The 288,358-nt window shown below is 38.3% G+C and overlaps 2 protein-coding genes and 1 long non-coding RNA gene across 29 annotated transcripts; 1 reads left to right on the forward strand and 2 right to left on the reverse strand.

The window, feature by feature from the left end:
- Window positions 1-2,984: 2,984 nt before the first annotated feature.
- Window positions 2,985-222,174, forward strand: NEB (nebulin). 19 transcript variants are annotated; one of them, XM_024980659.2, is made up of 173 exons: window positions 2,985-3,062; window positions 3,674-3,758; window positions 4,305-4,369; window positions 7,617-7,658; window positions 9,278-9,478; window positions 11,353-11,460; window positions 12,022-12,126; window positions 12,805-12,909; window positions 13,811-13,915; window positions 19,400-19,504; window positions 22,743-22,847; window positions 23,493-23,600; window positions 26,409-26,525; window positions 28,202-28,306; window positions 28,394-28,501; window positions 28,599-28,703; window positions 29,121-29,219; window positions 30,540-30,644; window positions 31,612-31,719; window positions 31,805-31,918; window positions 33,101-33,202; window positions 33,302-33,409; window positions 33,499-33,603; window positions 34,662-34,760; window positions 37,322-37,426; window positions 38,001-38,108; window positions 38,193-38,306; window positions 42,717-42,914; window positions 44,912-45,019; window positions 47,061-47,159; window positions 47,944-48,048; window positions 48,136-48,243; window positions 50,013-50,324; window positions 50,429-50,635; window positions 52,683-52,787; window positions 53,733-53,840; window positions 55,757-56,068; window positions 57,039-57,245; window positions 59,058-59,162; window positions 60,623-60,730; window positions 62,075-62,386; window positions 62,909-63,115; window positions 63,584-63,688; window positions 63,850-63,957; window positions 65,099-65,410; window positions 66,547-66,753; window positions 69,792-69,896; window positions 70,723-70,830; window positions 72,337-72,648; window positions 72,769-72,975; window positions 73,371-73,475; window positions 74,465-74,572; window positions 77,425-77,736; window positions 77,943-78,146; window positions 81,751-81,855; window positions 83,005-83,112; window positions 83,472-83,783; window positions 84,245-84,448; window positions 84,947-85,051; window positions 85,141-85,248; window positions 86,822-87,133; window positions 87,419-87,622; window positions 88,083-88,187; window positions 91,294-91,401; window positions 93,011-93,322; window positions 95,633-95,836; window positions 96,168-96,272; window positions 97,655-97,762; window positions 99,378-99,689; window positions 100,013-100,216; window positions 100,915-101,019; window positions 104,193-104,300; window positions 105,401-105,712; window positions 106,745-106,948; window positions 107,402-107,506; window positions 108,468-108,575; window positions 110,425-110,736; window positions 112,216-112,419; window positions 113,794-113,898; window positions 114,045-114,152; window positions 114,514-114,825; window positions 115,656-115,859; window positions 116,672-116,776; window positions 117,643-117,750; window positions 119,362-119,673; window positions 120,761-120,964; window positions 122,574-122,678; window positions 123,303-123,410; window positions 124,262-124,573; window positions 126,692-126,895; window positions 127,244-127,348; window positions 129,591-129,698; window positions 131,310-131,621; window positions 132,632-132,835; window positions 134,434-134,538; window positions 135,164-135,271; window positions 136,125-136,436; window positions 138,571-138,774; window positions 139,123-139,227; window positions 143,739-143,843; window positions 143,944-144,255; window positions 145,210-145,314; window positions 145,844-145,942; window positions 146,203-146,304; window positions 146,430-146,537; window positions 147,015-147,326; window positions 148,667-148,771; window positions 148,881-148,985; window positions 149,347-149,454; window positions 150,663-150,770; window positions 150,872-150,985; window positions 151,428-151,625; window positions 152,184-152,288; window positions 152,980-153,084; window positions 153,181-153,285; window positions 156,939-157,046; window positions 159,148-159,261; window positions 159,574-159,771; window positions 160,095-160,199; window positions 160,825-160,929; window positions 161,860-161,967; window positions 163,539-163,646; window positions 164,967-165,074; window positions 165,623-165,727; window positions 165,829-165,933; window positions 166,566-166,664; window positions 166,991-167,101; window positions 170,553-170,657; window positions 171,326-171,430; window positions 171,687-171,791; window positions 173,905-174,009; window positions 174,162-174,266; window positions 174,892-174,996; window positions 175,973-176,077; window positions 177,314-177,418; window positions 178,042-178,146; window positions 179,530-179,634; window positions 180,012-180,119; window positions 182,758-182,862; window positions 184,382-184,486; window positions 184,911-185,015; window positions 185,649-185,753; window positions 185,842-185,952; window positions 186,829-186,939; window positions 187,156-187,257; window positions 187,369-187,473; window positions 192,176-192,286; window positions 192,854-192,958; window positions 193,480-193,584; window positions 195,090-195,194; window positions 196,614-196,724; window positions 197,133-197,243; window positions 197,793-197,906; window positions 198,458-198,562; window positions 201,860-201,964; window positions 202,479-202,583; window positions 203,186-203,278; window positions 204,229-204,321; window positions 206,160-206,252; window positions 206,728-206,820; window positions 207,869-207,961; window positions 209,574-209,666; window positions 210,589-210,681; window positions 211,199-211,291; window positions 212,845-212,937; window positions 213,232-213,324; window positions 213,644-213,736; window positions 214,584-214,691; window positions 214,797-214,980; window positions 215,125-215,217; window positions 216,148-216,294; window positions 216,581-216,687; window positions 221,413-222,174. In XM_024980659.2, exons 3-173 carry the CDS (start codon window positions 4,334-4,336, stop codon window positions 221,584-221,586), a joined length of 24,030 nt encoding a protein of 8,009 aa, XP_024836427.1. In that variant the 5' UTR covers window positions 2,985-3,062; window positions 3,674-3,758; window positions 4,305-4,333; the 3' UTR covers window positions 221,587-222,174. The 19 variants fall into 19 exon arrangements, with proteins under 19 accessions (XP_024836427.1, XP_024836328.1, XP_024836330.1 ...); XM_024980560.2 differs by lacking the exon at window positions 178,042-178,146; XM_024980562.2 differs by lacking the exon at window positions 177,314-177,418.
- Window positions 192,682-211,243, reverse strand: LOC112442618 (uncharacterized). Of its 3 annotated transcripts, none has more exons than XR_009491625.1 (4): window positions 211,166-211,243; window positions 205,204-208,478; window positions 202,129-202,235; window positions 192,682-194,920 (listed from the first exon to the last, which is right to left on the reverse strand). It is a non-coding gene; the product is annotated as an uncharacterized lncRNA (long non-coding RNA). The 3 variants fall into 3 exon arrangements; XR_009491623.1 differs by lacking the exon at window positions 211,166-211,243 and having other exon boundaries at window positions 205,204-205,345; window positions 208,373-209,578; XR_003030813.2 differs by lacking the exon at window positions 211,166-211,243 and having other exon boundaries at window positions 208,373-209,578.
- Window positions 222,175-225,858: 3,684 nt separating the features above from the next.
- Window positions 225,859-286,184, reverse strand: RIF1 (replication timing regulatory factor 1). Of its 7 annotated transcripts, none has more exons than XM_010802073.4 (36): window positions 286,053-286,184; window positions 285,556-285,669; window positions 284,520-284,598; window positions 280,645-280,741; window positions 279,047-279,174; window positions 278,865-278,959; window positions 277,654-277,843; window positions 275,817-275,909; window positions 273,563-273,701; window positions 271,455-271,606; window positions 267,021-267,138; window positions 266,106-266,276; window positions 265,817-265,927; window positions 265,097-265,159; window positions 264,749-264,849; window positions 263,268-263,330; window positions 261,482-261,555; window positions 261,111-261,291; window positions 259,422-259,529; window positions 258,932-259,081; window positions 249,914-250,013; window positions 247,675-247,939; window positions 246,453-246,495; window positions 245,362-245,564; window positions 244,723-244,822; window positions 243,500-243,619; window positions 242,350-242,501; window positions 241,367-241,447; window positions 241,231-241,285; window positions 237,647-240,865; window positions 235,598-235,744; window positions 235,222-235,299; window positions 235,017-235,132; window positions 234,477-234,630; window positions 230,834-230,942; window positions 225,859-230,370 (listed from the first exon to the last, which is right to left on the reverse strand). In XM_010802073.4, the coding sequence occupies exons 2-36, from the start codon at window positions 285,657-285,659 to the stop codon at window positions 230,156-230,158; spliced, it is 7,374 nt and encodes a 2,457-aa protein (XP_010800375.1). In that variant the 5' UTR covers window positions 285,660-285,669; window positions 286,053-286,184; the 3' UTR covers window positions 225,859-230,155. The 7 variants fall into 7 exon arrangements, with proteins under 7 accessions (XP_010800375.1, XP_002685405.1, XP_024836463.1 ...); XM_002685359.7 differs by having other exon boundaries at window positions 263,244-263,330; XM_024980695.2 differs by lacking the exon at window positions 286,053-286,184 and adding an exon at window positions 285,856-285,920 and having other exon boundaries at window positions 263,244-263,330.
- Window positions 286,185-288,358: the final 2,174 nt, after the last annotated feature.

Below are 288,358 nucleotides of genomic sequence, written 5' to 3' on the forward strand. Positions count from 1 at the left end.
TCCTGAAAGATGATGCTGTGAAAGTACTGCCCTCAATATGCCAGCAAATTTGGAAAACTCAGCAGTGGCCACAGGACTGGAAAAGGTCAGTTTTCATTCCAATCCCAAAGAAAGGCAATGCCAAAGAATGCTCAAACTGCTGCACAATTGCACTCATATCACACGCTAGTAAAGTAATGCTCAAAATTCTCCAAGCCAGGCTTCAGCCATACGTGAACCGTGAACTTCCAGATGTTCAAGCTTGTTTTAGAAAAGGCAGAGGAACCAGAGATCAAATTGCCAACATCTGCTGGATCATCGAAAAAGCAAGAGGGTTCCAGAAAAACATCTATTTCTGCTTTATTGACTATGCCAAAACCTTTGACTGTGTGGATCACAATAAACTGGAAAATTCTGAAAGAGATGGGAATACCAGACCACCTGACCTGCCTCTTGAGAAATTTGTATGCATGTCAGGAAGCAACAGTGAGAACTGGACATAGAACAACAGACTGGTTCCAAATAGGAAAAGGAGTACGTCAAGGCGGTATATTGTCACCCTGCTTATTTAACTTATATGCAGAATACATCATGAGAAATGCTGGACTGGAAGAAGCACAAGCTGGAATCAAGATTGCCGGGAGAAATATCGATAACCTCAGATATGCAGATGACACCACCCTTATGGCAGAAAATGAAAAGGAACTAAAAAGCCTCTTGATGAAGGTAAAAAAGGAGAATGAAAAAGTTTGCTTAAAACTCAGCATTCAGAAAATGAAGATCATGGCATCTGGTCCCATCACTTCATGGGAAATAGATGGGGAAACAGTGGAAACAGTGTCAGACTTTACTTTTTTGGGCTCCAAAATCACTACAAATGGTGACTGCAGCCATGAAATTAAAAGACGCTTACTCCTTGGAAGGAAAGTTATGACCAACCTAGATAGCATATTTTTTTTATCTTTTATTTTTTTAAATTTTATTGTATTTAACTTTACAATATTATATTGGTTTTGCCATATATCAAAATGAATCTGCCACTGGTATACATGTGTTCCCCATCCTGAACCCTCCTCCCTCTTCCCTCCCCATACCATCCCTCTGGGTCGTCCCAGAGGGATGACCAGCCCCAAGCATCCAGTATCGTGCATTGAACCAGTATACTAACGCATATATATGGAATTTAGAAAGATGGTAACAATAACCCTGTATACAAAACAGCAAAAGAGACACTGATGTATAGAACAGTCTTTTGGCATTGAAATATGTATAATATCATATATGAAATGAGTCGCCAGTCTAGATAGCATATTGAAAAGCAGAGACATTACTTTGCCAACAGAGGTCTGTCTAGTCAAGGCTATGGTTTTTCCAGTGGTTACATATGGATGTGAGAGTTGGACTGTGAAGAAAGCTGAGTGCCGAAGAATTGTTGCTTTTGAACTGTGGTGTTGGAGAAGACTCTTGAAAGTCCCTTGGACTGCAAGGATATCCAACCAGTCCATTCTGAAGGAGATCAGCCCTGGGATTTCTTTGGAAGGAATGATGCTAAAGCTGAAACTCCAGTACTTTGGCCACCTCATGCGAAGAGTTGACTCATTGGAAAAGACTCTGATGCTGGGAGGGATTGGGGGCAGGAGGAGAAGGGGACGACAGAGGATGAGATGGCTGGATGGCATCACTGACTCGATGAACATGAGTCTGAGTGAACTCTGGGAGTTGGTGATGGACAGGGAGGCCTGGTGTGCTGTGATTCATGGGGTTGCAAAGAGTTGGACACGACTGAGCGACTGAACTGAACTGCACTGAGGGAGTGAAAAGACATTAGTCAGTGAGAATCACATGCAGGTAGAAAATTGTTGGATAGTTTTTATACAGTGTCTTACACTCTGACTTGCAAATAGAGCATTATTTTCTAATAATATACTGATTTCCATTTTATTTGCTCTTGCTCTTCAGAAATTGAGCCCTTTTGTACCTGCATTCATATTTTGCCTCTCAGAGTCTTCTGAAATAAAAAAGAAATCAATAACCCAATTAGTTACATCTGAGGGAGGCTCTGTCTTCCTAGCAGCTAGGCCTGCTTATGGAGAAGGCAATGGCAACCCACTCTAGTACTCTTGCCTGGAAAATCCCATGGATGGAGGAGCCTGGTAGGCTGCAGTCCATCGGGTCACTAGGAGTCAGAGACGACTGAGAGACTTCACTTTCGCTTTTCACTTTCATGCATTGGAGGAGGAAATGGCAACCCACTCCAGTGTTCTTGCCTGGAGAATTCCAGGGACAGGGGAGCCTGGTGGGCTGCCATCTCTGGGGTCGCACAACGTCGGACACGACTGAAGCGACTTAGCAGCAGCAGCAGCAGGCTTTCTTACAAAAGGAGAAGGTAATGAGTATGATCTTGGCATTCCCCTCACTGGTTTAGTAATAGAAAAATGATGGGGCTAATCTCTCTAATTATGCCCTGTGGGTACCTTAGCTAGCATCACCACAAAGTATTTTCACCTATCACATCATTTTATCACATTTTTAAAAATTGGTTTTACCAACTTGATGTTTTCTGGATCTTATCCCTCTATTTCTTTCATATCAACACCTGTAACTTACCAGGCTCACCAGGTGAGCTGAATAAGAGCGAGTTCATTTATCTCCATGAAGATGGAAAAACTGGTGAGAAGAAAGCAGTTTATAGGAGGGTTAAAGCCCTCAAAGTCATGCTGATTTTCTTCTAAGTTCTTTTGCATGAATATGATATTAAACACAGAGCAGTAGGAAATGAGAGATTAAATCTCAATTTGAACCCCATATGCTGGAAGTTAGGTAAAATTCCATTACATTTGAATACTTCTATGCAAGCAATTTGTTACCCTTTATCCTTTAGTGGAATTGATGAACAGGTGGTTTTCAGAAGATCACTTAGTATATTTAGCTTCTGAAATTTGAGCGACTTGGGATCTGATTGGCTGCTCCAGCCACATGATAATTCGGAGCCCATGTTCCACACCAGCTCTTGTCTGGGGTTGTCAGGAGGGGAGAGTTGGGAGAGGCTTTGCTGCTGAGGAAATTTATTTGGTAGATTGAAGGTAAGGCCAATTTATGGTTTTTTTTCTGTAATATTCTTTTAGGAGAAGTTTTACAACTTCCCTTGAGGTATTTTCCAAACTCTGGGTCTTAACTGGGGAAATGAGTGATGCGAACCTGACTAGGAAAGTCTATAACCCTGTGACCCAGCTCAGGTCTTGCTTATACCTGACATGTAGTGTGTGATTAAATCCTATACTAACCAACTTCCTGCTTGACCCAGTTGGCTATCTTGTCTAATGAATTTTTTTTTATGTTTTTGCCTTTGTTTTTCCTTTTTTCTAAATATATTAGTATGAAAAAAGATCTATGTCCTTCGTTCCTATATTTATCTGGTTCTACCGGACTTCATTTGACTCAGAAGGAGCGGCAGTTTTGCTAGCTTAACAAAACCAGCCACAGCTGGGGTATTGGTTTACAAGCAAATATCTTTGGGCGAAGGGACAGCTGCTTCAAAACATCATCTACTTTTACCCAGAGAGAGAGAGTCCTCTCTGGCGTCAAAGAAGGCCTTGGGAGATCCCTTTGCTGGTTCCTGAATTAGCAACTTGGGCCCAAGACCCACATCTCGAATGAACTTCAGTCAATGCTTTAACCATTTGCTGTTTTTCAGGTTTGATCAGAGCTACAGAAACGAAAGAGGAAAAATCCGTACAAGCCAATGGTGTTTGAGAAGAAAATAACCCCGTTGCCTTGAGGTTTCTATTTTTTCTTTTCAAGTCCGTTGACAGATTTATTTTTATGTGTTCTAATTTGAAGCATAGGCTCTATTGCATACAATGTCGTGTAACAGGATGGAGACCAAAGGCAGCCCTCTTAGAATTTTGGCGCTACCAGGAAGAACTCCAGCTTTTTTCTGAAAGCCAAGTTGAACTTTCCCTAAAATTTTTCCCTGAAATTTTGCTTGAAATTTTTTTTTTTTTCCTCCAAGTATTTGGAAACGTAAATACTCTGTTCCTTTGACTCCAAACCCTCTCATTCTGTCACCTCAGCTTCATTTTACAACTTGAACTAGACGGATCATATAGCTAGAAGTAGCAATACGAAACACATTCCAGAGGGAATTGAGAAATTGGAAGCCTGTTTTTTTAGACCAGAATTTACATATCTCCTCTCACTTAGCCTGCAAAAATACATGAGTATATAGAACAGATTAGCCTCTAATTCTGTTTTTATAATATTATAACGTGATTTCAGACCTGGGGGTAGATTCTAATGGATTTTCGTTTGTCTGGAATATGAAGTTTGTAGGTGCCACTACTACTCTGGGAAAATGGCAGATGACGAAGAATATGAGGAGGTGGTGGAGGTAAGATTTTTAAAACTTCTGAGTCTGACAAGTGTATTTATGTGGCGATAGTCAAAGCCGTGTGGGTGAATTAATTGTTTGAAAACTACATTGTCTATTATAACTTCACAAAGAGTCATCGTTAAAGCATAAGAAAAGGAGTATTTTTACGTTCCGTTTCACTATAATTATGTGGGATTAGAACTGAAAAGAAGTATCACTGTTACCCATCTTTGCTTTTCTTTAAATTCACCAAAAAAAAAAAAGTATGGGGTAAAGTATGGATTTTCAACTGTCTGCTGAAACTACCTTCTTCCCCACTTCCCAGCCCCTGTAGCCAAAGGAACAGAGGAAACGAAGAGAAAGTTCTGAGAACTGAATCCTATTTCTTAATGTTTGCACAGCCACAGAGGGAAAAAGAGCTACTTACTCCTTGTTTCAGCAAGCTAATTATCTGTTTAGGGTGAAATGGATTAAGCGTTCAGAGAAATATATATATGTGAGATATATGTATATGTAAGAGTTTATACATGTGTATATGTGCACACACACAAACAGGTAGAAATCATGGGGCTCACAAGTGACAGTTGGAGCCATACTTCCCCACAAACTCCATCCTATTTACCCAAGGGAACAAGACTAGCTTTTGCATTTGAATTTTGAAAAAGAACAAAAGACCATAGTGGGCATCTTGAAAAATTCCTTCAAGGTTATTGAGATATCTGACATGATTTATAAAGTTGTTGCTTTATATTTATTTTATTTTAGTTTTTATTATATTGTGGTTTTTCTTTACCACTTCTTGCCTTTACCATCCATGTAAATATATTGCCAATGAAATCTGTAAGTCCTTAACAATTACCAATTAACAATGATGATTTAAACATGTGAAAATATCTCTTAAGTGCTCGAGATACATAGAAGCAGTTTTGAAATCTGTGCTTTTTAGTAAGAGTGAAATTTAAGTTACCCAGAATCAAATTCCAAATGAACATGCCAAAATCTATCTTTAGAATATTATTTTATTTGACAGTTTATACTTAGATCAAGAAAATTGCTTTTATTATTGAAGGATATGAAGGGAAAAACAGACTGACCTTCATTCAATGTAACATTCAACCTCTCTGGTTCAAATGCCAAAAGCCAGATTCTTCAGTGTGCAATATTTTCACTTGGGCACATTTTACATACATCCCTGCTGGTCAGAATAATCATTGTCAAGCACTTACACAATTATAAATTGCCTTCTGTATGATGGTAATACCAGGAATACCTTTTAGCCTCCATCTTAAATATGCCTTGTCTTCCTTAAAATAATGGTGTTAACTGATCATTGGAAATTGCCCTTAGAACTAGATTTGAAGGATTTAACCAGATGTCATAAAAATGGAGGAGGCTATTTTTAGGCATCTTTTCCTTGCCATATTGTTCCCTGTTTCTGGGACCAGCAGGTGATAAACTAATAGACTTTCTGCCAGAGAGAATTGAACCAAGGTCTCTCTGACCTCAAAAGATGCCATGAGAATGGATTGGTGGCAGATTTAAGGCAATAGGTAGGGAGGAATTCACAAAACTAGAACTAGCTATAAAGATATTTCTCCTGGGGTTCTTGGACAACTGAATAAAGTTGTACTGTCATTCTCTAGTCAAATTTAAACTTAGTACATCTTTGCCTTTTCCTTTCTTTCATCATACTATCTATTTAGTGGCACACATCTAAAAAAAAAAAGTGAGATTTGGCTTACAAGTTAATGCCAACCATTTGGATAATGTTGCCTTTTTTTGTAAGCTTTTTTCTGACATATTTACTAATGATGAGAGCTTAGCAAAGGTAAAATTGGAAGGCTACCAAAGAGCTGCTTTTACTTGGATGCTAAGAAAATCCAAAATAGTTGTAAATCATTCACTTTAGTTGAAAACTTTTCAAGTCACTGCTGTTTTGTGTGGCCAGAAAAAAATGGTTCCATGTAGATCAGCATCAAATAGCATTCCCTAAAGTGTCCAAATGGTATTTCCCATGTGATGAAGACATAGCACATAAAAGAGATTCTCTGTCCTGTAAGAGCTCGTGATTTCTGTTGCTATGTGTAAGGACACAGAGACAAAATTGGATTTCAAAAAAAAAAAAAAATAGTACAGGAGCAGAGGAAGCATAAGAGTGGGAGACATTAAGCAACTTTTATGCTAATTTTATTGCAAGTGAAACAGAGCATGTGGCCTATGGACCATAATTCAGTAATCTGATGAGAGATCATTTAACCAAGGGCAAAAGAAAGGAGGCCCCTGAGGGAAATTTTGCCTTCAATGTTTTTTTTTTCCCTCCATCCCAAGTATATGTTTTGGTGGTCAAGAAAAAATGAAGCATAAAATGTTACTCGTTTTGTTAACTGAGAAAATGAGCCAAGTGGTTTCATTTTATCCCTTTTCTGTATGCCTTGGCCTAAACCATTCTTTCCTTCTGTTCATCCAGCAAAGCTGGGTGATGCTAAGGGCAGGATTCCACTCTCCTTACGCATCTGAAACAAAATGTCAGCCAGTTCTTATCCACATCTATTTATTGCTAGTGATGTCAGAAGTAGTACAAAAGTAGATTTGATTTCAGATCCAGCCTGCAGGCACCTCAGAACTATCAGTGGCAAACTGCTGCCTAACTTCCCCACATTTTGTGATGAGGAATCTCATTGTAGCACCCCTTTCAGGACCTTCATGTTACCAGAAGGGACCTATTCGTAACTCCAGAAGAAACTCTTACTACTTAGTCATCAGGTGATATAGGGATAATTAAGATGTGTATATGCTTTCAGATCTATCATTTTCATGAGAATGATATTTTAAAATTTTATTTACACTGAGGTTTCTGAGGTTTTTTTTTGTCAGCAAACAGTGAGTTTTTTTTATCACAGTTCCTCTCTGCCCAGTGCACACACTCAAGATATTGTTATTATATTCTCAGCAAACTCTGAGAGTACCATAAGAAAACATTTTATTTCTCAAGCAAAATAGCTTCACCAGATAAATAGCCATCCTCAGATACCTTTCTCATCACCCTGCATCTCCTTGTCCAATCTGATGGCTTTCACTGTGGCTACTCTGATGTTTCACATAGTTGAAATGGGTCCCAAAATATGAACAGCCCCCGCCATCTACTTCCTTCCCACCAATGTTGAAAACCAACTGGACTAATGAAATAAACTAAGTGGTTTAACTGAGGCAAAGCAGAGGTGATTCCTGCTTTGGTTCTAATGATACCTTTGTTCTCTATTTCTAGTATTACACAGAGGAGACAGTCTATGAAGAGGTGCCAGGGGAGGTAAGATCCAGCCCACATCTGAACAGGCTGCATGCTCAATAAAGCAGAAGGTTTTCTCCTTTCTCAGACTCCCAGGGCCACCAAGCTGGCAAAAGGGAGAATCTGGAGGTCACTCACCTATGTGCCCAGCAGCCAGCAGTATACATGTGAATGTTACGTGTTTTTACTATTCAATATATCCAAAATGGCTAGGGATGGTTCCATTACTTGGGTGATATTTTTTGGTGTAGGTGATGTTTATTAGAATAATGCGATTGGCTATCACCACTCTCTGCAACAAAGGTGGGGCCTTGGACTTGAGATTTGCGTGGGGACCAGCAGTTTCACTGTGTAGAGTCATAACTTCTTGGGCACCAACTCTGCTCAAAAGAAATGAAGCCTCCAAGCCTTTTTCCTTGATGATAACGATAAAATGCTACTTAGAGTTTGGCACATTAGGAATTCTGAGAAAGTCATTTCCATAAATATTCTAAACTGGGACTTTTTCTTTTTTCAAGCTGAAATGTCTCTCATGCTTAATTTTCTGCATGGAGCTGCTGCTTTTAAGCATGACACATGGTGATATGGATGCCTAACCCTGAAACCTGCATAAAAACTAACAACTGTAGATTTTGTAAACTGGTTAGTTTCTCACCATCAACCATACATCAGTAGTAAGGGGCGGAGAGCAATCTATTAGCAATGATCTGACACAAATCAGGTTGTGTGTCATAGATGTACAATTTCCTTATTATTTAGGTTTCTCTTTTTCCTAATTGATGCTGGAACTCTTCCTTTAGTACAGATGATATAAGCTGGGAAGGAAATTTTACTCTGAGATGCATTGAAAATTTAACTGCTTATCTACTTTTCTTACACATTTTTTAACTTTGGATTAGACCCAAACTTTGGACCTTGGTTTCTTCCACTATAAAGTCTATTGTAATAAGCAGCAGTTTCCCACCTACCACATACTGTTGTGAAGCTAACTACCCCATTATGTTGTCATCATCATTCATGTTCACGTAGGCATTTATTAGTGTAAATGGCACTCTAGTTCACTTTAATTAACTAAGCCAAGAGAATGGTAATCACTTGTATTATTGATGTGATTCATTTTTTCAAATTCATCATTCTTTGTCTCATGTAACGGAATAAACACCTGAAGAACAAGCAACTTTTTCTTAGAATCATTTAAAAGTTAATATTAAAATAAAGATTCGAGCTTTGTTTGCCTTCATTTATTTTGTTCCCTGATCCCGGTTTGCTTTCACTTTACCATGCAGTTTAAGAAGATTTTTAAATGATTGAGAATATTTTTGTTTTATTTTTATCCTATCTTCAAGTGTTCCTTTAGGCAAATGGAGTTTTAAGGCAATGTTGCAAGTAGGTAAGAAGTAACTTTTTTGTTCCAGGCAATCTGACACAGTCAGCATTCAGACTTATGTAACATAATGTGCCTTCATGTGGATATGGCATGTGATTTCCTGCTTTGGCCTGTTTTAGATGTGAAGTATTAATAACACCAGGAATATCGATCTGACTTGAAGTTAGAATAACGTATATCAAGATCATAGTATTACAGTTTTTACTTTCATAACATTGTCAAATTTTGATACAACTTCATGCCAAATTTTCAGACAAGAACAAGATTCTATGAAACTACGACAACAAGGACATCTGACTATGAGCAATCAGAAACCTCCAGACCGGCCCTGGCACAGCCAGTACCTGAAAAGCCGGTGGAGAGGAAGAGGGTTATTCGAAAGAAGGTGGACCCTTCAAAGTTCATGACCCCCTACATTGCACACAGTCAGAAAATGCAGAATCTCTTTAGCACAGTAAGTTTCAAAAAACTTCTACTTATGTGGTTTTACTGCTGAGAAATTACTGGTCTCAACCAACTGTGTTTTGGATGCTGGCTGGACTTTGTTTCTCAACATTGTATGAGACAAAACTTATTTTACAGAAATATAATGTCTCAAAACTCTTGAATTCTGCTTTCACGTAATTTACTTGCACCATTGCAGCCAGCTTCAGGGAAAGCATCCTTATTGAAATTATCCTCGCAAAGTAAGCGTAAGGCCAATTGTAAAGAATTTATTGGTGTTTAATCACGATTTGTTTGCCCGTCTAGAACAATGAAATCAGAGTTACAGATTTATAGAGTTAGATATAGATTTAGTTGAAATCAGTTCACATAAACTAAATAGCATTTATTTATGCTATGTCTGAGCATGATGCCTCTCTAATAGACTAGCTAACAGTGTCTCTAGGAGGTATAGAGGGAAAAAGAATGTGATCTTTTAAAAAGATCTTAAAATGTGATCTTTCTAAAAGATATTAAAAAACCAAGATCAGGCTAAGAAAACTTACCTGAAATTGAGGATCAGAGTGTTCTGTAACCTGAAACAGAAGTATTTTAACTGGCTGCACATCGAATTTCCCTAAGATTCTATGAGCTCTAAGACTACTGATGCCCAGGTTGTGCTAGTTTATTTGTCCAGGCAGCCTTGGGACCTGTAGAGGATTTTGAAAACTTCCCAGGTTCTAATGGGCAGCCCACACTGAGAATCACTGCTCTTGAAGATGCCTGTCTTTAAATTTCCATGTCCAATTCTATAAGTTACACTGACTGGCAGCAGGTTTAAACCCTTTAAATGGAGCTAACTTGTTGATTGTCCAGGGTAGACTGAGGTCTCAGTAAGTGGCCTGATTGCACATCTTCTGGAGGCTTAAAAAAAGATGAAAAGTACTTGGGGAGCATCAGGTTATATAGGATTAATGCTTATGTCAAAAGCATCATGTTGCGGTTGGCCAATAAGTATTCATTTCTGGTCGAGTGTTAACTACTAGGGACTGTTTGGTAAATTTCTACTTCAGAGTCTTGAATCATTCAAAATTTAGGTTTTCTAAGACCAAGATTTTTAAAAACAAAATTATCTTACCTCTTTTATCACTGCAGTATTCATCAAAGATAGAAAAATTTATTGTCAATTTATTGCCATAAACACCTCATTAATTCAAACAGTAATATCCTAGAATTTCTGATAGTCTGAACAAAATGTTGGCAAAGGTTTGTAATATTTTTAAAGTGGTTAGAAATGAAGTCAGTAGTATAATTTAGATTGTTGACTATTCCACTCAAGAGTCTTTTTGAAGTATTAATAATGATAAATTATGCATATTACTGTTAAAGCAAGAACTCATATATTTAGCAGAAATAATAAAATTTCATTCCTTCTCAAAATTCTTCATAATTTATACTTCCCATTAATTCAGATGGTGTCTCAGTTATCCAAATCACTGAGATTTAGCTGCAACTTCTGAACTGAATGTTTTTTCATTGTATTAGCAATCAAATCTTTTTAGACTTGTCTAAATTTCTATATTTCCTAAAATTATTGAGGTTCCAGCTTTTCATGTGTGAATTCAGACAATAAAAATATTGAAAGAACCATTTGAGGGCATTTCCAAGACAATAGTTTATAGTAAAATTTCTACTCTCAGTATTCAGCCATGCTTGGGAAGAGCAATTAATATATCTATTTTAGTTTCTGTTGAGAATCAGAGTAGGGGACAAAAACAAAGCTGTTATAACTGATAATTGTTATAACTTGAAGGATTAAAAAAATAAGACAGGATGTATGTATTGTCTGTAATTTCTGCTGCTGTGTTGTCATGCTTTAGGCTAATAATCTGATGTCTTTTTTAGAATAAATACAAGGAGAACTATGAGAAAGCAAAAGGGAAGCCATACGCCATCACAACCGATACCCCAGAACTTCGCAGAATCAAGAAAGTTCAAGATCAACTCAGTGAGGTGGGCCGCATTGCTAAAATAGAGGAGAGAGTCATTTCAGAAATGTCCCTACCACTGGGAATCAGTTCAGTTCAGTTCAGTCGCTCAGTCGTGTCCGACTCTTTGCGACCCCATGAATCGCAGCACGCCAGGCCTCCCTGTCCATCACCAACTCCCGGAGGGCTTTAAATAGGTGTAGAGAGAATAAGGGGTCAAATGACTGTGAGCCAGTCTAAAAATATACAAGAAGCATTGGACATAGATTATGTTGCTCTAAATGTGAACCTAAAGAGACTTCTAAAAGCTTGGCTTAAAGGTAGTATGAGATGGGAATTCAAACTCACTGAGACTATCCATTCTGGTGCACAGGGAGGCTGAAATTTGGGTGGGAAAACAGACAATCAGTGAATACAGGTGCTCTATGGATAGTTGGAGTTCACAGCCTTCTACCTAAAAGGCAGAAACTTGACTTTGGATGCAGACGTAGAGTGATTGGGTCAATGTTCTTTATTATAAGATATTTTAAAATATATTCATATATTCATGCCTGTCATGGGTTCTAATTGTGCATTATTTTGGCAGGTTAAGTATCGAGTGGATGGCGATGTTGCTAAAACTATTTGTCACGTCGACGAAAAAGCAAAGGACATTGAACATGCAAAGAAAGTGTCGCAGCAAGTCAGTAAGGTAACAAGGTTGTGGTATGGATGGCTGGAATCCCAGGTAGCATGTGCATTATAACTGCCTGGCCTTGGAGGAGAAAACTGAACAGGCCAGATCCTGCTCATCAGTTCCAACGCGAGCCCACAGGCATGGTGGGGTCTAACAGCCACACATGTCAGGCAGTCTGTACCAGTGACTGAAGTGGACCATCAAAGCTATGGGGGTTGAAAAGCCCAGGACCTCAGCTCCAGCTACAGAATTCAGTTCCAGTGTCTCCAGAGTCTTTTTTTTTTCTTTTTAAGAAGTTGGGAGGTGAATTTTTAATGAGAAATCTCCAAACTTCAAATGTAAGCAATTAATTAAAAATATTTTAAAAATACCATCTAAGTCAAACACATCTACCATCCAAGTTCAGCCAATGACTGACAGGTTTCAACCTTTGAAAAGAATCTGTAGAGAATCAGAATCATGATTCAATTGACCAAATTAGACTTTTCAAGTGAAAGCTTACTAATGCAGGGAAAGTATCATGGGATGTCGACCTGGTCAACATTTCCATAATTGATGCTGGTGTCACTTCAGCACACTTCAGCCTTCACGTGAGGACAACCTGAGTGTGGGTGACTCTTCTCCTTTGTGCCCTAAACCCTCATGCCTTTGGGGGAGACATCAAGCCACAGGTTCTGTGCTCTTTCTGTGCAGGTTTTATACAAGCAGAACTGGGAAGACACCAAGGATAAGTACCTGCTTCCTCCTGATGCCCCTGAACTTGTCCAGGCCATCAAGAACACAGCTATGTTCAGTAAGGTAGGGGCCTCTGCTCAGTTGCTACTTGTCTTCTTGTGTTCTCCCACTGCATCACACAGAGGGGTACCTGCAAACTCTGCCTAATCTAAAATATGGTCCCCCAGCCATTTTGTGAGTAGCCTTGAGGCATGTGGGGCTGCAGGGATCAGGCTGGCTAAGAGGAACTGAGAGAAATGTTCCTGGGCCTAATGGAGGAGAGGGTCTGAACAACTGGGGAAGAGTGCATGGGGAAAACAAAGATGTGCCTGAGGGGAGAGGGGGCTTCCCTGGCAGTCCTGTGGTTAAGACTTCGCCTTCCAATGCAGCAGGTGAGGGTTCGATCCCTGATTGGGGAGTTAAGATCCCATGTGTCTCATGGCCAAAAAACCAAAAACATAAAATAGAAGCAATATTGTAACAAATTCAATAGAGACTTAAAAAAAATTGTCCACATTCAAAAAAAAAAAAAAAAAAGATGCACCTGAAAACCAGTTCTGAGACCCACAAAGACCCACAAAGTATACAGCCCACACTATACGTTGGACATGCCTGGCTGTCACTCTTATTAAAGGTTTAATTTTCTCACTTGTATTAAAGGTTTATTAAAGGTTTAAACACAAAAATTATGCTAAGTGCTTCCTGGCTCCTTACACTTTCCTTAGTACTAGTTGCAGAAGGCAGGTAAAGTCAAAGATGAAACACAATGAGACACATCTGCTCTGCAGTAAATAAGATGCGTCAGAACAAGCCAGGTAAGCTATTGATAAACATGACTTAGATGGAATGGGATCTGTGGATTCCACTTACCTTTGCTCTCCCTTTGCCCCGGGTTCTATATGCCACTGATGGATGAATTCAGAAGTATATATGTCAAGTCAGTGTGTTCTCACATTCTCGTAACTTTCACTCTTCTCTGATTTAGAAACTATACACTGAAGACTGGGAAGCTGACAAAACTATGTTTTATCCGTATAATGATAGCCCGGAGCTGAGGAGGGTCGCGCAAGCCCAGAAAGCTCTCAGTGACGTAAGTGCAGTGCAGTGCTCACATTTGAGAGTGTGCAATCAGGACACCTTGAATTAGGACACACTTCTTCTAGCCCAAAGTTCATTGCAACTCTTCGTTTAAAAAGACTAAATGCTATTGGAACTTCCTTGGCAGTCCAGTGGTTAAGACTTTGTCTTCCAATGCAAGGGGTACAGGTTCAGTCTCTGGTCAGGGAGCTAAGATCCTGCATGCCTCATGGCCAACAAAAAAAAAAACCCCAAAACATAAAACAGAATCAATATTGTAATGAATTCCAAAAAGACTTTTAAAAAATAGTCCACATCAAAAAAAATCTTTAAAAGAAAGGATTAAATGCTACTATTGCAGAGGAATATATTTCAAATTATAATTCATGAAGCCTAATTTAAACTAGATTTTATAATTTATATTAGATATTATTTAGTCTCATGCTCTCCTCTTACTGGTGAGGAAGCTGAGTCTAAGGTCACATTAGTAGTCTGTGGCAGAGCTCAGATCAAAAGCCTTGTCTTGTGATCCCAAGACCAAAGTTCTTTCCACTAGAACATGTGTCCTTCCATCACCTTGGCTGGAGTTAAGTTTCTCTGTGACAATAGAGTGGCATTTAAAAAAAACTTTTGGGGATTATAGCCACTTCGGAAAGTATTGAGTGAACAATGTTATGAAGGATTTTGATTTGCTGTCTTAAGTGTAAGTCTGAACTGTGGTAGTCCCCTTCTTCTGCAGGGGGATCTGACTACATACTTGTCCAAACATCTTAGTGTGGTTATTTCACAAACAGCGCCTCCCATAGAGCATATGTAGGGGATATTTTAGAGTTAGTTTAAAAAAAAAAATCAGCAGCACTACTGGCCAGAATTTTAGTATCCTAGACCTTGAAAACTTTATCAGAGGAACTTAAAAAGGAGTAATAGAATCCTTAGTGTTGAAAGCAGCAGCAGAGACCCCAACCTCAGCCTTGTTTTGGCTAGCCCTTGTTTTGAGGTACTTTATTTCTTGATCCCTTGATCTGCTAGAGGCCATATTGAAAATAAGACTGCTCTAGTCTTCAGGGAAACTGTATTATAGAATGAGACTTTTATTCTCTTATATTCAATAGACCCTGAAGCTCTTACATTCAATATGGACTTAAGTCACTTGGCATTTTGAGACTCATCAGGATTTACTTCCAGTGCATCTTAGGATCCCATCTTGTCCTGATTATACCCATCTTGTCCAGTTACACATATGAATATGAGTTATACATACTCATTTGAAGGTATCTCCAACTTTTGAGGTCTATTTTTTTAGTTCCTATCACTTGATATCAACTAAGTTTAATAGGCATATTTCTATCCTAGTTTTCATATAACTGATGGAAATATAACAGATATAATCCTATCCTTCTATAGGGTAAGCTAGAAAATAAGCATAACAAAATTTTAAAGCCATTAGTAAAAATCAGTTTTAATGTGTGGGGACCTTCTGCTTCTCTTAAGATGAGCTTTTTGGCTTTGTATCTCATGAATAAACAGTGTTGTTGTGTGGCCTTTATCAAATGATCAATAATTTTTTAATTAGAAGACCATTATGCATGCATACCTGCCAGGATGAAAAAGTACCACAAGAAATTTTCATCCTTTCTCCTGAGAATTTAAAATCAGGCTGGTAAGATGAAAGTGATATATACTAACAACAAGAGAAAAGTTTTTAAAAAACCCACAAGCTCTACAGTGTGGTATTTGCTAAGACAGGAATATGTGACTAATGAGAGAAAGCTGTGTGGAAGTGGAGATCCAGAGGGAATAAGTAGTGATGAACATTAAAGGCATTTTGTGGAGAGAGAGTGCTGGACAAAGGGACATACATGATGTGAGTCTGGAGTTTTAGGGGACAAAGAGATTGAATGCTTCTTGTGATAAACCATAATGGAAAAGAATGTATATATGTGCATAACTGGGTAACTTTGCTATACAGCAGAATTTGGCACAACATTGTAAATCAACTATACTTTGATTAAAATAATTTAAAAAAAGAAAAATGAATGCTCTGGGTGCTGAGTTAGGCAGGCACTTGTAAGAAACAGGTAGCAGGACCTTGAAAATCAGACAAAATAACTTTGATATGATGTCTCTCATTGCCTACCATATCATAAGATTTTGGTGAGAAAAATAACATGATAAAAGTAGAATCTGAAGAAATTTTGATGGACCATATGGTAGATTGAGACTAGAAAACATCATGATTTATAGAATACTATTTTAGTAATATAGACAAATCGGGATGATGGAGACAAAGGAGAGGAAGAAAGGAATCTGATGTTAATAAATGTTTTAAAGTGTTAATGACATTTAGATATTGGAGACAAAGGTGAGAAAGGAAATATCCATGAGTTTGTGACAAAGTCCTGGTAGTCTAGGCGAACAGGGGTACAGGTGATAACAATACTTTAGTGAAAAAAGAAAGAGTCGATATAATGGAAGAAACATTCAGGTCAAGGCATTTGCACAGGTGTGAGATCAGTACAAGAGATTAATATTTGAGAGTCAAATAATTTTTAAAATGTGACAACTTCAGACATGAGAATATATGAAGGAGGCAAACGGCGGATGGCCAAGGGCAGAGTTCTGGAGGATACCTACTCTTAGGACACCTGGGTAGGGGCCAGGAGAAGACAGAACCAATGACCAGAGAAGTTGAAGGGGAACCTGGAAATACTATGTCATGTAAACCTAGGGAGAGGTTTCCAAGAAGGCATTTAATCACCAGATGTCTCCTCTTACCCATAAAAAGGAGAGATGAAGGGTCACCTCCATGCCACCCTAGTGCTATGGCCTTTGAACAATCAGAGTTGACTGCATTTTTTTTAATATACCTCAATAGAGGACATAATAAAGAGGGACATATAATAATGAAGTAGAGTCTTCTTTTTCTTGCCTCAGAAAGACTTGGCAGTTGACTTATGGCTTTTATTTTTGTGCTAGACCAAGTATTAGGTTACCAGCATGCCTATTAATACTGCTGTCAGCACCACGGACATCTACAATTATTAGGCACAGAGCCCCAAGCAAGCTGTTGTCCACCGAACATGCCACTGGCTAAGCTTGTGGATTTTGAGCTAAGGGTTTGGTTTCAGAGATTCCCTCTCCTTTTGTCCCTCCTAACCCAACTAAGTAGCGACAAAATACTTTGCAAAAACCAAGAGTCTTTAAGTTGATCCAGAGTACTGAATTCTAACTAGACAGAATTCTGAGCAAAGGTTCTTGAGAAACTAGGACTTCTAGATCTGAATTCTCAGAAAACTCTTGACAGGCTGTCATACTTAATAAGCATTCCTCCTAGTAGAATGTTGCTTCCTCCTTAAGGGCTTAGCCAGTCACAGAAAATACAGGTTGCCCTATGCCTAAAGTAAGTCTTCCCTTATTTAAAAGAAAGTAAGCCATGGAATTATTAATAATACAAAAATACTTTAAAATCTGTCTTTTGTGCCCCAATTGATTTAATTTGTGAAAGCATTTCTAATAGGCATTAAGTAGATATTATTAGAATAAGATATAGTTAGATTATGGCTCAATGGGTAAATAATTCACCTGCTATGCAGGAGACACGGGTTTCATCCCTGGGCCATGAAGGACCCCTGGAGAAGGAAAGGGCAACCCACTCCAGTATTCTTGCCTAAAAAAATCCCATGGACAGAGGAACCTGGCAGGCTACAGCCCATGGGGTCTCAAAGAGTTGGACACAACTTAGTGACTAAGCACACACAGACTTGGTTAAAGTATGAAGATGATTGTGACTTTGGAAATAAACGACCTCTTTATAAAAAAAAGATACAGCCACATGGAAGGAGAAATCACTTATAGAAGTCTCACGGCTGAGTAGTAGAAGAATTGGGAGGAAAATTCTCCTTTTCCAACCTCCCCCGATGGCCTCAGTGTGTCAATTCTGACACACTCAGAAGTCAATTATTGAACCCTTGCTCCAGTCAGGTACTCGGCAGGGAAGAGGGTTCCCAAATGAGAGGGGTGTTTTCTGCCATGCCAGACTTCACTGGCATGAGCTCACAGACATGTAAACCAGGTACAGTGTCATCTGATTTGTCATCTGATTTTTTTTTTTTTTTTAAAGGAGGTAAGGGTAGTGGAGTGAGATTCCAGGAGAAGGTCATCAAGACAAAGACTCAAGAGGGGAAATTGTACCTGTCTTGGGATGTGGAGAATGAGTAGCAGTTGGCAGGCAGATGGGGAGAGGGTGGAGTTGGGGCTTCCAGGGAAAGGGAACAGCATGTCTGAGGTTCAGTGAAAGGACTTCATGTGTCTGGGGATCAGTGAATAGTTCTTATTGTTGGAAGTAGGGGTCAAGACTGGTGGAAGAAAAAGAGGAGTCAGTAGTGAAGGGAGAAAAAAAAAAGAGCAGGAGCCAAAGGGATGCATAATGAATAGACGTGGTAAGAGAGCTGTTGAAGCTGTAACCAAAAAAAGGGTAACTGAGAGAGGGAAAATTCAGGGCTATCAAAGGGAGCAGCACCCTGAGTGCAGGACTTGAGCTCTGCCAGGGGTGTTCCCTCCAAACCATGCAGCCGATGAAGGAAGCAGGGATAGGAAAGACAGAAGTGTACAGCCTGTCTTTATGAAACAGGAAGCTGAGAGGAGTATGGAGTTGGTTGGAAGCTGTTGGGGTTTTAGATGAGCCACTGGGAGCAGCGACTGACCAGAGGCACAAAATGGGATGTTCAAGCTTCAGTAAAGGCAAAGTGGCAATTGGGTGCCGTAAACGTACAGTACTCGGCACGGAGCGCCAAGCAAGTTGCTGTTCACAGGACGCACCATGGAGCAGACACAGAAGTTTCAAGCTAATGGTTTGGGTTCAAGAGGCTGTTTCTCCCACCTCTGCACCTTCTTCGGGTGTCCTTTTTAACCCTGCTTATCTGATGGATGGCATGGCAACCCACTCTAGTATTCTTGCCTGGAGAATCCCCATGGACAGAGGAGCCTGGCAGGCTGTGGTCCATGGGGTCGCAAAGAGTCGGACATGATTGAGCAACTAAGCAGCAGCCGCATGGTGCTATCCTGACGGAATCCATAGAGTTGTGTGATTTTCCTCAGCAGCACTCAGTATCCTGGATATTAAGGACAGCCGGGGTGTGTGGTTGACTTGATCCAGAGCGTGGAGAGTTTGTGAGCAGGTGTGATGTAAAGACAAGAGAATGCTGTTGTCAACAAGGAGTTGAGGATGCTGGTTAAGAGAATATTAGTTGTAAATCATGGTGTGGAAACGAATGGAAGGGGATGGAACTAAGGCCAATAGTATTAGAGAAGGAAGATGCAAAGAAATTGAAATCACCAGTAAAGCTGAGAGTAAGGGCCTCTAACATCCAAAAGGATAAATTATGGTGCACTCAAATGTAAGACTTCAAATAAAGGGGAAAACAGTATTTTTTTTTAATGCCAGTAAATGGAATGTGGGAAATAGATTCATGAGCATTCCTGTCTTTTATTTTGTCAGATTGCCTACAAAAAAGGTCTTGCTGAACAGCAAACTCAATTCACATCTCTGCCAGATCCTCCAGATATAGAATTTGCCAAGAAAGTAACCAATCAAGTGAGCAAGGTAAGTAAATAAGGCTGAGACACTGTCTCCCTTGAAAACTGCTACTGAATAATCCAACCATCAGAGAAAGTAATTAAGATAAACCTAAAAACGCAACACAAACACTAGGAGTATTTTGCCTATGTCCCTGAAAACTCTACAACACATCCATTAACACCATGGAACCATGTTAATAAATGCTTGGTCAGCTGGATGACTCAGTGATTGATAAATGGGAAAGTGTGTTTTGAGAACAGAATCCACATCCTGATGTCCTTTGACATTCTGACTTATGAGAAGAATACTAACAGTAACCAAGTAACCGCAGATTTCCACAAAGACTCTGATTGTTTTAATTCAGCGCAGACCCTGTAGAGTATTATGCTCAGAATCAGACTTGGAGAAAATAACAATGTACAAGTGGTCTCTCATAGGCAGCTTGGTTAGACAGCCCTGAGCAGTGCACCTCATAATTTCCTAGGCCTGGCAGACAGCTTAGTCTGTCTATATTTAGTCTGGTAAACTAGCTCTGAGGAATGCAGCCCTGACAGGGAATGCAGAGAGACAGATGTTCAACTGATGAATAGATCCATGCTAAATTCCTATTTTAATTTGGACCAAATCAGGCCACTTTCTCTTGGGATACTACTGCTTTTAAATACTTTCCTTTGCCCTTTGTGGAGTTGACTGTTAGTTTGTTCTGCTTGAGTTTTGGTTGGACCTCAAGATTTCTGTCTTGTTTAAGTATTTTGGGGGAAGGTACGTCTTTAGTAAAGGAGAAGGAAGAAAACTATGGATGATGAAGTCTATTCAGCAATATTTTTTAGTGTCTGATATTGTAGATTACCTACTGGTGTGAACAAGGACTATTTGGGATAAAAGATCTAGTAAGTACAGTAAATTTTCACTGATAGGAATACCATGAGCCTGAAATTTTGCCCAGGCAGGGCTAAGCAGAAATTAACTTTAGAGCGAACTATTGACAAAGAGTTGGCCTCTTGAAAGTGTTGATATTGTAAATGAGATTGGAGAGAAGGACAACTTAATTCTTTTTTGGAAGAAAAATAAAAAATTGCTTTAAAGTATTCATTTAGAAAGAAAAATCTATTTTACATTTTTATTAAAGGCATATTTTAAAAGAAATCTTACTAATGCAGGATTCTTCTACCTCATTTGAGTATACAGAGTGAGTACTTAAAAATTATTTTTAAAAATCTATTTTGGACTCCTCTATAACCAATCTCTCTGCTAATGTAGGCTTGCCGCTTAGTCTAGACTGCACTCTTAGCAGCTACCAGTCACATGTGCCTATTGAGGAAATGTGACAAAAGGAATGTAAAATAGTTCACTAATTATTTTATATTGATTATTGTGAACTGATACTATTGGGCATCTATTGTATAAAGTAAAATAACATATTTTTATTAAACTTTTTATTTTGTATTGGAGTATGGCCAATTAACAATGTTATGACAATTTCAGGTGGACAGCAAAGGGACTCAACCATACATATACATGTTTCCATTCTTCCCCAAACTTTCCTCCCTTCAGGCTGCCACATAACATTAAGCAGAGTTCCATGTGCTATAAAGTAGATCCTTGCTGGTCATTAAAATTAATTTCCAACCTGTTCCTTTTTTATACTTTAAAGTATGGCTACTAGAAAATTTACCATGATGGCTTGCAATATATGCCTATTGGATTGCAACATTCGATTGGATGCAGAGACATTATTGAGTACTTTGAAAGCATTGCTAGGGCTGGGTTGCTTTGTGGAATAATAGTATTAGCCAAGGGAAGGAGGGCTATGGATGAAGGTCATCAGATTATCCACCATGGTGATAATTATTCACCCCAGTCTTACCAGGTCTTATAGCCTCCAGTTCATATGTTAACATAATGAACACATATCTGGAATTGTTATATTGCTGTTCCATTCTGTTTACCAGCCTTCTGTATCATAACTTTCAGAATCCATTCTCTCACCTATGTCTTTGCCCAGAGTCATCAAGTCATGCCAGCACCTCCTCCTGGCTCAGTGCCTTCTGTAGAGATGTGTAGGCAGGCAGGGCTGTTTGTGTCCACCATGCACACTACGACTCCTGCAGGTGGAGTTCTGTGAGCAACACTGAGCTTCTTGAAGTCCTTGAGCTTCTCTGCTTCCTTCTAGACTCACAATAAGAAAGATACAAGATTTCAGGTTGGAATTTCCAGCTGATGCTAGGTCTGCAACTGAAAGGAGAAACTAGGATCTAGAAAGTTAACCTTTGAGAAGAAAGGATATAGGGCATTAGAGAGAGGGCTAGATTTCCTTAAACTTAAATTCACTGGCTCTGCATCTTTCTCACCCTTGGTACTTGTTCTTTAAAGGCATACCAGAAAACCACTTTCTTCTTTTTTTTTTTTTGAAGAGTATGGCGGGGGTATGCAAACACCTGAGACCCACTGGTTATGTCTGTTGACACATTCTATCAGCCAAGGTGGGGAAATTGCTCTAACCCATCTCTGACTCATGTCCCAAACTTGGGGTTGGCTGGATTAATTCCATTTCAAGAACATTCAAGCCAAAGTAGTCAAAAAATCATGGACTAGGTTCAATTTAGTGTAGTCAAACAAACATTTGTGAGGTAACTTCTGCATGCTGCATTTTGTGTTAGATTTTGAGGATACAAAAATGAAGAACATATAATTCCTCTCACCAAGGAGCCTCACAGTATAGGATTCAGGTAGTGTGGTGTTTGGGAGTTAATATGGGATAGCAGTTTAATTTTTTTATTGCTTGCCAGTTCTCATTAAAATTTCGTTAAGTCTTATTCATTGGCCTACAAGCCAAATTTTGTTGTAGTGTTGCTGTCTGGATAACTAGGAGTTTCAGTAAAGCTCAGAAATTAATGGCTAAGTTCATCGGGCATGAAAATCTGGGGTTGAGTGATTTTATTATATCAATAATCATGAATTACAGAAGGAAGATGTTTCTGACTCTCTCTTCCCTCAAACACCAGGGACCATCTGTGAGTTCTCTGTGAACTAAGTCCTTAAACTCAGCAAAGGGGAGACTGATACCTCTATCCCCTGCATCCAACTTTTTTTGTGGGATAAGTAACACTATACCAGAAGATTTGAAGACATCTATTAAGTACCCAGGAAGGGCCTGGTCAAGATATTTTTTAAAGCTGACCACTACCACCTAATTGGCTGCCTTATTTGTCAATTTCCAGATTTTGCTTGTCTTATTTTCTTTATTTTTTTTCCATCCTAGCAAAAATACAAGGAAGACTATGAAAATAAAGTCAAAGGCAAATGGAGTGAGACACCTTGCTTTGAAATTGCAACTGCCAGAATGAACTCTAATAACATCAGCACAGTAAGTAGGAAGGGATGTCCATCCAAGCTGGATGTCCTTGGGTTGAGAGGTTGATTCTTTCCTGTATGACGTCTAGCCATTTGCTGCTCCTGAAATGGTACCAGAACGTTTCAATCCAGACAACTCTTTCTGGGGGCAAGACCTGTGTAGGGTCCCTATTTAGAAAGAAATTCCACCATCTTTCCTTCCTTTTGCAAAGCATTGTTTTGATTGGATTCCATTACTCTTGCCTCATTTTTCATTGGAACAATATGGTTTCATGGTGAGTACAGATGAAAGAGGCCCTTTTTGTTCTGTGTCTGGGCACTCGAGCGGTACATTTATGAAACTGATTAATCTCTTCCCAGATCCCCTCCCTGGAAAACATAAAAAACCTCTTTTTCTTTTTTCTTAAGTTCTCTGCCTCTGGCCTTTGAGAGCTCCTTCTTTGAGGTTGTCTTCCAACCTATTATAACTGCTCCAAGTTTCTGTTAAGCTGCTAATGGCTTTTGTGATAGCACCATATTCTATAACTGTAATCTGACCCACAGAAGCTAAGAGGAGCATGGCTTTGGGTGATGTCTCCAAGTGGCCTCTGTCCTCCCATATAAGACTTTTGCCTAATTGTTCCCACAGCAGTTCTCCAGCATATTTCATGTCTTACAGAAAAAATACCAGGAAGACTTTGAGCATATGAAAGACCAGATCTACTTCATGCAGACCGAAACCCCAGAGTACAAAGTGAATAAACAAGCTGGGGTGGCAGCTAGCAAGGTATGGGGACATTTTCTCATTGATCTTGATATAGTCTCAGTGTGGGGGAATTTCTTACAACTCTTGCTTTTGTACATAATGGGGGGAAAAGTTTCTTACGGGAACAGTAAGAAAATATTTGGGGATTACAATAGGGCTACCAATTTTTTTAAAAAAAATTGCCGTGTAGGAGAATTCACAATACTAAGCTACCATCTTCAGCATTTCATAGACTAAAGGACCTTTTGATACCCAGAAGTAGAAAGGACAAAAGAACTTCTCAAGAAAAGGTAACTGGCAGCGTTCTTTGAATACAGACACTCACTCTCACACTTGCAACTACCATTGTTTTTCTATTTTCTTATTAACTAGTGAAAATCTGGTCACAGACAAGATGCATGAATCCATGGATTTGCTCATATAGTCTATAGAGTGACTCTGGTAACTAGTCTACTCCTAGGCATTCTAAAGGGGGCTTCCCTGGTGGCTCACAGGTAAAGAATCTGCCTGCAATGAAGGAGATACGGGTTTGATCCCTGGGTTGAGAAGAGCCCCTGGGTTGGGAATATCCCCTGGAGGAGGAAATGGCAACCCACTCCAGTATTCTTTCCTGGGAAATCCATGGACAGAGGAGGCTGGTGGGCTACAAGGGGCCCCATAGGGTTGCAAAGTGTCGGACACAACTTAGCAACCAAACTGTAACAGGTGTTCTAAAGCACTAGAAAGAGCAATAACTTCAAAGCCAATCAGATTTGCAGCCTGGCTCTGCAGGAGGAGTGAAAGTAGGAAGATCATGTCACTTAGGAGACTATTTCAGGATCCGGGTGCAAGACAGTGATGTTTTGGACCAGGAGAGTAGCCTGGAAAGTGATGAGAAGTATTTCAAAATTAGAGCTGACCTGATTTGCTGAGGAGTTGAATATGGGATATGAGAAAAGTTTTGGTCTAAGCAACTAGATGGATAGGGTTTCCCTTTGTCAAGATAGGAAAGATGGTGGAAGGATAGGTAATTTCTTATTGGAGGGGAAACATGAGCTCAACTTCAGACATGTAAATTTTGAGATGCCTTTAAGAAATGTAAATGTCAAGTAGGCAGTTTATTATATGAGTATGCCATTTCAGGGGAGATATCTGGAAAGTTTGTATAAATTTGGGCATCAGTAGCATATGAATCATATTTAATGTCATAAGACTGGAGGCCATCAAGGGAGCAAGTGTAGAGAGAAAACTCTAAGGATTGGATTCTGGAGTGCTTCCTTGTGAAGACATCAGTAAGATGGGGTAGAAGCAGAGTTAGGTAAGAGTGATTGATGTTTTGGGAAGCTGGTGAAAGGGGAAGGGAGGGAGTAATTGTGTCAAATGTTTCTGAAGTGGGTTTATCAATGAATGGTGTCTGGTGAACTTAATAAGAGCACTTTGGTTGAGTGTTTAGAAAGGGTTTGTGAGTGAATGAGAAGAGAGAAATAGAATAATATGAGTGTACTTGACTCCTGAGAAAAAAGAAGAGAAAGGGGTAGTAGCTAATGGATAAGTAGGTGAAGAGGGAATTTTTTTAGGTAAGAGGCAAAAATGCCATGTTTCTAGGCTGATAGAAGAAAAATCAAGTGTAGAGGGAAAATGAGATCATGTTGAGGAGGGGAGGGAGAGTGGCTGGAGCATTGTCCTAGAGTAGGAGAAAGGGGCAGGGACCCGGTGCTTAGGAGCAAGGGATGACTTTCCCTGAAATAAGAGAGGAAGCTGTGAATCCCAGATGCAGGTAGAGGGATAATAGGTCTGTGGAATTTCCTTTCTAGTTGTTTCCATTGGTCATGGAAATAGATAATTCTATAAGAGGTTGTCTACATCCTCCACTTCTGAAGAACATCCTCTGTGAGTCCCCAGCGTGGGCTGTAGGGGTGGTACATCTGTGTTTCAGTTGTGTATCTCCCACCTTTGAAGACTGAGCCAATTGTTTTCTGAGGTTCTTAAATATTGGCAGATTATCTAGGATTTCCAGAACATGTCTATATTCTAAAATTATTTTGCTTGAAGAAATAAATGGCACTGGTGCTCATGGTCAAGGTTAGGATCTGTTTCTTTTTTTCTTCTTCCCTTTGGATATGCTCCTGAGGGGGGCTTTTGTGCCCTTACTTAAAGCTTCTGTTGGAGCTGGAATTAAAGGTGAAAAGTAGGGAGGGCAGAAGAAAAGATGAGGCTGTCACCATATATCTAGCCCCTACCCCTTCCTCCTCCTCCCATGCCTACATTAAGTATACATGTGCTCACACACATAGTCACAGATGAGGCATAGAAGGCTAGATTGATGATGCTTCTAGCTTTTTCTTTAAACATGTGTTGGCAGATAGGCAGCTGGAGGATAAGAGCTGAATGAGGGTTCTGGAGCAGCAGGTATCCAGGACATGATGCACTGTCATTATTATGATGTATATCTTTCTTCTATTATTTCTCCCTCCCTCCCTCTCTCTCTCCCCCCTCTCTCCCTCCCCCACCTCCCCTCACCCTCCTCCCCTCCTCCCTTCCTCCCTCCCTCTCTGAGGGTAGGGAACATGTGTTACTGTTTCTTGAATCTGTCCCGGGACCAGGTGCATAATCAATGCCCTATGGATACTTTTGAATGAATAAATGATGGAAGAAAAGATATCCTGAAAATGTATGCAGTTTCTCCACTGCTGTTATGAGTTACTATGAATATTTTGTTTACAAAATGTCAAGCTGCCAGTTTTCTGAAGAGAAAATTGATTCCTGGAGCGATGTCATAATACGTGTAAAAGAGAAGGAGAACAAAAGTAACATAGAGCGTTACTTTATCACTTTATTTCACTCCCACAGGTAAAATACAAACAAGACTATGAAAAGAATAAAGGAAAAGCAGATTATAATGTACTTCCTGCTTCAGAAAACCCACTGCTCAGGCAGCTGAAGGCGGCAGGAGATGCCCTGAGTGATGTAAGTATATTCTTGTCAAAAGTGGGTTTTTTTAACCTGAGCTGCAAGAGGGATGAAATTTTTCTCCTTCTACAATGACTAAATGCAAATAGAACTTTGCAAATACTTGAAGGTTATGGGGTAGCAGTTTCCCTGGAGCTGTCTAACAGGAAGGCATTAGTGTCTCTGAGTATGATATGTGTCAATTTGGGGAGCCTGTGGACTAGTTCAGTGGGCAGGGAAATCCTCATTTCCTTGAAACTCCAGGAGCCTGTGCCTTTGTGTGGGCAAAAAGTACATTGTAGACGTTTTGTTGTGATTCTGGTGGCGGCAGAAGGAGACTGAAAGGGGAAGACTAGGAGCTGGAGCCGCTTGGTGCCCTACCCTTATGCTCTTCAAGCCTGCTGCTGGACAGAAGGGAAATGTCCTGAATTTCACAACTTCTCTCCCTAACCTCCACCACTTTTTACTCAGGTTTTGACTCCAGAAACCATCATTTGCAGACAGCAAAACTGAAAAGATGGCTCCCTAAGTCTTCACAGGAATTTCTAATAGTGGAATATTAAGAGCTTGTCTAATCCACTGTTTTTCAAATACACTAGATAAGTGAAAACTGGCCTGGCATTAGAAGACACACAGCTCAAGGCCGCTTTGATTATGTATATAAAGAGACTGAACATACTGTCAGTTGAGTTTTTCCCTTTTAATTAGGTAAAGTTTCCCAGCATTTGAGATTATGTGTGGGTTAGTTATCTTTGTCCCTTGAGTTAAATCAGCACCATAGATATGTGTACATGTGACTGACGAGGTGGGGTGAGTGATGTGGCAGGTGAGAGGACAGAAATGAATCTGTTCAAATAGCTCTACTGGGAAATCAGTGCAAAGCACTGTTTCCTGAATGAAGGTCATCTTTATTGAACATAAAAACCCAAGTTCAAATCCATTTTGTTGAAAAAGACAACAATATAAAAATATTAAAAATGAACAGCCCCAGTATGTGTATGTATGACTGATTCCCTTTACTGTCCACCTGAAATTATCACAACATTGTTAATTGGCTATAGTCCAAGATAAAATAAAAAGTTAAAATGACAATGATCTGCTTTATCAGTTGGGCACTGTAAAATCCAGTAATGGTTAGAGCTGAAGATAAGTCTAGAAGAGGAGAAGGGTTGGTAGACTGTTTGTATATACCTTATTTTTAAGATACACAGTCTGTTCATATAATAAGGAACTTTTCCTTGGTAGAAGGAGGAAGAGTGTATACTTCCCTGTGTGCAAGCTTTTTCCATGAAGGGTTTGTTTTTTAAAAAATGAAAAATTTACTGTCACTCAGAATGTTCCTGTTTCTCAGGGCATCATTAGTGAAGAAAGAGTATGTCAGTTGACAGGTAGAAAAGGCAGTAAGTCAGAAATACTCAAGCACCTCTGCAACTAAGGGTTTGGTCTGAGGCAATATATTGGTTTCTTAATTTTTTGGAGAATATTAAACATTTAGGCTTTATAATAATTGCTAATAGAAAAGGTTTAAATCATTCACGACACCCCAAGGTGTGATTGTTAGTTTTAAGACAGTTGACAGGTAAAATCTTTTTTTCTTCTTCCTTTGTTTAGTGTTGGAAAATACAAGTGCAATAATCATCAGCATGGGGGTGATAGGAACCTACTTTAATTGATTTTTTTCTTTCCTTTAACAGAAACTATACAAGGAAAACTATGAAAAGACGAAGGCAAAGAGCATAAATTACTGCGAGACACCCAAATTTAAGCTTGATACAGTTCTGCACAACTTCAGTAGTGATGTAAGACCCCCCACCAGTCATTCCGTCTGTGAAAGCGAAGACCCATCATTTTGCCAATAAACAAATGATATATGTTTTGTCTTTCAGACTAAATATAAAGATTCCTACTTAAAGGATATTTTGGGACATTATGTAGGCAGCTACGAGGATCCGTATCATACACACTGCATGAGAGTCTCAGCTCAGAACAGTGATGTACGTTCTAAGGCAGTTATTTGCCTTTCCAAATAGCACATTTTCAGGGCATGAGTAGAGTGGTTGCATCCTTATGTCCGATTTCTTTTTCTTGTAGAAAAACTACAAGGCAGAATATGAAGAGGACAGAGGCAAAGGCTTCTTCCCCCAGACTATAACTCAAGAATATGAAGCGATCAAAAAACTAGATCAATGTAAAGATGTAAGTCTGTGGTATATACTATGAGCATTACCAACCTCCACAGTATCTAGTGGTCAAGATATTTTTACAAATTTGACACTTCTGCAAACAAATGTTAGCAGGAGACTGTAAGAAACACAATTTATTTTTTAATAGATACACTATTTTCCCTGTGGTCACCCATACGACTCAAGTGTTAAATCTAGCTCATTTTCCCAAAGAAAAGTAATCAGGAATCTGAAGACATGGGACAGTTTCCTATATATATGTAAGAGCATCCCTCAAAAAAAGAACTACAGTCTAACTAGAAAAAAATGTGTTTTATTTCCTACAAGTTTCTTTTCTTTCGGGGGATGGGGATATGCCAGCTTAGCCTATAGGCCAGCTCAGATTTTGACAAGTGATACTACACTAAACCTGATTTCTTTTCTCCCACAGCACACCTACAAAGTCCATCCAGATAAGACAAAATTCACTCAAGTTACTGACTCTCCTGTTCTGATGCAAGCCCAAGTCAATTCTAAGCAGCTGAGTGATGTAAGTTCTCTTAAATATCCAAGAAATCCAGTTTTGAGGGATGATATATCATAGCTCTGTACTTAAAATCCATTTATAAAGAAGGGTTTTTATCCTTGTCATGTTTATTTTAAAAAGACTATGTAAGTTTTAACGAGTTTAACTGGTATACATTTGTAATCACCTAAAATGATCTGATCTGATCTGATCTGAAAAGACTTAGTTACCTTGCATCTTCTTGGGTGGATAACAATTATAATAAGAGTTGTAGAAGAGAAACTAAATGTAGCTTAACACACTGGAGAGCACTTGAATTTGGGGGTCAGACACCAGTGAAAGTGAAAGCGTTAGTCCGTTAGTTGTGTCCTACTCTTTGCAACTACATGGACTGTAGCCTGCCAGGCTCCCCTGTCCATGGAATTCTCCAGGCAAGAATACTGGAGTGGGTTGCCATTCTCTTCTCCAGGGCATCTTCCCAACCCAAGGATTGAACCCAGGTCTCCTGCATTGCAGGCAGATTCTTTACTGTCTGAGCCACCAGGGAAAACTGGATTCAGATTTTAGCACTGTCTTTTATGATCTGGGGGCCTAGGCAAGCTGTTGAACCTCTCCATCCCTCACAGTTTCCTTTGATAATATATGCTTGTTTTGAAGATGAAATGAAAAGAAATATGTGCATGGTATGCATCCTGGCCCAGAGCAGGTATTCAGTACATGGGATTTCTCTCGTGCAAGTTTATTTTTGGGAAATGGAGTCTTTGAGATATGTTTTATCATATGAATTTTAAGTGTGAATTTTCAAATTTATGTTGAACTAAAAAAAAATATGAAAATAAAAATAACTTGAGTAGATTTATGGCCAGAAATGGAAGCTTCAGTTAGAGTATCCACAAACCATCATGCATGTGAGGGGACATAATCAGACTTGTTAGAAAATATTCTCCAGTGCGTAAGCAATGACAGCTGAGAAGGAAAGGCTGATACTCTCAGAATCTACAGGACCAACTGTGATATTTAAGGAGGGAAGCTTGTGTCTATGAAAAGTGGCCACCTCCTTCCGTTAGGGTCCTGCCATGGTGCCAGATGTGATACGCGCATCAGCGATCCTCCACACAGGTGCTGATAAGAAAGGCGGCCTGCCCTCACTCTGGATTTCTCTCTTGATCATGACAGCTCTGTCAGTTCTTATTTAACAAAATGTATTTTACATTTATGAGTACATTTCATAAAATGTACATACATTTTATGAAATGTACTCCACATGATTTTTTCTTTTGTATTTTGTAACAATTCTTCTGAGTAGAGAACTAATTTGCTCATTCTTTCCCTCCCCCTCCTCAGCTAAATTACAAAGCAAAACATGAAAACGAAAAGTTCAAGTGTCATATACCTCCAGATACGCCTGCCTTTATCCAGCACAAACTCAACGCCTATAACCTGAGTGATGTGAGTTTCTCATGCACTATGCCTTCTGTTTGACAACTATGCTTTTACTTTTGAGCTGCCTCATTGAATAAACATTTCAGTAATAAAGATGGGAATAAGGGTTAACATTTATATTGTGTTCCCTCTGTGAGGGTAACTCTGAATTCCCCTTTACAAAATGTGTGTAGCAGTCTTGTAAGTAGCTTCACACAATGAGACAGTCTTAATATATTTTAGGCAACCCTCAAAATGTCACTGTTCATGTATGTTTAATCTCAAATCTTAATGTTAGTTCTTTTAGCCATGTATTCTTTTATATTATACTATAATTTTCTTTCAGGACCTGATTATTTAAGATATAGTTTGATTTCGTTTATTTCTCAAGCCTATAATTTCCCTTATATCTCACAAAAAATACTTATTTCTACATGTAAGAGAACTTGCACTGACAAAGATATAGGGTATTCAGAAGTCATAAGGGCAGGTATCCATTGCTATTTTTCATTTCCAAACTTAATTTTATAGAAAAGTCAAGTTACCCATGAGGATTTCAATTTTTTCAACAATTCTATAAATAAGTACTAAAATTATCTAGCATCAGTGAATATTATAATGATCTGTAAAATAACCTTTTCAGAGAACTTTGAGAGCAAATGAAAATGGTGCCTTTATATAATACTAAGTAAGTTAACTGTAGATTATTTGTGCTACTCTGTAAAATATTCGGTGTTAGGAATCAAATATTAGTATGATAACTAGAATGAAGTTAATATATTCTCATGGTGAGTAGAGAAGCTTAATCTTGGAAAATAGGAAGATTCATCTTAAGAATTATCTAAAATAAATTATCTAAAATTTCTTAAACAATGAAAATGGCCTATTTTATATTGAGACAAACTATTGGGTATTGGGTTACCCTTTAGTCTATGAAGTATGATAACATGCATATCACTTTTGCCTATTCCTGTGCTGAAATTTTTCTATCCAGAATATTTATAAACATGACTGGGAGAAGACCAAAGCTAAGAAGTTTGACATTAAGGTGGATGCCATTCCCCTGCTGGCAGCCAAAGCCAACACCAAGATTGCTAGTGATGTGAGTATGGCCTGGGCACCTGGGCGGGGAGGCCTCAGCGATGCTTCCTGATGAGTGGGATCTGACTCATATGATGTCCTTGTAGGTGATGTACAAGAAAGACTATGAGAAAAGCAAAGGGAAGATGATTGGAGCTCTCAGTATTAATGATGACCCCAAGATGCTGCACTCTTTGAAGACGGCCAAAAACCAGAGTGATGTGAGTGCTTTTGTGAACCTGTCTTTAGATGTGGCTGTACTTACTGTTTAATGTAAGCTTGGATGAGACATTAGCCTAAATGAAATCTCAGATTCAGGATGACAAAACATTAAAACCCAGTGGTAAAGAATGATTAACTTCCTCATTCTTATGATGTCTCTGTACTTTGAGACACCAGAGAGTATTGTAAAGCTTCCTTTAATCCCTTAATGCCTTCAGTTTTATTAGGAGGTAAATTACACTAACAATACCATTTTCCTTATTGTTTTTTCTGGAAATAAGCTCAGTATCTCAGTATATCTAAACACCTATTCATTCCATGCCATGACCAAACTCTTGGTACTTAACAAAAATATATACAGAAAAATAAAAGGCAAGAACTGAGAAAACCAGGCTACAGACAAAGTAGGGAAAACTCAGTGAAGCTTAAGTATTTTAGTTTAAGAATTTTATAAAATACTGATCTCATATTAAAGACTTAAAATATTTTATTAAAAATAAAATTTTTTTATAAAAATTGCTTTTCTAATTCATAGCAAAGAAGAAATATTACCTATTCTGTATCGCTTATAAATATTACTGTCTTTATTGAGGATATTTTTTGGACTTATTTATGGAAGAATTAAAAGAGAATGCAAAGAACTACATGATGCACTCAATAACACAGAAAAGTCATATTTCATATATCACTGTTATAAAGTAAAATTTAGGTCTTAATGATAAAAGCCAGCTTCCAGAGGTATTGTAAGATGTGTTTTAGTCAAGTACTGAATGGAATACTTTTCTACAACTGTGCCTAAGTATACAAACTCCACTTTATACCTTTTATAATATTTCATACCAACGCTTAAAAAAATCATTTTCCTTCAAACACATTCAAGTGGTAAAAAATATTTTGAGATAAAAAGTTGTTCAGACAGCAGCATTGGTGAGCTGTGATTTATTCTGGCTGAGAAATATTAGGATAAGTACTGTGTACATATTTATGGTTACTGTAGACTAGATCATATAAGACAAGAGCCCCTACCATATTCATTCTGCTTTTCTGCTTTGTAGAAAATAAATGCTGAAGAAATATAAAAATTTCCATTCCAGTAAAGTTTAGCAGTGACATGAATAGCTTCTATTTCATGAGATATATTCTTTTATTTTCTTTGTTTAATTTTCTTTTTCCTTTGACAGAGATTATACAAGGAAAACTATGAGAAGACAAAGGCAAAGAGCATGAATTACTGTGAGACTCCTAAATATCAACTTGATACCCTGCTGAAGAACTTCAGTGAGGTTCGAAAGGCCACGGTTACCTCTTGGGTTTGAGGGCTCTCCTCCTGTCTGATAAATAACTGTCTATTTGAGTTTGAAAACATATGTTTTCTTTTTCAGGCTAAATATAAAGATTCATATGTACAGAATGTTTTGGGACATTATATAGGCAGTTTTGAGGACCCATATCAAGTACACTGCTTGAAAATTTCAGCTCAAAACAGTGACGTAAGTTTGAAGACAATTGTTCATGCTTCTCAGTAACATTGTTGGGGACAATAGAAATCATGATCTATTTTTGTTCTTTCTCATTACAGAAAAATTACAAAGCAGAATATGAAGAAGATAAAGGGAAATGCTATTTCCCTCAGACAATAACACAAGAATACGAAGCAATCAAGAAGCTAGACCAGTGTAAAGATGTAAGTCAGCTGCCCTGAAGTTTTGAGATTGTGTTTGGCATTCTTGTGCCATCTAGTGGTCAATTCAGCAGTTTAAATGCTAGCATCTAATGGTTCGCAGATGTTAAATTTTATGTTTTGGATAGAATTGGGGAATATAAAAATTACTATGAAGAAAATTAGTTGTTACAAAATGATTTCAGGTTTTATGAACCTTTATTTCCACTAGTCTGTATATACATATATCTACACAAATACATACACACACACATACACACACACACACATGACTTTTGGGGAAAGAGTGAATATGGTGATTTGTAAGAGATAGGTGTATATTTTACGTGATGGGCTGGCATGTGCCAGACACTGTCCTTGGTGCTGAGAAAGAATAGTGGACAAGTAGGGCTGCTGCTTGTTCCGTGTGCATCTGAGAAGGAGAGACGGACGATAAACAAAGAACATAGAAACTAGAAAGATAGATCAGAAAACTAAAGTGATGCTATAGGGTTAAAATAGAATGATGTGGGTGATGGGGACTGGATGGATACCATAGGTTGGGTGGTCAAGTAATGTCTAAGGCAAAGACTATAGCCGTGCCAAGATCCAGGGAAGAGCAGTGGGAAGAACAGCCTGAGAAGAAACACACTCAGCATGTAAGGACTTGAAAGCATGATGTAACTGACATATACCAGGGAAGGGACAGCAGTAAGAGGTAAAATGGTAGGAGATGAAGGAGGGAGGTGGATTTTGTAGGGGAGGGCTGGTAGGCCAATGTACATTTTACATTGAACCCGAGTCCAGTGGCGAGCCATTGTAAGGCTTCGTCAGGGGGAGGCTAATCTGGTTGCTGAATTGTGGCAGGGAAACCAGTTTGGAGGCAACTTCAGGAGAGAGGGAGATAGAGAAGGAGAGAGGGAGATAGAGAAAGAGAGAGGAAGTGAGAGCGCATCAACCAAGTTTTCAAGAACAAAATGCACTCTATTTTTGGCTGGAAACTTTGTACATGTTATTGTGTATATGAACAAGAATCTAAAGAAACATTATGAAATTTCATTAACAGACCTCTTCTTTTGTAGCATACCTACAAAGTTCATCCAGATAAGACCAAATTCACAGCTGTCACCGATACTCCTGTACTGTTGCAAGCCCAGCTCAACACCAAGCAGCTTAGTGATGTAAGTGGCCTGATTAATGCAAGCATGGGTGACCCAGGATGCTTTGCTTATTGGACGTCAGCATCTACATATTTCACCTTCATGGGCTCATCTGTTATTCCAATAATGTCACTTTTTTCAAGATATAGTCAATAAAATGCAAATGAAGCTGCTAGACTGAATTGTAGCCTCAGGAAGAATGGTGTCAGACAATAGTAAGAATGACTAATAATTCTGCAATAACTCCTCGATTTTTAGTGGGAATTTGCTCATTAGGATCTCTCACATTCCAAAAATAATGCATACTAAAATTTCAAGGCAACTTAAATGACAATAAAAACAGCTACTTGAGTAGGTAACAAGGCAAATTTTCCCCATTCCTAAGTTTGCCAACAAAGGCTTTACAGAAAGAAAAAGAGCACAGAAACAAGGAAGATGCCAGACAATAATACAAAAACTAATATAGGATGTTGATAATATAGAGTTCAAATCAGATGATGTGTGAGAAAGTAATGGGGGTACACTTTGGATTAGGAAGTCAAGGGAGGTCTAAAGTAGAATGATCCAGCCATGCAGCAGTGCTTCTCAAATATTGACGTGTATGTGGGTGATAAATGGAGATTCTGGTTTGGTAGGCCTGGAGGGACTTATATAAACTCCCTAGTCCCCACTTTGAGTAGCTAGGTATGTGTTCATTGCTCAGTCATGTCCAACTCTTTGGCAACCCCATGGACTGTAGCCCACCAGCCTCCTCTGTCCATGGAATTCTCCAGGCAGGAATACTAGAATGGGTAGTCATTCCCTTCTCCAGGGGATCTTCCCAACCCAGGGATCAAACCCAGATCTCATGCATTGCAGGCAAATTCTTTACCAACTGAGCCACCAGGGAAGCCCTGAGTAGCCAGCTAAATCCTGAGGAGTAACATGTGTTCCTCAAGACAGGAAGATGTAATATTCCATTTGCCCTACTTAAACATGGTTTTTAGTAACATGAATTATCTCATGTGCAGTTGGTAAAGGAATATCTACCATTTTTCTACATTCTACATACATGCATTAATATATGATTAATATATACAAATCATATCAATATATGATTTATATATAACAAATCATATTAATATATATCAATATACTATTAATATGCTTAATTATATTAGTAATATATTGATATTATTAATAAAATATATTAATATATTAGTTAATCATACTAATAAATGATCAATTTGTTTTTCTGACTTGCTTTACTCTGTATGACAATCTCTAGGTCCTACCATGTCTCTGAAAATGGCATGAGTTTGTTCCTTTTTATGGCTGAGTAATAGTCCAGTGTGTGTGTGTGTGTGTGTGTGTATGTGCCACATCTTCTTTATCCATTCCTCTGTTGATGGACCTTTAGGTTGCTTCCATGTCCTGGCTGTTGTAAATAGTACTTCCATGAACTTTGGGATGCATATATCTTTTGGAATTATGGTTTTCTCCATAACACTGTAATGCAATTATACACCAACAAAATTTAAAAAAGAAAGTAATGGTGTCAATGTAATCCAAAAGACATATTGGTTCATGTGCAACTTTTCCCAGCATATTAATATTTTGTGTTCCAATGAAGGACAACTAGCTAACATCGGGCTTCCCTGGTAGCTCAGCTGGTAAAGAATCTGCCTACAGTGCCGGAGACCCCAGTTCCATTCCTGGGCTGGGAAGATCCCCTGGAGAAGGGATAGGCTACCCACACCAGTATTCTTGGGCTTCCCTGGTGGCTCAATTGGTAAAGAATCTGCCTGCAATGCAGGAGACCTGGGTTCAGTCTCTGGGTTGGGAAGATCCCCTGGAGAAAGGAATGGCTACCCACTCCAGTATTATGGCCAGGAGAATTCCATAAACTGTATAATAGTTTATGGGGTCGCAAAGAGTCAGACACAACTGAGCAACTTTCACTACTTTCAAATACTAATAACATCAGTGCTGCAACTGAGCTTGGCAAGCGGCAGAGGAATGTAATCTTGTGCATGGTGCCCAGGAACCACCTTCTCTTCTCATTGTCCTGGTAAGGTCAGGGGTTCTGTCTTGAAGAATCTGAAATGCATGGTTCTTCTCAGTGCATTTGCCTTTAACTCCAAAATTCAACAGCCTCATTCCTTCTTTATACTCTTTTCCTTCCACCTAATGTCACCTTTTAAAAATTTCAAATAAAATCCCATATCTTGTACTTTTGATAAGAATTTATGTATCTTTTTTAAGCTGTTCTAGCATTCTATTTAGAGTTATTATTTTTGTCAGTGCTCCGATTACATAGATTTTGAATGTTCGTGTTCTCAAAGCACACCCCAGAGGACAATGAGATTCCCATATATACATTGTGGTGGCATTTACAAAATGATAACCCAGAGTTGTTTTATACCAGCGTTCATGAAAGAGGAAGTGAGTCTGGATCCTATGCTGAATTTTTACTGGATAGACTATTTCTTTGAGTCATTTTTCTAAAAAGGATAGTAATGACTTAGCTATATACATTCTCCTTTATAAACTCAAGGAAGTTCCTACCCTGACCTGTTTGGCTACTCTCTATTGCTTTTTAGCTGAATTACAAGGCAAAGCATGAAGGTGAGAAGTTCAAGTGCCACATACCAGCAGATGCTCCACAGTTTATACAACATAGAGTCAACGCCTATAACCTGAGTGATGTGAGTACCGTATATGTTGGTGTATGGAATAAGAGGAAATATTATGAATGCTTAAAAGGACCAGATTAAGAGTTATGCAAATAAACAACTGTTGAGATGCTTGCCAGAGTGCCAAATGGAGCTTTTGAACTCAAATGCTCTTAAGACTTTCTGGTAGCCATTTGATGTCATTTTCCATAGTCTCTGTTACTATCAGAAACATTCTTTCAATCACCCTGCCCCCTTCCTCCCCACCAATCCATAGAGTTTCACAAGATCTCTCATATTCTTATAAGGAAATGTCACATTTCCCCTTCTCCAGTTGGTTGTCAGGTTATATTATCCTTTATGTATCAAGATAGCAGAGTCTTTAGAAAGTTTACAGAACCCTGGAAAGAATATATTATACTTATTTTGTGGTGGAGGAAAGAAGCTAGAGGATAGATAATAAGCTATATTATCATTTGGTAAATATAGTATTAAGTAGGTAAAGTAAGTCTCTATACAAAGTTTCAATCTGTTTTTAAATTTTTACTGAGTTAATCTGTATTAGATATTGTTCTTAAAATTCCTGTGCTGAAATTTTTCTGTCCAGAATATTTATAAACATGACTGGGAGAAGACCAAAGCTAAGAAGTTTGACATTAAGGTGGATGCCATTCCCCTGCTGGCAGCCAAAGCCAACACCAAGATCGCTAGTGATGTGAGTATGGCCTGGGCACCTGGGTACGGGGCCTCAGCGATGCTTCCTGATGAGTGGGATCTCACTCGTGTGATGTCCTTGCAGGTGATGTACAAGAAAGACTATGAGAAAAGCAAAGGGAAGATGATTGGAGCTCTCAGTATTAATGATGACCCCAAGATGCTGCACTCATTGAAGACAGCCAAAAACCAGAGTGATGTGAGTGCTTTTCTCAATCTGTCTTATTTTTAGTATTGTGTCCCAGGTAATATGGCCAAGGATAGAGATGTAAAAGGATTGCATCAGGTTCATAACAACAAACTGCTGAGCAGAACTTTAAAAGTAGAATGATTCCCCAAGTTTTTGTGCCTCTCATGTTTCAGGAGAGAAATTATTTGTACTTGATTACCATTTCACTTTGAAAGACTTATGTGCTCATATTTAGTAGAATATTGAGTATAATTTTTAGCATCATTTGGAAAACATTAAGATATTTTCATATTTTCTAATGGAAGAGTAACTTCTAAAATTAAGTTTCAAAAAGTGGCCTAATTTTGAAAGAAAAATCATGAGTCAGAGATAAAAATCTTAGTATAGTGAACCTTGCTCTTTATTGACTTTAGTAATTAGTATTGACCTAGATCTAAGGAAAAATATACCATTAATTATAGTTACATTTGAGAATCTGATAAAATATTTGGATTATCTCTTCAGAAAAATGGAGGTTTTTCACACCTTTACCTTTCAGAGAATTCATGGATTCCCTAAATATTGCCTTTAGGCCATCTATCATCTTCCAGTTAAAATTCTTAGCATAGAGAGGTAAACATACACTATCACAAATTATATATACACTATATTTTAAAATGCTTAATGAATTCCTTGAGAGTGGTAAGAATGTTCAACATAGCTTGAAATATTAGTTTTTCATGATGAAAGAGAAAGGTGTTTATATCTTTTGCTTTCATTTTAACCATGTGAAAGGATGAGATTTAGAGCATTCCCTCCATATACAAAAATAAACTCAAAATGCATTAAAGACCTGAAATCATGAAACTCCTAGAAGAGAACCTAGGTAGGACACTCTTTGACATAAATTGTAGTAATATTTTTTGGAATCTGTCTCATAAGGCAAAAGAAATAAAAACAAATGGGACATAATTAAAAGCTTTTGCATAGCAAAATGAAGAGACAATCTATGAAATAGAAAATATTTGCAAATGATATAACACACAAGGGGTTAACATCCAAAATAAACAAACAGCTCGTACAGCTCAGTACCAAGGAAACAATAAAAAAAAAAAATGGGCAGAAAATTTGAATAGACGTTTTTCCAAAGAAGACATATAGATGGCTAACAGGCACGTGAAAAGATGTTCAACATGCTTGATTTTTGGCAGAAAGCATCACAATTCTGTAAAGCAATTATCCTTCAATTAAAAAATAAATTTAAAATTTTAAGTGTTCAACATAGCTAATTATTAGAGAAATACAAATCAAAACAACAATGAGATATCACCTTACACCTATTAGAATCAGATCAGATCAGATCAGTCACGTCCGACTCTTTGCGACCCCATGAATTGCAGCACGCCAGGCCTCCCTGTCCATCACCAACTCCTGGAATTCACTCAGACTCATGTCCATTGAGTCAGTGATGCCATCCAGCCATCTCATCCTCTGTCGTCCCCTTCTCCTCTTGCCTCCAATCCCTCCCAGCATCAGAGTCTTTTCCAATGAGTCAACTCTTCGCATGAGGTGGCCAAAGTACTGGAGTTTCAGCTTTAGCATCATTCCCTCCAAAGAAATCCCAGGGCTGATCTCCTTCAGAATGGACTGGTTGGATCTCCTCGCAGTCCAAGGGACTCTCAAGAGTCTTCTCCACCACCACAGTTCAAAAGCATCAGTTCTTCGGTGCTCAGCCTTCTTCACAGTCCAACTCTCATATCCATACATGACCACAGGAAAAACCATAGCCTTGACTAGACAGACCTTTGTTGGCAAAGTAATGTCTCTGCTTTTGAATGTGCTATCTAGGTTGGTCATAACTTTCCTTCCAAGGAGTAAGCGTCTTTTAATTTCATGGCTGCAGTCACCATCTGCAGTGATTTTGGAGCCCAGAAAAATAAAGTCTGCCACTGTTTCCACTGTTTCCCCATCTATTTCCTATTAAGTGATCGGACCGGATGCCATGATCTTCGTTTTCTGAATGTTGAGCTTTAAGCCAACTTTTTCACTCTCCACTTTCACTTTCATCAAAAGGCTTTTGGGTTCCTCTTCACTTTCTGCCATAAGGGTGGTGTCATCTGCATATCTGAGGTTATTGATATTTCTCTGGGCAATCTTGATTCCAGCTTGTGTTTCTTCCAGTCCAGCATTTCTCATGATGTACTCTGCATATAAGTTAAATAAGCAGGGTGACAATATACAGCCTTGATGTACTCCTTTTCCTATTTGGAACCAGTTTGTTGTCCCTATTAGAATGCCTATCATCAAAAAGTCTAAAAATAACAAATATTGGCAAGGATATAGAGAAAAGAGAACTCTCCTACACTGTTGGTGGGAATGTAAGTTGGTGCAGCCATTACGGAAAACAGTATGGAGTTTCCTTAAAAAACTAAAAGTGGAGCTACCACATGATCCAGCAGTCCCACTCCTGGGCTTATACCTAGAAAAGAGAAAGACTCTAGTTCAAAAAGATACATTCAGACCAATATTCGCAGCAGCCTTATTTACAATAGCTAAATATGGAAGCAACCTAAGTGTCCAACAAATGAATGGATAAACAAGATGTGGTATATGTATACTATTGAGTATCGCTCAGCCATAAATAAGAAGGAAATTCTGCCGTTTGCAGCAGTGTGGTTGTACCTAGAGGATATTATGCTTGTAAAATAAGTCAGAGAAAGACAAATATTGTATGATATCACTTGAGTGTGGAATCTAGAAAATAAAATGAATGTACATAACAAAACAGAGATAGATATAGAAAACAAACTTGTAGTTACCCGTGGGAAGAGGGAGAGAGGGGCAAGATAGGGGTAGAGGATTAAGAGATACAAACTGCTTATGTATAAAATAGATACACAATTAGGATATATTTTAGAGCACAGAATTATCACAGTTATAGCCATTATCTTGTAACTTTTCACAGAGTGTAATCTAAAACTACTGACTTACTCTGCTGTCCACCTGAAGCTAATATTGTAAATCAACTGTACTTCAATTTACAAATACAGCCATTTGGATCTTTGACAGCCTTTTATATGTACTGACAGGTGTGAGCTGGTTTGAATTTGAACGAGAGTTAGAGCAACATAGTTGAGGGAATTCCCTGGTGATCTAGCAGTTAGGACTCTGCTTTCCCTGCCGGGGCATGACTTTAATCCCTGGTCAGGGATCTAAGATCATATAAGCTGCGTGACCAAAACAGTTTAGTCAAAAGCACTTCCACACACCAACTGCTATTACAACATTGCTTTATCTGTTTATTTCTAATAAAGACAAACTATCTTTTTCGGTGTTCTTGCATGCCATCAGAAAGTGGCCATATTTTATCATCATAAACCAGGGCCTAGATTTTACAATTAAGAGATATATTTATTCTATGAAACTGACTACCCATGAAAGATTAAAAGGAAGATTACATTCCCTAGTAAAGCTAAAAGATCAGATTATTTGCAGAAGGAATTCCTATAGGAACTTTATAATGCACATCCATACTTGCTACCTTGGATCACTGTCTTAGTGCTTATGTGATTACAGGGAAATATAATGGGTTTAGAATTTTCCTAAGGGTACTGGGCCAGAATTTTTCTGTTAAGGTAATTGGTGAGCAAACATGATGAAGCTGGGCTTTGACCTAATTAGCATCCTCTCCAACCATTCCAGAAAACCAGCCAATGAAAGTTCCTTCTGAGGCCCAGTCAGGACATCTGGTTTATGAGAACACTGTACATAAAGACCAAGGTTACTTTCATGGCTCAGTTTCATAAATTTTTCTCCTTTGAGGTCTTGTAGCTGCTGAAATCTGAAGCTTCTTTTAAATTGTAACCAAAATTAAACTTAGTATGAACAAAAACCTTTGGGGTTCTCAGTGGAGCTTATTTATTGTCCAAACTAGAATAGTCAGGTTGAAAAATCAGTAACTATTCATTTAAAGATGACTTTAGAAAAGTCAAGTGTACAGCCCTATTTACGAAGTAGTCATTTTATATAATCAGAAGTATGAAGGGCTTGTCATATAATTTTTGATAATTTAAAAAATACTTCTTTAGTGGAAAACTCTTCAACGGTTATTACCTTGATAGAAATAATGCTTATTAGTGGTCCTTGAAAAACCCTATTTTAAAATAAAATAATAGCTGCCTGAAGCAGAAACTGTGGCCCATTCATAATGTCTGACAGTTCCTCTTTAACCTAAAAAAAGAGATTTGAGAAAATCTGACCATGTATGATTTGAGGGGGGAGGTGTTCAATAAGTGAAACATATCAAATTTTAAGAAAAAATCACTAACTAGATGTCTGGGTCTATATCTCTAACTTGTATTTATTGCTTAATAGAGATCTCTGCTTTTCTGCAAATCCATTGAAGGTTTGTATTAATAATTGGTAATTTCTTGTTCACAGCATGAATATCGTAAAGACTATGAAAAGTCAAAAACTATCTACACAGCACCTCTCGACATGCTCCCACTCACTCATGCTAAGAAATCTCAGGCAATTGCCAGCGATGTGGACTATAAGCACCTCTTACACAATTATAGCTACCCGCCCGACAGCGTTAATGTGGACCTTGCCAAGAAGGCTTATGCACTGCAGAGCGATGTGAGTAACCAGATTTTCTCTATTCCTGCTATTTAAGGTAGAAACTGAGAAGGGTTTCTAAGCTTAGTGATGTTTTTGGCAATTCTCATAAGTGTCTGCACTGTCTTCTGTATGTAGCCAATATGTGATGAGAAAATGATCCTGGGGATTCTATGAGAGCACACTCTTCAGGGTTAGAAAGGCCTGGGGCTGGCAGGCACCCCATCACATTGCTTTTGGGAAACTGATCAAATTTGCTGAGTTTAGAGTCCTCCTCATAAAATTGGAATAATATAAAAGAATTGTTGTGATTATTTAAATGCATTCAAAATACTCTTAGCATGGTGCCAGGCCCTGGTGAATTCTCAATAAACATTTGCTAGTTTTATCATCACCATTAGCATAATTATCACATTCATCAGTCAGTAAATTTTGTATAGGTTGCTATCTTGTCTGAAAATAAAATGTATGATTTATCATATTACTTTTTATGATAGCTGGGTTTTTTCCTGCAGATCAAAACATCTTTAGGCAAATCGATTTGTCTGAGCTAAACAACTGAACACCTTGTCCTAACAATTCAATTTTTTTTAGTGGTAAAATATGCATAACATAATGTTGGCCATATTTACCATTTTTAAGTGTACAGTTCAGCAGCAGTTAATTACACTGTTGTAAAATCACCCTCAGAACTTTTTCGTCTTACAAGAATTAAATCTTATGTGCCTTAAATAATTCCCATTTCCTCTTCTCCTCAGCCCCTGTCAACCACCCTTCTACTTTCTTTGATCTCACATTAATGGAATTATGTAGTGCTTGCCTTTTTCTGATTGGCTTATATCATTTAGCATGATGTCCTCAAGGTTCATTCATAGTGTGCGTGTCACAATTTCCTTCCTTTTTGAGGCTGAATAATGTTCCATTTTGCATGTATATATGGTATTTGATTTATCCATTCGTCCGTCAGTGAACATTTGGGTAGTTTCCCCCTCTAGGCTATTGAGAATAATGCTACAGTGAACATGGGTGCATGAATATCTTTAAGACCCGCTTTCCATCCTTTTGAGTGTATACGCAGAAGTAGAATTTCTGGATGATAAAATAGTTATATTTTTAACTTTTTGAGAAACTGCTATACTGTTTTCTATATCAGCTGAACAATTTTACATTCTCATGACTAAAAATTCCACTTTATGAATTATTATCCTTTTGTTTGTTTCATTTTTTTATGTTTCGTCCTCCCAAATAGATCAGTTTTCTCAAAGGCAGGAACCAGTGGTTTCTTGATTTTTCATTCCATTTAAAAGGCCCCCACTGATCTAAATTTTGTATCTAGAGCATATGTTTTAGGTATCATCTATAGCCAGACAACAAGAGTTGGTTAAGAGTAGGTTATTATTTTAATAGCATCAAGTAACTGTCCCCCAGATAGGTTCAATTCCAAATGATAACCGCTCTCCATAAGCAAATTATTGAATACAACTATTTTAAAATGCATTGTTAGCTAATGGAGAAACACTTTTAAGCTGACCATTACACATGAAGGCAATGTGTGTAAACACTTAATACAAATAATTACTATCAAGTCTTATCAGCAAATAAGCAAAATTATCCATCTTCAGTATGGCCTTTAGTGACATAGAAACACAATACTAGTGTTCTAGAGAGCAAACAGATCTGATGATCAAAATATAGCAATTTTATTTGTTCTTTGAAATATAGTTTTGAATTTAGCATTTTCCGGATTGGAATTATAATTCCACATACTGGGAAATAAGAATGAAGGAGAATATATGCCAACTAGAAAGAAGGAGACTATATGCCAACTAGAAAGAACAGTGAAAACCTAAGGACTGTTAAAATTCTCTCCCCAAGGAAATGTTTAAAATAACTTCAACGCATGGAGTAAGGAATCTGGTCAGAAATCTTACAAGCATTTTGGGGGGGAAAATGTTAATGATTTTACAAATAAGGATGGCTCTGAATAAAGAAGTGTAACCTTTTTCTCGGTGTTCTAGGTCGAATACAAAGCTGACTACAACAGCTGGATGAAGGGTTGTGGCTGGATGCCTTTTGGGTCCTTAGAAATGGAAAAGGCAAAGCGAGCATCAGACATTCTGAATGAGGTACAGCCGTCACCTCTCTGTGTGTCACAGAGACAGAGTTGCAAATGTGTCGTGTTAAAACCCCCAAACCATGGGAAGGGCCTCCTTTACCACTTCATTTTCTGGTATTATTGCTACAGGAAGAAACCAAATTATCACGTGTATTCATTATCTCAGTAGATAATTGTACCCCTTCACATCACCAAAGTCATTTATGTTAACCATTTATGGCAGAAATATCTTCAACAACTTTATTGAGGTATAGTTTGCATACCACAGAATTTACATATTTTAAGTATACGCTTTGACAAGTTTTATTAAATCCATACAGTTTATAGCCATCCCCACAACCGAATTTTTTTTTTGAATGGTAAACACATCTTTATTTTTCAGAAGCAAGCTAGTAAATGAGTAATATACTTTGAAATACATAAAGCAGGAGTGAAATCATCATGGTCAAGGGAGGCTGGACTGGAAGTTTGGTTAGGTCACTGGATGTATCAAGAGATCAGTTCAAGGCTGCTTCAATTTTGGCCTTGGGTTTCATGAGATTCCCCCTACTAGTTAGGAATTGTTTTAGCAGCAGGAAAAAGAATATTTGAAATTATGGAGGCTACTCACATACTTTGCCTTCAAAATAGCTAGGAGGGAGTTGGCTGCTGGCATATATTCAGTGATGTCAGACCCACAATTGAATTTTAAGATGCTAAAATTTTTCCCCCAAAATTCCCACACCCATTTTCAACCCCAGACAATTACAGATCTTCTTTCCATCTCTATAATTTTCTTTTCCAGAAATATCTTTTGAATCAGGATTCTTTCACTTAGCGTAATGTTTTTGAGGTTCATCCATATTTCTACATGTGTCCAAAATATGTTTCTTTTTATTAGTAGTATTCCTTTGTATGGCTATATCACATTTTGGTTGTCCAACTGGGCATACACATATTTTTCCCCCAAAATATGGTGATTGTAAATTGTGCATATAATGACAATTATAGAGACACTTTTCTTTGAAGTATTATTGTTCCCTGTGCTATATTCCTGATGGCTTTGAAGTAGTGTATATATTGTTATTCAGTCTAAAAAGAAACAGTGGTGATCCTGGGGTTCTTAAAGCAGTCGCTTCTTTGACAACAGCTGAACACTGCCACTGCTGTAAGGTTTATCTGTCATCCAGGAAATTAGACCACACGGAGCAGGATCAGAGGTGCTAAGTGAGGGTTGTCTTCCACACCCAGGTTTTTGTTCTTGTTGTTTTGTACTGCTGTTTGTTTATTTTGGGTAGAAACTCCTTTATCTACTCAAGAGAGATCATTCAGAAGGAGCTCTTCTGGGTTGGTGGTTTTCAGAAATTTGAAGTGGAAAGAGGGGATGCTTCTATATACACAGAGAGGGATTATAATATGCATGAAGGAAGAGAACTAGGAAAAGAATATAGGAATGAGGGTGGCTGATGTTGATAGCTCCCAATTGAGACACCTTCCCACTGTCCCCTCTCCTGTGTCTCTTTAGCACTTTGGTGATAATTTATGTATTAACCACATTAAGGCTTGCAAAGTGAAAGTCCTCCCTTCTTTGTTCATAAACCAGAGCTGTTGCCCTAGTTCCTCAACTGGAAAACTTTAGTTGCTGATGGAGTGACAGGGATAATGGCACCCCTGAGAGCTTCTAAGTGTCATGCAAAACTACTCCACTTGTCCTTGCCTCTTTTCTGTTAATCCTTTAGAAAGCTCTGTGAGGTTTCAGGATTCTACTGAGCTGACAGTGCCTTCTTTCGTATCATAAACAGGAAATTAAGAGAGTGAAGTCGGTTCCTGAAAGTTGTATTGGTCTGTACTCTCCCCAAACAATTGAAAATTAAAACGATCTCTTTAAATGCTGGCTTTTGTACTGTATTCATTCCCCCTGCACCCACCCAAGCCAACAAAAAATCTAGTATTTTTACATTTTAAAAATCAGGAAAAATTCTTGTCCCTACAAAATGAATTTGTAAGATTTTGATACATATTAGCCTTTGGTGAAAGTAATATTCTTTTTCTCTTTTTAATTCATCAAACAGAAAAAATATCGCCAACATCCAGATACTCTGAAGTTTACTTCAATTGAAGATGCTCCAATTATAGTACAATCTAAGATTAACCAAGCCCAGAGGAGTGATGTAAGTGCTAATTCTCTCTGTATTTAAATGTTAACTAATACAAATATATGTGTATTCCAAATGTAATGATCACTGTACTTACCACACAATCTAAAGAGACTCGAGTATGTGAGCAACAGTATAATTCCTCAGCTCTTCATTAATAAAATCACACCCTATTTATATCTTTAGAAGATTATGTATTTTGTGCTGACAATTTTTTTTAGCACAATTATACGGTGCTTTACAAGGACAAGGTAAGAGGGACTTCTTTGATAACCAGAAACACAAACTTATATCTAGGAAAGATTAGGAAAGCGAATGTAGATATTACATCATATGAAGGAGTTACTATTTTAAGTCAGAGTTAACACAAAAATCATGCTTAGTAAAAACTATCCCTAAGTTCCGTTAGTCACTCACTGCTCACAAAGTATAATATAGGGAGTTTGTGAATCCTACCCTATTATCTTTTTCTATGCTCAAAAAAGTGTCTGGAGGTTAACTTTGTCATTGGGTCACCTCCCTGGGCTCCTAGGTAGGTGCCCCACCTCAATCTGGAGTTTCTTAGCTCATACCAAGGGACTTTTGCCAAGGCTAAACTGGCACTAAGATCAGACCCTGTGCAATGGCATAGGAGACCTTAAATGCCTACAGATATTTTCAAGTGGATATGGAGATGGCTCTGAGTGTGTGTTTCATAAAAAACTCCTCTATGCAGTGTGATCTGCTCAGAAATTTTCCTGCGCCATTAAACACTTTCCTGTACTTTATTCATTTGTTTATGCTTTTTATTCCCTTTCAGGTTGCCTACAAAGCCAAAGGAGAGGAAGTTATTCACAAGTACAGTCTGCCAGCGGACCTGCCCCAGTTCATTCAGGCTAAAGTCAATGCCTACAATATCAGCGAGGTGTGCACGAGGGTTCAGTTGCTCACGGAGGGTTAAGCCTTTTCTGCATGTGGTCTGAGTTATCTTCAAATGACATTTTTCTTGCAGAATTTGTACAAAGCAGACTTGAAAGATTTGAGCAAGAAGGGATACGACCTGAGAATTGATGCGATTCCCATCAAAGCTGCCAAAGCAGCCAGGCAGGCAGCAAGTGATGTAAGTCCAGCTGGTGGTCTCCTGTGTGTAACCAGAAAATGTGGGCTGGTGGGCTTGTTACCCAAGTCACCACGTCTGGTGTCCCTGACTTGGAGCAAGCCAGGCTGAAACAATTCAGGAAGGAAAATTCTCTAAACAGATCTGAATTTTCTTGGGGGTAAGGATTTGTATAACCTTGAGTGATCTGTTCTAATCAAGCCCCCTAATTTTAAATTCTCTTCTATAATTCTGCACAAATTCATGTCATTCTTCTGATAGATATAAAGAAGTTACTTGCTATTTACATCATCATAACCTCCTGATGGTAAACTTTTATCTCAAAACTTGCTTAATTTCTATGAATTCTCTCTTTCCCATACCTCTTTTTACTTCTTTGCTTCTACAGATTGATGAATGGACTTCCAGTGCCAGAGCCCCTAATAGTCAGTCATTAGGTTTCATTAAAGTTAAGACTTGTTTTTCTTTTCTTATCTTACTTCAATCCAGATGGGAATTGAAGACACTTCCTCTTTGAGATGTAAATAAAATGGCCTCAAGGCCTTTCCTGCTGCCCTGCCGGAAGTGGGATGCCCTCCCCACCATTGCTGCTTTGCCTGAGGCTTTACCTTTTCTGACCACCTCAGGCTCCTGATTTGCACAGGATGGTTTTGCTCTGGCTCAGCTGGGCTCTCCTTCCTTGGACTTATTCTTTCTCCTCTGCATGATCCAGAGATGGAACACAGCTGCTGCTGCTTAGTATCCTTCCAAATCCCAAGTACAACTTGACTGACTGACTGATGTGAAGTTAACACTGCCCCAATGTAAATACACTAAGATTGAATGATGGAAGTCCATGTCCTAAAAGCCCTGCTCCAGGATGTCTCACTGATCTCCTTTCTCTGTGGTGTTCCCTTCCAGGCACCCCATCCCAACATTCACACAAACTTTCCTTCATGTCTCTGCTTCTCAGCTTCCTGGGCTTCTTCCCAGGTCTCCTTAAGGAAGCTCAGTTCTCTCCACTTTATTATTCAGAGCCAATTAGTGTTGCACACTACTTGTTCTGGGTCTTCTTTTGAATATCCAAAGACTCATTAAAATTGTACTCAGATCAGATCAGATCAGTCGCTCAGTCGTGTCCGACTCTTTGCAACCCCATGAATTGCAGCACGCCAGGCCTCCCTGTCCATCACCAACTCCTGGAGTTCACTCAGACTCACGTCCATTGAGTCAGTGATGCCATCCAGCCATCTCATCCTCTGTCGTCCTCTTCTCCTCTTGCCCCCAATCCCTCCCAGCATCAGAGTCTTTTCCAATGAGTCAACTCTTCGCATGAGGTGGCCTATTACTAGTAAAATTCTTCTACTACTGCTCCTAAAATAGCCAGGTATTTGGTTTTAGAAGCATAGTATAATTGGTGGAAATTGTGAAATATTTGGGCTTCCCTGGTGGTTCAGACAGTATAAGCCACCAGAGGAGTCCAAATATTTAAATTTTCACTTGTCTCTGTCACTGTTGAAGTAGAAAAGAATTTGTTTTACTTTGTCACTGATGTGGATTATAGTAACACCCCCACCCCAACCTCTCTTGAGTGGCAGAAGCAACTATAGGCAACCAAATGGACTCTAACATTTTAATTTTACCAGGCTACATTGCAAATATATACAGGCCAATATCAAATTGTTTAGTTATGAAAATAATTTCTGGGGAGCTCAGTTGCTTCAAATCACGGTCTCAATTGTTCAGTAAAATCTTCCTAACTTAAAAAATATACCCACCTTTTTTTCCAATAGGTCCAATACAAAAAAGATTATGAAAAAGCCAAAGGGAAAATGGTTGGCTTCCAAAGTCTCCAAGATGATCCTAAACTGGTTCATTATATGAACGTGGCCAAAATACAGTCAGATCGGGAGTATAAAAAAGCCTATGAGAAGACAAAGACCAGACACAACACGCCCCATGATATGGTCAACATTGTGGCAGCTAAGAAAGCTCAAGATGTTGCCAGCAATGTCAACTATAAGCATTCACTCCATCACTACACCTACCTGCCTGATGCCATGGACCTGGAGTTGTCTAAAAACATGATGCACATACAGAGTGATGTAAGTGATGTTTATTCCATGAGACAGTCTCCCTCTAAGGTGGCAGCCTTGTGAGAGAACCCACTGCCTGGGGCACTCACTCCTCTCTTCCCCTTTTGCTGTAGAATGTCTATAAGGAAGACTACAACAACTGGATGAAAGGCATAGGCTGGATACCCATTGGCAGTCTGGAGGTAGAAAAAGTTAAAAAAGCAGGTGATGCCCTGAATGAAAAGAAGTACAGGCAACATCCAGATACCCTCAAATTTACCAGCATCGTGGACTCCCCAGTTATGGTCCAGGCAAAACAGAACACACAGCAAGTCAGTGATGTGAGTACAACAAAACCGAGCATGCAAGAGGATGGAGGGGCTTTAAAAAATCAGCTGGCCATTTTTATTCCCTGGACAAATTTGAAAATTTTATTCTGTTCCTTTTAGAATTATTATTTTATTTAAAAATAATAATTATAATTATTTTTACTTTGGATACTAACATTTTCTATTTTGCTTTTTTCCTTTTTTTTTTTTAAAAAACATCTTCCATTTTTAACTGCCTTGAAATTCTGTGTTATTGAATAAATTTGACATAGTACAAAACATTCTATTCTTAAATACCCACATCTTATTGTGGCAAATTCATCATAGTCCATTCTATATAAAGATTTCTATATTTGCTTTTCCTATGTAAAATATTAATACAGTGAAATAATACACGAGTAGTTGATTTTGCACCTCAGAAATCATCATACACAATTATTAGACTTTACTTATGTCTTGGCGGAGATTAGTAAATTGTTTGCCTGCCTGTCCATGAACAATGTATATGCTCTGGCTAAAGATAGATCTAAAGGAAATTTTGGTGTATGGAAGAATAATAAAGGGACATCAAAAGCACTCACTCAGTAATTCAATGAATGAATGTTTTTGAATACTTTGCACTGTATTATGTGCTGATGATACAAAGATGGATGAGAATGAGTAGGATGTAGGATAAAACAAATACAGGACAAGAGTATAAGACAGAAGCATGGATAGAAACAGCATCACCATATAGACATGTTATAGGAGAGGCAGTGCTAAGTAGGTACAAGGGGAGAGAGCAACTCCTTGCCAGAGCCTCTCTGGCAAATAAGAAATGCCACTTTCCTGACAAAATGAAAAACATGACTGTCAAGAACTAGTGAATGGAAGGACAGTGAAGGATGAAGAATCCAGGATTACAACCAATTATTGAAGGTCTTGCATGCTAATTTATAGTCTGGACTTCAGTGGGTAGGTAACAAGAAGTTCTGAAGATGTTTAATCCATGGAGTTCTATAATGAGATCTGTGTTTTAAAAGTAATTGGCAAAAATTGCCGAGGTTATATTGGAGAAGGGAAGGATTGGAGGCAAGGAGATGAATTAGAAAGCTGCTACAGAAATTCAACAGAAGCCTTATTTGGGCTTAACTCAGGCAATAGCTATGGGAAAGGAAATGTTTAGAGGGTGAAATTAATGGGATTCTCAGAATGAGTAGAGATGGTTTCTGAAGGCAGTGAGGAAGAAGTGAAGATAGCTCTTAGATTCCTGCAAGGAATTATTTTGTATTTGGGTGAGGATTCATTTAGATATTAGTCATTTCAGATTTTACTTCTGATACATGTACACCGGTTTCCATATGGTATTCCACGCTAAAGAAGTGGAGGTATATACAATAAATGATAATCAAGAGATGAAAAATCTTCTTGAGATTCTGATTCTGTTTTAGTTTTAGAAATTAAGCAATTTTTTTTAATTATCAAGAGGAGGACACAGTACGATTCCTACGCCACACATTTTGATGTCTTTCAGACATCTTTAAAATGACAAAATAGGGCAAATTTGAAGTGGTAAATTTTTGCATATGCTAGATTTATATGTAAGTACCTTTACATTATGAGAAAATTATTATGTGCCTTACTGGTATGATTTATAATAGAAAGTTTTTTAGCAATATTGACTCATTCTAGCTTTTTCTAAGAATAAAAAAGAAACGAACAAAACACAAGACTGTAAGAACTACTAACTCTACTAACAAAAAAATGACTTTTTTCTGGCTTTAGTGAATTGTTTTATCCATGTTATGATTTCACATTTGAACTCATTTTTTATTCATTTCTGTCAAGCAAAGATTTCAATTTTCTTGGGATTTTTTTCTCTCCAATACAGAGGCTGTTGTGTTTTCCTTAAGATATCAAGATCTTGAGTTTCTTAAAATAGGAAGATGCCTTTGATCATTTTAAACAATAGAAATAGTGGGAGATTATGCCAAGAAAAACTCCTTTAAGCATGTGATTAATATATTTTCTTTTTTGTACCATCCATAATGCATTTTATTTTTGTGACTATGTGTTGCAGATCTTATACAAAGCTAAAGGAGAAGATGTGAAACATAAATATACGATGAGTCCTGATCTTCCTCAATTTCTTCAGGCCAAGTGCAATGCTTACAATTTAAGTGACGTAAGTATGGTTTGTGATGGGGTGTGAAATCCAGACCTGATAATAAAATAACAGAGTTTTAGAGTATGACAAGGCCTTGACAATTTAGGCCAATTTTCTCTATAACCCTGTTAGATCATACCTCATAATGATTGTTCTGAACTTCCTGAGTCGGCCTTTTCAAGTGTGGTAGTGGTGGTGGTTTAGTCGCTAAGTAGTGTCCAACTCTTGCGACCCCATGGACTATAGCCCACCAGGCTCCTCTGTCCATGGGATTTTCCAGGCCAGAATACTGGAGTGGGTTGCCATTTCTTTCTCCAGGGAATCTTCCCCACTCAGGGATTGAACCCGTGTCTCCTGAATTGTGGGCAGATTCTTTACTCCTGAGCCAGTGTGTACTAGGACAACTCTTAGGGGATACCCTTTTTCTTTGTTTAGACCTCAACCCCTATTCCTCTCATTTTCCTAGTTTTGCACATGGAGGAATTTTTTAATCCTCCAGAAAAATAAGGATAAATGATTTTTTTTTTTTAACCAATAACCCTAAAATTTTTCAAGCTAACTACAGGTCTTCCTAGGATCTTTCTTTCATAAGATGGAACAATTTCATTTTCTCCAGTTGGTCCTTACATACTGTGGTTTCTAGAACCTTGATTACTCTCCTCTGGATCCATTCCAGTTTCTCAGTATCCCTCTTCAATATGTGCCTAAACCAGATTTGGGTGAATAATTAGTATGGAGTCTAATAATTTTATACTGTATAAAGTAGGACATTTTGCTAAAGTGACTTTTTTTTAATTGAAATATAGTTGATTTACCATTAGTGTGACTTCTCAAAACAGTGTGTGCTATAGGAGATTCTTCTAGCTTCTCTCTGGGAAAGAACAAAACAATCCCAGCTGTTGAGGAATCACTGTGGCTAATTACTCCACAGCATGCTGACATCTTGCTCCTTTTCCATCCCAGGTGTGTTATAAACGGGACTGGCATGATTTAATAGCCAAGGGCACCAATGTGCTGGGTGATGCTATCCCCATCACTGCAGCCAAGGCATCGAGAAACATTGCCAGTGACGTGAGTAAAAACTCTGGGTGAAATCTTGGTGGATTGCATTTTTTAAAGATAATTAAATGGGTGCTTGTTAAAGTGATACCACATTGAAAACAATATGTTGAATTAATGACATTGAAATTCTCCACAAATACTGCTTTGAAAACCTGTAACTTTTTCAATAATTTGTGATTCTTTTCAGTTGACCCCACTTGGTACAGCTGTCATAAATCTGAAAGCAGCTTTCTCCTCTGATTCATAGCCCAAATTACTTTCCCTGACACATTTCCCTCACAGCTCTCATTTGTTTTCAAGGAGAACACCCTGACAAGACACCAACATATTAAATTCAGATGACTGTCTGCATTATAATTATATTAAGAAGGTTGAGAAGATGTTAGATAAAATGGATAGATTTTATAAACCAAATGTAAAAAGCCCACTTTTCTAGAATATAATTTTGATTTATTTTATCTATAGTAGAATTGATATCCATTTCATCTGTAGTAGAAAAAAAATATACACTTGACTTCTTCCCATCATTGAAAAACAAAATTTTCCAAAAGCATGCACACCCATAGATTTCACTGTCATGCCGTATTCCAGTGGCTACAGTTTCTTTTTTAACTTTTTATTTTGTATTGTGGTATAGCTGATTAACAGACAATGTTGTGATAGTTTCAGGTCAACAGTAAAGGGACTCAGCCATACATATACATGTATCTATTCTCCCCCAAACTTCAAAGAGGCTACAATTTTGGTTTGAGACAAGAAAAGAAAGGAGTCACATATACAGAATATGTAGAATATAGGGTATAAGAATTCTCCAGCCTTCCATGTAGGGCTGGTACTGAAAATGTGTTCCTCAAAGGTTTGCCCATCACTATGAAATCTAGTTTAAGGAGAAGTGAAAGTCTAAAATATGACATTATCATTTCTCTTTTTAGCCCTTACATAGAACTTTTTCTAATATGTCTAGAAATCACTGGATAATCCTTTTGCCTACTAAACTGTTGTTTATAAATCAGTGCTTAAATGGCAGGAGCAGAGCATCTTCAGAGTTTGGGTAGATTTGAATTCTCATACATAAAAATTGAGGGTTTGATCTATTACCTGGAGTATAACTTAATCTATACCCCATTGCCAACTTTAGCTGTGAGAGACCTCGGACAGCAGAGCTTTTGCAGTTAGGTTTTTGCTGACGGGGAAGGGCTCAGTGGTTTCTCCCGTATTCTTCAGTTCCTCAATTCATCTGCAGTGCTTCAGCAGTGAGCTTGGAGAGTAGCTGCTGAGAAGTGGGGTTGGCTGAAAGCCCAGCTACTTACCTGCCTATGCAGCACCCAAATTGATGGCCACTTAAAAGAAGAGGGTTTTTTTTAAAACCATATGAAGTTAACCTGAGACAACATAGTAATATTTTCTCCACTCCAAAGAGACATGAGTATAACCATCTTTCATGTAGAGTTCTTTAGAGTTTCTTCTGCACCTGTTGTATACATATCACTGGGCCAATCAGAATAGAAAACAAAAGTATTTCTAGTATTCTGTGATGTGAACTAACATGTTGGATTAGGAAAATTCACATCCTTGGAAAACCAGGAGAGATTGGTCTTATATTTTGGAATGTATCATGTTTATATTAAGTATGAAAACTCAGTGGGCTTTATATAAAGTTTAACATGCAAATCATCTATAGAATTCGTAACAAAGAAAAACTAGTCCTGAATTTATCATGACACTCATTTATAACCTAGCACTGCTGGAAATAAATGCTTTCACTCTAAACTTTCTCAGGTTGGAGGGTGTTGGGTGGAGGTTGTTAGAATGCATTTCTTGTATAGTCTTTCAGAAAGTGATAATATTCTTTGTGTGTGAATATACTTGCTGCACCCAATGTTCCCAGTGCTTAGGACTCTGCTAACCAAATTCTTCCTCTGCAGTATAAATACAAGGAAGCTTACGAGAAGGCAAAGGGAAAGCAAGTAGGTTTTAGAAGCCTCCAGGATGATCCCAAGCTGGTTCACTATATGAATGTGGCAAAGTTACAGTCTGATCGTGAATACAAGAAGAACTATGAAAACACCAAGACCAGCTACCATACCCCTGGGGACATGGTTAGCATCACTGCTGCAAAGATGGCCCAGGATGTTGCCACCAACGTCAACTACAAGCAGCCAATACATCATTACACATACCTACCTGATGCTCTGAGTCTTGAGCATATCAGGAATGTGAATCAAATTCAGAGTGATGTGAGTATGTATAATATAGCAGACCTAGAGATGTTCGTAATAAATGGGCGATCATTTCTTCCTATTTTAGTTAGACTTTGCAATACAATAAGATATTTGAAAAACGCACTTTAAAATACACAATCATTGAAACAGTAAGAAAGGCGTGATAGGCAAGCTGTGTTTTACTAGCTTTCTGTGTTCTCATCACAATCATTGATATCTTTATTAACTTATGGATCAAATATAGCACCATATTCTAATAAGTGTGGAGGCCACCTTGGTTCTCAACAAGAGGGAATGGTTGCTCCTGGTGGGCCTGCTTCAATGGTGATATGTACAATGCAAAATATGAGCATTCTCTATTCTTTCTGAATTCAAGAAAGTTTTTTTGTTTGTTTTAACTCAAAGTCACACTCTCATATATGTGTCTCTATATAGCGAGTCATCTATAGTGAACCAGGCTTCTGGTTTTGTGATTGCAGCATGACTCATGGAGAGCTATATAAGGAAGGTGTTTAATATTCAGGGCATTTACTGCTGCAGGAGCCAGGTTTTTGTGAAAATTGTCCTTGGTAAAAGGAAGAAATGGTGTTCATTTATTGTTGCTCAATGAGAATGTCTCTCACACTGAGATAGAGGGGCCTAGGTGAACAGTGTGGGTGAAATGCAAAAGTTGTGGAGTTTTCAGTGAAATCAAAGGGAAAGCCCAATTTATGGTGAGAAGAGACACATTTTTTAAGCAGTACCTATGGAAATATGTGTCCTGGATTCCCTCTTGGAATGTATAATGCACTCTAATGACAGAGCTGCTTTTTCTTATGATCAAATTCTGAGTAAGAAGCTCTGGGGCAGACAGCCAAGAGAGCCACTGTAGAAACAAGCATGCTGACAGGCATGCTTCCTTCCCCCTGGATAGAATTGCAGATTTCCGGAACGTCCCTTGAGCATGCTCTAGGATATCTTCTCATCTGAGATTACTCTCTTACAGAATGTATATAAAGATGAGTACAACCACTTCTTCAAGGGCATGGGATGGATACCAATTGGTTCTCTGGAGGTTGAGAAGGTCAAAAAAGCAGGCGATGCATTAAATGAGAAAAAGTACAGACAGCACCCAGATACCATCAAGTTCACAAGTGTGCCTGATTCCATGGGCATGGTTTTGGCTCAGCACAACACAAAGCAGCTGAGTGATGTAAGTGGTTTCCCCTCAAATGGTTTTGTCTGTGAATAACCCCATGACCAGCTACTCCACCATCCTTCTTAACTCAGTCCGTGAGCATGCATCTGTGTTAGTAAATCAGCTGCTTTTCAGAGCTATATTCAAAGGGTTTTACCTTTGTAGCAACTTGGGACTTCAAGAAGAACAGGGAGGAGAGAAGGAAGATGTTCCAAGTTTGCTTTATTTTCCAAATGTGGAGAGTCTGTGTTGTTCATAAGCAGAGCCCTACATTATCGATGTGAAAAGAAATTATCACTATTATCATCTGTGACCTTGTCTGAATTGCAAACCCAAGATATTTATTGCTCTGAGTTGCAAGAGTTCTACCTAGGTAAATGAGAAGAAGGCTAATTAATATCCTAATCTTTTTGCCAAAAAGAAAGAAAGCCATAGCCGGATATTCTGAGAGGCCTTAGGGAGGGCTGAAGTAGTTTACTTTCAGAGCCATCTGGAGTCTCCTTTCTAAGCTCAGGTCTATCTGGACCCTTTTTCTTAGTCAGAGGCTAATAACAATGCTGTGTTTCACCTCATTTGATAAGTTCAGAGTCATGTTATGATACCTCCACCAGAAAGACAGTGGTAAGTAGAAAACAAAGGAGGGAAGAAATTATGTGTGTTTGGTCCCAGATATTTGAAGATGGGAAATACATTCTTTGGCTCGGATTTGAGGGTTAACTGTGGATTTTATTTCTCAGACCAGTTCCACATTACCACAGATATTTCAAGATTAATTCAATTTTAGTGGCACTAAAGGGTGTAGATTCTTGCAACTTCTCTTGTACTGACAAAGTGTCATTTTTCCCTGTGTTTTTCCTGTTAGCTAGGAAAACCCTACACTCAGTTTATGAACTCCCTGTCCCAATAAATGCCATCAAATCTCCTTAGTTACTCAAGCTTGAAACCTGGCAGTCACCGCTGACGCCTCGCTGTGTGAACCACGCGTCCAGTGCATCTGCTGGGTTCCCGCCCCACTCTCTCAGCCATCCTGTCGCAGCACTTCCGTCTTTCAGCTGCCACCAACCCTAGTTCTGGTCCCCATCTGTCTCATATGGACAACTACAGTAATCCATTATCTCGACTCCCTGCCTGAGGTCCCATGTGACAACCAAAAAGACTATCTTAAAATGTGAATCATGTCCTTCTCATACTTACAGCCTGTTAGTAACTTCTCCTCGAACTCAAAATCTAAACTTGTTAACTTGGTTGAAATGAAAAGGCCCTCAGCTCTGTGGCCCTGCCCTCCTCCTGTCTAATCCTTCTGGGACCCCCTCAGAGCCCTCTGTGACCTTCAGTCCCTCAAGCTGGCTGTGCCTTTCCAGACCCCGGACTCTGAATGCTCCTCTTCTGCCCAGACCCTTCCCCTTTCTTCATGTTTGAGTATCAGTGGTACCTTTCTAGAGAGCCTTTGATGTCCCCTTTTGTTTCTTTCCTGAAGTTATTTTATTTACACCACAAATTCTAGCTCCATCTTGCAGTTTGTTTTTTCTGTTTCCTCTCCAGGACTATAAACTCCAAGGTCAGCTTTTATTTATTTATTAAATAAACTTGAACACTTTAAACCAGGACCTACCACACTGCCAATTGCCCCACACCATTGTGCAATAAATATTGGTGGAATGAGTGAATGGATATGTCTGTCAACACTCTCTCTGCATGCTAGAGTAGCTAACTGCCTTGTAAATGGAAAAACACAAATGATAGTCTTCCTTTTTAAAAGAACATGTCCTAGATGAAACTTACATTATGTTAGCTAATACAGTTTGCATGCTGCCTCCTTGTTTTTAGTTGAACTACAAGGTGGAGGGAGAGAAAGTGAAGCACAAGTACACTATGGACCCCGATGTGCCCCAGTTTATTCAAGCCAAGGTCAATGCCTACAACATGAGTGATGTGAGTATTTGGCTGGGTGCCTGTCTTAGTATTGCATCAGGGGCCTCCCCTTTCCAGCTCTGTGTAATTCCAGCACTGAGAATTTTAGAGGAAGCCAACTGAGTGTGGGCCCTTGAGTCTGTTGGAGAAGATCATTGACAGGACAAGACTATCGGGTGTTCCTGGAGCTGGACCTGGGCAATTGGAGGCTCCTTATCCCACTCCTATCCCACAGTGGGAGCCATTTTCAAGGACGCGGCCTTGAGAGACCAATGTGTGGTTGAGACCACTCGGGACTGAATCTAGTTGAGGCCTAAATAAACTAGTATGGCTCTGGTGGGCAGTTGCAAAGATTTGTCTGTCTTGTGACTGCCCAAAAACACTCACTAAGTTCCCTTGTTTATTAAACCTGTCACCTACCAAGCTGGAGAGTTTAGCCTGTTTCTTAAGTTTCTCCTTGCCCTCCCTGTATGGGGACACATTTGCAAATCAATGGACTACAGATTGGATTCTTATCATAGAATATGAGGCTAGAGGTAGCATTCATTTCACTTAACGCAGACTTTTCCCAACTGTGGGCCATGATTCATTAGCTGTTAAATCAATCTAGTAGTCTGTGTTCCATTTTTTAAAAAGTGAAAGAAATTGGGACATTCAGATTGGAAAATCAGGAGTGCACAACCTGTAGTAATTGTAAGTATTGCTATCTCTGACTTTTGGCTATTTGTTAAACTTCTAAAAATGCTCACCACAATTTTCTTTAGAAAGTCTTTTTTTGTATGTGACTAGCATCTCTCTTGGATACTTAATTAGTGGTGATGTTTAAATGTACTATTATGAATTATTTCATTTTGCTTTTAAATCAAATTGGTAAATTCTAATTTAAAGACATAATCAAACCTGGATAAAACCTGTTCATTTCTTAAAAGATGACTTAGTCATTCTTCCTAACATTTTAGACTCTATTTTATTGCCAAATAAACAATCTTTAAGTACTCATTTTTATGCTTTTGGTTTATTTAAAACTTTTTCCCTAGTTTTATAAGTAATATTTAAACATTAAGGTTAATTAAAGCAGGGTAATACTATGTCTGAATTTGTTATTTTACTATCCACATCTTTGTGTAAGTTTAAAATGCTTCATACAAAAATTACAAGAAAATAAAAGCATTACATGCTTATTATAGAAAAATTGAAAAGTATAGAAAATTATGGAAAAATTTGTATTGTTATCCCACATTCAAAGCATTACCTTTCCACTGATTTTTTATACAAACATATACATTTTTTTACAGCAGTTGAGATCATACTGTGTATATAGTTTACTGATATATTTTTTAAAAAGAATCTAATAGATCGTGAAAAGATGAACAAAGAGCCCTAACTCTGAATTTTTTAATAGTAAGGGATATATTATGACGATTTTGGCATCCTGTTTTTAATTACATCAAATATTAAAATAATCTTTCCTTTTTTCCAAGTCTCATTATAAAGCAGATTGGAAGAAAACCCTTGCTAAGGGCTATGATTTGAGACCAGATGCCATTCCCATTGTTGCTGCAAAAAGTTCAAGGAATATTGCTAGCGATGTAAGTCTAATTTGAAAGTAGCAAGCTTTTTTTGTATTTTACAAATCTTTACATGGTGTATGAGGTTATATGAGCTATATTAGAAAGCAAATAAAGGTTGTAATATAAAAATATTTCCTAATATCTTATGTACCAGTTTTTTTATCTTGCTTCACTTAAAAATATTTAAAAGCTCATTCAGTTACCAAGGATAGGACTTTTTTAAACTCTGAAATACTTGAAATTCTCATTATTATTATTATTATGAATGTGAAAACCACTTTTTATTTGGATTTTGTTAAGAAAAAAAACCTTGGTATACTGAAATATCACTAAATCAAAAAAGTCTCCCATTATTTTAAAAGAATACAATATTTTATAATTTCCATAAAGAAAAAAATCTGGTGACTTATGGAAAACCAGGAAGAATTATAGATTAAATGACAGTATTTTAGTTTTCTGTCATGAGTTTTATGCTTATTTACTTAATTTACTTTTTACAAATTAAGTTTTATTTTCTATATAAATTGATTTAATGCCTTGATATAGTCGAAACATATTCATTTGGAGTCTAGTATGCTGACTCAATGGACTTGAGTTTGAGTGAACTCCAGGAGTTGGTGATGAACGGAGGCCTGGCATGCTGCAATTCATGGGGTTGCAAAGAATCGGACATGATTGAGTGACTGAACTGAACTGATGCTAGTTTTTATAATGTCTTTGCTGAAATTTACTCAGGATCATACAAATATGTGCTCAGTTGCTAAATTGTGTCCAACTCTTAGCAACCCCATGGACTGTAGCCCACCAGGTTCCTCTGTCCATGGGATTTCCCAGGCAAGAATACTGGAGTGGGTTGCTATTTCCTTCTTCAGAAGATCTTCCCAATCCAGGGATTGAACCCAGGTCTTCTGCATTGGGAGGCAGATTCTTTACCACTGAGCTACCTAGGAAACTTATTCACTGGAGTCTAGTATGCTAATTTTTATAATGTCTTTGCTGAAATTTACTCAGGATTATACAAATACTTACTTAGGTAATACAAATTAATCAAAGAAACATAGTAAAAACTATGTACACCAAATCCTTAATAAACTTTTTAGGAACCTTTGAGCATATTCAGAGAACCTACTTATGTCTAATCTAGATATAAGCTGTAATTTATTCCATTTTTAATTATCCCCAGAGCATATCCCAAGACCGTCCATTGGAAATATTTTGGTAGTTGTTTATTTAAAAATACTAAAAACTTAGATGTTACGTAGATTCAGTTTGTCTATTGCTTAATCTGTGATATAAATTCAACTGAACACTTTCCTACAGTCGACCCTATCAAACTTCCATCTGCCCTTCTTTTTCATATAGTTCAAATATAAGGAGGCCTACGAGAAAACCAAAGGCAAACAAATTGGATTTCGCAGTCTTCAGGATGATCCTAAACTGGTTCACTTCATGAATGTAGCCAAAATGCAGTCAGATCGTGAGTACAAAAAGGGCTATGAAGCCAGCAAGACCAAGTATCACACACCTTTGGATATGCTCAGCGTGACAGCAGCCAAGAAATCTCAGGAGGTCGCCACCAACACCAATTATAAACAACCCTTCCACCACTACACCCTGCTGCCCGATGCCTTGAATGTGGAGCACTCCAGGAATGCGATGCAGATTCAGAGTGATGTACGTAGCATTCATCAAATTGTCAGCATAGAATGAGTTGGCCATGTCTACTGGTGGCTCACTCCATCCTAAACCTGGCTGGACTCACTGTAATTAGGGATCCTCTCCAGAATTGGGGATTTTAGGATTTTACTAACTTGAACTGTACATATGTAGTTTTATTTGGTTATTATATACATATTTTTAAACTTTGGATGTCAGACCCCAGTATATGATGTATTCTGTGAAAGACTAAGAGGTGCAAATGGATGCTATATAATAATCCTTCCAATGTAAAATTTTGTTAACTTTCCTGCAAGAAATTTAAATTTTTAAAGGGATTGGGTCAGGATTGTCTGTTCAAAACCACCATGAATACATTCACTTTTATAATTTCTTTTTCTGAAGAATGGTAGGGAATAAAATATGGGTTATTCTCCCCATCCCCCTATCCTTTTTTTTTTTTTAATGGGCAAATAATATGTCTAAAGAAACCCAAGCCTTGACTCTTTCTGCAATGAAATTTCCTTTTTCCTTGTAAAGAACCTGTACAAATCTGACTTCACCAACTGGATGAAAGGGATTGGCTGGTTGCCATTAGAGTCACTGGAGGTAGAGAAGGCAAAGAAAGCAGGAGAGATTCTCAGTGAAAAGAAGTACCGCCAGCACCCTGAGAAGCTGAAGTTCACATACGCCATGGACACAATGGAGCAAGCGCTAAACAAAAGTAACAAACTGATCATGGACAAGGTAAGAACTTACCTGCTGGTCTCAGCCTCAGAACTCCCGCAGTGCTCAAGCCATTGAACCAGCATCACCACTTTGACCTTCATCAGAGTTTTCATCTTTCTGATGATCATGGCCATGGTGGTGGGAGGGGGTAGTCTATAACCTCTCTTGTATCTAGAGAGCTCCAACTTATACTGACCCCAGGCTGACTGTCAACACCATGCTGAATGTGTGATGGAACCACAAAACTCCATGTAGTGTGTGATTGGGGCAGGAAGACATTTGTTTCAGTAGAAAGAGGGCTCCCATGTTTGATGGTTTTTTAAACTCATGTGCTCAGTTTCATCAGCCCTTCTTGATGTTTGCTTCATTTTGCAATGTCAAATTGACCCTCTTCTGCCCTGGAACTGTGGGTCTCTCCCTCACATTGTGATAGCATGTTGCAGATTAGTCCTGCTGTATAGTCATATGTGGCCTTTCTTGTTGCAGAGGCTCTACACTGAGAAATGGAACAAAGACAAGACCACTATTCATGTCATGCCTGATACTCCAGACATTTTACTCTCCAGAGTAAACCAGATCACCATGAGTGATGTAAGTAGGTGAACACCAGAAACAAAAATGAGGGGCGGGGAGGCTGAAGGAAGCCAGTATTTGTGGAATATCTGTCTCCCACATGCCAACCACTTTAAAATCAGGATCCCCGTTCTAACCTGACTAACAAGATGCTGGCATTTTTCTACCTCATCACTTAGAAACTGTACAAAGCTGGCTGGGAAGAAGAAAAGAAGAAAGGATATGATCTGAGGCCTGATGCCATCTCAATAAAGGCTGCAAGAGCCTCCAGAGACATTGCCAGTGATGTAAGTGATTCCTCTGGGCTTTATTTAGTATAAAGGAAAAAAGCAAATGAGCCAAGCTTGTGTGTATGCAGGAGCTGCAGTCAGCTCTGTTCAGTGTTGGTGGGACCCCCATCCTTTGTAACACACAAGACACATCCCTTCACCCAGCCCTGCTGCTGCTGCGGCTAAGTCGCTTCAGTCGTGTCCGACTCTGTGCGACCCCATAGACAGCAGCCCACCAGGCTCCCCCATGCCTGGGATTCTCCAGGCAAGAACACTGGAGTGGGTTGCCATTTCCTTCTCCAATGCATGAAAGTTAAAAGTGCAACTGAAGTCACTCAGTTATGTCCGATTCTTGGCAACCCCATGGACTGCAGCGCACCAGGCTCCTCCATCCATGGGATTTTCCAGACAAGAGTACTGGAGTGGGGTGCCATTGCCTTCTCCGTCACCCAGCCCAAGGACCCTCTAATCATGTGTTCATTATTTAATGTAAAAGGTAACAGGGTCTTGTTAAAATAATTAAATTGTGCTATGTGCTGTTGCTTCAGTTGTGTCCAACTCTTTGAGACCCCATGGACTATGGCCCTTCAGGCTCCCCTGTTCATGGGATTCTCCAGGCAAGAATACTGGAGTGGGTTGCCATGCCCTCCTCCAGGGGATCTTCCTGACCCAGGGATCGAACCTGCATCTCTTTTATCTGCTGCATTGGCAAGCAGGTTCTTTACCCCTAGTGCCACTTGGGAAGCCCCAAAATAATTCAACTGTTAGTGGGCAATTCTAAGCAAACACTGGGATACGAGCTATACATTTTGCCCAGAAGATTCATTACCAGGCTCTTTCCTGATTGTAGAGAAATGGTGCCTGCAGCCTTTTCCATTGGTTACACAGCTGAGTGGGGAAAGCCTCTTTCAAAGTCTCCCTAAAGCAACTTATTTACACCTCTCTTTGATTAACTCTGAGATGATTCTTTCTCTCATGGACTCAATTCTGGCAAGAAATTTGAAGTAAAGTAGTTTGCTCCCTGGCCCATCCCAGCAAATCTTCCTTTTCTAAGTTTAGAGTAGCCCTAAACCCATGACTAAGCTAATGGCATCTAGTGAACTATATTTTGTTCTGTTTCCTTCACTATCTCACGTCCATGTTCCTTTTCCATCCACAGTACAAGTACAAGCAAGCCTATGAACAAGCCAAAGGGAAACAAATTGGCTTCCGGAGCCTCGAGGACGACCCCAAGTTGGTGCACTTCATGCAGGTGGCCAAGATGCAGTCAGACCGGGAGTACAAGAAGGCTTATGAGAAATCCAAGACATCCTTCCAAACCCCAGTGGACATGCTCAGTGTGGTGGCTGCCAAGAAGTCTCAGGAGGTGGCCACCAATGCCAACTACAGGAACGTGATCCATACCTACAACATGCTTCCTGATGCCATGAGCTTGGAATTGGCCAAAAACATGATGCAGATTCAAAGTGATGTATGTGACAGCCACGTTTGCAGAGCACTTACTTTGAGATAATAGGCAAATCATGAAAGACTCTAAGTAACGACATTTTGAAAATCCAAAAAGAAATTCATATGTAATTTCCCAATAAGATGTTTCATGTTTTACCTTAGACTGAATTTTTTTAAACACAAAGGAATGAATCTGATCTATTATTGTTGTAAGCATTGCTGGATGTTAGATTCAGGAATAGCAAATGAAATTTGGTTTCAGAAAGGATTTGTTGAAGGAAATACATCTAGCTGAGAAAGTTGGCAGTTTTTGTGGCTTCCATACTTTTTATGGTTCCTGATTAAGGAAGAAGTGAAGCAAAAAGTCAGATAACTTGAGAGCTACTGCCCCTCATTCCCAAACAGCTTTCATTTCTGACTTTGTAATTGCCTATCTTACTTACTGATGAAATAGGAGATGATGGCTGAAACAGCTATTAGGATAAATGCGAGGAAGGTACAAAGGGTGGAAAACCAAGAATTCAGCTACAGAGGCCCTTGGGTGGCTGGGAGAAATTAAATTATGAACCAAAGGCAGGCCACACCAAGCCCATATTTCTCTAGAAATGTAGAAGCTGAGCTATAGTTGGAGGGGTACATAAATATCCGAGTGAAAGCAACCATGGTACAGTTATAGAGGGAAATGTCAAAACAGAGGAGGGAAGCAATGAAATTTGCACAAAGTACTGGTGAGGTTTTCTGGCATACCTGAAGCAGTTTAACTGTGGTGGCTGCTCAAAGGCTTATAGCTAAAGATAGGAATGGGGTCCCCTGAGTCATCTATTAGCCAAGGGGACTTGGAGGTTTTTGTACGAGAATTAGTCCAGCATGGTCACCTTTCTTGAGATAGTAGTCACATGGTAGAGTGATCTATTTGGTATTTCTTAGCATTTTTTTCTTTATGAAGGTATTGAGAGAAACAAATCACAAAGATACTACTGCTTGTTTTAAATTTCTCATGCAAAGAAATGTGAAAAAGAAATTTAGGGATATAAGTAGTTGAAGTTGAATAAACTATTGGTTGAAAACTGAAGGGGAACTTACGGAATATTAAATACCTGCTCATGATTCTAGGAAGCTGTGATTTCTTCTCATCCTCAAACTTTTCCTCTTTTGTAGAATCAGTACAAAGCTGACTATGCTGATTTCATGAAAGGCATTGGATGGCTCCCTCTGGGCTCCCTGGAGGCTGAGAAAAACAAGAAAGCCATGGAAATTATCAGTGAAAAGAAGTATCGCCAGCATCCAGACACTTTGAAGTATTCCACCTTGATGGACTCGATGAACATGGTTTTGGCCAAGAATAATGCAAAAATTATGAATGAAGTAAGTCTTTCAATAATGTAGTGTTTGACAGGAATCAGAAATAAGCCAGGAATATCTTACATTTAACCTACAGGTTTTGATAATAGTTTTATAGCATCATAGTTAATGTTTCCTCTAAAAAAGGGTCTTATAGTTAAAGAAAAAGATACAAATTAGTCCTAATAAAGTGCCCTCTTCAAATGTTTAATGAACCACCCTACCCAGTAGACGTAAGTATAGACTTTTTCCATGCATATCTTGAGAATGAGTCCCACTTGTTTAAGGTGAAGTTGAGTAGAAGTTCATGATGCTGACTCAGTAGATTGCGGGGCTGTGTGTCGCAGCCCACCCCTCTTCCTTGCTCTTTGCTGGAATAAAGGAAAACTCCTAGATTACATGGCTGTAGCAGCATTTCTGAGCTAGAAACTTCTCTAGCCAATCCTAAGAGCAATTGCTTTGCACCACTAGTTCCTTGGATCAGTAATGATTCCAGTCTTTAGAAAAGTCTCACTGTAGTTTGACATTATTAGCGATTGGTTGATTTCATGACCAACAATCAAACAAGCACATCACCCTGTTTTGTTTTTACCCTCTTTCCTTGAACACCTGTTTTCAAGTTGCAGATAACAGAATAATTACAGCAGCATTGGTTATATTGTGCAGATCACAACTAGAAATGCCACTGAGTAACCAAAAAGGGGAAAAATAATTTGGACCTAACATGATACAGTTGCAGAAAGTGATGTAGAAAGAGCTGTATTATGCTAAGTCTCCGAGTAAATCCTCTGGAATCTTCTGAGAGAGAAATTTATCAAGAAGATCAGCCTCTTTGAAAGGGACTTGTCAGCACAAGGCACAAATCTCAGTGTCCCTTTTAAGATATAGAATTTAAACTATCACAAACATACATTTATTTTTTAAACACTTTTTCATTTTTCCAATGTTAATGATTATCATTTTAGACTACTGATGCCAAGATGAGAATCATAGAAATAGCAAATGCGCTATAGCACTAAGAAGTATCTTGGTGATCATCAGGTCGAATCCCTTTGTTGCAGGGTTGAGGAAAGTGTGGCCCAGAGAGGCAAGGCACCTCCTTTAGAGACACAGAGCAGGTGAATCACCTGGTCTAGACTAGAGCCAGGACTCTGAGGAATAAGTATTGCTCTTTCCACTAGAATTGCACTGTCTAATACTATAGTCACTAGCCACATGTGATGACAAATCTAAGTCAATTAAATAATAATGATTCAGTTCTACATTTACATTAGTTACATTTCAAGTGATTGATAGCCCTGTGTGGCTAGGAGCTGTCGTGTTGGTTGACACAGACATTTTCATCACTGCATAGTTCTGATTGGTTCTGCTGGTCTTGAACAGAGATCAGAAAATTACTGCTTTCTTAACTAAAGTTTCATTGTAACACAGCCACAGCTCTTCATTTGCATATTGTCTGTGGCCACTTTTGCACTGCAATAGCAGAACTGAGTATTATATAGCAGAGATTCTGTGACTCGCAAAACCTAACATTATTTACTATTTGACTCTTGACATTTATCAACCCCTGATCTAGGAGAAAACTCTAGAAGATTTGTTTTTATTTTTTAAGTCAAACCTGGCTAAAACAAAGAGCAAGCATTTTTCACCTACAAGATTTCCAAAAATTAAAAACTTGTGTGATATACAGTATTGGAAAGAAAGTTAATGTAAACTAGTTTTGCGAGTGTTAATTAAAATTAAAATTCATCCACCCAATACCCTTCAGAAGGCCTCATGTAAGTGCAAAGATATACATATATACATATATCTGTTAGTATTTTTTGCAGGTTAGGGTCTCCAAAAGGAGATGCTGAGATGGAATTTGGAGTACAGGGCATTTTTGGGGGATCAGTACCCGTGGGAGGCAGACATGGCAAGAGGAGTCCAACTGGGATGCTGGCCTTACAAAGCCTAGGTCAGTGCCACAGAGGACTCTTGAGTGGATACAGCCTGTCAGGAGTGTCCTTCGCTGGGTAAAATGGCCAGGACTTTGTACCTGGACTCTGAAGATCCCTGAATGTGGCCACCAGGGAGATGTGCTCTTGAGTGAGGCAGCAAAACCCTGAAGCAGGTGACAATTTGGAGGCTGTCTGCAAACAGTTGGGGCACCAAGTCCTTCTTTGAATGGGTATCTGGGTGGTACATCTCCAGATCACTGCAAAGATTATGGCATCATTGCTTACTATAGAAGGAAATGAAAACAACAAATTAAATGTCTATCAATGGAGAACTGGTTAAATCAATTAGGTGATACCTCTTCATGGAATACCATGCAGCTCTTTAAATGAATGAAGTTAATTATTTTGAGACAGCTAAAAGATGTCTATCATATAATATTAAGTAAAAAAGCAAGATGTAGAATAATGTATATGACTTCATTTATATTTCAAAAGGACTTTATGTGGACTTTAATATGCCTAGAAAATTCTAAGATGGAAATGCTATATCCAGGCTGTAAAATAGGAAGATGGGACATTTTACTTTCCATTTTACATCCTCTCTACTATCTTGTTTGAGCACATTTTTCTTTTAAAATTTTAAAAAATAAGAGTGAGCTAACAAAAATATATAAAATATTGATATTTGTGTAAAATAATATGTATGTATGGGGCTTCCCTGATAGCTCAGTTGGTAAAGAATCTGCCTGCTGTGCAGGAGACCCTGGTTTGATTCCTGGGTCAGGAAGATCCTCTGGAGAAGGGATAGGCTACCCACTCCAGTATTCTTGGGCTTCCCTTGTCACTCAGATGGTAAAGAATCCACATGCTTTGTGGGTCCCTTGGTTGATTTGGTCCCTGGGTTGGGACGATCCCCTGGAGAAGGGAAAGGCTACCTAACTCCAGTATTCTGGCCTAGAGAATTCCATGGACCATATGGTCTATGGGGTCACAGAGAGTCGGACATAACTGAGTGACTGTCACTTTCAATGTGTATGTACTAAATTATTTAAAAAATTTTAAATATTAACTTCCATTGATTTCTTTTTCTTTCTTTTTTTTTTTTTTTTTTTAACTTTCCAGCACCTCTACAAACAAGCATGGGAGGCTGACAAGACCAAAGTCCATATTATGCCTGATATCCCCCAGATTATTCTGGCAAAGGCAAATGCAATTAATATCAGTGATGTAAGTAAGATTCTCCCCTGTTGTCATCTTTCTTTCTTACCCATTTGAACTAGTAAAAACAAAGTAACAGATTAATGTTTTAATTTTGAGAGTGAATGTTTTGAAAATGAGTGGGAATCCACAAATGAGCATCTTTCTCTTTCTCATCTTGCTTTGATAAGAATAGGAATAGGCCTATTGATGGGCCTTGGGTCCAGCAGTTAGGAATTTGAAGGGAGTTGGATTTTGTTCTAGGGGTAGTTACTTTTTATCAAACTAGGAGAATTAAAGAGAATGGCTTTAGAGCCCAGGATAAGAGATAAAGAGTGAATCCCAGGACTTTCTTAGAGAGTCCTTCTACCAAGCTTTTGGAATGTTTCTAAAGAGGGAGTATTGGGAAAAGTTAAATGGAGAGGGAAGAACATTTTGAAGAATTTAGGTCAAGCCCCATAAGGAATGTGCAACACGTACTGTTGCACATTCTGCATAGGGGTTTTATTTCACCTCCTTTCTCATCCTAACCAGTTGCTAGGAAACCCTCAAATCCTACCAGGTGTTTTTTCTTTTGTTTGTTTGAATTACATAGGGATTTGGGATAGTTGACTTCTTTTTGGATTGTAGAATCCATACAATTATATACATTAAAATGTCCATTGCAAAACAGTGAACGTATTTTGATGTAAGAGCACGGCTTATTTGTTTTCTTCTCTTGACTCTTATTTGACAAAATGCATCAATAAATATAGTGGACTTTCACATTTCTAACTTCAGTGCCAGTTTAGTCTTTGAAAATAAATTAAGATTTTCCTATTTAGAAGAAAACTGTTTCCTTTGCTTCTCTTTCCAGAAACTCTACAAACTTTCTTTGGAAGAGGCTAAAAAGAAAGGCTATGATCTCAGAACTGATGCAATTCCTATCAAAGCTGCCAAGGCCTCAAGAGATATTGCAAGTGATGTACGTCTAAGGAAAGCAGTCACCTGACTGGGGGTTTCTTTTCTACCAAAATAATAAGGGCTGAGTTCTAAAAACACTGAATGAGTAAAACATGAGGAAAAAAAAAAAAAGCATGCCTGCTAACAGTAGCCCCATTATGTTCTATGAACATGTCTTAACCTTGCTCTCGTGTTTTTTTGGATATTTCAAAAAAATAGAATGCCAGTCACATTATGACCACCTAGATGTCAGCTCCCTGACTCATGAGATCTGGGTGAATTTACTTTGGTCTCCCTCACCGAGACCGTGGCCTGTAGAAATCCAAAGCCATTCACTAAGTCTTTAATGAAGACTCGAGTTATCCTTGCCTACTGCCTCTTAGACTGTCTTCCTAACAGGATGTCTCAGAAAGGGCTGTGCTGGGGGTGCTGATCTTTTGTTCTCATGATAGCTGATTATCAAATAATTAGGAATTTTGCAAGCCCATTGTTAAACTATTGACCGCTTGATAACAGCTGTGATGGGAGTGTTTACACCAGAGAAATTGGCAAACATTATAAATTGGGGCTTTCCCCCCAACCCCAGAGAGCTGGTGTGCTTATCTACCATTGCCATAACACGTCATCTCAATGAGACTCACTTCTTTCATTTGTTTGTTTCAATAAGAAATCCACTCACAGTGAACATTAATGATTTGGGGGAAGTGGGAGGAGTGCATTCAGAGCACTCTTTCCTTAGCCATCCCCCAGGCATACTTTCTCTTTGCTCCACCTTCTCTGCTCTTCATCTTTTCTTCCTCTCCATCCCTACCCTACTCCTTCGTTGTCCCAAGAACTCCATATTCTTCTCCCTCTATTGTGCTGGAGTCATTTGGCTCTCCCAAATTGTAACCCCTAAGTTGCACACCTGAACCCACAAGAGATGGGCTGAATATGAAGCTTTCCATGTGTCAGGATCTCCCCACTATAGAGGGAAGGTGGTGATAAATAGCAAAATTTCTTCCCCATTACACCAGTATGGAGAATCTGGAAAAGAACTCCACAAATATAAAGCTACCCTGAAAGTATACTGTGTGTCTCATAACTAAGCCTATTATCAGTGTAAGACTGGCTGGATGATTTCTTGGGGCAACATTAAACTGCTTGGAGCAATCTGCTTTTTTTCTTTTATTGTTTGCTGTACTCTTATTACCTACTACAGGTCCCTTTTAACAACAGCATAAAAGCAGAAATCAGTGTGGTGTATCATCAAAAGATCAAGGTTCTAATCCTTAGGGACCTTAGCAAGTCATTCATCCCTCTGGGTCTCAGTTTACTCATCTATAAAATGGGGGCAGTAAGAATAACTTGCCGTCTACCTCACAATATATAGTTGTATCAGGTTACATAAATAAATGTGAAAAACGTATTCTCTGAACTACAGAATTCTATACAAGTATCATTTTTTATGAAATAGCAGAACATTGACACTAGAATGATATCTGGTCAAGGGAATTGCTCTGAATAAATATTAACATTTTCTTCACAGTATAAATACAAACACAGTTATGAAAAGGAGAGGGGGAAGATGGTTGGTTTCCGCAGTCTTGAGGATGATCCCAAATTAGTTCATTCCATGCAAGTGGCCAAAATGCAATCTGACCGGGAGTACAAGAAAAACTATGAGAAGACCAAGACCAGCTACCACACCCCTGCCGACATGCTCAGTGTCACGGCCGCCAAGGATGCCCAAGCCAATATCACCAATACCAACTACAAGCACCTGATTCACAAGTATATTCTCCTCCCCGATGCCATGAACATCCAGCTGTCCAAGAATATGAATCGCATACAGAGTGATGTAAGTGATCTTCTTTCTGGGTGATGATTGTGTTCCTAGCATGAGAAGGGAGATTACAGGCTCCTATGCCACATTGTTGTGTCTGAATTGATAAAGTAAATGTGCTTCCTCTGTTTATAGAATGAATATAAGCAGGACTACAATGAATGGTACAAAGGGCTTGGCTGGAGTCCAGCTGGTTCCCTAGAAGTGGAAAAGGCCAAGAAAGCAACTGAATATGCCAGTGACCAGAAATACCGCCAGCATCCTAGCAACTTCCAGTTTACAAAGCTGAATGACTCCATGGACATGGTGCTTGCTAAGCAGAATGCCCATACCATGAACAAGGTAAACTGAACAGCCAAGCTTCCCTGCAGCTCCCAGCCAGGCGGGGCTAACAGCCCCTGGTTCTTGTTTGGGAAATTTTAATTTGGACTCATCACTTCTATGCAGTGGCAAACAGTACCAGCACACTCCCCTACACCATTTTTTTTTGCTCCTTACCTCTTATTTTTATTTCCCTTGCCCTTCTAATTGAGTTAGAAATAATTCTTTCTTTTAAATTATTTTTTAAGTCTGATTTTATTTTTGGTGTCTTTCCTGAATTATATATTACTTTAGTTACTACATTAATTTGACCTAATTCAAATTGAGTGCATTCAAATGTCTTGTTATTTTTTTAAATTTCTTGTTTGACCTAAAAAGTTATTCCAATTTTAAATGTATTTTTTTTAACTTTCTAGTATTTATACACCGTTGATTGGAACAAAGATAAAACGAAGATTCACGTGATGCCAGATACGCCAGATATTTTACAAGCCAAACAAAATCAAACCATGTACAGTCAGGTAAAATATGTAATTAAACATATTAAATGATGTCATGGTATATAATTGATGTAAATTCTGAAGCTATGGAAATGAATGCGTCAAAGTGGTTAATAGAGGGATGTTGCAGTTCATGGTGGTTAGAAGCAAGTGAACGGCTGTGATTATATATTCATTCCATGGAGGTAGCTACTGTGCCTCTTTTGTTTATCTCAGTACTAATTGTGTTTGGCACAGTGTAGAAAATCAATAAATCTCAAGTTATTGAAAGAAAAATGCACCAAATAGACCTGGTATGAGCTTTGACTTTCCCATTTATGAGTTGTGTAATACTGGGTTTAAGCCTTAGTTTGTTCATTCCCAAAACTGGTACCTTTAAAGTGCCTATGACATTGAATTGCTATGAGCACCAAATGGGGAATTCCATGCACAGCTCTCATCACAGCTCCTGGCACACAGTAAGCACTGGATGGCCTTCAGTTGTGTTTATTACTGTCCAGTTTAAACATACGTGCATCAATTCAATGAATTTGAGTCAAAAAGATGAACTTATTCTTTGCACCTTACAAAAGGCATTTTGTTTTCTATTACTTTTATCATTTAGATAATTAAAATTTTGTTACCTGACCTTTTTAAAATCAATTACTTTAATACCTATATTCAAATTAGTAGGCCTAGACTGTACTTAATGGTAGAGGAAATCTACCTAACATACCTGATATGAACACATTGTGTCTGAATGAAAAAAGCCGTACTCAACTATACTATTAATGCCAAGGTAGTGGGGAGCGAGTCTCAGAGGCAAAAAAAAAAAAAAAGTCGAAGCCAGATCACTTGATGCTAAGTCATTGCTCTGTTAAACAGCTTATATTCTTTTTTATCCATATCTTTAGAGATAAGATAGATGATGTTAGAATCTGATGTCCACTCTTTAGGTAAACTTCTGTTCAATAATCCTTTGTGGTTTTAATATACACTGAATAATGGTAAATATTTTCTTTAATTTTCAGAAACTCTATAAACTTGGATGGGAAGAAGCTTTGAAAAAAGGCTATGATCTCCCAGTTGATGCAATTTCTGTGCAGGCAGCCAAAGCTTCCAGAGACATCGTTAGTGATGTAAGTATTTTTTGACTTATGTGAGGATATATTGATGTCTGAATCTAGTACTTTAATGAGCTGGTAATGATTTTTACAGATAGTCCTCACCTTTCAAAATGTAATGCAATCTCCTTCATCTTCTCCTACCCTCTTCACTTATCCCAATCCACTCTTCTTTCTCACTGATTGAATATCAAAAAAGGGGCTTCCTGAGTAGAGACTGAGCCAGAGAACCTATAAGACACATTACACTAAGTCGTGATGCTTCTACACATTACAAAAGAACCAAAAACTTTGTTTTCCCGCTTGCCTGCAAATAATTTTCCTATTTGTCTATTTTAGACAAACTCAAAGTGCCAGACAATACGTAACCTCAACAACCTGATGATTTTTCTTTGCACATATTTAAAACTCACTGTCAGTTCTTTTTATTTAGGCCATCCTTGCTTTTACATAATTCTAATAAATTGGCTCAGGGTGTAGAAAATACAGGAAGTGGCAGGAATTTAGATATAAGATACAGAGGACTTAACTTTCCCCTGAATATCTGGTTGAAAGATCATAAAACAAAGACATTTGCTCTTCAAGGCAACTTTTTTTTTTTTCTGACTGCATGCAGCTTGTGGACTCTTAGTTCTCCCACCAGGGATTGAGCCCCGGCCATGGCAATGATAGCTCCAGGTCCTAACCACTGGCCTGCCAGGGAACCGCCAAGGCAACTTCTAATTATGATTGGAAAGGGTAGTAAATTTGGTGAAAAACTGGATACAGTTCCTATTGGTCAATTAAATTTTTATAAATATTCAATTTAGAGATTCTGCAAACTCAAACATATCACTTTGTTAACCCCAAAAATTAAACACCAAAAATTTGAAGAATTTCAGCTATAGAGAATAAATTACCAGAATTTTGTCCCAGCGTCTTAATCAAAATCTTTAAATCAAAGCAAAACAAGGATTTGATTTGGAGAGAAAGCATGTCTAAAAACAATCTGACAATAAATTCTAAGAATATAAGGGAAATTTCTCTCTAACTCAGTTAATCTGTGGCACTCCAGAAGTGTTGGGAAATTAATTAGATGATGTGTTATTACCCACTCTCTGCCTTGCAGGTCAATGTCTCATTAAAATGAATCGATGTGATGGTGAACCTAAAGCAGTAGTAATGTCTTAATGGTCCTCAGAAAGTAAACTCATTTTCATTTAATGTTAGGATTCCCTATGAGGTAAAAATAGTTTAGCAAATTAAGACATTGCATCAATACTTTCCTAAGAAACAACATTTATTTTCATGTAAGTCTGTTAGGATTTTTTAAAATCTTACCCTAAAATTGAATTACCTTTAAATGAATTTCCCACCATTGTAGAGATTATTATCTCCTCTCAGTTTCAAATGATTCTTGTATTTATGCCACCTAAAGAAATTAGAGCTATTTTTATCAATACTAAATAAGTTAGAATCACAGAATTTACAGTTAGAAGATAATGATGTTTATTTAATCTCCCACTCAACATCATTCTCTCCTTTCTAATAGGTCTTCTCTCTATTCCAATAGGTCTCTGGATATTTACAAATATAAGAATTTTTGTGTCTTTCAGGGCAGTTTGTTTCTTTGCTGGATCATTTCTAATTGCCATTACGTATTTCCTTATTTCAAACTTAAACATGTTACTGGTCAGTCTTAGATGTGTGTTCTAGAACTCCATAGAGTAGCATATTTCCCTTTTCACCTGATATCCCTTCAAACATTTCAAATTTGTTATTTATTCTCCTTTGGTTTTAGCTTTGTACATCCTTAAATCATTCTACTTGTGATGTGTTCTGTATTTTCAAAACCCCTTTCAAAATAGAGTACCTTAAAACTTGGTGTTGTGTTCCTGTTTCAGGTTAGGCCAAGCAAATGAACTTCTGATTTGCCTTTATTTGTACTCCTACAGAATCTCTTACAGAAATCTACTTTTTAAAAAGCAATTTTGTCATATTGCACAAATTGAACTGATGGTCCACATAAATTCCTGAGCATTTTTAATTAAGACATAACCACAAAGCTGGGTATCAAGAGAGAGTAGAACCTACTTTTGTAAAGTATAATGTGTGTTCAGCATCTGGCATCAAGTAAATGCTATTATCCAATTATTATTATTACTCTTGTCATTGTCACCAACAATAATGCAGTTTTTCCCAATTGAATCTAAATATTGGGTTTCACTATTTCTTACATTTATGCACTGCATTTTGACCTGTCTTGGCAGTATGTTGAGATCTTGTGGAATTTTGTTCTATTCTAACATTTTGGCAGTTTTTATGAGCACAGACGAATGAATCTGAACAAGACAAGTTTATATGACACAATTATATGGTGAACCACTAAAAAACCCTGCAGTTTAATAAATTAATCTACACTATTAGGCCTGCTCATCAAGTCCTGAATCTTCCCAATTATTTTTTGCAACTTAGCCATACTTTTCCCATTATTCCTATAAGCATTATCAAATGCTACCCTAGAGTCAGCATACATAATGTCCAGCACATTCCAACATATATTTCTGCCTCTAGTTGAATTTAATTTTTCATCATAACCTGTCCTGATACTCAGCTACATTATGTCTTTTTAGAAGCCTCTACTTAAGCTTTCACATTTCTTTTTTTTTCCTTGTTTTTAAATTTAAATTTGTTTATTTTTAATTGGAGGATAATTGCTTTACAATATTGTATTGGTTTCTGCCATATATGAGCATGAATCAACCCATTTTCACATTTCTTACTAAGTTAAATGAAATTCTCGTTTCAGTTTTGGAAACATGCAAACAAAGAAAACAGAGTTTAACTTGTGTTTATGTTAATAAGAGAACTGTTTCCCCTGATTTCAGTTTAAATACAAACAAGGCTACCGCAAGCAAATTGGCCACCATATTGGATTCCGGAGTCTGCAAGATGATCCAAAGCTTGTGTTGTCCATGAATGTAGCCAAAATGCAGAGTGAAAGAGAATACAAGAAGGACTTTGAGAAGTGGAAAACAAAGTTCAGCAGCCCCGTGGACATGTTGGGAGTGGTACTGGCCAAAAAATGTCAGGCCTTGGTCAGTGATGTGGACTACAAAAACTACCTGCATGGGTGGACATGTCTGCCTGATCAGAATGATGTGATCCATGCTAAAAAAGCTTATGACCTACAAAGTGAGGTCAGTTTCTACTAAATCTCATAGTATATGTGTATAGTACTTCATATCTCATATGAGTGATCATTTAATCATTAAAAGACAGAAACTACATAGACAAATTATTATTGAATGTCTAAAACATACCTTTTTTTGTAATGCATATAATTGTTTGAGTCAAGGGTCTGGATGAGGATGGAATTTTGATGGCATGCTTTGTATTTTCACAGAATTTGTATAAGTCTGACCTTGAGTGGCTGAAAGGCATAGGATGGAGTCCCTTGGGTTCTTTGGAGGCAGAAAAGAACAAACGGGCTTCAGAAATCATCAGTGAGAAGAAATATCGCCAGCCTCCAGATAGAAACAAGTTCACCAGCATTCCTGACGCCATGGACATAGTTCTGGCAAAGACAAATGCCAAAAATAGGAGTGATGTGAGTACCTCTTCGGAGATAAAAGAAACTATACTGCCTGATACCCAGTAGGTGCTCAACAGTATTTGCTAAATAAATTAGTAGGATAACACAGCATAGCATGACACAGCATCATTTTTTTATTTGGTTATTTCATTTGAATTATCAGTTACCCTATAGTGGATCTTGTAAAAATGACTTAGTATCGATTTTTGTCACCCAGAGCTTGCTTGCTTATTTATCCAAAGCATAACAAGAACATATTTCTTTATTTGAAATGTGTGCATTGAAGACCCAGATGTGTGCATTAAAGACTCAGATGTACAGTGTATTAGAGGGAGATATTCTGAGTACCTTACACAGGCACAGGGGAAATGTCATAAAGGATGTATTTTCTTTCAGGTGATTATAATACACTTCACTTAGCTGAAGTGTATTATAATATATATATTATATATATATAATAATAATATATATATTATATATATATAATCACAATAGATTATATATATTTATTTATATTTGTATTTATGTATATTCCATTTCCTTCTTATTTCCTTCTCCAGCACTGATTCTAGTGTCTGGCATAATAATAGGTGCTCAGTAAGTATTTATTGAATAAAATAAATGAAAGATGTGTAGATTAATTCTATGCAAAGAAGGGAAAGATTACTCTACCTTCCTCAGTTAGAAGCATAACCCTGAAAATTACAGAGCATTGAATTATGTGCACTAAGATTTTGGAGCTAAGAACATTTAAATAGATTTATAGTAATAACTCTTTGGGCCTTAGAAAGATCTAAATATATATAACATTTTATATATTTTACATATATGTTTTTATAGAATATATGTAAGCCCTTAATTAGCATATGGTAAGCATTTTGATAGTTTCCCAGGATGGCTCAGTGATAAAGAATTGTCTGCCAGTGCGGGAGACGCAGGTTCCATCTCTGTGTTGGAAAGATACCCTGGAGATGGAAATGGCAACCCACTCCAGTATTCTTGCCCAGAGAATTCATGGACAGAGGAGCCTAGCGGGCTACAGTCCATGGGGTCACAAAAGAGTTGGATACAACTTAGCAACTAAACAACAACAACAACACAACAAAAGCAGTTTATAAACTGTGGCTCCTCTCTGCCTAATCACCCCCTCACAGACGTCTTGCAGTTTTGATATCCAGAATTTATAGTAACTGCTGACCTGTCAGTTTTATTAGGAATGTTCATGTTCCCATTTTTTTTTTTTCGTTTCTTACATGATATTTTATATGTTTCAATGTCATTTTTATGGTAGCAATTTGAATCCATCAGGTGACTAATAAAGCAACAAATTTCTACAAATTATTTCCCCCTTTAGAAAAGCTTCTTGTTTCTCCATGAAACAGGGCTGTGTATAAAGTTCTGAACTAATATGGTGGCCTAGGAAGAGCCTGCATCATGAAACCTATCAACGCAAAGTCTCAGGATAGACCTCCTGTGCAGTGTGCCTCTGTTACAGGATACTGATCTTTAGGCCTCAGGAAAGGGCCACTGGGGTCCTGGAGCCTGCTGTCTCTCCTTTTGAATAGGCCAGTTCATCTATCTCAGTGTAAACAAACATTCTTAGCATTTTCTGTTTTCCGTGAGGTGAAAGTGACACATGGCATTGAAGTGGTCCAACTCAGTGGTTCTCAACCAGGGACAGTTTCGACCCACAGCGGGCATTTGGCAACACCCGTAACTTGTCATAACTTGAGGGAGGCATGCTACTGGAATCTAGTGGATGGAAGTCAGGACAGCTCCCCCACAACAACAACTCCGGTAAACACCAATAGTTCTGAGGCTGAGAAATTCTGATCTTTCTCAATCATAAAGGTTAGTCCAGGATAAAGGTATAAGGAAATTCAGAAGCCTTGCTTTGTTGTAGTCCTGAAGGTCTTTGGGTTACAAGGACCATAGTAAGCATGTCAGGAAGGAGAAGGGGGCCAGCCCCTCACACCCCATACTGCACACCTCAAAGGGAAATTGACAAGTCCAAGGAACCAATGAGACTTTATAAAGTTTTTTATATTGAAATAATTTGAGCATGCAGAAAAGTTGAACTTAGTACACATAATTTATATGTGCATGTATATACATATATATATGTATATCTTCACCCATATTCACCAATTAGCATTTTGTCACATTTGCCTTTTTTCTCTTTCCCCCTGCCCCATCTCTTTCTTTCCTACATGTGTATGTTTTGTGTGTGTGTGTGTGTGTGTGTTGTTTCCTGATACTGCTCTACCCCTAAATACTCCAGTGCATTTCCTGAAAATAAGAACATTCTCTTACATAACCACAGTGCAATGATCAAAATCAGAAAAGTAGTGTTAAAATAACACTAGTGTACAGAATTTACTCAATTTTACCACAAGCATCCTTTATAGAAAGAGAAAAAAATTTTTTGATCCAGGATCCAACCCAAGACCACACATTGAATTTATTTGTCATGTCTTTAGTCTATTTTAATCTGAACTAATTCCTCACTTCTTTGCCTTAAGAGTCCTTGATATTCATGAAGCGCGCAGGCCAGTTGTTGTACAGAACCTCTGTAAATTTGGGTTTATGTACTGTTTCCTCATGATTAGACTCAGGTTCTGTAGTTTTGGCAGGATAGCATATGTTGCATCCTCCTCTACACAGCATGGCAGGAGGCACATGATATCAATCTATCCTATTACTGATCATTTTAGCTTTGATTGCTTGGGTGAAATGGTGTCCTGAGGTTTCTCCACTGTCTAGTTACTATTTTAACCTTTGTAATTGATAAGTAACTTGTGGGAAGACTCTCTGACAATGTAAGCACACTATTTTTCATCAGACTTTTACCCTGTAGTTTTAATAAACCAATGAGATTTTTGTTTGGGTCTCTTTGTTTTCTGTTGAAGAAAGAGAATGACCCTGGGACATACAAGAGACTTTGATGAATCTCATACAAAATCATTTGGGGGAATCCTAATCCCCTCAAATAATTATGAGGTATAACTGTATGATAAACCACATAGGAAATGAGACTCCCTAATATCTAGACATACCCCGAATATGTCATTTTTCCAGAAGATAAGATGTGTGCATGCTCAACTGTGTCTGACTCCTTTGCAACCCCATAAACTGTAGTCCACCAGGCTCCCTTGTCCTTGGGATTCTCCAGGCAAGAATACTGGAGCGGGTTGCCATTTCCTCCTCCAAAGGATCTTCCCAACTCAGGGATTGAACCTGCATCTCCTGCATTGGCAGGTGGATTCTTTACCACTGAGCCCCTGGGAAACCAGAAGATAAAGGCTGTCTCCTAATTAAATCCTGGGGGAGATTGTTTTAATCCCAAAAGGTGGAGAACTGCTGCTCTGTTTGATGATGCTGGTAAAGGTTTTAACTACTTGGGCTGATTTCTTACAGGCAGGGTTAGTTGCAACTTTGAAAAGGCAATCCATAATTATATTTTGAAAGGCAACTGTGTCTCATAAGTCATGAAATGCTATACCTATTTTCTGCTTATGCTACTATAATGCTTAATTTAGATGAATTAGTAACACTATTTGAAATTAACTATGTCACTAATCTAAGAGCACCACTGAAAAACCCTTTTATCTCATTTTAGATACTTTACAGAGAAGCTTGGGATAAGGACAAGACTCAAATTCACATCATGCCAGATACACCTGACATTATTCTGGCTAAAGCAAACTTAATCAACACAAGTGACGTAAGTTTCCAATGAAACACGTATTTTCAGATAGCTCCTTTTGATTGCTTCTGAGGCAATGAATTTATTTGGAAGCTATTTTGAATACTTGAATCATTTTAACTAACAAACTTCATATGACTTAGCATCCTCATTTAATGGCTTTTAGCTTGAACATCCCAATAACTGGCATTTTCTCTGTTGGATGGAGTTGGAGGGATGTGCTCTCTGTTCCTTGTGGTTCATTATTACACACGTTGTCATATTGTAATGGTCTGTATAGCTCTTCCCTGTATGGACAGAAGCTTCGTGTGGGGCAGAGACAAATCATATTGGATCTACAGTGCTTAGCCACTATAGTGCCTGACACACATGCAATTCAATAAAATTTAGATGAGCATAAAAAACTCATGCAGGGTAATTTTATTTTTATTTTTATACTCATAGTATAACCTCCTGAAATTTATAGATGTAAAAATTAATATTTTAACAATAAATTCTAATATGAAGACCTTAGCTTAAATAAGATACTGAAGTAATACCACAAAGGACTAAAACATAAAAACAAGTCCAAGGTCAATAGGTACTTTAAACAATCTGGTTTCTAAATGAAGTGCATTAAATTATATTCTCATTTAATTATGTAACAAATCTGAAGAAAGAAATTATTTCACTTAAACTTTTAAAATTTGATATTTAAACTTTCCTAAAAAAAAAAATCTTACATTGTAAAAATTATGAAGTGCTTTGTTTCTTGCCTAAAAATGTGGATCCTACTTTTGGACAGCCCTATATGGTGAAATAGACTCTAGTGTGAGATGGCAAAGACATTGCTCATTTCTAACAAAAACTTCTAGTGAAAGAGTCAAAGTTAATTGGAAAACAGCACCTTGATGATATTTCATTTATCTACCAATTTATTCTGTCTCATTCTCATAAATATTTGGGAACAGCTGACATTTAACTTTGTTGGTCTAAGTAATTGAAGAGCTTTAGAGTTTAAAACAAGATTATTAGCAATCAATGGGCACAATTTCTAGTACATTTGAGTATTCTAGAGCTCAGAAGCTATTCTCAGGAACTCTTAAAATATTTAGCACATTGGATTCATTATGCTGCAGATGTTAATGGGAAACAGTTTTTTTCAAAGTGATTTTCATTTCTTAACAGAAATTCTACCGAATGGGTTATGAGGAGTTGAGGAAAAAAGGTTACGATCTTCCTGTTGATGCCATACCAATCAAAGCAGCTAAAGCATCCCGGGAAATTGCCAGTGAAGTAAGACTTTATCCCTTGTTTGTACTGATTAGATTGCAATTTTCACTTCAAAAAAGTCTCAGTTTAATTTTAAATTGAATAGACTCTTCCAAGTGACAAATTAAAAATAGTGAAATGATCCCAGGGACGCAGCATGGGACGAGGATAAACTCAAGGGTGTATTTATTATGTATGGAATCTGTAGCCGGATTTAGCCTTTAATTTTTCCTATCAAAAAAAAAAAAAGCACTTAAATCTGTGGCTATCTAGCCTTATGAAAATATTTGGAGTTACTGTGCTTTGTAATTCACCACAAAGGTAGTAACATAAGTTAATCTTCAAAAGACGAAGATATGTGTTTTTTTTTTTCCCTCCTTTAGTACAAGTACAAGGAAGGTTTTCGCATGCAGCTTGGCCACCACATTGGAGCCAGAAACATTAAGGATGACCCCAAGATGATGTGGTCCATGCACGTGGCCAAAATCCAGAGTGACCGGGAGTACAAGAAGGACTTTGAGAAGTGGAAGACCAAGTTCAGCAGCCCAGTGGACATGCTGGGGGTGGTGCTGGCCAAGAAGTGCCAGACCTTGGTCAGTGACATAGACTACAAGAACTACCTGCACCAGTGGACGTGCCTGCCCGACCAGAGCGATGTCATCCATGCTCGGCGGGCCTACGACCTCCAGAGCGATGTGAGTCTAAGTTTTTCTTTTGGCCAAAAGAAACCATGTCTGCTTTCCTAAGTGTCAAAGTTCCCTCCAAACGAAGGGAGTTGACTTTACACATCTGAATTCTACTTCCTGGACTAACGTTCACACTCCATCCAGTCACACAAATGCTGGGAGCATCATTAATTTCACAAAAGAAAACACCAGCGAAGTACCCATTGCTTTGGTAGAAACCTCCAGATTACTGATCTAGTAGAATTTTGATGTTCTGTGTTCTTCTGTTTAAAAATGTCTTTCAAAAATCTGTTTCTAATGTGAATATTTTGTGGATTCCCAAGAAATACCAAAATTTTAAAATTTCCCATAGAATTCAAGCATTGAAATGTATAATGTAGTATTTTATAATATAATATAAAACAAAATTTTATATCTTTAGGGGACTATCATTATACTTCTGTTTAATGGTCTATCACTTAAAATTTCAGAATTTGTACAAGTCTGACCTTCAGTGGCTCAGAGGCATTGGCTGGTTACCTAGTGGTTCTCTTGAGGATGAGAAGAACAAGAGAGCTTCCCAGATTTTGAGTGACCACGTTTACCGTCAGCACCCAGATCAATTCAAGTTTTCCAGCCTTATGGACTCCATTCCGATGGTTTTGGCAAAAAACAATGCTATTACCATGAACCATGTAAGTCCTTTCCTTAACTTGAGGTGGCTGTTAATTTTTGTATGTGTGTGTAAACACTGAAATCTGTTTCTATAAAAGAAAAATTACATTCGGTTCTTTTGCTTGGCCTTAAAGTGGTTTTTAAGTGGGCTTCCCTGGTAGCTCAGATGGTAGAGAATCTGCCTGCAATGCATGAGTCCCTGGTTCAGTCCCTGAGTTGGGAAGATCCCCTGGAGAAGGGAATGGCAACCCACTCCAGTATTCTTGCCTGGAGAATTTCATGGACAGAGGAGCCTGGCAGGCCACAGTCCATGGACTCACAAAGAGTTGAACATGACTGAGCAACTAACACTTTCACTTTCAAAGTGGTTTTAAAGTAAGTATTGCGCTTCTTATTGATGTGACATCTAGACCCAAAGGTGTCACAAGTACTGACTCACAGAGCGGACTCTTTACTCTCATTAAGAACTAGATTCGTTACTGACCTGAGCTACTCACACCTGTTTTTGTTTATTTCAGCGCCTCTATACAGAAGCTTGGGATAAAGATAAAACCACTGTCCACATTATGCCAGACACTCCTGAAGTGTTACTAGCTAAACAAAACCAAATAAATTACAGTGAGGTAAGCAATGTGTTCGTGCTGCATGATAATATTTTTTCTTACACTGTACTTTATAGATCAGACTTACAAAGATTTATGTCTTTTTTCAGAAACTCTATAAACTTGGCCTAGATGAAGCCAAGAGAAAAGGCTATGATATGCGAATAGATGCCATTCCTATCAGGGCAGCCAAGGCCTCCAGAGACATTGCAAGTGAAGTAAGTGCACCTGCAGAGTTCTTTGCTCAGCTTTGGTTTCTCTCGAGGATATGTAGCAAAGCAAGTGAGCTGTGAGGTTAAGGTTTTAGCTAATGGTGTCTTGTAAGTAAATAGTTTAAAATAATGGTAATGAAGCTGTCAACATAAAGGCTAACTTCTAGCTATGGTTGAATCCATAGCAACATGCATTTCAAAATAATGTCCATTCCCTGCTGAACAAAAGGATTGGCTGCTTTACTATAGCTCAGACAGCCTTTTGACTTTGTGACATGATGTATGGAGCTTCTCTGGTGGCTCAGTGGTAAAGAATTTGCCTGCCAAGGCAGGAGATGCAGGAGACTCAGGTTTGATCCCTGGGTCAGGAAGAGTCCCCCAAAGAAGACATGGCAACCCACTCCAGTATTTATGCCTGGGAAATCCCATGGACAGAGGAGCCTGGCGGGCTGCAGTCCATGGGGTTGCAAAGAGTCAGACATGACTTAGCGACTACGCATCAGCAACAAACAATGTGACATATATGCAGTTGAACTCATCATAGGATCCCTTCCAAACCCAGCCATTTCCCGTGAACCAGTAAACCTGAAGGAATGGAACACATTATTCTGTTTATAGTCCAACCATTCCCGTGAATTGTATGTTTATCCCTGCATCCTGTAATTGGCTGTGGATATTTATTTACTTTAAAGATGGATTTGCTTACATTTCTAGAAATGTTTATCTTTCTATTTCTATTGTCTGTGAAGTCAAAAGCATATTTTCTCTTTATATCCAAAATATGGGAAGTAGCTGTCATACTTTTTAAAAAAATGTTCAACTGTCAGAGAAGGATTAAAAGTATTATAATACAATATAATGGAATACCTGCTGCCATTAAAAATCATGTTTGTAGGGAATATATGGGCTTGCCTGATGGCTCAAGCAGTAAAGAATCTGCCTACAATGCAGGAGACACAGGAGATATGGGTTCGATTGCTGGGACAGGAAGATGCCCTGAAGGAGGAAATGGCTGACTACTCCAGTATTCTTTCCTGGAAAATCTCATGGACTGAGGAGCCTGGTAGTCTACAGTACATGGGGTCACAAAGGGTCAGACACACACAAGGGAACATATAATGACATAGGAAAATGCTTAAATAATAACTGAAATGAGCAGACACAAACCCATCTACAATATGACCCCATTCTAATTTTATTAATATACTCTCTTACATGTACACACCTCCCCACAAAAAGACATTTTCATCAGCAGTTATCACCAAATGGCAGAATGTCATAATTTCTGTTTTCCTTTTTGTATACATATATATAAGCTTTATTTTCTCAATGGTTTATAAGATGCAGATGCACATATTATTTATATATTCAGGAGTGGTGGTTTAGTGACTAAGTCATGTTGGACTCTTGTGACCCCATGGACTGTAGCCTGCCAGGCTCATCTGTCCATGGAGTTTTCCAGGCAAGAAATATTCAGGCGGAAAGCATTTTTAACGAATAGGAAAATCTGAGCCTATTAATCTTTGTATCTTGTACTAAAAGTTATACTAGGTGACTATCAGTAATTTTCTTCTTCTAGTTCAAGTACAAAGAAGGCTATCGTAGGCAGCTTGGCCATCACATTGGTGCCCGAGCGATACATGACGATCCAAAGATGATGTGGTCCATGCATGTGGCCAAGATCCAGAGTGACCGGGAGTACAAGAAGGACTTTGAGAAGTGGAAGACCAAGTTCAGCAGCCCAGTGGACATGCTGGGGGTGGTGCTGGCCAAGAAGTGCCAGACCTTGGTCAGTGACATAGACTACAAGAACTACCTGCACCAGTGGACGTGCCTGCCCGACCAGAGCGATGTCATCCATGCTCGGCAGGCCTACGACCTCCAGAGTGACGTGAGTACTGAGGATCATAATGACATGCAAAGGTGGGCAATCAGTGAATTAACATCCGTTGGATAAGTGGCACCAACCACTCCAGCCCCTGCAAGTGGGGGAAAACATTTCTTCTTTTCCTGTGAGTGTTCAATGTCAAACCTTCCAGATCACAAAGGAATATTGTCTGATACCCTGTCTGTCCAACAAACTGCATTTTCAAAAGTGTTCTTTATTTCGTGTCCTGTTGGTGAAAATGTTTTCCCAAACCAGAGATAAATACTTACTGGCTGTTTATATTAACAGAATGTGTACAAGTCAGATCTCCAATGGCTAAGAGGCATCGGCTGGGTTCCCATTGGCTCTTTAGATGTGGAAAAATCCAAGAGGGCGAGTGAAATTTTGAGTGATAAACTCTATCGCCAGCCTCCAGACAAATTCAAATTTACTAGCGTGACTGATTCTCTGGAGCAAGTGTTGGCCAAGAACAACGCCATCAATATGAACAAGGTGAGGCTTCAAAATTCAGAGTCATTACTCCTAAAACTGAACCAAAGGAAAAGAAGCATGATCAAGAAAAGAAAGAAATAGAAACTTGAGCAACAAAAGATATGTCTGTCTTTCTCTCTATATATATATCTATCCATATATAGTATCTATTCCATTCATATTTTAACATTTACTTCAGTAGTTATTTCATGATTTTGATAAAATGGCACATTTTTGTGGAAAACCTCTGCATAAGATATTCTAAATTTCCTTTTGTTAACATATAATTCTGAGTATCAAAAGACACTCATACATATCTGTTCTATGAACTGATGACTTGAAGATATGTATAAAATACATAATGTATATAAAATGCATAACTTCTTGTTATCTTTGTTTCTCTAGTTCTTGTGGCCCTGAAATTTCTATTAAATATACACTGAATTATTTTCCTGATGACATTTTTTATTTTCCTTGCTAGCGTCTGTACACAGAAGCCTGGGACAAAGACAAGACCCAGGTCCACATCATGCCAGACACACCAGAAATTACGTTGGCAAGAACGAACAAAGTCAACTACAGTGAGGTGGGAACAGATGCTAATTCTATGACATTTGCATGGCGTTTCATATTTCAATTAATCTGTTCATGGTGATGTAATATAAATAACCAATTTGTAAAGAATGCCATTTTTTGCTCCATGTGAGAACCAAATACTCGTGCATTTCTCAATTTCCATCCTAAGCATCAATCTTGAAGTAGCACAAATTACCATTTAGGCAGTGTAAATTTTAAGAACTGATAATTAAAGCAGTAACCAGAAGATTAACTAGACTCTCTTCTTTTATTAATTTAAGTTAGGAAATTGGCAATATACCAAAATACATTTATCTCTTCCTTATCAGGAGACATGAGAGATGCAGGTTTGATCCCTGGGTCAGGAAGATTCCCTGGAGGAGGGCATGGCAACCCACTCCAATATTCTTGCCTGGAGAGTCTCATGGACAGAGGAGCCTGGTGGGCTACAGTCCATGGAGTCGCAAAGAATCAGGCACGACTGAAGCGACTTAGCACATAGCACATATGTTACATAGCTGTGCTAAATTTATTTTCCATACATGCTTTATTTTTCCTAAATTATAGTTTAGGGTCAAAATTTACAATTTTTATAAGGTTTAAGTCAAGGATTAAAATCACAGTACAATCAAATAACTGAGAGACAGAGGGGACCTATCAATAAACACATTAGCAAGCCCATTTCCTGTTTGTTTTCTGTGAGTGTAGAGCTGCCCATATCAGAACCACAGACTTTTGTTTAATTGAAGTATAATTGCTTTACAATGTTGTGTTAGTTTCTGCTGTACAACAAAGTGAATCAGCTATATGTATACGTATATCCCTTCTCTCTTGAACCTCCCTCCCACCACCACCACCACCCCACCTGTCTAGGTCATTGCAGAGCAGAGCTGAGCTCCCTGTGTTATACAGCAGCTTCCCACTGGCTATCTATTTTTACACGTGGTAAAAAAAAAAAGGGGGGGGGGTATATGTGTCAATGCTACTCTCTTAATTAGAACCATAGATGTTTAAGCTGAGAGGTCAGCCTCTGCTCTAGGCAGGAGTCCTCACCCAAAAAGCCATCATCCTGCCTTAGCTTAAGTGTTCTCAGTGACAGGATGCTTACCTCATAAATCAACCCATTTGTTCCGGCAGTTCCTTTGCAAAGTGTTTCTCACGTATTGGGTCAATGGTTTCTCTCTGCAGACCCACATAATTCTCTAAGACCATAGTCTGTGCCTGCCCCACAGAGATGGGGTTGCTGCTGTGTGCCTCCCCACCAACTCACCCCATGTTCTCTTTCTAATTTAAACATCCCCACTGTCTCTCAGTTTTTCCACCTGAAAAGTGGATTTAACATTATAATAGTACTCTTCTCAGAGTTGTTATAAGTTTCTGGACATTCCTCACCTGACATCCCTGCAGAATGTGACTCTTAGAACCGAACACAGTCCTGCAGGTGAGGAATGACTAATGTGGATTACCATTGACTTTGCATTTCCTCTTCTGGAGATTCACCCTCCATTTCTTCACCCTGTGCCTTAGGAGTCCTTGGCAACTATGTCACTGCTGGTGCATATGGGACTTGGGGTCAACCAAAACCCTAACACAACTTACATGGGCTTAAACTAGATTTCCTCTATCTTGTATTTATTCATTTGGTAACTTACATTTCAGTTCAAAGACTTATATTTATATCTTGGCAATTTTTTCTTCTTAGAATGAACCTATTGATTTAAGCCTGTGGAGGTTTTTGTGAATCCAAGATTCTGTCTACTGATGTATTACTTATTTCTCCCAGCTTTGTGCTACTTTCCAGGAAAATATTCTTTCTTTGACAGCCTATTTTAACATGTATTCCTCTTCTGCAGAATATAACTGAGAGAATTTAATTAGTCACCAACTTAAGTCATTTTATTTTTGGGGGGTAGAAACTATATTTTTAATGCTTATATAACTAACTCTAAATTGTTATCCCAAACTAAAAACATCAAGTGCCACTTTCAAAAAGAAGTGAATTTTCAGCTAAACTTACAGTATAGGTCCCATAATGCTACAGGAAAGTACATGCTGTATGAACAAGTGTTTTAAGAGGCAAAGGGCCCCTAGCCACTCAGCATTTCTGGAATTGTCAGCTCTGTCTTTATTGCAAAAGCTCAGAGCTGCTGTATGTTACACTTGGTTCAAAGAGGCCCAGGAAGAATCCCCTGAACTGAGTGCCTCACCTGCCTGGTCTGCTTTCTCCAACTTTTCTCTATTAGCTTAGTTCAATTCTGTTGTGTGTGTTTCTCGTTTAGGACAGGAAGATAAAATGCAAATTTGATGATGTCATTCTCCCTCAAACATTGTTGTTGTTTTCCCATTTCATATAGAGTTAAGCACAAACGTATCGCCGGGCCTTCACAGCCCAACTCCGACTTTTTTCAGTCCTGTTGCCATTTCCTCTGCCTGGCACTGCCCCCACTTCCTTTGACATCCCTGCACTTTTCCTCCCCCGTACTTTGATTCATACAAGTCCCTGTGCCCTTGACCGCCATCTCAGTCTATGGAAACCATGTTTATCACTGAAAACTTCCTGATCTTTCAATTCGGAATCAATTTCTCCTTCCTGGAGTTTGTTCTAATCATATGGTTAAAGCACCATTTGTAGTTTGACTTCTTGGCAGCTTGTTCCACGTCAGTCTTTCCATCAGTTCTCCAGCAATCTTGGAAGTGAGAAAGGTCATATTCATGTTTGGCTCTCAAGTACCAAGCACTGCCACAGCACAGAGTTAGTGCAAAATAATGTAGATTGAATTAGTTTTCCTCCTGTCCACTCTTGCCACCTAGACCCATTTGTTTCAGCTTTCCAAAACTGATTCCTTGTTAAAACTCAAAATTTTAAAACAATGAATAATACCTATATACAGTTAATGTAACATAACTTTAAAAATGAAAGACAAAGGTACCATGTTCCGTATCATTTTTAAGACTCAACTTTGCCAAAAAAGTCACAAAGCATAGGACTCTCAACAGTGAGATGATCACAGGCACCTACCTGTGTAGAACTTAGTGAATTGTTTTAGTTCTCTGTTAATATTTGGGTGTGAATGTCAACATCTAACTGATTTTTTTTTTTTTTGGCTCAAATTTAGAATCTGTACAAACTCGCCCATGAAGAAGCAAAGAAGAAAGGCTACGACTTGCGAAGTGATGCCATCCCAATTGTGGCAGCCAAGGCCTCCAGGGACATCATCAGTGATGTGAGTTGTCGATTTTACTGCAAGTATGTGGTCAGTCTGAAGGGACATTTTCACTGAACTAAATCTTTGAAAAGAACTTTCCTGGCCTTTTGGAAAGAAAGCCTGATATATTTGCATAGGATTTTTCTAAAATCTAGCTTTGAGGGAAATAAAAAATTGAATGTTTATTAAATTTTTATAACTGTTAAGACACAGTACTACAGTGAAAGCTGATCCACCAAGAACAGAGAAAGAGCCATTCATGTGGAATTTGTTAGAGTATAGCTGCAGGCTTGGAGGTACTTATATAAAATTGTCACAGTGCTGATGGAAAGAGTGACTCATAAACTTAAGTTCTCCCAGTGAGAATCATGGCCTGGCTTTATATAGCATTTTAACTCAAGAAATGCATATGACATTTATCATTACAATTCACCCTTATACGACTATGAGAAGAAGACAGACTAGCCCAAGCTTGCACCCTTAACCAGCTCCTGGCTTGTGGCTTGTACCTTGCAGAATAAAACCATCATCCTTCCTTGGTACCTCAGGGGATTCTTGGAGAACAGACCACTGCTCTAAAATTCAAGGCCCACTATTTGGGAATATGGTAATACACTGTGTTTTATGTAGAAAGACCATATTAGTGACTTACTTTAGTTTACATACATTGGGCCTTTCCTACAAGTGGATGAATGCAAATAATAATAGATACCAAAGTAATAATAACCGAAAGCACTGAGAAATCTGTGCTAAAAGTGTTACATGCATTATGTCACTTATTTTTCGTAATTACCCTAGGATGTAAGTATTGTGATTATCCCTGTTTTGTGGATTGCTTAAGCAACTTGTCTAAAGTCAAACTCTTAGTCAGTGGTGGAGTTGAAACTCCAGTCCATCTCATTCCTTCCCACTGTACTATATTGCCTCTGCTGACTCATCTATACTTTCTCACTCAGTTATCTTTGTGACTAGAAGCTTGTATTTTGGGTAATTAACTTGGATTCCAGGACGATGTCATTGGCCATGGAATAACAAAAACACTGTTCGTCCATGAGAATGAGAACCTATGACTTTATTAGGAACATGCTCTAACCAGCTGGGCTGCTATGTCAGCTCCCCTAGTTTAGTCAATTTGCAAAATGATACCAAATTTGCCACCATCACTGGAAGTCTGAATCCATTATGAAATACTAAATTCTTTTCTGTTGCTACTGCAGGTAGTCCTTGACCTTGACTTTATCTTCACAGAAACCAGACAATCATTTTACTACTTATTAAACCCATCTTGTCACTGAGCACATCTCTTTTCTGATATGCTTTTAGTGTCTAACCCATTTCTCCAAGTTCCTTGGTCCAAATGGCCTCTCCACTGTGTGCATGTCCTGCCTCAGGAACTATTCATTATTACTAGGCCATAGGTGATTTGGGGTATACACTACAATCATATCAATTCCATCTATTTTATTACCACTATAAGCTTCCAGAGGAAAGGTAGGCTACTGCCTTGAGTTAGTGCTTATTAGCAAAAGTATCAGCTTACAACTGTGATATAAGCAAGATGATTTGTACAGACTTGTGACCTCTAAAGGCTTCTAATGAAAATCTGATTTGTGCATTTTCATTTCAGTACAAATACAAAGATGGTTACCGCAAGCAGCTCGGCCACCACATTGGAGCCCGGGACATCAAAGATGACCCCAAGATGATGTGGTCCATGCACGTGGCCAAGATCCAGAGTGACCGGGAGTACAAGAAGGACTTTGAGAAGTGGAAGACCAAGTTCAGCAGCCCAGTGGACATGCTGGGGGTGGTGCTGGCCAAGAAGTGCCAGACCTTGGTCAGTGACATAGACTACAAGAACTACCTGCACCAGTGGACGTGCCTGCCCGACCAGAGCGATGTCATCCATGCTCGGCAGGCCTACGACCTCCAGAGTGACGTGAGTACAGCATCTATAACAGCTGTGTGCAGAAGGAAATTGAACCATATGAAAGCCATCCTTCGTAAACAACTCACTGGGCTACTCAAACTAGGATTTCTTGTTTAGTGAATGAGATGTGAATCAGAGAATAGTTTTACTGTTTAATTGTGGATACATTACTAGGCTTTACAAGGAAGTGAAGTTTACTGACCGGACTTAGTCTTATAAAAATAAACTGGAATTAAGCAGTGTTGGAATTCCAGGTCTACCACAGGGAGACCTTTTATTTTATTCTTTTAACGGGGAAAGAACACATTTTTGTTTTTTAAAAAGTTACTCAAGAATTTGTTTTTAGCTTTCTTGAAAAACAAATAAGTTTATCATTAGTAGACTACTGCTGCAAGATTGTTGTTCTTATGAAATAAGAGAAGTCACCGAGTCTGGACGCTATTGGGTCATTTCCCTGGCACTTTTTCCTCTCAGCAGGGTTCTTTGTGGAGCAGTCACAAGGTAATGACAGAACCTAGTGCCTATTGGAAGCAGAGGCACCATCTCCAATCTGGATGTGAGAAGCGCATTTTTTGCAGCATATGTTTTATAGATGTTTGAAGGAATTACTAAGCATTAGAGGACTTTGGAGAATAACATGAATTGACAATAATTATTCATTAAGTGGTTGTTCCTAGAAACTGTAGCCTGCCTGTGGCAACTCCCACATGTGTTCTGTAGCCTTCCACAAGATGCAGAGCCCTGTGTTTTACAAAGAAGGCTTTTCCTGCACAAGGAAGGTAGTTAAAAACAGTTAATGCACCCATGGAGTGACCACATTGACAGACCACTTGCCTGCATTTGTCAGATGCCCTTTTGAGATCCCCTCCTTCTCATAGTGACATAGTCGTAACAATGTGGGAAGCATATGAAAGTTAAACAATCCAGAAGTGTAAAATGTTATTGTTTTCATTCTTGCTGTTATTTAAAGGGCGGTAACTACTCAGAATAAGGCAATTCCAACCAGCCTTTAGTCTAGACAGTAAAAGAGCCACCTGTATGCTCTACTTAGATGCTGTTCCAGGTAAAAATCCTTCAAATGAGCTGGGCAAAGGTCCAATTCCACCACTGTGAAGTAGTTATGAATGAAAGCCTTTAGCAGAAAAAATTACTTAAAGTGTCAAATAAAGACATGGAAAGACAGTTCTGGAAAGGAGTCCATGCTTCCCATCCTGAGAATTTGGTGAAAAGCTGGGTTGCAGACTAATAAGATGATCGTTTTTTTGTCCTGAATCTTGAACAGTGTTAAAGTAGCCAAAGGTCTGCCTCTGGGCTTCAGAGGTTCTCTGTCATTATTGTTCTGTTTTGTTTTTACTTTCTGGCCACATGTGGAATCTTAGTTCCCTGAGCAGGGATTGAACCCAGGCCCCCTACATTGGGAGCACTGTCTTAACCATCTCCAGGGAAGTCCTGTCATTACATTTTAACTTCTTTTCTTATTGCTTAGAAAAAAGAGCATTACAGATGTTTTTGAAATATAAGAAAAAAACACATAGAAGGCAATAATAATCCAACCACTGAAAAAGCCCTCTCTTGCTCGTGTAATACACATATTGTTTTCTATGCTACTTTTTTGTTATCATCATATTAATGACATTTCTACAAGTCACTGATATTCTTTAAAATAGGCTTTTAATAGCTGCATAGTGTTTCTTTTGACTAGAAAGAACATTTATTAACATTTATTTTGGAGAAGGCAATGGCACCCCACTCCAGTACTCTTGCCTGGAAAATCCCATGGACGGAGGAGCCTGGTAGGCTGCAGTCCATGGGATCGCGAAGAGTCGGACACGACTGAGCGACTTCACTTTCCCTTTTCACTTTCATGCATTGGAGAAGGAAATGGCAACCTACTCCAGTGTTCTTGCCTGGAGAATCCCAGGGACGGGGGAGCACAGAGTTGGACACGACTGAAGCAACTTAGCAGCAGCAGCAGCAACATTTATTTACGGAAAGCCTGTAGCTGGATGTTTGCGCAGTTGCTCTTTCTCTGGGTTAGCTTCTTTTCCTGTTGACACAGAGTGAACATCCACTGAACTGGCTGACAGAAGATACTCATTTCAATTACTCTTGTCCTAACAATCTGAAATATTTTATCATTTTTTGTTACTTTTCTGGGTCATTTTTGAACATACTTCCTCTGCTGGTTTGCCTAATACAACGAGCCTGTTTTCTATAAAAGCAACAACCAGAATCGTACTTTATTATTGATTCTATTTGTATCTTGACCCTAAATTTTTCAATCTTGCTAAAGAATTCCTGCCTTTTTCCTCCTCACAGAATGTTTACAAGTCCGATCTCCAGTGGCTGAGGGGCATTGGCTGGGTCCCCATTGGGTCTGTGGATGTGGTCAAGTGCAAGAGAGCTGCAGAGATACTGAGTGATAACCTCTACCGTCAGCCTCCAGACACGCTGAAATTTACCAGTGTGCCTGATTCCCTGGAGCAGGTGCTGGCCAAGAACAACGCCATCAACATGAACAAGGTGAGCTCCAGCTGCCTCAAGCTTCTCCAAGATGCAAAAAGAGGTTCTGAGACATTAATCACTAGTGGAGTTAAAATTGTCCATGCAAGTGTGGGGTCTGTTTACCACCTAAATGACATACTTGAAATCCTCTAAGTAATTTCTGTTATCCTCAGTTGTAACCCTGATAACCATCATTAAGACTCAAACCTCAGTTGAATATATCTTAGTCTGATTTATTTTTTCCTAATTAGGTCAATAACATTCCTGCTTTAATTGACTTTTTGTAATTCTGTTTCAAATGGTCTTCTATAACATGTTCTTTCTTTTCTATCAACATATTCTTTGATAGCGCTTATACACAGAGGCCTGGGACAAAGACAAGACTCAAATTCACATAATGCCTGATACTCCAGAGATCATGCTGGCAAGGCAGAACAAACTCAACTACAGTGAGGTAGGGGAAAATCTTGTGGGGCCATACTTGTGGTTGTCATTGTAGTTGTTTTCTACACTTACTTTTATGAAGAATCTTGGATCTCAGCTGTCCTGGAGGGTATAACTCTGTGATATGAACACTCAGCCCATCCAACCTTTCATCTGTAGTTGAATATCATATGCTATAGGATTCCAGGGGAAAACTGAAGTCACGTTATCTTTTCCATTTATGGTCTTTACTGGTGTGAGTCAGTGCAACTGGAGAGTATTTTTGGCATTTCCAAGGGGTAGTATGACCAAATGTAATACTGATATATTATTTATATGAAAACATTATTTGCTGTTTATCTGAAATTCAAGTTGAGCTTGGCATGCTATCTTCCTATTTGTTAAATCTGGCAGCCCAACCAAGGGGGCCTCTAATAATACATACCCCTTTCCCACCTGGATCCTGAGTGGAATTAGAAGGAAAGCAAAGCAATGAAACTAGAAGTCAAAATCTCACATCTTTTATTACTAAAGTTAGTTTCAAGGGCACGTTTGTATGAGAGCCAAATGAACTTGCTAAGTGAACCCCAGAATTGGGTTCCTCATGCAAGTATAGGCCATGCTGGAGCAGGAGAGTCAGCTCCACTTCCCTCGGGGGTGAATCCTGCTTAGAGCATGGAGATATGCAGAGGAGGGCACTGGGCATATTTTCCTAAAGGGAACAGGGGGAAATGAAATAATCAAGCTCTTTTTATAGGAAGAGAACCTTAGGCATTAGAAAAACGTGTTCTCCGTTGACAAGGCTAATTACTATTTTTTTAAGTAAAATGCAATTTTATAGGTGCATGTTTTACTAACATGAGGCAGCCAAAAGTTAGAATCTTAAAGTTGTGATTGTACTCAAGTTAACTTTAAGTTGTGCTTTGATCGTTTTCTCATTTGTTTTTTAAATATTATAAAATACCATGATTGTCAAAAATTTTTAATAATGAATAAGAGTATATAAATGTTATTTTTTATCAAATGAGTAATATTAAACATATTGTCCTGCAGGTTTCTTTTCACTTAAGATGTATAAATTGATGCTTTGTTCATCAATCTATATCACTAAATTATATTAATCTATGTTGGTATACATAATATATCATATAACCTACATATTATATATAAATCTATAATGATATAAATAATAGATTATTCTATGTTAATACTCATTGATATATTTCATTTGTTTCTTATGCTACAGAGTTTTTTGGTAAAATATAATTTATTTGCTTTCCAATACCGCTAGGAAGTTGTTTCCAGAGCCTTTCCTTTTTAAAATTTTGTGATATGTCACTTGATAAACTCCAGATTGTTGCCATCAAATCTTTCACTGTCAAACCTGCTTTAACTCTGACTTTCCTCCTATAGACTCTATACAAACTCGCCAACGAAGAAGCAAAGAAGAAAGGCTACGACTTGAGAAGTGATGCCATCCCGATCGTGGCAGCCAAGGCCTCCAGGGACATCATCAGTGATGTGAGTAGCAACACTCCATGGATATACAGATACACATGACTGGTTGGGGTGGGAGGGCAGAGTCAGTATTACAATAGCACGCTTCTTCTGGGTGTCAGTTAAAGCACATTTATTGTGCTTTAAATGAAGTCTTTCATTTGTAAAGCCCTTTAATAATTTAACTCCAAAAGATTTTAGTATTCAGACCCCATAGGCAGAGCAAGTATCCTAAACTTCAGGAAAAAAAAAAAAAGAATTTGAATCTACATTTGTTTGTATCTTTTTGCCCTTTCATACTATGACCAACCTAGATAGCATATTACGAAACAGATATTACTTTGCTGACAAAGGTCCGTCTAGTCAAAGCTATGGTTTTTCCAATAGTCATGTATGGATATGAGAGTTGGACTATAAAGAAAGCTGAATGCCGAAGAATTGATGCTTTTGAACTGTGGTTTTGGAGAAGACTTTTGAAAGTCCCTTGGACTACAAGGAGATCCAACCAGTCAATCCTAAAGAAAATCAGTCCTGAATATTCATTGGAAGGACTGATGCTGAAGCTGAAACTCCAATACTTTGGTCATCTGATGTGAAGAACTGACTCATTGGAAAAGACCCTGATCCTGGGAGGGATTGGAGGCAGGAGGAGAAGGGGATGACAGAGGATGAGATGGCTGGATGGCATCACCGACTCGATGGACATGAGTTTGGGTGAACTCCGGGAGTTGGTGATGTACAGGGAGGCCTGGCGTGCTGCAGTTCATGGGGTTGCAAAGAGTCGGACATGACTGAGCAACTGAACTGAACTAAAACCTGCTCGGGATTTTTGCCAATCCTTTCTTTGAAAAACTACTTTAAGTGCTTCCTTTTGAGTTATTTTTAAATGAAAAAAGAGTTTTATGACATCCTAAACCAACAATATAGTGAGCCTGATTTCTCTTTCTGCTGTCTCTGAAAGAAGTACCTTTGGTGGAGAATTCAGACTTCTGTAGATATACGCTAGGATTTGTGTAATGTTGTTCCCTGAAGTGGACAGAAGATAATCCACAGTCAGCTCTTACCGCCACCAACAACACACCACTTTCTTATAGTCATATAATCTATTTTTCCCCCTCAAGGAATCCCAACAAACCTCACCCAAATTTCATCTCCAATAGACCAGGTATGTAAGGACGGAAACACAAGCCAGTCCGTTTCGGGAGTCCTGTAAATCAGTGAAAGTCGGCAGAGCCGCATTTGGGAGGGGTGCAGCGGGCTGGGGGTAAAATTGTTCCCGTGCACTCAGGAGTAGCATTCTCAAAATCACACGTAAAACTTCTGGGTTAACGATTTCACTGGCCCAAGATAAAAAAAAAAAAAAAGGCTGTATTAACTCCAGTTGATTTTCTGAAAAGTGTTGCTGCCTTTATTTCCAGAGACTTAACATCTGCAAACCATGAACTATGTCGTTTGGCCTGCTTCCCATTAGAGTATTGCTGTGAAGTCTAGTCAGAGTTTAGGATGAGGAGATAAGTTGATATTCAGATGATTCATTTCTCTACAAGAATTACCAATTTTAAAATAGAGTTTTATATTAATAAAACTTTTAGGCCTTTTCATTCATTTTTATTTTTTTAAATGACTACTTTTATTTCAGTATAAATACAAAGATGGTTACCGCAAGCAGCTCGGCCACCACATTGGAGCCCGGGACATCAAAGATGACCCCAAGATGATGTGGTCCATGCACGTGGCCAAGATCCAGAGTGACCGGGAGTACAAGAAGGACTTTGAGAAGTGGAAGACCAAGTTCAGCAGCCCAGTGGACATGCTGGGGGTGGTGCTGGCCAAGAAGTGCCAGACCTTGGTCAGTGACATAGACTACAAGAACTACCTGCACCAGTGGACGTGCCTGCCCGACCAGAGCGATGTCATCCATGCTCGGCGGGCCTACGACCTCCAGAGTGATGTAAGTGCTGAGACCCATTAAATACCGCTGTTGACCATACTCATGATGGTAATACGTAGTAAATATGCAGATAATGGTCTAGCATTGGTAAAGCCCTCAGGAAAAGAATAATGTTTTTTTCCTCCCCACCCTTAATTTACTGTGCTTTGCTTTTCTTTTAGAGAGAACATAATACCATGAACTATATCCTATTGGGCTTCATATGTTAAAAGACATAGACATAAAGTTTGTCTATCCACATTTTCCAGTCCTTTGCATTCATTTTTGAAATCAAGTGCCAAAACAGTTTCAGTAATCCTTGCTTTTGTGTTTGATCTCACCAGAACATTTATAAATCAGATCTCCAGTGGCTGAGAGGCATTGGTTGGGTCCCCATTGGGTCTGTGGATGTGGTCAAGTGCAAGAGAGCTGCAGAGATACTGAGTGATAACCTCTACCGCCAGCGTCCAGACACGCTGAAATTCACCAGTGTGCCTGATTCCCTGGAACAGGTGCTAGCCAAGAACAATGCCATCAACATGAACAAGGTGAGCCCTCAATTTGGGGGAAAATAAAGTATGGCTGTATGTCTTTGAGAATATCTATGACTAGCTAAGTCTTTTTTGTTTTATCCAATTGACATCCTGTGTATGGCGATTTGGTTGGGTATCTCAAAATGTATGTAGAAACTTCTGCTTTGATATCTCTTGTGAAATAGAAGTAGGACAACTGTTTGGTGTTTAAATTGTTTTAAGTCTAACAGTTATACATGTTTGATATCAAGGTTTTTTTTTTTTCTTGTTTTGTACTTACCTAAGTAAATATAGAACAAACAAGTCAGGTGCAAGTCTTTATGACATTTATCAAAAAGAAATCTAGACATGGCATAACAGGTACATCTGCAGCCAATAAACAAACAAAATCATGGGATGGATTTGCTGATATAACCTCGGTACATATAGATGTGTATACATGCTTAGATAGTACTTGCTTTTAATCTAATCGAAGTGTAGGTGGTCTTGTAACAAAATACACACACATTTTCTTTTCATATCTTATCCTACACTTATATTTAGTGACTATATATATTGTAACATCAAAGAGATCGAAGAATGTTGGTGTACAGCACACAGCCCAGATAGTAAGGATGGTAACTTTCAACTTTTGTCATGATCGCAAAGTTGGAAACCTCTGTTTACAACAACCATTGTTTTCCTAATTCAATAACCTTTTTTATCCTTCACAGCGCTTATACACAGAAGCCTGGGACAAAGACAAGACTCAAATCCACATGATGCCTGATACACCTGAAATTACATTGGCAAGACAAAATAAAATAAATTATAGTGAGGTAAGACTGTTTATTTGAACCTGACCATGTTGATTTTGCTGATGTAGCAGAAAGGTCAGAATTATGGGTTTAATTCACATATTGACCAGTTAGTTTAGTTTTATTTATTTATTTTTGTCTGTAACCTACCATGAATATATGTATCCTTGTATTCAAAAATAGTTATAGAAGAAAATAACACATATCATTGTATTATTAAATCAACTATTTGTTGTTGTTCAGTTGCTAAGTCGTGTCCAACTCTTTGTGACCCCATGAAATGCTACATGCCAGGCTTCCCTGTTCTCCACTATCTCCCAGAGTTTGCTTAAACTCATGTCCACTGAGTCAGTGATGCTATCCAACCATCTTGTCCTCTGTCACTCCCTTTTCCTCTTGCCCTCAATCTTTCCCAGAATTAGGGTCTTTTTCCAGTGAGTCTGTTCTTCACATCAGGTGGCCAGTGTGTTGGAGCTTCAGCTTCAGCATCAGTCCTTCCAATGAATATTTGGGGTTGATTTCCTTTAGGATTGACTGGTCTATCTCCTTGCTGTCCAAAGGCCTCTTAAGAGTCTTCTTCAGCACTACAGTTCAAAAGCATCAGTTCTTCGGTTCTCAACCTTCTTTATGGTCCAACTCTTACATCCATACTATATTTCAATAAAAAAAAAAATAGAAAAAACAGATAAATACAAAAATATCTCCATGTCATGAGTAGGGGGGAAAAACTCTCAAAGTCAACTATTAATGATTAAATCATATTGTGATTTTAATTTAAATAATTACTGCCGTTTATCAGGTTAGTACTTGCTTCAAAATTTGTTCAGTGAGTTTCCTTTAGTCATCTCATCAGTAAAATGAAATAAAAATGGCTATTGAAAAATTTTTATGATGGCTAGATAGGGTAGTATGTGTAGTATGTCCTGGGTGGAGCCTGGCACATAATAACTGCTTAATAAACTAATTTCTTCCCTTTACATTCAAGTCACCATGAAAATTAGTTTTATTTAATCTATGCTTAAAATAGCCTGTTTATTTGATTTATGCTAAAAATAACCACATTTACAAGAACTGAAATAATTCTTAAATTCATCCATCTCAAAACTGTAAGAGAACAATAAAAAAACATTTTTTAACCTACTGTCTCCAGCCCCACTAAATATCTTTGCAGCCCCACATATCTTTGCAGAATAGGAAACAGTTTCTTACCCAATTGTTCTCATCAAGGTCAAGAATTACCTGGTTCATTCAAGATGAATGTTGATTTCTTACATGCTTCTGTGTATCTTCATTCAAAAAAAAAAAAAAGAGGGTGGGGTTGCCTTTAATTTGAGAACATTGGAAATTTTAAGTACTCATTTTCAAGTCCTGACCACATTCATTATTTTACTCCTGTTAATTACTTTTGCCTATCATGTAGCCCTGAAGAAGAGGCACATCAAATATAAATGAAGAGGACTCAGTTTCCTTTTGTCTAGCACTATAAAAAGGCCCAAGGACAAGCCTGATCATAAGTATTTGACTGATCTTGGCTTCAGTCAATTTTGAATGAACAATTTTTCTCTTGGCCACAGAGCTTCTCTGTTGGATTAGCTTTTCCCAGATGTTCTGCCTCACCCTAGACAGATGCTGTTAGTTTCTATGCCAAAGGGTAATGATACTTTTAAGCCTCTCCCTTTTATTAAAATTAGGTCAGATGAAGTAGGATTTCTTTCTTTTTTTTTTCAGACTGCTGAGAGGAAATTAGGCTATTTTTTTTTACTTCTCAAATTTTCAGCTGGATTTATTTCTTTTAAATTGCATAATTATGTTAATTCCCTAAAGACTGTCTTTGAAGATTAGATTTTAGAATGGCCCATGTGAATTTCTTCTCAACCCATTACCAATGATACCTTCACGTCATACTTAGTAAACAAAATAAAAAAGCAACCATATCTTCTTTTTTTTGTCTTAAACTCACATTTACCTGTTCTAGTTCTCTTGGAATGTTTGAACTTACTAGACATTCTTTAAAACGTAGACTTGATGACACTAAAAGTGTTTTCCTTGAAGCCTGGCCTCTTTTTCCATTGTTGAAAGAATAAAATGTTTGGCCTGAAGCCACAAAATGATTCAAGCACATTTTTTCCCACTTATACATAAGGGCAAACTTGAGAATTTATCGTTCAAAGGAAAAATATAAAGTATAAGAGTATTTGACTCTCTAGTTACAAAATAAACATTTCTAGAAATTTTTAAGAACAAATGCCCTCCCTTGGGATTTTATCTCAAATACATTAAATTTATTCTTGTCTACTTTAGCTTTTCCTTATAAAAAGTTGCAACATAAGAGAATGTGAATTGTCACACATTAATAATCCACATTAAAAACATTCAATTACATCCTTCTCAAACTCTAAAAGTTATTTTAAAATTATTACTAATTAAGAATTAAATTCTTGTAATGGTTCACAAGTTAAAAAAGACTAAATACTACAGGTAGAGATGACTTAATGCAGTGGTTCTCAAGCTGCGTTCCCATTGGAATACCTATGTTCTAACTTCTGTGTATGTCTGTCTTGCCACAGAAACTGAATAGTGGGTATTTTGCCAATTCATAAAGAAATTATTATAATTTCATCAGTTTTGTCCTTTTGACTCATAAATCCCTGGTTCCTGCTACCCCTCTGTCTGCTAGCAATTGCCAGCAATCAACAAAATGAATAGAGAGCAAATAGTGTTAACAAAGATATTCAGAAACAGTGGATGATCCTTAGCTTAGCACTGTTGGAATACAGGTACATGCTCATGGCAGTAATGTTGTTACTATATCATATTCTCTGCTGGTAAAATTGATCCTAATTCAAACTTGCAGTTAAATAAACAGACATTTTTGGTAATTTCATGAAAAGAACAAATGCTGAGCAAATTCAAGCACATTTCAGAGTTAATAATGAGTACAATTTGAAGGAGTTAAACCTGCTAAAAGTAAAACTTCAAGTTCAACAAATAACTTGCACACTGTGTAAGTAAGAAGTAAAAGAAAGAGGTCTTGTAAAAAATTTTTTTTTAATTTAAAGGCTGAACATACTAGTTTTTGTTCTGTATCCAAAAGTAGTCTTCCTTTCATCACAGTCTTCCTTTGATGGAAATATTAACATATTTTTAGAATGAAAGTGGGCACTGTGTCTAAAAGTTACTACTTCTTTCCTCAGAACCTCTATCGCCAGGCCATGGAAGAAGCCAAGAAAGAAGGATATGACTTAAGAAGTGACGCCATTCCTATCGTGGCTGCCAAGGCCTCCCGGGAGATTGCAAGTGACGTAAGAGCTGATCACATGCTTCCATCTGTTACCAACAGCCCAGCCACCTGCATAGGGCATCACACTCTTGGAACACAGCTGAGAGTCTCTGTAGTCATCATCCACCCACCTGCCTTCATTGCATAGTCAAATAAATTGAGGCTTTGAGACAGTCAGTCACCTGTCCAAGTTTCATAGAGATACACTGAGTTGTGGTTCCTTTGATGCTCTTTTGGTCCTTGCTTAGTAGGACTGAGTACCTTGAGCAAAGTTAAGTGGGCATATGTTGAGCTACTCATAAATTCTCATGAGCTCTCCTCAGGCTACACTCAAGGCAAAGATGCCAGGAAAGAAACAGGTTTAACTGAGTTCTTCCCCTTGACTTGAGAATGGACATAAAATAGCAAAAATGTTAAATATTTCTTTGCTGTGGGGTCCACAAAAATCAATATTCCTTTACCCTAAAAATGAATATGTGAGGTTCCTGTACAACTTAAATATTAATCCAAGAGTAGCAAAATTGTCCATTTTGGTAGGTTTTTCTTTTAAATCATAATAAAATTGAATAACCATTTACCACTTTCAGTATATAGTCCATAAGTATATTTACACTGTTGTACAACAGACTTTCAAAACTTTTTCATCTTGCAAAACTGAAACGCTATGCTCTTTACCAACAAGAATTGCCCATTTTAAAACTACTCCTTGCCAATTATTATGCAGAATGCCTTAAAAGAAGAAAAGTAATGACCCATTATAAACACATCCCTCCAATATGTTCTCAGTTCGGTCTGCCCACATGACTGACTTCTGAGAAACTGCTGTCACTGTAACTGAAGTTCATTCTTTCAATGTTCACTTTTCTATCACATTTTTTTGTGGTTAAAACATATGATTTGCTGGCATAATATAAGGGAATCACTGTGGAGTTATTCTGTGGAGGTGAAATGAGCACCACATCTTCTTTTTTAAGAGAAAGCTTGCCCCAATGTGGAGCATCACAGTAGCGGGTTTGATGAAACTCCCCTGAAGTCCTGAGGATTTTGTAGAAAAACATCACCACAGAGAGAGCAGCAGGGACCTTGGTGCTTTCTCCTTGTTTACTGGGTTCTCTCTTTCAGTACAAATACAAAGAAGCTTACCGTAAGCAGTTGGGTCACCATATTGGTGCCCGAGCAATACATGATGACCCCAAGATGATGTGGTCTGTCCACGTTGCCAAAATGCAGAGTGACCGTGAGTACAAGAAAGATTTTGAAAAATACAAGACCAGGTTCAGCAGCCCAGTGGACATGCTTGGTATTGTTTTGGCGAAGAAATGTCAGACTTTGGTTAGTGATGTGGACTATAAACATCCTCTGCATGAGTGGACCTGCCTGCCCGACCAGAATGACATCATCCATGCTCGGAAAGCCTATGACCTCCAGAGTGATGTGAGTATTCCCGATGCTGCTTCTGCCTCCTAGTGTTAATAATAATAGTGCAATAAAATAATCCTGGGCTTCCCAGGTGGTGCAGTGGTAAAGAGTCTGCTTGCTAATGCAGGAGACACAGGAGATGCAAGTTTGCTCCCTAGGTCGGGAAGATCCCCTAGAGGAGGAAATGGAAACCCACTCCAGTATTCTTGCCTGGGAAATTCCATGGGCGGAGGAGCTACAGTCTATAGAGTCACAAAGAGTTGGACATGACTGAGTGACTGAGCACACTAATAATACAGTTAGCATGCCGTTTTGAGAGTAAAAGAAAGCCAATAATTAGGAAATACATATTCTCTCTATAGTACCCCATTACATACTTTATATTTTGTGTTTCTGAAGATGAAAATAAAGGTAAGAGTTTATTAAAAATTTCCCATCATGAGGGAAAAAAGTGTAGGTATGTGTAGTGATGGATCTTGACATATTGAAGATGATCATTCTGCAATATACACATATATTGAATCATGATATCATATACCTAAAACTGATATAGGTCAATTATATTTCAATTAAAAATGCACATCAAGAGTGTGATATGCAAAACTTAACATTATTGTGTGTTGAAACTCATGACTATAATTGAATTTCATCTCTTTTCCTTAAAGGCAAGAATTTTTGTTACTGCAGTGCTTACACAGTGTTGGTCTAAGTATATGGTCTTTTGAGGGGCTATTAGAACACCTTTTTCAAAGCTAAAGAAACTCTGCTCTTAAATGAAAATCTTTTAATACCCTCAAGGGCAGGACAGTGTCTTTACTTTTTAGAAAGATCTTTTGTTGTTCCTAGTACAGTCCTCTACGCCAAGCAATGCTTAGGAAAAATGTACTCAGGAGTCAATAAGGCTTATGAATGAGTGATTAATTGAGATGGCAGCTTTACCTGTTCAGTGCTTTTTGTGTTTCTCTCACAGTATGATCCATTTTGTGACTCTGAATCTGAAAAAACTAATTATTATCATAACTGTGTTTCTTGTTGGTTGATTTGCAGAATTTATATAAGTCAGACCTTGAATGGTTGAAAGGCATTGGCTGGGTTCCAATTGGCTCTGTGGAAGTACTTAAAGCCAAGAGGGCCGGAGAGATACTGAGTGACAACATCTACCGCCAGCGTCCAGACACACTGAAATTTACCAGCGTAACTGATTCCCCGGAGCAGGTGCTGGCAAAGAACAATGCTATAAACATGAATAAGGTGAGTCTTCACTCCTCAGCGTCACGTATAAGAATTTATCATAGAACAGAGTAAAAACTCTGACATGTTACTACATTTTGAAGATTCCTATAGGATTTATGATACCTTTAAAAGTGATTTTCCCATGATAACACCATACTTAGTAATACTTCAGAATATTAAGCTGTTAAAAATACCATGTGCTGCAAGTATTTCACAATTATAGGTATTAAAAACTGCAACCCAATCATACCTTTTAGCACTGTTAAAAAAAGTTTTCATGAGAAACAGTAAAAAGAGTCAATGAAACAGTAAGCTAAATTCTTTGGGAAATAGTAATTTATCTACTTGAAAAGTAGGAATTTATGCAACTTCATTAGTTTTATTTCTACTTTGTACAAAGGAGAGGTAACTAGCACATAATCAAAAAAATGTGAACTCTAAAATAATTTTTCTCATCTTTTTGTTTCATAGCGCTTATATACTGAAGCCTGGGACAATGACAAGAAAACAATCCATGTCATGCCTGATACACCAGAAATCATGCTAGCCAAGCTCAACCGAATCAACTACAGTGATGTGAGTAACCTGCCAATCTTATCATGAAGAGAGAGGCAAAAATGAGCTACTGTAACAGTTCCCTTGGTGAAATGTTTTAACCAATTTATTGTATGCACTGCAAGCCAATATTGTCACTAAAACAGATAGTTCTCCTTTGATTCAAGAAATAATTTTCTTGATTCAATTGTGGGCTGTGTGGTGGGTCCACAAAACAGACCAGCCTTTTATGAAGATGACATCATGGAGTGAAATACTTATGGAGAAGTATCCCCAAAGGGATTATACTACTAAAGCCTTATATGCCCCTAAGGGCAGTGTGGTCATCAAGTCATTATTTTATCCAGCAACTATTTAGCAGGTTGACACTGGGTTTAGAACACAGTGAGTTTCTGTACTGTGTATTCTTTTGCTGCTTCATTGTGTTCTGGTTACCAATTAATGTCATTTGCAAGCATTTTCCTATGCATCTCTTTCAGAACCAACTTTTTCATTAGAGTGGTGATTTTGAAACCCTAATCTACAGATTGATCATAGTCTGTGATGATAGTCCATGGCAAAAATGGGAAAAAAACAAGAACAACACATTGAGTTGTTCTTAAATCCAAATATATTCAATTTAGAAACAACCATACTTATTTTTCTCCTTCTTTGTCATTAAGATGGCCTTTCTTTTATATTAAAATTGTGATAATAAGCAGTTGGGACTTTTTTGCATGTGCTTGTTCGGCAAAACAGTTTTAGCAACCAGATACTGATTCCTCCCTGAAAACTTTTGTAATTTGCTAATCAATAAAAAAGTTTAAACCATGTGCCTTAAAATCCTTGAGCACCTATGAAACATAGTTTTCTACAAACCCACACTAATACTTAACTTTGTGGATCTGTTTCTGTAGTTTAAATGAGGACAGATAAAGCTTAATAATAAATAGCTTCAGTTTTTACAAAAGGAGCACTGATGGATTAATTCTCTTTTCTACAGAAACTCTATAAACTTGCTTTGGAAGAGTCCAGGAAGGAAGGTTATGACTTGCGTTTGGATGCCATTCCAATCCAAGCAGCCAAGGCATCAAGAGAGATTGCTAGTGATGTAAGTTGATATTTTTGGAAGATGCATTTCTTACTCAAAGATGTTTACAGATGGCAGCTTTTACAGCTTTTCTTGCCAGAAATTTAGCCTGAAAGTCCCAATCTCCTTTAATGATTCCCCCATGTACAAAGTTGCGAATGAAAAAGAAAACAAAAGATACTATGTTCAATACCCATTAATCTGTCAAAGATGCAGTTACACTTTAAAAATAAGTATTTTATGACCACTAAAAATGGGCTCCTATTCCCCCCCGCCCCCCCACCGCTCAGGTTCTTTTTTTTTTTTTTTTTAATTTATTTTTACTTTACAATGTTGTATTGGTTCTGCCACACATCAACATGAATCCGCCACGGGCGTACACGTGTTCCCCATCCTGAACCCCCCTCCCACCTCCCTCCCCGTACCATCCCTCCGGGTCATCCCAGTGCACCAGCCCCAAGCATCCTGTATTGAACCTGGACTGGTGATTCGTTTCTATTTTTGAGCCTCAGAAGTTGAGCAGCTGATGACCCATATGTTTGTAATAAAGAAAAAACAGTTTTGTTAAAGACATTGATAGCACATGTAAATCAGCTAATGTGAATGTGAACTCCTTCCTACTACTATCCATTTATTCTTACACTAAGAGAAAATGTTAATTATGGGTTCATTTTAGAGTTTTGTTTAATCCTTTGTTGACCTTTAGTAAGGTTCTCCTACCAAGATGCTTATGCTGCTGCTGCTAAGTCGCTTCAGTCGTGTCCCACTCTGTGCGACCCCATAGATGGCAGCCCACCAGGCTCCCCCGTCCCTGGGATTCTCCAGGCAAGAACACTGGAGTGGGTTGCCATTTCCTTCTCCAATGCATGAAAGTGAAAAGTGAAAGTGAAGTCACTCAGTCGTGCCCTTCTCTTAGTGACCCCATGGACTGTAGCCTACCAGGCTCCTCCATCCGTGGGATTTTCCAGGCAAGAGTACTGGAGTGGGTTGCCATTGCCTTCTCTGATAACTGGACACAAAAGCAAGTGGAGAAGTAAGCAAAGCTTTTACTCAGCACCCACTTTTCTCTCTTCTCTAGTCCTTCACATCTCATGAGAAACCTCTCCTGAGGGTGTCCAGTACCCTCGTGCTGTACCAGGGCTCCTTAGGATTCAAATCCGGACTTTCCTTCTTCTGGAAGTGTCCCAGACCTTAGACATACGGTTCATTTCTTCCTTTATCAAAACTGTTTCTGGCTACTAAGCTGGAGAAGCCCACACTATGACCATCTCATGGTAAAATGGACTATAAAGTGTTATTTTTGAGTAACACTTTTTTAAAATAGAGTGTTAACCCAAGGCATTTACTCTCTCTTGGTTAAAAGTTCAATGACATTGACAGGCAAATAAGGGAGGTATTTCCTGGTGAAACTTTCTAAACATAGCTCATATGCTTGACTATGGAATTTACTATAAATTCTAATTACAAGGGAAGTATTCTAAAACATTCATAATATCAAAACTTTTTTAGAAAAAGTCACATCTTTAAGTAGATTCTCTTTTAAATTATACAAAATATTTTTACCTTACTTGTTAAACAAATGTAAATGAGGCAGTATAGTTTAGTTGATGGGAAAAATATTTGGAATCAGAAGCTCCCCATTTTAGTCTTAGCCCTGCCACCTGCTTAGGGTGTGACCTTGAACAAATCACTTGACTCGTGGAGGCTTCAGTTTTCTATTTTATAAAATTGAGTTGATATAATATTAATCTTTTTCTCTTACATTAGTGGTGGGGAAAATCAAAAGAAATAATACATCTATGAAACTATGAAATATGATATAAATAAGATTTCCCTATCATTAGACTTATATCTTTATTCTTTTCTTCAGTACAAGTACAAGGAAGGGTACCGCAAACAGCTCGGCCACCACATTGGGGCCCGAAATATTAAGGATGATCCCAAGATGATGTGGTCCATCCACGCGGGCAAGCTCCAGAGTGACCTGGAGTACAAGAAAGACTTTGAGAAGTGGAAGACCAAGTTTAGTAGCCCAGTGGACATGATGGGGCTGGTGCAGGCCAAGAAGTGTCAGATCCTTGTAAGCGACATAGACTACAAGAATCTGCTTCATGAATGGACCTGTCTGCCTGATCAGAATGACATCATTCAGGCTCGGAAGGCTTATGACCTTCAGAGTGATGTGAGTGGATTTAATATTCTTCGCAAGGTTTCAAGAAGGGATTCTAACTTTTTTGTGTGCCATGGAATCTTTTGGCAGTCTTGTGAAACCTGTGGAAAACTTCTCAGGACAATATCGTGAAAAGCATAAAATTACATCCATTATACACATTGGTTTCGGAAGAAACCAATCACATTGGAAAATGGTTATCAAAAGTATTAAACTAAGGAAGGGAAAGGATAAATTAGGAGCTGGGGACTAACAGATACACACTACAGAAAATAGATGAACAGCAAGGCCATACTATATAGCACAAGGAGCTATATTATCTTATAATGACCTAAAATGGAAAAGAATCTGAAAAAGAATATATATATATATCTATATTCAGTTATATAACTGAATCACTGCTATATACCTGAAACTAATACAACATTGTAAATCAACTATACTTCAGTTTTTAAAAATTAAAAATAAAATTAGAGTATCAGGAGAAAAAACTAAATCCGTGAGGTACTAATATATATATTAGTTTTTACTGAAGTGTATTGTGTATTATATGTTACAGGTGCACAATACAATGTTTCACAATTTTAAAACATGCTCCATTTATAGTTATTGTAAAATGTTGGCTTTATTTCTAGCATTGTACAATATACCCTTATAGCTAATTTTATGCACAAAAGTTTATAGATTGTCCTTGGGACTCAAATACTACCTTATTGGTATAGTAGCACCTTGTTTTCTTGATGAGGCTCTGATAAGTAGTTCCTTTTGAGAGAATGATAAAAGTAGTGGCGTTTTAAAAAATAGTTTCTCAAAAAGCCATAAAAACAAAAAGAACTGTAACTGTTACTTATAAGAGAAATTCTTCATAGCCAATTCTTTAAATTGAAAGAAGAAATGTGAAAGCAGGACAAAATATATTTTTTTCTTAAACTACAACACAAGAAAGGAGACTGAGGATAAGCTAAATAAAAGTAAAAGTATATATGCTCTTTGGCTTAGAAGTATGAGTATAGAATCATGTGAAAAATGATCCCTTATTTGTTGTCCCCAGAAAATACATTGGTTCAACATGCAGTAGTGTTCATCCTTTCTTTATGTTGCACAATGGCTGTGAAGGCCACTGCTCAAAGAGATAGGAAGAAATCGTATTCTAACAGAAAAGTATTCCCATACAGACAGGTATGGGCAATCAAATCAGAGAATAAACACTTTGTATTGGGAGGCAGGCAGAAATTTTCTTAAAGTGGTTTTGTATCAATGAAATCACGTATTATTAGAGATTTCATAGGTCTTTAAAACAGTAGGAATTGACTACCTTCAGGGACAAAGTGTTGAACTAGATGTTCTGCATCAAAGTAAAACAGTACTGTGTCTTTTCAGAAATTTACACAAGTGAGATGCAAAATTACACGCCATCTGTCTATGCTAAATCATGAAACATCAGGTTGTGGAGGTAATTTCTACAAATATTTGACATTATTTCGTTTTCAGGCTATTTACAAGGCTGATCTTGAGTGGCTAAGAGGCATTGGGTGGGTGCCCATTGACTCTGTGGGGGTCGAGCATGCGAAGAGAGCCGGAGAAATCCTGAGTGAAAGGAAGTACCGCCAGCCTGCAGTCCAGCTCAAGTTCACAAGCATTACAGACACCCCAGAGATTGTCCTAGCAAAGAATAATGCCCTGAACGTGAGCAAGGTGAGTCTTCAGCTGTGGCCAGTTGCCTGAGTCATACCTTCCTCATCCTGGGCTCATAAAGTGAGAAATGTCCTGGAGGGTTTCCAGAGAAAGGAGAGGTAGGTGATGGGCCTGATTCTTATGCAGGCCTTCAATAAAGCTCGAATCCTAGCTGGACCTGCATGCTCTTCTTAACCCTGACCCCACATTTCTGTGTGCATGGGGAAGCACAGCCTAAAACAAGTTCTCTGGGGGTAAAGCACACATTCTTCTGAGCAGTGACCTGGAGACGTCCACAAATGCAATACTTTTGTCTGCACGTTCTCCTCAGCAGAGCTGACTCAAGCCATTGGTGTCTCTTTATCCATCATGTAAAAAACATACAGCTGTTCACATTTTGCTCAGAAGTCTGAGAAACACTGTGCATGGCAGTGTCGGTGCACATCTCAAATTAGTTGCTTGTGGAAATCCCACTTTGGAAAGTGAGCTGTTACTGCTGCCTTCAGTTTTATTACACAAAATAGATAATTGCTGCTTTCCTCCAGAATTCTGGCAGTCTGCTTATTGATATTCGGCTAATTTCTTCATCCAGTAGGTAGGCCCTTAATATGAACATTTGAAGTTGAATTGAACTTTTCTGAGTTCTCCCACACCTGCCTGAATGTCTTCCAAATATCAGGGCAATGAAATTGTGTGCTCAGTGCAGAGTACGAAATTGGCTCTCAGATAGCAAACTGCAAAGTTTGGGGTATTAAAACTCCAGAAAGCTTATTCTATACCATACTCATCAACAGAGCACCCACTGTGAAAATAACAATAGGAAACATCATAAAATTTGTTGAGTTCCTTCCATGACTCAGGCACTATACATATGTTATGGTTGATCTCTCCAAAAAATACTCAATAAAGTTAAATACCAATTTCACCTCAGCAAAAAGAAAGAGACAAGCATAAAGTTTTTTAAAAAACTTGAATTGGGTATGATTATCCTCCCCCCTCAAAAAAATGACAAGTGTGAGGCCTTATATACCTTTCTGAAGATCACTCAGCTTAGACATAGAGGAGCTGGGTTTGACCTTGGGATTGTCTCTGAAATCTAGGGATTTCTACTATATCATAGTTCTACAGCCAAGCTCCATCCTTGAAGGTTCTATGAGAGAGCCTGAGAGTCACAGAATAAAAAGAATTAATAATTGAGATCATGATGTTGTTTTCCATTGGCTATAAAACTGTTATGTGTCTGTTTAAACATGGCCATGACTTACTCTTTCCCCTTTTGCTTCCCTCGCCTCCAAATAAACTTTAAAAGGTTATCTTACAGCTAAATAAAATAAATTTGATAATAACTGCAATGTATTGGCTTTAACAAAGGCGTTTACCTTACTTCCCCCCTAGCATTTATATACGGAAGCCTGGGATGCTGACAAAACCTCCATCCATGTGATGCCAGACACCCCGGAAATCTTGCTGGCCAAGAGCAATTCTGCCAATATCAGCCATGTAAGAGATTTCCTCATTGTTGTTTCAGCCTTTAGTCTAGAACTAGTTAAAATCCTGTTACCACCTTACCACCTTCCTTACTAGAACTGGCCTATTAACTTTCTACAACACCTTTCTTTTTCTGTTGTATATTATTCTCCACCTAGAAACTTTACACCAAGGGATGGGATGAATCAAAGATGAAGGACTATGATCTGAGAGCTGATGCTATTTCCATCAAAAGCGCCAAGGCCTCGAGGGACATTGCCAGTGATGTAAGTGCTGTCTGTCTAACCCCCTTGGGCTCACCTTGCTGAACAACTGTAGTGCAGCTGGTGGGCCACACTTGCTAATTGCTTCCTCTTGTTGTTTCCTTTTGCTGTCCCAGAGAAGAAAAACACATTTTGAAATTGTAGTCAGAGTTGTTGCATAAAAAGTTTTCAGCAGTGAAGATATATGATTATAGTTACCTTTATGATAGCACAAAACATTAGTTTAAAATTGTTCAGAGATATCAAAATATTTGCAGTGTAAAACTCTTGTCCATTTCTTGTGGCTTTCCATTATTGTCTGTGATTGTCAGCATGCATATGGTATTAAAATCAGGCTTCTAAACTTGTATCTCTCATGTTTTAGTACAAATACAAAGAAGCATATGAGAAACACAAAGGCCACCACATTGGAGCCCGAAGTGTTGAGGATGACCCCAGGATTATGTGCGCCATGAATGCAGGGAGGATTCAAAGTGAGAGGGAGTACAAGAAGGAGTTCCAGAAGTGGAAAACCAAGTTCAGTAGCCCAGTGGACATGTTAGGCATCTTGCTGGCCAAGAAATGTCAGACTCTGGTCAGTGACATTGATTATCGAAATTACCTGCATCACTGGACATGCTTACCTGATCAAAACGACATTATCCAAGCCAGGAAGGCCTATGACCTGCAGAGTGATGTAAGTAATGTGAACTTGGGGAAAGGCAGAATGGGAGGGCATAGATTTGTTATTGTCCAGAAAGTGCCTCTGTGGAGTGACCCATGGGTTGTTCACGGCACCACCTCAGGGGGCACCATTCACATTGTTAAAACCTCTGTTTAGGAGTTACATTATGGGAATCAAAGAACGTTAGATAAAGAACTCTGCTTAGGTCATATCCTCTTTCCCTAGCCTAGAATCCAGATTATTTTTTTTACATCCTTTGTACTGTCTGGCAATGAAAATATATTTTAGATTAACATAAATTATCTGAATATTAAATAACTGCCACAATTGTACTATATCCAAAACACTGAACAGAGTTTCCTTGGGTCAGTTATTATGGGATGAAAATGGAATGAGATTCAACAAAATATTTTTATATTTTTTCAGTTATACGATTTCTTTGTAATATCAAATCATGAAATTTAGCATTATTACCATTTTATTCCTATTCATGCCTAGCATAAAAAATTATTCTTTAACATGGATTTCCCTGGTTGAAACTCTGTGCTACCAGTGCAGGGGACACAGGTTTGATCCACTGGTTGGGGAAGTTCCACATGTCATGTGGCTAAATGAATGAATAAATAAAGCCCTTATTTAAAAAAAAATTATTTTCCCCTGGATATTGAAAATTGAAAAATTGCTCTGGATATTAAAACCCCTGAGTCACGTAAAATCTCAGGTCCTACTTTTTTAGAACCACCATCTCTTGTGCTTTTGAACCCCTCAACCCCATGAACTTTTCAATTCAGGGATGCTGTGTCTAACACTTGGAACAATTTTTGTGTCTAATGTCTCTGTAGAATGTGTACAAATCAGACCTGGAGTGGCTGCGTGGCATCGGCTGGATGCCAGAAGGCTCAGTGGAAATGAACAGGGTGAAGAATGCTCAAGACCTGATCAATGAAAGACGCTACAGGACTCGCCCAGAAGCCTTGACATTTACATCCATTGTCGACACGCCAGAGGTCGTCCTGGCAAAAGCCAATTCTCTGCAAATGAGCGAGGTAAGAACCATCCTACTTTCAGGCTCCCCTCTTGTGGGGCTTTCTCTTCGGAAGATGCCACCCCAACAGAGCAAATGGATTGTGTCTCTTCAAAGACCTCAAGTGATGGGAGCAACTCTAAGAATCTCTTGGCTAGTTTAGTGAAGGCACGTGCCAAGTAGAGCTGTGACAAATGCCAGTGTGCCTCTCCGCTGTCTCACACACAAATTTGGAAGCACTAAAATGAAAACTGTCACTACACGACACTGCTGGAAAGCAAATACCTATTACAAAACGTATGGCTTAATGCTGCACATTAAATGGTAGAATACTGCATTAGTCAGGGTCCTCCAGAGAAACGGAGCTAAATGGCATGTATGAGACAGAGGTTTATTTTATGGAATTGACTCACATGATTGTGGAGGCTGGCATGGCCAAAGTTTGCAAGATAGGCCAACTGGCTGGAGACCCAGGAAGACAGGTCCAAGGCAGTTGGCTGGCAGGATTACCCTTGCCCAGGAGAGGTCAGTCTTTTTTCTCTTAAAACCTTCATCGATGGGATGAAGCCCCCCACCTCCCATATCACAGAGGGTAATCTACTTTACCCAAAATCTGCTGGTATGAATGTTAATCTGTTCTAAAAATTACCTTCACAGAAACAGCTAGAATAATATTTGACCAAATACCTGGGTACTGCGGCCTAGTCAAGTTGACACAAGAAACTAACCATTGCAAACATAGCACAAAACATTTTTCCAGGTTAAATAGTTGCGAAGGCTTAAGTTTCAAATATCTGTCACTGTATTAAAATAATATTTTCCTTCTCTCCACAGAAACTGTATCAAGAAGCCTGGAATAAAGATAAAACCAACATAAGCATTCCTTCTGACACACCACTCATACTGCAGGCTCAAATCAATGCCATGCAAATCAGCAATGTAAGAGGCATAATAATGGAGTATAAAGGTCTTTGAAGGACAGTATCTGTCAGCATATGGAATGTGTTATAATGGACGAATTACCCACCTTAGAAGTGTTTATAGCTTGGGGTGCCAGATACGATCTATTTAGCTACCTTTCCCAAGGCAATATGAATGGAAATTCTCCTTCAAACATTAGATACACGTCTGGGTCCCTGCACTGTGAGAGTTGGGATACCTGAATCTTACTGATGTCCTCCTTTCAACGTGGAAGTCATTGCCCTACGTCCAATGCCCATAGCTCAGTTTCATCGTATACTAATTGAGAATAATGAACTCCCTAGTTAAGAGCCTCTTACACAAGGAAGTATGTGTCTCTATTGTATTTATAGGTTTTGGATTAATCCAGAACTTTCTTGTTTGACATTTCAAGGCCATAAGAAAAACCAAAACTTTTAATTATGTGGAGAGTGAAGGATAGGTATGTCACATCCCTTTAGCAGAGTCCTTTGAAAAGTCAAAGGGCAACATTAGGAAAAAAATCTTACCTAGTCTTATGTGGTAGCTGGATGAAGGTTTTCTAGGTTCGCAGTTGATTCTTAGTTCCCATGTGTAAGGGGATAGTTTCACATTGTACCACATTGTGATGGATGCAGATAATCCAAGCAATAGTAGATTTAGATGTTTAGCCTTAAAATTATAATCACAAGTACCCCGTGCTCCATAAAATAAATAGGCAATAATTGAAAGAAGATCTCAGAAGTGACTGTTTTTTCTTAAGCTGCCATCATGTACAGTGTGCTTTATGATTCATAGTATAACTACTGTGAGTCTGTCCACTGATTTGCAGTTCTTATAAGCAAACTTGTGTTTTCCCTCAACAGAAACTCTACCAGAAAGACTGGGATGAGGCCAAGCAGAAAGGCTATGACTTGAGAGCAGATGCCATTGAAATCAAGCATGCCAAAGCCTCCAGAGAAATTGCCAGCGAGGTACAGCTCCTTCTAGTTCCTTGTGGGTTTTCTACTCTATACAACAAATTGGGAAAGGATTTTTCAAGAATTTTGCTTTGGTTTGATTTGCTTTTAAATTCGTGTGCTAAAAACTCTATTTTAAAATATTAAAATGGGGTGAAAAACACTAAGGTGAACATAGGTGAAGTCTATGTGTAAATCGCTTCTAAGTTGTTTATAAGTAGAAGTGAAATATCATGAAGAATCTGTACGAAATTCTCAGGGAACATTTAGGAGCCAGTACAATGTGATTTTTAATCCTCCACATTTTTATGACATTCTCCATAAACACAAATCAAAGATGAAAGTTTTATATTAAACTTTAGACTGAAATCACATTTTATACACAAGATCTTACACTGGAGGCATATGTATAATGTTCTGAATAACTATTTGAAGTTCATTTAACAGTATTTTAAAAATTTACCAGCAGTCAAATCAATTATCCTACCAAGGCCCAGCTCCAAATCTTTAAGCCACCTTCATTCCTTTTCTTCAAATTCTTTATTTTTTATCTTATGTATCCAGCTGTCTCTTCTTTCTTATTTTTATCTCTAAAACCATAGTCAATCAGTTTCTCTCTCTCCCCATGTTGTCCAAATGTTCCTGTGTTATCCAAATATAGGAAAGAGAAACTGGCCCTAAGACACTTAGAGTGGAGACTTGTCCACAGGCCTTTTGTTGTCATCTTCTGATTTGAACCATCAACCTTGTTTTCCATTCCTGAAACATGCACCTTTCTTGTCTGTCTCCAAGACCACACATATGACTTTTTCCTACCTCAGCTACCTTCAGTACTCTTGGGGACCATGTGACCTAATTTCCACTTGCCAGGCAACCTTGGCAATAATGATTGCCACCCTACTGTGCCTTATTTTTCCCATTTGAAATATGTGATAATACTAATATCAACATCATAGAGATGTTAAAAGGATTAAATGAAGTTATAATTGCATCTATTCAACTATTTTTGACTAAAGAACTCAGCGGTTTCATATGAATTGACCTCATACTTTGGAGAAGGCAATGGCACCCCACTCCAGTACTCTTGCCTGGAAAATCCCATGGATGGAGGGGCCTAGTAGGCTGCAGACCATGGGGTTGCTAAGAGTCGGACATGACTAAGCGAATTCACTTTCACTTTTCCCTTTCATGCATCGGAGAATGAAATGGCAACCCACTCCAGTGTTCTTGCCTGGAGAATCCCAAGGACGGGGGAGCCTGGTGGGCCACTGTCTATGGGGTCGCACAGAGTCGGACACGACTGAAGCGACTTAGCAGCAGCAGCAATACTTTGAAGCACTCATAATAGTGTCTGACATATAGTGATTGCTCAGTAACTGTTAGCTATTATTTTTTTTATTAATCTTGTCCACCATACTATATCCCTCCTGACTTGCTCATGTCTTCAATGAAAGGGTCTAAAATAGCCCTGTCTAATTTCCTTAAAGTGAATTGAAATATATAATGACTGCCCATGTTGAGCCAATTCACATTAAGGCTAAAAAAATATTCCAAAAGCATTTAATGAAAAGTCCTCTTCATGCATTATTTTCATATGTCTTTTTATCTCTTTTTTCATACCTGTAGTACAAATACAAAGAAGGTTACCGTAAGCAACTGGGCCACCACGTGGGTTTCCGCACCCTGCAAGATGACCCCAAATTGGTATGGTCTATTCATGCTGCCAAGATTCAGAGTGACAGAGAATACAAGAAAGATTATGAGAAGTCTAAAGGGATTCACAATACACCGCTGGACATGATGTCCATCGTTCAGGCCAAGAAGTGCCAGGTCCTGGTTAGCGACATTGATTATCGCAATTACCTGCACCAGTGGATGTGTCTGCCAGATCAGAATGATGTGATCCAGGCAAAGAAAGCCTACGAACTGCAGAGCGATGTGCGTATCCTGTCTCCAGACTCCTGGGAGATGTGTGTCTGTGTGTCTAGTCACAGTGTATTCCCTAAGGATGTAATTTAAATACTGATCTTCATAGAATCTAACATATTCTGTATATTTCCATGGAGTTTTTCTGAACATTTTATATCTTATAGAGGATTCCTTCTTTTAGAAGGCCTTATTCGTCAAGATGAAAATCACTCTTATTCCATGTAATTAGGTAGACCATTTCAATCTCAGTTGTCCTGATCTATTACATTTGCATGATCGGGTATCTAAATGCCAGAAACAGATGTAAGCATAAGAAAATGTTGGATTTCAAGTTTATCTGACACATATAGGAAAAATGTGTAAATATATGTTTATATGTTTATATATTTATATATAAATTTAAATAATTTTAGAGAGAGAAAAAAGTGTACATAGATATATGTATGTATTTTATCATTGTACATGTGGTACAGTGGTAAAGAATCCGCCTGCCAACACAGGAGAGCCGAAAGATGCAGGTTCAGTCCCTGGGTCAGGAAGATCCCCTGGAGGAGGAAATGGCAATCCACTCTAGTATTCTTTCCTGGAAAATTCCATGGACAGAAGAACCTGGCGGGTTACTGTCCATGGAGTTCCAAAGAGTTGGACACAACCAAGCAACTGAGCACATACCTGCTTCTAAGGACTTTTTTATCTCAGATTCTTACAGATGTTATCCCCAGTGGCACGTCAAAGGCAGGCTTCAAGTAGTGAGCACAGAAGCTCAATCTTCCATAAAAACAAAATTACGTGTCATTGCGACCTCTCATTCCACAAGTGCTAGTTGCCAGCCCTGCTCCAGTTCCTATATGGTCCTCTAAACTTACAGAGGTGTGTGCCGGAGATGTAACACTCAAATGTTAACATCTGATGTTGATCCTTGAGTTTTCCGGCACTGGCCACCCAGCTGGTTTAAGTAGAGTTCGTGTGTGGTTTGTTGGCATCATAGCACTGGCCACCCAGCTGGTTTAAGTAGAGGTCGTATGTGGTTTGCTGGCATCATACTCTAGTACATGAATTGACTCTTCTGAGCTCTGTGGTCCTCTCCTTCTTATAGAACGTGTACAAATCAGACCTGGAATGGCTGAAGGGTATTGGATGGTTGCCAGAGGGTTCCGTGGAAGTGATGAGAGTAAAGAATGCCCAGAATCTCCTGAACGAAAGGTTGTATCGCACAAGGCCTGAGGCTCTCAAATTCACCAGCGTTGTTGACACCCCTGAAGTTGTTATGGCAAAGATCAATTCCGTACAGATCAGTGAGGTAAGTCAATTGATGATATGTTCAGACAAATTGAATAAGTCTCAATAAAAATTATAATTGTGACCTTTATTTTCTAATTTTCTTTGTTATGGCTTCTTAGATTCACTCATCATTTAAAAATGGACATTTAATTTTCAAATACATGGTTTTTTTTAAAGTGTCTATGATATTAATTTCTCATTTTGAAATTAATTTCTCATTTAGATGCTTTCTTCTCTGCAATCACTGTCTGTGTTTTTTCAGTCTTTTAGCTGTGTTGATGCTTTGAATGGCTAAGTCAAAGATCTCTCTTGGTAAATGTCACATTGTACTTGAAAATATGTGGGTTATTTACAGATACCTTTTGATACCTTTTGATATTGATTCCTAACATAATTCCACAGTGATAAGAGAACAGACTCTCTATGACTTTAATACCTTTAGACCATGAAATTTTTGCATGTTATTTTATGTCCCTGGATATGTTTCAGTGTCTCCTGGTTTATTGCCTATGGGAACTGGAATAGAACTTGTATCCTACTATTGTGTGAAAATTGTATAAATCTTAATATTGTAGAATTGGTTGATAATGCTTTTCAGGTCTGCTATATCCTTGTACTTTTCTGTATATTCATTTTGTTAATTTTTGAGAGTTTGATATTGAAACTCCAATTGAAAATCTTCATTTATCTACTTAAGAAATAACATACTGGGACTTCCCTGGTGGTCCAGTGGCTAAGACTCTGAGCTCCCAGTGCAGGGGGCCCAGGTTTGATCCCTGGTCAGGGAGCTAGATCCCACATGCTACAACTAAGACCCAGAGCAGCCAAATAAATAAACAACATAAAAAAAAAAAAAAAAGAAATAACATACTATATAATAGAACTCTATGTAACTTTGTTCTATATCTTCCAAGTCTCCTGTAAATGTGTTATCATACTTTCATAATTTAAAAAAGAGAAAAGAAAAATTGTAAACTTTAAATTGCTAACACCAGGATTAGAATCTTGAATCTTGAACATGCATGTATCCAGATACAATCTCATATAACCAATCAATAACAGCATCCACATTTCATTTGACTAGATAACTCTTTGGTCAGTATAAGTGTGGTAGGCATCTTCATGTTCCATAGACTCTGATGTATACTTTGAACACATCTCGATACCTGGCCTGTGTACAGGTCCACCAGTTAATACCATGATCACAAAATTGCCACCTTTTTATTGCTATTCAGTGGTGAAATAAGTTGAAAGTCTAGAGGCAGCTCCAGTATTAGACATTATGATAGTTATTTGGGCCAAGAAAGCCAGGACTCGATGAGAAATGTGGATTATCACAGTTACCTGCAATGAGGGCTTATCTGCCAGATAATTACATGTGAATAAATAAAAGAGGATAAGTTTAGTTCATGTTTCTGATTCATTTTACATTTATAACACACATGAATGTGTTCTTGTTGAAGTCACTTCTGGCACCTTCTGAATAAAAACACAGATGAAAGCAAAATGCGATTTACATTTATATCTGAACACATCCAAAGAGAAACTTTCATCATACCTATAGTTTTACTCACGTGGTAATTGGCTTATTCACTAATCAACGATCCTCTGTTTTTCATTTTTACCAGCCATTGTATCGTGATGCCTGGGAGAAAGAGAAGGCGAATGTGAACATACCAGCTGATACTCCCTTGATGCTGCAGTCCAAGATCAATGCCGTGCAGATCAGCAATGTAAGGCCCCGCACAGCCACTTGCTCACACCGTGTTCTCTGCCTCACCAAACCTCTCGTTAGTGTGCCTCAGAGAGCGCTTAGTAATAGGCATTTCATTAACATTCCTTTTACTTCTAGTCTTTAGTGATAAGTGTGCACACACACCTGAGTGTGTGTTTATAATATGTCCTTGTCTTTTTTAGTAGGAAAAATGTAGTTTACACCAAACACATGACATCAAAACATAGATATGCATGTATAGTAATATTTAGTTTTCTTTTTAGTGGCCTATCATTAATTTTTCCTTTTAAAAGCCAAACTACGTACACATAATTTTTCTCATTTTCATATGATTTGTTGTCTTTTAAATTCTCTTCTTAAAAAAAAAAAAAAAGATCCGGGAAGAGAATTTTACTAAATGTCATTAAAATGTACTAGAATTTAAGTTCAGTATGAAACCAGTCTATTTTATAAATCTTAAGGGAAGGTCAGTTTTTCAGTGTAACTGTTAACGTGTATTCTTGAACACTGAATACAGTGTTCAGTAGCCTGTATTGAACTATTGTACTGAACTACTGTAGTAGTTCAGTAGTCAGTAGCCCCCTCTTCAGATTAACTGTGTCATTGCAATCTCCATTTGCAGAAACAATATCAGCAAGCTTGGGAAGATGTCAAGATGACTGGCTATGACCTGAAAGCAGATGCCATTGGGATTCAGCATGCCAAGGCTTCCAGGGACATTGCCAGTGATGTGAGAGCTCCTCTTTGCTCGGCCTTAACAAACACTAATTCACAGACAGTCAGAGAGATAAAACTGTACTAATCTTTAACATAATTCCCCAGGAATTATATTTGAGTAGAATGAAGGGCGTTGTTACTAGTGTCTTGCTTTAAAATTCCAAATTCAAGAACAACTTTGACAACAATTTGATGACTTACTTCTCTGCTTATTTCCACACTTCATATATTTAAGCACAGATCTGGATTTTCTTTTCAATATCTTATCAGTATCAGTTAATGTATAAACACTTACAGATATCCAGTGGGCACAGAGAATTCTATTGTTTCTTGAAGTGCAGCATGCCTAGGTGGTTCCTGGGATAAATTTATGTAGTACATGGACAAGCATTTTTAAAAGTTACATTTGTTTTAATGTGTGCTAGAAAAACACTGATTTTGCCCACTTAGATAGGATTATAAATTTTAAAATAAAAAGTGTAAATAAGTTTAAACTTTAAGATATATATTTATGTAGACAAGAAATCAAGTTGACAAAGTAAAATATGAAGTACAAGTAGTATTGTCACAAAATTTTATGGCAGAACATGTGGGAATGGCACACAATGACTGAAGTTTGGGAAACGGTGGACAATCCTATACTGGAGGACAGCCCAGAAGCACAGTTCTTGCCTTTGAGGTGTTCACAATGTTTTCATGAATGTAGACGTAGAAGGCAAAACAAAGTATCAAGTATAAAACTTGTAGTATGAATTTAAAGAAAAACAGTGCCCCCAAATGGGTAATATGAGGGAGTTATTTGAGCAGGCTGTCCAGAAGTAGTTTGGAGAAACAAATCTTCTTTCTTCTGTTCACATCCACCAGTATCTATACAAAACTGCTTACGAGAAACAGAAAGGTCATTACATTGGGTGTCGCAATGCCAAGGAAGACCCTAAACTGGTCTGGGCGGCAAATGTGTTGAAGATGCAGAATGACAGGCTGTACAAAAAGGCATACAATGACCACAAGGCCAGGATCACCATCCCGGTGGACATGGTGTCCATCAACGCTGCCAAAGAAGGCCAGGCGTTAGCAAGCGATGTGGACTATCGCCAGTACCTACACCAGTGGTCTTGCTTTCCTGACCAGAACGATGTGATCCAAGCCAGGAAAGCCTATGACCTGCAGAGTGATGTAAGTTGTTGCTGTGGTGCCTGGGGGTGGGGGGGTGGTGACTATTCCCCAGGAAGCCAGCCTTCTACCGCTTTGCCCGGTCACTCCTTCCAGTGTTCAGGAATGCTTTCCCTGCCTGAGCACTCCCCTGGGATATTTTACTAAGTTTGTTAATCACAAGTCTTACTTCTGGGCTTATTCAGAAAGTTTTCATCTTCATTGTTAGTGCTACTACCAGAATTTTTCTATAGATTTTGTTAATGTATTCATTGTTTGTAGCTTATTAAATATTGGTGTCATCGTGTTTCTTCAGTTGAAGAATGACAGGGGCTGTCTTTTTAAAAGATTAGCAGCATGCTCTAAGCTCACTCATTTCCCTTAACTTTTTATTCTTCACAACATTATGTTTCATTAGTTTGCCCAAAGTATTTTTAGATTTACTTATATTTTCTAACCATTCGATCTTTTGAAAATGATGAATTCTATTAGGATATTTGTTTCTTGTATAGAATGAATTTCTTCTTTTAATTGGAGAAGGCAATGGCACCCCACTCCAGCATCAGGATATTTGTTTCTTGTATAGAATGAATTCTTTCTTTTAATTATCTGAACTTCCCTTAAGCTTCAGGAGATATTTTAATATAATAGATGAGTTTGTTATAGAAGAGTATACCCATCATTTGAAACAATTGCCATTTGGTGAATTTAGTCCAGTTTCTAGATAAATGCAGTCTCTTCATTAACCTGAATCACACTGGTGTATTAAAGAATGCATATCAATCAAGTTCTTAATGATAAAGGGAAAAAAATTAAAAAAAAAAAGAATGATAAAGGGAAGCTTCAAAACCTATGTAATCCTCTTCAAGAATCCTTCTAGATTTTGTGTATCTGTCATACTTCACACACTAAAACATATAACCTTCTTCACTAAGGTAGAAATTTCCCTGCATTTTGACTCCTCTTACTCCTTATTTTAGCTTGATATTTGTATCCTATTAATATTGATATACTATTTCTGAAGAACACAACGGTTTTTTTTTAATGAAATTCATAACTGGTGTTTCACATAAAGCAATTTTATCTGGTTAACTACTTACATATTCCTGAGAAAACATGTGGAGATAGCCGAGGAAATGCAAATCCCAGTTCAAAAGGAAGTGCTGTCCTGAAAAAGAAAACCCAAGTGGGATTGAAATTGTGCAACTAGGGACTGAGTTCTTAATTATCCCTTTAAAAATATTTATTAAACCTACCATGTACCATGTCTTGTGCTGAACACTAAAGGCACAATGGTGAATAAAGAAGAACAAGACAAAGTTCCTGACTGAAGGAAGTTCACGTTGATGATAAAGGAACAGATGTCAACTAATGAATATCAGCAAAAATGGGATGGCTGAAAAAGAGTGGTCATTGCACTATGAAAAAGTGAGGTGGGAAAAGCTTCTCTGGGGAAATGCTGATTTGAGATAAGAAAAGAGAATAGGAGTTGGTTGTGAGGAAAACACTGTGAGGCCATTCCTGCAGAATGACCAACATCATACACAAAGCGGAGTGTATATAAAGCACAGACTGAAAGGCCAGTGTGGTCAGAACATATGGGTCAAAGGGAAGCCCGTGTCAGATGAGGTTGGAAGAATGAGGAGGGACTCATGCTAGACCATCAGCACAGCCTAGTCTATGATAAGATGTTGATCTTTATCCTGAGGCCAATGGGAAATCATAGGTTTGGAGGATGTTGTGACATCAGATTTGAATGATGAATTTTGTAAAGACCATTCTGGCTTTTGTGTGGAGAACTTGTTGGAGAATCTATTATTTTTTTCAAAGTCTGCATTGGCCAGTGAGATGATAACCAAGATATTCAAAAATCTCCCACACATCCCCCAAGCAGGGCATCCCTTCTGCATCATTCTGCTTTCTAGAATTTGTGTATGCACATGTGTGTATGCACACACCCACACACCAGAGAAGACAAAGCAGGACAAAACACTGCTGTGCATATGAGAAATTCTCTGTTAGGCCCATGGTCAGCTTGATTTTTGTTTCTGGAAGAAAAATGTAACATGAAAAGCTGCTTTCTTACTTTACCACAGATTTAAAAAAAAAACCTGCCTCTCCTGACTTTGTTTTCTTTCCCAGGCCATCTACAAGGCTGACTTGGAGTGGCTCCGTGGCATCGGCTGGATGCCTGAAGGATCTCCGGAAGTACTCAGAGTCAAGAATGCCCAGCATATCTTCCGAGACAGTGTCTATCGGACACCTGTGGTGAAACTCAAGTACACAAGTATTGTTGACACACCTGAAGTTGTCCTCGCGAAATCCAATGCTGAAAATATCAGCATTGTGAGTCACATTTTTGTCCTGTATTAAAATTCATGTTATAAAAGGAATGCTAAATAATTAATCTGGTAATCCATTTGTAAGATAATAGTAATATTGATGATAGCAAAGATTTCAGTAAGTGATGTTGACACGGTTGTTTTGTTACTGCTGACTAATTCTAAACAAAATCTCAAAGTACACATGAAAGGTGGTAATACAGATTTCATAACAAATTTGAGTAACTTATGCAAAAAGATTCTGGAAATTTTTAATATGAAAAGATTTGGGACCAGAAAAATCAAAAGTTGTACACTGCAACTAGAAAAATTACAAACTGTGAAGTAATTTTGTTATTGGTTCTTTCCACAGCCAAAGTACAGAGAAGTTTGGGACAAGGATAAAACTTCAATCCACATAATGCCAGATACTCCAGAAATTAATCTTGCTAGAACCAATGCTCTTAACGTGAGCAATGTAAGTACTGCAACAGACTCCCCTTTTGTTTGGAAAGTCGCCCAGTTGGTACGAAGCTATCACCAGGGAACTCTTCATAGGCAAGGAAGAGAAGATCACGTGGGTAAGGAGGCCCTTGCCCAGGAGTGAGGAGAGGGGCCGATCCCTGGTTCTGAATCCCTGGGTAAGGCCAGTTACTGTGAGGCAATGTCAACATGACAAAAGAGAGAAGGGAACAAGGAGAAAGATGATGAAAGAGGAATGAAGAGACACAAACAAGAAAGGGGAATGAATGACAGATTCAGATGGACATAAAATAATTAAAATTCATTTCACAGTGGTATTTAAATTGATTTTAAAACCCAGATATATAGGGGATTCTTTTTATGAAATTATAAATTACTAAAATTGACCCCAAGAAAAGAATAAAAACATAAGAAGTGAAGAGGGTTATTAAAGACCTCTCCTCACTCTTCTATGATGTCAGGGTCACCCAGATGATTTTATAGGGCAATTCTTTCCAAACTTTAAGGAATAAATAACTATAGAGCCTAATGAAAGAAGGAAAACCTTCCCCATTATCAAAACTTGTCCAACTGCCTCAAATGAAAACTGTAGACCAATAATAATGAGGAAATCTTAAATAAAATATTAACAAATCAAATTTGATAGTACATGAATATGATATAATACAAATAACTAGGATTCATTCAGGAATGCCAAAAATATTTCATATTCAGAAAACTGATAATATGCTGGAACAAAAGAGAAAAATTGTATGCTCATTTTATTAGATTTAAAAAGATGTATGACCAAATCAAATATCCATTCTTATTTTTTAATAAAGTCTTAGCAAAATAAGAATAAATGAATATTTTCTTGTCATAACTAAGAGTAAATTTCAAATCAAAGGCAAGGCTCAAGTAAGTAAGTTTCTCATTCAAGTCAGGAGTAAACCAAGGATGCCCACTAGTTCACTTCAGTTCAGTCGCTCAGTTGTGTCCAACTTTTTGCGACCCCATGGACCACAGCACACCAGGCCTCCCTGTCCATCACCAATTCCTGGAGCTTACTCAAACTCATGTCCATTGAGTCAGTGATGCCATACAACCATCTCACCCTCTGTCATCCCCTTCTCCTCCCACCTTCAATCTTTGCCAGCATCAAGGTCTTTTCCAATGAGTCAGTTCTTCACATAAGGTGGCCAAAGTATTGGAGCTTCAGCTTCAGCATCAGCCCTTCCAATGAATATTAAGGACTGATTTCCTTTAGAGTGGTTGGATCTTCTTGTAGTCCAGGGGACTCTCAAGAGGCTCCTCCAACACCACAGTTTAAAAGCATCAATTCTTCGGCTTTCTTTATAGTTCAGTTTTCTTTAGAGTCCAACTCCCACATCCATACGTGACCACTGGAAAAACCATGGCTTTGACTAGATGGACCTTTGTTGGCAAAGTTATGTCTCTGCTTTTTAATATGCTGTCTAGGTTGGTCATAACTTTTCTTTCAAGGAGCAATCATCTTTTTATTTCATGGCTGCAGTGATTTTGCATCATCATCTGCAATGATTTTGGAGCCCCAAAAATAAAGTCTGTCACTGTTTCCATTGTTTCCCCATCTATTTGCCATGAAGTGATGGGACCAGATGCCATGATCTTAGTTTTCTGAATGTTGAGCTTTAAGCCAACTTTTTCACTCTCACTTTCATCAAGAGGCTCATTACCATTTTTTAACATTTGCTTAAAGTAGCTTAATGATAAGCTCCTCATTTATCCCCAAATAATTAATTAGCAGTAAGGATAAGAGGGCTTCCCTGGTGGCTCAATGGTAAAGAATCCACCTGCCAGTGCGGGAGACACGGGTTAATTCCTGGTCCAGCAAGATCCCACATGCTGCAGAGCAGCCAAGCCCATGTGCCACAATGACTGAGCCTGAGCCCGAGCCCAGGAACTGCAGCTATTGAAGCCCGTGTGCCCTAGAGTCTGTGCTCCACAAGAGAAGACACTGCCATGAAAAGCCCATTACTCTGCATGGATGCAGATAATCCAAGCAATAGTAGATTTAGATGTTTAGCCTTAAAATTATAATCACAAGTACCCTGTGCTCCATAAAATAAATAGGCAATAATTGAAAGAAGATCTCAGAAGTGACTTTTTTCTTAAGCTGCCATCATGTACAGTGTGCTTTATGATTCATAGTATAACTACTGTGAGTCTGTCCACTGATTTGCAGTTCTTATAAGCAAACTTGTGTTTTCCCTCAACAGAAACTCTACCAGAAAGACTGGGATGAGGCCAAGCAGAAAGGCTATGACTTGAGAGCAGATGCCATTGAAATCAAGCATGCCAAAGCCTCCAGAGAAATTGCCAGCGAGGTACAGCTCCTTCTAGTTCCTTGTGGGTTTTCTACTCTATACAACAAATTGGGAAAGGATTTTTCAAGAATTTTGCTTTGGTTTGATTTGCTTTTAAATTCGTGTGCTAAAAACTCTATTTTAAAATATTAAAATGGGGTGAAAAACACTAAGGTGAACATAGGTGAAGTCTATGTGTAAATCGCTTCTAAGTTGTTTATAAGTAGAAGTGAAATATCATGAAGAATCTGTACGAAATTCTCAGGGAACATTTAGGAGCCAGTACAATGTGATTTTTAATCCTCCACATTTTTATGACATTCTCCATAAACACAAATCAAAGATGAAAGTTTTATGTTAAACTTTAGACTGAAATCACATTTTATACACAAGATCTTACACTGGAGGCATATGTATAATGTTCTGAATAACTATTTGAAGTTCATTTAACAGTATTTTAAAAATTTACCAGCAGTCAAATCAATTATCCTACCAAGGCCCAGCTCCAAATCTTTAAGCCACCTTCATTCCTTTTCTTCAAATTCTTTATTTTTTATCTTATGTATCCAGCTGTCTCTTCTTTCTTATTTTTATCTCTAAAACCATAGTCAATCAGTTTCTCTCTCTCCCCACGTTGTCCAAATGTTCCTGTGTTATCCAAATATAGGAAAAAGAAACTGGCCCTAAGACACTTAGAGTGGAGACTTGTCCACAGGCCTTTTGTTGTCATCTTCTGATTTGAACCATCAACCTTGTTTTCCATTCCTGAAACATGCACCTTTCTTGTCTGTCTCCAAGACCACACATATGACTTTTTCCTACCTCAGCTACCTTCAGTACTCTTGGGGACCATGTGACCTAATTTCCACTTGCCAGGCAACCTTGGCAATAATGATTGCCACCCTACTGTGCCTTATTTTTCCCATTTGAAATATGTGATAATACTAATATCAACAGCATAGAGATGTTAAAAGGATTAAATGAGGTTATAATTGCATCTGTTCAACTATTTTTGACTAAAGAACTCAGCGGTTTCACATGAATTGACCTCATACTTTGGAGAAGGCAATGGCACCCCACTGCAGTACTCTTGCCTGGAAAATCCCATGGATGGAGGGGCCTAGTAGGCTGCAGACCATGGGGTTGCTAAGAGTCAGACACGACTAAGCAACTTCACTTTCACTTTTCCCTTTCATGCATCGGAGAATGAAATGGCAACCCACTCCAGTGTTCTTGCCTGGAGAATCCCAAGGACGGGGGAGCCTGGTGGGCCACTGTCTATGGGGTCGCACAGAGTCGAACACGACTGAAGCGACTTAGCAGCAGCAGCAATACTTTGAAGCACTCATAATAGTGTCTGACATATAGTGATTGCTCAGTAACTGTTAGCTATTATTTTTTTTATTAATCTTGTCCACCATACTATATCCCTCCTGACTTGCTCATATCTTCAATGAAAGGGTCTAAAATAGCCCTGTCTAATTTCCTTAAAGTGAATTGAAATATATAATGACTGCCCATGTTGAGCCAATTCACATTAAGGCTAAAACAATATTCCAAAAGCATTTAATGAAAAGTCCTCTTCATGCATTATTCTCATATGTCTTTTTATCTCTTTTTTCATACCTGTAGTACAAATACAAAGAAGGTTACCGTAAGCAACTGGGCCACCACGTGGGCTTCCGCACCCTGCAAGACGACCCCAAATTGGTGTGGTCTATCCATGCTGCCAAGATTCAGAGTGACAGAGAATACAGGAAAGCTTATGAGAAGTCTAAAGGGATTCACAATACACCGCTGGACATGATGTCCATCGTTCAGGCCAAGAAGTGCCAGGTCCTGGTTAGCGACATTGATTATCGCAATTACCTGCACCAGTGGATTTGTCTGCCAGATCAGAATGATGTGATCCAGGCAAAGAAAGCCTACGAACTGCAGAGCGATGTGCGTATCCTGTCTCCAGACTCCTGGGAGATGTGTGTCTGTCTAGTCACAGTGTATTCCCTAAGGATGTAATTTAAATACTGATCTTCATAGAATCTAACATATTCTGTATATTTCCATGGAGTTTTTCTGAACATTTTATATCTTATAGAGGATTCCTTCTTTTAGAAGGCCTTATTCGTCAAGATGAAAATCACTCTTATTCCATGTAATTAGGTAGACCATTTCAATCTCAGTTGTCCTGATCTATTACATTTGCATGATCGGGTATCTAAATGCCAGAAACAGATGTAAGCATAAGAAAATGTTGGATTTCAAGTTTATCTGACACATATAGGAAAAATGTGTAAATATATGTTTATATATATATTTAAATAATTTTAGAGAAAAAAGAAGTGTACATAGATATATGTATGTATTTTATCATTGTACATGTGGTACAGTGGTAAAGAATCCGCCTGCCAACACAGGAGAGCCGAAAGATGCAGGTTCAGTCCCTGGGTCAGGAAGATCCCCTGGAGGAGGAAATGGCAATCCACTCTAGTATTCTTTCCTGGAAAATTCCATGGACAGAAGAACCTGGCGGGTTACTGTCCATGGAGTTCCAAAGAGTTGGACACAACCAAGCAACTGAGCACATACCTGCTTCTAAGGACCTTTTTATCTCAGATTCCTACAGATGTTATCCCCAGTGGCACGTCAAAGGCAGGCTTCAAGTAGTGAGCACAGAAGCTCAATCTTCCATAAAAACAAAATTATGTGTCATTGCGACCTCTCATTCCACAAGTGCTAGTTGCCAGCCCTGCTCCAGTTCCTATATGGTCCTCTAAACTTACAGAGGTGTGTGCCGGAGATGTAACACTCAAATGTTAACATCTGATGTTGATCCTTGAGTTTTCCGGCACTGGCCACCCAGCTGGTTTAAGTAGAGTTCGTGTGTGGTTTGCTGGCATCATACTCTAGTACATGAATTGACTCTTCTGAGCTCTGTGGTCCTCTCCTTCTTATAGAACGTGTACAAATCAGACCTGGAATGGCTGAAGGGTATTGGATGGTTGCCAGAGGGTTCCGTGGAAGTGATGAGAGTAAAGAATGCCCAGAATCTCCTGAACGAAAGGTTGTATCGCACAAGGCCTGAGGCTCTCAAATTCACCAGCATTGTTGACACCCCTGAAGTTATTATGGCAAAGATCAATTCCGTACAGATCAGTGAGGTAAGTCAATTGATGATATGTTCAGACAAATTGAATAAGTCTCAATAAAAATTATAATTGTGAACTTTATTTTCTAATTTTCTTTGTTATGGCTTCTTAGATTCACTCATCATTTAAAAATGGACATTTAATTTTCAAATACATGGTTTTTTTTAAAGTGTCTATGATATTAATTTCTCATTTTGAAATTAATTTCTCATTTAGATGCTTTCTTCTCTGCAATCACTGTGTTTTTTCAGTCTTTTAGCTGTGTTGATGCTTTCAATGGCTAAGTCAAAGATCTCTCTTGGTAAATGTCACATTGTACTTGAAAATATGTGGGTTATTTACAGATACCTTTTGATACCTTTTGATATTGATTCCTAACATAATTCCACAGTGATAAGAGAACAGACTCTCTATGACTTTAATACCTTTAGACCATGAAATTTTTGCATGTTATTTTATGTCCCTGGATATGTTTCAGTGTCTCCTGGTTTATTGCCTATGGGAACTGGAATAGAACTTGTATCCTACTATTGTGTGAAAATTGTATAAATCTTAATATTGTAGAATTGGTTGATAATGCTTTTCAGGTCTGCTATATCCTTGTACTTTTCTGTATATTCATTTTGTTAATTTTTGAGAGTTTGATATTGAAACTCCAATTGAAAATCTTCATTTATCTACTTAAGAAATAACATACTGGGACTTCCCTGGTGGTCCAGTGGCTAAGACTCTGAGCTCCCAGTGCAGGGGGCCCAGGTTCGATCCCTGGTCAGGGAGCTAGATCCCACATGCTACAACTAAGACCCAGAGCAGCCAAATAAATAAACAACATAAAAAAAAAGAAATAACATACTATATAATAGAACTCTATGTAACTTTGTTCTATATCTTCCAAGTCTCCTGTAAATGTGTTATCATACTTTCATAATTTAAAAAAGAGAAAAGAAAAATTGTAAACTTTAAATTGCTAACACCAGGATTAGAATCTTGAATCTTGAACATGCATGTATCCAGATACAATCTCATATAACCAATCAATAACAGCATCCACATTTCATTTGACTAGATAACTCTTTGGTCAGTATAAGTGTGGTAGGCATCTTCATGTTCCATAGACTCTGATGTATACTTTGAACACATCTTGAAACCTGGCCTGTGTACAGGTCCACCAGTTAATACCATGATCACAAAATTGCCACCTTTTTATTGCTATTCAGTGGTGAAATAAGTTGAAAGTCTAGAGGCAGCTCCAGTATTAGACATTATGATAGTTATTTGGGCCAAGAAAGCCAGGACTCGATGAGAAATGTGGATTATCACAGTTACCTGCAATGAGGGCTTATCTGCCAGATAATTACATGTGAATAAATAAAAGAGGATAAGTTTAGTTCATGTTTCTGATTCATTTTACATTTATAACATACATGAATGTGTTCTTGTTGAAGTCACTTTTGGCACCTTCTGAATAAAAACACAGATGAAAGCAAAATGCGATTTACATTTATATCTGAACACATCCAAAGAGAAACTTTCATCATACCTATAGTTTTACTCACGTGGTAATTGGCTTATTCACTAATCAACGATCCTCTGTTTTTCATTTTTACCAGCCATTGTATCGTGATGCCTGGGAGAAAGAGAAGGCGAATGTGAACATACCAGCTGATACTCCCTTGATGCTGCAGTCCAAGATCAATGCCGTGCAGATCAGCAATGTAAGGCCCCGCACAGCCACTTGCTCACACCGTGTTCTCTGCCTCACCAAACCTCTCGTCAGTGTGCTTCAGAGAGCGCTTAGTAATAGGCATTTCATTAACATTCCTTTTACTTCTAGTCTTTAGTGATAAGTGTGCACACACACCTGAGTGTGTGTTTATAATATGTCCTTGTCTTTTTTAGTAGGAAAAATGTAGTTTACACCAAACACATGACATCAAAACATAGATATGCATGTATAGTAATATTTAGTTTTCTTTTTAGTGGCCTATCATTAATTTTTCCTTTTAAAAGCCAAACTACGTACACATAATTTTTCTCATTTTCATATGATTTGTTGTCTTTTAAATTCTCTTCTTAAAAAAAAAAAAAAAAGATCCGGGAAGAGAATTTTACTAAATGTCATTAAAATGTACTAGAATTTAAGTTCAGTATGAAACCAGTCTATTTTATAAATCTTAAGGGAAGGTCAGTTTTTCAGTGTAACTGTTAACGTGTATTCTTGAACACTGAATACAGTGTTCAGTAGCCTGTATTGAACTATTGTACTGAACTACTGTAGTAGTTCAGTAGTCAGTAGCCCCCTCTTCAGATTGACTGTGTCATTGCAATCTCCATTTGCAGAAACAATATCAGCAAGCTTGGGAAGATGTCAAGATGACTGGCTATGACCTGAAAGCAGATGCCATTGGGATTCAGCATGCCAAGGCTTCCAGGGACATTGCCAGTGATGTGAGAGCTCCTCTTTGCTCGGCCTTAACAAACACTAATTCACAGACAGTCAGAGAGATAAAACTGTACTAATCTTTAACATAATTCCCCAGGAATTATATTTGAGTAGAATGAAGGGCGTTGTTACTAGTGTCTTGCTTTAAAATTCCAAATTCAAGAACAACTTTGACAACAATTTGATGACTTACTTCTCTGCTTATTTCCACACTTCATATATTTAAGCACAGATCTGGGTTTTCTTTTCAATATCTTATCAGTATCAGTTAATGTATAAACACTTACAGAGATCCAGTGGGCACAGAGAATTCTATTGTTTCTTGAAGTGCAGCATGCCTAGGTGGTTCCTGGGATAAATTTATGTAGTACATGGACAAGCATTTTTAAAACAGTTACATTTGTTTTAATGTGTGCTAGAAAAACGCTGATTTTGCCCACTTAGATAGGATTATAAATTTTAAAATAAAAAGTGTAAATAAGTTTAAACTTTAAGATATATATTTATGTAGACAAGAAATCAAGTTGACAAAGTAAAATATGAAGTACAAGTAGTATTGTCACAAAATTTTATGGCAGAACATGTGGGAATGGCACACAATGACTGAAGTTTGGGAAACGGTGGACAATCCTATACTGGAGGACAGCCCAGAAGCACAGTTCTTGCCTTTGAGGTGTTCACAATGTTTTCATGAATGTAGACGTAGAAGGCAAAACAAAGTATCAAGTATAAAACTTGTAGTATGAATTTAAAGAAAAACAGTGCCCCCAAATGGGTAATATGAGGGAGTTATTTGAGCAGGCTGTCCAGAAGTAGTTTGGAGAAACAAATCTTCTTTCTTCTGTTCACATCCACCAGTATCTATACAAAACTGCTTACGAGAAACAGAAAGGTCATTACATTGGGTGTCGCAATGCCAAGGAAGACCCTAAACTGGTCTGGGCGGCAAATGTGTTGAAGATGCAGAATGACAGGCTGTACAAAAAGGCATACAATGACCACAAGGCCAGGATCACCATCCCGGTGGACATGGTGTCCATCAACGCTGCCAAAGAAGGCCAGGCATTAGCAAGCGATGTGGACTATCGCCAGTACCTACACCAGTGGTCTTGCTTTCCTGACCAGAACGATGTGATCCAAGCCAGGAAAGCCTATGACCTGCAGAGTGATGTAAGTTGTTGCTGTGGTGCCTGGGGGTGGGGGGGTGGTGACTATTCCCCAGGAAGCCAGCCTTCTACCGCTTTGCCCGGTCACTCCTTCCAGTGTTCAGGAATGCTTTCCCTGCCTGAGCACTCCCCTGGGATATTTTACTAAGTTTGTTAATCACAAGTCTTACTTCTGGGCTTATTCAGAAAGTTTTCATCTTCATTGTTAGTGCTACTACCAGAATTTTTCTATAGATTTTGTTAATGTATTCATTGTTTGTAGCTTATTAAATATTGGTGTCATCGTGTTTCTTCAGTTGAAGAATGACAGGGGCTGTCTTCCTTGAAATTAATTTAAAAGATTAGCAGCATGCTCTAAGCTCACTCATTTCCCTTAACATTTTATTCTTCACAACATTATGTTTCATTAGTTTGCCCAAAGTATTTTTAGATTTACTTATATTTTCTAACCATTCGATCTTTTGAAAATGATGAATTCTATTAGGATATTTGTTTCTTGTATAGAATGAATTTCTTCTTTTAATTGGAGAAGGCAATGGCACCCCACTCCAGCATCAGGATATTTGTTTCTTGTATAGAATGAATTCTTTCTTTTAATTATCTGAACTTCCCTTAAGCTTCAGGAGATATTTTAATATAATAGATGAGTTTGTTATAGAAGAGTATACCCATCATTTGAAACAATTGCCATTTGGTGAATTTAGTCCAGTTTCTAGATAAATGCAGTCTCTTCATTAACCTGAATCACACTGGTGTATTAAAGAATGCATATCAATCAAGTTCTTAATGATAAAGGGAAAAAAATTAAAAAATAAAAAAAAAGAATGATAAAGGGAAGCTTCAAAACCTATGTAATCCTCTTCAAGAATCCTTCTAGATTTTGTGTATTTGTCATACTTCACACACTAAAACATATAACCTTCTTCACTAAGGTAGAAATTTCCCTGCATTTTGACTCCTCTTATTCCTTATTTTAGCTTGATATTTGTATCCTATTAATATTGATATACTATTTCTGAAGAACACAACGGTTTTTTTTAATGAAATTCATAACTGGTGTTTCACATAAAGCAATTTTATCTGGTTAACTACTTACATATTCCTGAGAAAACATGTGGAGATAGCCGAGGAAATGCAAATCCCAGTTCAAAAGGAAGTGCTGTCCTGAAAAAGAAAACCCAAGTGGGATTGAAATTGTGCAACTAGGGACTGAGTTCTTAATTATCCCTTTAAAAATATTTATTAAACCTACCATGTACCATGTCTTGTGCTGAACACTAAAGGCACAATGGTGAATAAAGAAGAACAAGACAAAGTTCCTGACTGAAGGAAGTTCACGTTGATGATAAAGGAACAGATGTCAACTAATGAATATCAGCAAAAATGGGATGGCTGAAAAAGAGTGGTCATTGCACTATGAAAAAGTGAGGTGGGAAAAGCTTCTCTGGGGAAATGCTGATTTGAGATAAGAAAAGAGAATAGGAGTTGGTTGTGAGGAAAACACTGTGAGGCCATTCCTGCAGAATGACCAACATCATACACAAAGCGGAGTGTATATAAAGCACAGACTGAAAGGCCAGTGTGGTCAGAACATATGGGTCAAAGGGAAGCCCGTGTCAGATGAGGTTGGAAGAATGAGGAGGGACTCATGCTAGACCATCAGCACAGCCTAGTCTATGATAAGATGTTGATCTTTATCCTGAGGCCAATGGGAAATCATAGGTTTGGAGGATGTTGTGACATCAGATTTGAATGATGAATTTTGTAAAGACCATTCTGGCTTTTGTGTGGAGAACTTGTTGGAGAATCTATTATTTTTTTCAAAGTCTGCATTGGCCAGTGAGATGATAACCAAGATATTCAAAAATCTCCCACACATCCCCCAAGCAGGGCATCCCTTCTGCATCATTCTGCTTTCTAGAATTTGTGTATGCACATGTGTGTATGCACACACCCACACACCAGAGAAGACAAAGCAGGACAAAACACTGCTGTGCATATGAGAAATTCTCTGTTAGGCCCATGGTCAGCTTGATTTTTGTTTCTGGAAGAAAAATGTAACATGAAAAGCTGCTTTCTTACTTTACCACAGATTTAAAAAAAAAACCTGCCTCTCCTGACTTTGTTTTCTTTCCCAGGCCATCTACAAGGCTGACTTGGAGTGGCTCCGTGGCATCGGCTGGATGCCTGAAGGATCTCCGGAAGTACTCAGAGTCAAGAATGCCCAGCATATCTTCCGAGACAGTGTCTATCGGACACCTGTGGTGAAACTCAAGTACACAAGTATTGTTGACACACCTGAAGTTGTCCTCGCGAAATCCAATGCTGAAAATATCAGCATTGTGAGTCACATTTTTGTCCTGTATTAAAATTCATGTTATAAAAGGAATGCTAAATAATTAATCTGGTAATCCATTTGTAAGATAATAGTAATATTGATGATAGCAAAGATTTCAGTAAGTGATGTTGACACGGTTGTTTTGTTACTGCTGACTAATTCTAAACAAAATCTCAAAGTACACATGAAAGGTGGTAATACAGATTTCATAACAAATTTGAGTAACTTATGCAAAAAGATTCTGGAAATTTTTAATATGAAAAGATTTGGGACCAGAAAAATCAAAAGTTGTACACTGCAACTAGAAAAATTACAAACTGTGAAGTAATTTTGTTATTGGTTCTTTCCACAGCCAAAGTACAGAGAAGTTTGGGACAAGGATAAAACTTCAATCCACATAATGCCAGATACTCCAGAAATTAATCTTGCTAGAACCAATGCTCTTAACGTGAGCAATGTAAGTACTGCAACAGACTCCCCTTTTGTTTGGAAAGTCGCCCAGTTGGTACGAAGCTATCACCAGGGAACTCTTCATAGGCAAGGAAGAGAAGATCACGTGGGTAAGGAGGCCCTTGCCCAGGAGTGAGGAGAGGGGCCGATCCCTGGTTCTGAATCCCTGGGTAAGGCCAGTTACTGTGAGGCAATGTCAACATGACAAAAGAGAGAAGGGAACAAGGAGAAAGATGATGAAAGAGGAATGAAGAGACACAAACAAGAAAGGGGAATGAATGACAGATTCAGATGGACATAAAATAATTAAAATTCATTTCACAGTGGTATTTAAATTGATTTTAAAACCCAGATATATAGGGGATTCTTTTTATGAAATTATAAATTACTAAAATTGACCCCAAGAAAAGAATAAAAACATAAGAAGTGAAGAGGGTTATTAAAGACCTCTCCTCACTCTTCTATGATGTCAGGGTCACCCAGATGATTTTATAGGGCAATTCTTTCCAAACTTTAAGGAATAAATAACTATAGAGCCTAATGAAAGAAGGAAAACCTTCCCCATTATCAAAACTTGTCCAACTGCCTCAAATGAAAACTGTAGACCAATAATAATGAGGAAATCTTAAATAAAATATTAACAAATCAAATTTGATAGTACATGAATATGATATAATACAAATAACTAGGATTCATTCAGGAATGCCAAAAATATTTCATATTCAGAAAACTGATAATATGCTGGAACAAAAGAGAAAAATTGTATGCTCATTTTATTAGATTTAAAAAGATGTATGACCAAATCAAATATCCATTCTTATTTTTTAATAAAGTCTTAGCAAAATAAGAATAAATGAATATTTTCTTGTCATAACTAAGAGTAAATTTCAAATCAAAGGCAAGGCTCAAGTAAGTAAGTTTCTCATTCAAGTCAGGAGTAAACCAAGGATGCCCACTAGTTCACTTCAGTTCAGTCGCTCAGTTGTGTCCAACTTTTTGCGACCCCATGGACCACAGCACACCAGGCCTCCCTGTCCATCACCAATTCCTGGAGCTTACTCAAACTCATGTCCATTGAGTCAGTGATGCCATACAACCATCTCACCCTCTGTCATCCCCTTCTCCTCCCACCTTCAATCTTTGCCAGCATCAAGGTCTTTTCCAATGAGTCAGTTCTTCACATAAGGTGGCCAAAGTATTGGAGCTTCAGCTTCAGCATCAGCCCTTCCAATGAATATTAAGGACTGATTTCCTTTAGAGTGGTTGGATCTTCTTGTAGTCCAGGGGACTCTCAAGAGGCTCCTCCAACACCACAGTTTAAAAGCATCAATTCTTCGGCTTTCTTTATAGTTCAGTTTTCTTTAGAGTCCAACTCCCACATCCATACATGACCACTGGAAAAACCATGGCTTTGACTAGATGGACCTTTGTTGGCAAAGTTATGTCTCTGCTTTTTAATATGCTGTCTAGGTTGGTCATAACTTTTCTTTCAAGGAGCAATCATCTTTTTATTTCATGGCTGCAGTGATTTTGCATCATCATCTGCAATGATTTTGGAGCCCCAAAAATAAAGTCTGTCACTGTTTCCATTGTTTCCCCATCTATTTGCCATGAAGTGATGGGACCAGATGCCATGATCTTAGTTTTCTGAATGTTGAGCTTTAAGCCAACTTTTTCACTCTCACTTTCATCAAGAGGCTCATTACCATTTTTTAACATTTGCTTAAAGTAGCTTAATGATAAGCTCCTCATTTATCCCCAAATAATTAATTAATAGTAAGGATAAGAGGGCTTCCCTGGTGGCTCAATGGTAAAGAATCCACCTGCCAGTGCGGGAGACATGGGTTAATTCCTGGTCCAGCGAGATCCCACATGCTGCAGAGCAGCCAAGCCCATGTGCCACAACGACTGAGCCTGAGCCCGAGCCCAGGAACTGCAGCTATTGAAGCCCGTGTGCCCTAGAGTCTGTGCTCCACAAGAGAAGACACTGCCATGAAAAGCCCATTACTCTGCAACAAAGAGTAGCCCCTGTTCGCCTCAGCTAGAGAAAAGCCCACACAGCAATGAAAAGCCAGCACATCCCTAAAAAAAGGAAAAAAAAAAAGAGTAAAGATAAGAAAAAAATATCATAAAAAGGCAGAATTATCATCCTTTGCAGAATAAATCATTGTATACCAGGGGAAAGGGAGAGATTAACTTAAAACTCTATTAGATAAAATGAAAGAATTCAGTTACACGGGTAGCTTCACAGTTTAAGAAAGTTCAAGAAAGGTAGTACCTTCATGAATCACAGAGATTTTTCTGTGTGTGGAACAGTATGACCTTAGAAGAAGGATACTGTCTTAATACAGTCCACCATGGCTTGGAACCTTTTATCTTTCAAAAAATAATAAATCTTTGTGAGAGGAGTCTTCCAAGTAAAGATTCCTCATCATGTGTGTACTGCACCACCAACTTTATTGTAATGAGCCTCTTAGGAGCTAATTTTTTCCAAGAGCTGGGAAGAAAGCAAAATTTTGATGCTTCTTTTGAACTAGAATTGGTACAGTATATGGTGCAGTGAATTCTTATTGCCAAGTGAGTGGATGGAAAGACGGCCAGCTCTTCACTGCGTAGAATCAGCCTCTTCCTTCCAATCCATAGACATCTTTGGAAAAAAAAATTCTGGAAAGCCTCATGTGCTATCTTTTGCATGATAAATTTCTCAGCTGGAAATACCAGAACCCTACCATTAATATTGGGCTTCCTAGGTGGCACTATTGGTAAAGAACCTCTCTGCCAAGACGTAAAGGGATGTGGGTTTGATTGCTGGGTCAGGAAGATCCCCTGGAGGAAGGCATAGCAATCCACTCCAGTGTTCCTGTCTGGAGAATCCCATGGACAGAGGAGCCTGGTGGGCTACAGTCCATAGGGTCGCACAGAGTTGGATACAACTGAAGCAACTTAGCACGCATGCACACACCATTAGTATCATGATATAAGCAAGACTAGTATTTGACACCATGCCAAAAGTAAAGTTGTTAAATTTAGATACTAATGAGAATGGCTTCTGTTTTGGAAGGTATCAAACATCCTATCTGAATACTAAACAAAATATTCACTTTCTTTATACATAGTGTTGCTAGTATTGTAATCTTGATAAAGTCCCCTATTTTAAGTAATTTTCAGCATTTAGAAAGCAGTTTTTTCAGAATATTTGTATATAATTTTATGGGTAACCAAACAACTTCATGTTAAATTGATTCATTTAAACTTGACACCAATCACATGGGTAAGACAGTGTTGTTTTGTTTTTAATCATATGGGAAAGTTCAGGCTTAAAAAGATTAAAGAATTTGCCCACATTCTCACAGTTAGTAGGTGAAGAAGTTAGGTCCTAAGTCCAGTTTTTTTGTAGCTCAAATAAAAATTATATCTGACCACATAAAAAAAGTATATCACATAAGAAAAAATAGTATAATAATATATGTAATAAAACAAATACAAAAAATTTAAAATAACATAATTACAAATTTCCATTAAATATTCTCTATTATAATACATTTAAATGTGGAAAACACTTTCTTTTGTACAAAAAAAAGTCCAGCATTAAAATAGGCCCAGTCAAACTTAATACAAAAACTTGAATGAAAATTCATATAAAACTTTCCCATACTTATAAGGACAGATCCTATCTAAGTACTCATTTTTCAAAATGCAAAGGCCATGAAACTAATTGAAATTCACTTCTCCTTTCTGCCTTGTTCAAGCTGTGAACAATGGTGATAGGTTTGATTTCTGAATTATACATTTAAATTACTGCTATTTCTAACATTGTTAATACAGAAGTTATCCACTTAAATGTGAACATATATTTATAAAGTTATCTGTAAATCAGTCACTATTTTCATTGACTTCTCTTTACAAACACAACAGCGATACACTTAGAAAGTGGCCCATTATCTCCAATCAGTGCTTCAGTAAAAAGATCTAACGCTCCCAAACACTATGCATCAACAATTGTATTAGAAGATCTAAAAAAAAAAAAAAACTGTGTAGAGAGGGAAAAACCCTGTTGTTTTTCAAATGTAAGCCCTTCTTTTTCAAATTAAAAACCCTCTTGTTTTTCAGAATGTAAAAAGTTTATAATTCTGAAGATTACGAAATTGAAATGAAGAATTAAGTAGAATTATGAAGAAATTCAATAATAGCCCATTAATGTTTGAACTTAAACTGATCCCAGTGCTATCAATACAAGAAGCACCAAAACCCTTTTACATCAACCATAAACAACTATATTGAAATTATAATTCAAATTAAAAAAAGGAAAAAGCCTTGTCAAGTCCAGATCTTTGGATTCCAGACATGATTTTGTTCTCCAGTACACTGGTCCATGATGATTCTTTCACTTATTCTCTTTTTATAAACTGGTTCTAGGACTTCAAAACTGTACCCCTTTGTTATTAATTTTCACTTGAACCCCTGTAGTCACTGATGAGTTTGAACTGGGAACAATACCTTGTTTTTCCTCCTCTTCAGAAACTTTACCGTGAAGGTTGGGATGAGATGAAGATGAGCTGTGACGTCCGGCTGGACGCCATCCCCATCCAGGCTGCCAAGGCCTCCAGGGAGATCGCGAGTGACGTGAGTGTGGCCTTGTTTACTCCTCAGTTTTTCGTGCAAACGCCCCAGGTGCATAGAGAGTTCGTGCTGTGATCCATCTGCTGTGTTTTTCTGTCCCCAGTATAAATACAAGCTTGATCACGAGAAGCAGAAGGGACACTACGTGGGCACCCGCACAGCCAGGGATGACAACAAGATCCGCTGGGCCCTCATAGCTGGCAAGATTCAGAATGAAAGAGAATACCGGCTGCACTGGGCCAAGTGGAAGTCTAAGTTCCAGAGCCCCCCGGATATGCTTTCCATCGAGCACTCTAAAAATTCCCAGACTCTGGTCAGCGATATCGATTACCGCCATTACCTGCACCAGTGGACTTGCATGCCTGACCAGAACGATGTGATTCAGGCCAGGAAAGCCTACGATCTGCAAAGCGATGTGAGTGGGCTGCATTTTAGCCTGAACTCTTTCATCATTTTCCCAGGACTCCCAGAAAGTTTATGTCATTAAATCTTGCATCATCACTCCATGTCTTTATACAGCCAAGAATTTGGTTTTGGTTAGAATTTATAGTGTGGTATTAAAATCACCAGTACCATGAAGGATAAGGAAATAAGTGGTAGTTGAATATAGTTCTTAATTGTATCATGTTAAAGACAACTACTCTGAAAGTATTACTTCTACAGAACTTAAGAAGCAACAGAAGTTTAAATTGTAAGTAAAATATTGGCAGTCCATGGACAGGATACAGGCATAGATATGCTGTTTTAGTTGACACAGTGTTTTTAAATTTTGAATTAAGTTTTAAAATCAGGGAATTTTGTATACAAACCTAGGATTTCCCATTTTGTTGGAAAAAAATTAGAGGATGCAGCTCCAGACATGAACTAGCCATTGATAGTCATGACCTCGGGCTAAATTAAGGCTACTGCTGCTGCTGCTAAGTCACTTCAGTCATCTCTGACTCTCTGCAACCCCACAGACGGCAGCCCACCAGGCTTCCCCGTTCCTGGGATTCTCCAGGCAAGAACACTGGAGTAGGTTGCCATTTCCTTCTCCAATGCATGAAAGGAAAAGTGAAAGTGAAGTTGCTCAGTCGTGTCCAACTCTTAGCAACCCAATGGACTGCAGCCTACCAGGCTCCTCCATCCTTGGGATTTTCCAGGCGAGAGTACTGGAGTTGGTTGCCATTGCCTTCTCCGAAATTAAGGCTAAACCCCTTTAAATAGCAAACATGGGCCCCAGTTTATTATGCTGCCGCATCATTAATTTACTTAAGTTACTTGTCTGGTGCTTGAGTATGTCATTCTTAAATTGCATTTCTCCATCAGACCAATGAATAGAACAAATGTGACCAGACTTACTGACTTCTTCCTGGTCTTATTTTCACAGGCTATTTACAAGGCTGACTTGGAATGGTTACGTGGGATTGGGTGGATGCCAGCTGATTCTGTTTCTGTCAATCATGCCAAGCATATGGCAGACATCTTCAATGAGGTATTCCAAGATCTTATCCTGACATTCAGCACATTTCCTAAGAAACTAAACAAAAATACACCAGCTAACATGCAGTCATTCCCCATCAGCAATTACAGTTTCAATTGCTATCCTTTCCAAAATAATCCTGTACTGTCCCTGTCACATTGTGGGACCATACCCATAAGAATGTAAGACCACTCAGTGATGCTTGGAATTGTATAAATGGAAATTTTCTTCAGTCCTCAATGGCAATACATGTGAGAGAAGTTTGAAAATTGAAAAACACACATACACACACAGAGTACATGTAATGATATATTACATGATTTTGGGAGCTAAGCAAACCTGCTACCTTAAAATCTGTGGAAGGTATAAGATGTCAACCCATTTGTTTAAAAATAAAATGCTAAGAAGAAAGCCAAATTGCCAAAAAGATGCCATTGAAGTATGACATTCTACACTTCTAGTTCAGACACACCCTTAAATGCAGCATATCTTGCTCAGGACCAGAGACAATGTTGTCTAAAAGAGATTTTCTTTCCCATAGAAAAAATATCGCACAAAAATAGAAACTCTCAGCTTTACTCCTGTGGATGACAGAGTTGATTACGTGACAGCAAAACACAGTGGTGAAATCCTGAACGATGTAAGTACATGACTGTTGTTCTAAAACGGCTCGGTTAAATTTTTAAATAAAGGTGATCTGTTAAAAATTGTTTAAAATAGTAAAATTTCTGGGTTTGGAAGATGTTGTTTCCAAAGCTTTTCCGCTTCCTTACACTCATTGTGCAATCGCTGTCTGAGATACGGATTGCAAATATTGAGACGACTGGTGCTAGCAGCTGCTTGGACAGCATTATGTGTTCTTAATATCGAGGAACTTACCAACTTGCTTCTCATTTCTAGATTAAGTACCGAAAAGATTGGAATGACACAAAATCAAAGTACACTCTCACAGAAACCCCTCAGCTGCATACTGCCCAGGAGGCAGCCCGGATACTGGACCAGGTAAGGATTTTGCCTGGACACCTGACACTTTCTGTGAGGATGGAGGACTATAACACACCTGTAGGAGACTTAGCCCTCTATCCTGACTCCTTGGTTTAACCCTTTGTCATGTCTCTGTCTTTTAGTATCTCTACAAGGAAAGCTGGGAGAAACAGAAAGCCACCGGTTACATTTTGCCTCCAGATGCTGTGCCATTTGTTCATGCCCATCATTCTGGTGATGTTCAGAGTGAGGTAAGTTATTCTGATACAAGTGCACTTTGCAAAGGCTGGCCATTGCCCAGTTACCCTAAGACATAGCACCATGGAGAGCTCCTTGTTGGCTGGCAGGCCTGGCTGGCCTTGGGGATGGCCAGAGTACCTGCTCCATTCTTGTCCTTTTCCTGTGGGCTCTTAGCATTCTTCATCTTTTTTTTTTTTTTTCTCTGCTGCTTCAAAAACTATTGTTTAAGGTCTTTATTTGTTTCTTCTATTCTCTGCTTCCCTAAAATCTCTAAGCCTTCAAATAAGATATTGCCAGAATTAGAAAGTAAGTGTATATTTTTCTATTTTTAAATTGAAATGTCTTTATCTCTATTTCAATTTTTTTCGTATTTATTCTTGTGAGAGTAACAGAAATATCTGGGGGCCTGAGCTTGCTTGATGTTTCAAGCCCCTTCTGCCTTGTGTGTTTGTCTAAGTTGACGGAATCTCTGTTCCTCTTCCCACCAGCTGAAATACAAAGCTGAACACGTCAAGCAGAAAGGTCATTATGTGGGTGTCCCGACGATGAGAGATGATCCTAAACTGGTTTGGTTCGAGCACGCAGGCCAGATTCAGAATGACAGACTTTACAAAGAGAACTATCATAAGACAAAGGCCAAAATCCATATACCTCCTGATATGGTGTCGGTGTTGGCAGCCAAGGAGGGACAGGCCCTTGCCAGTGACATTGATTACCGCAATTACCTGCACCAATGGATATGTCACCCTGACCAAAATGATGTTATTCAGGCAAGGAAGGCCTATGACCTACAGAGTGATGTAAGTGATTTTTGTCTCTTAATTATCTAGAGGCATGTGGTCTACTCAGATCATAAGCACTAACTTCGAGCCTCCAGTCTTTGAAACTCATAACCGTAAATATATAGTTTGCTGTCAGAAGGGAACTGAGGCTGGATATGAAGTAGAGAAAGGTTGGGAGCAGTAATGGACAGCTTTGCTTGCTGACTGTGCATTTCTGAATAACGTTCAAAGTCAAGTTTTAAAAAATTGATTCTGTACCATCTCTATCATCAATAGTTCTTCACATGTGCATGGAAAATTGTCAACTGACTTAAAATAATTATTGGCTTGGGCGGGAGTTGACATTGATTTGGGATTTCAATAATATTACATGATAGTGTAGTCAAGACCTGGGAATGCCTCCTCCTTGCTTTGCCAAGCATCTCCTTCCTCAAGGTTTTCATGAAGGAATTGCTTGCAAGGAATCAAAGCAAAAGGGACACAACATACTGATGAGTTGCAGAAGGGCCAGAAGCCCTTATGCAGAGGTTGGCAAAGCTGGGATAGAGAATGTGTGTCAGGTCACCTCCCCCTGAAGCCTGAATCAAGATCTCTACCTGCCACCAGTAGTCCGTAGGAAACAGAAACACAATGCGTTAATGTGATGCTCAGGAGCACCGAGGAGCTAAGCCTACCTGGGTCTTCTCGTTGTTACCAAAACAGGATGTCAGATTCTGCCTGCAGCACAGGTACTGAACTTGAACATCCCATCTCACTGGTGGCTGCAGCAGGATAACCTTTGTGGAACTCGAATCAGATTAGCACCTCCTCTTTATATGGCGTGCGGTGGCCTGAGAGAATCCAGGAAGTGGGGGCGAGGGTAAAGACAGACAGGAGGGGTGGCCCCCAACCCTACAAGACATGAGCATTTACTTGTGTGACTGCCTTTATTTAGTCTGAATACCCCACAGATTTCTATATAACTATATGTATCAAGTTCATCTAAAACTATAACTTCTTTGGTAAAACCTTGTCTTATGCTCACAGGTGAAAACAACGGTTCCCTACCTTTAACTCCCACAGCATCTAAGTGTTCTTGCTCTCGCAGCACCTACCACTGTCTACTTCATAGATAACTTCTCTCTACACTTCAAAGACTTTATACTCATCTCTCAAATCACCTTGCATAGTTCCTCATTCATAACAGCCATGAGAAATATTGCTCAAGTGTACAGATGAAATCATGTTTGAATCAATGAGACATAGCCACTAGAGAGAAAGCCTTAAAAACCTTCTGAAAAAGTTGTTTCTAATCTGCTGCCTGATTTCATGTGCCCGAGTTATTTACACCTGCATTGTGTCTCCCTTTCTGCTCTCAGAATATCTACAAAGCTGACTTGGAGTGGCTCCGAGGCATTGGTTGGATCCCCCTGGATTCTGTGGACCATGTGAGGGTTACCAGGAACCAGGAAATGATGAATCAGGTATGCAGAGCCTTTTCTTCCTACATAAAGCCTGGCCTCCTTACCTACCATGTGGGGATAGGTACCCTGTAGGGGACCACCTATCTTAATTGTCTCTATTCCTTTGCAGATAAAATATAAGAAAGATGCTCTTGCCAACTATCCTAACTTTACAAGTGTGGTGGATCCTCCAGAGATTGTTCTCGCCAAGATTAACTCAGTCAATCAAAGTGATGTAAGTTTTCTTTGTGTATAATAAGGTATATAAACTAAGAGCTTAACTGTCATTGAACAGACTTTCCTTACCTCCAGATAATGGTTTGTAAGAAAATGGGGAGTAAATTATAAGAAAATCTTTGGGGGAGAATGTCTTAAAAGTCACTAGTAGGACATATACTGTACCCCTTTTAGATAATATCTAAATTATTATCCCAAACATTCCATTGTGTTAGTTATAATAAAAATTATATATCATATAATGAAATTTAGCCCATTGATTAATCTCTAAATGTAACTATTTTTTGCTAGGTAGATCTTGTGAAACTTTAAATATATATTTAGAATAATCAAAGGTTCTCTTTGTTTTCTCTCCTTAGGTAAAATATAAAGAAACATTTAATAAATTAATAAAGGGCAAGTATATCTTTTCTCCAGATACACCATATATCACCCACTCCAAAGACATGGAAAAACTCTACAGTACTGTAAGTTCTATTTTATGTGATGTACAACTCAGTTCTGAATTTTAAGCTTTTGTTAGCATGCATGCTCTTGGCTGACTTTATGAACGACTGAACTTATAAGGAGACCTATTATTTTGTTGTATTTATTTTTATTTCATAGCGTATTATTCAGAGCAAGTAGTATTTATTCAGCTAGTATTGTTTGAGGCCCTGTGATGTGCCAGGCACTGAGGGAGACACTGAGGAGCTAAAGATCAATAAGATAAGACTTTCAGGAGCAGCTGCAAGTGAGGGAGATGATGTACAAATAAGAAGGTGGATGAACCTAGAGCCTATTATACAGGGTGAAGTAAGTCCGAAAGAGAAAAACAAATATTGTACATTAATGCGTAATATGGGATCCTGAAAGATGGTACTGATGGACCTACTTGCAGGGCAGCCACGGAGACACAGACATAGAGAACAGGCCTGTGGACCCAGCAGGGGAAGGAGAGGGTGGAACGAACTGAAGGAGAAGCGTGGAAACATATACATTACCATATGCAAAACAGCGAGCCAGTGGGAATTTGCTGTGTGACTCAGCTAACTCAACCCAGTGCTCCGTGACAACCTAGAGGGGTGGGATGGAATGGGAGATGGGAGGGGAAGTAGGCATACCTATGGCTGATTCATGTTGATGTATGGCAGAGACCAACACAATATTGTAAAGCAATTATCCTCCAACTAAAAATAAATAATTTTTTAAAAAGACAATAATGTAACAAGTGCTATATCACTTCTGGGCACATGTAGAACCAAGCAGCTACCAACAGAAAGAAGACAGGAAAGGGTGGTCCCTTGTTAGCAATCATGTCCAGATATTTCCAGCCAGCAAGTGGAGGACTTGCTCTCCAAATTTTAATTCAGCTTATCTAAAAGGTGTGTGTGTATGCTGAATGGGAAGCAATCTTTGGTGATTCTCTCCCTGTGTGCAAATTTGTTTTCACTTTTATTAGAAATGTAAATAAAGTTAAACTCTATTATAAAATGTCTCGGGGTCAGTAGGTTTAATTTGCAACTAGTCCAAAAACTCTATCCTGTTCATAAGTAGGGACACTATTGACTATAAATGAAGATTTAGGCCTTGCCTTAAAACATAAATACTTTACCTTGGTTTTACCATTTACCTTCAAGTACATCTAGAAGAGGTTGAATGCAAAGTTTTGTTGATATGCATTTCTTTGTCCTAGATACTGTATAAAAGGGCCTGGGATGGAACGAAGGCCTATGGCTACACCCTGGACGAACGCTACATCCCCATTGTGGGAGCCAAGCATGCTGACTTTGTGAACAGTGAGGTCAGTAGGACTTTTTCCTTTCTTGAGTTTGAGAGTCTTTCTAGCCACAAAGGACTGGTTGGAAAGTCCTAGTGATTCTCAATGCCGTACCTACTTCACAGCTGAAATACAAAGAGACGTATGAGAAACTGAAGGGTCACTACCTGGCTGGAAAAGAAATCAGTGAGTTCCCCAACGTGGTTCACTGTCTGGACTTCCAAAAAATGAGGAGCTTGGTAAGCAAAGTTCACTTTAACAAGAGGATTTGCACAGTGTACTACTCTTCTGCCTATTTATAATCTGCCCTTTGTCTCAAAATCAGCTGGGGGTGGGATAGTGAGGAGTGAACCAGTCTTGAGACTTTCCCCCATCCCTGCCACATAGCCCTGCACCCCTTTGGTAGCCATCTGTTTTCACCCTTTCCCCCCATTCCTCCAAACACAGTGTGGGCTCTGTATTTGGAAAAAGGAGAAAACAAGATTGGTTCCTCTTTACTTTGTGTTATAGTAAAGGGATGGGAAATTTTTGAAGAAGTAGAATATATTAAAGTATCATTTTTTTAACCTTGGTCCAGTCTAAAGATATTGATCTGTATTGAAAATAAGACTCTAGGAAAGATTGATCAGAATAGCTTAATGGCTTTCTTATTTTTGTCTTTAAATGTGTATCATTCTTTAGTTGAACTACAGAAGACATTATGAGGACACCAAAGCAAATGTCCATATCCCCCAAGATATGATGAATCACGTGTTGGCTAAAAGGTGCCAGTACATCCTCAGTGACCTGGAATACCGACACTACTTCCACCAGTGGACGTCTCTTCCAGAAGAACCCAATGTCGTCCGGGTCCGGCACGCGCAGGAGATCTTGAGTGATGTATGAGGTCCTTTCTGCAGCTTGATTAAGTTACAGCCTTCACCCAGCCCTGCCCGGGCCCCCATGCCCTTGTTGTCTCTGTATTCCTAAACCCTGAGCTTTTCAATTCAAAGAGGCAGGAGTGACGTTTTTTGGTGTAAAGATCCCCTCAGAGCAATGAGACTCCTGTGTTAACTATTTAATCTCTTCAACACTAGACTAAAACTGAGCTGTTACTCTCCTCCTAAACTTCTTTAGGCTAGGGCATTGGGCTTCCCTGATAGCTCAGCTGGTTAAGAATCCTCCTACAATGCAGGAGACCCCCGTTTGATTCCTGGGTTGGGAAGTTCCCCTTGAGAAAAGGTAGGCTAACCCGCTCAAGTAGCCTTGGGCTTAGCTTTTGCTCTCCTCCTAAACTTCTTTAGACTAGGGCATTAAAGACCTTCCAGCTGTTGAAAAACCCACCCTATGGCAGCTGAGTATACTAAGCACAGCCAAAGGCTGACAGGAGAAAATCAAATCCTCGATTGGAAGTTCAGTTAGTACCGGTCACCTTTCACTGTTCCTTCTTTCTTGCAGAATGTGTATAAAGATGACTTGAATTGGCTGAAAGGCATTGGGTGTTACGTTTGGGATACACCCCAGATCCTCCATGCGAAGAAATCATATGACCTCCAGAGTCAGGTGAGCCATATTCCTAGGACTAGCTCATTGTGGGTTGATGGACTCCATGATGCTCCCAGTGAGCTGATAGCGAGACTGTCCCTGTGCCCAGGTGGAGAAAGTGGCTCTGACAGTACACAGTCTAAGGGAACCAAAGACCCCTGCCCAATAAAACCTCTTCTGGTAGCCGGCTCTTGCGCTGGCCTTCCTCAGTTTGAGTGTCCCCTGTGGTTTAAGGCTATAGATGTTTATAGCAGACTGTTATCTGGGAGCTATTTCACAGTGAACTACCCTCAAGCATGTATACCTTAGTTGATCAGGTTAACTGGTAGGGAGTAGAAACCAAATGCATACTTTGACCATAAGTATTTAACTTTTGAAGTAAAAAGTAGTTACTTGGAGAACTTTACAGCAGAAATTCATCTCGGGGAGGGCAGCTATCTGATGGATGTTGAAATTGAAGGGCTGTTGTCAGGGACAGAGTATAAGCAAGGAAAAGACAACATGATGAAGGAGGGACCTGGCAAAGATCCAGACTCCACTTTTGGTCAAGAGAAACTGTTAGTTTTGACAGCTGGGCAAAGTCTGCAGGACTGTCCAACCTATCCTTTTTGTTAAGATTAAAGCAGAAACCCAGAAATGTACATCTAAGTTGGCACAAATGGCAGATCTGCATTTTACCATTTTCAGTAACTTTTCTTTTTCTTCACAGATACTATACACAGCAGCAGGTAAAGAAAATCTAAAGAATTATAACCTGGTCACAGACACACCACTTTACGTGACTGCTCTTCAAAGTGGCATTAATGCCAGTGAGGTGTGTCTTCCATGTACAACTCTCCCAGGACAAGCTGTTATTGTCTTACATGTTGTCAAATAATAGAAAAGAATAACCTGTCTTCTTTGTCTGTAGGTGAAATATAAAGAGAATTATCATCAGACCAAAGACAAATACACGACAGTTCTAGAAACAGTGGATTATGACAGAATCAAGAATCTGAAGGATCTGTTTAGCAGTGTGAGTTGAGTTTTCTTTTCTCTGTATTTGAGTTACCCCTTCCACCTTTAGAGACAATAAGAGATTAAAAGGAACAAGCAACCTTACCCCCAAAGGTCTAATCTTTTTCCTGGAACTTTAAGTTCCTACTTTATCTTATAAATCCTAATGCTGCTGCTGCTGTTAGGTCGCTTCAGTCATGTCCAACTCTGTGCAACCCCAGAGACGGCAGCCCACCAGTCTCCCCCGTCCCTGGGATTCTCCAGGCAAGAACATTGGAGTGGGTTGCCATTTCCTTCTCCAATGCATGAAAGTGAAAAGTGAAAGTGAAGTCGCTCAGTTGTGTCCAACTCTTTGCGACCCCATGGACTGCAGCCTACCAGGCTCCTCTGTCCATGGGAGTTTCCAGGCAAGAGTATTGGAGTGGGGTGCCATTGCCTTCTCCGATAAATCCTAATAGGTACAAGTAAATAAGCCCCAATTTGAGTATTGTTCTATGTCATGCAGTTGATACAAATTCACTAACTCGTTCCCTAGTGCAAACAGGTACTGTTGGAGCTAGTCTTTGTTGACCCTGAACTTGTTTTTGCCTAGCTTTTCCTTTGCCCAGTGACTTAGAGATCAACAGAGGCACTCTTTTTTTTCCTCCTGTGAATTGGCTAATTAATCAAACAGTTTTTAAACTTCATTTTGAAATAATTTTAGATTTACAGAAAAATTGCAAAAGTAGTAAAGAGAATTCCCATACACTTTTCTCCATAGAACAATTACCAAAAAAAAAAAAAAAATTAGCATTGTAATAATGTTATAGACTTTATCCAGACTTCAACAGTATTTCCACTAAAGTACTTTGCTGTCCCAGAGGCCAGTCTAGGATCCCATGCTGCACTTGGTTGTCATGACTCCTTAGTCTCTTTGTATCTGAGAATTTCTTAATTCTTCCTTGTCTTTTTCTGATCTTGACCCTTTTGAAGAATTCTGGCCAGTTATTGTGTAGAATGTTTTGAAGGTTGAGTTGATCTTAAGTTTGCTCATGATTAGGTTTAAGGTATTCCTTTTTTGGCAAGAATAGCACAGATGTGATGTGCCCTTCTCAGCACATCATAGCCAGTGGTGCATGGTATCAGTAGCTGGGAATGACCTGATCACTTATTTTAAGTTGCTATCTGCTGAGATTCTCCACTGTCGACTTTCTTTTGTACCTTTGTTATTAATAAATATCTTGGAGGAGATTTTTTGGGACTATGCAATTATCCTGTTTCTCCTCACACTTTCTCTTATATATTTTAACATCCATTGATGGATCTTACCTGCAAGAATTATTACAGTTCCCTTCTGGTTGTTTTCTCTTTCCCTTATCCCCTCTACATTTATCAATTGGAATTCTTCTGTAAGGAACAGCTGTCCCTTCTCCACTGTCAGTTTCTCTATTTATTTCTATCAGTATAGGCTCATGGATATTTATTTTATTCTATGGGATAGAATCTAATATTATTGTTTTTTATTTTGGTACTTGAATGGTTTCAACTTTGCTATTGGGAACTATTGTTGTCTAATACAATACAGGGTTCATTAACCTTTTCCTTTTTTGTAACTTTCTATTTCCTTTCCAATGAAAACATTGACTTTCATTATCTATGATATATCTACTTATTTGTGCCACCCTTGTATGCGTATAAAATATTTCCAGAATTTCTAACACACACCCCTGTGAGAAACAAATTTACTAACTAGAGTAAGATGTTTTGTGTACAGTTATTTTTGCCTATAGCCTTAGAGTATCCAGTCGAGATATACCATTTTATAAAGTAAGTCAGTTGTTTTCTTCACCACTTCCTTCACTGTAGCTTTGTTATACATTTGTAATACAGTTAGATTTATTTGCTACAGTTTGTATTCTATTTTAGTTCCCTTCCCCATCCTGATTCTTGGTTGTTTTAATTTGCATACAGTAAATTTTACTCTTTGTGGTACATAGTACTCCACTTTTGACAAATACATAAAATCATGTATTCACCATTATAGTCAAGATACAGAAAAATTCTATATCACCTCCAAATTAACCCTTTCTGCCCCACTCCTCTCCCCTGGCATCCACAGAGCTTTTTCCTGTCCCTATTGTTTTACTTTTTCCAGAATGTCACTTAAATGTGATTACATGGTGTGTAGTCATTAGCTCTGGCTTCTTTCTCTTAGCAAAATGCATTTATGTGTTAGGACAGTTCAGTTCAGTTCATTCGCTCAGTCGTGTCCGACTCTTTGCCACCCCATGAATCGCAGCACGCCAGGCCTCCCTATCCATCACCAACTCCCAGAGTTCACTCAGACTCACGTCCATCGAGTCAGTGATGCCATCCAGCCATCTCATCCTCTGTCGTCCCCTTCTCCTCCTGCCCCCAATCCCTCCCAGCATCAGAGTCTTTTCCAATGAGTCAACTCTTTGCATGAGGTGGCCAAAGTACCAGAGTTTCAGCTTTAGCATCATTCCTTCCAAAGAAATCCCAGGGCTGATCTCCTTTAGAATGGACTGGTTGGATCCCCTCACAGTCCAAGTGACTCTCAAGAGTCTTCTCCAACACCACAGTTCAAAAGCATTAATTCTTCAGCTCTCAGCTTTCTTCACAGTCCAACTCTCACATCCATACATAGCTGCCTAAATCAGTACTTTATCCTTTTTATAACAAAATAAAATTCTAAACCATAGTTTGTTTGTTTTTCCAGTCACAGCTAAAGGCACATCTGAGTTGCATCCAGTTTTTTACAATTATGTAAAGATGCTGTATATATTTGCATATAGATTTTGTGTGTTCACGCCTTCCCTTGTGGCTCAGTTGGTAAAGAATCCGCCTCCAATGCAGGAGACCTGGGTTCAATCCCTGGGTTGGGAAGATCCCCTGGGAGAAAGGAAAGGCTACCCACTCCAGTATTCTGGCCTGGAGAATTCCATGGACTGTATAGTCCATGGGATCCCAAAGAGTGGGACACAACTGAGCGACTTTCACTTTTGCTTTGTGTGTTCATAGCTTTTTATTTCTCCTGAGTAAATAAATACCTAGAAATGGAAACATTTTATCTCCTGCTGCTGCTGCTAAGTCGCTTCAGTCGTGTCCGACTCTGTGCGACCCCATAGATGGCAGCCCACCAGGCTCCCCCGTCCCTGGGATTCTCCAGGGAAGAACACTGGAGTGGGTTGCCATTTCCTTCTCCAACGAATGAAAGTGAAAAGTGAAAGTGAAGTTGCTCAGTCGTGTCCGACTCTTAGCGACCCCATGGACTGCAGCCCACCAGGCTCCTCCATCCATGGGATTTTCCAGGCAAGAGTACTGGAATGGGGTGCCAGTGCCTTCTCCATTTTATCTCCTACTATATATCTATTTAATATTAGTGGTTTTCATCCTCTAGGAATCCTAGACCTATGAAGGAATGAATATGTCATCAAAATCTCTGATAACTGTCAAACTGTGATAAGTGCTATGGGAACAGACAAAATAATGGACTCTGAGATTATGAACAAGGCAGTAAAGCAGTTATTTACTTGGGAGCACTTGGCTCCCACAGAGTAAGATTTGGGGTTGTTAGGGAATGTCTGAGAAGGATAGAAACAGGGAAAATTTGCCTCTGGAAGTTATCCAGATTGCATTATTTTGTGTTCACAAGATTTTTAACCCCCACAGAACCTGTACAAGGAGGCCTGGGATAAAGTGAAAGCCACCAGCTACATCCTGCCTCCTAACACCGTGTCCCTGACACATGCCAAGAACCAGAAGTACATGGCCAGCCATGTAAGTCAATTAACCTTCCCACCATTCCTTGCCCTTCCCTGCTCTCCTCTCCCAGAATGCTTCTGGTTGGTTCCTGTGCTGCCCAGAAGGACCCTCGGCACTTTCAAAGGGGCACACCAGCAAAAATTTCCGGGCGCTCAGTCATCACAAAGTCTGCATTTACTCCCCTTCTCAAGGGCCCTAAAGTGCAGAGACAGTCACACACACATGAAGGACACCAGTGTGACCTTTTAGGCCTCCTGTGTGCAAATGCCATGGGTGGATATGGATATTTTAGCCAGAAATGGAAAAGAGGACGTAATACACCATATAAAATGCACTCTTTTTTTTTAATAGAATTATGTGACCTTTGGTAGAAAAATAAACCAGTGAATGTGATAACCAGTTATTTCATCAGCCCCAAATATATGATTTAAGAATAAATTGTTAACTTTATATCTATGAAATATAAAAACTTAAAAATCTTTTGAAACTGTTTTTTAAAAACAAAACTTTTTGTAGGTATAGACATAATTTTCAAAAAATCCTAAATCACATGAGCTGTTTGAATATAGTATAAGGTCTTAGCACTTTTAACCCTTTATGCCTAATATGTTCTTACGTAAAACCTTTTATTGTAAAACTCCCTATAAATTTTGTTGCAGTTCTAATAAGCCTAGTTTTCTTTCAGAAACTTTGCCTCTATTAGAGACTTTTAGCTCTTAATTTTGAACATTTTATGTAACACTTTAGACCAATATTTCTCAGATCTTTTTTCCCACACTGAGAAATCTATTTTGTACTGCAGATCAGCACATACATACACACCTGAAGTTTTTGAGAGTTCCTTCTGACATAAGTATTTTACAGAAGAGTACTTATTGCTACACTATAGACAGTGCATCCTGATCTTTCAATTCTATTCTCTTAATCTTCATATAAATGCTAGACACCCAGGAAGTTGGTTTCACTACCATCTAATGGGCCTGGAAATGCACAGTTCAGAAAAAGACTTTGTTAGACAATATATGGAATTAATTTTTACCCAGAGGGAAAAATTAAATCTGTATGATTTTTCCCAGAACAACTTAATTTGGAAGATTGCAAACAGACTAGCCCAAAGGATCAAGCTTTTCATTTGAGAATTTTTTGTAGATAGTTTTCAGAAAGCTCAGCAAAGGCTTTTTCCTTTAGTCAGGAAAAAAACTTACAGATGTTAAGATTCTCCAGGCAAATTGTTCTTGAAATGATATCAAACATAGAGAAATTAATTTTTAAAAGAAGGATTTCAACTTTAGTTTTTATTTTTAAATACCTTTGAATACTATTTTCTTTATAACTGAGGAATAGCTTACGTATAAGGAGCATGTGAACTAATGTTCTGGAAAATTCTGATGGGAAATTTCCTTGATTTCTATCAGTGAAGAGCTTTCCTGAAATTCTACATAAATACTCCCATCTTTCCTTTTTTTGTCTTAATTGAGATGTGGGCCTCTGAGTTGTAAGAGGATTGTTATTTTATCATATGCCAGAAGAGAGGATCCCAGTCTCTGTAAAAGCCTTTCCTCCTAGTTCATAAAATAAAGAAATATTCATTAATAGGCAATATGGCTTAAGAACTAGACATTGGTTTTCCCATAGAATTTAGTTGAACTGTATTTTTGGAAAACCTCATAGAAACTGAAATTCAAGGATTGAGTCTCTTAAGCACCAGACTTGTCAGTTATTAAAAACAAAGAAATTCCTGAGCACATTTTTCATCTTTTACTATGGTTAAGAAAAACAAAGCCAACATCATAAAAGAGATCATTTTTAAATTACATCATCTTTAAAATTAGTTGTAGTAACAGCAGAAATACTTGTATCGGTATGGGAGTTTTTAAAATGATATCTAAAGGATGTTTACACATAGTCTGACCTAATCTTCAGGTAATCCTATGGCAGGTACCATGCTTCCTCTACCTCTGGGCACAGACAGGGAAACAAGCTCAGAAAAGTGCTGACCCCAAGGTGGCCCGTCTTCAGAGTTGGGTTCTTATTAATTAAGTCTCATGTTCTTTTAACAATATAGATCCAGCGCTCTTCAAAATTGTTTTACTTCCTTTGTATTTTCTCTCTATAGATCAAATACCGCGAAGAATATGAGAAGTTCAAAGCTCTTTACACTTTACCCAGAAGTGTTGAAGATGATCCGAACACAGCACGGTGCCTCCGAGTTGGCAAGTTTAACATCGACGTAAGTGATCCTAAAGGCTGGTTTCAAAAGCCAAGTAACAGAACCACCAACTATAAGTCAGAACATCATTCTTTTCAGCAATGTGCATGGCACTGACTGTGCACATGTGAAGAAGCTGAGAGCTGTGTCAGCCCATACTGCCTTTCCCCACCCCTATGAATCTGTAGAAAGTGTCAGAAACATCCAGTCCCCATCCTGCCCCCAACCGGTTGCTCTAAGTGATGCCCCTGACCTCTGTGGGGTCTAAGAAAGGCACGTGTTGCCATGACCCTTGCATAGTTCCCTGTTTAACTGGTTACGTTATCTCCACAGCGCCTGTACAGATCTGTTTATGAGAAGAACAAGATGAAAATCCACATAGTGCCTGACATGGTAGAGATGGTTACCGCTAAGGATTCTCAGAAGAAAGTCAGTGAGATCGACTACCGCCTTCACCTCCACGAGTGGATTTGCCACCCCGACTTGCAAGTCAACAGTCACGTCAGGAAGGTCACAGACCAGATCAGTGACGTAAGTCCACTGCTTATGAAGGTCCTCTTCCCCAGCCCCACACACGCCCCACACCCAAGAGAGACTGACTCACTTGGTTCTTCAGCTCCGCCCTCTTCCAGAATCACTTTCCTGTACACCCAGGGGTCTACCGGGAATTTGAGCTGTCCCTGGAAGCAGGGCTCTGCATGCTGAAGTCTGAAGAGCACCCATGGCCTCAGGGCATAGTGTCTTGTTTTCATTCCGCAAAGTCATCCTGGGTCTAGAGTGTGTCTGTGTCTTTCGTGTTAAAGTTACAGTCAAGTTTTCTTGTTCCGACCCCCTCCATCTGTTGCAACCCCCAGATTGTGTACAAGGATGACCTCACCTGGCTGAAAGGCATTGGTTGCTACGTCTGGGACACTCCTGAGATTCTCCACGCCAAGCATGCTTACGATCTACGCAACGATGTGAGTTTACCTTGTTTTTTGGTTTTTGGTTGTTTCAAGTATGCTTCCTTCCCTGTGTGGTCTAGAGGCAAGGGGAGAGGACGTCAAGTACAGACACTGTCACACCCAACTGTGTCTGAAGTGGTGCTGAGGATGGCCGAACTGGAGGAAGATGCTGAAGAGCAGAGCCGCCATTTCTCAGGAGTGCAGACAATGCAGATGAGCTGTCCCATGGTCCCCTGGTGCAGAAGGGACCCCTGGTTCTTCTCGCCACCTTCTGAACGATTTTGGATATATTAATGAGCACATAATTCCTATTATAAAAAACATCTCATTTATTAGGAGTCTGTTATGCTATAGACAGGATCTATTTGTAAGGAGAGGATTTGCTAGGCAAGGTAATACTATAATCAAGATTTTAGTAAGAAAGCTTAAATATTTCTAGGAAGGCAGCTGTCAAGCCTCCTAGAAGACTCTAGATGATCCATGTGACTATAAGCATTGATTATGCTGATTGTTATGAAATTCAGGGCCAATGTATGTGCATGCCATGAGCTAAAAGCAACCAGGCTCTATGTGAAAACCAACAATTTCAAATATAATGAATGGTCTAACACAGGCTTATTTTCCTTCTTCCTTTTGACAGATCAAGTACAAAGCTCACGTGCTGAAAACAAGGAACAATTACAAGCTGGTTACTGACACTCCTGTCTACGTTCAGGCTGTCAAAAGCGGGAAACAACTAAGCGATGTAAGTGCCCACGGAGAAGTTACTTCAGGGAGAGGAGAACAGGGCCACCGCACCAGCGGAAGTGGGGAGAACCAAAGACGGGGCAGGCCAGGCCGTTTCTCAATGGGAGACCGGTGTTGGTGCCTTAGAAAGTACTGAAGATTCTTCTCTGATTTCCTAAAACCTGATGTGTTCTATTCATTTCCTGGGGTGGCGTTGTAAATAATCAAAGTTTATGAAATCCTTGGTGTTTTAGAGCTTCCCAGGTTGCTTTTTGTATCCTTGCCTCATGGTCTCAGCTTTCTAATTCATTTAGTGCTCACGGTGGTAAGGGAAGATGCCCTGGAGGCGGGCATGGCAACCCACTCCAGTATTCTTGCCTGGAGAATCCCATAGACAGTCCATAGCATTCAAAGAGTTGGACACGACTTAGCACATGTGCATGCATGATCAGATGGAGAGAAGAGGGTCTCTGCAGTTACTGATGAGGCCTCTAGCACATGTAATCCGATAGACTTGAGAGAGGCACTTAATCCCCTGAGCCTCAGCTTCCTTATGTGGACAGCGGGAAAATGGATGGAAAGCACCTGTGTAGTAGCACAGTGGTACAGAGCAGGCTGCCCCCTTTTTACTAACCCCACAGGTTAATAAGCAAATATTAAATCCCACCAGTGAGTCAGAATGTGAAAACCTTTTGTTGTGGAACTCATGGTGGTAAAACATCCGCTCTTCCTCTTCATATGCCTGAGCTGACTCTTCCACTTTCTCAGTGTGGGATCCACACACTGGCCCTATTCCATTGGACAAGGCCCAGTATTCGAGATAGAGTTCTGAGGCAAAGGGAGCAGGCTGCCATCTTTATATTAAGAGACTTGGATTTGCATTTACTTAGCTTCTTTTACCCCTGCGGCCACAGTGCAGTCCACTCACTCTGCTTCTCTCTGCGTCCAGGCTGTCTACCACTATGACTACGTGCACAGCATCAGAGGCAGAGTGGCTCCGACCACAAAAACCGTGGATCTGGATCGGGCCCTTCATGCATACAAGCTCCAGAGTGAGGTGAGCAGTGAGAGCTGGGCAGACTGCCCGGCAGAAACCCGGATGAGGGCCAGGCCTCTGTAGAAGTGGCCTCCCCTGGGCATCCTCAGCCTGACCTTGTAAATCATAAAGACTGTTCCAGTCACATGAGCTAAACAAAACAAAACAGAAAAACAGTGTATCACCTGTCTGCCCTCTTGGCTGGGAGCAAGCAGTGGGCATTTTTGGAACAGTGCATACATAGAAGAGGATCAATCAACTATCTCTGCTCTCAAAAAGCTTACAGTCCAGGACAAGAGGACAAAGACAAGGCATATAGGCATCAAAGACTGTGTACAATAAGAAATAAAGCTAAAGTTTACTGTTAGGATTCAGAAGAGAAAGAAGCTAGATTCCACTCATCTGGTAGTCAGGAAGATCCCCTGGAGAAGGGAATGGCAACCCACTCCAGTATTCTTGCCTGGAGAATCCCATGAACAGAGGAGCCTGGCGGACTACAGTCCATGGAGTCACAAAAGAGTCGGACGCAGCTTAGCGAATAACACTTTCACTTTCTCAGTGTTACATTGGTCTCAAGGTTAATGCCTCTCTCCTGTATTGAATGTTAAAAGTAATTTGGTTTTTAATATTTTAAGTACTAGTCTTATTTCCTATACCTCCCCTGAGAGAGAGACTATTTCAAATCACAGATAGAAACTCCTTTCCTCCTCGTGCATGGAATATGAGCCTCCCGACCCAACAGCCTAACATCAAGACATTGTGTTTACGGGGCTCTGAGGGCTCCCAAAGATGTGTCTTATAATTACTACTATCTCAGGATTGGTGATGGCTTGAACATCAGCTAACCATAGGGTTAACCACAGAGGTGGCACTGGCTGCCTGTTTACTTTTCCCAAATTATTGCTGGATGCTATTCTGTGAACCAGGCATATGTTTAGAAATAGAGGTATTTTCTTTAAGCCTCTTCACTCATTGCTCTTTAAAAAAATATATATGTTGAGTAATTTAATATGTATGGATATGAGAGTTGGACTATAAAGAAAGCTGAATGCCAAAGAATTGATGCTTTTGAACTGTGGTGTTGGAGAAGACTCTTGAGAGTTCCTTGGACTGCAAGGAGATCAATAAGTCCATCCTAAAGGAGATCAGTCCTGGGTGTTCATTGGAAGGACTGATGTTGAAGCTGAAACTCCAGTACTTTGGCCACCTGATGCGAAGAGCTGACTCATTGGAAAAGACCCTGATGCTGGGAAAGATTGAGGGCAGGAGGAGAAGGGGACGACAGAGGATGAGATGGTTGGATGGCATCACTGACTCAATGGACATGGGTTTGGGTGGACTCTGGGAGTTGGTGATGGACAGAGAGGCCTGGCATGCTGCAGTTCATGGGCTTGCAAAGAGTCAGACACGACTGAGCAATTGAACTGAATTTAATTCATTGCTTGACTCTTAGAATTTACTTAATTCCTTCTTGAAATCAATTCAGTGAGTGTAAGTAGATTGAAAACCTAACACAAGCTGGAAATGATTTGTTTAACTTAGATCCATCATTTGATAGTTGTCATTTAACTTGCTCTTCTTCATCCTGGCAGAATCTGTACCGAAAAGCTGGCCTGCATGCCCTGCCCACTGGATACAGGCTTCCGGTCGACACCCCTCACTTCAAACACACCAAGGACACCCGATACATGAGCAGCTATGTGAGTGGTCTTCTCCTCGTTGAGATGGGGCTTGAAGTAGGAAGGAGGATACTAATATTTATTAATAGCCTATTTTCATCCCCTTAATCACACCCTGAGGTTTCAGCATGATACAATGATGGGAGCAAATTCCCTGGCGGTTCAATGGTTAGGACTGGTCACTTTCACTGAGAGGGACACGGATTTATTCCCTGGTTGGGAAACTAGGATCTTTCATGTCATGCAGTGAGGCCAAAAAAAGGATGGAATTAAAATAGTTTTTTGAAAAATGATGGTAGCAGGGAAGGGGAGATGTTGTATTTTCCAGGCGTGTTGCTCCTGCAGTTCAGCAGTGCCTGGTTAGCATGATGGGTTAGTAAACAATTTTCATGGGGTTCTATCTGCATGACTCAGTTACCTTGGCTCAGGGATCATGGCTGCCAGAATGCTTCTAATTCTGTTGGCCTTAACACAGAAACATTCTGAACTATCTCAAATCAGCTACTGGAAATGCTCTTTCATATGTGCGCTACTGCTGTGTGGCGATAGTATAGTCTGCTTTCTGCAATATCTTATTACAAAAAAATACCACTTCACCGTGTGTTCCTTTGGAAAGAAAGACTCTCATGGCTGACCTTCTGTGCCCATTTCCTAGAAAGCTCGGAGGGGTACTTAGGTTCTCATTACCTGCAGCTTTCCCAGGCATTAGCTCTAATAGCAAATTTTTCCACTAGTGTCAGGCTGGGATGTAATGAGCAGACCTGGAGAGGCATTGTCTATTCTGGTGACTCTGGCCTTCAGGCCATACCCACAAACCAGCCATCAGCTCAAAAATGAGATCTTCCTCCCATATTGCCCTCCAGAGCCCTGGAAATTGAACCTACTGACCAGTGAAGTCCCACAGCCAGTGGCCCAGTAATATGGTTTCCAAAGCAAAGTCACAGATTTAATTATCTAACACCATTGTTTTAAACAGTTTATGAAGTTGTTCATCCATCAGTCTTAAAATCAGTCTCTCATTTCTGCTTTGCATATTCTTAATTTCCTAGCCATATTGGGACTAAAAATACAGGTTTTTTGTTGTGTTTTGCCTACCGACTTACAAACAGATTTAATCTAGGCAACCATGAATTGTATTCCTTTCTGGATCTGGCTTTATTAACCAACAAAATAATTTTCAAGACTTAGATTATTAGAGAAGTTTTGTCAATGATTTTTTTCCATACTTAATGCTTAGAGAGTAGTTTTCAAATGAAAGTGACAACCCTCTTCCGTTTGCCAAGTGTGATGCTTACTCTCTGCTCATCCATCAGAGAGCTCATTCTCACTTTGCTTTTGCAGTTTAAGTACAAAGAAGTTTATGAACACATGAAGGCATATGGGTACACACTTGGACCCAATGATGTCCCATTTGTCAACGTCCGGAGGGTCAACAACATTACCAGCGAGGTACTGTGACTATTAATTCTGTGAGGAGTTTCAAGGACCATGGCTTTGTTTGCAATGCATTAAGAATTAGTTGTATTTCAACTACAAACTTTAATTTATCTGCAAGGACTAAGGGGATCCTTTCTGTCATCATTTTGATACTGGTATCCTATGGCAATATTTTTATATATTTAGTAATACCTTTGTTGAGACCCACCCATCCATATATTATGATGTAAATAATTCCTTCCTTTGACATTTGTATTAAAAATCTTTAATAAGATTGCATATTAGTCTGATTCATGAGCCTGAATAGTTTTCTATGTGAACTATTGGTTTGAATATCTAACCCTACTTTCCAGCCATCTGATAGAAAGTGGAAGCCTGTGCTTCACATTTTTCACCCAAGTAAAATAACTATCACTTTCTATGTTTTTCTAATTTCAATCACTTTCTGTACCTTAATCTTGCCTTTCATGGCTGTTTAAATATGTGAAATATTTGATTAATGTACAGATGCTCTCATCATCCTGCACTAAACACCTGGAATGGTTTTCTCCCCAATGCAGAGACTGTATCGACAACTATACCACAAACTGAAAGACAAGATCCACACCACTCCCGACACACCTGAAATCCGCCAAGTCAAGAAGACTCAAGAGGCTGTCAGCGAGGTGGGTATTTTCTTAGGAGAGAGGGGAGGCCATGGAACCCAAGGACGAAGGTCAACCACTGGTCTCTAATTTATGTGTTTATGGGCATTTTCCCCCTGTAGTTGATTTACAAATCAGACTTCTTCAAGATGCAAGGCCACATGATCTCGCTGCCGTACACACCCCAGGTGCTTCACTGCCGCTACGTGGGCGACATCACCAGCGATGTAAGTATCTCATAAGGGTCTTTCTGGGGGACTCTTAATAAGAAGCAGGCTTGCTCTCTCCACATGGAAGCCAACCAGTCGTTGAGCAGCCTTTTGCATTGAGTACTTGTCAACTGAGTATACAACTTGGAGGTAAAATTGTGTGGAAGCAGGACCCCACACTTCTCCAGGTAGTAAGAGGACCACTTGGGAGATACAAGAATCACTGACCACCGTTCTACATCCAACACCAAATCATTACTAGCACCTCATTCCAAGTGGCCTCCGTCCTAGTCACATTTAGTATCTTTCTCTTGCTTACCACTACTCCCACCCCCTTTCACCACTTCCTGTTGTCATTTTTTTTTTCTCCTTGAATGTTTCCTTCTCATAAAAGACCACTCCATTTAATCTATGGCATTTTTCATCCATATAATAATAAAATAATAGCCATGTCCTCTTTTCAGGTCAGGGTTAACAATTTAAATTTTAAAACCCTGTAATTTACTTGAGTTCAGGCAAACTCAGAGGATGGGGTGGATGTGCTGAACCAAGATGAAGGTCCTTCAGTATAAAAGTATCACTACTCTGTCTTAATTGCTCTTGTTTTGAATTTGCTCACAACCAGCTGTATTTCTATGTTTGTGACACAGATTAAATACAAAGAGGACTTGCAGGTCCTGAGGGGGATGGGCTGCTTCCTGTACGACACTCCAGACATGGTCCGCTCCCGGCACCTGCGGAAGCTCTGGGTGAGTGCCCCCCACCCCGCCCCAGCCCACAGCGCTGCCCGCACAGCTTCACAGGCTGGGCAGCAAGAATCTTTGTCTATAGCTTCTGTTAAGGGGAAATTTGCCCTCAACCCACTGAGCAAGTCATGACTCACTTAAGATGATGTATGCCTCTGTAAAAGGTAGTGAACTTAGTAAAATGATGAATTGTTCTTGGTCCTGCCTGGGAAGACACCCAGGATAGAGAGGGTCAGCACGGCTTGCACGTGCCCACCATTTGAAAGATGATGCGTGACCACGACATGCAATCCTCAAGTGATTAATCGACTCGCATTCCCCTTCTTAAGTCTCACTACCTGTACACCGATAAGGCAAGGAAGATGCGAGACAAGTACAAGGTGGTGCTCGACACTCCGGAATACAGGAAAGTGCAGGAGCTGAAGACACATCTGAGCGAGGTAAGTACATCTGTCACCATACGGGCCTCATTCCTCTAGCAATCTTTTTTCAGGTAATTGTACTAGGCCCAAATCTCCTTCTGCCTTTAATTACAGAGTGTAGTCACCCTGTGTAAACAAGTTGGTTGACCTCACTTTGCCTCAGTTTACTTATTTTGTCCCTTTTTAATAAGATGAGGCTATTGATACTTGCCCTACCTATAGCTGAACATTTGTATGAATTTGTAGATTAGAGAGTCCTGTCTTACACCATTGTTGTAGTCTCCAAACTGAATTTATTTCTAAACTTTCTCTGTCATTAATCCCTGCTGTCAGGACTCTAATCATAGCAGTGCTATCAATGGCTCTCTGCTCCGCTGCCCTCTCAAGTTCCAAAAGACTCCGTTTCATTTTCATCTGCCCCGCCTTGCACTAAGGCTCCTGATTGATTGCAGTTAGCTGTGCCCAGATGTGACCCTTTCACCTATGTTGATCCGTTGAAGATTGCCCCCCCACATCTTATTTCCATGTGTATCCTATAATGCTTTGGTCATAACAGATGTCCATGTTTGCCAGGGAATAAAAGGTGCTCCCTAGAGGTAAGGACATCCCACAAACGTTTCCATCAGTGGTCAGTGGGCCGTTCTCATTCAGCCCAGTTTGTCTTGCGGCCTTATTCATCAGACTCCATCCAGGTGTCAGGTCACTTCATTAGCTCTCCTTTCTCAGTAACTCTGATGTGTGCTGATTAGGAATGACTGATGTTCTTAGACTTAGAGGAGCCCTGGAAAACCACGCATTGTCTTTGGGGGAGAGGAGTTGCAGCCTCCTACACGTGGAGTGAGCCAGGGCGGAGGACGAGTCACCCTTCAGCTGTCACAAACGCTGCCCTGGGCACGTTTGCTTTCCTGAGTGCTTCCCTCTGTTGTTTCAACCACTGCAGCCCTCGGATAGGAATGCAGGTGGGGTTTCCCCCCTCTGTAAAGGGACCTCTCCACTCTGGCTAAGTATCAGAATCATCTCTGAAATGTTTTAAAACTGCCCTTGAGTGCACTCCAATCCCAAGCCCCACGCTAGACTCTGATTCTCAGTCTGGATATCTGTGTGCTTTTAGCTGCTCCATAGATGGTTCTAATATTCAGCCAGCACTGGAAACCACTGCTTTAAAGTATTACATCTCTCCTCCAGCCACCAAATAATTAAGTTGTTTGGGAACTTAAAGTGCTTATTGGTATCTTTGAAATACCTTTACTTCTCTTAGCTGTCTGGGTTCAGAATTATCTAGAACTTTAATTTCTCTTCTTCCCAATTCCTAGTGTGATTTTGTGCATATTATGCAACAACACTGAGGAAGAAAAATAGGCATTTTTTTAGTAGTGCAATTTCTCTCACACTTGTCTCACTGTAGAATGACCTGGCTTGAAAAAATACCAATTCGAGCTACTTCCTTGGATTCAGGTCTGGGATAGAGCCTGCAAATTGTGCTTAATAAGGGCTTTGGGGGTTCTTTTTTAATTGAAGGATATGGCTTTACAATATTGGTTTTGTTTCTGCCATACATCAACATGAATTAGCCACAGGTGTACATACGTCCCCTCCCTCTTGAACCTCCCTCCCAACTCCCACCCCATCCCACCCCTCTAGGTTGTTACAGAGCCCTGGTTTGAGTTCCCTGTGTCATACAGCAAATTTCCATTGGCTATCTGTTTTACAGATGGGAGGAGGGTTCAGGATGGGGAGCATGTGTATATCTGAAATTTAAAAAAAAGAAAAAAAAAAAAAAAAAAACCTACCAGAATGATGTTGTTCAGTAAGCAACTGATTGAGTGCTACTTGTAATTAGTTCATAGATGCTTTGAGTAAGTTTTGACTGACCATCATTGAAATATAATTAGTGATACTAAAAAAAAAATAAAATAAAATAAATAAATAAAATCTGGTTCCAGAAAAAGGCTAAATAAATAAATAAATAAAAGGTGATACAAGAATAATAAACTGAGCTTCTGCATTCCATGGGCTCATCTCTGAGAAGAAACAGACATCAATAGGATAAGTCGTATCCTACAGGAATGATCAAGACAGAATGGACTCTATGAGTTCTTCAGGCAGATAAAACAGGGAAGAAAATTCTAGGTAGAAAGTATGTGAAATGGACCATAATGAGTTCTAGAAACTGGGACTTGTTTCAGATAGCACATGGGGAGTATGGAAGACTTGGGAAATGAGAGTGGAGACCTAGGATAGACAGGCCAGGTTATGAAGACTTGTGGTTGGTATATTAATGATCTTGGACTTGATGAGAAGTCACTGAAGAATTACTTCTGAGCAGGATAGTCTGAACATTAAGACCTAATTAGTTCTGAACTTTAAGAAAATCTTTTTCTCAGGCTTGTTAAAGATGGGTAAGCCCTGTGAAGTGTCCAGTAGAGGATTTGGGAAAGAGGTTTAGAGGCTCTTAAGGATGTATAGTAACAAGTGGTATAGGAGGCTGAACTAGGGCATTGGCAGTGAGAAAGGAGAAGAAGGTCATATTTAAGAACTGTCACAAAGTTAGGAGTCCAGGATTCATGACTGTTTTAATGTGCAGATGAGGGGAAAAGGGTCTAGAATGACTCCCCAAGTTTCTGGCCTGTGTGGCTGGGTATCAAGGAGCTATTTAACAAAATTTGGAAGCCATCAATCTCAGACTGATGGTTGAGGTCCTGGGTACAGATGAGGTTATCCAAGCAGAATGTATAGGGTAAAAGGGGCCAAGCCAACACTAACTCCAGCTACTAGCCGACTTTGGGGGAGTGCAGAACAATAAAAGGAAGCTGAGGAGTGCCTAGAAAGATGGGAGGCCACCTAGGGGAGAATAGGGGAATGGAAGGCAGAGAACAGGGTTCAGGAGTGAAATTGCTGAGCAGTTACAGTTGCTGCAGAGAAACATTCTAGGATTTGGCAATTGTAATGTTTGCGGTAGTCTTAATGAAATTCACTTCCTTGGAGTGGTTGGGTGGTAGCTAAACTATTCCCTTGAGAAGTTAATCAAAAGAGAAATGAAAAACACGTAGTCTGCTTGGTTGTGAAAGAAAGAAATAAGGCCTTTGGCAGAAGTTGGAAAAGACTTGATGAAAAGAGGAACTTGGGTCTGTTTGTAGAAGAAGGGAGTGGGCTAGAAAACCAGAAGGGCTGAAGGTTTAGAGAGGCAGGGGGTAACTGCTGGAACAGGGTTCTAGAAGGCATGGGTGAGAAGGGACCAAGAACACAGTGGGGGGCTGGACACTTGAACAGGCTGCAGAATGTCTCTAATTTTGATACAGGGGAAAAAGAAAAGGAGGGGGTAAATAAAGTATTGGTTTATTGGACAGAAATTGAGGTTGTCACAGTGGGAGAGCCCCTGCTTTGTCTCTGAAGTCAGCAATAAAGGCATCTGCAGGGCACAGGACGTGTCAATGAAACAGAATGATGGTTATCACTATTTTATGTCCAGCTGGTGTACAGAGCAGCAGGAAGGAAGCAGAAGTCAATCTTTACTTCAGTTCCTGATACACCTGATCTCACAAGAGCCAAGAGAGGGCAGAAGCTTCAGAGTCAGGTAACATTCATACATGAAGATTCAGAAACCTCCCGGGCTGGCACCGCGGGGAGTGTTTGTTTGTGTGTAGAGGGGTGGTTCTGTGTTCCTGACCACTCCTGTCAGTAGCAGACCCTCATACTTGGTGGTCCTGATGAAGCCTCATGCCCTTTAACTTCAAGAAGCTGTTTTCTCTGGGGGCAGTTGTCACTATGGTTAGGTTTCACATGAGCAGGTAATGCCATGCCATCTTTTCTAAGTTCTATACAATTTTAATTATTGGATGAGTGGTCCGTGGACTCCAGGTGCTGAAAATAAAATTTAAAAATTCGTTCCATAGAACCTATCTTTTGTCCAGAGACAAATGAGACCACATTTCATGCATTCAGGCAAAAAAGGGGGAAAATACGTTGAGGAATCTATCAGGATCTTCTCATTCTTCTGTTGGCATTTTATCACACGTGTTTAAACTGTACTCAGCAATAAGAATATTAGATACTAGAGTGTGTACCTGTGTTTCTTAACATGAGACAGAGAAAGAAATAAACAGAAACATATGTAACAAACAAAAGGGCAAAAACAGGTAGATACTGCCCTTCCATTTTAGGGTTAGAAATGAGTAAAGAGGACTGAATACTAAATATGGTGTTTTATCTCTATAACATCTGATCCCTATTCTTATAATTTAGTATCTGTATGTTGAACTCGCCACCAAAGAAAGACCCCATCATCACGCTGGAAACCAGACCACAGCCCTGAAGCACGCCAGACACGTGAAGGACATGGTCAGCGAGGTAAGTTGGGAATTCAGCACTGAGGCACCGGGCAAAGAAAACAAATCCTTCATTCAAACCTCTACCTGCTGCCTCTGATCAGAGAGCTCCTTTCTAGAAGTTGCGCTCAGCAGTATCAAGACACAGAAGGCAGAGCTTTTCTCTTAACGAGCATTATCCATTGTGTCCCTAGGATGGATCTGTGACATGGTTGTGAATTGGGAAGGATGAACACTCCTGAGCTTAAGTTTCTGTCTCTTCCATCTTCATTTCTTAGAACAAGTACAAGATTCAGTATGAAAAGATGAAGGACAAGTACACTCCGGTTCCAGACACGCCAATCCTCATCAGAGCCAAGAGGGCTTACTGGAACGCCAGTGATGTATGCATCTCTCCCTTCTTCCTTCTGCTGTGAGGGGGCAGCCGAGGTGGTGGTACCTAAGAAGCATGAGATCAGGAAAAAAATGAAAACACAAAAGCCAAATGGGCACAAACAATACCCATTTGGCAAAGTCGCTGAGAATAATGCTGGGAGATCCTGAGAACCTACGGCTTTTCTCGTTACTCTTCTGAGCAAAAATATGACCCTTCTGATTCTTTGGTAGCATTTCCTAGGGATACTTAATGACTAGTTGTTACTTATCCATAAAATGCTGCCCTGGGAGCCAGCCAAACACAGTTTAAAATCCAGATGCTGTGTTTGCCTGGTGTACGACTCTATATAATTTACCTATTTTTTCTGAGACTCTTTTCTTGTATTTGGAATAAGGAAAGAATTGTGATAATTAAATTAGACTAAATTTCAGGATAATGGTACACATTTTTAAAACAGTACTAGTCTCTTAGTTGACATTCAGAAAATATTTGTTCCTCTCTTGATTGCTAACTCATGTGAATGATACATTTGTTAGAATTAGGAGGGACAGATTTTAATCTCCCATGCCATATGATCAAGGATAAGAGTGCCTTTCAATGGTAATGAGATTTTCTGTTAATGAAGATATGAAATAAATCAACCCCGGGTAGATGGCTGGTCCTTACCAGTTTTGTGTCCCAGAATCCAACTGTGAATTCATTGCACCTGTTCAGGTAACAGGTAACAACCCCATCACCCTCAACTTAGCAACATAACTCTAGGATTTCAAGGCATCTTAGCTAGTTACAGTGATCCCTAAACTGAAATGTGAAAAGGTACAGCGAATTGGAACAATATCTCAGTTCTATAATTTTGTCATAAATTTTCGTTTGCAGCTAAAAGGAGTCTGCTAGTTGGAAAAAGGCCACGTCAGTTTGTTTAATATATAAGCTGAGAAAATTATAAAGTGTGAAAGTGTTGGTCACTCAGTTGTGTCCAACTCTTTGTGACACCATGGACTGCAGCCTGCCAGTCTTCTCTGTCCAGGGAATTCTCCAGGCAAGAATACTGGAGTGGGTAGCCTTTCCCTTCTCCAAGGGATCTTCCTGACCCAGGGATCCAACCCTAGATCTCCCTCATTGTGGGCAGATTTTCACTGTCTGAGCCACCAAAGAAAATCATATGCTAACATCAAAATCAATTTGCTTGGATATTTTTTGTCTCCTTGTGACATCCCCATCTTTATCACTTCAAGGTTACTGTTGAATATTAATTTGAACCAAACTTACTCTGCATCACCACTTCTCAGAGATGTCCACACAGTGAAATTGGCCCCTGGAGCTCATTTTACACCAGTGTAACAAGGGTGGTATCTCACATTAAGTTCAGCCTATCTACCATGGCTATCCCCACAAGTAGAGCAAAATGATCTTAAGAGATTACCCATCTGAAAAACAAAGGAATCCTTCAATATGTGTTTGCTCAGTACCCAGAAAGGATTTGTTTGAGGTTGTGCTGAGAGAAGTATTCATTTAGTGCAAATGAGATGACTCTTCTGTGATATTCCTAGGCTAAAGTCAGAGCTATATCTTTTGAAATATCACAAAGATAGAGATTATTATGAAATCAAGTTTCAGGATTGCTCCATGGAGAAGACATTTTAATACAGGAGTTAAAACTAAATCTTTCTTCTTTTTCCATGTACATTAGTAGGTCTTGGGCTCAACAAAGTTATGCTTTTTTTTCCCTTCTCCTCCCAAATGAGCTTTTGGTTTGCTCATTTTACATTTAAATAAACTTTTAAAGGACTTGTAGATTTATAGAAAAGCTATAGCAATAGTATAGTACAGAGTTCTCACATAGCCTACACCCAGAGCCCTATTGTTAACAGCCTACATTACCATGGGACATATGTCACAAGCCAATATTGATACACTATTTTTAAGTAAACTCCATACTTTATGCAAGTTTCATTAGTTTTCTCCTAAAGTCCTTTTCCAGGATGTGAGAGAGCTTTTTGATCTCTCCCAAATTTATTCAAGAGAAAAATAAGAAATAAGACAAGAGAATTCAAGGTTAAAAGAGCTAAATTATATAATGTGGTCGTTTTTCACAATCCATGTGCTTTTTCTCGTTCCAGCTACGCTATAAAGAAACATTTCAAAAGACCAAAGGGAAATACCACACTGTGAAGGATGCTCTCGACATCGTTTACCATCGCACAGTCACAGACCACATCAGCAAAGTACGTCCCTACTTATTTCTGCTTGTGTTGGACTCAGTAACCCACCAGCATTTTTTAAAGTATCCTCCCTTTCTTAAAGCTCTCTGAAAACAAGTAGATTTGTTTACGTTAACTTTGGATAAGACGTTAAAACTGTCTTTGTGGTTTTATAGATAAAATACAAGGAGAACTACATGAGCCAGCTGGGAATATGGAGGTCCATTCCTGATCGCCCTGAGCATTTCCACCATCGGGCAGTCACTGATGCAGTTAGTGATGTGAGTTGTGAAATCTATTTTTACACATAAATTCATATGCCCACATGACTTATGAAATCAAAAACTGTATAACAACTGATTTAAACTTGACTAACTTTTAGCTCCTGTGTATGGATGTTTAAGTCCTAACACTCATTGCTGAATAAGTGAGCTTCAACTTGAGAGACAGAAAAATGTATTCAAATGTGTCAGCCTAATTTTTCTTCTAAATGTGTTACATCATATTACATGTCTGGAAGTGATATATTTCATCTAAACAATAACCTGTTTTTGATCTACTACTTCATGAAGCAATTAAGACACATAACAATGCTCATTTAGGAAGAAGTTTTAGTTCTTTATATGAAAATACAGCTGCCAGCTTAATGATATACTCTCTAGGAAAGTATGCCTGTTACATTTGAATTGCTTTAATTGGTATTAAAATGAAAATTCCCAAATGCAGTACAATATACCATAAAGTGGGCAAAAATCAGTATTAATGGAAACGCCTCTTAAATAATTATTTCAGTACTTTATCATTCCATATACCTCACAGTCAGAGCTTCTATTTGTTCTACTTTCGTTGATCCTAACCTGCTATTTGGAGGTAGGTTCTTAAAACTCTTTGATGTTCTTCTCCCAGGTGAAATATAAACAAGATTTGACCTGGCTTAAAGGCATTGGTTGCTATGCCTATGATACTCCCGACTTTACTCTGGCTGAAAAGAACAAGACTCTCTACAGCAAGGTATGTATTTACTCAGGGATAATGGCCACATCCATGCAGTGTACTCCACTGCCCCCAGAGAGCACTAGAACTGAGGAAACAGCTTCTCGTATTTCCATCTCTGTCCTTGCTTCTACACCCTAAAGTAGGAACATACTGCATTATTCACTCTACTCAGGAATATTTTAGTACTGACCTCACTGACAACAGTAATCATTTATTTGTATCATTCCTTGGAATTTGATAAAAGGCCATCTCAGTACAACTCCTTCCTCATGGCTTTTCCAGAATTTCCTTCCTAGTAATATGTCTCTGGATGATTTGATACGGCAGCAGATATAAAGTGAGATTATTTTAATTCACAAACATGTGACTTGAAGCAAATAACTTTTTTATGGCCTCATTTTCCTACTTACAAAATAAAGCAGTCAGATTGGTTTCCTTTGAGTTCTAAAACAGAAGTCAGCAAATTTCTCTGAAAGGTGCCAGAGAGTAAATAGTTTAGATTTTGTGGACCATGTTCATTCTGTCACATATTCTTTGTTACAATCCCTAAAGATTATTAAAAAAAATTGTCTAGTTCATGGGCTATTTAAAAACAGGTAGTGGTCTAGATGCTAGCATATTCTTACTCTAAAATATTATAATTATCTGATTAATTCCTGGAAAACTAATTAAAGGGTTAAAAACTGCCTTCACGTACACATGGAAATACCTTCAAAGTAAAATAATTATCACTATAAATATTGAAACAAAGAAGAAACTGATTTGAATTTTTACCCAATATGGGAATAGATCCATTTGACATCTATTCAATGAAAGTATGTATTTGGGGGCCAGTTTTCAAGGCATTGGGGTGGTATGCCCTTCATTGCTTTGGGAAATAGAGTACATTCAATAATTACTTGTTAACTCTATGAATGAATTAATCACACATGTCTCACTCTTAAGATAATCACAACCTGCTATCAAGTAACCATGTTTCTGTTTTATCTAGTATAAGTATAAAGAGGTATTTGAAAGGACAAAGTCAAATTTCAAGTATGTTGCTGATTGTCCAATCAATAGGCATTTCAAGTTTGCAACTCAACTGATGAATGAGGTACGTATGACCTGATCCAGTTTAACCTATTAACTTACCTTAGTACTCTATAAGTGACATTCGATTAAAACTCAACACATAAAATGACAGGAAAGCCTTTGAGTCTTTGGGAAGACACTTATGATATCCCTGTTTTATGGGCTCTGCCAAAAGCAGGAATAAGAACAAATGAAGGGCCTGTGCAGAGTGGAGTGAGGGCCCACAGCCAGCGTGGCCTCTGCCGACACTGGCATGGGGCAGCACAGCCCTTTGGGTGCTTCTCAGCTGAACTCCCTTCAGCAGGATTCTGTATAGAGTTGGGAGACCCATAAGTTCAAAGTTAATTTAGTATCCCTTACCAAGGCCCAGAAATGGCAGCCGTAATCGTGTAGTTGTGATTCACACATTCAAATATATTGCCATAGTTACTCACACATTGCACAGAAGTGTCCATTTGCATTCAAGATATTCCTCTGTCTTCTACCCAGTTTTTTGTGGAACTGGCTTTGCAATAGTTTAAGTTAAATTTAGCTTAAAATGATGAAATAAGCAAGCTATGAATTAACATGTTTGGATGGTTTTACATTTAATTTCCTGTCTTTGTATTTTCTACAGATTTACATAAATTCAAAAACATTAGAAAATTAGTAAAATGAATCTAAAAAATGAAAATATAGCCAATGGTGTATTTATTTCAATGTGTTTCATTTTTTGTTTTTTAAATTTGCTTTATTTGCAGTAGATTTCCAGGTGGGATGACTCTGAAGAATTACTGTCAGTAACTTCTTAGGAAGACAGTCTTGATATATTTTGTTTCTATTTTTCTAACTCATGAAGTATTTCCAGGTCTCTTTTATAATAAGATAAATTAACTAGCATTAGAATGTGTCCATGAATATGCTTTTGGTTTTACCAGCATTTAGTAGTAAGCCTATAGCTTGTCAGTGCCTTATAAATACAATATAGGATGTCATAAAACCAACATTGCTAATGACATCATATATAAAGATGGGACATTTTAGGCACGAGGTGCTTCCACTTGGGTGTCATAATTGATCTAGCCCAAGCCCCAGCCTTCTCCAGGTGATCTTCCTTTGTTTAACTCTCTCTGCCTTCCTGTTTTCATTACCCTGGATGCTTTGGGAGCCTACCTCTAGAAAGGACATGTTTCTGGCTCTCTGAAGTGTTTATCTTGGGACATTTCTATACAGCCTTGAAATTGTACTCTTGCTATAATTTGATATGATGTTTGAGCAGAAAAAATACAGAGCTGATTATGAGCAGCGGAAAGATAAATACCACCTGGTAGTCGATGAGCCTAGACATCTGCTGGCTAAGATCGCAGGCGACCAGATCAGTCAGGTACTGTGATGGGGCCGCCCGGATGGCCAAGCAGGACTGCGCTCCAGTTTCTCATGAGATGTCGTCCCGTCTGCTGCAAGGATGTCATAGGTTCTGCCTATGATATTGGGATGTTCTGTTCCAGAGTATCTGTCTAGCCACCCAAAGAGCCCACGAGCTCTTTGAGTGTGCCAGTCTATGCTCTGTGTCCTCACGTGTGCTGTGGTGAAGAGGCGATGCACAGCTGGGTCCTTCCACCCTTCATCCTTCTGGAGGGCCTGTGTGTCAACTGCAGGTCCAAAGTGCAAATTAAGGTGCAAATGCAGAAACAAACAAATTAATGGCAAGAGGACAGAACCCCTTACTGTATTTTTCTACTCCAATGATATCATCTTTTCTGAGGCAATTTTGGTGGGTCTAGCTCTGTTATTGCCCATTCACAAAGGCTATGGTGGCCAGCTGCAAATTCACAGTCAGCCTGCTTGGCATTATAATGCATTTGGTGTCTTCACCCACACATACACGTGAGAACACAAAGTGTGTATGCCTACATCTCTTCACTTAGAGGTGATCGGGATATAGAGCTGTCTTCTTTTCTGTCTTCATAAGTCTCTTTTGTGCTTCACTGCTTTTTGCATGAACAGAGAAAATATAAATCTAGTGCCAAGATGCTTCTGAAACAAGGATGCAATGAAATCCTGCGTCCAGATATGTTGACTGCCCTCTACAACACATACATGTGGAGCCAGGTAATGTCTGATGAGATGAGAAGAAGAGACTGAGAAGCCTTGGGGGCATTCATCTCTAAGGTTTCCCTGGTTCCCTGCCCCTGCCCAAGCTGGTTTCACACGACAAAGCTGCATAAACGTTCACTCCCTGCCAATTACCTCTGGGTGTGGCTGAGTGCCGTGCCGCAGCGGCCGGCCAGCATCTCTGCGTCTTCCGACACCTTTGGAACTCCTAGTAAGACAGGCTTTTTCAAACTGCCAAAGTTTTCCAAATTGGTATGACGTTAGTTTGTTTTTCCCTGTTTGCCCCAAAGAAATAGATTTATTAGAGATAAGGATCTTAGTTAAATTTGACAGTATTTAAAAGGTCTGAATATGTAAAATTTTCATCCAGTGTGTACATTGCTCTCTGATGACTACTCTGTACCATTTTGGAGAGATGAGGATGATGGTGCAGCTCTTTGAATATTGGACATATTCATAGCCCTTCTTGTGTTGCTGTATTCGTTAGGTTATTTCAGCACATCTGTCCTCACGCACATATGTTAACAATACTACTGATCACCTTGCCTTCCTACAAGGTCATCTGAAGCACACTCCACCACATTTCCATCATATGTTGAAAGGTAAATTTGAAGTTGCAAAAAAGAGTGGTCATTGCCTAACTACCAGATACAATGTTAATAAAATGCCATTGTTTCCACACCCCAAAAAAGTTTTTAATCAATCTTTTGTATTAGCAACTTGTTTTATCACTTTAGTATGACATCAGACCCACACATGAAATGAGGATGCCTTCCTACGGACATACTATTGGCCTGAACTTTTCTCTTCATCTTGATATGATCATCGGATAGTTGTGCATGGAATTTTGCTACGTTCTTTGTGTCTGCTTGAAACTGCTTATGTGCATGAAAAAAAAAATCATGACTTGAAAGTTTCAAAAGTGAATGTCTTTTAAAATAATTGCTTTGAACTGTTTGTATTCATTTTTTTCATGTTACATCTTTGATATGAAAATATAGCTTAAGAAAATACATATTTCATGCAGCTTACTGTGAGTGAATCATTACTTGTCAGAGTCCAGAGAGTATGGGTCTAGGCCTGGCTCTGAGATTTCACTCTACACATGCCCTTAGCTTATATTCTTAACCTCTCTGGGGCTCAGTTTCCACATGGATAAAATATCTGGAAACTATCATTTTATTCTTATTGTTATTTTCTCACTCTATTACCCAATTGCTATCAAAAAGATTTAATATGAAAGCATGGCATCATTCCCCATATCTATGGCTTATATAATAATCCTGTTGTTTTCCATGGGACTGTCTCAAAAGGAAAGCTAGAGTCCCTGAAGGCCCTCTCCTACTTCAAGTTAACTTGTTCTTCTCCTCTACAATTTAGATCAAGTACAGAAAGAATTATGAAGAAACAAAGGACAAGTTTACCTCAATCGTGGATACTCCAGAACACCTACGTACTACAAAAGTCAACAAACAAATCAGTGATGTAAGTACAGGGAGCTCTGAGTGGTTTCTTGACCTTGGGGGTATTTGCAAATGTGGAAGGGCATTTTAGATGGTTATCTGTTTGGAAGATTCTACTGCCATTTAGTGGGAGGGAGGTAGGGACACTGAATGTCCTACTCTGCTCAGGACTCTTCTTTTAGAGTAAAGAATCATCCCAGCCAAATTAGCAGACACCACATTGTAGAGGCACGGGAGCGTTTGCAGAAAGCATGAAAACCTGATGAGTTTATGGGACTCTCTCTCCTTTGTATATACTCAATGACAATAGCAACCATGTTCCCTTTATATTTTTACATATATTCCAAGATAAATTGAGATGCATAAAGTTGGCTCTTTCTGCCTTGACATCTCTTTCAGATACTGTATAAGTTGGAATACAACAAAGCGAAACCCAGAGGCTACACCACAATTCACGACACGCCCATGTTGCTGCATGTCCGGAAGGTCAAAGATGAAGTCAGTGATGTAAGTACTGGGGTGGCTTTGCAGCCCCTCTCACCTTGGCCTCTTTCTAGTGTGATTTAACAAACCCAGGACCAATTATCTATACCTGTGTAACAATCAATCTAAATTGTAGCAGTTTGAGACAGCAGTCATCCTTTTTGGCTCAGCATTCTGTGAGCAGACTGGGCATAGCTGAGTCAATGCTCTATTACGTGTGCTAGCAGACAGCTGCAGCCCAGGAGAGCTGCAACAACCACGAATTGTTTGCTCCCAGCGCTGGCGCCTGATCATGGCTTGGCTGGGCACTCAGCTACTCAGGGCACTCAGGTACAGACAGGAACCTCTATACGTGGCCTTTGTGGTTTGGTTGTCTCACAGCGTGGTGGACGTGTCCTAAGAGGCTGGGGTAGAAGACCCAGACCCATTAAGGGCTACTTCTAGAACTGACACAGAGTCACTGTTGCATTATGTTGCTGGGCACAGTATGCACACCTAGATTCAAGGGGTGAAGAGACATAGGCCTCCTCTGGGTGAACAAATGGGAAGGTCACATTGCAGAAAAGCATGTAGCGGAGGAGGATATTGTTGAGACCATTTGAAAAATGCAGTGGGCCATAAACTCTATTAATAAATCCTCTATAAGCTTCATCTCAGCTAAGAGGAACAAGGTAGCCATTAAATCTTAATACTCTGAGTAGAAATTATATCCATATATTTTGATATACATAGCTAGATTCTGTGGTGGAAAACTCATCATTTTGGTGGTGGTTGTTCAGTCACTGAGTTGTGTCCAATTCTTTGCTGGACTGCAGCATGCCAGGCTTCCCTATGCTTCACTGTCTCATGGAGTTTGCCCAAATTCATGTCCAGTGAGTTGGTGATGCCGTCCAACTATGTCATCCTCTGTCCCCCTCTTTTCCTCCTGCCATCAATCTCCCAGCATCGGGGTCTTTTCCAGTGAGTCAGCTCTTCATATCAGATGGCCAAAGTATTGGAGCTTCAGCTTTAGCATCAGTCCTTCCAATGAAAATTCAGGGTTGATTTCCTTTAGGATTGACTGGTTTGATCTCCTTGCATTTTGGGTAACAAATAGATTAATATTTTAAAGAACTCCATGGCTTTATGGGCATCATAAAGAATACTAAAAGCAACTGTGGAATCCCTACCCCAAAGCCTTGACTGAGGCTGGTGCTCAGGAGTTCTTTGGTAGATAAACAAATGGGTTCACACTATTGACTCTGAGTTGCCTAGAAAAATGTTAAATATATCCGTGCACTGTTTATGAAGGCAGAAATGTATAAATCATTGAAAATTATTTATTATATTTTTCATATAAAATAAGTTTTGGCACTTCAAACATGAGCATCGGGTATTCATAAACATCTATAAGTTAGATCCCTTATGTGGAGCAGCCCATTCTCTCTCACTGGAAAAAAAAAAAAGCAATTCTGCATCCATTTCCTTAAGCTTTCTGATTATAACAATAACCCGAACTGATGAAAAATATGGATGTCCAGGCCTGAACCCTAAAGCTATTGATTTGCTACATTTATGAAAAAGTACAGAAAACTGTGATTCACATGATCAGGCAAATTTAGTAAGTGCTACTGTGGCTTCTTTTGGACAGTTTTTATTTCAGATTTAACCATGTTAAGACCTAAGATCCTTCTGCAATAATTAGTGAGAAGGCCGAGATAAGGCCCCAGGGCCCTGAAATTTAAAAGGAGCAAAAATGGGTGACGCTAGAAATTCCAGGCTCAAGGTGAAAAAATGACCAGCTGGGCTCACAGAGGCTAAGCCTTCCCTGTTTCTCCCCCTCCCACTGAAACTCACTAGGGGTGGCTCTAGCAATGGCAACAGTGATGACAGCATTCATCCATCAGTACGTTGATTCATCAAATATTTATTTGGTTCCTTGGGGGTTTCCCAGGTGGCACTAGTGGTAAAGAATCTGCCTGCCCGTGCAGAAGATGCAGATTACATCCCTAGGTCAGGAGGATCCCTTGGAGGAGGAAATGGCAGCCCACTCCAGTATTTTTGCCTAGCAAATTCCATAGACAGAGGAGCCTGGCAGGCTATAGTCCATGAGATTGCAAGGAGTCAGACATGACTGAGTGACTGACCACATATGTTGTTTGTTAAGTGCTTGCTGCTAGGAATGAAATAATGAATGATGCACAACTTTGCCCGCAAAGGATTCAGCTCAATAGAAAGAATAGATAAATAATTACAACATAACATGATAACAGCTACAACTTACAGGGGTGTGGAAGGAGGACAAGCCTGATCCCATTCGGGTGAGCCATTGGGGGAAGTCTTGTCTTCCATCAATGGTTTTTAAGATGTTCTAAACTCTGGAGTTTCTGATTTGGGGAAGGGAAAACACATAGACTGCTATCCGGCTGTTCTTTTCAGCACAAGCTCAGAGGACATAAATTCTATGGTAACTCAGTGAACAGATGCAGTGTGTCCTGAGGGGTAGACGCTAAGATCTGAGACAGGATAAGTGCATGTCTACTAGATGCGATGGCTGTATCATTTCTTCACAACAGATGTATTCAGTCTTAAGAAGTGTTGTGTACTATAGTTACAGTTTTAATTTTTTTTTTAAGACACTTGTGGGCTGCTTTAAAAAATTCACCTGTGTTTCCTCCTGCAGCTGAAATACAAAGAAGTTTACCAGAGAACTAAGTCCAACTGTACCATTGAGCCAGATGCTGTTCATATCAAAGCAGCCAAGGATGCCTACAAAGTCAACACCAATGTAAGTCCCCAAACCTAACAGGGGTTCATCAGCTTCTGCAGGACACATGGGCTCTTTGGGCATCACTTCAGGCAGTTGTGTTCTAGTGACTCCAGATCAAGGGCTGGGCCCTGGAGCATGAGTGATAACGCTGACCTCTAAATGGTTCTCACCAGGGAAAGGTGGGAAAAAACAAGGGTGGCCCATGGATATTGTACCCACTCAGCCGCTGTGTCAGGAGACTGAGAAATGGGAGTTTAATTCTGAAATGAAGGTTACATTTTTGAAAGTGTCTCCAGTCTTTTTGTTCTTCTCCTGCCTCAAACCCTGGAGCCTCCTTCTTCTGAAAAAAGAGAACTCTTGAGCTGCTTGATGCTGTCAGGACTTGACCTAGACCTTCCTCCTGCTCACATCTCTCTGTGCCGATTCTTCTTTGTGTGTGATGGGGCATCTTAAAGCCTCAACCACAGGGACTTTTTTGTGCATTTAGATAAGTATTGACTTCTTAAAAATATATGTGGTTATATAATGAAAGGTTATAAAATCCAAGCTGTGACCACTAGTGCCACAGAGAATTGTATTTATTAGGGCAAACAAACTGAAATGCCTTTAGGGGCTGACAGGGAGCTTACAGGTGTCCTGAGAATGGACCGAGAGATAAGTAGCAGCATAGATTTGGGACAAAGCAAATGCAGTAAAATGTACATTGTAGAATCTAGGTGCTGGGTATATGGATATTCTCTGTAAGATTCATGCAACTTTTTTTTTTTTTTTTGCAACTCTTCATATGCTTGAACATTTTCACAATGGAAAAAACTTGATCAAAATTAATACATGAAAGCATGTGTATCTTATTGTACACAAATGATACCTTGACCAAGAAAAAGGGGAGACAAAGAGAGTGAAGACACGTGGCTGGTCGTGAGGGCAAGGGCACTCACATGAAACTACATACATTCTCTTCCTCAGATTCAGCCTGAGGTGGCCAGTTCTCCAGCTCAAATGCAAGCCTAGCAAGTACACATGCCCTCTGAAGCCAGGCTGCCTGGGTTTGAACCCCAGCTCCACTGCTCACTAGCTGTCTCACCTGGACAGCTTGCTTAGGCCCTCTAGACAGTTCCTCAGCTGCTGATTTCATGAAGTTGTGATGAAGATTAAATGAGTTAATATTTATAAAGCACTTTGAGAAGTGCCTGGCAGAAAATAAAAAGTATTTAATAATTTTTTTAAAGTTGTCTGAATTTAGTTAGAAGTTAAAAGTACTTGACTCAAAATAATTAAACTGCCCTGGCAGAGTTAGTTTGAAAAATCATTTCATCTGGAACCTTTAAAAATTATTAGCTTCTATTTTGAGGCCAACGGGTCCCATAGGATGACAAAACTAGTTGCATAAGTTGTATAGAAATTTTAATTGGGGCTCTCTTCTTGCATAAAGAACCATGATTTGTTAAAATGCAAGCTGAGTCCCTCTGTGCTGCGTGTGTGGTTGTGAATTCAGGCCACTTAATGAACTGACCTGTTTCTATCTTGTTAAAAACAGCTGGACTACAAGAAGAAGTATGAAGCCACCAAAGCCTACTGGAAATGGACCCCTGACCGCCCAGACTTCATCCAGGCTGCTAAGTCGACCCTGCAGCAGAGCGATGTGAGATAAGAGAGACAGAACTGCATGACGTACCCAGGGCAGAAACGTCCCTCATTATCCATAATTACCACTGTCACTCCCTAGCTCATTTGAGATCCAAGAAGGACAGGAGGGTTGTGAAGTGTGAAAGGCAAGCTCAGGAAGTAGACCTGGCCACACAGCTTGGTCTCACATGGCTGAGCCCAAACACTAATGGCTCTTGAGGGAGGCAGGGGAGGACCAGGAAAGCTTTGTCCTGGCCTTGGGCCTGGCGAGGAGGAGCCCAGCTTGCAGTGGACCCAGCCGGGAAACCCTTGCCCCCATCCTGGCAGCAAATCCTCATAGTGCCCTCAAGAAGAAGACTCCCTAGAAATTTAACCAGATACCATCTTGCTCCTGTGCCTGGCACCGTTTTCCAGCTTTCTCTGACTTTCTTCTGTTACAGTTTGAATACAAGCTGGACCGAGAGTACCTCAAGGGTTGCAAGCTTTCCGTCACGGATGATAAAGACATGGTCCTGGCCCTGAAGAATTCTATAATCGAAAGTGATGTAAGCATGTGGTCCCCTCCCAGAGGCCTAGCCTCACACAGGGCTGTCTTCTGCAGGCCAGTCCCCAGGGGCACCCTGGGCACCCTGTGGACTGCGGAGGGCTGCTGACCCCAGTCCACAGCAGTGACTTGGCAGAGCAGGGTGGCAGCAGCAGGAAGCTGTAACAGTCAGGTGACCGGGCCTGATGCAGAGGCTCCACGTGCCAGCCCTCCCAGCCAGAACTGGGGATCTGAGGGCCTGGCTGGACTCTATAAGGGAACATATTCATTTTCGTGGGGTCATACTCTTCCTATGCTTCCTGTTTCCTCAGCTGGAAAGGAGGACTAATAATGCCTCCCAGGGCTTGGGGGAGGGTCCAATGACATTTCAAAGTGCTCTGAACTAAAGCTGCATATATAAAGATTCATCATAACCTTCATTCTGATTGTTACTAAAGCCCCAGCTTGCACGAGATAAAGAAAATCCTGTTTTGGTATTTCCCAAGATTTCTAAATATCAAATCTTACACTGAGTTTAATGTTTCTATGTCAATGACACTACTCTACCAGCTCTATTTAGTAACTCAGGAGCTTGATAAAAAATATGCAGGAGACTCAGAGGAGCTGAAGAAATGCCTTTTTCTCACCCCTGTAGCTGAAATACAAAGAGAAACACGTCAAGGAAAGAGGAAGCTGCCATGCCGTACCTGACACGCCACAGATCCTCCTGGCAAAGACAGTCAGCAGCCTGGTGTCCGAGGTACCCCCCCGGCAGCCCATATGCTCGCCTTCTGTCCTGGGCTGATGCCCCAGGCCGGCGTTGTAACAAGCTCTCTGTGCTCTCCCAGAACAAGTACAAGTCGTATGTGAAGAAGCACTTGGCGCAGGGTTCGTACACGACGCTGCCAGAGACCCGGGACACTATTCACGTCAAAGAAGTGACCAAGAACGTCAGTGATGTAAGTGACCAGCCCCAGGACTCTTGGCCACAGCAATGCCACTTTACTTTAGCATCCAGCAAAAGACTGAAAGTCATGTTTTTGCTCACACAGACTTTCTTTTACGTCACTTTCTCTTACAGCCAGTACCTATATGTGGACTTTGAACACTGGCTTAAAAGACAGTTCAATAGGAACTTCCTGGTGGTCCAGTGGCTAAGACTCCGTGCTCCCAATGCAGAGTTCGATCCCTGGTCGGGGAACTAAGATCCTGCATGCCACACGATGCAACCAAAAATAGTAATAATAAAGACTCAATATCTAGTGACTTTCCAGTTTTGGCAACTGTGGCAGATATGGGTTTTACCATAGGATGTCTTCTCTGGCACTAAAGATATCACTACCCTAGTGGTAATAAAGGGAGGAAGCTTTGATAGTGAAAATCTGTCTTTCTCATCATCTCTCTTCTCCTTAAACTGCTGAACAATTTTAGAGAATCAAAATCACGTCTTCATATCTCCCACATCTCTGCCCACTACGTCCTTATGGATAATGCTTTAATGATCATGTATTTATTATTTTATCGTGTATTTACAATAAATCATATATTTAATAATTTGTATTTATGAGCCATGTAAGGTTCCCTTTATTTTAAAAAGATGAATGAAAGAGTTTGCTTTGCTTGTCATCATTCTTTAAAGATTGGTGTGTGGCCCAATGTTAGGCTCCAGGACAGAAATGACAGAGAAGAACTAGAATACGGACAAGACACCCCAGTTCCAAAATGACACCAAAATGGGAACCATGGATTTTCCTTGATCTTCTCACAGTTCTTCAAGTAAAACAATTCTGTTCCTGGCTTCCCCTCCCCACCTAAGAAATTCTGGCTCTTTTCAGACAAATTACAAGAAGAAGTTTGTCAAGGAGAAAGGCAAATCCAACTACTCCATCATGCTGGAGCCCCCAGATGTGAAACACGCCATGGACGTGGCCAAGAAGCAGAGTAACGTGAGTCCCTCTTCTCACTCTCTGGGGCCCACCTGCACCAGGGGGTCCCACACTGGTGCGTGGTGGGCTGGGCCCAGAGAGTGGCCACCCTAATTTCTATATCTAGTGGTTTAAAATATATGGTGGTGGGATTGATTTGGTTTTAATCAGAAAGGTTCCTTTCAGAAAGAAAGTCTGTTTCTCAAATGAGCAAATGTTTTCTTTCTCCAAATGAAGGTCGCTTACAAAAAAGATGCGAAAGAAAACCTGCATTACACCACAGTGGCTGATCGGCCAGACATCAAGAAGGCCACGCAGGCTGCCAAACAAGCCAGCGAGGTAGGTGGATGGTTAAAACGTTGCCAGACCACCATGCACCGTGAGTAAGTAGTAAGTACAAGGCCCCGGGCACCTGGAACACGTTGTCCATTTTGTTTTTCTTCGATTCAGGTGGAGTACAGAGCCAAGCACCGCAAGGAAGGCAGCCACGGACTTAGCATGCTTGGTCGCCCCGACATTGAAATGGCCAAGAAGGCAGCCAAGCTGAGCAGCCAGGTAACACACATGGGCAAGCAGTCACTCTAATGTGAGGAGATGTTTAGAAACTCTGCAGGAAGAAGTGATACCCAGAATGAAAGTGCAATATTAGTGATCAAAGAGATAGGGGTCTTTGATAGCACTCAGGGCTTTGAAAATTATATCATGAAAAGCTTTGAAAATTTCTATCAGATGCAGTCACTTTAACTTTTTTATTTAACAAACATACATTGAAAGCTTGGGCTAGGAATGAGGGGAATAAACGTTCTCAGACTCTATGTCTACAGATAAATAGTTACAATTTGGGGTTGTGTCTCATTGAGGTCCTCAGACTCTATGTCTACGGATAAATAGTTACAATTTGGGGTTGTGTCTGATTGAGGTATGCACCAGGAGCTGAGGGGGAATGCCTAATGCTAGCAGATTGCATATAAGTGAGAAGATGGACTCAGAAATGTGCCCAAACTTGATTGCCCCGTTACCTAATTTCCCTTGTTAGGCGAATTATGTAGAATACTCCTGAGTTATGACAAGTTTTTAGACATTAGATCAGAGACTCCATGATCAACCACCAGATCTTTTAGAGAGCAAGTTTTACTCCAGAAAGACAAGCTCAAGCATCTTATTTCTCCTCCAATTCTGAGATCCTGCCTTCCTCTTTTTTTTCTTTAATATTTATTTATCTTCTTCTTCTTCTTCTTTACTGTTTTCTCAAGTCTTTGTTTGAAGAAATAGGTTTAGGATACTTTTGGTGGTTGTACATATGCCTTTCAGCAATGCCAAACATGGAATTCCAATCTTTTAGAAGATACAAGTAGTAACGTCAGGTGACAAGAAATGGGAATTATGAAGAGACGAAAAGTTCAGATGTCTAACGATAAGCAAATATGATTTTTTTTGTTTTTATTTTTAAATGCCAATGCAGTATTTTTATTACAAATTAATGGAATGGTATAAATACTTGAAACAAAGATATGAAATCACCCACAAAAAGTAGTGGAATCTCTAAGAATAGTAAAATGTAACAAGAACTTTTCGATTTAAAACACTTTTAATGTGTTTTTAAATCAAGTTCATATTATTAGCAAGCTAAAAACAAGTTGAAACCTTGAAGACTTTGCTGGTTTTGAAAATAGTGAGGCCTGTATTTCTAACCTCAGGTGAATCCTGTGATGCGGAGAATGACACCTGAGCAGGTGGTATTATGAGCTCCCCTTCTTGGGATTACTTCCTGGGAAAGGCTTCCTCAGGATTGACAGCTTCCTGGTGTGGCCACTGGTCCAGGAGAGCCCATCTGTGTGGGCCCCGCCCATTCTGACTTTGCTGTCTTGCTGGCACTCTAGGTGGAATACATCAAAGGCCAAAGGAGAGGGCACGGGCACGGCGCCGCATCTTATGACACCCCTATGATGAGGCAGCTTAAGAAAACTAATGTGCTCATCAGTGATGTAAGACCAGCACCAGCAAGCCCGTATCTCTGTCTTCCTCTTTCTCTTGTCTACCTTCTTAGCCTTGGTCAGGGGACTGACCAAGTTGCACTCTTTTTCTGTTGGTCTTGTGTTGGAATGTGTAGAATGCTGTGGAAATTTGTCAGGGGATATACTTTTGCACACACCCATCTTTTCCTGCACGAAACATTCCCCCTGGAACATACCTCCAGAGTAGGAAGGGTAGAGTAGTTTTGAGATGGTCTACTAACTTCTTTAGGCTGCTGACACTGATCAAAGGATGAAGTAAAAATAGACTGGGCATCTTATCTCCAACCAGAGAAATAGAGTCTCCGCTGATGACTGTCGTTGGCATTTAATACATTTAAGACTGGTTATTTACTATGGTCTTGCAGTTCAGACATACTCCAAATCAACAGTATAAACTGCTCAAAATGTTTTCGGTTGTAGCTTTCACCCTATGTCTTATAGTCTCAATAGCAAGAAATGTTCTAATTCTTGAACCTGCTCTTCAGTCTTTAGAAGCGTCAATATTATTATCCTGTTCAAGTCTCTGCAAAGAAGTAGAACTGGATGTTAGATCTTTGTATTCAATTGAACTTTGAAAAAATCGATTGAAAACTTCCTTCCCACACTCTCTGAGCCCGCTAGGATTATGGACACTGATGTTGCCATTTGCAACATGGCACTGCGCAGTTGCATCTCAGGTTTCCCTGGTAAATAAGAGAAAGAAGGCTTTTCTATTCCACATCCCGCATGAATGTGGGTTTACTGTGAAAGTGAAAGTAAAGTTGTTGCTCAGCCGACTCTTTGCGACCCCATGGACTGTAGCCTACCACGCTTCTCTGTCCATGGGATTTTCCAGGCAAGAATACTGGAGTGGGTTGCCATTTCCTTCTCCAGAGGATCTTCCCAACCCAGGGATCAAACCCAGGTCTCCCACATTGTAGGTAGATGCTTTACCATCTGAGCCACCAGGGAAGATATACACTTTACTTGGGTTTACTGTACTTCCCACCTAATCCCACACCTTTCTAAGAATTCTTGAAGTCCTGAGTCTGATATGTGTCCTTATCATGCAAAATAGAGTGGTAGGGTTTACTGTACTTCCCACCTAATCCCACACCTTTCTAAGAATTCTTGAAGTCCTGAGTCTGATATGTGTCTTTATCATGCAAAATAGAGTGGTACTTAAGAAGATTCAGTCAAAAAGGAAGATTGGACATGGTGGCTCATATTCCTGGCAGTAGTTATGCTCGACTGCATTTGCTTGGGGCCTTCTTGTGGAAAGAGGAGGAATAACTTTTTAATTAAAAAGTTAGAAATTTAAATCTGCTTAAAATTAACAGAAGAAAAAGGAACTGAAAGGCCAGCAGAAAGCTGCTCTTCAAGTACTTTTTTCAGACGTGAGTTATTTTCTAAAAGATAGAGGGTTTTTAGCATTCTTCTAAAGAAATGGATTTTATTCCCATCAGAGATGGGCCTTTGCAATTTTTCTTCCCCAGTCTTGCCTCTGCACATCTACCTGACTTTGCTTTTCTGTTTCTCAGCTCTTGGGATCAGCCCTATTCTTAGGGTTTCTGCATCTTTAGGACGTTTTCTCTTGGTCCAGACACCAGCTTACCACCTCTGACATTCCTTAGCAGGCTTTTCATTTTATTTGGGGAGTGCATTTCCTTTCAGAGAAGAGCCATTGTAGCATTTCTTTATGTTGTTTTTCTGTTGTGTTGTTTCTGCTTCCTCCATTGCGTGTCTGACTCAGCGCGCCCGCATCCTGCTGTACTGCTCTGCATGCTTATTTTGTCTGTGCGTTTTCACTGGAGATTTATTCAAAATAAATGAGTCTTAGCACTGTGAATGCTTTTCCTTTAATGTGGCAGACTTCATTGTTCTTAGCACTTGAGTGGCCTCCTGTTGTGCCTGTTCTGCTGGATGTGGAAAGTTGTGGGGAAGTAAAGTGATGAAGCATGAGGGGACTGATTTTAAGTGTCTACAGTGCGAAATATCTGGGCAACCAGATCCTGGTGTGCTAACTTTCAATGAGCAAGTCTTTCATTTTACCAACAACAGAAACTCTAGGTGTCCCAGAGCATCAAATATTGCCCTGTTAGCTGGCTAACATCTAGAAAGAGCTCATTTTTCTTTCTTCCTAGAATAAGTAACAGTGCTATGCTTAGTCACTGTGTTGTGTCCAACTCTTTGCAACCCCATGGCCTGTAGCCCGCCAGGCTCCTCTGTCCATGGGGATTCTCCAGGCAAGAATACTGGAGCGGGTTGCCATTTCCTCCTCCAGGGAATCTTCCCAACCCAGGAACTTAACCCAGGTCTCCCGCATTGCAGGCGGATTCTTTACCATCTGAGCCACTAGGGACGCCCAGAATAAATAACTAGCAGGGTTCTATTTCTGGTGTTAATCCTAGTGTCAAAGGAATCAGTCTGTCTTTCAGTAAGGAAGTGTTTCTGTCACTTTCAGTTTATTCTGTTGAATATTCCTATAAGTAAATCTCATCTTTAGCTATTTTGCTTAGGCCTTATGACTGTCTCTTTCATTAATCAAATCACATTTATTAAGCAACTATTAGTGCCCGGCATTGCACTTCTTTTTTAAATTGAAGTTATTTAATCCTTTACATATTCTTTTATATATCCTGCAAGTAAAATATATTTAATCTTATTTTTCTCTTTCTCCATCTAACCTGAAATTATATCAAATACCCGCAAATTCTGTTTTTACTCAAAAGTTATGCCAATATTTTTCCAATTAAAAAAAATTAAAATGATAAAGCTAAAGTACAAAATAATAAATTCTCCTAAATTCAACAGATTCCTTACTTCTCACTTATCTTGATCATTTTTAAAGCCTCTTTGAACTCCTGGAAATAGACCTAAAATGCTTTTGGTTTTGCTAGTTAGGAGGACTAAAATGCTTCAAATCAAATATATTAGATCATGTCTCTGAATTTAGCCAGAAGCCTTTTCCCATGCATTTTTGTCCTGCATCAAAAGGAAGTGAATCTTTCATACCTCTGGATAATATAAAAATGAGCAAAACAAATACTATGTCATTTGTTCTTATACTTAATTGCCTGTTGTCCCTGCATAATTATTAATAATGCTCCCTTTTACTCTTAAAAGTGGCCTAATTTGGATAATAAATTATATGATCACTTTTTGTGTAACATATGTTCTTTTGCATTTACATTTCCCCTGTTCCTCAGCCTTCAAATAAACTGACATTCAGGAATAATTTGGATTTTTGCATTTGCTATTAGGTTCAATACCGAGAAAATTTCAACAAAGAGAAGGGCAAGACACCAAAATACAATCCAAAAGATAGCCAGCTCTACAAAGTCATGAAAGATGCTAATACTCTTGCAAGTGAGGTATGTGTGAATTTGCCATTTTAAGTATTTTTAAGTATGTAATTCAGTGCTATTAATTGCAGTCACAATGTTGTCCAACTACCACTATTAATTCCAAAGCTTTTCATCACCTCAAAACACAAACTCTATAACTATAGCAATAACTCTCCATTTCTCTCTCTCACCAATCCCTGGAAAGCTCTCATCTACTTTCTGTCCCTATACGTTTGCCTATTAGAGATTTCATGTAAGTAGAATCATGTAATATTGGCCCTTTTTTGGTCTGGCTTATTTCATTTAGCTCAATGTTTTCAAGGTTCATCCGTGCTGCGTAGCGTATGTCAGAACTTCATTCCATCTATGGTTAAACAGTATTCCACTTTATGTATGTATCACACCGTGTTTGTCCCTTCATCTGTCAATGGATACTTGAATTTCCCATTTTTGGCTACTGTAAATGAGTTATGGTTTTTTTTTATTACCATTTCCAGCATTTGTTTCAGGATGAGTTAACTTATTATGGTTTCATTAGTACAGTTTTCCATTTCCTATTTATATGATTTCCTTTTTCCCCTTACTGTGGCACAGGTTAAGTATAAGGCTGATTTGAAGAAACTTCACAAACCTGTGACTGACATGAAGGAATCGCTAATAATGAACCATGTCTTGAATACAAGCCACCTTGCCAGTTCTGTAAGCTCAATCATTTGCTCCAAAAACAGCTTGTTTCACCCCTTTACAGCTAAATTCCTTCTCTGAGGTCACATGCATCTCCTTCTCTGCTACTGAAAGCGTGTCTGTCCTCTGAGTGCATTCTTCCAAATGACAATATTAATCTACCAGTGCTCCCCTGACTGCCACACCTCTCAGATTATAAAATTGCTTCTGTTTGGGGAATATTTTAACTTCTTTTTCTCCCAATTAACCACTCCCTTTCCTCCTCGTAAAAACATAGACTTAACACTTGGAATAGTTTCTTTCACTTTTAACTTTTCACTCTTAAAAGCCTACTTTACATCCTTGTATTTATTAACTGACAATACTGAACATGTATCTTTATCCTTTAAAATGTTTTTTTAATCCCCTATGTGGTGTTCGCTAATTTTCATTTGGTCTTGATGCTGCTGCTGTGTAAATATCCAACCTAAAGAGAAAAACAGGAATGCGGAGCAGCTTTGCCATCAATGTGCCTCTTTTTGCCTCCTTCCCCTCAGTACCAGTACAAGAAGAACTATGAGAAGAGTAAAGGTCACTACCACACAATACCTGACAATCTGGAGCAGCTTCATCTAAAAGAGGCCACAGAATTACAGAGTATCGTAAGTTGACCAAGACTGTCTTTTTTCCTGCACATTCACCTACCATGTCCAAAGTTTTCATGGATTCCCCTAGAGGACAGTAGTTACACTTGTAGCAACAAGTGCTCCTGAAAATTTCCAAAGATATCAGGGGCCTGGAATTTAGCAACATGTTGAAACAAATGTTCATGTTACGAATGATAACAATGTCTACATACACTGGAGAAATAGTGCAGTAGGCATGCAGTATGTGTTACTCAGGTTACTCACAGGGACTGGAAGCATGAAGATTATATCACCAGGGAGACGGATCCCTTAGAAAATATTAGTGGGACTTCCCTGGTGGTTCAGTGGCTAAGACGCCATGCTCCCAATGCAGGGGGCCTGGATTTGATTCCTGGTCGGGGATCTAGGTCCCACATGTTGCAACCAAAGATCCCACATGCCACAGTTAAGACCTGACACAGCCAGATAAATCAATAAATATATTTGTTTTAAAAAAAGAAAAGAAAATATTACTAAGAAGGATGGGGAGCCTTTAGAGGATTTGGGGCAGAGGAGTGATATGATCAGGTCACCACTGAAGTAGTCTCTGGGTGTGGAAGAAATTGCAAAATTTATACAAGTAAGATTCTCCCAGGAAAAGAACTCAGGGAAGGTATTCGCTGCCACATGACCTTCTATTTCACAAATTCAGCTATTCCCATCCCCATTGGGCATTAACAAGAAGGCTGAATTACTAAAGATGCTTCCCATCATCTGTAAAGCAGCCCGTGTTCCTGGATCTCTATGTTAATGTGTTGTCATAAGCAAGAGAGCTGAGATTGGCCTTTGCTATGAAGATGCTGTGTGACCCAGGCTTTTGTCTTTCAGTGTCTCCTGTGTAAATTAGGAATATCTATAGGCTCCTCCCATTCCTGAGCCCCTGTGATGAGGATGAGGAGTTTGTATTTGTAAAATAGCCTTGGGGTCTTTTTGAGAATGTCAAATGACTAGTCAACTGGTTTTCATTTTCATACCAACCTATATTGGCAGCATTGAATGTGACCAGTTATTACCTCAGTTGAGTTGATATGTAAATAAAGTTGTATGCATTATCTATTAAGGCCCCAGGTCCCTGATAAAAGTTCTTACGAAGGGAAGATTGGAGATTTTTATTAGAAATATTGGCTGATGCTCCGGCTAAAATATTCACATCTATATACATCAAATCTCGGCAAACCTTCCCGGTGGACAGTTTTCCCATGAATTTCTTGTCTCAATGCTTGTCTTGGCTGATTCTTCTGCAGTGATCCTTTTGTCTCCTTGAATTGAACACAAATCCTGACCACGCCTTGCAGACAGTTTTGGTGTTACCCTGCCAGGCCAAAATAAAAAGTAACTTTCTGAAACATGACAGGAAACTGTTTTGCATGGCAATGAGATGCCACCCAATTGGACACAATGTACCAATTAAAAATGCTACTGTTAAACTGGTCTCTGTCTCAGAATTGGCCAGAGATGTCTCATAAGGGTTTTATCACTAGGTGAAATACAAAGAAAAGTACGAAAAGGAACGAGGGAAGCCTATGCTAGATTTTGAAACACCAACGTACATCACTGCCAAGGAGTCTCAGCAGATGCAGAGTGGGGTAAGTCCTGCACAAACCCCAACACAGCAAGTATACCATCGAGCTAAGGCAAACAACCTCTACCCGCAAAAGTGTTGAGCCTGTTGTTATCCCAAAGGTGTGGATGATGGGATTCTTCAACATATGATTACCAAAATCTTTTCCATATCTCAAATCCTGTGGTTCCATTATTTATATAAAAAATTTTTCTGAATAATAAACATTTACCATATATGTTTATCTCAACTACCCTTTTCACAGAATTAGGAGATAGCAAACTGTTCCTAATACTGAAACAAATTATTTTGAATGTAATGTAATTTTTTCTTTGAATCAGTTCCCTCTATGCAGACCCACTGTTGGCTTTGAATTGTTCTCTTAATAGGAAGCCTCCAGTCCAAGAAAGGAAGATTTTTTTTTTCTTTTAATCAGGGTTTTTATCAAGATATCAAAAAAGTCAGTATGTCATATTTCCTATTTTAGAAATGTAAGCAGAGGCATCTAAAATAAAATTTTAAAAAATTTTAATCAATAGCGGAGAAGAATGAATCTTATTTTGAAACTGAGAAAGTCTGTCTTCATTGGGAAACAGGCTTATTTTGGATTTCTTCTGCCTCACCTCCATGAGCGTATCTCCAACCATAAAGATAAATGGCTTTTAATATAAGTAGTAGTTTGGGGAGCTTTCTGGTGTGTAGAATGCCAGATAACAGAAAATTTTAAACTGTTTAAAACAGGTGGTAAACCTGGGGAAAGCATCTGTGGGAGCTCCTTGTACTATTCTTACAACTTTTCTGTAGATGTCAAATTCTATCAGAATTAAAAAATGACAAAAATTGAGTCCCAATGTCTATTCCAAGCCTCCCAGTCATACAGCCTCATCCACAGATTTGAGAGATGGGGGAGTTGGTGGCCCTTCCTCCTAACAGTGAACAAAGCCTGATAACTTCTCTGGGCTTCATTATCCACCTTATTTGTTAGGTGATTTAGAATAATAGTTGTGATTATGAGAAAGGACAAATTTGCATTTGGTGCCCTCAAGATCCCCTTCCTCTGAGTGGTTTTTTATTTTCTTCCCGAGTCACTTCTGATTCAGAAGTAGAATTTTATTGCCTTCAGGAAAGTGTCATCAAGAGAGAGGACAACATATTGAGAGTCTTGGGGGTACCTCCGTCCTTCCCCTTTCAGAGGGCCAGCCCCCATGGGAGTGGTAGATAGGCAAATGAGAGGCCACCGAAGGTTCTCAGCCTCTAAGTCTCCTCGGGGAATTTGCTCTGCCCAGGGTATTTCCAGAACAGTCATGTTTCAAATGTGTGATTATCAGCAGAACTAAGATCAAGAAGCCATACACAGAAAGAAAATGTAACTGTTTTCTTCCTAGGGTTGAGAAATAAGTTGTAACAAACATTCTTTCTTGTCTTTCCTTCCTACTTACATTAGAAAGAATATAGGAAAGATTATGAAGAGTCCATTAAAGGCAGAAACCTGACTGGCCTGGAGGTCACACCAGCTCTATTACATGTCAAATATGCAACCAAAATAGCCAGCGAGGTAGTGCCCACTCAGTCTTTCCTCTCCCTCCTGACCCAAATAATTGCACTAATGACACTCATCAACGTATTCTGACCATTTTCACCACCACCTAACTCTCCGGGGTCCAAGTTGGGTTCCCATGTGTTTCATACTAGCACCTAATCTATTACCCATATTAATTCTCCTAATTTTTAATTGAGTACCTAATAAAATGTGCTTACCTTAGCATTCTATTAATTTCTAGTTTATTTGATATTGGATATTAACTGATGAAGCTTATACCCTGCCTTTATTAATTTTTTATTGGCTAAACTGTAACTGTGTGAAATTAGGAGGTTTTTGTTTTGTATTTTGGTGAGGGACTTTTCAGCAGAGGAACAATCCAGGCTTTCTTGTGAGCACTGTTGCTTGTATTTTGTGCTATAGAAAGAGTACAGGAAAGATCTAGAGGAAAGCATCCGTGGGAAGGGTCTCAGCGAAATGGAAGACACACCGGATATGCTAAGAGCAAAGAATGCCACCCAGATCCTCAACGAGGTGGGCACCCAGCTGACTGCATGCACAGGATCAACCGAGTATCTTCTTCCTAGCCAAGTTGCATTTTTTTAAAAAGTGATAGTTTTTGTATTTCAGATTCTCTGTTCAACATGATTATTAATCATTACATAAAATATCTCGATTTCTGATGAGTTGATATTGTAACTGTTTCCATAGTGGCTATGCCTGTTCTTTATCTAATAGCTTTTGATTTAATCTTGATACATTTGTTGTGCCCATTTAAATAAAAACACCACCCTGGAGTGGTGGGCATCTAAGTGTAATTGTTTATGCACCAAACCAGATTTAAAATATGCTTTGTACTTTAATGTTCTAAGCAGAGAATGCTAGAAATTGCTCCGAAGGAGGTTCTGGCATCAGTATAAGTCTTCTGAAGCGGTCTTCTGTTGTCCCCACTCTGTCCCACCCCAGGGAGTGCAGAGGTGACACTAGCAATGCAAGTAGCATGTTATGTGGGTCTATCTTCACTCTGCACATTTATTATCTTGCTATGACAGTTAACTAACATTTCTTTTCATGCTCCTATAGAAAGAATATAAGAGAGATCTGGAGCTGGAAGTCAAAGGAAGAGGCCTGAATGCCATGGCCAATGAAACTCCTGACTTCCTGAGAGCCAGGAATGCTACAGATATTGCCAGCCAGGTGAGTGTTCCATGTCAGTCTTTAAAAACAAAACAAAACAAAACAAAAAAGTAGCTGTGATTGTAAGAACACAGTTTTTTCCTTCTATTATCTTACTTGTTGGTCAATTACAGTCAGATGCATATAATGGCATGGCGGAATCTGTTCTGATGAAAGGATCCAGGACGTTTGCCAAGGCTGCTCTCATCTGTCCTTCTCCCAGCTCTTCCAAAAAGAATCAATGCCTTACTATCTGTTGATTGTCCCTCTCCTCCTTTCCCAAACCCTGCACAACGTCTCTCACCAGCCCTCACACCACCCAGTCCCCCCAATCAACTAGATAGTCTAGGACTCAACCTTTCTTTCCGAATCTCACTCCTTAACATAAAGCTATAAACACAAGAGAAAAAACAATTGTTGAGTAGCAAATGAATGAATCCTTTTATCTTTTGTTTTTATTTTGAATAATGAATCCTTTTAGAAAAGAAGTATTGATTACTTAATACTCAAACTGAGCCAACAAATGCGTGCACTGTAAACATTTATCCAACTATTGGGTGTTCCTTTTGTAGATTAAGTATAAGCAATCAGCAGAAATGGAAAAAGCCAATTTCACTTCTGTGGTTGACACTCCGGAGATCATTCATGCCCAGCAAGTCAAGAACCTTTCAAGCCAGGTAAGGACATTCATCAGAATATCACACATTGACCCCAGTTACAAAGAACAAGTCTTTCCATTAATACTGAAGGAGATTCTTTCAAATCACAATTTTGCCCAGTAAAAAAGAAGAGATTCATCTATGATGCAAGTTTGAGTTAGACTTGAGATTCCTATATCAGAATTAAAATAATGGAGAGAATTTTAAGGTACTGAAGAACTCTTAAATGGTTCCACTCATAATTTTTTAAGGGCTTCCCAGGTGGTGCCAGTGGTAAAGAATCCACCTGCCAATGAAGGAAATACAAAACACAGGTTTTATCCCTGGAGTAGGAATTGGCCACCCACTCCAGTATTCTAGGAAATGGCAACCCACTCCAGTGTTCTTGCCTAGAGAATCCTAGGGACGGGGGAGCCTGGTGGGCTGCCGTCTATGGGGTCGCACAGAGTCGGACACGACTGAGGTGACTTAGCAGCCAGTATTCTTGCCTGGAAAATTCCATGGACAGAGGAGCCTGGAGGACTATAGTCCATGGGTCTGCAAAGAGTTGGACATGAGTGAACACACACATGCATGCACATAATTTTTTTATTTTTCCAGTTTTATTGACATAAAATTGAATGTATCACCATATAAGTTTAAAGTGTACAGTGTAATGGTTTGTGAAAGTCAGTCAGTCATGTCTGACTCTGCGATCCCATGGACTATCTAGTCCCTAGAATTCTCCAGGCCAGAATACTGGGTGCTGCTGCTGCTAAGTCACTTCAGTCGTGTCCAACTCTGTGTGACCCCATAGATGGCGGCCCACCAGGCTCCCCTGTCCCTGGGATTCTCCAGGCAATAACACTGGAGTGGGTTGCCATTTCCTTCTCCAATGCATGAAAGTGAAAAGTGGAATGGGTAGCTGTTCCCTTCCCCAGGGGATCTTCCCAACCCAGGGATTGAACCCAGGTGTCCAACATTGCAGGCAGATTCTTTATCAGCTGAGCCACCAGGGAAGCTCAAGAATACTGGAGTGGGTAGCTTATCCCTTTGCCAATGAATCTTCCCGACCCAGGAACTGAACCGGGGTCTCCTGCATTACAAGCAGATTCTTTACCAGCTGAGCTATTAAGTGTAATGGTTTGGCTTATATTACTTGTGAAGTGATTACCTCAATAAGTTTAATTAACATCTATCATATAGTAAAAAAAAAACAAAAAAAGGAAAATTTTTCCTTGCGATGGAACTCTCAGGATTTAGTCTCTTCACAACTTCCACACCGTGCAGCAGTATTAACTACAGTTGTCATCATGGTACTCATTACACCCCTACTACTTTATAACTGGAAGTTTGTCACTTTTTGACCCCTTTCTCCAATTCCACTTCACCCCCAACTCCCACCTCCAGCAACCACAAATCTGATCAGTTTTTCTATGAGTTTGTTTTGATTTTAGATTCCACAGATATGTGAGGTCATACACTCACATATTTGTGAGATTAAGTATTTGTCTTTCTCTGACTTATTTCACTCAGTGTTGTGCCCTCCATATCTACCCATTTGTCACAGATGGTGGGATCTTCTGTTTTTATGCCTGAATATTATTCCGTTGTACATATATAGCACAACTTTTTTTAAATTGGAGGGTTAATTGCTTTACAGTGTTGCACTGATTTCTACCACACAGCAATGCAAATCAGCCACAATTAAACATATATCTATGTATATATATACACACACACCACAACATTTTTCACCCATCATTTGTTGGTATACGCTTAGGTTGTTTCCATGTCTCGACTATTATAAATAATGATGCTATGAACATCAAAGTGCAGGTATCTTTTCAAATTAGTGCTTTTATATCCTTCAGATATATTCTCAGAAGTGGAACTGCTGGATCCTGTGGTAGTTGTGTTTTTAATTTTTTGTGGATCCTCTATACTATTTTCCAAAGAGGCAAAACCAGTTTACAATCCCAGTGGGGCACTGTTCTCCACACCCTCACCAGCATTTATTTGTTATCGCTTGTCTTTCTGATGATGGCCATTCACACAGGCATGAGTTACCACCCATAGTTAAAAAATCAGTCCCTTAAAATGTGGATGTAAAATTTGCAAATCTGGAAGAAAGAAAGTTGATCACCCACATCTGATTATCAGTTTCTTTAACAAGATTGAGATTATGTCAACACTAACCATACAATCTAACCCTGATTCTTCCCGATGGATAACTCTCTCTCTTCCTACAGAGAGATAAAGAAAAGTATGATGTCCTTCTTACTCCTGGATATATATCATTTGTTTTAATCTTCACTACTGATCAGGAACCTGCAATTTACTTGAGTAGCCCCAAATTAGAGTTTTTTGCTTGTCTCCTAATCATTGAGTTAGAAAGCAGTAGTTGCTTGAGTGGGCTATACTGCATAACACCTGGGAATATAGCTTTCCTGGCCCCATCCTGGAAGTTCTTGTTGGACCTGCCTGCTGGCTCACCCCTGTAGCCAGGAGCCCAACCATACCTGCTCACAGGTCAGTGACAATATCTTTGTCACCAACCAAGGACTGGCATTCAAGAGGCCTTGGTGATGGCTCTCAACTCTCCTACTTTTCTCCATTTTGCCTGTTGAACAGTCTGGCTCCATCCAGTTCACTACAGGCATCCCTTTGTTGCTGCCAGGAACCTCAGGGGCTGTCACCTCCCTCATATGCCCACTTGGCCAGTTTAGCCATTGACAATTTTGTTGTTCAGCTGCTCAGTTGTGTCCAACTCTTTGCATGCTGGACTGCAGCATGCCAGGCTTCCCTGTCCTTCACAAATACCCAGAGCTTGCTCGAACTCATGTCCCTTGAGTTGGTGATACCATTCAACCATTTCATCCTCTGTCATCCCCTTCTTCTTCCTCGGCCTTCAATCTTTCCCAGCATCAGGGTCTTGTCCAAGGAGTCAGCTCTTTGTATCAGGTGGCCACAAGTATTGGAGCTTCAGCCTCAGCATCAGTCCCTCCAATGAATGAATATTTAGGATTGATTTCTTTAGGATTGACTGGGTTGATCTTACAGTCCAAGGGGACTCTCAAGTCTTCTCCAACACCACAGTTCTTCTCCAACACCAAAATGACAATGGGTCATGACAATGGATCTTGGGCTCAGTTCTCCTGGAAAGAAGAGGCCTGGTGCTCACTGATCCAAGGGCTCTGCTTTACAACTCCCTAACATCCTTAAACAGTCAAAAAAAAGACTTTCCCTCTGCTGAGCAGGAAGGGCTATTTTAGGTCCCATTGGCCTATATCCCTGTGTTCTTCACCGTCCTTATTTCTTGGAATCTGTTTCCAGAAAAAGTACAAGGAAGATGCAGAGAAGTGCATGTCATATTATGAGACCGTTTTGGACACCCCAGAGATGCAGAGGGTCCGGGAGAACCAAAAGAACTTCAGCCTTGTGAGTTTTTATTGATTCTAAGGCACAGCTCACTGGGACACGGGTTGAGGCTGGGAAAGAAGGATGCCTCTGGGCACACATGCTTGGGTATCCAGCCTACAGCTGCCCTCAGCACCTCCCACCCCTGCCCAGGAGATGTGTGTTCCAGTTTCCTCTGGGCTCACCTTTTAGCTCAGTCCCAAATCATCTCACACTTTGTTAGTGACTTCTTGTCGTTAAATATGAACTGTCACCATCTTTTCCAGGTGGTGACATCTTTTCAAAGTTAATTCTAGGCAAGAGATATTAAAAAAAAAAAAAAAAAAAACTACTTTTAGCGTTTTAAAGTTTAGTTTCTCTCCAAAATTCTTATTGAATTTCTCATTGGCTATCTATGATTATTGTGGCAGATACATTTAAAATATATATATATATATATATATAAGGTTTTAACTTCCCTTACACAATATAGGACAATTAAAAATATACAAAACAATGTTGAAATCTTAACAAGATGTTTACTCTTTTTTCATAGCTCCAATACCAGTATGACCTTAAAAACAGTAAAGGAAAAATTACAGTTGTTCAAGACACGCCAGAAATACTGCGTGTAAAAGAAAATCAAAAGAATTTCAGCTCGGTATATTTACTATTTATTTTCCATTTAATGCTAACCTAATAATTTCAGTCTCTTTAAAAATATACTAGCCTCACGCTGATTCAGACAATTAACATCTAACCTCCCCAGTTAATGCTAGTTCTTTGTTAAAATTCCCCATAATTTGCTCTAAAACCACCACTCCAGAGACCATTAGAAATAACATGTCTGCTAACAAAGGAGCTTTTAATCCCAAGGGCAGTAACACGTGTTGTCTTGCTCCAAGAAGACAGATTTCTTTTCGACACTGATTTATTATCCCTCCCCAAAATAACTGACTTTATATTTATTTAATGGATCTTGTGTTTCACACTGGAGTGTCTTTTAATCAACATTTTCTGCTTTTTCTCATTATGTATTAATACAGTATGATAATCTTAAAAGAAATCTCCAGGTCTGAAAAGTGACACGTGTTGTTACGTGTCTGAGTTACTGGGGCTGACGCAGAAGACACTCCAGCACTTGCCTAAGAACATTCTCTAGTGTCTTTTGTTTTCACAGAAGCCATGTTTCCTACTCTTTCTCCAGGAACGGTTGTGTTGTCCTTTCTTCTGTGTAACACTGTCCTAATTCTGAATACCCAGGTTTTATATAAAGAGGATGTCTCACCAGGAACAGCAATTGGAAAGACACCTGAGATGATGAGAGTGAAGCAAACCCAGGACCACATTAGCTCGGTAAAGACCCCCACTAGGGACTCATTTCCAGTATCTTCTGCCTCCCTTTGATCATCCACACTGATGGCTGAGCTGCACCCAAAGCTTTTGTCACCAAAATAAGAGGGACATCCCATAATGCAGTGTCGAGACAGTTTTCATGAGGGCTTGTTAGACATGAAAAATGGAGAGCCCTGTGTCAACATGAACCAGAGTTGGACAGTAGTTTAGTAAAAAAAAAAGATTTTTATCCAGGACAATTGTAATATAGAAGAAAAGAGATCTCCGTATAGAACTGAGCTCAGTTCTGAATACAAGGGAAAGTAGGGTTTTATGATGGGTGGATGGACGGGGTGGGATGGGGGAGAATGGGAAGGTGGAGAAAAGATCAATGGATGGAAAATTACTCAGAAGAAACAGGGAGGTAAAGGGGGGATTATGGCTAAAATGGCAGATCAAGGTAGTCAGACTTCGCCTTGGGGCTGGGGGGTAAGGAATATTGAGGAGGATGAGATATCCAGGGTGGGAGATTTGGCTAAACTGACTTAGCAAGATTCTTGCTAAAACTGGGTGGTACAAAGATGTCCAAAGGTTAAGGCCTAGTTTGGAAGAAGATTCAGAGGAGCCTGACTCAAATTTGGTCAAGAGACTCCTTGTCACTTGTAAGTCAGAGAATGGCCCTTCCTGGGGGGGGGGGGGGGGGGGGGTGCGTGTGTCTGCCCTGGGCACATGAACTGTGGCATAAGACATGGGAGACCTCAGGGAAGAGAAGGGGCTTCAGTCGAAGTGTGGACCCCACCCCTAAAGAAATCAGAGAGAACCCATGTGTCCTTGTCCTGGTTCTCCTGACCCAGTATCAGAATGTGGCCCCATTCCCACTAAGTATGGAGGTTGTGCTATTTAAACCGTGACTTTGCACTGTGGGGCGACTAACCAAACACATGCTCATGTTCCAATTTTTATACCTGCAGGTGAAGTATAAGGAGGTGATTGGACAAGGAACGCCCATCCCAGACCTGCCTGAAGTGAAGCGGGTCAAGCAGACACAGAAGCACATCAGCTCGGTAACGGCCCCTCCCCGTGCCGGTCCCTTCCTGCGTCACCCTTTCCTCCTCCTACCCGCTTGGACAACCCTCCCTGCCCTGCGACAGGCAGTGCAGTTTGCAAAATCAAGATAAGGAAATTCTGTCTTTACATAATCAGGGAGCAGAAGGGACTTGGCTTCATGTTTAATCATCATATGTGCAGTTCCTTAAAATGTGCTGACAGTAGTGTAAGGTTACTGAGATGAGCTTGTTAATTACACATACATATAAACATAAAATATAAAACAAAGCTGTGTACATGCATGTACCTCAGGATATTCTCCCCGATCCGGGAGACCCTGGGTAGACTTGTGAAGACTACATAGCCTTCTCCCCTCGCCCTGTGTGTTCTGAAGGTGCTGGCTGTCATCTTACCCACAAAGGTGTATCTTAAGCCTGTTCTCTAAACAGGGATTTCAGGCTCTTGTGTACACTGTCTGTGTATATGTGGGAGACCCACCACACTTGAGACAGCAGGTTTAGCACACATTTCTCCTGCCCTCTGTCCAGCTAGTCCTGCCTCCGCCCACACCCTATCCCCCAACGCCACTCACCACTCTTTCCCATCCACAAGCAGTTTCTAAGCAGTTGCTGGCTACTAGCCAAAGACTGTGTGAAGTTTGGGAAATAGTTTGTAGCCAATAAAAGGCAAGGATCTTGACCTGAGATTTTCTTGGCCACTGGAGGAAATTCAATCCCATTGAATTTCCATTAGAGAACACTGGCTGTTTGTCTTGCAAGTCGTCTGTATCCTTTAGACCTCATTCCCTTTGCATTCTCTGCTTCTACCCTGGCTCCCATGGTTACAAGCTGCATTTAGAACTGCACATCCACTCAACCAGGAAAGCCAGCCTGCATCACCTTTGCCGCTCTGATCCCAATTTCTCGCCTTTCTCTGGTTTTGTTTTGTTCCCTGGTCCATGATCAGTTCCGTTGCCTTGCTCAGTAAAGAAATACAACTTTTTTTGAAGATGGTAGATTGTTAAAGATCTTGAATAGTTTCCTAGCAAAATAGAGACATTAGCACTAGTGGCAGTGATTTTAGGAATTAACTTGTGACACAAACCCCCAGATTTTCCATGTTGCTCCCCAGCCTATGCTCTAGTACAACACAGAATCCATCCACTTAATGCCTTCCTTCCTTTAGCTGGACAATTGTTAACACTGTGAGTGAGGGTAGAATGAGGATGCCAAAAGGCTCTGGAAGTTCCTCACTTGTTTCATTAGCACAGTCCTTTGGACTTCTCCCTGTTCAAAAACACTAATTTACATGATTCAGCACTGAGTAAAAATTTCAGACAAAGTTGCTCTTCCTGCAAAAATAAACTATTCAAGTCTCCTTACATTAAGGGGTACCTAAGACTAAAGACCAGTTAGGAACTTTCTGAAGAAAATACAAAATTCTCAATAACCCTGAAAGAGTACACATGATTAGAAAAATGTAAACCAAGCCACCTATTTATAACCTACTGCGGACCTACTATATTCAAGGGACTAATACTAGATGTTATGAAATGGTTAATGTTTTTTTCAATGTTGAATGTATTAGCACTATTTAATGCATTTTGGGAATGTAATGATACTAAATGTTGACTAAAGAGAAGTGCCACAATTTAGTACAGTCTTCAAGGTAGTAAAGTTACTACCTTTGAAGAGAGAAAATAAATATTTGTGGCATTTTTTTCCTTATTCCTAAATGTCATGTTTGAAAGCTAGATTCTTTCTGTGAGTTTCCACCAAATAGCTGGCACATAGGTGTAAATCCAAAGGATTTGTGGTCATTTCACTTTTTTAGATGTTCTAATTATCTTCTACAGGTTATGTACAAAGAGAACCTGGGAACAGGCATTCCAACCCCTGTCACTCCAGAGATTGAGAGAGTCAAACGCAATCAAGAGAACTTTAGCTCGGTATTTACAAATAAGAATTAAGAAATTTGACTTCCCATTTAAAAAAATGACTAGAATAATCCATCATTCTTTTAAAAAATAACATCTTAACAGTTTTGTGTGTGTGGTGTGTGTGTTACCACCTGACCAAGACCATCTAGTCTTACAAAAAATGACTCACTTTTCTGATGGTATTTTAACCCTTCTGGTGACTGATCAGTGTAACCACTTAGATCTGAAATACTGTAAATAGAATTAACGCAAGATTTCTCATCATTACATTCATATCCTATAACTCAGTGCTTTCTGTTGTACTTTTTCATTCCCAGAATTAGAATTTATCCTTAAAACATGAAGTAACAAGTAAAAGTATTATTCTTACTAAATATAACTCACTAAAACTCCCTCCTCACACACCCCTGCCCCCAGTTTTCTCTCTTCCTTGATCTTTGTGCCTGTTTTGAATGTCTTTTGGGTACTTTTTTGTATCTCACAGGTTTTGTACAAAGAAAATTTGGGGAAAGGAACCCCAACACCTATCACTCCAGAGATGGAGAGAGTCAAACGCAATCAAGAGAACTTTAGCTCGGTATTTCTTAGGGGGAAAAAATAGAAAATCCCTTAATTTTTATTTAAAATAATATTTTTAACACATTACCAATATATAATTTTCTTCCTATAAAAATACTAAATTCATAGAATGAAAATGACACCAAATGTTACCTCAGTTTTCAACCCAAATCTAATTTAGTATTGTAGTTCTGGTGTGAAATTTTAACTGTTTTTCCTAAAACATAGCTATTGATCACATTCCTTAAAAACCTAAAATACTTAGTGTTTCCTTCCTCAATTCCTTGAATAACAGTAGATGTTTCTAACTGTTGTGGCACAAATCAAAAGTAAAATCTAACACGCCTTCAAAAGGACAATGTTAACTAGAATTCTGTTTGTATTTATTATGGCTCTGTTTGATGTATTCTGTGTTTGCAGCATTTCTTAAAAGAATGTGATTCTTGAACATTTTCATTCCAAAGACAACTTAGCAATTCACAATGACTCAGAAATACAAGTTTACTTGGCTCAGCTATTTTTGTGTATCACAAGAGATATAAATGGGTTTCTTTGGAATAGTTTCAGGGTCATTGAAAGCTAATATTTATTTAGCTTTTAATACTTATTTTATTCCCCAAACCCCTTTCTTTTTGGTCTCCTGAGAATTACCAACAGCTCATTATGCGTATGAATTTCAGTTAACTTGAGCACTATTTGGTAAATCCTAATCCTGCCTTTGAGAAAAGGCCTATATATGTATGGGGATTGGCCAAAAAGTTCATTTAGGTTTTTTGGTAATATCTTACAGAAAATCTCAATGAAAATTTTGGCAAATCCAGTAAATGACTCCTGCCTGTAATCTGTGGGTATTAATGCCACTTTTTTGTATGAGACAGACCTCATACTGTTTGTGATGAAATGTCCAAAGGTAATCTATACTTGTTCTATTTCTTAAATTTATTTAGGCCTATTTCATGTCATTAGGAAAACAAACAAGCAAAAATACTTTTAGAGCCTACCTTAAAAGCTAAGTCTACCTGAACAATGGATCCAGGCTGATTTGATTGTTGGTTTTATACACACAGATTCTGTACAAAGAGAACTTGAGCAAGGGGACTCCCCTCCCTGTCACCCCTGAGATGGAGCGGGTCAAGCGCAACCAGGAGAACTTTAGCTCGGTATTTGGGAGAAAGCTCCTTTAACTTCGTATTAAAAAATAATAATACCTTTCTATCAAAATTCCTTTTAGTCCCTATAAAATAATCAATTTAACAAATTCTTAAAAAAAAAAAAAAATCAACTGAATTCTTCCTTTTTCCAGATCTCTTACTCACCATTTGATTCTAACATTTTATCCTTCCTATAACAGTCCTTTACAACTTTTCACAGGTTCCTTTCCGTGTTTTATAGGACTTTTGAAGTTAATTGATATCCAAAACCCCCAAATACTACATAGCTTTTATTTACTTAGAACTATTTTTATTTGATGTGGCTGGGTTAGCACTGTAAGAAAAGACACACGACTTGAGGCCCCATGTAGAAATAATGGCCCTTGCTGAGGACAGGGATTACCTTAACAGAGATCCTACCTTCTAAACAGTGGCACCAAGAGAGAAAACTGCTCAGAATCAGAACCCAAAGGAATCTTGATACATGTTCCAAACAAGACATTCCATCAATAGAAATCCAGATCTTCTGATTTTTAAAAAAATATTTGAATTAGATGAGTTTATGTTTTTCTTAACACTTTTGTTGAAAACTATAATACTCAACAGTCTGTGAAACTTTTATATACAGATCTTAGATTCACTTATGCCTGAGATGGAGAATCCAATGTCATTAGGAAAATTTAGCTGGATTCTTTTTTTTGGGGGGGAAGGAGTAGAGCAGTAGGGAGAATTTTCAGCCAAAATGTTTAATTGTTCCTTGAAATAATTATGTGAAGGAATCAAACTTCCAGATAATATCAGTAACTTTCTTTGGTCCCACTGTCTTTTTGTGTTTTGCTTGTAATTACTATTCACTAACAATCTTTTGATTTTATTGAATTTTCAGTATAAATTGATATTTTTGGAATGTTATATTTACTGTTTTCCCTATAGGTTTGTTATTATTATTCCTACTTTTGGAAAGGTTTACATTTATTTTCAAAGTTCTTTAAAAATTATTTTCATCTATATTAGAGTAAGTATATTATTGTTTATATCTATTTGAGATATTAATGATCCTGATGATCCTGGACAATTTCTTCCTTTAAGTAACCATTTGTGTTAATTTTTACATAGGTTGCATTTAGGCAAAATTGTCCAGTAGTGCAGAGAACCTTTAAAGATTCTGTATTTAGACTCAACCATTTGTATAACTTGAATTTATACAACAAAGACCTATTTCCTATATTGCATAGATTTGACCTGAGGTTTAAAATAGTTATTCTGTAAAACGAATATTCTGTGTAGGGAAAATGAATATTTGCCCTCCAATTAAAAAATAACCTTTCTATGGTACACTAAGTATTTTAGTACTTTTATGAAATAATTTTTCTTAGATTTTAACAGAGAAAATCAACATTTAACGTGAGTTAGCATCAAAGTTGAATATCAAATACACTGGCCCTTTAGCCAAGGAAATGTGGAACATGTTCTCATCCAGACCTGTACTAGAAAAGACAGGTTGACTTGGTGACTTTGTCTTTCCTGTGTGATGTCTGTTTCATAGGCTCCCTAAATGATAGCTGAAAGGGCTGTTTTGACTGCTCTTGTTCTTTTCTGGATGCTTTCTTATGTCGTACAGGTGTTATACAAAGAAAACATCGGGAAAGGGATTCCAATTCCCATCACTCCAGAGATGGAGAGAGTCAAACACAATCAAGAAAACTTTAGTTCGGTATTTAAAAAACAAACAAACAAAAAACCTTTTAACTAATTTAAAATCCTTTTAAAAAAAGATTAATGGCTATACCTTAAAACCTAATCAACTTATTCCAGTAAAAACTTTGACATGTCTTGTTCCCAACTTAATGCTGCCATTTCCTGTGAAATCAGTTTCCCCAGTTTGGTTAAACATTAATATCACTTTAAAAATGTTCAATATTACTTTCCAACCTTTAAAAACATAACATACCCAGTCTCTCAGCCCCCACATTTATCCTGCTTTGGCAACTCTGAATGTAGAGTTTACAAAAATTTGTTCTGTAGATAAATATAAACTGTTGTCCTTATTTCCTATTCTAACTTTTTTGATCTCTACTGGTATTTGTATAGATATTTTCAAGTTCTTTTAGCATTTTGTCACTGTTCTCCGTTTGCCTCAAGTATAATTCCTCCCAATATTTCACCCAAACTAAAAATTTGACTTCTTTTGAAAGTCAACAAAAGAAGATCTGTGTGTATGTACCTTCAAATATGCAATGTTTATAAAACCTAAATATCCTTATGTGGTTGATTAATATTTCCAAAACAAAATAATTTCCTTCGTTCTCCTCCTGTCTCTGCCCTTTCTGTTTTCTCCCATCCTCATAACAAGCTCGGGGGTGCAGCTCATGGTTCCTTTCTATGGTGCTCTCCTTTGCTCAGCATTGCAGAGATTAGTTCAGCAACAAAACTTTCAAGCTTTTGCTGCTCCTTCCTGCATTCCCTTGCTTTTAAGGATGTCTTTAGGCTCCTACAGGATGGACCTAGAAGCTTCTGGTATTTTCCTTCCTCTAACTCATTCTCTTCCTCTCTGCCCTGCTACTCGCTCACCACTGCTCTGCAAGAAGAGGAGAGTGGTTGACTGCTCTTTTTGTTCTGGATACTTTATCACACAGGTGCTATACAAAGAAAACCTGGGCACAGGAATCCCCGTCTCCACCACTCCAGAAATGCAGAGAGTCAAACTCAATCAAGAGAATCTTAGCTCGGTATTTTGGAAAGAAAGGGAAAAGATGATGTCATTTAACCTCATAAAGAAATTGATACTTAACATTTTTTCTTCTTTAAAACCTACTTCCCTTCCTTTGCTTCTAATATACCTCACTTAGCAAAAGGACATTTCTCATTTCTGTGGTACTACTATGGATCCTTTTTCTAATTCTGATTTCTATTCCATCTGGCATTTAAAAATATTTTTTAAAACCTCTTTTCTTTTAGTTTGCTTGGATAACAACAAAACCACATTCTAACAGACTCAAATCCTCATGTGATTATTTGGGAAGGTAATTCCACAGCTTTTCCCCAGCAGCTAAAGACCCTAGATAAAGTCAGTCTCCTTATCCCAAGAATGGCTAAGTTTTTGGTGGCATCTTCTCAGCATATAACGCCTGGCTCCTTGGATTATTGTGTCATTTGATAACAAGGAAGTTGAACTCACCCTTAAAGTCTCACAACAAATGAAATGTTACTTACGGTTGTTTTTCTGGATGCTTTCTCATCACACAGGTGTTATACAAAGAAAACATGGGCAAGGGAACCCCTTTACCTGTCACTCCAGAGATGGAGAGAATCAAACACAATCAAGAAAATATTAGCTCGGTACTTGCGGCAAGACAAAAAAAAAAAAAAAAAAAAAAACCTACTTCTTTAATAATTTAAAATAATACATATTAATCCTACTTTTTAAAGATAACTGAAATTTTGTGAATTTCTTAATCACATTTATCCTTCTTCCTTCTTTAGGGCTACTCCTGGACTTAACCTCAGAATAACAAGGTTGCTTTAATCCATTATTTTAAAGTTCTAATATCAGGAAGTAACAGATTTTCCAATAAGTCATCCTTTGCTCCTCTCTCCCCAAACTTAACTCTCTATCCATTATCCCCTAAGGTCTCTTTGTTTTATGTATTTGTGAAAAGTGGGGAGTGGAGTAGGAGGTGTGACAGGATTCTTTCTGGAACATCAGAATTGCGATTTTATTGTTTGTTTGTTTGTTTTTCAGCTGACTTTAGGTTATAATTTACCCCATCAGATTTGGACAAAGAGACCTTGGGAAAAATAACCCCTATCCTCTCCTTCAGGCATAATGACATAAATTAAGATCCAGTAGTGGTTTTGCCAAATCACTGTCCATTTACTTTAAAAGGAGTGTCATTTGAACTATTTTTTGTTTTACCAATTTTAGTTCTTTCTGTTCTTCTGTCTATCATGGTCTTTAAATGCTTATTTTAGTAAGCCACTTTTTGTAAGCCTGCGTTCTGTGATGTAAAGAGATTGCTGTGGGTTGGGGTTTGTGTGGGGACATTACCTTACATACTAGAGAGGTTCCTCCGATACTGGAACATGGGACTACTGAGACTTTAGTGTGCTTCAGGGTCACTGGGACCCCAAGTCTCAGTCTCTTATTCTGTAGATCTGGCATGGGGCCAGACATTTTGCAATTCCAGCAAAGTCTCAGGTGATGTTAACCTTGTTGTCCAGGGACCTCAACTTTGAGAATCAGTTCTTTGATAGAATTCTTCCTCTTGAATGCCATAGCTCAAATCTTCTGTGACATCAAGAATGACACTGGTGACAGGGAGGCTGGGAATTTTTCACAATGCATTACTGTTGTTTCCTATTGACTAACCCTATTAGTGATGTAATTCCTGAAGACATTTTTACTTACTGATAAGTATGATGATGTTCTGAATTAAAGCAAGAGGCAGAACACAGATACATTTCCCTGATGTGTGTGGCAAAAGGGTCCAGTCTCCCATTCCGATTTAGGCAGCAGCCTCCACCTTATGTGCTATTCAAGTGCCTGCTCCTAAGTATTCAAGCACCTTCTCCTAAGTCCTGACAGATGATCTGTCAGGTGCGTGACATGCACAGGTTAGTGGTAGAGTAAACGTGGTCTCCCATCTGGGCCCTGGAACCAGGCACAGAAAACTACAGTTCTGTCTTTTAGGCCGCAAGGATTTCAGGACAGGGTTCTGCTCTGGAAATGTGCTGTAACTATTATCAGCTTGCTTTGGAAACATATTTCTTTCCATCTAATCTTACTGCCCAAATAGTTTAGCAACGTGAGCCTCCTAACAAATGATCTGTTCTGTTTAATCTTTTGTAACTGTCATTCTTTTTTTCTTTTTGGATCCACTGGACTCACATAGGTTTTGTACAAAGAAAATGTGGGCAAAGGCACCCCAACCCCTGTCACTCCAGAGATGCAGAGAGTCAAACGCAATCAAGAGAACATTAGCTCGGTACTGTCTTGAGAAACAAAAGTGCTTTTTATTCTGCAAAGTAACCCCTGCCGTTTGACCTGCTCCTAACTCCATCCCAGGTTAAAAAGAAAAAAATGCCAGTTTTTTAGAATCTCCCCTAAACGACATACTACATTGACTGTTGCCATTAACTGTTTTTTAAAGCTTTTTCTTGAGTTGTTCTCACTAATAGTAGTAGATAAAACCTGGGTTTTTCTCCCCCAAACCGCATTACATTGAATAGCCTGACGACTGCCTCCCATTGACTTTCGGGTCCAACTCTGTATCTCACAGGTATTATACAAAGAGAACCTGGGGAAAGCCACCCCCACACCCTTTACTCCTGAGATGGAAAGAGTCAAACGCAATCAAGAAAACTTTAGCTCGGTATTTGAGAGAGGGAAAAAGAGATGGTGACACTTTTAACAAGCCTGGCAAACATAGTTATACCACTAATTTACCTCTCAGTTTCCTCCAAAATTTATCTTTTAAAATCCTTCTTTACCCACTTAAAAACCATACCAACCCTGCCAGCTCAAACTGATTTCTTTCTTCACCTTTTGCTTTATACCATAACATTTTAATGGCTTCTCTTCGTGGGGTGTTATAGAGTGTGACATAATTGAGCCATAACAACAGCTAGATGGTGGTTTTCAGAATTGGGTTTCTGCTCTCTGATATTTGGATGCTCTCTTGGCTCCTCTAGGTGTTGTACAAAGAGAATATGAGAAAAGCAACTCCGACACCGGTCACTCCAGAGATGGAGAGAGCTAAGCGCAACCAAGAAAACATTAGCTCGGTATTCTCCAGGACTAAAAAGGAGTAGTGCAACAACTTAGAAAATAACAATTTAACATCATCAAGTGTCTTTCTCATTCAACTGAAAAACACACTAAAACCAAAAGAGAATCGCAACATCTTGAAAATAACATTTTAACACCATAAAAATGTGCATTTTTTTTATCCCACTGAAAATTCACACTAAAATTAACACAACTATGCTTTTAAATTCCAAATGATTGTACTAAGACATAACAAGTTAATTGCCAATGTTTTCTTTTCCCTTTTACTCTGAGGTAGTCTTACATAACTGACTGTAACATATTGACTTCCTAACATTCTCAATCTTAAGCAATCCTTTAAGATGCTTTATGAAACAGGTAATACTATGAAATGGATGCCTTACTCTGATATTTTGGGTTTTTCATGTCTGAGACTTTGATTTCTGTATTAGCACACTGGTTTATAAAATCTGGACATAACCCTTCAAAAAATGATCACTTATTTTAAAGGATAGTTCTTTCAAATATATCACACTTAGTGCCATATACCACCCAGTGTACTGGTGCTACAATTCCCAGCAAATTCAAGAACGATTTTTTTTTCCTTTCCTTTCAAAATTATACTTTGCCCCATCTCCTTTGAAAATGAAAGTTATGTTTTCAGAGTCAAAACAAATCTCATTCAAGCCCTGCCCATCTACCCTCTTGCTAGCAGTTCTGCTGTCAAGGGCTTGCTGGGAATTTTTAGGTGACTCATGCTTGCCTCCCCAGCTCCCTTCACTTCCATCTGTTGGAAAGATTTTGAGACTTCAGAATTAGAATGGTACCATAACTTGCCCTCATCCATGGTTTCTCCTCTGTCAGGTGCTTTATTCTGATAGCTTCCGGAAACAAATACAAGGCAAAGCTGCCTATGTCTTGGACACGCCAGAGATGAGACGGGTGAGAGAGACCCAGCGCCACATCTCAACGGTGAGTCAGGAATTCCTCAGATGGGGTGGGCAGCCTGTTGGAACGAGTCAAAAAGTAAATGATTACACCATCCTATTTTCACCAAATGAATTCATGAAATTTCAGGTGAAGTATCATGAAGACTTTGAGAAACACAAGGGTTGCTTCACACCGGTGGTGACAGACCCCATCACTGAGAGAGTGAAGAAGAACACACAGGACTTCAGTGACATTTGCTACCGGGGTATTCAGAGGAAAGTGGTAGAAATGGAACAGAAACGGAATGACCAGGATCAGGAAACTATTACAGGTAACTGGGATCGGGGAGGGGGTGGGGAGGGGGAAGCAGCTTTAAATTATTCAATCTGCCTGTGGTTGTTTAGGTTCATGTTTCGGTCTCCAAATTATCAAAGAGTCTGAGAACACCTGTGCTGACCCTTAATCTCACTTTCAGGTTTACGCGTCTGGCGTACCAATCCTGGCTCAGTTTTTGACTATGATCCAGCAGAAGACAATATTCAGTCCCGAAGTTTACACATGATTAATGGTATGTGATGCTGCAAAAGGCTTACAACATAAACATCACAATTTAGTGGGCTAGCGCCAGGGGCGTTTAGGCTCAAAGTTCGTCTCCTCCAGGGCTTTCAATTTCCTGAGTTGCTCATTCAGCATAAAAACATCTCCTTGACTAGTGGGCCAAGCTCACTTTCTAGACAAGTTCAAATTAGGAAAAGATTGTTTCACTGCCTCAAGGTAAGTCCCCTTCGGTCCCCATTGTAATTTTTTTTCCTAAAGAAAAACAGGTAGTAAATTTTTCTGTTGGGGAAATAATGACAATAAAATACGTAAGTAAAGGGGAAAAAACGGGGTTGACTTTTAGCAACTTTCTGAATTCCCTTATGTCAAGGAAGATAGTCATTCAACAAGAGGCCACATGCCTTCATACCCTTTATTCATGTTAAAAGTAAAAATAATATGTAGTGCCTGTAAATCTCAAAGAATTTATACTCTAGTCTGATGAAGAGAGATCAGTAAATCAGTAGTTATACCCTGACATGAACAGTTTTAAAGGTCTTCACACAGATTGTGGAAACAGAGCATCTAAATAAATTTGGAAATCAGGGGACTTTCTGGAGAAGTTGAAAGGTGGAATTTGAATATGAACATTACTACCTGTTCATTTTGGTGAGCCAGGAAAATGAGCAGGCTAGAGGGAAGAAATAGTGGTCAAGGACAGACTCAGGGACTGGAAGCCTGGCTACACCACTGAATGGTTGGGGGGCCTTGGGTGATTAAACTCTCAACTGGAAAATGAGGACCACCTTCTATTATAGAGTTTTGAGGGTTTAATCCATGGAAATCTACAAAAAACTGTTTTATAATGAACAAAAACCAACTGAGATTCAATTACCATTAGGGATTACTCCTAGGAAAATTTCATTTCTGCCTGCTCTCTGATGGATCTTACCTCCTTCAGCACAAGCTCAGCGCCGGAGCCGGGAGCAGTCTCGATCAGCCAGTGGGCTGAGCATCAGTGGTGGTGAGGAGAAGTCTGAGCATTCAGAAGCTGCCCACCTCTCTACCTACAGTGACGGGGGCGTCTTCTTCTCTGCAGCCTCAACAGGTACAAGTGGATGGCCCTGACCTCGATAGCCATGGGAGCCAGTTCACTGGACGTTACTGTAAGAGATGCTTTGAGTAGAAACAGAAAAAAATCTGGACCTTTTCTTCTAATGAGTCTAAAATTGCGGAGAGGTACATGCAGTTAGCTATTTAATTTTCATTCCTCCTTTCTTGGAAATCATTCTTTTTAAATTAGGGGGAAAGACACTGCTGCTCAGTTGCTAAACACAGAGTAAATGATATCTAGTCACGTTTTCTCCTAATGCTATTTTCCCCTTTCCTTTCAGGTTACAAACATGCAAGAACCACAGAGCTCCCACAGCAACGATCATCTTCAGTTGCTACCCAGCAGACAACGGTATCCTCCATCCCATCCCATCCATCCACTGCTGGAGTAAGTAACTCAAGTCCTCCTCCTTTTTTGATATGTGAAATAATGGTTACAGGTGTGCTGATCTTTTTTTTAAACCAAAACTTCTATTTTGTATAATGTTAACAGTAATAAATTGGAGAAGACAATGGCACCCCACTCCAGTACTCTTGCCTGGAAAATCCCATGGATGGAGGAGCCTAGCAGGCTGCAGTCCATGGGGTCTCTGAGGGTCGGACACGACTAAGCGACTTCACTTTTCACTTTCACGCATTGGAGAAGGAAATGGCAACCCACTCCAGTGTTCTTGCCTGGAGAATCCCAGGGACGGGGGAGCCTGGTGGGCTGCCGTCTATGGGGTCACATAGAGTCGGACACAACTGAAGTGACTTAGCAGCAACAGTAATAAATATCAGAGAAACTTCATTAACAGCTCACATAACTAAAGAGCATTCTTCAGTGATTTAAAACAAACACATGGATACACACAAAACACACAGAAAAACTAAAGCAAAATAATCATTGTGGGCTCATTAGACCCACCCACCATCTTAAAGCAAAGCATCTGTTGTTTGGAATCATTCTTCCACAGTATATGTGTGTGCAGATGTCACATGTAATCTAGTTATACCTTATATGTAAAAGTGAAAGTGAAGTTGCTCAGTCGTGTCCGACTCTTAGCGACCCCATGGACTACAGCCCACCAGGCCCTCTGTCCATGGGATTTTCCAGGCAAGAGTACTGGAGTGGGGTGCCACTGCCTTCTCCATTAACAGCGGCAAGGCATATTATATTTACTTGAAGCTGGTATACTTGGTGACAGCCTTAGTGCCCTGGGACATGGCGTGCTTGGCCAGCTCCCCAGGTAGCAGCAAGCGCACGGCGGTCTGCATCTCCCTGGATGTGATAGTCGAGCGCTTGTTATAACGCGCCAGGCTTGATGCCTCGCTAGCGATGCGCTCGAAAATGTCGTTGACGAAGGAGTTCATGATTCCCATGGCCTTATGTACTATATGTACATGTGTACATATGTACATGTCCTATATGTACAAGAGATAAGTCAAATCATGCTCACCAATTCACCAGACTATCTTAAAACTCAGTTTAAAACCCTGGATCTCTTGGGACTTCCCTGCTGGTCCAGTGGTTAACTCTCTCAGCTCCCAAAGCAGGGGGCCCAGGTTCGATCCCTGGTCAGGGAACTAGATCCCACATGCTGCAACTAAGACCTGGTGCAGCCAAATAAATGAATAAATATTTTTAAAAAACCCTGGATCTAATTTCATAATATTAAAACATAATAACATAATTCTTTACGATTGAAATGAACAATATCTGTATGAAGAAAACCTTTACTAAAGGACATAAAGATTGGTAAGTATTAAAACCTATTATAGTTCAGGAAAGGAATCCTGCAGTCATTTCTCCAGAAATCAATCCATAAATTCAAGGCAATTCCAATCAAATCCTAGTACAATAATCATAAAAATTTTATACATTAATCCTAAAATTTATTTGAAAGAGTAAAGATGTAAGATCAAGCAAATTTTGAAAATGACAATAGGAAAGGACTTAACCATAAGAATAAAATGCACTAGAAAGCTATTATAATTAAATATGAATTTAGCATGAGAATAGATTTTAAAACACGTGAAGTCCAAAAACAGACCCTAAGAGTTACAAATACGCAGAGGAAAAAAAACAAAATTGTAAAATACTACAGAAAAAGACTATTTTTACAATACTGGAGATGGGAACATCTTCCTTGGCAACTTCAAAAATCTAGGAATGTAAAGGAAGACTATAACAAAAAGAAATGTCAGACTGGGAGAAGTTATACATAACAAAAGATTAATATCTAAAACCACATAAAGTATCCAAAATTCATCGAGGTCATTATTCCCCTTCCCTTCAAAATGAGGCCTGGAAGAATATGACTAAACCATCTACAACAAAAGAAATAAAAATGGCCAAGGAAAAGAGGTTCACCATGACTACTAACCAGAAATATACAAATTATAACAAAGTATTCTATTATGGTAGCAAACTTTTAAGAAAACTTAAAAGGCATGTTAACTTTGACCTAATACTTTCAGCCCAAAGACAGACACCTGAAGACCAACACTATGGGGTTAGTGGACGAATACAGTGATGGTTAACTATCTAGAAATACAGAAATGGCTAAATAACTTGTAGTTATTATTAAAATATGGAATTCTCTTCAGAATAAATCTATATACAGACAGACCTCCAAGCTATACCAAATGGAAAGAACCAAGTATTGTTTATAGTAATCCACTTATTGGGCGGGGGGGGGGGGCGGGGGGGGGGCTATCCTTGAATGTGAATGTGAGTTTCAAAATGCTAGGGAAAAATATGTAGGTTTCATGCCAAATAACTAACCAGTGGCTGCTCCTATGAAGAAAATTTGGACACTTTCAAATTTTATTTGTATCTCTAAATTGTTAGTTTGTAAAAATTTCATTGTTGTAAGGACACTTAACATGAGATCTACTACCCTCTTATTTTTCAGTGTACATTTACTATAGATTCAAGGTTGAGTTGTCTCTAGAACAGCACATCTCTAGCATTCATTCATCTTGCTTAACTGAAATTTATGCTGTTGATTAGCAACAGTCACCATACTGTATTTTTTGTTTTCACCACTGTTTAAATTAGCTTTCCAGAAAATCTTATTTCTGGTATGCTCCCAAATTCTCAAAGTGAGAGAAATATGCACTACTGCTGATTTTTCAAATTCTTTTTCTCTAATAAAACATTCAGTGCAGTTGCTCAGGCGTGTCCGACTCTTTGCGACCCCACGAATCGCAGCACGTCAGGCCTCCCTGTCCATCACCAACTCCTGGAGTTCACTCAAACTCACGTCCATCGAGTTGGTAATGCCATCCAGCCATCTCATCCTGTCATCCCCTTCCCCTCCTGCCCCCAATCCCTCCCAGCATCAGTCTTTTCCAATGAGTCAACTCTTTGCATGAGGTGGCCCAAGTACTGGAGTTTCAGCTTTAGCATCATTCCTTCCAATGAACACCCAGGACTGATCTTTAGAATGGACTGGTTGGATCTCCTTGCAGTCCAAGGGACTCTCAAGAGTCTTCTCCAACACCACAGTTCAAAAGCATCAATTCTTCGGCGCTCAGCCTTCTTCACAGTCCAATTCTCACATCCATACATGATCACAGGAAAAACCATAGCCTTGACCAGACGGACCTTTGTTGGCAAAGTAATGTCTCTGCTTTTGAACATGCTATCTAGGTTGGTCATAACTTTCCAAGGAGTAAGCGTCTTTTAATTTCATGGCTGCACTCACCATCTGCAGTGATTTTGGAGCCCCCCAAAAATAAAGTCTGACACTGTTTCCCCATCTATTTGTCATGAAGTGATGGCACCAGATGCCATGATCTTCGTTTTCTGAATGTTGAGCTTTAAGCCAACTTTTTCACTCTCCTCTTTCATCAAGAGGCTCTTTAGTTCTACACTTTCTGCCATAAGGGTGGTGTCATCTGCATATCTGAAGTTATTGATATTTCTCCCGGCAATCCTGATTCCAGCTTGTGCTTACTCCAGCCCAGCATTTCTCATGATGTACTCTGCATATAAGTTAAATAAGCAGGGTGACAGTATACAGCCTTGACGTACTCCTTTTCCTATTTGGAACCAGTCTGTTCCATGTCCAGTTCTAACTGTTGCTTCCTGACCTGCATATAGGTTCCTCAAGATGCGGGTCAGGTGGTCTGCTATTCCCATCTTTCAGAATTTTCCACAATAGTATAACCACTAACGTAATTTCTACGTGTTTGCCTATTTAGGACATTTCATATAAATGAAATCATGTTAATATGTGGCCTGCTGTTACTGGCTTTATGTTTGATTTATCCATGTATCATTTATCAGTACTAATTCCTTTATATTAGCAAATATTACTACATTGTATGAAAATGTTTCCTTCATCAGTTGGTGGGCATTTGGGCTGTTTCCAGTTTTTAGCTATTATGAATAAGGGTATACAAGTTATTGTGTGGATATACGTTCATTCCTCTTGGGTATATACCTAGGAGTACAATTGCTAGGTCACATGGGAACTATCTAAAATAGGAGAAATTTCCAAAACTGTTTTCCACAGTGTCTGCACCATTTTCCATTTCTATCAGCAGTTTATAAAAGATTTCAATTTTCCCGCATCTTCCCCAATACCTTTTTTCAATTATCATTCCAGCGTGTAGTGGTATCGCATTGTAGCTTTACATTTTCCTGGTGACTAATGACGCAGAGTATTTAGCTCTTGGTGTATCTCTCATCAACAATTCAGATCCTCAGCAAAGGATCTGAATAGATGTCTGTGTATGTAGTCAGTCAGTCGTGTCTGACTCTGTGACCCCCATGGACTGTAGCCCACCAGGTTCCTCTGTCCATGGAATTCTCTAGGCAAGAATACTGGAGTGGGTTCCCATTTCTTTCTTTGGGGGACCTTCCTGATCCAGGGATAGAACCTTAATCTCCTGCATTGACAGGCAGATTCTTTACCATCTGAGTCATCAGATAAGATAAGATTGTAATCCTTATTAGATATACGATTTGCAAATATTTTCTCCTAGTCTTTTTAGTTTTGGTGGTAGTTGCACATTCTGTTTCATGCAACTTAAATTTCTGGTGTCATAAGAGACTTTAAAATTAGTTGTTTAGGTTAATTGTTGCAAATCTAACATTTCCCTTTTTTGTCCTTACCCACAGAAAATCTTCCGTGCCATGTATGACTATATGGCTGCTGATGCAGATGAGGTATCCTTCAAAGATGGAGATGCCATTGTCAATGTTCAAGCTATTGATGAAGGTTGGATGTACGGCACTGTGCAGAGGACTGGCAGGACTGGCATGCTCCCAGCCAACTACGTTGAAGCTATTTAGACACTTCAAAGCATCAATCCTGTCTACATGACCTACAAATCTTGTTAGTATTTCAGTTTAGACTCTCCACTATTCTCCAAGTTCTCAAACTGCCTAATAGTTTTTGTTATGATTTACGGTTGCACCATCCCTTAATTTGTTTCTACACATACCTAAGTAATTCACCAGTGTATTAGTACAATTAATCTATCCAATTATTAAACTAGACTTACCTCTATTTTCTGGACTTGCACATAAAACCTGAGACAACATTAAACCCATAGGTTTTTTTTTTTATATAATTAAAAAATTTTCTTTTGGGTTTTAAATGATTTCAGCACAGACATTTTTAGAAGTTTCTGCATTATTATTGCTGTATCAACCCAGAGTCTTTCTCCATTACTAAAATGTTTAACAGTATTTCTTTTCTAAATCAAGAATTCTAAACATGTTAAACAGTTTTTAAAAATGGCAGATACTCACCTTTTCCTTGCTTATTGACTGCTGATACTTTTATTTCTAATCCAGTTCTGAAGTTATGAAGCTGATAGTCAATATAAACTGGTGTTACACTAGTGTCTAATAAAATCTGTAATTCTGCAACAAACACCATTGACGGAATGAGCATTACTTTTTAATAGTTTTAAGATCTACAAATAAAAACTTCAACAAAGCAAATCTATGCTAGACTTCACCACAAAAACTAAACTTAAAAATGCACAAGACACAACTCTGAAAATCAACTGTATTTCAATTAAAAAAATATGAACAAATGTTGGACTGTGTTCAGCAGGCTTTCCTTATGGCTTGGCTTATAAAGTTTTAGAAATAGCTGTGGGATCCAATCTTCTGGATCCAGTAGGCTGGCAGTTTGTGTCAAAGGCATTAAATGGGCAATAATGGCTTGTTGCTTCAGTGTACAGAGTATCTTTACTAAAAAGCAAAAGATCTGTCACGTTATTTTATTGCTGTAGTAATAATGTTCTCCCTAAGCTCCTTAATTTGTGTCTGGAGACACAGAGCAAAGAGCACATGTAAAAATGAAGGCAGAGACTGGGGTGATGGAAAGCCAAAAATTGCTAGCAACCACAAGAAGCTAAAAGAGAGGCATGGAATAGCCTTCCTCACAGCCCTTAGAAGGAACCAACCCTTGCTGACATCTTATCTCAGACTTCTAGCCTATAGAACCAAGACAATAAATTTCTATTATTTAAGCCTTTCAGTTTTTGATTTTTACAGAAGCCATAGTAAACTAATGACAGTAATCTTACACTTTTTTTCTTACTTAAAAGTATGAATTTACAGTCTTCTAAGCAAAATAAAAGCAAAAATAAACAAATGGGACCTAATCAAACTTTAAGCTTTTGCACATCAAAGGAAAACCATCATATAATGAAAAGACAACCTCACAATGGGAGAAATATATTTGGAAACGATGCCACCTATGAGGGCTTAAGTTCCAAAATATACCAACAGTTCATGCAACTCAATACCAAAAAAACCAAACCACCCAATCAAAAAACTGGCATAAGATCTGGATAGATATTTCTCTAAAGACAACATGTGGCCAACAGGCACATGAAAAGATGCTCAAAATTACTAAGTATTAGAGAAATGCCAAAGCAAACCTACAATCAGGTACTGTGTAAATATATATATATATAAATTACACACAATATTAGCCATAATAAAGAATGTAACATTGTCATTTGAAACAACATGGATGGACCTAGGAAATATCAAAGTCAGTCAAATATCATCTTGCATGCAGAATCTATAAAATACAAATTAATCTCTATAAAAAGACTCATAGGCATAGAAAACAAACTTATGGTTACCAAAAGAGGGAAAGGAGAAAGGGGGATAAACTTTAAGTATAGGATTAATAGATGATAAACACTACTATACATAAAACAGACAAGCAACAAAAGATTTACTGTGTAACACAGGGAACAATATTCAGTATTTTCTAATAACCTTTAATGGAAATAATCTGAAATAAAATATATAATACTGAACCACCTTGCTGTATACCTGAAATTAGCACAATATTATAAATAAACTATATTTCAATTTTTTTAAAAGTATGAATTTAGAAGTGTGTGGAACCCTTGAAACTATGAATAAAACAGAGAGATCCTCTCTGGTTAAAAACAGGCCATAAAAGAGGGCAAGAATATGAACGGTTCATATCATCGTGGAGGAATACAATACTCATTTTTGGCTGGTGTCTGAACCATTTAATTAATTTCAGGAGGTCTCATTGAAACAAAAAAAAAAATTAAAAAAACTCAAACACCAAAGAAAAACAAGTACCAGAATTTACTTTTTTCTTTTTAAATTTTATTTCAGATTAAAGTGCGTTTCGTTAAAAATGTTTCAATATCCAGTTTCGATTGGCAAGTGGTAACAGTCAACTCTCAATAGATCATGAAAGTTTTACTGTGGATCAGACACAGATTCTCTCTCCTTCAACCAGTCAAAATGAACCTGAAAATACAACTTTAGGTTCACCTGCTTCAAACATTGTATAAACATTAAACAAAACTGACTGTACCCTATTTCCCATCTGCTAGTATAGGTAATCAAGGAATGAACACATACTTCTGTGAAGTTTCAACTTAAATCATTCGACTTATCAAATATAAATACTTTTTGAATGTAAAACTAAGCTCTCTTAGATTTATCAAGTGATGAAAACAAAAATATTATAGGGCTAATAAATGACTGATTTGGCTTCTCTCAGTCCTCTTCTAAGTGCATATTAGTCAAGTCTATCCACAAGAGGTAGTGTTTAAGATCGAAAGTAATTGATTACTCACCAACACAGAAAGCAAACTCCCAACCCCCCCCCCAATTTGTTTTACAGGTGTGATTTAACCAATTAGTGCCAGATGCCTTTCCTTTACATATCACGTCCCTTAATATCCATGGCAAATACATAAAAATGTTTTAAGAATTTAAGGAGAAAAAGGTATACATAAAAAATACTAAACAACAGTAAGACATAAATGAAATCAGGGGAACTCATTTTATAAAATAAAATCTAAATAATGGATACAGAAATTAAATTAAAAAACCCTATTCTGCCAGCTGAAGTAACCAAACTGACGACATGCCATATATGAACAAAACAACTGCATATGTCAAGGACTGGCACAATTTAAGGGTCAGCAAGTAGTAAATATGTAATTATGTTCATTATTACAGGCCACCCAGTCTTCAGACTACTCAATTCTGCCACGATAGCATGAAAGCAGCCAAACATGTAAATAAGCACCGCTGTGTCCCAGAAAAACCTGATTTACCAACAAAACAATTTTATGCATTGTCACAAAATATTTTCTTTCCAACCATTAGAAAACATAAAATTCATTCTCAGTTCCTTAAATGTAAAAAGAAGTGGCAGGCTATGGTTTGTCAATCCCTCCCTGCTCTTTAAAAACTTATTGAAGACTGCTGTCTTTTGTTTCCTATTATCAAAATCAACTATTAATTCCATTTTTCTACAAAATTTCCATTCCATAAAAAATAAATTCTTCAGACACCTGTTATTCAATTAAGTATCAAAACAGCTATTATTCTATATTCCATTTTCAGTTTCATGACACTATTTTGAAAGTGAGCTTTCTACTTCTATGCAGTTCATCCATTTAAGAAATCAGTCTTTTGTTGGAATTATTTACTGATGGGAGGTGGAGTATAAAATATATTTCTAAACAATTACCCAAGGGATTAATAAACTATTATGATACTGTATTACATGTAGAATAACTCAGGGACCACTGGCTGTCAGCTACTTTCAAAATTATAAAGATAACTGTTAACTTAATGGTCTAATTCTTTATTGCTATTTCAATCGATCTTTCTCTTCTCTTCATCATTTATCAGTGCATCAATCTCAATCAACATGTAAATTTGCTGATAAACTTAGTTTCATTCAATTATAAAATGGTACACTGTGACATAAAGGTATTGTTCCCTCTCTTACATGTAGAAAACCAAAAGCTACGGAGGTTCTTTTCTTCCATGTGACATGTGACATCAATTTAAAATACTGTCTTTAATTTTATAATCACAGGTAAAGGGAGAAGTTAACTTTTATTCTAATGGCATATTTCAGGGGAGTAAGCATTTACAGCTTGGCACTTAGTTTTAACTGTTCTTTGGTTAAAGGCTTGGCACAGAAAGAAAAAAAAATGGTAAAGATCACACTGTAAAATTTAACATTCTATTCCAAGAACTAAATGAACGCTCATAATTTTATTAGACTACAGATCTAATTTACAGATCTTCAAATCAAAATGAATCAGATTTTAATGGAACTTTCAAAGAGCAATATACAAAACCTGGCATATAATAGACACAATTAACCGGGCCATGAAAAACCACAAAGACCAGATTTGTTTTACAGATTGAACAATCAATAAATTTTGATAATCAGTTTTTAAAACCCATTACTTCTGACATTTCCTTAATTAAGTGCTTTAGATGAGGGCAGTTCTTACAATAAAAGTATTTATTTTTAATAAATATGAAGGAAAATATCATCTTAAAAGAATGCCCAAAAAACCCTCATTTTTGAAGATCAGACTACTCAACTCTTTCAACTCCATTTTGCAACAAAATAGGAAGTTTCAATCACATACTGTCACAGCACTCACCAGAGGTCTTCAGTAAACTTGAATATCAAGGCACAGAATGGACTTGTCAGAATGGACTTACTATAGCACTGCTAACTTCACTGCCAAATTAACCTTTGTTAGGGGTAGCCTATTTTCAATGTTTATTAATAAAAAAATGAAGTCCTATAACCTAGAAGGCAAGATTTAGAGACTAAATTCATCTCTAATATTATGAAAATTTAAAAAGAACATAATTCGTATATACTCATAAGACTCCACATTGTCCGAACTGCTTAATCAGGTTCTTGATAACATAAAATACTTATCTTCTATATTAAAAGGCCCCATATTAGGCAAAATTCTACTTTTAACAATTTTATTTAAAATTTTTAACTTTAATATGAAGCCTTCAAGACCAGTCAGAATCCTCAATTCAGACATCTGAAAAGGTTTCTTAAAAAAAGACTAGTAGTTATATTTTGTGGCAATAATTTTAAGGATATACATCTGCCTGGGTTACCAATTGCTAATTTGGATCTTGAAGCCTCTTAGACCTATGACCACAAATGCAGTACACAGACATCAGCATTTGTATGGATCACATGGAAATTCTTAGAAATGAACTATTAGGCTCTCATCACATACCTACTGAATCAGAATCTGCATTTTAACAAATACATGTAGGTTTGAGAAGCACTGTATCAATTAATCGGAGAAGGCGATGGCACCCCACTCCAGTACTCTTGCCTGGAAAATCCCATGGACAGAGGAGCCTGGTGGGCTGCAGTCCAGGGGGTTGCTAGAAGTCAGACACGACTGAGCAACTTCACTTTCACGCATTGGAGAAGGAAATGGCAACCCACTCCAGGGTTCTTGCCTGGAGAATCCCAGGGATGGGGGAGCCTGGTGGGCTGCCGTCTATGGGGTCGCACAGAGTCGGACACGACTGAAGTGACTTAGCAGCAGCAGTATTAATTAATAAAGTCAGGACTTCACTCTAATGTTTGTATACAAAGTATAAGACCTTTCTAATGGCTTAGGGATAAAATGGACATGTGTTGTAATAACAAGCAGGCAGCTAACTCCCCTGACTCAAGCCCCAGCCTAATAACATTAACAACTGCTTTTTTTAACAACCTCTAACCCTGGCTCACAAATAATCTCCCAGAAAATCAGTTATGAAGAATACTAAATAGAAACTAGGCTTTTCTTAATGGATTATAAAGTCAAAGTCAGAAGGAATGGCATTAAAAGAAAATGAGTTAAGTTTTCACATTTTTTGTTAAATTTCAACTAAGCCTGCCTTTAAAACAGCACTCACTTTTAACTACTCATCTCTTTAAAAATCAAAACAAAACTCTACTTGTACATTTTCCACATACCCCTCCCATTTTTCCAATTTCCCAATTTTCTTGTCTTCCCTCCCACCTTTAGTCAAAACATAACTGAATTTTCTTGACATTTTTATGATTCTTAAATGTAAAACACTTCTGACTACTACCAACCTGCAAATAAACAGAATCATGGGAAATTCATATTCAAATCTTATTTTTGACTGTTATTCTACTGCATTATTAACCTAAATCATCCTATAATTGACAAAGAAACTAGAGCAAAAGCTCTCCACTATTCAACAATGGCTTTCAAACTTGTTCAAACTGCAGAGCATCTTTAATTATGTGCTCACTGAGATACTGGAAATTCATTTTTGAACATCAAAAATTATACTATGGTTCTACATGCAACTATATTCTTTATAAATGCATAAAATTAAAAATGACATTTGAGTGTTCTTAGTAATGTCTGTCATGTTTTATTAACCATTAGAAATTATTTGAAAAAACTTATTTCACTTTAATGGTAAAAAGACACACACTGGAGCTGATCATGGAATATTAATGCTTTTTGCTCTTCCAGAAATAGTAGAAAAATCTGCAGAAAGTTTTAAGGCAATATTGAAAATAAGGAGCCTAAATAAACACATAACTTTATCAACAACTAAGATTTAGCAAATTGGTTTTTAAATGTTTTAGAATATATCCTGGTTAAACCAGGATGTTCTAAATTTAGTATCTGCACTTGCACCAAACTTGTGATTTAAGTAAATGGTATTCATTTTGGTCACATTTTCTGCTATACTGTCCACCTTCCCAGGAACTTCAGTCCACCAGCAGGTAAGTTTAGCTCACACAAATATTAAGATATGAGGTTGTGAAATGAGTTAATTCTGGTTCCTCTCAACATACATACCTATCCCTTCTACTAACACCTGTTCAATCAAAACGTGCCTGTTTACTCACATAGAACTTGGGGAATAAATGACAAATTAAACCAAAATTATAAGTGTTTAAATTCAAGCTACAATCCTTCAGGTTCAATGGTCCCAGATTTTCTTTTAAAACCATCCTCAGCATATAAATACCAAACTTAGACCCCAAAATATTTACAATGTAATGATAATGGATCATGAAAATGAAACCAACTTTTATCGTGACTGGGTGGCAGTCCCCTTCTGAATATAAAGCTAACCAAGACACAAGGATTAAACTTTCCATAAGTTGTTAATGAATGTGTGCTTTTTCAAGTAGGGGTTACTTCTGAATTAAGTCTAAAACTGAGATTACTCATTCTATTTAGAAAACAAGTGAGATATTTGTTAAAAAGATGAAACAAATATGGGAAAGGCAGGCACTAATACCAGTTGGTAAAATTAGAAATGTTTTAATTACATACACCCTATTTTTTTAAACTGAATAAAACATACATATTTTAAAGAACAGTTTTCAGATTTCTCCCAAGTTTGCTTTAGGTATAGGTGGAGAGCAGATAAGCTCTAGGTTTCTTATGATCCAAGTTATAATGAAAATACTCAAGCTAACTCCCCATTAAAGAGAAATGTAACGAGGCACTATTTCTGGTGGCTAATCCCCTCTTTCAAACCAAAAGGGGGGAAAAAAAAGGTTATGGAAATGAACAGCAAGGTTGTCATGTAACACTTTCTCATTTCTCGTATTTGTTCTGCTTACTTTAGAAAATAAACTCATGTTTAACTATTAACTAAGTACAAAACTTTTTGTTGTTTTATTTGTAGATACAGAATCCTACAAATATCTGCAGCAATCCCATGAAGCACGTCTATTATCCATACTGATATCTCAGTATTCAATATATACAAAATTATGTTTCTATTAAACAAAGGTATTCACAAGAGGCTACAGAAAAACTCATGCAACTAACGAAGACTGAAATTTATAAATTAAAGACTTAATCTATACATAATGTACAAACAGTCGTGCATTTTTAAATGAATAGTATGTATCTCATAAGAGTGTATTTTCACAGGCAAATGCTGCTGCACAAGTATTTGCTAATGCAAGTGAATGGAATCACTAAATTCTGCTTTAATATTTAACCCCTATAGTTGAAACTTTTGATTATTTTTCTTGAGAGCTGTCCAAATGAAGCTGCTCTGTCTGTGAAAAACATTCCAAAAAATTCTTTTGCCTCTCATTTGGGGTGTTTTACCAAGAACAAATTTCTTAAACCTCAAGCACCAAAAAAAAAAAAGAAAGAAAGTATAAACATCTTATCAGTTAAGCAAAAACTTCAAATAAAAAATTTCAGTTTTTCTTACTTAGAAGAGGTATATTACATAAAATGTTTCATTAAAATATGCATGAGTACGTAAAACAAAATTTATGCTTTTGCTTGTAGTTTCTGCTTTCACATTTCAGTAAACTACTTTAAGTTCTGGAAAAACTATGCATAGCAGCCAAGAAAATATGTTACACAGGAAAGATTGCTCTCACTCACAAAATTAACTTAATAAGCTATTGTTCTTTAGCATTTGAAATTACCAACTTTGCAAACATTCAGTCCAAAATTGTGCTATATTTCAGAACTTACTTTATGAGTCAACAAATCCAGTGATTAAAAAAAAAATAATTCAATTTTCTCTTAAAACACTAAAAAGAATTTTCATGGGCTGGTGACCTCCAACGTGACTGCAGATTTTTAATTATAGAGTTTGCCATGCTACCAAGTTTCTCGTGCATTTCAAATAGCTGGCTTCCTGAATAATTATAGAGATCTTCTGAATCTAGTTGAAGAGCAAGTGCGCTAATCTGTGCCACAAGATTTTTAGATAACGGAGCTTCTAAAGCAACAGGATCAATTAAATCTAAAGGAAAGAGAAGAAAATAGCACTATTAAAATCTATTCCAGATACATCTTAACTTGCATCTCCTTCTAAGTTAATAAAAAATTTAAGTGCCTAGGTTTCAAATTAAGAGTGCTTGCTGAGGTAGTCCCCGCTCAAGATAAGAGAGTGAGGCTACAGAAAAATCACCACAGCTTATTCCATGCCACTAAAGAAATCCTGACTACTTCATTTTCATGAACATAACTGGATTGCAATGTTTAGTTTATATCCTGATTCTAGATCTTGATAGAATAAAAGTTGTCAATTAGAGAAAAAGCAACTGGATATACTAGAAGTCAGTTATTTTTTCATGTATTTGACAACTATCACACAAAAAAATTCACAGAGCATGCTCAAATTAGAACTAAAAGCAGAATAACAAAGTATTTCTTCAATAAAGTCAACCAATCTTATAAAACTGTCCCGTTTTGTTAAAATATACCTGAGGCAAGTCTTTCTTCATCAGGAGAGATAGATTTATTTTCCATTCCATTTATTGTTTTTTCAGAAATATCAAAAACTGGAATCTCTTCTAGTCCACGAGACTTCACCTTGATTTATGCATTAAGATAAGTAAAAATAAAAACAAAAGTGACAAACTGAGTTATTTTTAACAGGACTAATAATAATAAAACCACTAACACTGGAAAAGAATCTGACATACTATGTTGTACAGTCTGGCTAATACTGTTAAGAACCCATGGTTCTACTAACACAAAAACAGAACTATGTAGTGTTTTTTCAAAGAGAGGTTAAGGAATTTATATTATTTCTTAATGAATTTGTCCAGAAATATAGCCGTGGTAGCCAAGAAAAATTACATTTTATTCTCTAGGTTTGGGAACATGGGAAAAGCAAGTCTAAGGCAGACATTTTCAAGCTTAAATATATGGACTTCTATTTTTAAAAAGAACACAATTTTCAAAGGTCTGGGAACAGGGCTTATTGATTGCTGATTGAGAAAATGCTACTTTCAGATTGTTTCTGCTGTTTAGTCATCACATCGTGTCCAACTCTTTGCAACTCCATGGACTGATAATTTCATCCAAAAACAAAGACCCCTGAATTCAATGACTTAAATTTATCAAATTTAAATTCCCCCTTCCTCAACACCTGTCCATCAACTTTTTAACCATTCCCACAACTTAGGTTTATAAAAATGTGAAGGGACACTACCTGCAAGATTTGTAATCTGGAGAATAAAATTAAGGGGTTATACTTAGCTGCTTAAAATCACTGGGGGTTGTTTATATACAACTGACTCTCTTGGCCACTCCATAGACTACAGCCCACCAGATTCCTCTATTCATGGGATTTCCCAAGCAAGAAAATTAGAGTGGGTTGCTTTGTCCTTCTCCAGGGGATCTTCCTGACTCAGGGATCTAACCGGCATCTCCTGCATTTGGCAGGCACATTCTTTACCACCGAGCCACCAGGGAAGCCAGAGTTCCCGTATGACCCAGAAATTAGATTCTGTTACAGATACACCTAAGAAAAATAAAAAACATGTCCACACAAAAACTTGTATATGAATGTACATAACAGCATATTTGTAATAGAAAAGGGTGTAAACAACCCAAATGTTCACTAAGTGATGAATGGATAACCAAAATGCTGTACAATCACAGAATGAGGTATTATTAGGTTGGTGCAAACGTAATTCTAGTTTTCACAGTTGAAATTCATCATTTGATACTGAAATACATTCCAAAATAAATGTGGTTATGTTATACATCATTTTAATGAGCATTTCTCGCTTTATGTTTTTTTGCTAACGACTTATTACTTGCTATTTATATTTATTTAGACTATGGAAATGATATTACACAAAAAACAAGTGTGAGCAGTTTTCTTATTTGAGTTCAAAATGAGTCACAAAAAGAGCAGTCAACTCACAACATCAGCAACGCATTTGGCCCAGGAACTGCTCGTGAACATACAGTCCAGTGGTAGTTTAAGAAGTTTTGAAAAGGAGACAAGAGCCTTGAAGATAAGAAGTATAGTGGCTGACCATCGCAAGTTGAAAAAGACCAAGTGAGAGCCATTATTGAAGCTGATCCTCTTACAACTACAAGAGAAGTTGCCCAAGTACTCAACGTCAACCGTTCTACAGTTGCTCCGTGTTTGAAGCAAATTGGGAAGGTAAAAAGGCTTGGTTAAGTGGGTGCCTCATGAGCTGACTGCAAATCAAAAACATCATCATTTTGAAGTGTCGTCATCTCTTATTATACACAGTAACAACAAAACATTTCTCAGATTGTGACATGCAATGAAAAGTGGATTTTGTACAAAAACCAGCAATGAACAGCTCAGTGGCTGGGCTGAGAAGCTCCAAAGCACTTCCCAAAGACAAAATTGTAACCAAAAAATGGTCATGGTCACCGTTTGGTGGTCTGCAGCCCATTTGATCCACTACAGCTTTCTGAATCCTGGTGAAACCATTACATCTGAGAAGTATGCTTAGCAAATTGATGAGATATACCGAAAACTGCAACCCCTGCAGCTGACATTGGTCAACAGAATGACCCCAATTCTTCTCCACAATAACGTCTAGCTGCATGTTGCACAACTAACACTTCAAAAGTTGAGTCAACAACTTGGGTTACAAAGTTTTGCCTCATCTGCCATATTCACCTGACCTATCGCCAACCAACTACCACTTCTTCAAGCATCTCGACAACTTTTTTCCAGGGAAAACATTTCCACACCCAGCAGTAGGCAGAAACTACTTTCAAGAGGTTCATCAACTCTCAAAGGATAGATTTTTACACCACAAGAATAAACAAACATTTCTCACTGGGAAAAAGGTGCTGACTATAATGGTTCCTATTTTGATTAATAAAGATGTGTTTGAACCTAGTTATTCATATAATGTTTTAAAATTCAAGGTCTGAAACCACAATTACTTTTGCACCAACCTACTATTTAACCATAAAGAGGAATGAAGTACTAATATTTGTGAACCTTGAAAACACTATGCTCAGTTAAAGAAACCAATCACAAAAGACTATATACAGGTTATAAGAACCCACCTTTTATGAAATGTCCACAATAGGAGAGACAAAATTAATAGTTGCTTTGGGGGTGGAAATGCAGTGACTGATGAATGGGTAGATGTTGTTCCGTTTTTTAAAAGAATAAAAAATGTTCTAAAATTAGGTCTTGGTGAAGGCTGTGGTACTTTGTGACTGTACTAAAAAACCACTTGTGTGCTTTGGGTGGGCGAATTTTATGGTATGTGGTTGTACCTCAATAAAGCAGTTTCAACTCTTCATCTTACAAAAATGCAAATTACTAATAGTTTTTGTTTTTCTTGAACTGGTTAAATGTTTTAAAAGATCAAACAAAATTAATAATAAATCAAGGACTTTTAAGAATACTGAAGTCTTCAGTAGCCTGCAAACTCCAATCTCAGAAATTCTAATAGAACACCATTTTCACTCTTAACATACTCCGTTTTTTATTTATTCACAGTTTTGCCTATCGATGAATACATAAAAGGTTTCTGAATGGGTTTCAGACAGTTTGTAAACTCTTCTGAAATGATACACAAAATTTTCTGTATGTATTTTTAGAGGGAAATAATCTCGGTTTTCATAAGAATCTTAAGAAATGTCCATAACCTGAAAATGTTTGTGTGTATTAATTAAAAAAAAAAAAAAAAAGTTGATAGGAAGAACAAGTTAAAAAAAAAAAAAGATCACAACTGCTTTGGATATCAAAATCAAAATACTGTTAACCACAAATCTGCAAGATTTTTTGGGAGTAAATGTTTAGATCTGAACATCTAGGTTTTAGAAATAGCAGCCAGGAAACCAATCACTTAGTTGGTAGACATAAAAGACGAGCTAGAAAAGTAGAATTCAAAGAATAAAGAGGTGTAATACACAATAACAGTACAAAACAAATAAGTAAACTTCTCTGTGGAATTATAAATCAACCTTCTAAGTTACTCTTGACTGCAGGATAAAGGAAGTTAAGGCATCATATAAAATGAGCTTTTAAAGCAATACTTGCAATGCAAACTTTTGGAGTTGTACTGTTTCATCATTTACTCATACACAATTTAACATCTACGTCTTTACCTGCTGCTCATGATATATTCTGAGAGCCTTTTTAACGTTAGACACTTTTGGAGAACGGATAGGAAGAGTTTTTATTTCAGATGCTGTAAGGGTACTCAAATCGCCAATTGTTTTTATATTCTTGGCTCTAATGAGCTGTCCCAGTCCTCTTGCCCTAAAGAGATAAGAGAAACAGGAAAAACATCACAAAGTTTTATATTTTCTATTTGTAAGGGCCTATCCAATTGAATTTCCTGATTTAAGCTCAATCATAACAAAATTTACATAGACACACCTATCCCACAGAGGATGGACATACGTGCATTTACAACAAAATTTGAATCTGATGTATATGCCTGGCTCAAGCAAGATCAACCGTTCAATCCTTCTATTACTGCCCTATCTCAACCATCTTCCCAGCTGTATTTTCATTTACTTCTAAAATAAAATGTGTGAAAGTATGGATAAATCAATCCTAAACATGAGAACCCTGATCATTTAAACATCCCTGTTAACAAAGCAGCATCTCTAGGTATAGGCCAGAGATCAATAACCACTTACCACATGTTGGATGTAATCTGAGGTAAAATGATTTCAACTGGTGCTACACAGTTCACCAAAGCAGGGTAAACACTTTCTGTTGGGCATGGCACAGATTCCTTAGCCATTTCTGCAATCTTAGAATAAATTTCAAAAGCTGTTAAACAGAGGTCACCTAACTGAACATGAAAATATAAAGTTGCATGAAAACTAAAGCACTTCTTACTAAACACTTCTTTGAGCTCTTAAATTTAGAGCTACGTGATCCTGGGGACAGAAATCCTTTGGCTGAAGTGGTATTATGCTAGACAGAAGAAAGGAGAAAAAAATCTCAGAACCCTAGATTTACAAGTTTATTTTTACAACTGACAGACTGTAGTCATATCTTACAATTTTCAGAAAATGTAAAATGTAATAATAATACTACTGGATCAATTACTGGCTGGCTCATCAATGCTTCTTACCACCTCTTCTCTTCATGTCTGCTTTAAGCAGACAAAAGAAAAATATATCCAAACGAAGTATGCTTTGTTTCTTAAAAAGACAAATTACCCGATGCAATTCTGTGTTTGCATATGTATTTTTTAAAGCCTACAGCTTACCTTAGATTGCACAGTAGGTGAAGTTTTAACACTTTTTACCATGAGAGAACTATTTGAAGAATGGCACCTAACAATAGAGCATCGCCTATCAATGTCATCTGCCAATCCTGCTTGGTATATAGGATCTGCAAAGGAGACACGGCGAACCTGAAAACATTTAAGTCATGTTTTTATTTTTAAAAAGTTTTAAAAAAATACCATAAACTCTCATTATAAGGTCAGCCAAAAATAGCATGTATGTTTGGAGGCCTAATTTATCTTACTAGAAGCCAACTGCACATACTTGCAGTTGTTCCTGGTGATTGTTTTCACAACTATTACTCAAGACCAAGGGTCATTCCAAGTATCCATGGTCTAATACAAAGTACAGCAACGAGGAGAATGAAAGGATAGTAGCAGAAACTTGATGAAATTGCATGTGACAGTTAAAAGTATACAAATTTCTACTAATCTCATAGGCTTACTACAAACCATAAAGAACGAGGTAAAGAGGCAGAGACAGTACTAACTGGCCTTTGGTATACCTTAATAATCTCAGTTCTTAATTCTTTGAGGGTAACAGAGTCACAGCAATGGGTGAGATTTTTTGTTAAAACAAAAACAAAAAACAAAAGCTTAGCCCAGCTTGAAGTTATTTTGGCCTTTTCTAAACTCTTTATTCAGCTACTCAGCTGTCTGGTAAAAGTATCCAACGGGGCATGCAAAACCATAATATGTATATAAATGTCTTATTCCCAAAATATTGGGAACTTTCTATAAATATCTGCTATAGAAAACTATCATATGTAAATAAAAATTAAACGAGCTACTATCAAACAAAACATGACTACAGTTAACTGGCATTAATAATCTAAAGTATACTGAAGACATCATTTCATCTTCATAAATTTTTCAAGAACTTCTATGACCTATTTAAACCTAAGATTAAAAAAAAAAAAAAGGTAAAAGACTCAAAAGCAAAGCAAGACCAAACTAAAAACCCTCAAGTGTTAAGTTTTCCTAAGAACTAATCTTTGAACTCTCAATTTAAAAATTTTTAGTATATTTGGGGAAAGTTTTCACAATGTGCTGGCTAAAGGCAAAATTACGTGTCAGTATGATTTTATCTATATATACATGTTTGTATACATAAACACATATATTCCACAGTAAATGGTAGGTCCAATTTCAAAATTAAGGAATGCCCACACAGTACCTTTATAAAATAGTTATAGAGGACAAGTGGAGCTATGTAAAGCACATGCAACTTTTCCTTTCTAAACTATGTGCAAGTCACAGGGTCAGAGACTAAAGCAGATACATAGGTAATCCATATGTGTACAAACTACAAGAATTAAAATGTAGTGAAGAAGATGGGGGCATTAACAAGATTAATTACAAATGAAATCATACGCAGAAATTAATGAAGGCATAGCCTAAAGAAATTTTTAATTGTTAAAGGTCTAAGTTTATATAAAGACATGTGAAACAGACAGGATAATGTCCTAGTACACAGTAAGTACTAACTAAAGCTCCTTTATTGGTTTCTAAGTGTTTCCTTGTGTATTATATAGCAGAGAAAAAATCACCATGAGAGATTATCAATTTTGCAAAATGTGAAAAATGGTGATGGTTGTATAAAGATTTATAGCTAAGTGTTAGGCTTCCCTGGTAGCTCAGTCAGTAAAGAATCCACCTGCAGTGCAAGGCACCCAGGTTTGATCCCTGGTTCAGAAAGATCCCCTGGAGAAGGAAATGGCAAACCACTCTAGTATACCTGCCTGGAAAATCCCATGGACAGAGGAGCCTGGCAGGCTGCAGTCCATGGGATCGCAAAGAGTCGAGCACAACTGAGCGACAGACACCAGGTCCTGAAATAAAGGAATACCTAAAGGGCTTCAGTCTTTTTCTCAACGTCCACCTTCTGCCTGCCCTCTTCCCTGTCATAGCATATATTCATAACGAATGGTCATGTACGCCCAATATCCCATCATTTACCAAGTGTCAGCAAGTGGCCAAACTATCCCAATTAACCTTGGACTCATGAACATTCAGCATCCATCCCCCTACCTTGTGGACAGGTGACGAGATTTCATCTTCTTGGGGTCTTTTTAGTCCTCTCTTTAAAATGCTGGTGGATGGAGAAGCCAAAGGAGACCACACACAACGTGTGTGCATGCCACTAGGACTCTCGTTTGCTGACATGAGTAAAGGATCAATATCCTTCGATTTTTGAGGAGATGTATTACTGTCTTCTGATATTAGTCCAGAAATATCTGTTTCAGATGTCAGAGGTTGTGCTATCTCCTCTACTTTCTCTGAAGTATGGTGAACTTCCGGTAAAGTTTCATTACTTTCCACTACCATCTGATTGTCATCTAACTGTGTTTCCTCCAATTTATTAGGTTCAGTATTCGTTTCAGTTTTGTTAGGGTCAACCTTTCCTTCTTCAGTGATCATCTCAAGTGTGTCGGGAACAAAGTTATTGACTTCTACATCTAATTCCTTTGTTTCAACTTCTATAGGCAGAGAAGCCGTGGTAGTTACATCTTCGTCTTCGGTTTCAGTGACGTGGTCAGATTCAGTAGTCACCTCACAAACCGCTGTTTTTTCACAATTTTTCATTTCAGCGTTCATTTCTTCAGATGAGCCTGGATCAGATTCATCACTTCCTCCACCTAGCTCCCCAACCGCTATTTGTTCAGAGATCTCTACCTGAGCATTCACTTTTACAGATGTCGGAGTATCCGAATAATCAGTAGCTGAATTAAATTCCTCAGTTACTGCTTCATTGGCTTTCAGTTTTTCAGGTGTATCCATTCTTTCACTGTTTTCCTCTGTTACTTCTTTCCCTGGAATACCAGTTTTGACATTCTTTTGTTCAGAGAAGCCAGCTTCAGACTGATCATTTTCTACATTCAATTCCATAGCATCTACTTCTGGATTTGATTCTGCATTTGATTCAACAATAACAATGTTCTCTGTACTCAATTTCTCTTTTGAAGTGGCCTCTGACTTTTCTTCTTTAGTCTCCAAAGAAAAACATTTCAGTGAAATATCTTTGGAAACATCTAAATGTGGGTCAACAGTTTTACATTTCTTATTAGATGGCTCCTGGGTTTCTAGAGATATTGCTTCCTCAGAATCCCTACGAGAAGTTTCTTTAAATTTTACCATTTCAGAAGGAAGAAAGCTTTGAGTAGTATTTTCTTTTAACTCAGTTTCAGATATAATTAATGAATCATTAGTAGTATCATTCTCTTCCTTGAGATCCAAATGAAAATTCACACTATGATGCTCATCTAAAAGTTTAACCTCCGAGGACAGATCAGCTTTCGAAGTTTCTGAAATAGATACAGGTGTTTCCCCATCTGTCTTTTTTGTTTCACTGACTTTTACATCGTAATTTTCTGTATCCTTTAACCCAGTAAATGACTTTTCCTGAGACTGTGATTTTTCTCCACAACAATCACAACCTTTAGATCGCCTCACCCTCCTACTTCTCTTGTGCTGGCATTCTACTGTCTGAAGAGTTTTTTCAGAAAGCAAAGAAATGTCTGATGTCCCTATTTTTGAGGATTCCCCCATGCTATTTTCTATAGAATCTCGCTTATGTAACCTCTTACTGGCATTTCTAGTCCTTAGATTTGATTCTGGTACAGAAGGATTTGAAAAGGAATGGTCTGCATCTTTGTTACTTTTACTTTCTCCCTCAGAAGTATTCAATACATCATCATAAACTTGTAATAAATCTGGAGATACGGTAGAATCTTGAAGACTTACAGTAGTACTTTCATCTCCTTTTTCACAGATTTGAGATTTTATATCTTTGTCTACTTCAGGATTCCCTTTATAATCATGTGCCTGATTTTCAATTTTTATACATTCCTGTTTTACCATTTTCTCTTCTTGATCTTCCATGTCAACATTGTCACTGCTTTTGTTCTTCCATTTTCCAGATCTTTTCTTTTTAGAACCTTCTTCTTTTGCCTCAGAACTATCAGATTCTGAGTTTTCAATGCTGGAAAGTAAACCCTGGGATGCTCTTCTTGTTTGGTATCGTGTTCGTCCCCTTACTGGTTTCTCAGAGGATTTATCTGCAATGTCCGGCACACCATCTCCTTCAGATTTAGTATTCTCAAGATCTGGCTTTCTTCTATTTTCATCAATTTCAGCATTAGCACTGGTCTCCCCAAAAGCCTTCTCATGTAAATTATTTCCTTTGTCAACTAAGTTTCCCTGTACACTTTGTTCAGAAATCAATTTTTGCTTAGGTAAAACATCATCTTTTACATGTAACGGACTCTTCTGCGGAGTCTTTTCTTCTTCTTTACGTCTTTCCCTTTTTTGATGATTATTTTCTTTATCTTGGCTATCAGTGGTTGGTTCTGCTGTTTCTGAACGTCGCCTTAAAGATCGCCTAAGGGTTTTCTGATTTGGAGTTACCTGAATATGACTATCCTCATTTACTGTCTGATCCGTTATTATGGCTGGGGGTGTGTTTTCTTTGGATTCCAAGTTAACTTCTAAGGTTCTCTCTTCTACAGTATTGTTTTCTAATACAGTATTCTCCACTGTTGATTCAAGCATTGTATCCTCAAACTCCACTGTAGATTCAGAGAGATGAACCTGATTATCTAACACACATTCTGTCTGATTAAGCAAGCCAGGTGGGTTATTTTCTAAGGCTACTGTGCCATCAACAGATTCTTGAGTACTTTTCTCTTGTTCAGATCTCATTAAGGGTTTAGACTTTTTACTCCCTATTGGTTCAGATTTACTCGACCTTCGGCTTGATCTCTTAGTCCCATGTGTTATTTTTTCAGAGTCAGATTTGGAAAGAGCCACTTCTCTCTTCTTTGCTTTTGATGGATTATCTGTTTTACCCATGCCTTCCTGGTTACTTTTCACTATTACAGTTGATGACATATTATTCAAGGGTGATGGACTAAAAGGTCTATTTTCTGAACCATCAAACTTTTCCAAAGTAATAAAGGATTGCCTTCGACTTGTAGGCTGTAAGGGAGCTCCAGAAATGGTGGCAATAGAAACCGAGCTACTGCTGACACCAGATGGATTTTCTGTAGTAGATGCACATTCTGTTGGTTTATTTGAAGCAATTAAAGCTTTTTTTCTGGCATCATTATTACTGCTCAGTATTTTTGGACTGGTTTCCTCAATAGAACCACACTCATTATTCAAAAGGGAAGCCTTTTCAAGATGTTCATCCATACCGCAGTTTTCCATGACATGTTGAGGAACGACAATGTCATTCTCCTTTTGTTCCTCCTGCACAAAAATGTACACATACATACAGATTAACCAGAAAATAAGTCTGACTTTCTGGAGAAATTCTGTTTAAAACTTCAGCAAGTCAAAGGGCAATCTGGCTTTCAACATTTTAAAAATATTCCAAAGGTGATGGTAGATGCTCATTAATTTGTGTTTCCAATTTAAGTATTTGATAAAGCCAAATACATTTAAACAAACATGCACTCACACAGATACAGATCCACACATAAAACAACTATAATTCTGCTAAAGACTGCTAAGGAGAGTTAAGACATTACAGAACAAATCTTAACGTTAATATAAGAGACTCAATAATGGAAAGCTGATTTGAAAAACCCCAAAATATGAAAATAACAATATACCTTAAATATCATCTTGGAGTCTTCTTTTGATTTTTCAATTAAAGTAGAAATTTCCCTGAAATAAATAAGTGTGCAAATTAGAATATTGTTAATAAAGAACCAGAAAATCAGTTACTTCAGCAATTTCTATACTTACATAGATTCTTCCTGACTATACTGAGAAAATAAAGTATCTTGTGAAACATCCAGATTATTATACATGGCAGGAATATCACACCTGAAAAAGATTTTAAGACTAACTTTAATATTGTGTCTATTAAGTTTCTCAATCGTGTCTGACACTGCATCCACATGAACTGTAGCCCACCAGACTTCTCTGTCCATGGAATTCTCCATGCAAGAATACTGATTTCCTTCTGCAGGGGATCTTTCCGACTCAAGGATTAAACCTAGATTTCCTGCATTGCAGGCAGATTCTTTACTGCTTGAGCAACCAGGGAAGCCCCTTGAGAGTACCCTGAAAAGCAAGGAGATCAAACTACTCAATTCTAAAGGAAATTAACCCTGAATATTCATTGGAAGGACTAATGCTGAAGCTGAAATTCCAATACTTTGGCCACCTGATACAAACAGCAGACTCATTGGAAACGACCCTGATGCTGGGAAAGATTGAGGGCAGGAGAAACAAGGGGCAACAGAAGATGAGATGGATGGATGGTATCAACAACACAATGGACATGACTTGGAGCAAACTTGGGGAGAAGTGAAGGACATGGAAGGCTGGCGTGCTGCAGTCTTTGGGGTTGCAAAGAGTCAGACATGACTTAGCCACTAAACAACAACTTCAATATTTGATATTCTTACAATTAAGCTTACAATTCTATATTTAGTTACCTTTTAAGAATATAAAATCAAGTCTTAGATGCCTATTTCCCAGATTTTCCATGAAACCATTTCCCTGATCTTTCAAGACCTTAATAAAGGGATTCAGTTTAGGAACATTTGGTGCATTTCAAGATAGCCCGACACACTATGAAATATGGCCATGTACAATCTTTTTGACATTTAAAATACAGTACAATATACCAGTATCTTAGTTCTAAACTCAAAATTATGTTTGCTGCATGAAATCTAAATGTAAGTACAGAAAACTCAATTCAAGATAAAAGTACTACAAACCTCTTTGTTTTGAGTACTTCTTTCTGGTGTTCAGTTAGTATTCTTTCCTTTGTTTCTTTTACTTCTGGAGGTATAAACACAAAGTCAGTAGACTTTTCTTCTTCCAAAGGCATTTCACCCTTTGCTTTTGGAGTTGAAGAATCTAGTTTCAACTGGAAATTAAAACAGTAAATGCACATTTTGAGTTTCTAAATTATTTTCCAATACATCAATCAATCTCTCTTTGGCACTCTGATAATGGTTTTTGATGATGACTAGGAAGTTTGAAGTTCAAACCTATAGGATATTCCTGGATAATTATAATTAGTACAATGTCCCTAGTTTTCTTTTCATTCTGCTTGTATTAAATACTCAGAAAATAAAATTACACCTCTTTAAGAAGTAGGCAAATGTGTGCTTACCAGGGAAGCATGGGCAAATATGTTTTTCAGCCTAGCACACAGAAATCAAGTGGTTTGGCAGGGAAAAAGTACATCTGTGATTTCAAGTTGAAGCACAAACTACTCAAGTAAAAGTTGCCAAAATCATATGCCCGACATACTAATATTGGTACCCAATGCCACTTTTACACAATTGCAGAACAGCTGTTTCCATTTTACTTTATAATGCTACAAGACTGTGTCAAACTTATTCTTTAAAAATATTTTTCTTTCATTTTCCCAGAGCCATGGTCTTAAGATTCTAGAATAACCCCTTTACTGGAGGTCCTAGAAGAAAGACTATCTGAAACTTGGTTAATTTGCCACTAGCTACTAGATATCTAGTTTTATATATGAGGTTATGACAAATGTCTTATGTAGGCATTCTCTTTCTAGTCAATAAAGGAAGCTCTAAAATATTCTTTCATCCTACCTAAGTTATTCAAATCTAGTTTCATTCTATCTGAAGAGGGTTACTGCCTGGAGTAATTATACTAAATAAACACTTAGTATTATGCAGATTTAACTTTACTAAGAAGTAATCATCTCCCAAAGTGTCAAGATTTCCATACCATCTTAATAGTCTTTCTAGGCCAAACTATATTTCCCTATAATCCCATCTTTTATTTAGTCCGTAACAGCTTTTTCTTCCAGTTAGAAGTTGTATGTTCTCAAGCTGGTATATATATTAATATTAAGAGTACTATTAAATACACTTTGGAAAAACATACTTTAGCTGGTGGTTTCATACTGTCTTTTGTATCCTTTGTTTGTGCCAAAAAAGAATCTCTTTTTCCACTTGATTTTCTTTCCATGCCACTTATCTTCATATTTAATTGGGAATTTTCTGTCTGTTTTTATAAAAATAAAACAATTTCATTATGTGCAAATATTTATCCTTTTCACATTGGTAATTACAGTGTAATATTTATATCAAATTTGAGTATTCAAATCTACTAGATCATGTCAAAGAAAACAAAGCCATTGTCTAATACAGTAACAGCAAATAGATTTGGTGTCTCCAACTTATACAGCATTAGTTTCGCATCATTTAATTTTATAAATTCTAAAATAAGCTATACCAAATAAATATTCTAAAAACAAATTACAGGATTCAAATATCCCACTTATTACTGGAAACTTTTTTAACAGAAAAACCCAAACCATAACACTTTAAACAATAAAACATACATGACAGAAAATACTATCAGGCCCTCCTACCAGATTATATGGTTTTTTTGAGCCATATTACACTGAGTCTCAAAAAGTCTAGATAATTTTCTGATGAGAATTTTAATTTTATCCAAAAAATAAAACTAAATAGAGTACTTAGCTATGTTTTCTCTTACAGGTTCTAAACAAATAATAGCTAGACTCTTTTGTTGTTGAATAGGAACAAAGTGTCTAAGAGTGTTCTACCTGATGAGTATATAGTACTTTTATCTTTACTCCTTAATCTTTATAGTCATCTAGTATTATTAACCACAGTAACCTTGTTCCAAATAGAAAATGTGGTATCAATGATTTGTTTCTCTAACAGAAGGAATGAGATTCAACAGAAAGAAATGAGAAAATGAAGTGTAGCTCTTAGGTGGGGAATAGTAACTAGAAGTCCTAGTTTTACAAAGCAACATTTAACCATATCTTAATAATTCTGACCTCTGTAAAACAATACATGGGGTGTCAGTTTTTTAAAATAAAAGATCATTAATGAATAAGAATTGGGTATTATTTACATGAGAACCTATGGTGAAATTTACTGCCTTTTAATTTGTAAGTTTTCCAGGCCACACAACTAACTGTACGCAAAACCCCTATGTTGTGGAACTCTTCTGTTCAGGTTTTATCTCTTCAGTCAGTCTTAAGTTTCTGTCCTTTTTAAAGTTACACTGATATCCAATAAATCACTCAAACATCACATAAAAGTAAACAAAAACGCCCCCCCTCAACCTACCATATCTGAATATGGTCCACTGGATTCCTCCATAATTTCAACATTTTCCAAACCAGGCAATAAAAGCAGAGATTTTTGTTTGGCTTGTTTCAGTATTGGCCTTCAAATATAAGTAAATATACTTTGAATTAAGTAGTACTGTTGGCACATTAAGAACAGTTCAATTACAATTTTAAAGTGATAAAAACACATCCAGCTTAAGACTGTTTCTTACTCTACATACATAAAACCAGGAGAAATTTACAGACAATATTAGAATTTTTCACTAAACTCTTCAGTTTCTGAATTTTATTCTTTAAAAACTTCTCAAACTTTCACCATAAATTTCAAACAAGAGCAGACTGTTACATTAAGTACATATCAGCTAGATTTAACAGCCATCAGCTTCCTGCCCCTTGTTGGAAACTCCTTTTGTTAAGCATAATTTGAAACTGCTTTTTATGTTTCTAAAACTAAGTTTATTCTAAGGACCAAAGCAAAGGGTCAAATAATTTTAATAATTACCGTGTACTCCAAACAAGAATATTTTAACTAGGAAATCCTCTACAGTGATTCTACATAAGGATTTATGTTAAAACCAAAATGTCAATTTACATAATCAGAACAGAGTAACTATATAAAGTTTTATTGTTAGCATACTTTAACTCCTCAGGATAAATCAACATCGTCACTTTAGCAAATGTGGCATTCCAGAACTGAGCACTTTGTTTTCTTATCTGTTTGTTCTTGTGTGAAAATATTATGCATAATAATGGTGAGATCTGTTCAAGAAGTTCACTGTCGTAAGTTCCAGTGTAGCTGACATGTAGACAAGCAATTATATCTCCTAGTAGCTTTTCTAACTAGGAAAAAGAAAAAGTTCATTAGGGTAACACTTAGAAATGTTACTTTTCAGAGAGAAAAAACAAAAGCACAAAGCATACTAAACAACTCACAGAGTACGTTATTTCAATTTTTAAAACTCAAATGACTTTAAAACAATTTTTATTGATTTATTTTTGGCTGTGCTTCGTCTTTGTTGCTGCACAGGCTTTTCTCTAGCTGCACAGAATGGGTGGGGGCTACTCTCTAGTTGTGATGCTTGGGTTTCTCATTGGGGTGACTTCTGTTGTGGAGCATGAGCTCTAGGGCACACAGGCTTCAGCTGCTGCAGCACGTAGGCTCAGTAATTGAGCTCCAGGGCTCTAGAGCACTGGCTCAGTAGCTGTGGCATGCAGGCTTGTATGTTCTGCAGGATGCAGGATCTTCCCAGATAAGGGACAGAACCTATGTCGTCTGCATTGGCAGACAGATTTTTTACCACTGAGCCACCAGGAAGTCCTCAAATGGCTTTTTAAAAGCTCTCATCACCTTCAATATATAATACTCTTTATAAGCTGACAAGAACTTACTTTATTGATAGAACAGCTTGAATTCAAGCTTATTTTACATTAACAGAAGAAATTTGTTTTCACATAAATTATGAGATTAATAGTTGCCTAACCTTGGAGCCAATTACCTTCACACATAAAAGAATGAGACAGGAGTAGTTGAGTTATATGAATTTAAGGCAATATTATTAAATCATGAATGATCCTTGGATTATACCCATTTCATATCAAAAGTTCATTAAAATTAAAGCATAATGATATCCCTTTAAAATAATCAGCAGAATTATATTGAAGGGAGACATTTAAATTCTAAAACTTTTCTTCATGAAAGTATGTTTTATGAACAATGTCTATTTGTACCTTGTTGTTCATACAACTATACACTTTAGGAACTTCATCAAGCCTAGAAGAAAAACAAAGAGTACCATTTATATTTTAGAACATAAACCTAGAAACACTGTAATGCAGCCCAAAACTGAGACGTATAATGATATAAAAAGGTGCCCAAAGACTTAACAAAAAATGTCAAACTGGAAACATTAAACATGAAACAAACATGTCTTTTAATACAGGAGTTAAAGAAAAACATCTGGAATAGACCTCAAAGTATTACTACTAGTCACCTATTTCTATGCTTTTTAATGAAGTTTTTAAACATGAAACAAACGTGTCTTTTAACACAGGAGTTAAAGAAAAACATCTGGAATAGATCTCAAAGTATTATTACTAGTCACCTGTTTTTATGCTTTTTAATGAATTTTTATGAAGTTTAAGGACTAAAAAAGACTTGCAAAAATTTAATAAATTTGAAGTTCCATTAAATCTGTTCCTAAAGCTTCCTCTGTGTTTATGAAAAACAGACTGTATTATTACTGAACCACATAAGCTTGCTATAAAGAACACTGATGAATTCTCTCAAAATGCTTCTTTAAAATATGTTGGGATTTTTTCATGGTTTTTCTCTTATATACTGCTTGCTTTGGTTCAAATGCAAAGGGTAATATAAAACAACACAAACTTCTGGAGAGTAATTCAGAAATTTAAATGCACATACTTTTTGAACCAAGAATTTCATTTTAAGCCCTGTTCTGCAGGAATAGTGGGCAAATGATTTATGTACAAATATATTGACCTGTGATATTGTTAGTTATGAGAGGAAAGACTAGAAAACATGTCCAACAGGAAATTGGGTAAAGTGTCATGGAGTCCTGTGCAGACATTAAAAACAATGAGATACTTAGGTTAAGTGAATATCATATACTTAACTGCTAAGTAGTATGTCAAGTCATATACATTATATATTTAACATGTAAGCTTTTTGTATTAACAATTCTGTAAAGAGATGCACTAAAGTAAAAATTGTGCTGGATTAAGAATGAAAAATAAAGGGACTTCCAATTGCTACCTCATATTTTACTATTTGAGCTATCTTTTTAACAAAAGCATAGTTTCATATATTATCCACTCCAGTAAACTTTAAAGATTAAGATCTTTAACAACAAAGCTGATATGACAACAAGTTTGCTACCCATATCTAGTTATATATGTTTAAGTCTAAGAGCTATTAAGGCAAAATACTTACTTTGAGTTTTCATAAAATAATGCCAGAGGTCTTGTTAAAGCTGCAAATATTTTCTGGATCATAGAAGGCAGAGAAATATGTCCAAGTAAATTGGAAAGAATGCTGGTGATTGAGTTGCCAATAGTGAGGAGAGTATCAGAATGTACTTCCTTGAGGCTCAGTGTGTGAAAAGAATAGATCACTCTCACAATAAGTTTAATTAAAGAAGCCAACTTCCCTAAAGGTTCCTTCTTCTTTTTGGACCAATCTGTAGGTCTCTGTGGTGCTAAGATAAAACAGTGACAGCTTTTAGAATTAATGGTAATTAAAGCAAACTAATGTAATTAAATGAAACAATATGATCCACTACTTTGGGAAACAGTGTTTTACGCAAGAAGCATCAATGGATGAGTAACTCATGAATCAAAGTATGCTGAGTAACAAGATATTTATGAAGTCTCAAAGAACTTGCCACAAAACATTAATTTATTAACTGTGTTTCCTAATGAATTTTATAGTGCAAAACCGACAGATATGATCTTAATCAAACAGTAAATGTTATCATTATCAATAGTGGGACAAACTGACTTACATGCCTGTTGACATAATGCACTGATAAGAAAACACCGAATTACTTCTGTAGCATCCCCATAAAGAAATAAAATCTCAATCTAATATTGAGGAAATACTGACAAACCCCAATTGAGAGACCTTCAAAATCTAACCTTGCCTTTACTTCACTTCTAATGGTCATGAAAGATAAGACTTGGGAAATATTTTAGATCAAAGACTTGTCTTACAAGTGCTGTGAAATGTTCTAGGAAATAAAAGTAGAAAAGGGGGTGGGGGTGAAAATAAGGCAAAAGCATCAACTGATAACTGAGGAACCCTAGTAAAAAGTAGTATCTGTGTTTAATTTTTGCAATGTTTCTCTAAAACAAATTACAAAGTAAAAATTATCAAAAACTCTCAAAGTGATCCTGATGCATATTTATGAATAGTAACAATTTTATTTCAACTATTTGTAAATTTTGTTTGCTCTCAGCTTGTGCTGGCAGTTTTTAGATTTTTTCCCTAGTTTCAATAAATTTCAATAGCCAGGAACACCTCTTGCAAGATAAGGATTGAAAACAAAAAACATTTCTAATTCTGGGTTTATAGATCATGGATAGAAATGATATTCAGTTAATTCTTATTTTTCAGAAGTTAACAAAACATGTAAAACTTTCAACAACGGGATCATCATCTATGCCTTATCAAACTTCAGGGGCTTAAAAAATATATTCTGATATCATTTGCTATATAACCTTTCTATATTTAGAGAATTTTAATTTTCCTGACAAAGAGGTAATTAGATTAGAGGTAATTAGATTAAGTATTGTTCAGTCTGAAAGGGGACTAAGACTAAAGAAAAAAATCTATTTCTGTGGCTTGAGGCTGGGATGCTTTTATTACCAAACAAGTTTCTCTATATTACTGTAAAAATGAAACACCAAAAAACTACCCCCACCCCAAAAAGCCCTGCAAATATTTTATGTTCTAGAAATCTTTACACTAATTCAAAGAAAGATCTTATTAAAGGAAAATTGAGTATGTTCCCACTCTTTAAACAGGAAAAGTAACCTTTAAACAAAATACTTCTTGTAACTAGAAGGTTCTTTTCTATTCAGTATGATAATATATAATCATTGGTAGAAAATATATAATTTCAAAGAACCAATTAGTACATTAACAGCTCATAATATAATTTAGAATTAATCAAGGCATATAGTTATGAAAATAAGATTTAAGATTTCAATTGCTGAATTTTATACAGTAAAAACTGTGTTACACTTTTAGAGTCATTTTACATTTCCTGTAAAACCATAACCAATTAACCACTGCCATGATTTTCTATGCAGTTTAACATCAATTCAATGATCATTTCAGATAAGGCTATCAAATAAGAACATTTTAACTAAGTTCAAGCTTTTTGTCCAGATAATCCCTTGTAACCAGATGGAGTAAGTAAAATCATCTGTATTATTAGGCAATCTCTACATAGGACAAAATTTGTTTCTGCATCATAAAAAGGGGTTATACACTGCAGGGGTGGGTGAGAGAGATACATCGAGAGAGAGAAAGAGAGCAGCATGTGAACTAGCAAAATAACATGGTTATATAACATTAAAAGTAGGTAAAATTAGATGGGAAAGCTATTAGGATATGCCCTGATACAGTTCAGACAGCCTTGCTTATACTGAATGAATAAAATACTTACATTTAGTTTTGGGTTGATATTTAATATTATATGGTGAAAAGTCGATGCAATCAACCATTACAGTAATAATATGAGTGATCCTATCCAAGAACAATAAATTCTGGAAAAGAACAGTTAGGTATTGCATGACAACCTTTTAACTAATGGCATGGTTTATAAAACTTGTAAGCATGAATAAAAAATATAACTTTAACTCCCATGTATGACATATAGTAACACACACCATAGTTTATGCCATTTAAGACACATTAACTGTATGTGTGTGTGTGTTAGTCCTTAGTTGTGTTCAACTCTTTGTGACCCCATGGACTGCAGCCTGCCAGGCTCCTCCACCCACGGAATTCTACAGGCAGGAACACTTGAGTGGGTTGCCATTTCCTTCTCCAATTAACTATATGGTTATGACTATTTCCTAGTTATCTGCTGTGTGCCAAGTATTCAATACTATACCTTTTTTTCCCTCAATACTGAAATGGAAGTGTTCACTAAACCCATAAAAACCAAACATAAAAAAGTTGCTAAGCTCCCTGATATTCTTTCCATCTCCTCCCTCAGATCCAAATGAAACAGAACAAAGGAAATCCCAGTACCACCAGTCAAGAACATCTCAAAACAAAAACAAAACAAAAAAACGCAGTGAGCTTTCATAGAAGAAACTGACTAACAAGACATAGGGAGGGTTCTGAGAAAAAGATCTGATCGTTATTAGAAAAACCAAACGGGTAAAAGACTACTGAAATTACAGTTCTATACAATTGCCCTTCCTTTATTCTCCAATACTGTTCACTTCTCCAATTCACTGGACTAATTCACAGGTCTGCCAAAGACAACCTTCCCCAGTGGATGTTAAGAACCAAGAAGGGGAAGGGAGAGCCCTGCTGGCCTGTTAACCTATGAATACCACATGGAAGGTTCAGTCCAAATGACAATCTACACACCCCTACAGAAAAGACATGAAAGATCTAGATGCTTCCATCTTGATCACAATTACAAGGCAAAGCTTCCTTATAACTACAATTTGCTATCAAAGCCAGATAAACAGGAGTTCTCTCCTGGGTTAGGAAACACATTCCAGCTAATAATATTGCTCAACATTAGCCTTTATTGTCAAATATGAAGAAGGTGTGTTAAATACGAACAGAACTAATCAACAAGGAAAGAGGCAATAACAGAAACAGAAGAAAATAAAATACTCTCAAATGTAAGAGGAAATCATATTCACTTAAAAACATTAAATGTAAAATTAAAATTATCAAACACTTCAGCGTTTAAACCGAAAGATGGACACAGAAATATCAAGCTCCCAGAAAGCAGGACCAGAAATAAAGCAAAACACAGAGAGATACAGAGAAAGAAGAGACACAGAGGATGACACCTGAAGACCTCAGCACTTTTTCCTCAGATGAAGGCACAGCTCCTTAAACTGAAAAGATCCACCAAATACTTAACAGAACGATTTTAAAAGATGCCTCAAGACACAACCTTGGTGAGATGTCTAAATTCCAAAGGTAAAAAGAAAATCCTAAACTTAAACTAAAAAACAGGTTGATAATACTAAAATTAGTATCAAATGATGAATTTGCAACAGCAGCAGTAACAAAAATAACAAGTCTTAGATGTGTATTTTGTAGAAAAACTTTACAGAAAAGGGAACAAATGAGCCTATGTTTAACTTCAGAGCTGTGATAAAAAAATTTTCTGGAACCTAAAACTTTTAACTAATTGGTTATATATTTGACAAGATGTTATTAGTCACATGCTTATCATTTCTACAATATAAAAATTGGACAATGAGGAACTCCAATCTCACAAATGAAGGTATCTGCAAAAAATCTTAAAACACTAATCTACAATGTTTTAAAAGAATTTCACTGTGACCAAGAAGAGAATCTCAAGGACACAAAACTGTGTTAATATACAGAAATGTATATTGACAAGAGATTTCATATATGCCGGTAGTAACCAAGTATAGGCAGGGAAGAGACCATTTATACTAGATAAAACTAGATAAAACAACTATAAAACCCCCAAATCAAGCAAGCTAGGTTCAGTTTAGAACTAAAAAAAATATTTCTGAACAGAAAAACTCAATGTTATAAAGATAGAAATTATTTTCCAAATTAATCTCTGAATGCAATATAACCAATCATGCCGAGCAAAATCCCAACAGGGTATTTTATAAAATTTAGGAAGATTCTAAATTTCTTCAGAAGAGAACAAACTGTTAAGTCCATCCAAGATAAGAATTTAAAAGCAAAAACCAAGGGTCAAGCTTTTCCCTAAAAATCACAAAAACATTCAACAAGTTCACTGTCTCTGTGGCCGGTAACAGCACACTTTTAAAGCCACTCTGCCAAATACTATGATATCAAAAGCCCATAATCAGAACTGACACATTATAACTATCTCTACTCTTCTCAGCAGGGTAACCACTATCAAGGACTAGAAATCTTTTCAAATAAAAAAAATGGCACACTTCAGAGTAATAAATAAAATAAATTTCAAATGGAAAGAACACTGTATTCACATATATATGTGCATATAAATATGTAACTTATTGGTTTATTCTAGAATGATACATATCAAACTGCTGACACCAGTTATTCTTTTTATAGAGTAAGGGAAAGGTGTGAATAGGAACCTACATTTTTAAGACCACAAACTTTCAAAGGACAGACTTTAAAAAGCTAATAGGTATATTAAAGACCTAAATGAAAGACCAATTATAAAGATCAGCCCTGGGATTTCTTTGGAAGCAATGATGCTAAAGCTGAAACTCCAGTACTTTGGCCACCTCATGTGAAGAGTTGACTCACTGGAAAAGACTCTGATGCCAGGAGGGATGGGGGTAGGAGGAGAAGGGGACGACAGAGGATGAGATGGCTGGATGGCATCACCGACTCAATGGACGTGAGTCTGAGTGAACTCTGGGAGTTGGTGATGGACAGGGAGGCCTGGCGTGCTGCGATTCACGGGGTCGCAAAGAGTCGGACACGACTGAGCGACTGAACTGAACTGAACTGAGATGTAAGAGCAGAAACTATAAAACTCATAGAGGAAAACATAGGCAGAACACTGTAAGACAAATAAATCACAGAAAGATCCTCTATGACCCACCTCCCAAAGTAATGGAAATAAAAACAAACAAGTGAGACGTAATTAAACTTAAAAGCTTTTGCACAGCAAAGGAAGCTATAAACAAGATGAAAAGACAACACTCAGAATGGGTGAAAACAATAGCAAATGAAACAACTGACAAAGAATTTCCAAAGTATACAACCAGCTCATACAACTCAACACCAGAAAAACCCAATTAAAAAGTGGGAAAAAGACCTAAACAGACATTTCTCCAAAGAAAACATATGGATGGCTAATAAACACATGAAAAGATCCTCAACACTGCTCATTATTAGAGAAATGAAAATCAAAACTACAATGAGGTATCACCTCACATGAGTCAGAATGGCCAGCACCAAAAACTCTACAAACAATAAATGCTGGAGAGGGTGTAGTGAAAAGGGAAGCTTCTTAAACTGTTGGCGGGAATGTAAATTGATATAGTCACTATGTGACTTGTTTTTAAGATACAAGTTTTTTAAGGAGACTCCTTAAAAAACTAGGAATAAAACTATCATTATGACCCAGCAAACCCACTACTAGTCATATATCCTGAGGAAACCAAAACTAAAAAAGTCACATCTACCCCAATGTTGTGAGAATTGGACCATAAAGCAAGTTGAGCGCCACAGAATTGACACTTTTGAACTGTGGTGTTGGAGAAGACTCTTGAGAATCCCTTGGACTGCAAGGAGATCCAACCAGTCCATCCTAAAGGAAATCAGGCCTGAATATTCATTGGAAGGACTGATGCTGAAGCTGAAACTCCAATACTTGGCCACCTAATGCAAAGAACTGACTCATCTGAAAAGACCCTGATGCTGGGAAAGATTGAAGGCAGGAGGAGAAGGGGATGACAGAGGATGAGATGGTTGGATGGCATCACCAACTCAATGGACATGAGTTTGAGTAAACTCCAGGAGTTGGTGATGAACAGGGTGCAGTGTGCTGCAGTCCATGGGGTCGCAAAGAGTCAGACACGACTGAGACACTGAACTGAACCCCAATGTTTACTGTAGCACTATTTACATTAGCTAGTACAAAGAAGCAAACTAGATGTCCATAGACAGATGAATGGATAAAGAAGCTGTGATACATACATCTTCTCACTGCACATGGAACATCCTCCAGGACAGGCCACATCCTGGACCACAAATCAAGCCCTGGTAAATTTCTAAAAAGTGAATAATTTCAAGCATTTTTTCTGATCACAATGCTGTAAGATTAGACTATCAACTACCAGGAAAAAAATGTAAAAAACACAAACATGGAGGCTAAATAACACACTTAATAAGGATCACTAAGGAAATCAAAACAGGCATAGAAACAAATGATAATGAAAACACAACAACCCCAAACCTACGTGATTCAGTTAAAGTGCTAAGCGGGAAGTTCATAGCAATACAAAGGCTACCTCAGGAAACCAGAGAAATATCAAATCAACAACTTAACCTTACACTAAAAGCAACTAGAAAAAGAACAACAACAACAACAACAAAAAAAAACCCAGTTAGTAGAAGGAAAGAAATCATAAAATTCAGAGCAGAAATAAATGGGGGAAAAAAAAAAAAAAGGAGACTATAGCAAAGATCAATAAAACTAAAAGCTGGTTCTTTGAGAAAATAAAATAGATAAGCCATTAGCCATACTCATCAAGACAAAAAGGAAAAAATCTCAAATCAATAAAATTAGAAATGAAAATGAAGAAATCACAACACAGAAATACAAAGGAACCTAAGACACTACTATGAGCAACTATATGCCCATAAAATGCACAACATGGAAGAAATGGACAAATTCTTAGAAAAGTATAACCTTCCAAAACTGAACCAGGAACAAATATAAAATTTCAACAAATCACAAGCACAGAAATCGAAACCGTATATTCCAACAAACAAAAGCCCAGGATCAGATGGCTTCACAGGTTAATTCTACCAAAAATTTAGAGAAGAGCTAACACCTATCCTACTCAAACTCTTCCAGAAAATTGCAGAGGAAGGAAAACGCCCAAACTCATTCTATGAGGCCACCATCACCCTGATACCAAATAAAAGATGCCACACAAAAAAGAGAAAACTACAGGCTGGTATCACTGATAAACATAGATGCAAAAATCAACAAAATTCGAGCAAACAGAATCCAACAACATATTAAAAGGATCATACATCATGACCAAGCAGGCTTTATTCCAGAGATACAAGGATTCTTCAATATGTGCAAAATCAATGTGATACACCATATTAATAAATTGAAAGATAAAAACCACGTGATTATTTCTATAGATGCAGAGAAAGCCTTTGAAAAAATTCAAACCCATTTATGATAAAAACTCTCTAGAAAACAGGCACAGAAGGAACACATCTCAACATAATAAAAGCCAGATATGACAAACCCACAGCAAGCATTATCCTCAATGGTGAAAAAAAGGAAAGCTTTTACTCTAAAATCAGGAACAAGACAAGGGTGCCCACTCTCACCACTACTGTTCAACAGTTTTGGAAGTCCTAGCCACAGCAATCAGAGAAGAAATAAAAGGAATTCAGATTGTAAAAGTAGTAGTAAAACTATTTGCAGATGACATGATCCTCTACATAGAAAACCCTAAAGATGCCACCAGAAAATTACTAGAGCTAATCCACAAATACAGTAAAGTCACAGGATATAAAATTAATACGTAGAAATCCCTTGCATCCCTATATGCTTACAATGAAAAATCAGAAAAAGACATTAAGGAAACAACACCACTCACCACTGCAACAGAAAGAATAAAATACTTAGGAATACATTAACTTAAAGAAACAAAAAACCTGTATACAGAAAACTACAAAACACTGATGAAAGAAATCAAAGATGACACAAACAGATGGAGAAATATACCATGTTCTTAGATTGGAAGAATCAATATAGTGAAAATGAATATACTACCCAAAGCAATCTATAGATTAAATTCAATTTTTTTTTTTAAACAAAAAAAGTTCACAATTTATATGGAGACACAAAAGACCCTGAATATCCAAAGCAATCCTCTAGGAAGAAGAATGGAGCTGGAGGAATCAACCTTCCTGACTTCAGACTACACTACAAAGCTACAGTATAGTACTGGCACAAAGACAGAAATATACATCAATGGAACAAAACAAAGTCTGGAGATAAACCGATACACCTATGGACACCATACCTTTGACAAAAGTGAAGTTGCTCAGTCATGTCCGACTCTTTGCGACTCCATGGACTGTAGCCTACCAGGCTCTGAGGAGCCTCTCAGTCCATGGAATTCTCCAGGCAAGAGTACTGGAGTGGGTTGTCATTTCCTTCTCCAGGGGATCTTCCCAACCCAGGGATTGAACTTGGGTCTCCCACACTGCAGGCAGACGCTTTACCGTCTGAGCCACCAGGGAAGCCTTTGACAAAGGAGGCAAAAGTGTACAATGGAGAAAAGACAATCTCTTCAACAAGTGGTGCTGGGAAAACTGATCAATTGCATGTAGAAGAATGACACTAGAACATTTTCTAATACCACACAAAAATAAATTCAAAATGTATTAAACACCTAAATGTAACACCAGAAACTCGAAAACTCTTAGAGGAAAACAAAGGCAGAACACTTGATGACATAAATCATAGCAAGATCTTCTATGACCCACCTCCCAGAGAAACAGAAATAAAAACAAAAATAAACAAATGGGACCTAATTAAACTTAAAAGCTTTTGCAGGAAAACTGTAAGCAAGGTGAAAAGACAGTCCTCAGAATGGGAGAAAATAACAGCATATACAACTGGCAAATAATTAATCTCCAAAATACACAAGCAGCCCAATACCAAAAAAAAGAACCCAATCAGAAAGTGGGTAAAAGACCTAAACAGACATTTTTTCAAAGAAGACATACAGATGGCTAATAAATACATGAAAGATGCTCAACATCACTCATTATTAGAGAAATGCAAATCAAAACCACCATGAGACATCATTGTACACAGATCAGAACTGCCATCATCAGAAAGTCTACAAACAATAAATGCTGGAGAGGGTTTGGAGAAGAGGAAACCCTCTTACACTATTGGTGCAAATGCAAACCGGTACAGCCACTGTGGAGAATAGTGTGGAGATTCCTCAAAAATCTGGGAACAGAACTGCCGCACGACCCAGCAATGCTACTGCTGGGCATATATTCTGAGGAAATCAGAATTGAAAGAGCAACCTAGAGTCCTTTGGCAGATGAATGGATAAGAAAGTTGTGGTATACAGACACAATGGAGTATTACTCAATTATAAAAAGGAACGCATATGAGTCTGTTCTAATGAGGATGACGAACCTGGAGCCTACTATACAAAGTGAAGTCAGAAACAGCAAGAAAAATATTCTATATTAACACATATATATGAAATTTAGAAAGACAGTGTCGACAATTCTACTTTCATGGCAGCAAAGACAACACAGATGTAAAGAAGAGACTTTTGGACTCAGCAGAAGGCAATGACTGGATGATCTGAGAGAGTAACATTGAAATATATACACTACCATATGCAAAACAGATGACCCATGTGAGTTTGATGCATGAAGCAGGGCACCCAAAGCTGGTGCTCTGGGACAACCTAGAGGGACAGGGTGGGGAGGGAGGTGGGGGCGGGTTCAGGATGGGGGGGTGGGCCACGTGTATGGCCAATTACTGTTCATGTATGGCAAAAACCATTGCAATATTATAATTATCTTCCAAGTAAAAAAAAAAAACTAGTTATAAAACTACCATATGACCCAGCAATCCCATTACTAGGCATATATCCTGAGGAAACCAAAACTCAAAAAGACACATCATTGCAGCACTATTTACAATAGCTAGGAAACAGAAGCAAACTGGATGTCCATAAACAAATGAATGGATAAAGAAGCTGTGGTACATATATACAATGGAATACTACTCAGCCATAAAAAGGAACATATTTGAGTCAGTTCTAATGTGGTGGATGAACCTAGAGCCTATTATACAGAGTGAAGTACGTTAGAAACAGAAAAACAAATATCATACATTAGTGCATATATATGGAATCTAGAAGATGGTACTGATGAAGCTATTTGCAGGGCAGTAATGGAGATGCAGATGTAGAGAACAGATTTATGGACAAGGGTGTGGGGAAAGAGAATGTGGGATGAACAGAGAGAGTAACATGAAAACATATATTGTGCTAAGTCGCTTTAGTTGTGTGCAACTCTTTACAACCCTATGAACAGTCTGGGCCCGCCAGACTCTGTCCATGGGATTTTTCAGGCAAGAATACTGGAGTGGGTTGCCATGTCCTCCTCCCAGGGATCTTCCTGACCCAGGAATCAAACCACATTTCTTACATTACATGCACTAGCAGGCAGGTTCCCTGGGAAGCCCAACATATACACTATCATATGTAAATTAGATAGCAGTGGGAATTTGCTGAATGACTCAGGAAACTCAAACCAGGGCTCAGTAACAACTGAAGATGCATGGGAGGCGGAAGGAGGTTCAAGAGGGAAGAGACCTATGTATACCTATGGCTGATTCATGTTGAATGTGGCAGAAACCAAAACTGTATTGTAGAGCAATTATCTTTTAATTAAAAGATTTAAACAAAAAAGCTAACAGGTATGAAAAAACAAGATATAGGATGGCAAAGTCCTTGTACTGTTCATCTAGAATGGCAAAGGCACACCAGAGTAGTAAAAGCACATCACCATCAAGTGGTCCTGATACACGGACCTTAGAGTCCAATGACACAAAATTGTCTCGCAAAGCTGTTACCTGTTTTATACCTTAACTTCATTACTTATAAACTAAAAGCATTAGTTAATGATAGTTCATAAACATTATCTCTATTTACTTGAAAAGAATTTACTTTAAATACAAAAAAGGTCGGTATCAGAATAAACTCACTGAAAGGCCTTCATCTTCCAAACTGGACATTATCTTGGAACAAAATTCCTCACAGCATAAATTCTCTTCCGCAGTTGCCACCAAAGCTGCACAGCGAGCAAATGCTCTATATAATTCTGACCAAGTTTTAAGTAAGGTCTTCATGGTGACCTAACAATAATAAAAAAAAACTTAGAAAATGTGTACCTATATATCAAATAACTTAATAGAATACATCTTTAACATTTTAAAAACACAGTAACACTTAAGGTGTCAGAAGAGACTAGCACAGGGTAATAAGTCTGCCCACATTCCCAGAGCTCTAACCGAAAAACTGTAGTAATACCACAATACCAGCAATTAACAAAGGTGAAGAGGAACTTCACTCTCTTCACCACTTTCCTTTCTCCTAAGCTGATTATAAGTCATAAGAAAGTCTTATAGAAGTTCATTACAAAGAGTAACATAATATTTAAAAACCGCAAATTCCTCAAGTAAAAATTTGCCTTACCACTGGAATTTTTTGTGCTGGAAAAATATGGTTTATTGGCAAAATCAGTGCACCATAGATAGCACTGAAATTATGTTCTAAGGCATCCCCTTGATTCACTTCATTGGTCTGAAAAAAGAAAATGAAGTTAGACAAATCACCATCTAATTCTAGTCCTAAATAGTGACATCTTATCACATGTAGTAAGAATCATGTTCCCCAACGTCGAGATGTTAAAACAGATGGTGAACTCCTAACCTCTGTAGTCTTTGAAATTAGGGTCCTTGCAGGTGTAATCATGCAATAAAGAAGTCATGCTGACTTAAGGCACGCTCTAATCCAATAACTGGTGTCCTTATAAAAGAGGAAGTTTAATAGAAGATACTTGGAAGAACGCCATGTGAAGATAGGCTGAGATTGGAGTGGTGGATTCACAATATCAACAATTGCTGGATGCTAAGAGAAGCATGGAACACACTCTCTTCTACAGCTCCAGAAGAAACCAAATCTGCCAACATCTTACTATTGAAATTCCAACCCCAAGAGCTTTAAAAAATAAGTTCCTGTTGATTTAAGCCACCAGTTTGTGGTAGTCTCTCAAGCAACCCTGGGAAACAATATACTGTGTTTTAAGTCCTAAAAAAGAATCCCAGAGGTGATTCCACAAACTTTTACTATACGCAGAAGGTAAGACTCAAGCAAGGACTTATAAAAATGGCCTCTGCTGCTGCTGCTAAGTCGCTTCAGTTGTGTTTGACTCTGTGCGACCCCATAGACAGCAGCCCACCAGGTTCCCCCGTCCCTGGAATTCTCCAGGCAAGAACCCTGGAGTGGGTTGCCATGTCCTTCTCCAATGTATGCAAGTGAAAAGTGAAAGTGAAGTCACTCAATCGTGTAGGACTCTTTGCGACCCCATGGACTGCAGCCTACCAGGCTCCTCCGCCCATGGGATTTTCCAGGCAACAGTACTGGAGTGGGCTGCCATTGCCTTCTCCAAAAATGGCCTCTAGCAGACCTCAAACTGTAGGAAACCATTTAGGAAAATAAATCTTGTTCTTCCAAAGGAATATGTTTAATGGAGTGTTGGCTCAAGTAGCTAAAATAAGGGCTACTGTATAATCACATAATTCTTCAGAGTCTTCACTCCATTTGTAAGTAATAATTCCATTAAAGATTGATAAAGCTGCTAATGAACTATTAACAGTGACAGAACTTGAGCTCCATACCTTGCCAATATTATCACTTTTTAAAGTATTTAAATGTAAAGGTCAGTCAACTCAAGAATTAAAGGTTTAGGAACTACTATATGGCTTTGAGGTGTTCACCAACATGATTTGCCATAGAAATCTAAGAATATATAGTTTAGTCAAGACATTCATATTATTCCCCACAGCACAAATGCAAGAATCCAAGATATAAACAGGGAAATCCATATCTATCATGTGAGCCTTCTGGCTTTCTAATCGTAAGAGAAAATGGACTATTTAGTCCCCACTAAGTTACACTTTTTTGAATAAGGCAGAAACACAATGAAAAGAAATCAAGTAATTTAAAGAACAGAAAATTAACCAATCCCACAGATAAAATATGTAATATCTTCCATTCAAATACAAATTTCTATTCATATACTCATGTGCTATATAACAAAGAAAGAAAAAAAAGACAAGGTACTAAACTTGAGAGAAAACATGCAGCTGACTTATATCATACCTGATTAATCAATTCTGTTAATGGGGTGACTATAATACTCCACATTCTCCAAAGATGCTCCTTGTTATCCAACTGCTTTGCATTTTGATTGACAACATTTAAGACAGAGTCACTGAAAGCGAGTGGTGAAGTTGGACCCGAAAGAACACAGCCCACAAGTGTTTCCAGGTTGAGAAAAAACCTGATGGAAAAAAATTTTTGAACTATGCATTAACTGTTCTTTTTGTAAAAATAAATTACATTATAGCAAAGTTACCCCAAAAATGAATCTCAACTTTTTTAATTTTTAAAAAAATTTATAATAGTCTAACTCAAAAGAATATCATTCAACAAACTTTCCAAAATAAACAAAATAGTTTGTTTAAAATTACCTTTCGTCTTCCACACCACATTCCAATAGATTATTATTGAAAGTTAACTGAATTAAGAACAAAGCAGGGGTTCCCTGAAGAAAGATGGGAGATGGCAATCAATTTTCTTGTTACCAACAGTACACTCTTCTTGTTACACTTGTTTTCTACAATTATTTGAAATATGACCCTTTTAAGTTTGAGGACTTTTGAAACTACTTAGGATACAACAAAAATGATAGCAAATGTACTTCCATAAACTACACACAAAAATCAAGTTCTTTATTTTAATTATAGCTGTTCCATCTAGTCAAGCAATTGAAGAATATTAAGAGATTCCAGATATAAACACTGACTTAAAACTTGCTGGATCAACAATACCTACCATCCAGCAGATATTAAATATATTTCACTATAACTAAGCCAGTGTTACAAAGCTTCCAAAACTTGTAACAGTAACCAAAACTACATTTACATAAAAGCAAAGAGAAACCTTTTATTCTAGAAGCCTTTAATCCAGGAAAATAGTTCCATCAATATGCCATTAGTTAATGCCTCACAAGCACACTTGATTGTATTGTGCTTTGCAAATACGGCATATTTTACATATTGAAGATTTGTGGCAACCCTGTTTTAAACAAGTCTACTGGAACCCTTTTTCTAAATGGTATTTGTTTACTTTGTCACATTTTGGGTAATTTCCACGATTTTTAGTATGTGTCCTGACTGCTCGATGGACCAGCTATTATTTTGTCTCCTTCCCTCTCCTCTGGCCTCCGCATTCCCTGAGACACAATATTAAATTTAGACTAATTAACAATGCTCAAGTGGCCTCTAAACATTGAAGTGAAAGGAGCTGCACATATCTCACTTTCAACCAAAAGCTAGAAATGATTAAACTTAATAGTGAAGGCATGCTTAAAGTCAAGACCAGGGGAAGTAATTACAGATGTGGTAGAAATAGCAAAGAACTAGAATTAGGAGTGGAGCCTGAAAACGTGATTGAATTGTTGCAATTTTAAGATAAAATGTAAACAGATGTGGAATTGCTCCTTATGGATGAGGAAAGAAAATGGTTTCTTAAGACGGAATCTACTCCTCGTGAAGATGTTGTAAAGACTGCTGAAATGACAAGATAAACTTAACTGAAAAAGCAGCATCAATATTTGACAGAACTAGCTCCAATTCTGAAAGAAGTTCTACTGTGGGTAAAACACTATCCAACAGCATTATATGCTACAGATAAATCATTTATGAAAGAATCAATCACAGAAAACATCACTGTTGTCTTAAGAAATTGCCATGGCCACCCCAACCTTCAGCAACCATCATTCTGATCAGTCAGCAGCCATCAATACAGAGGAGAAACCCCCAAGCAGTAAAAGATTATGACTCACTGAAGACTCAAATGATTAAGCAACAATTTTAGCCATCAAGTACTTTTAAATTAAGGTATGTACATTGTTTTTTTAAGCCATAATGCTATTTACTTACACTCAGTAGACTATAATATAGTGTAAACATAACTTTTACATACCCTGGGTAACCAAAAATTTCATGTGACTTGCTTTATTCTGATACTCACTTTCTTAGCAGTGGTCTGGAACTGAACTTGTAATTATTTCTGAGCCACACCTATACTTTGTCTATGATTTTTTTCCTTTAGTATAATCAGTATATTCAAATTCAATTCTTTTCGAATTTTGCAATCTAAGTTTCTCTAACTTAAAAAAACATGGATTTTTAGCTAATTTAATCATATCATTACATCTAAGATACTTGCATTAAGAATATCCATATTAGCAACCTGATATGCTGGAGAACCTAATACTTTCTGAGGAAGTCCTTTAATTGTAATTTCCATGAGAACCTAAGAAAGACAAAAGGTTTTACTGTACATTAGTCATTAGTATTCAATATAGTTTTAACAATTTATTATAAGTAATGTTCAGTCATTAATGTAAACACATTCTTATTAGCTTAAAACATTCAAGTACAGAAACACAAAACATAAAAAAAAAAAAGGTCCTTCCTTATTTCCAGGAATAATCAATGCTGTCAGTCTGGAGTTTTTTTAGACCTAACTTTCCATATAAAGTACACAGAGAACATAACTTCCTGAGCTGGCTGTCATGTATCTATTCTTTTATGACATTATTGATATTATACTATGAGATACTTTGAACTTTCTTCACCTGACTGTGAAACAGTTTTCAGTCTACAGACATATTCTTAACTGATAAATGAATATGCATAGCTTATTCAAACTTTTTAAAAACTAATGGCCCTAGAGGTTATTTTTTATACTACAAAAACAAATTCTGCAATCAGTTACATACTCACTAGTGCCAGAAGCCAATATTCAAAGGACTTCTAACTAAAAGCTGGATCTAAGACACATCTCTCAAATGTGACAGAGCCTATCAAACTGCCATCCAAATGTATTAATACACAAGTATTAACCTGAAGTATATAACAGTGACATGACAAAAATTAGTGAAAATGGTTTCATATACTCTCATTTTGAATAGAAACTAATGATAATTATGCATTCGTACACACATTTATTTTGTTTCAGCCCACAGTGCTCTGCATTTATCAACTCATTTAATTATAAACTACTACTACATCTCTTCTTTACAGAGAGGCAAGGAAATAGATAAAGTATCCAAGTTCACTCAGTCAGTAGTCAGGCTGAGGTTCAACCTCATACTAGAGCCTGGCTATTAACCACTATCCTCTACTGTCACAGCAGGTATCACTGTCATGCACATAAAGGAAACAGACTCAAAGTTTATGTAAGGGTATGATTTGTTCCATCTGCAGATTATTTTGGGAAACTCACTATTACAAAAAGTATTCCCAATTTGCTTTCTTTTCTCTACTATATCGTCACAGTTAAAATGCAAAAGCTCTACAAGATTATTACTAGGTATTTTTTCAAATGTACAAAGTAACAATTAGTGGAGCCCAGCAATCTTGTTATAAAATTAGTGTTCATCTGAGTTTCTTCAGTTCAAGTTTCACACTTATCTCATTTTCTCTGTACAGCCTATGCTTTTTCTCATCATATTGGAAGATGTGAGAGCTGCCATTGTCTTCATTTACTTTATTAAGGTTTCAAATGACTGCAAAACCAATGGGACAGCATTTATTTCAGTGCTAAATTGCTGATAAATACTTGATATACAATGTCTTCCCAAATCTTGATCTGTGCTAGTACCTTCAAAATAAAATTCAATTTCAGAGTATGGTTTTAAAATTCCAGCATACAGGTATTGTACTTACCAGTGTTTTCAATACAGGAAATACTTCTGAATTCACTATGCTTTCCAAAGATTTTAATAAGAGAGTCAAAACTTCAGAACCTGGTCTCTCTTTTTTGTTACCTATTCAAAAGCACAAGAAGGGTTATAGTTCTAAAGATGTATCTTTAGGAGTGAAAATACAGTCAATTCAGGAGTAAAAATATATACTCAGAGAGCTATTAAAAAGTAATTTTTAAAAAATAAAGTAATTTGATTAAATAGAAGTCTAGAAGATACAATACTTTAAGTGATTTCAAAATAAATTTTATATATGAAAGCCAAAAAATTCACTGGCTGCTATAAAAGTCTTAATCATTACAGTGCTTACCTGATTCAATAACTGACTTCACCAAGCTAATTAACTCCTTCCAAATAGCATTAATAACTACATCTGCCAAACAAAATAAAAGGTATTTTAGAGTGAAGTATATATAACTACAAAGGCTCCCCCTTTTATGCTTATACTACCGAAATAAACTGAGCAATACTTTGAAATACAATTCTCCTTGTAATAGTCAACCTTTTAACTCAGTTTATAATATACTATCACCTCATTTCTGTTTAGAGAAATATGTTTTCAAATGGACTAACACACTCTGGATAATTTTTTCTATCAATCATATTTTCTGTTATTGAACACTTTTTATTTTTGATACAAGGAAAAACCAAGATTCAGAAGGATATCTGAAAGCCACTAGAAAAAAATCTTCCAGCAAGTTAAATAGCAAACTATCTTATTTTTGAAATGTGTCATTATTTGATAGGCTTTAGAACACAGGAGGTTTAGGTATAGATACTAAAATCACAAAGCCCAGGTTTGAATCATAGCTCTATCACTTCATAACCAGGCATAAGTTAGTTACTTCTCTGTACAACACAATCCCTTATCTGCAAAATGGGCTAATACACAATAAGGTTACTATTAGGATTAAATGAATTACATATAAAGCTCTTGCAGAACAATCTAGAAGCAAGTGGCACCATATAAATATTTATTTTATTTTTAAACACAAGTTTAAGCAATAAAAATCTTCTCTTAAATATTCACCAGAAGCATCTTTTCCAACTGCAACAAAGCTATCATGAACAGCAGTGATAAGTGTATTTGAGTGTTTGGAGAAAAAAGAAGAGCTGCTGATTAATGGATGTTCAAGTGGTTCTAAAAGAGAAAAAAAAAGACAGTTATTCAAAACCAAAGCTTTATGAAATAAATTTCCCAATATAATATGTTAGGTGGTCTGCTATGTTTTCTATTAAAAGACATAAAATTTCTTCACCCCAATTACAGTGTTCTGAATTGTTTTAATAATTGAAATTATTTTTTAAAAATTAAATACCTAGGCTCAGTATAAGTTTGTTTTGCTTAGCAAAACTCACGACTTCTGGACCCAACAAAAAATGAAGCAACATTTCAAGCCCCAAAAGTTGTATAGAGGGGATTGTGGCCATTCCAAAATTTGAATTCAAGTTCATCCGAGGGGTTACAGGAGTTCCATATGGAGAAGCACCTTCAAAAAACAAAACAGCTAAGTTATGCATGATGAGTTACTCAAATATATTTTACTTCATTTCAATGCAATGTACCTTTAAGATTAAATAATGTGTTTCTCAAATAAAAGTTGAAGAGTTTTTGTTTAAAGCCCATAACAGAGTTCCTAATACTAATCTTACTAAGGACTTCCCCAGTGGTCCAACTGATTAGACTCTGCACCCCAGCAGAGTGCAGGTTCGATCCCCGGTCGAGGAAGTCACAGCCCCAAAACAAAACTAAACATACCAGGTTAAGAAGAACAAGATTAAGAGTCCTACACACACAAAAGATGAGTGTCATACACCATTTAAATGAAAATAAATCTCAGGCATTTACCTATACCCTTAAAATATTAACATGCAGGCATTTCTAAAAATATAAAATTTGACTTAGAACAGACCTGCTACTTTTAATAATAACTCCTAAGATTCTAAAAACAAACCTAAGGATCTAATGCACTTTACATAATGTCATGGAAAAAAGTTGTCTTATCCAACTATAATAATGCAATGACAGCAGGAGACAGTAATTGGATTCTTCACCACCTGAGTCACCAGGGAAGTCCTAATTCATACAGAAAACAAAACAATTTTGTGATATGGGAACCAAAATTATGTGACTAATTTTATGTAAATTACATGGAACAAAAACTTGATTCAAAGTCTTTTAAAAAAAAATACAGAAAAAAACAAAAACAAAAACAAGTAGATCTACCTCTTACCTTTGTGTACTGGGGTCATAGGGCTTAAACCTGGAGTAGTAGCTACACGAGATGAACTCCCTTGAGGTGAAGCATTAGAATCAATGCTTATTGTGCTCTGAATCAGAGGCACACAAACCTATTGGGATTAAGTAAAAAAGAGACAGGGAACTGTATCCGTAAACTGCATAAATGTCATTTTTTAAAAAGTCTTACAAAATACAGTTAAATTTCCTTAAGAAGCAGTATCAATTGTCTTAGTATGTTGAAATTTTATCAGCCTTGATACACAAGGTAGAAACTGAAATCTGGAAAAGTGAAAAATCATATTACAATCATATTTGCCCTAAATATATATTATTTATAAATTTCAGTACTACATTCCAGATGGAAAATTATACACGTAAAGAGCTTTTACAAAATAACATATACATGAGTTTTAATGTTACTGGCAGATAGACCATTTTAAGCTTTTTAAAAAAACACCTTAAAAAATATGAACTAAGACAACTTCAAGCTCATTTCTAAGATTATTCCAAGACCTGTCAAATCTAGCCAGTAAGCAGATTATGCCAAGGAATGGATGGGACAATTGGGTAAGATTAGCCTACAAGGAGGACATCCCACGTGGTGCAGTGGTAAAGAATCCTCCTGGCAATGAAGGAGAAGCAAGAGATGGGGGTTCAATCCCGTGGTCAGGAAGATCCCCTGGAAAAGGAAATGGCAACCCATGGAAAGAGCCTGGTGGGTTACAGTCCACGGGGTCAAAGAGTCATACATGACTGAGCACACATAGCCAACTAGGAACTAATAATGGTAGAATTTGGAAAAATTATGATCCCAATCACATGCTAACAATCAATGTCCAATTTTAATTAGTTCATGCTTTAAGCTGAAACTCTAATACTTTGGCCACCTGATGTGAAGAACTGACTCATTTGAAAAGACCCTGATGCCCAGAAAGATTGAGGGCAGGAAGAGAAGGGGATGATGGAGGATGAGATGGTTGGAGAGCATCACTGACTCAATGGACATGGGTTTGGGTGGACTCCAGGAGTTGGTGATGGACAGGCAGGCCTGGCGTGCTACAATTCATGGGGTCGCAAAGGGTTGGACACGACTGAGCGACTGAACTGACCATGCTTTAACAAATTTAAAAACTTCAATATAGTAAGCAATTAAGCATTTAAAAAGAACTTGCTAAAAAAAAAACCCAAGTATACTTGAGGAAGAAATGATAAACGAATTCAGCAAGGTATGCACAATACCAGGTTAACACACAGAAATCTGCTGCACTTCTATTCAGTAGTATCATCAGAAATGGAAAGTAAAAAATCCCTTTTAAAATCACATAAAAAAATACCTAGGAATACTCTTGATCAAGGAGGTAAAATTCTTTTATTCTGAGAACTACAAAACATTAATAAAGGAAACTGAAGATGATTTAAAGAAACGGGAAGGTCTGTGCACAATTACTGAGCCTGTGCTCTAGAGCTCAAGTGCTCCAACTAACGAGTCCCACGCCAGGGTCTGTGCTCTGCAACAGAAGCCACCACAATGAGAAGCCCGTGCACCGCAACGGAGAGTACCCACCACTCCTCAAAACTAGAGAAAGCCTGAGCAAAGTAATGAAGAACCAATACAGTCAAAAATAATTAAAAATTATAAAGACAAAAAAAAAAAAAAAGAAATGAGAAGATATCCCATGCTCTTGCACTGAAAGAATATTGCTAAAATAGCCATACTACCCAAAACAATTTAATGGGATTGCTATTAAATTAGCCATATGGAACCATCCCAGAATTGCCAAAGCAATCCTGAGGATAAAAATAACACAGGAGTATAACCTTCCCAGACTACTACAAAGCTACAGTAATCAAAACAGTGTGATAACTGCCACAGGAACAGATATACGGATCAATGGAACAGAATAGACAGCCCAAAAATAAACCTTGTGGTCAATCTTTGACAAAGAAAAGAATATACAATGGTGAAAAGACAGTCTCTTTAGTAAGTACTGTTGGGAACGTTGGACAGCTGCATGTAAATCAATGAAGTAGAACACTCCCTCGGAGAAGGCATTGGCACCCCACTCCAGTACTCTTGCCTGGAAAATCCCATGGACAGAGGGGCCTGGTGGGCTGTAGTCCATGGGGTCGCTAGGAGTTGGATACGACTGAGTGACTCACTTTCACTTTTCACTCTCATGCATTGGAGAAGGAAATGGCAACCCACTCCAATGTTCTTGCCTGGAGAATCCCAGGGACAGGGGAGCCTGGTGGGCTGCCGTCTATGGGGTTGCAAAGTCAGACATGACTGAAGTGACTTAGCAGCAGCAGCAGCAAACTCCCTTACACCATACACAAAAATAAATTTAATGTCGCTTAAATACTTAAGTATAAGACAGGACACCATAAAATTCCTAGAAAGTAACATAGGCAAAATACTTGCTGACATAAATTATAGTAATGTTTTCTTAGGTCAGTCTCCCAAGGCAATAGAAATAAAAGCAAAAAAAATCCCAAATGGGACCTAATTAAATGTACTCAGTATAGTAAAGCCCCAGTAAAGGAAGGCATAACAAAATGAAAAGACAATCTACCAAATGGGAGGAAATATCTGCAAGTGATGTAATCAACAAGGGCTTAATTTCCAAAATGTATGAACAGCCCACACAACTTAGTAATGAAAACCCAATCGAAATGGGCAGAAGACCTAAACAGACACTTTTCCATGCCTATAGGCACACGAAAAGATGCTCAATTTCATTAACTGCATTAGAGAAATTCAAATCAAAGCTATAAGGAGGTACCACCTCACATCAGTCAGAATGGCCATCATTAAAAACTCTACAAACAACAAATGTTGGAGGATGTGGAGAAAAGGGAACCCTCCTACAACGTCAGTAGGAATGTAAATTGGTACAGCCACTATAGAAAACAGTATGAAATTTCCTCAAATAACTAAAAATAGAGTTGCCATCTGATCCAGTAACTCCATTTCTGGGCATCTATCTGGACAAAACTCTATACTTTGAAAAGACACATGCATACCTATGTTCAGAGCAGCACTATCTGTAATAAATAGCTAGGACATGGAAGCAATGTAAAGGTCCATCAACAGATGAATGCATTAAAAAACATGGTATATGTATACAACAGACTACTACTCAGTCATAAAAAAAATGAAATATAATAGCATCTGCAGCAACATGGATGGACCAACAGATTATTGTATCAAGTGAAGTCAAAAAGAGACAAATAGCACACGGTATCACTTACATGTGGAAATAAAATGACACAAATGAACTTACTTTCAAAACAGACTCACAGACACAGAGAACAGACTTGTGTTTGTCAAGGGGGAGGGCAGGTGGGGGTGGACTCGACAGGGCACTTGGTTAGCAGACACAAACTGTTAAATACAGGATGGCTAAACTACATGGTCCTACTGTAGAGCATAGGGAAATATATTCAGTATCCTGTAATAATGGAAAATATGAAAAATATGTAACTAAATCACTTTGCTGTACACCAGAAACTAATACATGTAAATCAACTACACTTTAATAAAAAATAAATTAAGGACTTCCCTGGTGACAGAGTGGATAAGAATCTGTCCCCAAAGAAGGGGACATGGGTTCAACCCTTGGTCCGGGCAGATTTCACATGCTGTGGAGTAACTGAGCCCATGTACCACAATTACTGAGCCTGTGGCTCGAGAGCCCATGAGCTGCAACTACTGAAGTCCACTCGTCTAGAGCCTGTGTTCTGCAATGAGAGGCCTCTGCAATGCAAAGTCCACACACCAAAGAGTAGCCCCTCCTTGTTGCAACTAGAGAAAGCCCATGCAAAGTGACAAAAATCCAGCACAAAAATAAAAATAAAATTATTAAAATATAAATTAAAAATAAATAAGAGTAGTTATCAGAGCTACCCTTTTTTAACTTAGACAAAATAACAAGTTTAAATGCCAGCAAAGATATCAAAATCTAAAGGAATAAACTCATGTGTAACAATGAAAAGCTACAAGGGTATTAAATGATTGGTTATCACTACATAGCCTAGAAAGAGATTTAAAAATTAGAATTACTCCAACTTTGTATCATCTACCCAGTGTAGCACATGATTTCTATTTCAGTAATGCTGACTCTACTCTCAATTATATTCCAAGTCATATGCAATTCCTTTAAAAAAATCTTTCATAATGTCTCTAGAATAAGAACAGACATATGAGTGTCTACTGATTAAAAAGGCTGTAGAGGTCCATTTCAGACAACTGGAGAATATCCTTTAAGGAAAACGACCTCAAGTTCTGTGTCAGGGTGAAAAACATTTTTTATATATAACATGGTCCGCTGGTCTGCCAAGCACTGAAAGTTAGACTGGTAGGATTTTAAGAACATACTACTAAAAAAAACACATCAAGTATCATAATCAACACTTGTAATGTTACCTGTTCAAAATTAGCAGGAAGATGAGGTCCTAGTCTCATCAACAAATACCACCAGACTTCTAGTTTTGTCAGCGCTAGAGTTTCTGTTCTCACATGGATAGAACTCAAAGGCTGCATCAACAACTTCAGTCTTTTTGCACTACACAGTATTTCTTAAAAGAAAAGAAACACCCAAGTGAAAATACTGAAGAGCTAAAGATTAAACTTTAAGAATGACAGCATGCAATAAGTCTTTTACTTTAGCAAGAGAATTAAAAAATTCTTTAGTCAGTGGCTATTCCTATTCGCCCCAAAATTTTCATGCTGACATACAGTTAGGTCACAATACTTAATAGACTTATTTAAAAAAAAAAAAAAACAGTAATATTTATTAGATACCCTATGCCAGGGCTGACTTTCCCAGCATTCAGCAATGTCTGCAGTATTTTTGGTTGTTCCAACTGGGAGGGAGGGATAGAGAGCACTACTGGTATCTAGTGGGCTGCATCTCGGAATGCTGCTGAACTTCCACTGACACACAGGGCAGTTCTTCACAACAAACTGCCCAGCCTAAATGCTAAAATGTTCAGTAACTCTAACTGCTTGAGTATTCTCATTATCCCCATTTTATAGACCACAAAATAGAGCATATTTTTTTACCTCATAAAAGGCTGTCATTTAAAAATTTTATTAGTTTTTAAGTTTTTATTGATTTTTTTTTTTCTCTTTACAGCATTGCTTCTATGTTTGGGTTTGTTTTTTGGCCACGAGGCAGGTGGCATCTTAGCTCCCCGCCAGGGATCAAACCTGCATCTCCTGCATTGGAAGGCAAAGTCTTAATTCCTAGACCACTAGGGAAATCTCAAAAAATCTACTAGTTATTTCTTTTATCAAACATTTTAACTGTTGGTGCCATGAGACTTAGGATATATTATCTAAATATTCACATTTATTTAGAATTGGTGTCTACTTTTGAACTACTTTATCTAGTCTCCCATTTAGCCATTCTTCCAGTGAGATTTAAGCAGAAGCGTACGTGGAATTTCTGAAACTTTGTTATAGACTGTTGACTCTCTGGGAAGAAGTTCATTTTTGCCCCTTCTGCCTTCCCTCCTTCCTATAGGCTGCAACAAAAGCATATTGACAACGACAAGAGAAAGACAAGCATCTGATTCCTTAATGAATTCATGAATACACAGTATCAGTCAGACTCTCTAGATCTTGACCTATTTCAAATCAGATAGCATTTTATTGATCTTCAAGTCACTCCCATTTTATTCTTTAACTCAAAGATATACAATTTCAGTAGATTTAATCCTCAACAATACAGTACCTCACACTGAGAGCTTATCAACAACGGTGACATTTCCAATTAAAATATACGCCTGCCAATATTTTCAATAAAAGTAGTTGTAGTTAATGCAAATAATGCACATTTTCAAAGGGAACAAGGATTATTAATAGTCTTTGCAAGGGAAAACAGGATGAAATCAACATTACTTAGCATATCTTATAAACTATCAATTACATCCAAGATTAACTACAGTTACACAGGCAGACTCATACTTCTCACTTATGGGAAAAATACTTTCTCATACGTATATTAAACACTTCCAATGGACAATAAAAAGATAAGGGTAAGAAACATCAAAAGGAATCACTCCTATATATTAATGTTAACCCACTATTAGGTGCTATTCTTAAAGGTCCTGAAAAAAAATTCCTCTGTCACTGATACTTGTATTCCACAGCAATCACAACTGTTTGCTCTAGTCTACTGGCTTTGTGACTTTTGATAATACTTAATCGTTCTGAAAGTGTTACCATTTACCATCTGAGGTCTATTATGATAACTGAGAAGTACATAAATGCTCAAGTAAGTGCTGGAATGTACTAAGAAAACCACAAATGGCATGTCACTTTGTTCAGTTTTTGAAAGAGTGTAAATTTTATACCTATGATTTTCAATAATGCCTGGCCTTTACAAACTCTATTGTTAGCTACAAATTTATTCCCCTAAAATACTCAATGATAGGTAAATATTCAGTATTAAGTCCAAAAAAAAAAAAGCTTTTTCATCTTGCTTAAGTAAAACTCATAACAAAAATCAGTCTTAAAATATTACTTACCTGGATTTAAAGCAAAATTATCTATTAAACTCTTCCAAGCAATAAAAGCTATTTTTTTAATCATGGGTGCTCCACTACGAAATCCCAGTTCTTCCAGCTGTAACAGAGAATTAATGAAACTCCCACTTCGATGCAAGGTCTAAAAAGGAAAAATCATTAAGAAGTTTTTTACTTGCCTGAAACAATTATAGGCACTATTAACATTCGTCTAATGTATTCCAATAAAAAAATACACAGGATAGAACATTAACAGTCACAAGTGATTACAATCCACACATAATCTGAACAGAATATAAATAAAAAACTGGCTTAGAAATTCACAAAAACTGTTAAGAAAGCCACTAGAGCTAATAAAATACTTTCAGCAATGTTGCAGAGTACAAGTTGTTGTTTAGTCACTAAGTCTCATTTGACTCTCTTACGACTGTAGCCTGCCAGGCTCTCTGTACAGAATACTAGACCAACACACAAAAATCAGTTGTTTCTCCACAAAAGCAATGAACAATCTAAAAAGCACATTAGGAAAGCAATTCCATTTATAACCTAAAAGAATTAGCACCTAAAAGAATTAAATACTTAGAAATACATTTAATCAAAGATGAAAAACTAAAGGCTACGAAGTACGGTTGAAATTTGAAAAGACCTAAATAAATGGAAAATCATTCCGTGTTCATGAATAGGAAGATTTAATATCATTGTAACAGCAATATTATCCAAAGTAATCTACAAGTCCAACGCAATTTCTATCAAAATTCCAAAGTCCTTTTCCAACTGAGAAATAAAAGCTTACTCTCAAAAATTCATTATAAAAGAATCCCATTTAGCCAAAACAATTTTGGAAAAAAAAAATTACGAAGTTGGAAGACTAACTCCCTTGACTTCCAAACCTACTACAACACTACAGTAATTAAAGCGTATGGTAGTGAGGACTTCCCTGGCAGTCCAGTGGTTAGGACACCATGCTTCCAAATCAGTGGGCATGAGTTTGACCCCTGATTGGGGAATTAAGATCTCTCATGCCACATGATGCAGCCACCAAAAATAAAGCTATGGTAATGGCTTAAGGAAAAACATAATAGACCAATGGAAAAGTGATTCCAAAAACACTCTCACATATACTGTTAACTGATAACCAATAAGAATTACCCAGATTACCAAGACCATTCAATAAGAACAGTCTTTTTAACAAATGGTGCTTGGAGTATTCACCTGCAAGAAAACGAAGCCAGATCCTTGTCTTATTCTACATACAAAAATAAACTCAAAATGGAACCAAGATCAAAACTTATGAATTAGCAAATAAATTCAGAGAGAAAGCAGAATAGAGGTTACGAGGGGCTGCCGGAAGAGGGGCAGAGGGAGCCACTACTTATTTAACATGTACAGTTTTTTTGGGGGATGGCAAAAAAGTTCTGGGTGTAGACAGTGATGATGTTTACACAACTGTAAATGCTTTTAATATCACTCAACTGTATACCTTAGGATGGTTATGATAAATATTATGCTTATCACACACAAAAAAATCACAACTTCCCCCTCAAAACCAGGCTTAAATAAAGAATATACAGTCAATTCTCATTATTCACTAGTTATGTTCTATAAAGTTGCCTTGATACTGTATTAGCAAATTCTGTGCCATGGCTTCTAAGGAAAATGCAGGATTAGCTTCCTACAAGCCTCTGATCACATTTTCATCAACCATCTGACACACAATCTTGCTTCATGTGTGTTTGGTTTAAAGACAACTTATTTAATATATACAGTTTGATTCACTAACATTGAGCTCACAGCAGACAGCACTATAACTCACGCTTTTTCTCCTAAGGCACACAACAGACTTCCTCTACTTAGCAACCAGAGAGCACTTCAGCACTACACCTGGGGGCCATTTAAAACTGAAATCTCCAAGAAAAAGTGCAAAACATGAAAAATGTGGCACCAAATGTATCATGAAATGGATATCTGTTTAAAGGACATTGAGAATTAGAGCAAAAAAAGCAGAACATAACCCTGGCTCAACCTCAGACTGGAACATGCATGAGTACATGTAAGACTCAAATTTGTTGCCACTCTACATGTCTACAATTGACTGCAAAAGCAGCACAAATACTGACACTGGGTTTACAAATAAATTTTAATAAGTAGGTCAATTTTCATATATATGGCACACATAAATAATGAGGATCAACTATACTATGTAAAGTTAAGAAAATAAAAGGTCTGGTGTGTATAAAAACCTTAACTGTGAACTTACCTTCCCAAGAAGTTTGACAAATAAAGGCCACAATTTTAACACATAAGTCTCATTTTTACTCATAAACAGTTTCTGGAGTTCTGAAAGTAATTTCTGAAAACAAAAGCAAGAGTATTTACCAAAAGACTCCTGAAAAGAATGCAATATTACATTGATTGTCTCAGCCAAGTAATTTTTCCCAATATTTTATCAGGAAGTTTCACACATATAGCAAAGCTGACAGTTTATAGTAAATGTCCAAGTATATGCTTGGACATTTTTACTATGCTTGTCTTATCACTTATCAGGCCATTCTTCCATCCATCAATATAGCTTTCTTTTCCCCTACCAATACACTTTCCCCTAAAACACTTCAGCATGCATATCATCAGAGTTCAAATGATAATGTTTTAACTTCTATTAACTTAAAAAATACATTAATAGCTTCATGGGTAATACATCTGAGAAAATTTGAGTTCAAATTTATCATTAAGAATCTTATACAGTGGACGCTTGAATAAAGTGTGTTACTGTGTGGTTCACTTACACTTGGGTATCTTTCAGCAGTAAATACCACAGTACTACAGTCCGTGGTTGGCTGAATCCAAAGGCACAGAGGAACCACGAATACAGAGGGTCAATTATAAATTATACATGGGTTAAACTTGAGCTGTTCAAGGACTGCCTATATAAGCTCTTAAAAAATTAATAAATATTTATCAGTTAAAAATCTCACAAAAACATTGGAGTTACTTTTAGCTCAGGCATTACCATGAGGAATCCTGAATTTTAAAAAACTAAAAAAACAAATCCCCAGGTTTTAGAATGTGGACGTCTCCCCCTCTGCCTGGATTACTGTACTATCTCCCAACTGGGTTCCCTGCTCCTATGCAACCCCTGCCTAGAATTTATTTAACATAGGCAGAGGGATCCCCTTAAAAGCCAAGTCTGTACGTATATCACTCATAGACTCAAAACCTTCAAATATGGTTTTCAATATAATCCAGATGCTTTAAAACCAAGCAATAAAGCAATAAAAGCCAAGTGCTTACAATGGTCTACAAGGTCCTATGTGGCTTGGCCCTGTTTCTGACATCATCTTCTACCCTCTCATCCTCATTCACTCTATCACACTGCCCAGTGTTTGATGAACACAACCTAGCACATCAGAACAAGGCCTTTGCTTCCACGGTTCCTAACTTGAATAAGTTTACTCTTCATCATTCAATTAGCTAACTCCTATTACCCCTTCAAATCACCTATTCTTTTTCCTTCTCTGACCACATCACCCTTTCTCTTGGAAAGCACTTTCATCCAGTCCCCACTGTTTCCCATAATCTCTTTCCTAAATGTACTACATACTTTTTTATTGCTCCCACTAGAAAATAAGCTCCAAAACAAATTGCTTTTGTTCACTGCTATATACACAGTACCTAAACCAATGTCCAGTACATAACAGGTACTCAATAAATGTTACAAGAAAGACTGAAAAACCTAAAACTTTGGGCAAATAATAATGGGAAATTGTACACACTACATGCACTTTTATGCCTTAAATCTGTAGCTCCTGGGATTATGCTGTAACAATCCAGATAGCGATGAATCAGATAACACTCTCCCTTTTCCAAAAATGCAATTTCTTCATTCTTTATGGATGAAATAAAATGCCAGGATTGCAGTTAACACTGAATAGACAGCTCCTTTCCTTACCGTAATTAGAAGTGGGTGATATTAATTCAAGCAATTCTTAAATTTAATTCAAAGAGGAACTTCCTAGATCATAGTGCAATTACACCAATATGAGTCCTATGCTTGGTGCAAAACCTCACAGTGCAATATCCAAAAAAGTATTACTTACGGTAGTCATAAGCTGCTCTGTGATAGATGCTATTTCTTGCTGTTTCTGAAGCAACAAAGGCATTCCCATCTCTAGAGCAGTGGCTCCCCGCAAATGTACTTTTTGGGCTGAATGAACCAGTAAAGGTATGACCAATTTTGCCCACCTAATTGACTCTTCTCCCATTTGAACTGGGGCTTGTTCAATTAGTCTGTAATAGAGAAATCAATGACTAAATTAGTTTAAGTAGTTTTATTTCTAAACTACCTTTATGTCTAAACTACCAGGAAAGTAAACAGTACACAGAAATATGCACAGTATGGTCCATTTATTTTAGAATATTATCTACAATACACACACACACAAAAATAGATCTAACATAATTTGTAGACTTCCCTATTTTAATAAATTTTTCAAATAATGAAAACACATCATCTTTCTTCAGATTAAAAAACTTTAGTAATTATTTTTACACAAATTATATTCTTATAGGAGAGAACAGCTAGAGAACCATGATATACTGTGAACATCAATCAGGGCATCAGAATACTAGTTAAAGCATATAGCTCAACAACTAAAGAACAGTTTCAACTAAAGAATGAAAAACAAGTTAAGATAAAGCACATCAATAGTTTGTGTTGTCAGCATACCCATTGTGAAAGGCAAGGATGGGTAGGAAGAAGATAGAAGATTTCCCTGTTCCCCTCATCCGCTGTTAGAAATTGTTTTAATGCTTTCCTAAGTACCTGCTACCGGGTTCCCTGGTGGTAAAGAATCTGCCTGCAATGCAAGAGACCCAGGTTCCATCCCCAGGTGAGGAAGATCTCCTGGCGAGGGGGATGGCAACCCACTCCAGTATTCTTGCCTGGAGAATCCAATGGACAGAAGAGTCTGGCAGACTACAGTCCATATGGTCACAAAGAGTCAAGACACGACTCAGTGACTTCCACTTTCACTTTCAAATTACCTGCTATAGCCAACTTAGAAGTCTCTATTTTTTAAACTTTTGCAAAAACTTTAACAGAGATATTTTAAAGACTATTTCAGTAAAAATAAAAAAAACCTGGTAACTTAATGCACATCTACTTTCCTCTTCCTATTACTTTGAGAATTTTAGTCTAGAAGACATTTCCTTCTTTCAATGTCTAACTCAATTTCAAGTCCCAAAAGATTATTCCTTCAATTCTAAATTACTGAAACTATTCTAATTTGTATAGTATCCAAACTCATACCTTATAATGACATTTAATGCTTCATAATCCACAACAGCAGAAAGCATCTCTCCTCTATTAAATACTATTTCTAGTGAGTCAATGATACTAGAAACCTGAAAGACAGAAACAAACACAAATCAAGTAAGCCTCTATTTTTTAAGTGGCATGTAGTTAAGAAGACATACAAAAACTATACTCACTACTTTGCCAACGACTTCAGTGGGAAACGTCTGCTTGGATATCACCCAAAGTGCCCTAGTACGTACATTTTTATCTGAACTTTTAACAATATCATTCAGTTTTGAAAGCAGTTCTTGAATATTTATCTCTGAAAAACAAGCAAAAAAAAATTTAATTATGCAGAATCTTTTACATCCTTTAAAATCCGTAACAGATAAAAATAATTGTCATTGTCATTAAAATTAAATGCATATCCAGAGAAAAGGACCAGAAAACTTATGCTAATAATCAAACTTTCCCCCAAAACACAAAATTCTGGTCAGAGAGAATGTATACTCAGTGAAAACAGATAATAGACTTGAAATCAATAATTTTTCAACTAAAATATTTCTATAGGATCTTATTATTAGGTTTGATGCTTTCGAACTGTGGTGTTGGGGAAGACTCTTGAGAGTCCCTTGGTCTGCAAGGAGATCAAACCAGTCAATCCTAAAGGAAATCAGTCCCGAACATTCATTGGAAGGACTGATGCTGAAGCTGAAACTCCAACCCTTTGGCCACCTGATGTGAAGAACCGACTCATTTGAAGAGACCCTGATGCTGGGAAAGACTAAAGGCAGGAGAAGGGGATGACAGAGGATGAGATGGCTGGATGGCATCACCAACTTGATGGACATGAGTTTGAGCAAGCTCTGAGAGTTGGTGATAGACAGGGAAGCCTGGCGTGCTACAGTCCATGGGATGGCAAAGAGTTGGACACAACTGAACTGATTGATTAGGTTTGAACGTACGAGTCAATTTTTGGCAAGATGTTATAAATCCTGTATCTCTGCTACAAAATGAACAACTCCTACTTCAGATTGCTAACATTTCTGTATATTAAATAAGTGGAAACTTTTCCCTCGGAAAAAAAGATGGTAACAACTTTCTGATATCTTTATTCCCTATTCCTAATTATCCATCTCTAAAGATCATCCCCATACCTATACTATGAGAAGCTACTTATAGAGCAACAATTAGGATTATAGTCCTCCCCTGATATCCATGGGGGATTGGTTCTAGGACTTCCCCTCAGGAATATCAAAAACCAGGAGATGCTCAAGTCCCTTACATGAAATGGTGTAGTACTGAGATCTCCATGAGTTTTGCATCTGAGGATGCAGAGGGTCAAGGATGCTATAAAACTCAGAAGAGCATCAGATCCTGTGCTTTCATTACCACTTTTAGCTCCAAATTATCTAATTTACCACTATGTAAAAGAACTTTTCTAATAGCAAATTCCTTAACACATGCTTGTATAAAATAAATGACCCATCCACCTCCCAAAATTAATTCTATCTAATTATAAACTTCAAAAACAGGTATGTTTATTATCAAGATGGTTTCTCAACATTTTAAAATAGGCTTACTGTATTTTCTTTTAAAACAAATTTTATAGTTATCAAAGCTAGAGCTATGTCTAAGAAACTTTACTACAATGATATAATCTAATGATATAATCTACAGACTCATTCTCAAAAGCAAACCCTAAACTACAGGTTGTGAAATTGAGAAATAACAGTACATTTAACAATATCAAACTATAAACTCTAAAAATATTCCATCACAACAAACCTACCTGATAATCCAGAGGCAATTTTGGGATTATATAAGCAAAACCCCAAGGCCTGTAGAGCAGCACTACTGAGCTCTGAGTTTTGACTGGCAATGTGAGTCTACAAAAACAAAACCACATTTTTACAAATAAGTACAACTGCAAATGAATTTTTAGATGGAAAAGTTGATTAAAAACAAAATTATATTTTAATGGCAAAAATCAGCAAATCCTTGAGTAGATTAAAAGGGAGTAAGATTAAGAAGCCAGGCTTCAGCAATACGTGAACCGCGAACTTCCAGATGTTCAAGCTGGTTTTAGAAAAGACAGAGGAACCAGAGATCAAATTGCCAACATCCGCTGAATCATGGAAAAAGCAAAAGAGTTCCAGAAAAACATCTATTTCTGCTTTATTGACTATGCCAAAGCCTTTGACTGTGTGGACCACAATAAACTGTGGAAACTTCTGAAAGAGATGGGAATACCAGACCACCTGATCTGCCTCTTGAGAAATTTGTATGCAGGTCAGGAAGTAACAGAACTGGACATGGAACAGACTGGTTCCAAATAGGAAAAGGAGTACGTCAAGGCTGTATATCATCACCCTGCTTATTTAACTTATATGCAGAGTACATCATGAGAAACGCTGGGCTGGAAAAAGCACAAGCTGGAATCAAGACTGCTGGGAGAAATATCAATAACTTCAGATATGTAGATGATACCACCCTTATGGTGACTGCAGCCACGAAATTAAAAGACGCTTACTCCTTGGAAGGAAGGTTATGACCAACCTAGATAGCATATTCAAAAGCAGAGACATTACTTTGCCAACAAAGGTTCGTCTAGTCAAGGCTATGGTTTTTCCTGTGGTCATGTATGGATGTGAGAGTTGGACTGTGAAGAAGGCTGAATGCCGAAGAATTGATGTTTTTGAACTGTGGTGTTGGAGAAGACTCTTGAGAGTCCCTTGGACTGCAAGGAGATCCAGCCAGTCCATTCTAAAGGAGATCAGCCCTAGGATTTCTTTGGAGGGAATGATGCTAAAGCTGAAACTCCAGGACTTTGGCCACCTCATTGGAAGAGTTGACTCACTGGAAAAGACTGATGCTGGAAGGGATTGGGGGCAGGAGGAGAAGGGGACGACAGATGATGAGATGGCTGGATGGCATCACTGACTTGATGGACATGAGTCTGAGTGAATTCCGGGAGTTGGTGATGGACAGGGAGGCCTGGCGTGCTGCGATTCATGGGGTTGCAAAGAGTTGGACACGACTGAGCGACTGATCTGATCTGATCTGACCACCCTTATGGCAGAAAGTGAAGAGGAACTAAAAAGCCTCTTGATGAAAGTGAGAGAGGAGAGTGAAAAAACTGGCTTAAAGCTCAACATTCAGAAAAGGAAGATCATGGCATCTGGTCCCATCACTTCATGGCAAATAGATGGGGAAACAGTGGAAAATGGTATCAGACTATTTTTTGGGGCTCCAAAATCACGGCAGATGGTGATTGCAGCCATGAAATTAAAAGACGCTTACTCCTTGGAAGGAAAGTTATGACCAACCTAGATAGCATATTCAAAAGCAGAGACATTACTTTGCCAACAAAGGTTCATTTAGTCAAGGCTATGGTTTTTCCAGTGGTCATGTATGGATATGAGAGTTGGACTGTGAAGAAGGGTGAGTGCCAAAGAATTGATGCTTTTGAACTGTGGTGTTGGAGAAGACTCTTGAGAGTTGCTTGGACTGCAAGGAGATCCAACCAGTCCATTCTAAAGGAGATCAGCCCTGGGTGTTCTTTGGAAGGAATGATGCTGAAGCTGAAACTCCAGTACTTTGGCCCCTCGTGTGAAGAGTTGACTTATTGAAAAAGACTCTGATGCTGGGAGGGATTGGGGGCAGGAGGAAAAGGGAATGACAGATGATGAGATGGCTGGATGGCATCACCGACTCGATGGACGTGAGTTTCAGTGAACTCCGGGAGTTGGTGATGGACAGGGAGGCCTGGCGTGCTGCGATTCATGGGGTCGCAGAGTCAGACACAACTGAGTGACTGAACTGAACTGAAGATTTAGAGACCAGAGATACAGCTTGACAAAGAAAGAGGGAAACTATGTGGAGATCAGCTAAGAATTTTCCTTTAAAAAAAAAAAGAGCATCTCTGCACACCTGAAAGCAAAAAAAAAAAAAGTCGGGGGGCAACAAACGAAGATGGTGAAGACACTAGAAAAGAAGTAAAAGTAGGAGCAAAACTTACATAAAGGAAGCAAAGATTCAAAGGCAAAAGCTGACATTCAGCTATAGAGTGGAACAACACCTCTAACAGAGAGGGAAGGAGTTAGAAGTAACATTCACTAAGTAGCTAAAGTGCAAGTGGCTTTAAACGTCATCTCAATACTTCAGATAGAAGATTCTGAATCCATGACCATTTGGAGTTCAAAGCTCAACCCCATATTCTACATGTAAAAGCTATAAAATCTCAAATCTGTCAAAGGCAAAAGTCTTTCCATTTGTTCCTAACCCTACATTTACTTGTAACCTTGCATCTTTCTTGGTACCATTTCCTATTCCAAACTAATGTATCTTCAAGTCTCCCCCTTGCTTCTAAAATCAGATATCCAAGAAATCTTCAACTATTTGCTATGCTTGACTAGGAAGAATGGTAAATGTTAGCAGTCATAAGAACAGACACTTCCTTGGAGCACCCATTTTATAATTAATCCAACCAAACATCCAAAATACTAAACCCTGAGATACATGGGATATTAAGGCAATCTGTTCAGATAATCACAAATAGATGAAGTCTTACACACTGAAGACTATGAGAGCTAATACTGCATCTCCTAAATAGCAGCTAGCATATGTGTGATCAACTTTTGATCATCCTATCATTAACCACCCACAGGCTTCCAAATAATTATTCATCAGGCATTTTAGTTACCAACTCTATTTACAAACAATGCAACTTGATTCAAATTGCATGTAAATGATTTCCTGATCCTACATACTCTCAAATACCAAATAGATGATACATGTCATCATCACATCAAACAGTACTGGAATGTGAAAACGACAAAGAAAAATGGGATAATACCATTAACATTGTTTACTTATGGCTAAGTCTTGAACTACTACACAGTAAAGTTCCTCCTTATATGAACAAAAAGAACTGAAAGCTATAAGAATATTTAAGGTTAGGCAAGGCAGTATCCCCAGTGCCTCAATATTTAGACAAAAATAATGCTTAAGTGTGCAATAAACACCTTTAGACTACTTCCATGTAGAAGCACAAAAACAGGGTCATAAAAATAAGAACTCAAAGGGACTTTGGAGATTTAGTTCAACCTCTTCATTCCAAAAACAAGGAAATTAAGTTAGGTGTTTAGGAAAGCCACAAAGCCACAGTATACTCAAACGAGAACAAGAATATATGTCCTCAGTTTGATGCTAAACTACACAACCTCCCTATAAACAAGCAAACAAGATAAGCATAATAACTGTTTTTTAACCAAGCAAGAATGGCAGAAATATGGGTGAGTGAAGATAAAAAAATGAATGTTACCGACACAGTAGATCAAAGACAAAACTACAGAATCATTTAGAAGCACTGTTCTATTAAGAGTGAAAGTTTTGGACTCAAGTGGTCACCGCAGCTAAATTTACACACATTAAACCCATTTCTTCTGCAAAGTGGGGATTAAAGAGGAGCCTCAGCTGGACAGGGAGGATTAAGAGAAAACAAGAAAATCAGACAGCACTTGATACACTGCAAGTCCTCAAATAGTACTATAATATCCCTGTTATTTTATTTTAGAGTCAAAGTTTTTGAGTTAGTTAGCAAAATCTTTTTCCCTCCACAAAGTAAAAAAAAAACTATTTACTATTTACAACACAGATACGTACCTTTAAAACTTTAAATAGCTGAGGAAGTTTTTTCTCAATTTCTGTAATGATTTCTTTTCCATCTTCTCCAGTCATACGACTTAAAAGCAGAAAGAGCATTGTTTATGCAAATGGCAGATACAAAAATGAACTATGAAATACCTGCACAATCTTTTTAAACATCATGTTAGAACATTGGCAAATTGATCCAGTACTTAAGATACTTAAGAATATTTAATGCGATATACATCTGAAAAAGTGAAGCTTCCCTGATGGCTCAGCAGTAAAGAATCTGCCGGCCAATGCAGGAGACGTGGGTTCGATTCCTGGCTCGGGAAGATCCCCTGGAGAAGGAAATGACAACCCACTCCGGTATTCCTGACTGGAAAATCCCATGGATAGAGTGGGCTACACGGGGTCGCAAAGAGTTCGACACAACTTAGCGACTAAACAACAACTAAACGCGAATAAACCTCAGAATAACTTGTGCATCCACACAGTACACGTTTTGACAGCTTCGCTAGGTGAAGAGGAAACAAGGAAACCTATCGCTAGTTACAAATTTACTAAAACTTACTAAACATTTATCGTTTTGTATCAATTTCCAAACAACCGACAGATAAGTCGGAAAAAAACAGTCTGCAGGGGAGAAAACAGTGCGAAGCACTTGCGGTTAAATAAAACTCGAGTTATTGCTCTATATTAAAAAACCAATTCTGGGTTTCCCCACTGTCCCGAAATACAGGTGGCTTACACTGAAAAACCACTACTCTGGCCAAATCCCTCCCAAACTTTTCTTAATCCTCCTCTTACAAGACACACGTGCAGGCTTCCTCATTCCAAACAGACACCGTAAAGGCAGCAGCACCTGCACCCCAGAATGTCACCCAGCACGCACCCCCCCACCCCACCTCGCCTCACTAGCGACCCCGGCGTCCCCCCACAAGCTGCAAAGCTTCTTGAATACACAAACTCGCTCGGCGTGCAGCACCCGGACTGTCTTCCCCCTACGACCCCCCAGGGCGCCCCACCCCCATCCACCCCCAACAGGCCTCACCTGGTCAGGGTCAGGTAAGCGTCGGTCTGCTCTCCAAGGGAGGCGGAAGGGTCTTCCAAAGTCTCCAACAGCGGTGCCAGGGGGCTCTGATCCGCGGCCGTCATGTCGGCCACCCTGAGGCCCGGACCGGAAGAGGAGACAATCCGGTGACCGATGGAAACCGACCCGGGCGGCCCGGCCTGAGTCCGGGCCCCAGACCCGCGCTCCCGCCGCGGGCTCACAGCCCCACCGCGTCTACACCGGGGTCCCTGGCGCACAAACCCAAAGGCCTAACCTTCCCCTGAGCGCCGCAACACGCACCCAGGGCCACGCCGCGATCCGGTCCCGACCCGCTCCCGCCACCACTTTCCCGGGCAGCTTTCAACAGGGGGAGGAGACCAGCTGGGGGCGGGAGAAGCCCGGGGAACGAGGCGTCTCGCCGCGAGGGGGCGGAGATTGATCAGGCTGAAGGTTCCCCGCCGCCTAGCACTGACACCCCAGCATTCACCCCGACGTACGAGGATAGGCCTGCGTCGTCTCCGCCGCTGCCCTGCAGCACCCGGACGTGGCCACAGCTCCACTTTCCCAGATCGGGCTGTTTACTCCCGCGTGCGGCCCGCTCCCTCCTCGACCAAGATGGCGGCGGGGGCGGGCCCCGGAGTGCGCGGGAGTAAAACAGGCCTAGCGGGAGAGGCTCGAGCCAATCCAACAGGGGGCGGAGTGCCCAAATCATCGATCGCCTCCATTCCCCGCCTTGTTGTCCCGCCCTACCCCTCAGGTCACCTTGCGGAGTGGGGAGGGAGGTTGGGCCCAAATTTTACCATCTAGAAACTTGAAATTCAAAATGTAAGCGGATCGCCAAGTTCACCAGACTAAATTTAGTGGATCTTCAAACTGCAAGTCCAGTATTTGTTGAAGTATTAGCAACAAATCATTTAACAACAGGAGATAACTGTACTCTGATATTTAAGAGCAGCGTTTAGATTGGTCTAGATTCCAACCCTACTTCCGCGTCACCTTGGCAAGTTAATCAACTTTTTTATGCCTCAACTTCCTCCTGTGTAAAATATGGATGATAATAGTACCGACTTCAGGTGAAAGCCAAGTGAGAAAACGTTGAAGAGGCCAGAGGCTCTCCTGTTTTAAGAGTACATAACAATGGCCGGGAGCATATTCATGATTCTACTGCCTGCTTCTGCCCCCCACCCCCTCCCGCCTTAGATATTCTGATTCAGTCGATTTAGGATCTACATTCTTCTAATTGGCCTCAGGTATTGAAGGGTGGGACTTGATTAACACTTAACTCTTGGAGACTTAATTCTTGGAGAACCTACTTATACCCTTAATGAAAGTCATTGAAAGTGAAGTCGCTCAGTCGTGTCCGACTCTGGGACCCCATGGACTGTAGCCTACCAAGCTCCTCAGTCCATGGAATTTTCCAGGCAAGAGTACTGGAATGGGTTGCCATTTCCTTCCCCTGGGGATCTTCCCAACCCAGGGATTGAACCCAGGTCTCCAGCACTCTTCACCGTCTGAGCCACCGAGGAATGAAAGTCCTTACCCCTTTTATAGACCTCTGAGCACTTCCCGCTGCACTCAAAATTGTATCTACTTTAAAATAGCATCTAAGGCCCAAGAGCAACTGGTCTTTCCACCCTGGTCTCATGGGTGCAGGCACCCGGCTTGAGCCTCTACTTATCCACACTGTACAACTATCAGCTGTACTGAATTCAGGGCTGTGGTTTGCCCTGCTCTGTGTTATCTGCACCTAGCAACTGCTACTGCTGCTGCTAAGTCACTTCAGTCGTGTCCGACTCTGTGTGACCCCATAGACGGTAGCCCACCAGGCTCCCCCATCCCTGGGATTCTCCAGGCAAGAACACTGGAGTGGGTTGCCATTTCCTTCTTCAATGCATGAAAGTGAAAAAGTGAAAGTGAAGTTGCTCAGTCCTGTCCGACTCTTAGCGACCCCATGGACTGCAGCCCACCAGGCTCCTCGGTCCATGGGATTTTCCAGGCAAGAGTACTGGAGTGGGGTGCCATTGCCTTCTCCGGCACCTAGCAAAGCGTCTACCAAACCAAGCTCTCACAGCATGTTTCTTAAACAAAAAGATGAAGGAAGAGAGAGGAGACACACAAGTCCTTGTGAGCCAAGCTGTGGAAATTAAAGATTTTAAGAAATAGTTTAAAGCTGTGTCTGGATGAAATGTAGAGACACTTTAGACATAATGGAGGAGAAAGCTTTTCAATGCATTCTGGTAGCAAATCCTTAAACATTTGGAGGGGAATTTGCTCATTTTCTGCATTTTGGCAAAACACAGATACTTAAGAAGGGAAAAAGGTTATTAGGCTGAAATATATGGACAGCATTGCATTGGATTGAGATCTCAGTATTGTGGAGTTCTTGTGTTGGAAAGAGAGAGGATCTTGAAATCCTGTTATTTTTTATGAAGGGTGTGAGATTAGTGGAAAAAACATTAACTTTGTCTTGAGGCAAGTATTCAGTACCTCCACCCAATGCTGGTGTGCCTCGCTCGGCTTTTCTCTTCTTTCTAACACTTACCACACTCTGATATTTCATCGTGTATCTATTTTTTTATTGTCTGCTTCTCCCCACTAGAATATCAATCCCTTATGTGTAGGGCCTTTGTTCTACTCTTTTTTTTCCCCTAATTCCTCATTTATAAAAAAGAGGTTGGGGTGGTCATCTTGCTCCTCTTTCAAGTGTATACAACCATGCTCTTCCTGAAATGTTTTGTAATTTATCATCGTCACTCTCACACCAGAGATCCTTTAGCAGTTCCCATCAATCACAGGATGAATT

Source organism: Bos taurus, chromosome 2 (genome assembly GCF_002263795.3).
Source record: "Bos taurus isolate L1 Dominette 01449 registration number 42190680 breed Hereford chromosome 2, ARS-UCD2.0, whole genome shotgun sequence".
NCBI classification, from domain to species: Eukaryota; Metazoa; Chordata; class Mammalia; order Artiodactyla; family Bovidae; genus Bos; species Bos taurus.

Coding starts and splice junctions, on each gene's coding strand:
- NEB (XM_024980659.2), top strand. CDS start 4,334: ATGGCAGATGACGAAGAATATGAGGAGGTGGTGGAG. Junction 122,679..123,302: donor ATGCCGTGCAGATCAGCAAT/GTAAGGCCCCGC, acceptor CTCCATTTGCAG/AAACAATATCAGCAAGCTTG. Junction 192,287..192,853: donor CTAATACTCTTGCAAGTGAG/GTATGTGTGAAT, acceptor ACTGTGGCACAG/GTTAAGTATAAGGCTGATTT.
- RIF1 (XM_002685359.7), bottom strand. CDS start 285,659: ATGACGGCCGCGGATCAGAGCCCCCTGGCACCGCTGTTGGAGACTTTG. Junction 267,139..271,454: donor TTCCTGCTAATTTTGAACAG/GTAACATTACAA, acceptor TAATCCCAATAG/GTTTGTGTGCCTCTGATTCA. Junction 263,331..264,748: donor TTCCTGTATTGAAAACACTG/GTAAGTACAATA, acceptor TGTCTTTCTTAG/GTTCTCATGGAAATTACAAT.